Source organism: Conger conger, chromosome 6 (genome assembly GCF_963514075.1).
Source record: "Conger conger chromosome 6, fConCon1.1, whole genome shotgun sequence".
Taxonomy (NCBI): Eukaryota; Metazoa; Chordata; class Actinopteri; order Anguilliformes; family Congridae; genus Conger; species Conger conger.
This window is the reverse complement of record NC_083765.1, coordinates 59122049-59365668: the sequence shown is the minus strand read 5'-3', so window position 1 is coordinate 59365668 and position 243620 is coordinate 59122049. Positions and strand designations below refer to the sequence as shown.

The following is a 243620-nucleotide window of genomic DNA, read 5'->3' as shown; positions in this document are numbered from 1 at the left end:
CGGTTAAAGAGGATTGTTGAAGAATGCTTGGAACATACACTCACACATACACAGCAAGGAGAATCCGGGTGCAATTGTCGCAACTGTAATCTAGTGAAATATCATCCTAAATCCCAGCAATTCATTTTGGTCCCTGTGGGGCATATGAAGCTCTAGTCTTTATTTGAAAAAAAAAAAAAAACCCATTTCTTCTACTATACTGAAACCTTCACTACAAGGGACGTTCAATAAAAATAGACAATATTTCTAAAAACATTTATCTGAATCACTGCAACATGTTTTTCTCATCCAAGACAATTATCGATTGTCCATTAAAGTTCAACCATATTATATAATTATGTTTCACGAAAACATCGTGGATCAAAAAGTATTTTTAAATAAAGAATAATGTAGAAAATGAGACTAGTACATGTACAATTAAGCGGACTGACTCACGGAGCGCACTCGAAGCGTTGTGCTCATTTCAGAACCACCGCTTCTGGACAGCTCTACAAAACAGACGCTGTGCTTGAGTTCTGAGAGGGATTCGTTTTTCTCTTTTTTTTAGAATTCCGCGTAAATACAAGTATCGTTCATATTAGTTTAACTGAATTCTAATGTATTTGATAAGTAACCGAGCATGAAAGCGATCAAAATTCATTTGATTAATTTATGCGTTTTATTGTTTTTGTTGTAGCCTATTGTTTAAGAAATTCCGCATGCCCTGGTAATGGAAATAATGCACAGCCGTGCTGAATCCAAGATAAGTACAGTTTGATTAATTGCGTTGGACTTCACAGTGATGACAGAGGCGGTAACTATAGCCACCAATAAGGAAAGCACGGTGTCCGTGAAATGCGTGTGAAATCAACAATCCCTTCAGCGTTGTCTCTGTTTGAAATCTCACGGTCCTAGACTTGTTCCAGTTCATAATGGTAGGAGGGGAATGAGTAGCCCAGTATGGAGGCAGGCCTTTTATCACGATATGAAATAGTTATCCCATCATCAAAGGGGTTGAGAGGATTAAAACACGGGAAGACAAACAAGAGCGTGGCTTGTCTAATCCCAGCATTTATCGGGGAGAATTGAATTTTTCCAGTTTAGTACTGAAATCTGTCTCAACTCTACAGACTAATCCAAGCCTCCTTTGGCAATGACCTACCGGCTGTCTCATAGCAACCAAAAATGAGAAAGCTGAAGACCAAAACCATGGAGCATGAGTTCGAGTCATTTTCACCGGGGTGTTGAACAGCAACAAGCCACTTCACTGTAAACTCCGGACAACATAGAGTGTAATCAAATAATCAAGCTGAAAAACAGGACGTTCTCTTGACTGTTCAATGCTTAAGAAAGGTCGAAGCTCTGAACAGAGGTTCAACGGCTAAACAAATACAACGGCTATACAGACACAAAAGGCCTTTTACGCTCGTTTGGAAGAAAATGTATTCACAATGTGGGGTTCCGCATTTCTTCCTTTTGTTTTAAAGGTACAGGAGTAAAAATCAACTCTTTCAACATCAAAGCACTGGCCTGCGGCAGTCATGGTTACCTTCTGAAGTGTTATATACGCAGAGTTCGAGATGTAGGCTAACATGCACTAAAACCTTACTGGGCGGCATCATATATTAGCCTAGTTCAAGACTATATAACGTCAACTGGCATTATATTGTGTATTTGCTGTCCTTTAAAACCTTGTCATTGCTCTAAAACAATTGCAGACAGTCACAGATGTCATGCTTAACGAGGGCATGATTCTTCTATGAAAGTTAATTCAGCTTTTCACAGAAGGAAATGCTAAGCAATATATTAAAAATTAAAACTGAAAAATTATTCTCTACTCGCAAACAGCATGGTACTCTCATTTAGATACCAATGCCAGTGAACCTTTATTGTTTTGCATTTAGAAACACAGCAGAAATATTTCATATAAATCAATTTATATAGCAGAAGGTGTAATTAATGGACAATACACACAGTAATTAAATACATTTATCTGTGTTTTTGCAACAATTGCATACACAGGACTTGATCTGAAAGCACCATTGTTAAACCACTATGCAACACTGCATTTAGTAACCACAAACTTAAGCATTATCTATATGTGTTTTTTCTTTTTTTTTTTCAAAATAAAGACACTCGTACATGTGTGTTTTAAATGTTACTGGATTGAAATTCTCAATGAAAAGTTTTCAACCCTGCTATAAAATCCAGCTATGACCAGCTCGAAATGAGCTAATATCAGCAGCTTCAATACCTAGCTTGAGTTTTTTTTAGTAGGGAATACATTTATTTTACACTACTTACGGTACCGTACATAAGAAGGGGAAATATTAATGGAGTGGATGTAGTAGCATATGACAAGCTTTAATGGCCAATTTACCAATATAGGCCCAGCCTTTAAGGACATAGCATACCTGCCTTATTACTTTCCTTTCTCATGGTCAGATAAAAGCTACCTAACTCTCCTCTGAAGACAATGATAATGTGCTCAAATTAAATTACAAAGTCCTTGTCTGTTTGGTTTAGTCGCAAGGCTCAATACAGCCTTGTACTGAGCGGACAGAAAGACAGCAATGCTGCAGCCACTCGATGGCCAGGAAGGGCTTGGGTCATGCAGCCCTGTCCTTACCCTGTTACAGAGTAGATGAGAGAAAATGCATTCATATATTTTGCAGTTGATCATATTACTTTTTATTGGATCCACACATACATTTAAGATGGAGCTGTATATCATATCACACATAAAGACAACAAGTGACAACAACATGTAATGATAGTAGTCATAGCCTTTTTCGTTTTGGTAAATGGTAAATGGTTGGCTTTTATATAGCGCCTTTATCCAAAGCACTGTACAATTGATGCTTCTCATTCAGCCATTCATACACACACTCACACCAATGGCGTTTGGCTGCCATGCAAGGCACCGACCAGCTCATCAGGAGCATTTAGGGGTTAGGTGTCTTGCTCAGGGACACTTCAACACAGCCCGGGCAGGGGATCGAACCGGCAACCATCCAACTGCCAGACAACTGCTCTTACTGCCTGAGCCATGTCGCCCTGTGTGTGTGTGCCAAACCAAAACACTTTGTGCGTCATCTTCACTGGTTTTTATTTTCAAGCTTACACGCATGAGCAGTGGTTTCTGACTATGTAAACATAATTAACTTGGATATGCTTTGCATGTAATCTATGGAAATTGTTGCATAGGGGGACTGTATACATAAATTAATACATTAAATGTGCAGAGCGGATATAAAATGCTAATTCTCTTGCCATGGCAAAACAATATCTTTTCAATAATTAATGGTCAGAGACACGTAACACGGACCATGGAGTTTTTTTTTATCCCACATAGTAACCTTATATGACATTTGCATAACCTTCAAAATATGCAGACTCAAGTGTCAAAGCAACTTTAACATAACCTCTCAACACATTCTCAGGGCTGCAAGCACAATCTGGCAGATGCAAGTCTACCAAACGAACGGAGCATGGTGTTTGTCCCACAGGCACTCAAAGCTGTTTTTCTCATAAAAGCTTAAAACAGTGGTCTGGCTGTCTCATGCCCATACACATAGTTCACAGCAAACTCAAAGATATTTGCTGTTCTTGTGTCTGTTCATACACACAATAAAGTGACAGTGGACCCTGGTGTAAAATCCAGCTATGGTCAAACCTTGGAGAGCTCGTCTAACTGGTCAAACATCTACCAGCTGATTTGAAACCTACCTTGAGTTGGGGTTTTTGTTTGCAGAGGTAAATTTTTGTTATTCAAGGATCAAATTTCCCAAATGTATCCTGCAAGTATACATGTGGTCTTTCCCAAACAAAAAAGGCACAATTTATTTATCTATTGCTGGCTAGGGGAACAATTTTATGTACCTATAGGCACTGCGCCAGCTGCAAGCATTTGTACCTTTTTAGGCACTTTTTGTTCCTTTACTTCTGAGAGTGTATTCCAGGAGAGATGTGGTGCCCACACACACTGACTGTAGTGGAAAGCAGTTGTATTGAGTCCAAGGTGGATGTCTGGAAGCAGCCATCTAAGCTTGTGAGACTGAGAGACTGCCACGCTGGTCACCAGAATGACCATGTGGGATATGCTACCCTTCACTTTCAGAAATAAAGTGCCTTAGAGGGTGCAAATGCTTGTTGCAGGGGTGGTAACCCATAGGTGCATAAAATTGCGCCCCTAGTCAGCAATATAACTAATTTGTACTCATTTGTACCCAAAAAGAACATTACGGTACATTTGATCGTTGAAGAAGAAAAATGTACCTCCTCTGTAACTTTCTGAAATTGTTCTTATCTGATATGAGATACATGAGTCATTCCCAACAGGAAAAATGTACACTCAGTGAGCACTTTATTAGGTATTTATTAAATTTTTTTAGATTTATTATTAAGTCTTCTGCTGCTGTAGCCTATCCACATAGGGGTTTGACATGCTATGTGTTCAGAGATGCTCTTCTGCATACCACTGTTGTAATGCGTGGTTATTCATGTTCCTGTCACCTTCCTGTCTGGCCCTTCTCCTCTGACCTCTCTCATTAATAATGCATTTCTGCCCACAGAGCTGATGCTCACTTTATATTTTTAGTTTCTTGCACAATTCCTTGCAAACTCAAGAGACTGTCGTGTGTGAAAATCCCAGGTCAAAGACATCATTCCACAGTCAAAGTCACATTTCTTCCCTATTCTGACATTTGGTCAAGAGGTTCCACGAAACAGCTGAACCTCTTGACCATATCTGCATGCTCTTATGCATGTAGTTGCTGCCACATGATTGGCTGATTAAATATTTGCATTAACAAGCTGGTGTACAGGTCTACTTAATAAAGTGCTCACTGAGTGTAAATCACAAACACACGGATTCCTCCACTGGAAGACCAATCGCCCACTGCCGGAATGTTCTTTTATTTAGACAGAGCTATAAATGTGTTTTTTGCCTGAGGGACACTTTCCAGATGACTTAACCCCACCCTAGTAATCAGTTCTGTCTTCTGCATGATTGACCTCATCCCCAGGGTCATGGCGAGGGCTTGTGGCTAACCCATGTATTGCTAATAGTTCTCTTCAAAATAATGAACAACAATACTGAATAATTTATAAGCACAATATAAACACGGTGATCCTAATACATAGAAAAGTACACACTCTAGAAACTGAACACATATATTATCTGTATATATATAGTTACACCAGAAAGAATGTTCTGTGACAAGCAGTACAGCAGAGGTTGGTATGAGCACCCTTGCCAGCCTTAGCACATGAGGGAGTTTCTACAGACACAAGGATTTGTTTGAAAATGGTGCCATTGTTAATGAAACATAAAAACAACACAAAATAAAAGCAAAAATAATTTCCCAGCATAGCCAATCATGATTAGTCTTAACTTTAATGCCAAAATTTTAATTGACAGTTTCGGCCCAACTCTTGTCTCAAGCATAATTTTATTTGTCCAGCTACTGAGCAAGCCAGCTTTGCTTGTTGCCATTTAGTGACCTTTTATTTTGTGTAAGCCCAGCAAATAGGCTGAAAGGAGAACCCTAACTTGAATTACAGCAAAGGAAGCTAAGGAATTACAGTACAGCTAAGGAAGCTAATATGGATATCATAGTAGACTGAATTAGAGTACAGAGAATGAATCTAATACAGATATCATAGTAGACTGAATTACAGTACAGCCAAGGAAGCTAATATGGATGTCATAGAAGACCGAATTACAGTACAGCTAAGGAAGCTAATATAGATATCATATTAGACTGAATTACAGTACAGCTAAGGAAGCTAATATAGATATCATATTAGACTGAATTACAGTACAGCTAAGGAAACTAATAAAGTAGACTGTAAATCCTGATGTGTTAGTGCCTTCTTTGTACTTCACCTGTATGGCATTTTGACATAAAGCATCAGTGCTCCATCAAAGATGACCCAGATAAAGCTGAATCAATCAAAAGAGCAATCACTAGGTATGAGGAATAGACTCAGTGTTGGCCTGAAAATGCTAGGGACAGCATGCAACACAGGATAGAAGAAACGCTCCTGTTTTTAGTGTAGCTCCAAATGAGAGTGTGATTGCAAATGATCTACATTTGGCAGGTGCAGCTAGGACATTAAGTGTCTAATTAAGGATAATTAACCACTCATTACTTCTCAGAGGCTGCAATTATCGTAGGAAAGAAACCCCCGCATAGGTTACAGTGTGGGTCCCCAAAATTGAGTATAAAAGCCCTCAATGTAGGCTTCCCTGTCACAGTGGTCTCAAACTCATAGCCACAGAGAGCTATGTGTATGCAGGTTTCTATTCCAACTAATTAACGCTGCCTTAATTGATTGCAATTACTTATTTAGCACAGACTAAAAGAAACAGTTGCTATGTAGACATCGAAAATAACACATTTAACTTTATATATACTTTATTAGGAACACTATACTAATACTGGGTAGGGCCTCACTTTGCTCTCAAAACAATCTCAATTCTTCATGGCATGGATTCCACAAGATGTTAAAAAGATTCCTCTGAGATTCTGTTCCATGTTGACATGAGTACATCATGCAATTTCTGCAGATTTGTCAGCTGCACATTCATGCTGCGAATCTCCCATTCTCCCATGGATTCAGATCCGGTGACTGGGAAGTCCACTGAAGAACACTGAATTCATTGTCATGTTCATGAATCCAGTTTGAGACGACTTTTGCTTTGTGACATGGTGCATTATCATGCTGGAAGTAACCATTAGAAGATGGGTATATTGTGGCCATGAAGGGATGCACATGGTCAGCAACAATACTCAAATAGTGGCATTCAAGCAATGATTGACTGGTATTAATGGGCCCAAAGTATGCCAAGAAAACGTTCCTCACACCATTACACCACCGCCACCAGCCTGGACTGCTGACACAAGGCAGGTCGGGTGCATGGATTCGTGCTGTTGGCGCCAGATTCTGACCCTACCATCTGTATGCCTCAGCAGAAATTGGGATTCATCAGACCATGCTATGTTTATCCAGTCTTCAACTGTCCAGTTTAATTTGGGACAAGACACCAAACCATAATATTTGTGTTCTTTGCCATGGTAATAATCGCTGCCTGAGCAATTTGGCTGTCTGAAGAAGATTGTGTTTGTAATGCCTTCAGATTTTGGATCCTCACAGAAGATATTATCACAGATGAAGCTTATTCTCAGTTCCTCTCATAGCCAGCTGGCAACAAACAACTCTACCAGTCTGTGTAGCTCTGTGACCACAGGGCCTGTGCAGCTCTAAGTGTCCATGTACAGACCATAGGGCCTGTGCAGCTCTAAGTGTCCATGTACAGACCACAGGGCCTGTGCAGCTCTAAGTGTCCATGTACAGACCACAGGGCCTGTGCAGCTCTAAGTGTCCATGTACAGACCACAGGGCCTGTGCAGCTCTAAGTGTCCATGTACAGACCACAGGGCCTGTGCAGCTCTAAGTGTCCATGTACAGACCACAGTGCAGCTCTGAATGGAAGTGAGCGGACGATATGTGAAGAATTCAAGAGTAGAGACCTTGAAATGCGATGACAGTCAGCTCACACCATGTAATTCCCCCTTTCACACCTTTACCTCTTTATATTTTTTGCTTCCTTGTTGCATCCTCTCCAACATAGAACTTGATTTGTATCCTCAAAATAACAGATTTTTGGTGGGTATTTTTCTTTTGAGAGATGGTGGAGAGCAGCTATGAGCATGGGAGTGATTGCTCTTTATCAGCAGGCTTCCTTCTTTTGTAACCCTGGCATTCACAAAGTGCAGAGTTTAGTCGCTGTCCCACAGTGAATTATAGATGTCCTATAATAAGAAAAAGGAACAAAACCCCACAAAAAAACTTGTTGATACAGCCTAACTGCAATTTGGAGAAAATAGACATGAAAGGTCTACCCATGACTATGGATAGGCCTTGTTACACAAAGTAATACCATCACAATATGTGAGTGTTCCTGGGTGGGAGCTTTATATGGTTCTGTCACAGTGTTCATCACCTGGGGTCGAGATGTTTGCATTATACAATGAAAAAAATGTTTGAAAAAAATCACAGCTCTTCATTCATATCGACTTGTTTTGTGAGGAAACATTGTCATAAGTGGCTAAGAACAATATATTCAAAATTATTGTTTGTTTTCACACATTACATGTCTTGTATTGCACTCCTTCAGGTTAAAATTAAATTGAAAATTGTTATACAAAAATGTTTCTTCAAAGAAAAAGATTGTGTATGTCCATGTAATAACATATCTTTCAAAGGCTGTAGTAACTCTCTTTCATACTAGCCTTTGAAGATAAAAGCTTGTTCCCAGAAAGGTATTCTTTGCTTCTGTTTTCAATATCTAATTACAGTTATTGGAATATTGTGTGTCGAGATAATAGCATACAATGTTAATGTTCACAGAGTGAAATGATTGATGATTCTTAGCCCTGGGTAGGACTGGTAAGTTTAAACTGTCATTTAACATAAAAACAAATCTAACTGATCAAGGCAATTTTTTCTTTCCCGTCATCTTCTATAGTTGTCTTATGGTTTGCATCCTGTGTTCTAGCCCTCTAAATATTTATTTTTTTCACTGACAGATACAAACAAAACAAGTCTCTTTCAAGATCCCTCTTTTATAACTATATCCACAGCAAAATAAATACTACATGTGCAGTCTCAACCATCATGTGCTCCTTGATGGCTGAAGCTTTTAACTTTAATGAAAGACCATTGAACTTCGAGACAAGAACCACAGTATTGCTCCCACCCACCATATTTTCCAAACACATTTTGATTATATTATACAAATCAAAGGAACAGCCGTGGGTACTTTTAGGATGCCTTTGATGAGAACCAGGCTGATGCTGGAATTGGTGGTCCGAGGGCATTTTGGTGGACAGCTTCACAGTTTATTTCCTTCCCACTGTTCACCAGTAGCCATACTACACAATCTTGTAGACTTCTCCTACAAAATGGCTGCAGGTTTTGAGAGGATGTGATACGACAAAATGACCGCAACTGCATCAGTGATCATAGATTTCGATAAGCTAGTCAATTCAATCAGGACAGTTGCTTCAGAAGTAATTGATTGAGAACCATGTTCTATCCACTGTCACAAGGATCACAAGGCCTTGCTTTCCCATTGCTAGCTGAAGGTGTCGGAGTTGGATTCAAACTCTGGTGGGAGACTTCCAGGGAGAAGCAAGTTGCGGGTAAAAGTTGTAGTGTTGGGCCAGTAGAGGACAGTCTTCTCTCTGGACCCTGCTGAAACACTCTTCTACTCTCTGCTCTCCTTCATTCAACCTGTGCAAGACATGACCTAATCCATGCCCATGTTATCTTGCTTATTGTTGCAAATAATGTGTGTTCTATACATTTATAGTTTTATCTGCTCGGCTGTCAAACCATCTACATTTATACCTCTGCATGAAATGCAAAACTGTCTTCTCCTTTTCAGGAGAGAACAATTTTCTTTGATCGGTTTTTAAAAAGCCTTCCAGCCAATTCCCATCCTTCCCATATACAGATACTATACTATACAGAGTCTACAATATACTTCCCCCAGTCCAATGATCTATCAGTGATGGCCTTTTTGAAATCCCTAAATGAGTTTAATTTTAGCCATTTCACCTGTCATACAGTATGGCACCCATTTGGTTCATATCGCCCTGCAAAATAGCACGGAAATAGATCCAATTGCGAAAGTGCAGATTGATTCAATCCTGCATTCAGCGCAGAAGTGCCATGTTCATTATCTTTTTCAATGTGTGCTTGCCTTTTCTTTTCTTGTGATGGAGGGCCATAATTACAGCGATCCAAGGAAATGCTGAATATTGGATATCTGCCCATTTTCACAGAGTTCTCAGTCAGCTCCCTTGGTAAAGGCCCACACAAGCAGTGTAAGCTGGGATCTACAGCCAAGAAGCAAGTTTGAGAATGGGCCATATCAGTGGCTAAACATGGCAGTGAGGTCTCAGTAGTGAGACACAATGGGCTAAATATCATCCATACAAACAACAAGCCCAACAATGCTTGCTATTTTCCTAACATATAGTGTTAGTTATTATAGTGTACACTTAGTATAGTTTTTAATGTCTTGCACTGGCTTCTTGGTAACCTGAGCAACCGCTTAACTCACTGATGCTTTAGCCTCTGTTACTGTTGCAGTTTGCATATGGCTATTGTGGCAATGTCAGGTATATTTGAGATGGTTAGGCATGGTATATTTACCAAAACTATTATTTTTTGTGAGTGAGGAGTGAATGATGAGTTTGTTTCCATGGTGATGAGTTGAGCAAATGTGGAAAACGAAAGACGAACAGTAACGGTCTTTTACTTTTTTTCTAAAATTATTTTACTTTTTTTTTTTTTCTTTAACCTTTAATTTTATAAGGAGAATAATGCTATGCTATTGTACCATATTTTCATCTTTTACTTGTTGTAAGCCATTAGCATTTTATTAGCAACCAATATTACGGAGTGGGCCTTGGACATTTTGAGAGTACTTTTACGTGCTACTTTTTTATAGAGGATGTGGAAATTACATCATAAGCAAGTTTGCAGTTTAACAATCCGTAACTTCTTTGTTTGAAAGCGCCTGCTCACTGTGTTAGCTCTGTAATATGTTTGCCTGGTCTAACTCCCTGCACAGCAGAGCAAGGGCTTTGATGAATTGTTCAAAGGTTGGGAGGACTGAATTTCAGATGAATCACCGTCACTGGCATGTTTAATTCAATTAAATGTCTGCTTTACCTGAACTTATCAAAGTGAGCTATGCGGTTTGTTTTGGGAGCTGTGAGTGACAAACCCTGAACATACAGGAAGGTTTAAAAGCTTGAAAAGATGCTGGTTGCACATAAAACTACGCTAAACAGCTTTGATGGATTGGAATCCCGTACTTACATTGCTGTAGTGATATTTTTAAATAGGTTGCTCTTATTTTTTGTTATTTTTGTATCTTTGTTGCTATACTAAGAATCAATTCAATGGCAATTGAGACATCTCTGCATGACACATCTCTTTTTTAATATGTCATTCTTTGTGAATAGTATTTATTTTCTTCTCACTCTTCTTTATGTCAACACAAGACATTTCCAGATTTCACACTTTGGCATTAGTGGTATTTTTATAGTGAGACTTAATTGTCTTTAAAGCTGGTCTTTTGCATCAGTTTTTGTTAAGGCACACTAGTTTATGCTATTTCTAGCTTCATACCTGTTTGGATGATCAAGTTCTAAAGTACACTGTTCATATATATATATAAAATATACTGAACATATACACTCAGTAAGCACTTTATAAAGTATTTATTGGACTTATTTTTTGACATGCTGCTGTAGCCTATCCACTTTTAATTTGTGGTTATTTGTGTTACTGTCACCTTCCTGTCAGCTTTGACCAATCTGGCCATTCTCCTCTGACCTCTCTCATTATCAAGGATTTAAGCATTGCACTGTGCCACACGATTGGCTGATTAGATAATCGCATGAATAAGTAGATGTTCCTAATAAAGTGCTCAGTGAGTGTATGTTCCACATTTCCGATGCTACAACATATTACAACATTTTTGCAAATTGTGTGATAGTATCTACAGTGGCGTAATGATTCACATTTACAGGTACATCAACTGATATATCCTCCTCATAGAAATCAATGGGGATGATATAGTATCAGTCAATGGGGAGCATTCATAAGTGGCTTAGTACAAGCAGACAGCACCACAGTTTCATTTTAACCACACTACTTTGACCTTAAGGGGAAAAGTAAAAGGGGATTAGGTGCACTGTACAAAGAACCTAGATCACAGCTGAGTGATAAAAAGTGTGTTGCATTTCTCTGCCCTGTGGTCAAGCAAAATCATTAAACCAGAGGGCCAGGGAAGAATTTATGCCTATGGCATGTTCAGATATGATCTCTGAGAAATAGCAACAGGCAGCAGAGAGAATAGGAAGCGGTGAAGCGTGACTAATTAGGTTTTCAGTGAAGGAGTCTCTCTGGCCAGAGAGCAGACCCAGAGCAGTCGCCCATGGCATGCCAAAGCTTTCCTGCCCAGATTTTCATCCCCTAATGCAGCAACAAGAAACTAGCGCCATTAAGACAAATGCTGGATTACTGTGTTGCTCATATTGTGGTGCTTGAAAAATAAACTTTTCAGGTAATGTCCTTAGCAGACAGCTCTCTGAACGTGACACAGGAGGACGTGGGCGAGCCAGAATGGATTGCATTCCAAACACTCCTTAGACCTTTGCATTGTATTAGCATTTTTATATGGCATTTTTATATACAGGTAGCACTTATGATTGGCACTAGTGATATTGATATGAATCAATCTTAATTTGTCTTAAAATGTGTTTTAGTCTAATAATGAGACTAGACAGATTTCCTCCTCTAAATTAGAAAATATTAGCTTGTTTTAAGTTACTGTTTGCTTGAGAAGTGAAATTTTCTTACCCCATTGGCAATATTATTATTATTTAGCATTATTTAGAGTAAATAAGATTTAAAATCTAAATGTAAGACTTGCAAACATACTCATTGAGATGGACTTCTTTTTGGGGTTTTTTGCAGTGTAACACAAATACACTGCAGATCACTCAAAAGATGTATAAATAATAATGCATTTCCAAATATGCAAGATGCTATTCCAGTTTAAAGATTGTGGATATTTATATCTACATTAGAAATATGTATACATGCCATTCATTTTACTTGTCTTGTGCCTGTGGTCCAATAGTCTGCACTGCATGGATGGTCACACTTTCACATTATATCATGCATGTTCTTCACAATGGTGATAATCATAGAGAAGTAATTACATTTGCAGATACATATTTAATTTCAGTGTCTCGTGACATGTGCGAGGAACGCAATTTGTGTCACGGATCACTGGGAAAGAATAGACAAGGCGTGCATTCCCTTCTTTCAGCACAAATCTGAACATGGATGCCATACTTCCAATGCAATCTATAGTAAACTTGATGACGCTAAGCTAGCACATAGCTTTTCGATGAGGCTCTCTAGAATCTATAATTGTACTGTATGTGAAATCTATTTCGGAATGCATCAAGTGGCTTTCATCTGCTAGCAAAGAAATTCAGAGGAGAAATGGTTCATGGGTGCATTTCCTGGGGTCTGCTGATTTGATTTCTCTCCACAACGGCATGGTCCATAGATAAAAAAAAAAAGGTTCAGCTTCACTGTAATATCTGAGCAGAATGTGTTTATGAAATCTCCCCTGGCCTCATTTTATGAGGAATAATTTATTTTATGGCATAAAATGTCATTTTATATAAGACATTTAAGACATAATGTACATGTAGTGAAGTTTGGAAAAAGTATTTATTTGGATAAATATACTCTCACTGAGCACTTTATTAAGTAGACCCCTACACCAGCTTTTTAATGCAAATATCTAATCACCCAATTATGTGGCAGCAACTAAATGGATAAAAGCATGCAGACATGGTCAAGTGGTTCAGCTATTTTTCAGACCAAATGTCAGAATTGGAAAGAGATTTTATCTAAGTGACTTTGACTGTGGAATGATTGTTGCTGCCAGACAGGGTGGTTTAAATATCTGAGAAACTGCTGATCTCCTGGGATTTTCACACACAACCGTCTCAAGAGTTTGCAGAGAATGGTACGAAAAACAAAAACAACATCCAGTGAGCAGAAGTTCTGTGGGCAGAAACACCTTGTTAATGAGAGAGGTCAGAGGAGAAGGGACAGACTAGTCAAAGCTGACCAGAAGGTGACAGTAATGCAAATAACTACACATTACAACAGTGGTATGCAGAAGAGCATCTCTGAACACACAATGTGTCAAACCTCTAAATTGGTAGGCTACGTATGGTCTCTTAAACTGTCTTATTTACATAAAGGGGTACAATTCAAAATTAAAATATGAAAATTAATATGAAAATGTTCAAAACTTCATTTCAAAACTTGTTTTTAACTGTAGACTTATTTCATGAATGCAGAATACAATAGCTAGGACAAAATATCCCTACAGGCTCATGACTGCAGTAAGCAGCTGCATTGTAAATAGTTGTGTTTGTGGATATTTATATTGCAAATATTATCAAGTGCTGGAGGAGTTATTGTGTACTGTGTATTAGAGGAGAGAGTAATGCACCCATACTGTATGTGTAATATTTTGAATAATAAGGGAACTTTATCTTCAACATACATACGAATATACAGTATTAGTGTGAAATGTAATTTTAGTTTTCATTTCCATGCAATATCTGTTCATGTTCTTTGAATAACTTATAAGGCCCAGGTGAGGGCTGTTGGGAAGGAAATGGAGTAGCTAGCTTTGGCCCTGTTAGCAAGATTTTTATGTTGTTAGAATTAAAGTTATTAGTCCTTTGAATTTATATTTGAGTCATTTCCTCTGACTAAAGCAAGTCACAGAACCTTAAGCAAACCCTCGGCCCACTAAACCCCCACGCCTTACATTAGCAAGAGCCATGGCGGGGAATCGAAACCCCAGGTCGCAAACGTTAATTCATATATTTGTTGAGAGTCAGCCACTCTAGGGACTGCGCCATGTTCTCTCCCAAACTTTGTCTCTTTCATAGACATGTGTCTATGTCATCATCTTCATCCCTCTAGCACCTGACACAGACTGGAAGAGCTTCCGTTGAGTCCCACGCCCATTTGCAAATTAGGAGCAGGAAACCTCAAATCTAGGCAGTCATATGGTGCACTTCACCGGGGGCCAAAAGCGTTAAACATTAAACGCTTTTTGTCTCGCCGTCTTTAAGCCGTGCCCTTTCTCCACTTCCAGGAATGGGCATTCAAATCCCATGGAGTGGGCGAACACCAGTACAAAGCACATGTGTTCAAAAGAGTGAAAAAAAACAAGACCTTTATCTCTACTTTCAAAACAAAGACAAACAACGCCGTGCGTCGAGATGAGCTGAGAGACCTGTTCTTCATTTATAATTCAGAAAGTTTTCGCAGACATTTGCAAAGCTCAGGGGGCGTACGTGGGCTGTGAAGGATATCAAGTTGATGTTATCAGAGTGAGGACAGTGAAGTACTGTACAGCACACAAATGATTACTCACTAAGCACTTTATTAGGAACACCTGTACATCTACTTATTCATGTGATTATCTAATCAGCCAATCATGTGGCTGCATAAAATCATGCAGCTTCAGTTAATGTTCGCATCAACCAACAGAATGGTATCTCAGAAACTGCTGAGCTCCTGTAACGTGTATGCACAACAGTCTCTAGAGTTTGCAGAAAAAGGTGCGAAAAACATCCAGTCAGCAGCAGTTCTGCAGGCAGAAACGCATTGTTAATCAGAAAGGTCAGAGGAGAATGGCCAGACTGGTCAAAGCTGACAGGAAGGTGACAGTAAACCAAATAACCACACATTACAACAGTGGTATGCAGGAGAGCATGTCTGAACACACAACGCGTCAAACCTCTAAGTGGAAAGGCTACAGCAGCAGAAGACTTAATACATCTAAAAATAAGTCTAATAAAGGCCTAATAAAGCGCTTACTGAGTGCATGCATTTAATAAGAAAGAAGGGGAAATGAGTTACAATAGTGCCCACTTAGATGGTTTGCAGTGTGGTTATGGAGCTCAGTCAGTTACTATCCTCAAATTAATTGTCAGGTTCTGTGTTTCTGCAGCTTTATTATTTTTCATATTCACGTCTGTTTTCCGTTTACATTCATTTTCATTGCACTCGTCTTTCCTTGCACTCGAAGTGTTCACACCTGTTCTCTGCTATCACTACATTCCTTAAGTCTGTGCAATTGTCTACTCCGGAGCTGTTTGTATTACATGTGAGTCTATGTGAATCCAGTCCCGCATCTTCATTCCTTCCTCATTATTGTATTATTGCCCTTTCATGTGTCCCACCTGATGTCTATTTGTTAGACCGCCCTCACTCCCATGCCCCGCCTACGTTGTCTCATTCCCCTGTGCATTTAAACATGTCCTTTTCAGTTTCTCTTTGCTAGTTTGTCTTTCTGTGTTTCTGTTCCCCACACTGGTTCTAGCGTCCCTGTATCTGTTATGTTCTGCTCTGCTGTGCTCCGCTTCACTCTGCTGCCCTCTGCTTTGCTCTGTTCTGTTTTTGGAATTCATGGTTTTTGATCTCTGCCTGGATTTTTCCGACTGCTTTGGATTCTTTGGATTTGTACCTCTGCTTTTCTGTCTCCTCGGTTTTTGAACTCATGATTACTCTGCCTGCCCCACATGTACCTGTCTGCCTGGATCTTGACCATTGCCTGTTTGTGGATTACGTTTAGGATCTGCCCCGTGTAAATAAAGCGCCTGCTATTACATTATCCCTGAGTCTGCGTTTGGTTCCTCTGTCCCGAAACCTGACACTAATTGTGCACTACAAACTTATCTGGTCAGTTGGAGTGACTGAAATCTACCTTTAGCACAGTATGTTTTATAAGTTTATAAGTGAATGTCCTGCAGAGTGGCTCAATGAGGCTCATCTGACTGCCCAGCAAAAGAACAGGCTAGCAAAACATGCTTCAGATCACATGTGCTAGTTAACGCTCCCCAGAAATTATGTTTTAGTATTCTTGCAGACATATCACTGCAGTGGGTTTTACAAATGGGGAGAGAAAAAACTGGTGTAAAAAAACTTATGAATGAACAAACATAAATCCTAACTAGATGATAAATGATGCCATTTTAGGTTTCAGGAGATCAAAACTGCATGAGATAATAGGTTTATCAACAAAACACATTTTTAATGAATGTGATGAATCCAGTTGACTGAGACGTTGTAAATGTTGTAGAAGTAACTCAACATATTTTGGGGAAAAAAATGAATTGCTGTGTATACTTATAATAATATAAGTATGATTTCACTGTTTATTTGTATTGTTACAATATGTTCTCTTTGTTGATTGACTGATCCTTGTTCTAAGCCTGAAGGGCTTAGTTATGATGCTGTAACCAGCTGTCATTCGCACAGTCGTAGCCAATGGGGAACAGCGCAGATGAAGTCATCACCAAAGAATGTGTCTGGGCTGTCAAAGATCCTGTTCTAAATCAAAGAGCCTTCACACTTCACTCCCACCCTCTTCTCTCCCTAGAAAGACACATTTTCAACTGATTAATAAAATATCAAAGAGCTAAGCCATTCAATTATCTTCTGTGAGCTTTCATTCGAGAAGTGATGGGACAAGAAAACAGCACAAGAGATTGTGCAGTGTTAGAGTGCGTAATCTTCACATGAGTGGATTTCTGTTCTGCAATTATGTTTTGGCCTCTTTGTATTTTTACCTCTCCTATCACAGCAGTACAGAAATAGACAGTGCACACAATGGCATTGGGATTGCATAAGGATCTTAGCCAAAAGAGTAGAAAATGCTCCAAAAAAACCCCATAAATAATCACTAAATACTTCACCACCTTCCTCTTTGCTCTGAGTAAATATTAAATACACATCAAATACTACCCCTGATTTGGCTTTCATCACAGCTACTAGACTGAACATAGAGTACGCACACACAATACACATACACCAACATCAAGACCAACATTAGCACTTGAAAAAACATTAGTAACACTTTATTTTACATTCCATTTAATTACCTAGTAAGTACACAGCTACTTACTACATGTAACTTTTAGGAGACTACTTTGATTTCAGTGGTAAGTACTATTAAAAAAGTAAGTATATGTAAAAACTTTTTACTGGCTGTTTCACAGTACTTACCTCTGAAATCTAAATATTTACCTAAAAAGTGCCTGGTATGTATTCTCGGTAATTAATGGACTGTAAAATAAAGTGTTACCAAAAATTCTTGCACAACTCAATCCATTTGCCTCCTTCTTTACCGAGGCTACTTGTCGTCTTCTGACACTTTATTCAGTAGTCTCTGTGTGCTCAGCAGGCCTGGAAGGGTGTTACAGAGGCAGCGGGCTGAGGGACCTGGATGGTATAGCCACAATGAAAATCAGTGCAGCTTTGGGTCCTTGAGCAAGCTCCTAAACCCCACATTGCTCCAGGGGGGGATTTAGTTTAATCAAGGGAATGGATAAAAGTCTCAGGTAGATAACTCTAATGTAAAGTGGGACTCTCCCGGTGACCTCACTGTCAAGCCTAGTTGAAAACAAAGATTTGCGATGCGACGAAACCGTTTTGAAATGTTGCGGAGTGGAGGAGCAGCAGTGTGAGCTGCCTGCCTCAGAACGTTTGATGCCGGGACTTGCCGCTGCGGGAGATTTAACTTGCCCAATCGCAGGTGCCCAGTTTTAAAAGGTTGCGAAGAGCCACCAGCGTGCAGCTTGTCGCGCGGTGAATCTTTGGTCTGAACTGGCCTTTAGGCTCTTGAAGGCATCTGTTGATTGAAGACGAGAGCAGCTGCTTAAATCATATCCACTTTAATGACCAGGCGGACGGAATGAAGCACATTATCTTGATATGACCAGAGGGACACTTTTTTCCTGCAAAAGTCCACCGCTACACAATTATGTCAATGCAGGACAGCTTCAATGTATTGTCTCCCAAGGGGGGGGGGGCTAAATGTAGCATATTAAATTATGCGCCTGCCAGGGACAGAGCTGAAATATGGAGGGGGAGGAGGGAAGATGCAGGAATCCATCATTGGTGTCATTTAGTGTCATTTGTCACCACAAGAAAAACTGACTTTAGAAAAGAGTTAAATATCTGTTATAATTTGTTATACGTGGTGCCCAATGGCCTTCCCATTTATATGTACTGGTGTTTTTCATATGCATATTATGGATGTATTAATATGACCATGCTACAGTACAACCACATTCATTTGAACAATATTTTCTTGGAGATAATAGAGAATATTCATACAAATTGCACTGTTATATTGAATACATCTATATAACTGCTTACAATTCATTGAAAAGTCCTCAATGAATATCATGCCCATTTTTCAGTTCATGAGTTAGGTTTCAGTTAATTGCTTGAACTGACTGAATCGAATCTTTAAAGTACTATTAGCTTCAGCTGACTCTGTTGCCTCTGAAAAGCTGTGAGGTTTTAATGAAAATGCACAGATGATAAGTCTTTCTTGTCAGTTAGCCCAGGGCTATACTGCAGGTACAGGCCAGTGGTCAGCATATACTCTCAGTAATACAATATTAGCCAGATAGCCCTCTGACCATTGTTAGACAACACTAAAAGAAAAGAAAGACTAAAATTCAGCAAGAACACAAAATGGGCATTGTATTAAGATTTGCATAACGAATCAAATAAACTGGCAATGAACTTATTCTTTATGGAGTGTCCAATAATGTTAATGCACATTAAAAGAAATGTATTTCATTCGGCATCAAATGAACTGGTTTATCACTTGTAACTTGTGATATATTTACTATATTGTTCATGTTGAAGAATTATGTTCAATGTTCAAGCTTTTTGTGGTGTCAAACTGGGCTGGAAGTTTGAGAAGAGAAAGAAAAATCAAATCAAAATAACTCCCACAGCCCCTGGATGTGTGCTGTGTTCACAATGGACTGTAAAGCACAGTGGCAAGAAATCTGTAAACTCAAACATGTGTATTGTAGGCATAGTTCAGAAGCCAAGACCCAGAACACTCAGCTTTGTTTAGGAAAGGTTAAATAAGGCATATTTCTTGTAAACTATTTACTTCACTGTTGCCTCTCCACTATCCTTACTTCACTTGTGTAGAATATTGTACAATATATGTCTGAAAGAGTAGTGGCAATCTACAGTGTATGAAAAAGCTCAACACAAAAATTCAATAACTCGTGATTTTCATGATTTATTGAATTTTGGCTTTCTGTTAGCATAAAATGCAAGCAAAGTGCCAGATACCAAAGCACTTACAGAACAGTGTAGCCTGAATGCTGAACAACATGATATCAATAGGTCACATCAAATTCAGAACCAAGTTGACTGTTACCAGTCACTCAATGTGCAGTTCATCCCACCCTACGGTCCGATATCAAACCTAGCCCACCTGCACAACTTTTCCATTTAGTTTCCTCTAGTCAGCTTGCAATTCCTTCCTGATGTGGTCATGCATTTTGAACAGACCACTTCTTCATGCGGTCCCCCACAGGTGGAATGAAGCACCTGATACAAGCAAGGGCAGAAGCCCTCTTTGCATTCTGCTGCCAGCTCAGAACTCATCATTCAGACTCCAAGCCCTTTATCGGCTCTCCCTGACACCATTATGGTATTGGCATTAGCGGAGTTCCTACTGTACGTGAACTTAGTGCTCTCATTCCATAACTTTCCTTTGCCTGACAGCAGAGACTTTAACATTTTTGTGCTGCATGTTCTGTAAATTATCATAATATGGATTTAGTTATAGCTTTACAAATTGCTTGCATGTAAAAATTTTACTGGTAATGTGCTACCGCATGCCATTATTTCAGCCTACCACATGCCATTATTTGATGGTACTCCCTGCTGTAAAATCTAGCTATGCCAGCTTGAGCAGCATGAAAATTTAACTGGACACAAGCTGGTCTAGCTGGGTATGAGCTGGTCAACCAGCTAGTGCTGGTAGCTTGTCTGAGCTTTAGCTGGTAAAGTCATGTCATGCTGGAGCTGGTCTCAACTGGTTAACCAGCTACCAGCTACCAGCTGTCTTAAAACAGCAGCTGTTTTTTTCAGCAGGGCTCTTATCATATGCACTTATGTTTAGGATACAGAACATCTGCAATACTGTATTGTAGGGGGCAACATGGCTCAGGCAGTAAGAGCAGTCGTCTGGCAGTCGGAGGGTTGCTGGCTCGATCCCGCGCCTGGGCTGTGTCGAAGTGTCCCTGAGCAAGATACCTAACCCCCAAATGCTCCTGACGAGCTGGTCGGTGTGTGCCTTGCATGGCAGCCAATCGCCGTCGGTGTGTGAGTCTGTGTATGAATGGGTGAATGCGAAGCATCAATTGTACAGCGCTTTGGATCAAGGCGCTATATAAATGCCAACCATTTACCATTTTATTTATGTATGCATATGACAGCCAAATAAGCCTCAATACTAAGGCTTCAGTGACAACTGTTAATTGGCAAGCTTGGCAAGCAGAAATAACTGTGTGGAAAATGGCAAAAATGCAGATGAGGTAAAAGCTAAACAAAACCATAAAACATGTTCACTCTCAGCTAGCTCTCAGCTTATTGTACACCAAAAAAAGTTGTTGTGCATATTTATTGGGAAAAAACTACATCCCCGATCCCTCGCTGTGTGGGCAGAGTTCGAAAGAGCCGTTGAGCAGATGTTGGGCTACCCGCCAGCCTTCCTCTGGCGAGTTACCGAGCGTGCTCTGTGATGGAGGAGGTCAGAGCGCTGGAGGGCCCCAGAGCCTGAGCAACCTTGTGTTTACGCTTTGCAGGAGAAGGCTCCCACCTCCTATCATATCCCCAGACAAACCGCAGAGCTCCGAGGGCCCGTTCGGCCCACTTCCTGCGCCTACTGCCTGACTCTCACCTGCCCCCGGGAAGGCCAGTCACGTGGGGCTCCGTTACATACACAGCACACAGCATGGGAAGGAGGGCTGAAGCACCAGCTCTTATTGTTAGCCACAATGTGTTAGCCGTGATATCTTAGCCGCAATGTGTTAGCCGCGAGGTGTTAGCCACAATGTGTTAGCCGTGATGTCTTAGCCGCAATGTGTTAGCCGCGAGGTGTTAGCTACAATGTGTTAGCCGCGATCTCTTAGCCACAAAGTGTTAGCCACGATGTCTGGGCTGGGATTTAGGCAAAAAAAAAACTTTCAAAGTGTACAGACATTCAAAGACAAAATCTCATTAGTTCGTTTTCAATTGGTGTCCACCCAGTCTAGGCATCAGACGAACATTCACTGTTTCAGGGACACTGCTAAGGGTAATTAGCCACAGAATGTGGGTTGTGTTAAAAACAGAATCTGCCCATACCCTAGCTAATGAAGAACAGCAGTAGGCTTGTTTGGTTTACACAGCCCTTTCACATTGATCACAGTGAGAGGACACATGTTCAGTAGCCACTGTATCATTTGAAGCATGTTTTGTCTGATTAGTGCTTCTGATGGACAGGATGAAAACTGGCACAGCGATTCTGAAAAAGGCGATTGAACAACTCAGCAAGAACAACACTTCTGTAAAAAGCCTGACAAATTAACACATACTGTAACTCAATTATATGTAAAAATCTACTATAGCAATCGATTTTCACAAGTAAATTCACGGCCTTCACAGGTGCCATTTGCTTGCTGCATAAATTCAACTTTGGATTTTGCAATACAGACAAGAAAGTATTGATCCATTTCTGAACAGACGCAAGAAAATGTCAATATTGATTTACCATTCAAGCTAATCTAATCAGCTTCTCAGCTTGGCCCAGAATGAATGCATACTGAGCCGTGTGCATCTGAAGAACCTATGGATTCTGGCATCAACCTTCATCAATAAACTCACAAAAAATGATTACTAAAATTAATGAGAAATGCTATTCAAAAACAATGCTTTATTTGTGAGTTAGGGAGAAAATTTGTTTTGGTATTTATGTAGATTTGCATCTTGTCGTTTTGAATCACCTGTTTTAGGGCTTTGCAATCCATCGGCACTATGGATGGGACTCACGGTACGATACAATATTGGTTTCACAATACGGTATGGTCACAATATAAAAAATTACATTCAGATTCAGACAATGTATAATTGAATACGATTACTTGTTTAGTCGTGAGACAAATGTACCTCCCATGATGGGATGATGAAGTAAACCTTCAGTCTTGTTCAGCCATACTTTGCGTAAACATTGTCCTCCTAGTAAATTTTTTTGCCTCTGGATGAAGTAATCTTGTTCAATTCTACATTGTCTTCACCTGAACATTTAAACACTTGATATGTGGTCCAAGCCTGCTTTCACTCACGGATATGTCCATTCCTTGCATTGCCTGTAACAGCAATAGTGTGACACGGCTTTTCCAGCTTCCATTCTTAAACAGCCCATTTCTGCACTTCCCCTGTGTATGCTGAGGTATAAGAGACGAATAGTGGACATGTTAGCAACACAAAGCTTTCCGTTTTCCAGTCATCATTTATGGGGTGGGCTGTAGGACTTGGGGAGGCTTGTGAGGTCCAGGTGTCATTCAATAGGCTTGTGAGGTCCAGGTGTCATTCAATAGAGAGATGTAGTTGGCAGCATTCAACCTCTGAGTCACGTTTTGATTTGTATCTCTGTAAAGGCCTGGAACTACTATGACTGAAATACATGCTCCAATGTGTTAATTAGCTTCTGAAATCCTTTGTTCTCGACAACTGAAAACAACTTTAGGTTGTGAGTCATATAATCGCCTATGCATTTGCTGATTTCCTTTATTCGTGTACTTGATTGGAGTGTTGCAAATGGTTGAGGTAATGTTGTTTGTCCTTTGGCTAATTAGAAAATATGTGGTTATGTGAATTAAGTGAATGGTGACTTTGTTGTTTTGTGATACATTTTCAAGCTCAACAATTTCTAATCAGCATGATATCCGTCAGACTGTGTACATGAGGGTTACTAGGGATCATCTCTGTTCACTCAAGTGTGCAACTCATGTTCCTCTTCTGGCATGCCACCCAATTTCATACTGCCAACGAGCGCAAAGCAGACCGATTTACCAATTACTTTTCTTTCCAACACCACCATTGGCCTTTTTTTCCCAGGTGAGAATAGTGGAAGGAGCAACAGAAGTATAGCAACTGCGCTTGATGTGCGCTTACCTTTCGCTGCTTGTTAAACCAAGACGTCTCATAAACGGTCTCCAGACAGTTGCCAGAGCCAATCAATGTTTTATTTTTATTTTATGAAATAACAACGTAAATCTTAGGGTAGTGTATGGTAAATGACCACTCTAGTTTTCAGAAAACGTGGCGGAACAGCTCGAGGCCTTGTGATATGTGACTGTCAAATGCTTCAGACTTCTATCTGCCATTGTTTCAACTCTCTGTTCTGGCTTCAAGCAGAGAGATGATATTGTTGACACTTTCTGAGAATACCAGTGGAAGCAGTGATATTCTTTTGTTCTTCCGAGCCACTCTCTAGATGTAGTGTACTGCATCTTTCATGTCCATGAACAGCAACAGCCAACACAAAGCTCTAAATTAAGTTGGAATACAATAGTCGGGTTCTGTTATTCACAAGAGGGAGCACACAATAGATGTCAACAAAATGCTAATTGCTGAAGAACAGCCATTAATGGCAGGAAAGCATGGTGCAAATCACATATGAAAATAAATATATAAATGATATAAACAGGGAAAAAATGTACCTAATTTGTGAGGTGAAATTTGCCAGACCTTGTTTAATTATGTCTATGAAAAAAGCAAGGGATTAGAATAGCTTCCCAGCCTGAAATGTTTACCCGTTGTTTAAATTGCAGTAGGAGAGTCAGAGTGCCGTTCCCCAGAGATTTGTTCTGTTGTTCGAAATGTTAATGCAGATAATATCTCTTGGACCTCTGGGATTTTCTGGTTGTTTATCATGTGAATGTGAAACTGACTGACTTTACTTTCAAATGGCTCTCAGCCTCTCACTAAGCTTTGCATGAGCTTTTTTGCAGCGCTAAATAGTGTTGACTGTCAGTGATAGGGCACACCACTTGAGCATGTAATCGGTTCAAATGGATCTGAATGTACACTCACTGAGCACTTTATTAGGAAAACTATACAAATACTGGGTAGGGCCTCATTTTGCTGTCAAAAAAGCCTCAATTCTTTGTGACATGGATTCCACAAGACGTTGAAAACATTCCTTTGAGATTCTGTTCCATATTGACATGTTTGCATCACATAATTTCTGCAGATTTGTCAGCTACACATTCAAATCTCCCGTTCTACCACATCCCAAAGGAGTTCTATTAGATTCAGATCCGGTGCTTGGGACGTCCACTGAAGAACATTAAACTCATTGTCATGTTCATGAAACAAGTTTGCTTTGTGACATAGTGCATTATCATGCTGTAATTAACCATTAGAAGATGGGTACCATTGTTGTAATGAAGGGATGCACATGGTCAGAAAAAATATACAAATAGGCTGCGGCACTGAAGTGATGATTGATTGGTATTAACAAGTGTGCCAAGAAAACATTCCTCACACTATAACACCACCGCCACCAGCCTGGACTGTTGACCCAAGGCAGATTGGCACCAAATTCTGACCCTACCATGTGCATACCTCAGCAGAAATCTATCAGACTAAGATACGCTTTTCCAGTCTTTAACTGTCCAGTCTGTGCCCACTGTTCTTGGCTGACAGAAGTGGGACCCGCAGTGGTCTTCTGTTGTTGTAGCCCATCCGCCTCAAGGTTCGAAGTGTTGTGCTTTCTGAGATGCTTTTCTGCTCACCACAATTGTACAGAGTGGTTATTTGAGTTAACATAGCCTTTGCCAGCTCAAACCAGTCTGGACATTCTCTGTTGACCTCTCTCATCACCAAGGCATTTCTGTCCATAAAACTGTATGCTACCTGATTGTTTTTTGTTTTTTGCACCATTCTGAGTAAACACTGGAGGCTGTTGTGCGTTGTGTGTTGTGAAAATCCCAGGAGATCAGCACTCAAACCAGCCCTGGCACCAACCGTCATGCCACGGTCAAAATCACTGAGATCACATTTTCCCCCATTCTGATGGTTGATGTGAACATTAACTGAAGCTCCTGACCCATATCTGCATGATTTTATGCATTGCACTGCTGCTACATGATTAGCTGATTAGATAATCGCATGAATAAGTAGGTGTACCGGTGTTCATAATAAAGTGCTCACTAAGCCTATAACTGATTAAAAAAAGACCAAGGAAAGAAACTACAGTGAGAATCCAGATCAGCGTGAATCAAAGGTTTATTAAAAATAGATAACGTACTACAGTACATATAGCCTGGTTCAAAGAGAGATCACAGCAATTTAAAAAACAGAAAAGTATCATTATAAAAGTTCTGTAACAAACCATAATACATTTTTTTGATGAAAATACAGTGCAGTCCATAAGTGTTTGGACAGTGGTACAATTTCTGTTCTTTCAAAGAGAATGAGCTTAAAGTGCAGACTGTCAGCTGTATGTATTTATTAGTAAAATGATACAGTAAAACCAGGCCTGGATAATACTGTATGTTTTTCTCTCAGTGCATTGTCTCTGGATAGATCTGCTTACCTGCTTTTTGGCAGAGACAGAATCCAGACCTCCAGTTCAGACATAAAAATATTAACTTCACTTTACTTGAGGAGGACCAGCCTCAAGAGGACTATGGGCTGTGCACAGAGCCCAAAGGAGCAGTAAATTTCACATATAGATCACGCAGCCTACACCTGCTATATATCTCCAGTCCATTAAAACTCCACATGGCTCATTTAGAGAGCCAGGTTGGGATTGTAAGGGCTGCTGTTGCCTTATGGGGCTGTTCCTCAGCCTCTGATAGGAGTTCTGTGATTTATATTCCAGGCAATGCCCTCCTTTCCTGTTTAAAAGTCCTCACGCCAGCATGAGCTTTACAGGGCTTCACTCGCGAGGTCGTTAAATTAATAATAGAGTCTGCCATTATCATAGGTACCCAAGTGTAATGCGCAAGTTTCTATTCTGAAGAGCACAATGCGCACAAGAGATAAAATGGCTCTCTCGTGATATAATATTAATTACGTGGATGATTGTTCGGCTTTGTCTGCGGAGCGTACTGTACACGCGCTCAGCGGATATCTGCGCGTTTCAGATGAATCTGAAGGACGCGAGCATCCTATAACGGGCAGGAATCCAAGAGAAATGCCAGCTTGATGTGTTGTTTGACATTGGAGTTGGCAGCACGTTTAATACGTAAACACAGATGGCGGGTGCGACGGCCCGTAGCAGCTGAGCTGAGGAATGCCTGGGTGGCAGACACAGCTCCTTGGTCTGTTCCGCTATTTGTAATCACAACGCAGGCATTAACGCACGTACTGTTCAACTGAATGTTTTGGTATGGTGGGGGAAATGTTCTTTTTCAGGGATAATTGAGTCAACATTTTGGCTACTTTATGCACTGTTGCTTTACATGCTGTAGAGAGGTGGGAGGATGGACCAGAGGATCTAATAGATGTAGTTACGAACAAAAATAGCCCGTTTCACAGGCTAGATTGCTGGTATTTGTCTGATAATGGGACATTGTAACGTGGGCAGTAGAAAGCCTGCCACTGCTCCCTGCAAAACTGAACTGAACTGATTCTGTATGGGGCCCTATAGCTCAGTTATGTGTGTACCTGAATAAAAGGGTTCCTGTGACCCACATACAAACACAGCAAGGTAATTATAAGGCTCTGCCACAGCGTAAACAATAACCTCTACCCACCCCCAGAAATAGGAACAGTGTTTCAAATGAAAACATGATGAAATAAAAAATGAAATAAAGAAATGAAATAAACAGAATTCAAAGAAAGCAACTATTATCAAATGTCACTGAATCCCCTTCACTTCCTCCAGACGAGGATACCTTCATTGGGTACTTCAAATAATGAACACTGAGGAATTTTATTGCCCCTGTAATTTCTGATATTCAGCACAGAGGCTGTAAAATCAGGATATTTCACAGCAGGGTGAAAATGGCTGAGTGGTGTCCGCTATCTCCCCTTCGTGGCTGCGAGCGCATTCGCGGTAATTGCCGCCATGATTGGTCCTCGGGTGGAGAAGAGAGCTGGGAATCAATAAGCCAGGACAAATTATTCTAATTTTGTTTGCTGTACCTCATTAGCTGCCACGCATCTAATTAAAAAGAAACCCTCGACCCAGATGTCCTCTGTGCATGCAGTCAGTCAGCTGTGGGGTACTTGTTCTCTCTGGCAGCGAAGCTGTGACATCTCTCTCTCTCTCTCGCTCTCTCTCTCACACTCATTCTCTCTCTCTCTCTCTCTCTCATTCAGTATAGCAAAATCTTATATTTAAGTAAAATACAAACACTTTTCACCAACAGTCAATGTAGGTATTTTTCTGTACAAATTTCCTGGTTTCGTCTCCTCTGATAGAATAGAACAATCATAGGACACACACATTACATGCATACACTTATATTTTGCTGCTTTCAATGAATCAAGAAACAAAACATATTTTCTTGAACCACTGCTTCCATGCTTTCATCAGAGCAGCCAAAGTTATAAAATAGAAGATGTTATGCCAAAGGATGGCTGAATGGTGATCAGTGTGACCAATATGGCCATTTCCAACTCGTCATTACACTCCACCTATTTTCTATGAAACTGTATCTTGAATTGTAGATGTATAACAACTTCCCCACAGATTACATCAATACATAGGTTTAAGAGGCAGGGCTATATTATTTATTTTGTACTGTGCATAGAATCAATATGAGCAATACTTGTGCATGGTGGTTTTTCTGTAATATGGTCTGCTGTATGGAAAGGGAGATATTGATCACCAATTATGTGTCCGGTAAACTGAGTACCTATTCCTTTGATTTAATCAAGTAATCAGGTGAAACATTACAGGGATCGGGATAATGGACAAATTTATTCCTTGGAGTATTCCCTGGAGAAGCAACCAGGGATATTTTTGCTCTTTAAAAAACACAATATCTACTCAGTTCCCATAATCACTCAGAGCTGATTGGATAATGTTGCTAAGGTGCAACTGATGAAGCAAAGCTAAGAAAATACCAGATAGTTAAAAAAGATAAAAAATAGATCATTCAGGTTCTGTATTCTTCATTAGTTCTGTATTCTTAAATTATCTCTGGCATCCAAATGGTCAAAATAGATATTATTCATTTCAGCACTCTCATAAATGAAAATATACCAAGCATGAAAACAGGAATGGTGCCTGAACCAAACAAAGCTCTCAAAGCAAAGCCATTGGTTAATTTGTGCCATACAATTTATACTTCAGAATACGATGCTCATTTCTGGAAAAACAAAAGGAAACGAGCAGCATATTTTGAACAGGACCTTCACACGCATAATAATTCAACATTTTTAGTTGCACTTCAATTTGCATTCGCAATTTGTAGCTGTTCTATTTATAGTTTGATTCGATTCGGTGACTGCGTTCAAAAGCACACTTCTTGCGCAGTCTGTGTTATCTGTTCCATCAAGAATGAAATAAATTATCAAAATGGTGAAGACAGGAATGCTATTTATCAGTGGTACACTTTGTGAGGGAGCAGATTCACTTACCATACCACAAGGAAACACTGGTAACCCTGGATTCTACTACAGTATATGTTCATTGAGGTCTCATTGCTTAATGAGTAAAAGCAAAACCATAGTCTCTATTGCAGGTTTAATCTTGCAGTCCAACATTTGTCATTGATTCCATAGCTTCCTTGACTGTCAATGGCACAACTTTATTCTTGATGCTGAGAAAAGCCAATAACAGACAAAGGCAGTCAAAACCCTAGAATCGAGACTCAATAATGAAAGCTTTCTTATACCTGCAGTTAGAAAGTGATTGAATACAACTGACTAATCAGAAGCAGCTGACAAGCAACTTTCCAATTATTTTTGTTTCCCTAAAATGGAGGGACTATATAAAAAGGGATGCAATTCCTACACAGATCACGCAACATGGATGTAAATACCCTTAAATTAAAGGTGACTGTCAGCACTTTAACTTCACATTCATTGTTTCATTTCAAATCCAATGTGCTGGAGTACAGACCCAAACAAACAGATAGTACCACTGCCCAAATACTTATGGACCTCACTGCATACAACATATACAACATGCATATGTTGTATGCATCAAACCCTTGATCCACCTCTGAGGTAGATAGCTCAGATGGGTGAAGCAAGAAGATATACCCAACACATTGCCACCAGGGCCTCTGGCCCAATGAAAATATCTCACATTCAGCATTATGGCATCCCTGCTTCCAGGGATTATATATTCGTAGCTATGCAGATAGAAAGCCAGGCATGCACTGTGTGTTATAAGCTAATTAGCAAATGGCTTGGGCTTTACTGACACAATTCAGAATCCACACTGCTACACATTTGTGCTAGCCTTGGCCAAAAGCCTGGCTAGTGTGAGACTAATATAGAAATTTAATTGGACTGTCCAAAATTGAGAGAGAAAGAAAAAACAGGGTTACATAGAAAGTGTCATTGATTCATTTAAATTATGCTTTTACAAATGCTATGCTCTAACATACACTAACAAATATATATTTACCTGATTTACTTATTTAAACCTGGAGCTTGAAGCTCTGGCACAGTATCGTTTCAAAGGTAGGTAGACAGATTGGGTCACCACGAGGTCTGACCGGGACGAATTTAGGACATTGCCTTGTTCAATCAAGTTGAAGTATCAATCATGCCATGTCCATTTTAGAGGGCTTCCAAAGCTGAGAGTAACTGAGAAAATGGAGCAGAAAGGAGAAGACCTCAGAACAGGATCCGATCCCTGTCTGAGCAAGTTTCAGAAATTAGATATTAAATCCAGACAAGGCTTCAGAGAGAGTGTATTCGAGAGATGCCTCCCACAGTCAACCAGCAATAGAAAGTCATTTACTCCACCAAAGGTACAGTTCTTCTATCCATGCTTTCTGTTCACACTGTGTTCAAATGCATTACAATACCAAACCTGTATAGTGGAATGATGCATGGTATAGATGTTGTTGCATTCAAGTCAATGCTGACCAGGCCATCATATTCCACATACAGTCGTATGCAAAAATGTGGGCACCCCTGGTCAAAAAGCCTTTTACAATGAATATCTTGGTGAACAGAAGCAAACCTGACCTCTAAATGGTCAAGTTAAAGTTAAACATGACACGTTTATACAAATTTTAAAGCAAGATTACTTTTTATTTTGAAAAAAAAACAGCACTTTAAAAATAATAAAAAATGCCCTGTGCAAAAGTTTAGTAAGTTAGTACGTTGTAAGTCCTTCTCAGGCAACTATAACAGCTTCTAAATGCTTCCTATAGCCAACTAAGAGTCTCACTTTTGGAATTTTCCCCCATTCTTCCTAGCAGAACACCTCTAGCTCAGAAATATTCTTCAGCCTCCATGCATGTACGGCATGTTTGAGATCTCTCCACAGATTGAGATCTCTCCACACTGTCTTTTCCTGTTGGTACGTCATGGTTGACATTGAGGTATGTTTTGGATCATTGTTTTGCTGGAATACTCAATCTCTCTTTAATGTCTGGAGTGACCTTCAAACATTAACCTTGAGAATTTCTTGATATTTGGTGGAATCCATTCTATCTTCCACTCACACAATATTTCCTGTGCCCCCACATAACCCCAAAGCATAATGAATTCACCTCCATGCTTAACAGTTGACAGGGTGTTCTTCTCTACAAAGGCTTCACCCCCTTTTTCTCCAAAATACCTTCTTTGGTGGTGGCCAAAAAGGCTTCTCAAGGTTTTCTTTTGCATCCTTCAAACAATTTTGTGTTGAGGTCATAAGAAAGGCTTCTTTCTGCCATGTAGGTCTTTGTTGTTTAAAATACATTGTATTGTTTTCCTGTGAACAGCTAGACTTGTGCCTGTTACTCTTTTTTTTTAGCTCTTTTGCAATTCTTCTGAGCCTTTGACCTTGCCTTGACTTCAACTGTTCCATTTATCCTCCATTTTCACCATTTTAAAAAGTAACAAAGAATAATCTAAAAGGGTTTTCTCTTTTATTAGTAAAAAATGAAAATAAAAAGCAATCTTGCTTTAAAATTTGCAGAAAGGTCTCGTTTAATTCTGTAACATCTACAGTTCAGGTTTGCTTTCCCTCATTTGCTGTACAGATTCAATGTAACAGACATTTAAACCGGGGTGCCCAAATGTTTGCAGACCACTGTATATATGCTTACTTTGTTTCACATGAAGTGGTCTAGAGCTCAGACAATCCAACCTTGCAATCATCCAATTGTATGTTGCTTCCAGATCCGATTCAAATACTTTTTTGTGCTTTATTGCTGTTGCCTGGTGCATTTGAGCCTGAAAAGAGGAGCATATGGGCAGGGTTTACACTTTTGGGACCATTACCTTTGTTCCAATACACCAGACAAGGTTATTCAAATGCAGAAAAATTATTTGAATCCCAAACAAATATCGTTTGAACCCAGGTCTGGTTTCTTTGTCTTAAATACAATTGGAATGATCGCAGTGACAGCTGGAAATGCCTCACAATTAGCAGCAGTTTTTTTTCAGCATTCGTTTCAGTACGCTGAGGATTCAGACCTTGCCGTTTTTCTGAGCATTGGTTTATGAATGACTAGAGGTGGTACCGCAGGATACGACATGAAAGAATCAGTAAGGTGGGGGAAGGGGGTGAGGGGACTCCTTCGCTATCCATCTCCCTTAATGTGTTCATATTTCATTCCTTTACACTTGGGGCTGCTGCTATTTTCAGTGTTCATGCACTTGTTTAATTGCGTACTATAAAATATTTCCTGCAACAGTTGGAAGTCTGAGCGATAACAGGCTGGGGCAAATGCTACAGCATTATCTTAACTGAAACTGTATGTAAAAAAAAAAAGGTTTACGGAATATTATTTTTCTGTTATCTGCTCTGTAATATTTAAAGGTAAATGTAATGAATGAAAACAGGTCTGAAATAGCTTTTTCTTTTTTTTTCTCTTAACCTTCCAGAAGAATCTCAGTGCTGCTGAGAAAGGCATACATTCCACGTCCCTTGCCTTTCATTTTCCCCTCCCCATAAATACATGAAATATGTAAAAGAAAAATTCCAGATTTTCCCAAATGGGAGATACTGCATTCTTATGTATCTAGCTCACAGGCTGGTATCTGTGCGTTTCTAGCCCATTGCTTCGATAAAGCTTTGATTTGCCTTTTTTCACTTTGTCTTGACAGTGCGTGCAGGATTCACTTGATGAGGGCCAAGACTACATTCCCACTAATGAGTTACCCTGACAAGATCTAGAAGCTTCTTTGCCCCTGTGTACACAAACTAGCCATCCTTTATTTAGCCACCGAAAAATGAGCATTGCTCCACAAATTACTGACACGAAAAGTAGGTCAAAGCTATCAGACACACGGGTGTTTTTGACGGTTCCACAAAGACAAGGTGAAACTCGACTTTGATGGTTGCCCTTCTCAATCAGTAGGCCCTCATTGGCAAGAATGTCCACCCAATTACGACAAAGGAACCTTCTGGGCCAGTTACGGGAGGTTGTGGTTTAATGTGGCATTTCCGAGCCTTGTGAAGACTGCCAGAGGTCACTGTTGAGAGGTCCTTCATTTGGAATGGGGCAGGAGATGACATTTCCTCTGCCCTTTACCTGGTGAGATGGCTGACCATCATTTCAAATCAGGGTGAGGACACGCTCTTTGAAAGGTGTACAGTACATTACCACTGAAATGGTTACCTGGGGTTACTATCTGAATTTATTTACAATCAATCAATCAACCTTTATTTACACTCATTGAGGGACAAGCACTCTGTTTTGCAAGTGCCGAGTTAAAACATAATACAGTCAATGAATATGTAAAGAAAAAACACCTCTCCGTGACAAGTAGAGTATTGGGTACAAATGTACTCTACGTTTCCTAGACATTGTTTTCATATAGATCAATCCTATGTGACTTAAACTCGTAGTCGGTAGACGTGCAGGGAGGTCCGGTAGCAGGAGAGCTGTCAGCGGGGCAGAAGTGCAGGCGGGCGGCAGGCAGGGTCGTAGTCGAGGGCGATGCGGAAGTTGTAACCGTAAACAAAGCAGCAAGGCAAAGGTACAATAGCAGTAGGCGAGGACGTAGTCAAAAACAGGCGATGATCAACGAAACAGAAATCAATAAAGATGGTTGAAAAACAGGCTTGGATCTTAACGTGAAATCAATGGTAAATAATGCACAAGAGGTGCTTTGACGGACAAGAGGCAGACAATTTCGCAAAGAACAGAAGTGCGACTGGGCTATGAATGCGTGTGTAGACAGGTGTAGACAATTAGTTAGAGAGCAGCAAGGGAATGGAAAACAGGTGCGATGGATGACAAGTTTAACAAGGTAATTAGTAATCATTAGTAATAAACCTATCCTGCCCTAGCATTAGTAAATTAGTAAATGACATGCACGAGAAATGTAAGGTAACATGAACACATGATTAGTATGTTAGTATTACCCAATCCTGATCTAGCATTAGTAGATTTTAGTAAATAGACAATAGAAACAATTAGGGTGTGAGTGACAGAAAGGGAGAGAGAGAAAGCCGGTTTGTGGAAAGACATGTAAAAGTGTATGTTTAAACAACGACCAGTTTACGTAACAATAAACATAAATCAAAACATAACACAAAACAAACTAAGACGATAACCACTCAACATAACAAGGTAAAATAATCGTAACGAAAACATAATTAGACATGACAAGACAATTAATCGTAACAAAAAATAAACTAAACAACATGATGAACCTAGACTAACATAATACATGATAAGACAATACGTGACTAAGACAAAATGATTAAACATAAAACAAGGCAAGACAGACCTGAAACGTGACAAATAGTCCTGATATAGAACACAATATTGTTCATGCAATTATGAAAAGTGTTATATAGTTTAGTAAGAAAAATGCAGCATTGTACACCTCGTAAGACCCATAATATCATTTAGTTTCTGTGGGTTCGTCTCCAAATGTCCTTTTTGGGAAAACTAGACATAGATTAGAAAAAACTATGCAGAATGCTCTTTTTTGGTGATATTGCCCTCAAATTTGAAAGGCGATTTGTCCAGTGTTATGGCTTGGCTCTATTTCTAAGCACACAAGCCACAGGTACAATAATTTGTATCCAGTCAAAAACAGAAAATCTTTTCAGTGAAAAAAATAAACCCCAAAAGGTTACCTTTCAGAAAAGACCAGGATTATGCCTGCAGTCAAAAGGGTTCAAGAATAGTAACTGTTTTATTTTGGGTATGTAATTTTCAAGCTAGGGCGGCACGGATGGTGCAGTGGGTAGCACTGCCGCCTCACAGCAAGGAGGTCCTTGGTTCAAATCCCTGTCGGCCGGGGCCTCTCTGTGCGGAGTTTGCATGTTCTCCCTGTGTCTGCGTGGGTTTCCTCTGGGTACTCCGGTTTCCTCCCACAGTCCAAAGACATGCAGGTTAGGCTGATTGGAGAGTCTAAATTTGCCCGTAGGTATGAGTGTGTGAGTGAATGGCGTGTGTGCCCTGCAATGGACAGGCGACCTGTCCAGGGTGTATTCCAGCCTTTCGCCCAATGTATGCTGGGATAGGCGCCAGCCCCCCTGCGACCATGTTCTGGATAAGTGAGTTAGGATAATGAATGAATGAATGAATGAATGAATGAATGAATTTTCAAGCTTGTGTCAAGAAAAGGGGCAATACTTAAAGGTTAAAGCTTGATGGGAGGGAAATTATTTGGCTTGCTATCTAATGTTACGGTCCAGTAGGAAGTACACAGACTGTGAATATATTACACATTGGCATGATGGAACAGAGGGGTACTATAAAGGATGAGCTATAGCGCTGACCTTCATCAATGGTGTTTGCAGTATTTTGCACATAATTTATGTTGTGTTGGCAAAAAGAGGACCATTACATGAATGGCTACTGCAGCTTAATGAGAATAAATACAATGGTCCCATTGGGAATTTTGTTTATTGGTATAAATAATCTCCCAGAACATTACAGTAAGAAATATAAACATGGCTGTCTAAATATCTCTGAGGAAAATAAGTTTGCAAATATCAATTGCATTAAATAATGCATATGTTGCTTGTTACTTGATCTAGTAACAGTTTGTGGACAACACCCAGAAGTTGTTAATGCAACAATGAAAAAGTACCTGTTCAATATGTAGCCCCAGGCCAGTCAAACCCATCAATGTTGAAGAAATAATTTGCCGGTTGGCCTGGCCTGGGCAGCGGTGATAAAGATGAGTGTTGAAGAGCAATCAGTCGAGGGATAGCTTTTGCAGAGTGACACTGATTGGGAGACTGAGGTTTGGAGGAAAGAGAAAACATGACATTTTGTACAGATAACCTGGCAGACAGCTTGGGTATTATACTATATACTATATATAGATATCTGTGACTGGTCAGTATCCAGATTTTCACACTATCATGTCGTCTTTGAAAGAAATACTAATGCAAATGGAATACCATTTTTATAAAGCTAATTAGTAAATAAATTAATGGTCAGTGGGTGTAAAGTACCTTCCTTACCTTATTAGTGGTATGTATTTCAGATCCTTTCATTAGATTATTTTGATTCAGTTCACTATAAAGGTTAGTTTGTTAATTTGTTCATTGCTTCATTTAGCCTTTTGTTTGCAAATGATTTATGGGGCCCATGTAGCCTGCATTCATTCAGCACTGATGCTTTCCATGATTTCATGTGGCAGCAAGGTCTGTGCAACATTTTAGCTGATGTCCACCAAAATAAGCTTGACACCCCACTTTTCATTTTGTTAAGTCATTTTTGGCATGTTGACACAGTACAAGCTTATGTTTTACAGAAATCAATATTTCAAGAATATTTGCACACCTGGCAAATCCACCTACAGTTGCTTGGAGATGATAATTATGTAAATAAATGTAAATAAATGAAACTCCCACATACTGTGTTTCTTGCAAGTTTCTTTATTACCAGATTGAAGACAGTTCCAGTAAGCAGACCTTTCTCGGGCAAAGGGTTCTGATCTGAGCCTTTCACACCGTATAAAATATATATATATATATTTCTTACCATTACATAAGTCTATGATTTGGCCTATGTCTCTGACTTATGTTCTTATTTCTCAGCCTTATAATAGCTTTAAAGGTATTCAAAAGCCTAGAATCAAGACTAGACACAGAAAGCTCTCTTATACCTTCACTAAGGAAAGGATTGAACACACCTGCCTAATCTCAAGCGCACGTGAAGCCATTTGCCCCAAATATTATGGCACCCTGAAATGGAGGGACTGCTGTATGTACAGTATAAAAAAGGCTGTAATTCCTACACAGATATGGATGTAAATTAAAGCTGACAGTTTACACTTTAACCTCAAATTCAAATCTCATGTGTTGGAGTACAGAAACAAAACAACAGAAATTGTCTCACTGTCCAAATACTTACGGACTGAACCGTAAAATCTCATAGCTGCCATGAATAACAATTACAATAACTTTGTTGTGTAAAATAAACTTGATTTAAAACGAATTTTGTGTAGCATTCTCCTCTACAATAATCACATTATACCATTCCTCCCTGTTCATAAGGGAGTACATGTGATTGCTTTTCATTTGCCTCTAACGACAATGCATAAAAATGCAGATTGTGCTTATAAAGCCAGTTTAAGTTTATATTCTATGTGACAGGATTGAGGGATGGAATTCATTTGCCACAATATGCACGTATAAAACATCAACTGGTTCTCTCCGACTGGCCCTTTGGGAATTCCAGCTTCTGTTAACCATCAAGGTGAAAACTGGAGTAGCAACCATATGTATATTTTTCAGTTGATTGTTACTTGAAAGTTACATGCATCACAGCAATGATTCCCCTTTATAGTGTAGTACAGTTAAATTGATATTATTGTCAATATATTACTGCTATGCATTCAACAATTATTTTCAGAAAAAGGACAAAATGTCAGTTTGATATACCATCTACAATTAATGGGGTATTTTTTTGTGTTTAATGCAAAACCATATTGATCCTTTAGATGCATGAACAATATTGTGTTCTATATCAGGACTATTTTTACTGCAGGAGGTGTCTTTTGCACCTGGGCTAGGAAATCCAGAGTCTACCTCTACCGTAGGCCATCAACAATCTGGGCAGCTCTATGCGTGCATCTTGCATGTGTGCAGTTATGTCCTTGATACATAATTGCTCTTGTAAATCCCACATCATCCTACAAATGGATTTATCTGATCTTCACAGTATGTATCATCCTATATTTAACATTCTTTCCTGTAACTGAAGTGAGTATGTTGTTTAAAGAGAATTTCCTACTTACCAGCCTCAGGGCTCAACATTTTCTCAGCCTTAGCCTGTTCTCATCTAACACCATTGGTCTGACTTTTACATCATCCCACCAATACAGTGAGGAGGTTCTTTTATTTCAGCCTCTGCATCAGAAAATGACACTTCTGAGATGTGCCTGTCATTACCCTTAAACAGAACGGACAGGAGAAAAAAAACATTAATTTGGAGGAAATCAGTTGAGTGAAATATCATCAAAGCATATATTTCAGTCTAGGTCGAGGACAATCATACAAGAGATGAAGAAACTGCCATTTTAATAATTTGGCAGACTCTCGCTCTCTCCGTCTGGTGGGAGAGGCCTAGACTTAATTAGGCTTGCTTCGGTTTTAAAGGGTGATCTAATTAAGGCAAATTAGGGTTTCCATGTACACTCGAGCAGAGAGGGAAATGAAATCTGATCAGAGCTGCCGTGCCAACATTTCTACCATGACCTGACAGAGGCTGCAAAAAAGAAGAACGTATTCTTTTTCCATTTGGAGAGCAGGGATGAGTGATTCGGGTCCCAGAGGGCAGGTCGCTCCTGGGATTTGGCTTATCTGCCACTGTAACTGGCTTACACCTGATACAGTACATTGGGTCAGGTGACTTCCTCTCCAGGAGATGAGTTCACTTAAACAATTAAAAAGATGAGACAAAATGAACGCGTAGCAGGCCATTCAGCTCCGTGGGACTCGAGATAGACATCTCCGATCTGCAGGCCGGTCGTCTGAGCACTGCTTATTGTCAAACCTTGATGCAAAGATATATTCAAAATTATCATAGCACAGTACTGAATAATAACATTTGTTTTCATGGTTTTCTTTTTTGTGAAAAAATGCAAACAAAAAATGTTACCTATTGTTAAATCAATATGTAATATAGTTTTTTAAATTTAGTCATTTTTAAACACCAAATATGCATTTTTCTATGATATTTCACATGTTTACTTACATAAGAGCAGCCATCAAGATACAGCACATTGCACAAAAAAAACTTGCCATGCGCTCCTTCATACTGTTAAAACCCCTCAGGCTGATTTCAGGCACACTAGCCCTGCTGTGAAAACATAGCCCATTTACTGCAAAATCCAGAACAGAATAACAATACTAATGCTTTTTACAACAACTAGCATTCATAATTAATGTGTTTGCATGGGCTCTACAGCTTAAAGCAAACCGCACTGCAATTTTCCAATAAACTTTATTCGGTCTACTCTTTTCAGGTGGGCCAGATAAATAATTAAAGAAAATAAATTGTAGATACAAATAAAGAAAAAATTAAATAGAATAATTCAATAGAAGCCTTGTTATAATTAGCATGGTGATTCCACCCACTCATCTACAAAGGGGGTTTGGGGGTACTGGTGATTCATTTGTTTAAGCCTCATGGACTCAGATCCAATCAGAACCATGCGTGCAAGTGTTGACCGTAGCCGAAGTATGGGGGATGGAAAGTGCCAGAACCATTTCCTCGGCCAGGGATCATCAAATCACGGACCCCGAGATCAGAGAACTGTTTGTTTTCCATTCTCCCTTTACCTGGGAGCCAGGTGTGAAGACAGCCTGGCCAATCAGTAGCACTAATTGTTCAGCTAATTACTTGGGAGAAAAGAGAACCAGGGCCAAATTTGGATTCAAGGTCCATATTTCATGATTGCTGGCTGAGGTGATCACTGAACATAAGATGTGACCTGAGCCATCTGATACCCTGGATGACCTCTTCTATTATTCCTTTAAGACAAATTTGATGTGTTGAAAAAATGACGTAACATCACCGCCCAGACCATTCTAAGCCAATGGAAGAGGAGACATCACCGCCCAGACCATTCTAAGCCAATGGAAGAGGAGACATCACCGCCCAGACCATTCTAAGCCAATGGAAGAGGTGACATCAATACGAATGGTGTGTCTCACGGTATGTCACGCAGTTGTGCCACCCAGAGAATGGGAGGGTTCAGCCAGGCACAGTTTTCCACGCATGATATCTAGCGACCACGGCTGGTCGAACAGGCACTCTTGGATTGCAGTCAAAGCTACAGATGCGAGCCCCTATGCCAGCTTAGATGCAGTCTGCTGTGTGAAAAGAGACAGTTGTAGACACCCCGCGCTGCGGAGGAGATGTCTATACTCTCCTGAATCAGCAGTGGGGTTCATATACATAACTGGCTGTGGTTGCAGAGGATTGGCCATGCACTGGGTGCTACATTTATATAAGTAAAAAAGATCTTCAGTACTGGGTCTCCTAATGTGGATTCACTCATTAGTGGATTCAGCAGGAGTGGATTCAGGTCTGGAGGAAAGCCTGTAGCGTAGTGGTTAAGGTACTTGACTGGACCTGAAAGGTTGGTGGTTTAAGCCCCGGTGTAGCCACGATAAGATCCGCAAAGCTGTTGGGCCCTTGAGCAAGGCCCTTAATCCCACATTGCTCCCCAGGCACCACATAGCCTGTCCAGGACTCCTAAGTACTGTAACTAGAATGGAACAAATTACCCTACAGGGTTCAATAAAGTATATCTTCTTCTTCTTCTTTGTGGATTCAGCATTCTTGTTACATTACTAATGGACTTAATCTAATGCTGTGTCTGAGGAGTGATCTGTAATTAAAACCAGTGGTGCATATTCAGAAAAAAGAACCAGATAACACATTATGTTAGAGGTTGAAAGAACTAGGCTTATCAAGGCAGGCAATGGAGCGAGGAGAGACAATAGTTAAAACAGGCTCAGCTTGACATTGCTTTAATGTGCTGTGTGGAGCGCGGGCCTGCTTGAACCAGTGTTCAAAGAGTTGCAGTCCCGTCTGTGGGATGGAAGACCTGGATGTTGTGTGTCTGTCTCCTCTAAATACTCTTCTTATTAAAACTGTAACAATCATTAATGTCTTCAGGGCAGCGTCAAAATGATTCCTTGCATAATAGTTTATTTTTTGCAGAACCTCAGACTGTGTTGTTTTTTTTTGTTTGTTTTTATCATTTCAAAGATTGCATGACCTCTCAAATGTATTGAGTGAATGATGGAGCGCAGGGCCCATTCTAGACGTAAACAATATAGGTGGTCACCTAAGGTGGAATATAGAACATTATTGTTATTGCAATATGGAACACTTGATAGTGGATTTATGCCAGTCAGTGCAATTTTTTCACTAATGAATCAAGTAAAGATGCCAACAAGTCTTTCAGAGATCCAATACCCTCATTCTTCCTGAAATTAAAGGTTTTTCATCAGAAAAAGGGTATATAAATGCTGTTTTTGAGTTAATAGAAGAATATTTCTTGATTTAAAACACAAACCCTGGAATGTGCCTATTCCAGCCCTGGGATGTGCTTACAATTCCAGTTCTTCTAAAACCTGTGAAAAGACTTCATATATGTGTTAACAGAACTAGTGTGGATGTTAAGTGTTTATAAAAGATCCATTTATGGGAAAATATTTAACTTAAGATTTGTGCAGTTTTCCATTTACAATGTGTGTAAAAGAGTGATCATTTTCTTTTGATGCTCGACATATGTCTCACAGTACAAAATTGTGTAATATTTGAAAAATTCTTGTTTGGACTGGTTTAATCGAGCTTTGCTCCATCTGGCAATACATAAATGTTAATATGATTATGAAGCTCTCCATGGCAAATAAAATACTGCCTTACGTTTATGATGTCAGCATATTTCCTCATATCTCCCTGCGTCTGTCTCAGGAAACCATGTGTTATAAGTAGTTACATAATAAATAATACAAAAATTAACTAATGGGGGGTGCAACCAACACCAGGTCCAGCAATGCATGGGTTACCAGTGTGCAATGCTTTTAAATTAATAATGTAAATTTGGTGTTGTGTTGATGTAAGCAGATTCTAAGCTTGGGAGGGTCAGGAGTAATGGTGATTTTTTAGTAAAATCAAAGACTAGATACTGAAAGCTTTCTTATAAGTGATTACATGCACCTCATCAGAAACAGCATAAAAGAGAATACAAATAACCTGTATTTTGGGAAGGGAAGCAAGCTGAAACCATGGGTGTTTGCTTAATCCATCTTTTGAAAGAAAGATGAAAAGAAAAGAGGCCAGAGCAAGTTAATGGCGAGGTTGAGTATTGCATAAGTAAGACTCCTGGTTATTGGGAAATATGTGCAGTCATAGGGTTTAGAAGGACAAGTGCCAATTCAGTGGGCAGTTTCAAAGGCTTGCATGCCCGCAGCCTAATGTACACTGGCACAAAGTGCATGCGGTACAGTATTGTTATTTCTTAGTTTATCATATCTTAGCTGGAAATGTGGTGAGGAACCCTCAAGTAACTTTAGATTTCTGTAGAATAGTTCAATTCAAGCTGAAAGAACAAAGCAGGTGGGTGCACACAGTCTCAATGCTCTCAGTAAACTCTTCACAAGAGAGATTTCAACTTATATGTCTTCAAACCAGTAGTGCTAGCAGGGCACCAATTTAGTGACTGTGGCAATTGGGAATATGGTTAATAGACCGCAGGGGGTTACAGGTTTTTCGAGTTAAAATGTTATCAGGACACCAGTTAAATTTGTTGCCATTTTTCCTGAATGCAAACATTTGAATAACATTTGAATACCATCCACGTAAATGAAAAACCATGATATAAAACCAGCATCTCTAACGTTTTACAGGAATCAAATGTTTGAGTCTCAATAAAAAAATGTCCCATCACTTGCTGTAGTTTAACTTGGGGGGAAGGGAACTGAGAATGTGTAATGTCTGGATCCTGAATATATCTTCTCTTGACTGCTGGAAATAATCTATGAAGAAAAGGTAGCATTCTGCAATGACAAATAACTCCCTGTCCAACAAATTAGTTAATGTGCATGAGAAACTAATGGCATTCTCATAGGTCAGATCCCCACAGATCAATGACAAAACCAGGTTTGTCAGCTGTTAAATTGCAAGGTTGTAGGTCAAAATAAATTACGGAATTGCATGTCCAACTCTTTAACTGTTGAAAATTGTACATTAAAAGATCCTTAAAATTGCCCCAAAATTTTTTTGAGAAAGTTATGGTAATCCTCCATTTAGAAGCAGGGTCTGTAATTACTATTTTCCCTACACAGTTGTGACCAATTTATAATGACAGTTAAATCTACATTTAACCAGTGAAAACTTTTAGACTGTGCTGTGAGCTCTCTCACATAGGATGTTACTACTGCAATGCTCAACAGTCTGTCGGACACATGGCTTTATCCCACAGGGACCAATCAGGAAAGAGATTGGAGAGCTTGGCTGCTTTTGCAGGCTGGCCAATTTCTGCTTGGATCTGAAGCCTCCTCTCATTCCTACTCCCTTGTGTTGTTGCTTGTTAATTGGAATACGAACTAGCTTCTCTCCCTCCACCCCTTATACTTAATTCAAAACTTCAGTGTCTGGAAGAGAGAGAGAGAGAAAGGGAAAACATGCCTCTTTCTTCACACCAGTTACTAATCCTCGACAATAAATGCTAACAAAACTGTTTTGCCAGCCTAATTTAACAGTACATTGTTTATTCAGAAATGAAATGCTTTTTCTATTTTGCTATTTAATATATGAGAAAGATTTCCACATTTCAAAACCGAAAGCATGATGCAAAATTTCTAAACCCTCAGCAAACAGACCTTTACTGTACTGTAGGTGTTTTTGGTTGACAAAATCAATAGCAGAGGATCAATGAACACATTCTCTTCTAACTCACACTAATTTGGAGCCGCCTTATCCAAAATCTGCTATGGTTTGGATTAATAGCCAAATTCTCTTCAACTTTTACTTTCAGGTGAGAAAATATGACATATAGCATAACTATTGCAGGTTGGGTGATGATATTCTGTACACTCAGCAACCACTCTATTAGATCGGCCTGTAAACCAGCTTGTTAATGTAAATATCTAATCAGCCAATCATGTGGCAGAAACTCATAATGCATAAAATCATGCAAACATTGTTAAGAGGTTCAGCTGTTGTTCAACAAGTGATCTAAGTGACTTTGACCATGGAATGATTGTTGGTGCCAGACGGGGTGCCTGAGTTGCCTCTCAGAAACTGCTGATCCTGGGATTTTCACAGCAGTCTCTAGAGTTTACAGACAATTGTATGAAAAACACACATTGATTTCATCAGAAATTAATGGGGCAGCCAAGTAGGGCTTTTTTTCTGATTAAGGGAAGGAAATGCATGAAAAAAAACCTGGATAAAATAAAATAAATACTCAACTCAAGAATACAGGTGGCAGATTATTATGGTACAAATGGAGAGTTAATTATATTTCCAAACAGGGTCCATCTCCATCTAGACAGGTCTAATCTAATAAGGGTTCCCTGAAATGCAAACCATGTTTGCTGATATTGTCCTGAGCTGGTGGGGCTGTCTGAGTGAGTACAGCATGGGGTAGGTGGCTTGGGCAGTGAGCAGTAACAAATCGTAACTGAGTTGTTTGTTATGGTGGCTGACGGGGTATGGAGTTGGTGGTTGGTGCTGGGTGTTCATGGGGCGGGTTTTGGTCAGGGGGGCTGGCATCTGGTGGTACCTCTCTGCTCATGACAATATTTGGGACTCTGATGAAGATCTGTGACTGAAATGTTTGCGATTGCCTTGAATAAACTGCAGTTTTGCTATAGTTTTTTCTTCTGAAGCGCGACATTCTGCAATTGCAAGGAGAAATATAATGGATATAAAATAGATGTATTTACACATAAACCGTGGGCAAGCGGCAAACATTGTAGCAACAGAGGTTATGGTTAGGGTTAGGGTTAAGATGTAACAGGAACAATATTAACTGAGTATAGACACACAACAAGATTTTGTACACTTGCGTTGGAGTGCATCAGTTTTGGAAGGGGAATTAGAACGTAGTGTTAACTTCAAGCGCTAGGGGCAGAAGTTCATATTTGGGAATACAGAGGCTGATTTCAGTGGTCAGAACATCTGGTCACCAGTCCCATTAGTGTGAAACCAGGCTGTTTGCCAGTGTGTGTCTTTCATATCTGTATAGTTTGCTAAATATGTGTTGCCCCATATAGAAATGAGGACAGTAAAACCCACCAGGCTACATAGGGTTACAAAATAAAATTAATTCGATAGCACACTGCTTCACCATACACACGAGAATTAAGTTTGGTGAGTACACGTACGCAATGTTTTTAAAATAATGAATGTTCAGATGTTTAGTAAATGAAAGAGGAATCTGGGGAGAACTTTCAATTAATTTAATCCAAGCAACTTGAAATAAAATTGTACCACAGTTTCTGTTTACATTGCTGAAACTAGGGGCTTACATTTCTTTATCAATTATTTTTTATCAGGCAGTAGTTACCACAGCTATTCTGCAATGTTGTTGTGTACAGGAGAAAGTGGAGAGGGGGAAATGTAATGAGCTGGAATAAATAAAAGGAAAGCCTGCTTTTTAGCTAAAAGATATTTTTAAAGGGATAAGCCATATTTTTAAATCAAACGTCTATGTTCAGCAATATGAACAAATTCTGTAATCGTATTGTCACCATCCTTCATTGTGCAAAAAAAACTTTAACACAAAATCTAACTTTTTAATTCACAAAAGATGCACATAATCACAGGTAACTGTAAAAGTATTGGCACAGTGGCACTATTATTGTTATTTTGGCTCTATAACATAATTGTGCAAATGGTTAGCTTTAATTTAAGGGTATTTATATGCATATTGGGTGATCTGTGTAGGAGTTACAGCACCTTTTTATACATACATGTACGCCTCATTTTAGGGGAGCAAACGTAATTGGACAATTGGCTGCTCAGCTGTTCCTTGGCCAGCTGTGTGTGTCTGCATCATTAGTTCATGCTCAGGAAAGCTAACAAAAGCTCTGTACTTTCAGGTCATTGTCACAGTGTAATTTCCTGGCAGCTGCTAATTTTTTGCCTCTCTAAAGTATTTGTTTTAATTTTTTTTTTTTTTCCTCATGTCCCTTCAGGGACTCCGTAGCCCAGTTCCAATCAAAGTTACAATGACACTCAGCAAACTCTAGTTTTGAGACTTGGTCACCAACTGTGTTCCTTGGAAAGTTATTACTTCCTGCCTGAATCTATCCTCCTTACTGTGTGTAGGCTCAGAGCACACTTCCTCACAGCTCCAGGTGTGCTAAACATGTTAATTATAGGTCTAATCGAAGAGATGGATATTTCCAGACATGTAGCTATTCTATGTACTGTAGACATTTTAAGAAAGTCAACAATCTTTTGTCTCATTTTATTTCTGTTCTCTAATTTTCCCCATGTTGAAGGATGATAACTAAGTGAGTTTGGCATGTGAGTCACCTCAATTTCTACTGGGGTATAAATCCAGTTATGGACGATCATTTAAGAGTCCATAAAGTCTCAGCTGAACTTGAAAAAGAAAAAGTAGCAATATACTCATATTACACAATACAATTCTGTGCAGAATCTTTTAAAATTCATAAATACTGTGTTTAAGCAACATATGGATTAATATGTCCATTGGCCTGATTGTCAGATTCAAAAATCATTGGAAGATCAAATCTAACTTGCATATTAATAAACTGGTGCAATAAAATGAGGAAAATGGGAATTGTATCAAGTTGGGGAGCAATCATCCTAAACCATCTTGTGATAAGATGCATCCATTGGGGTCTAAAGAACTAAAGTCTATGCATTGATGATAATGGCCTGTGAAACTGTATAAAATGTAAGAAAATGTACAACCATTCTTTTTCTCTCTCAGATTTCTTTGTGAATGATTCTGGTGGCACTTTCCCATACAGGCGATACACTTTCACTTACTGTTCAAAAAATTAAAAACGACAAAAAAATGTACCTTGTGAAAATGTACAAATCAATGTTAAGGACAAACTGAAGGCCTGAGTCTTCAAAGCCTGCAGAAGTATAAAAAGTATCTGAGTATAGTTACAGGCTGAGGAAGGAGCTAAGAGGCAGAGCATGTTCTGTTTACTTCATGCCCTTGATTATCAGTGTAGCTATGCCTTGGGCCTTGCAATTCAATTCTAAATGCTGCAAAGTGTCAAATTAAATGGATTTGTATTTACATCAACTGGGTGGAAATCCCATGAATTTTCTTCCTCATCATTTTCACTGCTCATCGGCGATATGAGTGTATAAGATGATGTAAGCAAAGGCTCTTCTTTGTAGTGAGGGGAGTTCAAACTACATAAAAATGGCAGACAAAACATGTAAGGGAAGAAAAATTGAAAGCCCGGCCGACTAATATCTGCATGACTGTGATTTGTAGTTTTATTGCATCTGACTCGTGTTATTTAGTAGATCATGAATTTCAAACTGCACATCTCTCTTTCCACAGAATTGATATATGATCCCTTAGTGATTAAAAATCCTGAAATAGTAAGTTAAAAATAACTATGTGTTATATAATTCAGGACATTGTATGAGGCAGTAGATATTATTGTAGCTTGATGTTAGGGAAAGTAATTTAGAAACCAATACAGTAAGGTCTCTGGGGTTTTCATTAAAAATGTATATTTATATGTTAAAAGCTTAGAAATAACATTCTAGACCAATTCATGAGCGGAGGCTTTTCTGATGAAAGAATACATAAAAAATTAAATAATATATTAAAAAATAAAAGAAATAAATGAATGTGAAAGCCTTTATGTGAAAATGTGAAAGCTTTGACTGATTTATTGATTTAGCTTACAACAGTGTAGCAGTGGTTACCTACAGATGTGCCACTGTACCAACGGATTAATTTGCCTCTTGTCAAATAAGTAGTCTTTAATGTGTAGTTTTAACATTATCATTCATAACACCATTGGCAGGTTGTTATTTATAACTACTGCAGAAGAACTGGGGGGGGGGGGGGGGGATACTCTGCATGAAACCGGTTAGAAAAATGTGGGTTATGGCAGCTCTGGATGAATGGTGAAGAAATTAAGTGTCAGCAAAATCTGAAATATCATCCCAAATATCACCTGCTCGGGCTATGACATCTCTAGTGAATCAGAGACAATTCCAGCTGGATGAAATTATCACTATTGCTAATGAGATAAGCTTATCTGACAGCTGACAGTACCTCTGAGCTTTGTGGGGCAAAATAATGACCATGCTGTCCAAAATGTACAGTTTTGCTGACTACTAAGTGGTCATGATATAAATATATCGGTACAGTGAACAAATCATTCAGCTGCCTTCTTGGTGGTTTGAGAGGAAACTGTTGTTGTGTTGGCAAATGTAATGCATTTTACCAAAGGCCATCTTTGCCATATCTAGTCAAGTTTACTAGTAACCAGTGCCCTGTTCCATTACTGGGTTAGCCAGATAACTGCACAAAGAAAAACCCTGAACAGCTCTTTTTACTTCAGTCCATGTTCCAGAGTTGGGCAGGGTCCAGTAATCCTGCTTTGTGGAGCAGGCCCTAAGTAATGTGAGCTACCTCTGCAAAGAACCACTTTAACTGATATAAAAAATAAAATAAAAATAATAAAAAAATAAAAAAAGAGTAGACCCTACACTTCAGAAAGTGCTCTTTGGCTTAATTCCATAGAGGAACCCTTTTCAGTTCTTTATGGAACCTTCTATCAAAGGTGTCAAGTGTGAAAGCTTTTTGCCTGACAAATAACCCTCGAACTGGATATGGTTGTTTTATCGAATGACAGGGTTCCTATTAGAGTGCAGTATGGTGCCCCAGGCCCTGGGTTGGCCACCTCCAGAGGTAGAAAGCCCAGGGGTGAGACAGTAAAATTCCTTCCATGCATTTCTTCCACACATTAACTCAGCCATCCATTTATCCACCCATCCATTATCTACCCCACTAATTCTTGGTCAGGGTTGTGGGGTTGGAGCATATCCCAGCATCCCAGAATACACCATGGCCAGGTTGCCAATCCATTACTCACATTACATGAGTTATTCAGCTGATGCTTTTATCCAAAGTGACTTACAGTTGATTAGACTAGGCAGAGGCCAATCACCCTGGAGCAACGTGGGGTCAAGGGCCTTGCTCAAGGGCTCAACAGCTGCATGGACCTTATCGTGCCTATACCAGGGTTTGAACCACCAACCTTCCACTGCTGCGCCTCTCACATTCATACACTACAGACCGTCTCATCAGCCAAACCTACATGTCTTTGGACTGTGGGAGGAAGCACTGTCTTTCGAACACAGGGACGTGCAGTTATTTATCGTCTTCTCTATAATAATTGGTCCAATTCACATCGATCAAAGTATTTTAGTGTCTGAGATAGTCAATAAACAACCATAATCATAAACCACTCTCCTTCATTGAACAGTCTTTAACTTCTGGTGGAAGCGGCCGCTTCCCTGTGTTCTGTTCGGTGAGTTTATCTTATACTACATTGCCACATTAAAGTTTAAAATAAAGGCCCTGTTTGCATATATAGAAACCTGCTAGTATTAGATCTAAAAGTTCAAATGAACAATTGCAAGTTTTCATGCTTTTATTTTATCTCCAGTTACATCTCTCCAGCCAGATTTACATTGGAAAGGTAAACTGCAGCTGGTGTGCGCACATCTCTGCAAACACACTACATTGCACTGCATACCATGTACTGCAGGAGATCTAGCACTGGTGAAAGAAGAAAACTCACGTTATTAGTGTCCGTCATGTCACTGGGAAGAACTCCTGAAGGACAGCAGCAGAGGTAGAAAATGAAGGTCCTCCCTGATGTTTTGGTTCAATAGCCCGGATGTACTAATTAGCACATTTCTTCAGCCAGGAGAGAAATCAGCTGGCAGGACTTTGACCCCTTTATGACCCCTGGACCTTCATCTCGGGATAGCAGCCAACTTATACCCAGTGTTCACTGAGTGGGCTAATGGTCTTGTGCCATATTGGACACCTACGGTAGGTGGGGTTATAGGGGCTAATGAACAAATCGCAGTACCTAGCCTGAGTTGAGGCAAACTTGGCACCAATGAGTGAATGTCAGATGGACCTAGATGCCATTTACCATCCCTAGTTAGAGCCACAAAATAGTGTAATTTAGGAGGGAGACATTTCCTGACTCCTGTAATCTACGACATGGGCGGCATGGTAGCACAGTGGGTGGCACTGTTGTCACATAGCAAGGTCTTTGGTTTGAGTCCCGGCTGTGGCCATTCTGTGTTTGCATGTTCTCCCCATGTCCACAAAGGTTACCTCTTATAGTCCAAAGACGAGCAGGTTAGGTTAATTGGAGAGTCTAAATTGCCCCTTGGGGTTCTCCTGCCATTGACCTTGACTAAAGCACTGGCCTCAGAACTGCAGTTGGTCCCCGGGCACTGCACTATGGCTGCCCACTGCTCCTAAGTTAATAGGATGGGTCAAATGCAGAGGACACATTACATTGTCTTAGAAGGCAATGATGACGTAACCTGATCGAATAGGATACGAGGGAAGTGGCCACTGCATTTACTCAGTGGTTCATTCAACTGTCCCTCTACGCGTCTTAACCCAGTAACATGTCCTGAACCCAGGAACGTGTCTTCACCCACTAACGTGTGGCTTCCAAAACGCTTGTCTGCCTCCCCCTCCCCTCTAACAGACCAGGGAACAGAATGCAGAAAATAATGGCATCTCAGACAGTGTCTTCATCTCCAGTTACCACAGCCGGATAGTTGGGTGGTACAGCCGAAAAGAGCAACATAAACAGACTGATAAAGACCCATTTCCTTCTGGGAGTTATAAAGGCATGTTGGTCTCTTATGTAGCTGTATTGGACTTCACCACTCAAATGGCCTGCAGTTATGTCAGTTACTGTAGAATAGCTCTATTGAATCCACCCCAGGGGATGTAATAGAAGCTCAAATAGCGTGCTGTAGCATGGCTTGGCATAGCCTAGATGTACTGTAGGGCAGCAGATCCCATTCTGTGGGTCGGGACCTAGTGGTAGGCTGTGGGAAGAATTGAGCTGGGTTGCAATATACATGAGTTATACCTTACTATGCGTAGTAGTTTCCAACTTTCACACAATTAAGCACTGCACTGGTTGAACATACAGCCTTGTTGCAGCATGCAAAGTTCTTCATATAGGTTCATTTTAAACTTCACTGAAATAATTATACATTAGACAACAATTCAGTAAGATTTAGAGATATTTATTAATTGTGTCTCAGAGGGTTTGGAAATCCCTGAGGTGGGATAAAACTGGTTCCTGGAGAACAGAACACAGTTCTTTATATGCCTCCCTTGTTCAGAATCTATCAGGTTCGAGACTTGTGTAGCTGGCGCCAGTCACATTAAAATGTATCTGCAGCACTGCTTTGCAGGAAACCTTGATGACGTTAATGGATGAGCATCTCAAGTCTGGTTCTGAGAAACGTGTCCTCTTCTGTGGAACCAGCTAAAAAGCACTCTGAACCAAACCATTTCACATCCTCCCATGAGTGCAATTAGCCATTCCATTTCAAATCAAAATGTACGCTAACCAGTAAATATTACTGATTATTACGAAAGGACTGGAAAAGTACCCTTGAAAAACGCCAGAGAACCAGTGGAACTTGTGTGAGGAGTTTCTGTCGTGCAGTTGTTGGACCCACAGCGGCAGAATAAGCAGACCGACACACTTTTTCAAGTTTCCTTTTTTATTATTTATTTTCATTATCGTATAGGATCTTTGGTGTTCCCACAGCACTTAGTTGCACTTTGACTATTATTCTCCATTTTGCTTCTAAAATATAGATACAAAAAACCCTTAAATCACATTGTTTCCTACAAAAAAGACACTTCCTTGTTAACTACACATACAGTCAGCAGAGAACATGCAGACAAGGGAGAGAAAGATACCAGGTACTGGAAACCTGTTCTGCACAACAACAAAAAAAGCCTCCTCGGAGGGTTACAAAATGCATGGAAATGATCAGCCGAACGACGGGGCAATGAATCTCGTCTTTCTACTGCATTTTCAAGAAACAAAAGATTACATTTTCTGAGACAGCCTATGAAAGCAAAGTTGTGCAGTTAACCTGTTGAATATTCATAAGCATATACCATGTTTCATTGTCATGATAGAGTGGTTAGCTGAGCCTAGTGCTGAAATCCTTATATTCAAGTTAAGTGTTGTGCAAATCCAATTACATATTGAGTTATTAAAATAAAAGGAAAATTAAAATTTGCATATCTCATTCCGTAGGGCAGAGCTGATAGAAAAAACGGATGAGAGAACGTGTATGTGTAATATACAAAGGTACGAAATCTGACGCAAACCAGCAAATATAAAACAATTAACCAAGACTATGTAGGTAGTGTACGGCATATGCTGCAACAGATTAAAGTGAAAATGAACCACTGACGTGTGTGCTACATATGAGACAAGCTGCAAGTGTGGCAGTAGATCCACCTTCTTTGATTCGACACAATGGTTTAGCTTAAATTAAATCCCAAGGAGAAACATCGCTCCCAATGAGCTCCCTTTCTTCCTCATCACAAGATGACATTCCGCCATAAAACCAAAAGTATCAATGCTGAAAAATAACAAATCCGATTCAAACTGCACATAATGAACCAAGAACACATTGAAGGCATTTCTGTACATGGCGATTGGTGACCAAAAAAACCAAAACAAAACAAACAAAAAAAAGCAAACCTTAAAAACTGTCTAAAAGAGTAAAATGACACAAAATGAATGAAAAACCCATAACAGCATCTACCAAAATTTCAGATTGAACACCAGGAAGTGTTCCATTTTATTAGGATTGTGGAGAACTGGAGGGGGAAAAATTCTAGGTGTGTATACTTTGATTTGAATCTGTCAAATTGAGCAATGCTGTACAGGACCTGACAGGGGTCCCATCCAGCAAGTTTGCCTGGGTGACAATGGGTTGTAAACATTTTCTTGATGTACAGTCAGAGAGGTATACTTTTTCAGGGACCGTACATAAAAATGGTATTAAAAAGAAAAAGAAAGAAAAACATTTAAGGCTTGGAAGGCTAATGTGTTCAGAAAGATACACAATACTGAAAACAAAAACCTCATTTTTGTCGCGAGTTGACCTACGAACTATGAAAAGAAGGCATCTCGTCGACCAGATTTCACAAGAGAAAGACCGGTGATGATGCAGGAACTATGAGATGCCTTATGTTATGTTTTTAGACGGGCACACATACAGTAGCAAATTGACGGTGGAGTGTTCAAACAAGATTGGAAGGTGACAACTTGCATTTTATGGATGCGGTAAAAAGCACCTGCGCCACCGACTACTACGACCATCAAAGTTTGAGGCCAAAAACGTGGACAGGACAGGAGCAATGGTATGGTACAGTATACCAACGCACCAGGCCTGAATCCTTATATCATTAGCAGTTTCTGTGTTAACGTTAACCGGTGGAGGGAAACCACTGACGATGGCCTGCAAAATCATGCCACTCCCAAAGGGGGGAAAACCAAACAAACCAAAAAATGTAAATAACCCACGCGCGCACACACACAAATGTATACTTTACACACCAAAAGACAAAGGCTTGAAATTAGCAGTGATATCCCCGCCTCCAACCAGACTTCAGTAAAGACAAAATTGCCAAAGCAACGGTCACCGCTGCAGTGTTCAAGTAATTCGATAACCATGTACGCATTGGCTGTATATTACATATATTACAAAAGGACTGAACCATGACTCCACTTCCCTAAGCTTAACCTTTGACCTCAGTTAGCTTATTTACATCAAACGTGTGTGTGCGTGCATGTGTGCGTACTGTATGTGTAAAAAGGATCTACAGTAATCCACATTTGCAATCTGTCCCCATAATCCTTGAAGTCAGTGGGTTCAACAAGCCCTTTCCCAGTCGTTGGTTACTCAAACACACTGATTAGACAACTCCGCCAAGCCCCCACAATGAAAAAATAATTAAAAGAAGACAAAAAAAGAAAAAGAAAAAAAAAAGACAAATAATCACTGCTAATTGTCAAACCACTTATATACAAGATTGAGTCCTGACGTGGCTGTGTGAAGCATACATTCAACTTTAAATAAAGGCCTAGTTAGCAATCACAAAGACATACCAGAAGTTTCCGTCAACAGGAGGCCGAATTACCTAGCCCCTTTAGCAGGCCAGTCGTGTCCACGATATTCCATCCTCAAGGCACAAAACAAGATGTCAGAGGCATATCTTTTTTTGTTTTGTTTTATTCTTTGTATACTTTCTGCCACTGCCGCCCCTGTTAATAAACGTTGTCATGGCAACAGTGTTTCCTCAGTGACACGCACCCTTTTCACATTTAACGGTGTAAAATTCAGGCACCATTAAGGATAATGGCCCGGGGTGTCCAACCTTGATTGACGGATAGCTCCACCGGGATCTCACGTGGGATTGACTCGGCACTTCAGAAACACAACTGATCCGCACAGTAACTCGGATGCATTACTCTCTTTCTGTACTGTACATTATCATCTGATTACACGAACTGCTGCATAATACACCATCATTGTTCAAACTTCCTCCTGCACACTAAAAAAAGAAAAGAAAAAGAAAACGAAAAAGAAAATAAAAGTAATGGCAATCTCAAGTTTCTGAACATATTCTGTTTTCAAGTTTGCTTGGGTTTCATTGACTTGTGTCAGATGATGGGAATACTGAACATTGCGTAGCACCCCCATGTAGGCATAATGTAAGTGAAGAGAAACTGAATAGTCCTAGACCACCCTAGTTTCATCTGCAGAATGAGCGTCCCATTAGGATCATTGGTCACCAGTCCACATCCTGGTGCATGTACATACAGTGCTGAACCCAGACCAGCATGACACATTCCTGAAAGTGAAGTCTATCAACGTCTCTTCCAAAAAGACAACATCACAACAAAGTACAATTTGAATTAAAATGCAACAACATTACTGTCTGGTAACATAAAACTGCCACGGTTTCTGAGACAGATTTCTTGTGTGTGGTGTCTGTGTGTGTGTGTGTGTGTGTGTGTACGTGTACAAGATCTGCATTATGTACAGAGATGTACCCACATATCTCAGGGGAAGACTAGAGATGGACAAAAAAGGGGGGAATTTAACAGGAACAACAACAAAAACACAGACGACCTACCATTAAAAACAATAGCCAGAGTGCTTTAGAGAAGTCCAGTTAGTCAAGTAAAGCCAGGGGGAACATTCCAAAAAAAAAAAAAGAAAAGTATAATGCTTCTTTCATGCCACCCACTCGCCACATCGTTTCGTTTTTTTCTGTCATTGTAACTTTTCCTACTCTTCCGAGAGCGTAACTGCGGTTTCCAGTCGTGCAGTTAGTAACCTGTTGAGCTCGGCCTAGAGGAGTCCTCCACCGCCCACACACCCACCCGCTCGCAACAGCTCCTTCATTCTGTTTTCCAAACAAAGATACTCAGAACAGATGGTACAGTGACATGGTTTGTCCGTTACTTTCTCATATCTCACAATAAATAGCATAAAAAAAAACAAAACAAAAAAATAAACCTTGCAAAAACAAATCATATTCATGTGTACTGTTATATAAAAATTGGCTTCTTGTTGGATAGCTAAAGCATACCATTTTTTTCCCATTTTGTTATATGCCACTGTTTTGAGTGCATTTCCGGGTTATCAGACGTTATTGTGTCTGCACGCGTCACGTTTTTGTTCTGAAAATGACAACAGAAGGTGTAACTTCAAGTCTATGGGCCTGGCTGGCGAGATAAGGCAGAGGGGTCTGACCACACCATCGGGGGAAGGGGGGTGGGGGTATTGTTGTTGTTGGTTGTAGGGGGGGGTCAGGGGATTGGGACCCCTTGGATAGCGGAGCAGCCGAGAGCTGAATCTCCTCAGATACAGGACTGAAATGTAAGCCAAAGCTCAGGACGCAGCCGGACCGGGCAGGCCGGGCAGTCGGCGTGGAAACCAGGCTTTGATCTACAGCTCGGTAGGTCGGCCGGGGCAGTGACGGACTGCATACAAAAAAACGGGGTGGGTTGAGAATTCAAGTTTTTCTTCTTTCGACCTACGGTTCAGCAGGGACTGGCTTTTGTTCTGTAATCAGCATATTCAGTGGACGGCTGTTATTCACATTGCAGCCTCCCCCCCCCCCCCCCCCCCACCCCGCTCCCACCTGGTCAAACTCCCCCAACAGCAGCATCGAAGCAGAGCCATTCACTGATGCTACATTTACCTGCTGTCAGTCCCCCCTACGCGCGCACACACATACACGCGCGCCAGGGCGTCCGCGCGCTGCTTTTTGCTGGAGCTGGGTCTTGGCTGAGGGACCTCGACAGAGGACCTCTTGCTTTGTGAAAGCACCCTACCTCACCATTGCTCTTAAGGCCTTTTAAGAGTTTCCCTAACCCTCAAAACCTGCAGTCGAGTCTTTGGGGTGGGGGCGGGGGGGGGGGGCGGGGGGCGGCGGGGTTCGTCAACCGTCAAGTTTCACTGAATTCTAGTGGTAACGACCTCGGGTCGTGGAGATCAAGTTTTTGTGTTGAGGACCAGCAGCTGGCGCGGATCGGATTGTTAGCACGTCGGGACGTTTACAGTACATCGAAGAGGGGGGAAGGGGATGGTCCTGACGCTAACCCTCACCACTGGTCCACTGGTCCAAAACTGCTAGTGCAACAAGACAGGAAGGATGGTGCTTATCAGAGTTCGCCTCGGCCCTTAAGGACTGCGGCACACTTGTCTTTTTTTTTCCTTTTTTTTTTCCTTTTTTCATTTTCTTTTTTTAAAAACTATGATACCTTTGCAAGGTGTGTTTCCGACCTATACTGTACGCTCCATCAGCAAAAACACAACGTTTCGTATTTATAGTGCTCCCTTGTTAATTGCTAGATGCAGCATCGCAGAAAACATGCTTCAACAGGTACTTCTGTTCTCAGAATAATGGAAAATGTTTGATTTTTGATTTTCAACAGCGTTTTTTTTTTTTTTTTTTTGCACTTCAAGGAATGTGGCCACGGTAGCTTTTAATCTGCCGCAATAAACATTGCAGGAACCAGACGTGCAATTTACTCTGGGGATGAAAATGGAAGAAGCTGCAACTCTACAGAAGAGAGAGAGAAGGGACCGAGGGGGTCTCTCATTCTCGTGGTGAGAACCTTGGCTTAGCTCTCGTCGCATCCAGCAGGAAAGCAGCAAACCATTAGTCAACGGTATCAATGCGTTACATAACAAGAGTGCGCCAACAGCATTTTTTTTTTAACTTTTTTACATTTTTTACAGCTAAGAAACATCTGACCTCACAGCTGCTGGGCTGGTAATGTTACGCCTTTTTTATTTGTATTTTTTTAAGAAACTGCATTTTAATCACATGGCACTGACTGCTGTCGACCTCTGTAAAAAGGTCGACATTTCTTAAGAGACCCTAAGGTGTTGTCGTCATGTAGTTACATGGCACTTCGGATGCGCTAAAACTTGGTTTTTTCCGAGCCTACGCGGATTATAAGGATTGCAAAAACCCTGCTCGGGTACCCTAGTAGTAAAATAATTCAAGTACAACTTCTTTGACATGGAATGATCATAGTACTAAGGTTCTTTTTTTTCCCTCGACCGGGGTCCGAGCAAAAACTCTTTTAAGTGCAATGTAAATAAATGAACACCACCCCAGGACCTGAATAAATACCATAGCTTTAGAAAACATCAGTAACAGAAGAAAATAAGGGGTGGAGGGGGGTTGGGCGTTGTGTTTTTTTTCATGGGTTAGTGTGGTGGGGACAGGCAGGGGTAAGGGAGGGGGAGCCCCAAAAGATATCAGCACCTACACTCGAGCAAGTAAGGCTGACGGTGGAGCGGACTCCACCGGGTAAGCAGTCACAGAAACTGCCCCCTGTGTTCGTAACACTGTCTCTGAAGCAGGTCTCTAGCGCCCACTGGCTGCCCAAGCCTGCACACCGCCCCTGGGCACCTCCGCTGCGGGACCCCAGTGCACCAGACTACCTGCTGTAAGGGTCGCCCAACTGGTCCGCCCCGCCGACTCCGCCATTGTTGTTGTTGTTGTTGGCGTTGACGGACGGGGAGGAGTCGGGGGAGAAGGAAGAGGAGGAGGAAGAGGACGAGGAGGAGGAGGAGGAAGGAGAGGAAGAGCCCACCAGGCGCCCGCTCTCGAAGACGTCGTCGATGTCCATGGGCGCGGCCGGGTCCGCCGGGGGAGGGAACGGTAAGGGCCCCGGCGTCCCGGCGAGCTCTGGGGCCCCCTCGGTCAGCCGCAGGGTGGGGGCGGGGACGCGGGCCCGGGTGACGGTGACGGGGAAGCGGTACGAGGTGGAGGGGCACGGCGGGGAGCCGGGGGGGGCGGCGTTGGCGCGGGAATCGGCCCCGGTCTGCGAGCCGCGGTGGATGCGGTGGCTCACCACGATGTTGTTGCCGAAGCCGCCCATGGAGGCCATGGTGGTGCTCTGCTCCCGCTGGACCACCGCCGTCATCCCACCCTCCGCTATCAGCCGCCGGATCCGCGACAGAGCGTCCTCACTCGAACCCAGCTCCGAGGCCTCCCCTGGGGGAGAGAGAGCAGTCAGCCAGGGAGAGAGACCCTTCAGCCAGGGAGAGAGACCCTTCAGCAAGGGAGAGAGACCCTTCAGCAAGGGAGAGAGAGCAGTCAGCCAGGGAGAGAGAGCAGTCAGCCAGGGAGAGAGAGCAGTCAGCCAGGGAGAGACCATTCAGCCAGGGAGAGAGATCATTCAGCCAGGGAGAGAGATCATTCAGCCAGGGAGAGAGATCACTCAGCCAGGGAGAGAGCAATCAGCCAGGGAGAGAGAGCAGTCAGCCAGGGAGAGAGAGCAGTCAGCCAGGGAGAGAGAGCAGTCAGCCAGGGAGAGAGACCCTTCAGCCAGGGAGAGAGAGCAGTCAGCCAGGGAGAGACCATTCAGCCAGGGAGAGAGATCATTCAGCCAGGGAGAGAGATCATTCAGCCAGGGAGAGAGATCATTCAGCCAGGGAGAGAGATCAGTCAGCGAGGGAGAGAGATCAGTCAGCCAGGGAGAGACCATTCAGCCAGGGAGAGAGATCATTCAGCCAGGGAGAGAGATCATTCAGCCAGGGAGAGAGATCAGTCAGCGAGGGAGAGAGATCAGTCAGCGAGGGAGAGAGATCAGTCAGCGAGGGAGAGAGCAGTCAGCCAGGGAGAGAGAGCAGTCAGCCAGGGAGAGAGAGCAGTCAGCCAGGGAGAGAGAGCAGTCAGCCAGGGAGAGAGACCGTTCAGCCAGGTAGGGCACCTACAGGGAGACTTAAGCTCCCTGTTCGAAACCACATGCTAGCATAATACCCGTACTAAACTTTCAGGCTGATTTTCTCTGAAAGTAATAGTGGTATGAGTTGTATGCCAAGTATGAGATGTTGAGCACAGCATTAGAGTTCTGGCACAGAGGCACCAAAGAGTGGCACAGAAAAACAATAACCGCTTGCCTGTGCTCAAGTGAAAAACGAGCCTGAAACAACAATGATTAAAAGGCTCTCAAGCACGCAATCACATCAAACAATCAATTGCTCTTTTCTCCACACATTCTGCCGTCTGTTGATGTCAGAGAGAATTACATTACATCTGCAGAGAATTTCCTATTTAGACCAGGTACATGCGCAGGCGCAGACAGACAGAAAGACAGACAGACAGAAAACACACACACACACACACACACACACTCCTTCCACTTTCTATCTTAATATCAAAACACAGCAAGTCAACACAATTTGAGAAGATCCCAGCGTGTACAGCCCCCTTCCGTGTGGACTGTGAAAGCCAGACACCGATATCATCTTTAACGCTTGACAGCTGTCCGGTGGAACGTCTCGAACCATTATTTCAGCAGATTAATCGAAGAGAACACAAAGGGCAATTAAAACGGCCTAATTAGACACCGCAGACAAATCTGACAGCCTTCCAAGGAAGAACACCATGTCTCGCAATTAAGAGACTACTCCTACTCTGCCAAATACAAAATATAGTAGTGCCTTTACTCTTATTGTAACCATAACCAACAAAGTTGGAGCTTTTTTCAGTGTGCAAAAAACTATTCTACATTCCTTGAAGACCACAAGCAGCCAAGCAGCTAATTTACGAGAATATTATGGTTGTTTATGATGTACTAATCCTAGCTGCTTGGGTGAGCGGGGTCTATACACACATCGGCAGGGGAAGGTAGGGGTGGGAGAGTTCACAGGCTGTAATCCTTCAAGCGGTACGGTCTGGCCTTTACTACAAGGCCTGGTTATTAATGTGATTAATAATAAAAATGAAAAATAGAAAGAATAAAGCACAGGATGCAAGGGGGGGGGAGGGAGCTATACCTGTTGGCCCCATAGTTATTACATTATTAAGAAAAAGCTGCTTGTTGGAGAATTGATCCTGAAGCCAAGACAGGTTACTCTTGCGGAACACTGCTACAGGCAGGTTTGATGTGCCATGGACAAGCCATGGACTCGGGAGAAGGTCTAAGGATATAGCAGTCAAGAGAGAATGAGCTGGACAGATTACCCAAGCAGCGGCAGGTCATATCAGGTAGATATATGTGAAGTGCTCCCATAAAAAGTTAACGGACCATTACAGTACCTTCATAATTTAATTGACAGGTCATGGGAAGCGATTTTGCTCTTCAGAACCTTGAGGCCTGCCCTGTAATTGGAGGTTCTGGCCATCTTAGAAGCCTACACAGGTGCTTACAGCATTCCGGTAACAGTCCTATGAATGTCTTGACAGTCGGTCTATATATCATGCTGTAGAAAATGGGCAAAAATAAAATAAAAGCTACTAAAGACTGGAACTGTCAAACGCTACCAAACACTTCAGCTGCAAAACGAACTATAATAATCAATTTCACCCCCGAAAACACAAACACTGTGTGTGGAAACTGATGAAAGAACAAAAGCACTTTGGGGCAGTTCAACTCCTCAGTAAAAAGCTAAATTAAAAAATGATTTGTGTGTATCACGTTAATGAGACGCACGACCACAGCCGCCTTTCGGAACAAGAAAGTGCACTTAATGAAGTCCCTCGTACGAGACCGTCTCTAGCCCGGGTCAGGGAGTGCGCACGTTTCTGCAGGAAGTAAGCGACGGGCCCACGATGCGGTTCAGATTCAGGTCCTCTCTGAGGGCTCATGGGGAGGAAGCTCCGGGGCATTACCGGTGGTGCTGGTCCCGGCCTCCGTGGAGGTTTCGGCCGCCCGGCCGTCCTGGGGCTGGGGCCGGGGGGGTGACTCCGGTCTCCGGTCCGCACCGCTGCTGTAGCCGCTGCTGGTGGAGGGGTGCTCCAGGTCCCCGGGGGCTGAAGGGGAGAGAGGAAAGGAGTCCGATGAGTCAGCAGAAAGACCATTCGGGCAGCGGACGGGTGGAAAGCTAAAAAAAAAAATGGATGATTGAGGAGACGTGTAATTTAAGTGGCCGAGTTCCTTGCAGCCTGAGGTTAAAAAGTATGGCGCATACTCATAAAAACAGATGGAAACAACACTAATAATTACTAGTTTCAGCCAGTATTACTAGTTTCAGCCAGTCGTCTTACAATTTCCACTTTTTCAAATAAAACGTAGACTGCTATGAATTAGGCATGTTATCACCATCTCTTGGGAAGAAGTGCTCTGGGTTCTCTAAATTTGTACACATTTAACGATTAACCATATACAATATGATGCTAAGTGCTTATGAAAAACATCTCAAATTGCTTCTTAGCATGACAAACGATCTGGAAAATAGCCAGTTACTCTGCAATACTGACAGCCTAAACAATGCCAATTACACATAAAGGTGGAATGGATTACGTCTTGTGTACAGAGCTTAAGATGTGTTGAAGAGGTCCAAATGTACACCGAAAGGAGCACCGACAACAGAAGATTTAATGACAAATGCAAAAGATCAGAGGAATATCCCCCTCTCAAAAAAAAAATAAAAAGTGTTACTTTTCCCAAGGGCTTGTGTGTATTAGTAGGCCTTTCAATGTGAACTAAATTCTGTTATTTACCGTTTCATCTACTCCAACAGTCCCAAAGTTCCCTGAAGGAAAACAAACTTTTAACGAGATTGCTAATTAATGGCGGAGTCATAAAAGCTCAATCCTGGATGGATATAATCCCAGACGTGTGAGTGAGTATGTGTGTGAGAGTGTGTCTACTTGATTCAGTGTGGACAATTACAGGCAGCGATCAGAAATGAAAATGTGACATCGTTGCACTTAGAGAACTTGATGAAAAGAAAATGGAAAAATAGTTATTCAGTTTCGCACGTAAATGTGCCTATTCAGAGAGCTGAAATGCAAGTGTCTTCCCTTTTCTGGGATACCGTGTGTGTGTGCGTGTGTGTGAGTGTGTGTAAGTGTGGGTATGTGTGTGTGTTTTTGGGTGTGCGCATGTGTGTGTGTGTGTATGTATGTATGTGTGTGTCTCTGTGTATGTGCGTGCGTGTGTGTGTGTGTGTGTGTGTGCGTGCGTGCGTGCGTGCGTGTTTACATGCATGTCTTCCATAGCTGGCACTGCTGAGACAGAAATGAGACCATGGCTGGCAGTCCTCACAGTGAGCACAGCTTTCGCACGGTGCAGGTTACAGATTCATTCGGCAGAGCCTCGTGAGAGAGAGGGGAAGCCATGAAACGGCCAAAACAAAGCCGGGCAGAGAAACCTGGGCTCGAGGAGCGCCCTATCCAACTCCAATAATCCCTCAACACACATCCTCTTATCCATGGATGTGTGCTCAGCTATGAGCACACACAGACACACGGGGTGGGGCGACATTGGCTCAGGCGGTAAGAGCAGTCGTCTGGCAGTCGGAGGGTCGCTGGTTCGATCCCGCCCCGGGTGTGTTGACGTGTACCCGAGCAAGATGCCTAACCTCCAACTGCTCCTGACGAGCTGGTTGGTGCCGTGCATGGCAGCCAATCGCCGTTGGTGTGTGTGACTGCGTGTATGAAGGGGTGAATGAGAAGCATCAATTGTACAGTGCTTTGGAAAAAGGCACTATATAAATGCCAGCCATTTACCATATAAATTCCATCCATTTCCATCCATCCATATGCAATTTTATGAAAACTTCGAAGTGGATTTGAATGCTCGTGATTTTCTGAAATAACGGTCTGGTGGGTATAAAAACTGGACAGACAATACTGTTCTCTGAGCTGACCTTGCATCCTTTCCAACACCCACACAGAAAGCTGATTTGTTCTACCAGACAACTCTGAAAGAACTTGCATTTCAACCGTTAAAAGCTGACCAGCAGTGACAAGAGGAAGATGATAGATAACTGGATGAGGTGTCAGTCATCGGTCTCAGAGGGATTTGAGCAATCCCTCGCTCCTGATGTTTCCCATCGACCCCACTCATCCCAAGCTGTCTGACCAAACCCCTCATACAAGAGGTTAATAAGAAAATGTATCAGTTTTCTCTAAGAACAGCAAACACACAATCACATCCTTCAAAAGCCCAACTGATGATTTTTAAATGAAAACAAATATGAGGTCACTGCATGAGGCAAATTCAACCCTGTATTTTGACGTGTTTTAAATTAAAAAACTTTGGATGGTGTCAACAATACAGTATCTACCTTCTGCTGAGATAAAACAAACAAGCTCTGTTAAATTACAGAGTACAAAAACTACAACTGTAATAGCCAAGCTTCCAATTCGAAGAAGCAACTCTAAAGCAGCCAACGAGTGGTTTGCATCTTGCAGCGTAGATTTGTCCCGAACATAATGGAGCTTCCCATTTATAAATTTATATATGATGTATGCACATAACTATAAAATGTGTTTAACAGTAGCCTACGGGGCCTCTCACATTTCGATTATCTGAATGCAATGATCCATTATGAGGACCAAAATGGCATTTTCATGGCTAGCAATGGACTGACCACTTATTACTGAAACAGGATCATATTGACTACATTATAATTGTAAGCCAAGCCAGCCTTTGTCATGCTACACTAGTTTCAGTTTTATTTATCAGTTAGTATCAGTACTAAAATATAGGAACCTAGAAAACATTGTTCCACCATCAATGCTCATAATCCAGGCTGATATTTAATAATTTATAAAATTATTATTAATAATTTATTTCTGATGAAACCCACAGGCGAATGGAAAGGTCCAAACCCGCCCGTTTTCAGCATGAGACACTGGACAATTATTTTTTCCCCAAATGCTCTAACTGAACTTGAAAACACTCCTCATTTATGACCAAAATAACACTTCCCCTCTGAACGGACCAGCAAAGGTTATAAACATCTAATTTTAGTCCGAGACAAATCTGAAAAAGATATGAGCCAATAAGTAAATGTAATGAATAAATGAAAAAAACTGATGTAGCATCTAGCTTTTGCAATTTTTGAATATTCATAAATTCATTAAAAGGCAACCAAGAGGGGTGTCTCGGTGGCGCAGCCTGTAGAGCACTGACCGCATGCTCATTGCGAGCCGCGACGTCGATGGTTCGAATCCGACCGTCTGACATTTGTCGCATGTCCTCCCCTCTCTCTCGCTCCCATTCTTCCTGTCTCTCTATACTATACTGTCCAATAAAGCTGAAAAAAAGCCTAAAAAATATCTAAAAAATAAAAATAAAAAAAAGGCAACCAAGAGTCAAATCAACAATTGGTGGGCGTAGTGGAAAGTTCGGGAACAATATGCTTGTTTACCCACTCTAATGAGATGCCGCCATCTGACCCTGAACAATTCCACCAGCTGTGCTGATGTTTGAGCAGGTTTTGTGGAGGAGACCACAACGTTATACTAAAACAATAAACCTCTTCCATCAGCCAGTTTCTGTGTAAAAACCATTGAACCGTGCTTTCTGCAGAGGTCAATCAAGCAATGGGAGGCTGTTAATTCACCTTTATATCTGAAAAAGCCAAAGTGTCCTGCCAAATGCGGACCCTTATTTGCTTACTGGGGCAAAAGGTTGTCCTTTGTCTGTGGTCTCATAAAGACCGAATTCATTAACCTAATAATTCAACAGTGGCAAGAAATGCCAATGCAGTGAGGTACAAACATTCACCGATATTGCAAATTAGGCCATCAGATTCAGGGGACCCCAGAGGGACGCATTGTGGCACAGTGATTATTCAGCTTGACGATGCCTTTCTTTCACTGAGTGTCACCTTGTGTTCTGCAGTGCTAGCTCCATGCCTTTTTTGCCCTCAACAAGACCCTTGGGTTCAGACGGCCATTTTCTTTTTGTTTTCTTTGCTCAATGGTATGAAGTGAACTCCGTTCTGCCCTCTAAACTGAGTTGCTCCAATGGACCCATTTCAGTGAAGATTCCCATTCCCCAATTACCCCCAGGGCCGAGTTGAAAAATAAAATTTGTTACTGTATCTTTTTTATTTTTAGTGAGCAATACAAAGAGGGGACAAAGGAACAGGTGAGCCTTGAACACTAGTCTGCATGAGAGACAATCACACAAACCACAACACCAGATCAGCACTAACCACAACACCAAATCAGCACTAACCACAACACCACATCAGCACCAACCACAACACCAGATCAGCACTAACCACAACACCAAATCAGCACTAACCACAACACCAAATCAGCACTAACCACAACACCAGATCAGCACTAACCACAACACCAAATCAGCACTAACCACAACACCAGATCAGCACTAACCAAAACACCAAATCAGCACTAACCAAAACACCAAATCAGCACTAACCACAACACCAAATCAGCACTAACCACAACACCAGATCAGCAGTAACCACATCACCAGATCAGCACTAACCACAACACCAAATCAGCACTAACCACAACACCAAATCAGCACTAACCACAACACCAGATCAGCACTAACCACAACACCAAATCAGCACTAACCACAACACCAGATCAGCACTAACCAAAACACCAAATCAGCACTAACCAAAACACCAAATCAGCACTAACCACAACACCAAATCAGCACTAACCACAACACCAGATCAGCAGTAACCACATCACCAGATCAGCACTAACCACAACACCAGATCAGCTGGAAGGCAGAGATGCCTTATCAGTATGCAAGATAAAGATAAACATATTTTTAAAAAGGGCTCTCCCATTTTGTTTTATTTTTGTTTTGTTTTTTGGAGAACAAAGCTAGATTTAAATCTAGGCAATTGAGAAAGCTTAGTCTTTTGCTTCAACAATGGGTTTCATTTAATAAGAATGCAGGCCCTTGCTGCAATTCGCGGTTTCAACATTTTCAGTAACAAACTACTGTTTATGAACCAAATCATCTCCAGCAGTTGACCAATTTTGGATGACCAAGGTGTACACACTATGGCCAAAATAAACAATACGCTGAGAGAGCTGAAACTAAAACTATAAAATATGCAGTTGTGAACATGAGTTTATGAAGCCCAGGACAAGCATCTCCCGTGTTAATGTTCTACAGGTGCATTGCACTGAATTATAAAGAATGTGTTGGTGATTAAGGATCTGTGGTGATTATGCATTGCATTTTCATTATGAACCCCGGGACAACATGGTGACACTAAAGCTCCGCAGTGATTTGACAACTGCTGTATGACAGTGAAAAATTAAAAAGTAAAAAAAGTCTTTGATGAAGACACTTCAGACATTAATTTTAGTGAAAATGCGGCAGAATATTTCAAAGGCTGTACTGTCAGTTTGAGTCAATCCCTGGGTGAAAAGTCTATTCTGAAATGACAGTCTAGTTCTTAGAATTGTAGCTTTAGAACATTTCAGTCAGAATGCAAAATAATACCAGCACAATTAAAGAAGATAATCTTGGTTTGGCTTCAAGCCAACTCTCAAGAAACATCTTCACCGACCTGGCTGTATGTCATTGGGTTCAAAACATCGGAAAACAAAGACAAGCTCAAACTCCTGAGGAACTTTAAACACGGTCCTTTGTAAACTGATGTCCAAACACTGCTGAAATACAGGAATAAATGGCCCTGGGTCAAAAGTACTTTCACACCAGGCGTGGGTTCTAGAATGAGGGCAGTTGGACCTTCTCTTCAGAGAGACTCCTGCAAGAGCTCTATCGACTGCGGCCTCATCACCATAAGCCAGGTCGGAGAGCTCACATTTTCACACGGCTGGGATTGTGACTCTGACGGAACAGGCCCCCGGGGGGGAACGGAGACTGCAGGGGCTTTTCTGCCCATTAGATCTAATCCCCTTTCATCCTTCAGAGGATGTCCCCCGAACTCTCCTTATTGGTCTCCAGCCGAGCCTCGGACACTTCCAGCCCCTTCAGAAGTCCCAACAAGACCTATAGTCCACACCTTCACAAAAATGAGGTCACTTCTAGCCCCTTCAGAAGTCCCAACAAGACCTATAGTCCACACCTTCACAAAAATGAGGCGACTTCTAGCCCCTTCAGAAGTCCCAACAAGACCTATAGTCCACACCTTCACAAAAATGAGGTCACTTCTAGCCTCTTCAGAAGTCCCTACAAGAGATATAGTCCACACCTTCACAAGTAATGAGGTCACTTTACAGCTATGGCCCCAGATAATTATTTACACTGTACACTGTATTGCTGAATTACTGACCGATGGTGACCACAAGATGCATCTGATCTTAAGAGTGCGTGAAAATAACAAATCCCCCGGAAGAAACAGAGGGAGAGGATTTCCCCCCCCCCACCAGTCCATTTTCAACAATAGCAGTTGAGCATAGTGTGATAATGTTAATCCAGTGACTGTGAAAGGGGTATATTAGTATATTACGTCTTGGATGGATATAAAATTTTGATGGACTACAGTATTCATCTCAAGTCATAATTGATGTGGGCTGTTGGGTGGCTTGTTCTGTTATATATAATACTAATAATAACAATAATATAAATAATTTGTAATATAGCTGACACTTTAATCCGAAGTGACCAGTTGATCAGACTAAGCAGGGGCCAATCCCCCCCAGAGCGATGTGGTGATAAGGGGCTTGATCAAGGGCCCAACAGCTGCAGTGACCATATTGTGGCTATACTGGGGCTTGAATCACCAACCAGGAGGATTTTTCAGCAACTGGCCTACAAACGCAAGCGGGCATTTTAAAACCAGGAGAATGAATTATGGATAGAAACTGGTTTTGAAAAGTCATAATGAACCGGAAGCACACTGAACTGAGCCCCACGGTACTTGTGGAAAATCACACCCAGGTGTGCCATCTGCCATTCGAAGCCCTGCATTCACAGGGCCGAATTAAACCAATGCAAAAACGGCAGTCCTCTGAAGAAGAAAACGGGAAGGTCTGCAAAGAGCCGTTAAAAAAAATAAAAAATAAAATAAAAATAATAATAATAATAATAATAATTTAATCCCAACAGGACCACAGAGACACCGAATGGTACAATAACGTTTAATGAAAGGAATACTTCAAGCAGCAGGTCCGTGTACGGTATGGTACGGTACGGTGCGGTGAGACTATCGGGGTAATGACTACATGGATCACAGGAGAGACGGCCAATTTAAACGTTTCATTTGTTTCGATAAGAAGAAACGAGCCGAGGGGCTGGAAAAACCAACCCTGCTAGTGCTTTTCCTCAAGTTCAGCTGGAACCCATGGCAATTTAGACATGAAGGCGAGGAGCAGATCTGAAGAGCGCTTCCCTAGGTGCCATTTGGTAGCCTGTGAAAAGCCTCTAAAACCTACATGTTAATAGTACAGCCTCTCTTTGAGGAGCTGTATGTAAGCATCCATTTTACAGCAGTGAATTCATTTCAGGACCTGTAGAGGGCCATCGCAGCAGGACATCACTATCAGTTAACTAGACGGATACCATTGTCACTCCCACAACATACATCAAACAAAATGCATTATCAATAGATTCATAATGCAGAAATAGTCAATGATCTTTTGCTGGCCTTACTGGCCGGTATCGATGTTGATGCCCCCCTCTTTCACAGCACAAATGCAAACTGACACCAGGCTTCCACATTCATGGAGGATGTAGATGAACACAGGCGTCAATTTATTTATTTGCGTAACAAACACATTTCAACTTGTTGACTTTATTCATCAGCGAGCGCAAGTCTACAGATCTGCCCTGTCTCTGTATGTTTTGCCGGTAAGAAATGATTAATTAAATTAAAGAGAAGTAATAAAACTGGGTCAAATGACTATGACTAGGGCACTTTTGAGGCATTAACCGTTAGCAGTAATGCTGTGTCATATCTGCCCATCATAGCAGCCATAGAGTTCAAAGAACTTTGTTGGAAGCCATTATTGGCCAGTACTAAAAATACCCCAATAATATTCATCATTAGGATACTTGGTGCACAAAAACTATCAAATAAATACAGTCCGTTAATTAACTGAACATTTTGCCATTTTAAACTGCTGACTGACAGTTCAGGTTCAAACTGTATTGATATTTCCAAACAGACTGTTTAACATTTATGCTTTTAAAGTAAAGAAATGACTGTACTACTGCATTGCGCAGAACTCTAAAGATGTTGCATAATTGTAATGTGAATATCCCATTAAAAATGTCATGTCATCCACGTGTTAAAAAAGCATGACTGTAACATGAATATCCCATTCCGGTGTCTTCCATGAGAATAACACAATCACACTGTGTAAACATCCTGTGAAGAGTCAATTATCTGCCACAAAAACAGTGTGAAATTGGTTCGATTGGAATCCCTGAAAATACATAACATGCATTTCTTTTTGGGGGGGGTCACAGTAAGAGTCACTGCATTCCTTTTTTAGTTTTGACTCACTCTGCTTTTTTCATGGTAGACTGCAACAATTCCAAGAAATCCTATCGACTATACCAGTGAAGCAGGAGCAAATGAGGGGGAAATAACACAGTTAATTTCCCCTTGTTTAAATGTTTGTGGAGGTCGGGGGAGAGGCCGGTACCGTGGGAGGCGGTCTGAGAGGTGCCGGCCTCCTGCAGGTCTCTGTCCGTCTGCGTCTCTGCGTTCTGCAGCTGCAGGACGGGCGTCTGCGTCCCCTGCGATGTCACCGAGGGGGCGGGGTGACGGGGCTGCAGACCAATCGCGTTCATCAGTCCCATGTCCCGGTCGGACCGCCAGTTCGCCCTGCTCGTCCTTCCAAACGGGAGACGGAACGCAGAGAGAACCAGAAGAGCGCCTTTAGTCAGAGAGTTCAGTCCCTTTATTCTTTCAGTTTCATTATCAAAAAGTTATGAAAGTGGCACACAGCTGGGAAGCCTGTCATTTAAAGGATAATCACTCTAGATCTTCAGATCTTAGCGGGAAACGTGCTGGTATGCTGACTTTATGAAACATTTTAATCCATGCCATTATTTCAACATAAAATAGTATAATTTTCGCTTTAACTGGGTGAAAAGTGTGTTCTGCGGCATATAAAGTTTGAAAAATAAAATCAAAAAACACTCTGTAGTACAAAAACTTTCACTATCGCTACTTATCAAGAGCAGTAGTTTTTCCTATCGGAAACCAATAGGCAAAAATAATTCAGCTGCTCTTAAGGGCTCTTTATTGAGGACTAAAATGATAGTTTAACCTAAAGTAGATGACGTCGTTCAATCTATAAAGGTATGAGTCGGCTGTGGGTAATGACACAATAGCAGTAAACAAGATTAAAATGATAAAGGGGCTTTGCTTTTAGGTTCAAGAAAAGAGCAATTCACTTACCAGCTAGAAGGTAAATTATAATAAAACTGAATGCTGAGGGATTCCTTTGCATTTAATTTCACAGAATCTTTGGTGTGTCAAGCACAGGTATATGGATATTAATTTATGATTCAGTTCTCAGTGCTCAACACTGACAGATGGGTTCCAGTAATGCCAATAATGTACAGGAGTCTCTCTCTCTCTCTCTCTCTCTCTCTCTCTCTCTCTCTCTCTCTCTCTCTCTCTCTCTCTCTCTCTCTCCTCTCTCTCTCTCTCTCTCTCTCTCTCTCCTCTCTCTCTCTCTCTCTCTCTCTCTCTCTCTCTCTCTCTCTCTCTCTCATCCTCTCTCTCTCTCTCTCTCTCTCTCCATTAAAAACAAGGCCTTTCCAAGATGGGTCAAATGTCTCAATTACAATGAGGCCATTCACAGAGCAGTGTGGTCAATTAAGCTCACATCAAGGGGTAGAAATATTGAACGCCGTCAATGTGACGAATGGTAGTGTTTGCAGTACGATGTATTTCAAGGTGGGGACAGCATGCTGTAAGAAGGGTATAGTAAAGGCACTGAGCTGTAAAAGTGAGGTAGTGCACAGTGAGGGGGGTACAGTATGCAGTATGCTATAAGAAGGGCACAGTAAAGGCACTGAGCTGTAAAAGTGAGGTAGTGCACAGTGAGGGGGGGTACAGTATGCAGTATGCTATAAGAAGGGCACAGTAAAGGCACTGAGCTGTAAAAGTGAGGTAGTGCACAGTGAGGGGGGTACAGTATGCAGTAAGAAGGGCACAGCAAAGGCACTGAGCTGTAAAAGCGAGGTAGTGCACAGTGAGGGGGGTACAGTATGCAGTAAGAAGGGCACAGTAAAGGCACTGAGCTGTAAAAGTGAGGTAGTGCACAGTGAGGGGGGGTACAGTATGCAGTATGCAGTAAGAAGGGCACAGTAAAGGCACTGAGCTGTAAAAGTGAGGTAGTGCACAGTGAGGGGGGTACAGTATGCAGTATGCAGTAAGAAGGGCACAGTAAAGGCACTGAGCTGTAAAAGCGAGGTAGTGCACAGTGAGGGGGGTACAGTATGCAGTAAGAAGGGCACAGTAAAGGCACTGAGCTGTAAAAGTGAGGTAGTGCACAGTGAGGGGGGTACAGTATGCAGTAAGAAGGGCACAGTAAAGGCACTGAGCTGTAAAAGTGAGGTAGTGCACAGTGAGGGGGGTACAGTATGCAGTATGCAGTAAGAAGGGCACAGTAAAGGCACTGAGCTGTAAAAGTGAGGTAGTGCACAGTGAGGGGGGTACAGTATGCAGTATGCAGTAAGAAGGGCACAGTAAAGGCACTGAGCTGTAAAGGTGAGGTAGTGCACAGTGAGGGGGGTACAGTATGCAGTATGCAGTAAGAAGGGCACAGTAAAGGCACTGAGCTGTAAAAGTGAGGTGCTGTGTCGGACGGCGTCTCACCCCTGTCTCTCAGTCCCCCCGGGCACTGCTGGTGCTGTTGCTGTTATTGACCGTAAACATGGGCTCTGCGCTGTGGTCGGGCAGGACCGTCTCCGTCCGACCGGGAATCCCTGTTGTGAACACAGAGACCGTCGCGGCACCTCTTATTTCTCAATTAATGACAGGCAAAAACCTAAACATCGTATATTTCATCATGCTATTACTGCATGTGTGCGAGAGAGAGAGAGAGAGAGAGAGAGAGAGAGAGAGAGAGAGGAGAGAGAGAGAGAGAGAGAGAGAGAGAGAGAGGAGAGAGAGAGAGAGAGAGAGAGAGAGAGAGAGAGAGAGAGGGAGAGAGAGAGAGAGAGAGAGAGAGAGAGAGAGAGAGAGAGAGAGAGAGAGAGAGAGACTGACTCTGTGGGGCATGTTATAATGAGCACAGTCACACAACAACCATTGAAAAGAAACACCCAACCAGCCTCCGTTTAAAAATAAATGACACGCATGTTTTATTCTGTGCCGTACACACAAGCGGACGGAGGTGGGACGGCAGCAGTGGGAAGCGGTTAATTAACACCCCGCTAACTGCCGCCCCACCGCCTCAGAAAGGCAGCAACATGTCGGCACTCGAGCGGGGACGCGTGTCGCTCCCGAAAATGACATGTGCCCGTTCCCTTTGAGTGGCAGAGTGCAGTCTCTCCTCCCCTCCCACTCGCACTCCACCACATACAACCCATCAATTTGCAGCTGGATAATGTAGCAGGAAGATTGATTATTCTGAGAAATCATACAAAGCCAGACCTCTCATCTCTCCCCTCGCTCCGCATAGAAAGGAGGAATATGGAAAGCGAGCTTTTCTGCCGGTATGGCAGCGAGGTGGGGGGTGGGCAACGCACAAACCATTCAGATCTGCCTCTCGCTCAAATTAGAATACGTCCCAACTGCTATTAATCCATCACCATCACGGAAAACATTCCGGCAAGTCAGCAACTAACAAGGGCCGTCAGCTGTATGAGCCGGGTTTCTCTCCGTTTAGAGGCCATCTGTCAAAATAATAAAAAAGGAAATGCAGAATGCTAAAAGAGAATGAGAAATGGGTTTTGCTCGCTCTATTTAGTGTGACTGAAGGGATTTCTTTACTGTCGACGGAGATGGCTGCCACATACTCCAGGTAAAGACTATTTTATCCACAAAAGAGGATACTACTCTGTTTTCAAACGGAAAAATGCAGAGAGCATTATTTGTTTTTTTTACCGTTGTAGCTCAACATAGGGGGCTACCACCACAGTGGTGTCATTCTCACAATACAGCAGGACAGATTTCTTTCCTTTCAAATTTGATATGTGCCATCAAGCCATTTGCACCTGCTCCTATTCGCTACAGCCATGCTGAACTCATTCTTCTTCTCCATTTCTTGCTCTGACGATGCTTCGGAAGGAAGAGGCAGACTCAAACACTCCCTTGTGAATCTCTCTTCACAGTCAGGTAAGATTAACTTCAACCGACTGAATAATACGACAGAATAAAAGTAACAACCTACCCTATATGCAGCCATTTGGCAATCAAATAATGTACATTACAGGATCCAAACAATAATAAATATTGTATAATAATAACTATAATAAATAAAAATAAGCACTCACAATGAAGACCACAATGTTCAAATTTAGTTGCTGCAAATAATGCTGTTTGCAAGCAGCATTTGATTGATCACTGTCTGTCTGGGTAGAGCACTGTCCTGGACATGAAAACCATCGTCATATACGTTTCACGCTCCATTATAACTTTGTACAGCATCCCAAGACTCTTACATTCCACATCAACCATACTGATATAAATGTGCAGAGAATATCAGCAAGCAGACTGTCAGCCATCACCCGCTGATCAATCCATGTTCAACTGATACCGTATGCATTTATGCACTTCCAGCATACGACGGTCATTTTCATGTTGCCATTTTCAAATTGTAATTTTACATACATGTAATCATTAAATCAAAAAGGAGCGGTCTACACCCAATACTGCATATGGCCTGGCTATTTTCAGTCCCCTTACAGGCGAGTCGACAGACAGGGTGTCAGATCAATTTGCTGCACACGGGTATGAAAGAACAGCCTGTGCTCTCCGGACCGTCTGACAGGCCGACGGGGCAGCGTCCACCACTCCCCCTGTGTGAAGGGTTCTGAGCCGCACGGCTCGACGCCCGCGTCCCCCATTACGGCACGCGGCCGGAGCATCGCCCGCTAACGGGCCCCGCGGCTCCTTGGCCAGTTCCGTAACGGCCCCGCTGTCGTGCGGCGCTCCGACGGCTGATTCACGCAGCGGTCGGCCACGTGCGTCCCCCAGCTGTGCTGGCCCCCCCGGTCACCGAGGGGGGGCCACTGGGCTGGTTAGGAAGCGGAGGGGGGCTTTGGCCCTGCGGGGCCACGGTAAAGTGAGACGGGTGACGCAGAATGCGTTCACTGGAGACACAGAACGCCCCCGGCTGAGTTACACAGCTGCTCTCACTCCTTCCCCCTCAGCGACCCTACAGTCACTTTATCAGAATCAGAAATATGTGTGTGTGTGTGTGTGTGTGTGTGTGTGTTTGCATATATGTACAGTGGGGTCCAAGACTATTAGTGAAAATTGCATTCTTTTCTAATTTAATACAAACTTATTCATTACAAATTATATTATCAGCACAACAATTTGAAAGAAAAGTTTCTGTGAAATTTCTTGGTATTTGGTCCCCCTGCTTTAATGACAATGTGCGCTCGAGTGGTCTTGGACCCACAAATTTGTGCAAAACCTGACAATCCAGGTTATCCCAGAATTATTTGACAATGTTTCAAAGAGCATCTTGTGACGTTACTGAATTCTTGGCTTTTGTCAGTCTTCAAGAGTCCCTCTAAATGTTCAATGGGGTTGAGGTCAGGTGATTGTAGCTTGTGCAGCACTCGAGTAGTTCAAAACTTTGAAGTAACTTTCTATTTATTTCCAGGATTACATGAAAAATAAAAACAATATTTTCAATGTGGTCTCAGACTTTTGGACCCCACTATATTCATCTGACACTTATCAGTAGCTTGAGTGTCTCAGAGTAAACACCTTGATAGAGTCTGTAGCAAGGGATATAACACACTGTTGCAAAAAATTTTCTACGGAAATGCTAAATGAGTTGTCTCTGCATAGCCACTTGTCAACCCTATGATACGGATGACCATGAACTGTATTTCAACACACCACACGGGCAAGTCGTTCAGAGACAGACCGTTCAGAACAGACAGGACCGAACGTTCTCAGACCGTCTCTCCCTTGCACATTGTAATAAACTTCAATTATCTTGTGTGTTCATCATTGTCTTGCATTAGTTATTAGAAGGGCTAAATATCCTAACACCAGGGAGCGGAGAGGGGGAGGTGGGGCCAGCGTGAAACCCCTCGATAGAAACACCAAACTCGCCAGGCACGATCGGGCGAGCGGCAAGGAAAGGGCCGGGGCGGTGTTTCAAAGAGCGAGAGAGCGAGAGAGCGAGAGAGCGAGAGAGAGCGAGAGAGCGAGAGAGCGAGAGAGAGAGAGAGAGAGAGAGAGAGAGAGAGAGAGAGAGAGAGAGAGAGAGAGCGAGAGAGCGAGAGAGCGAGAGAGCGAGAGAGAGAGAACGAGAGAGAGCGCGAGAGCGAGAGAGAGAGAGAGAGCGAGAGCGAGAGCGAGAGCGAGAGCGAGAGAGAGAGAACGAGAGAGAGAGAGAGAGCGAGAGAGCGAGAGAGAGAGCGAGAGAGCGAGAGAGCGAGAGAGAGAGAGAGACGTAAGCCTAGAATGCATACTTAGAGCTCTGAACACTCCCAGGGCACTCCAGGGCTCCAGTGCCACGAGAGTGATCTGACTCAGTGCTGGCACATCAAACGGCCTTTGAAATAAGAAAATCTAAAGTTTGATTCACCACCAAAGTTTGATTCGCCACGTCGGGATGCAGCTGCAATTCTAAAATCGACGGCGCCCACACCGAATTTCAAAAGAACAGAATCTCCCAATGTAGAACCATGGTTAGCATTAAAAAGAGTAGGCATGAGTTCATCACATCACTACTAAATGCGAGATTGGTGCCAAAATTCATGTATGTTTGGAGGGATGAATTCTGAAGGATTACACTTCCGATATAAAACAAAACTGAAATGACACATCTCAAAGAAAAAGCCTTCCAATACGACGGGGTGGCAAACATCTGAAAGAGTTTCTAATGGACCCAGTGTTATAGAGCCAGGTAGCAACTCAGAACAGTACCAGAATGCCTCTGTACGAGAAGGCCGATATTGATGGATTGTTCTTGCCTGATAAGTAATCACACCCGGAGAGATGGAACTCCATCTCATAACTGACCTTTGATATTCAGAACATGCCGGTAGCCTCAACGGATCTGCGTTCAACCGTGAAATGAAATAACGGTGTAAGAAAACCCACAGGTCAGGGATTATTTTTGAGCATTCGCCAACACTTCAACAGAGTGTTTCCTCATCGGTAAAGCTCAGCCGAGCTGACTTCACATCCGCCGTAGTGCAGAGCCCACCATGCGTTCAAGGCGGCAAACATGAGCTCCTGTAACGCTAGCTAACGCTAGCCAACATCTTCATGTTTTCAAGCTAGCTGGCATTGTTAGACCCAGGTCACATCCACTTGCATTAAAAAAGGCGTTGGTGGCTAACTAAATGTCAGAAATGTCAAATCGTTGAACACCTGGCACAGAAATTCTGCAAACTTTCACCGACAGGAATTTGTTACTCGAGTTAGGGAGCATTATAGTGACCGTGGCAGTGCTCACTATCTGTTTGCATTGGTTGGCACTTCAAAATTCAAAACTGAACCTCAATATCTCACCCGTTTCAAAACCAATCTCAATGCAATTTCGCTGATCTACTACAATGGCAATGGGCTCGTTAACTACGATTCTGGTATTGCTCCGTTGCGCCAGTCCTGGGTTATGGATACCCTTAAAAAATTTGCACAAAACATGAAGACTTTTTTGTACAAAAATAACTGAATTTAAATCCAACTGATTTTAGGTTGAGAACAAAGACATAGATTGAAAAGCAAGAATTTATCCTCAATGAACAGCAAAATACCACTTTTTGCCAGGAGATGGGATCAGCGTATAAGAAATGGGGAGATTTTCTTTACTTGAAGTTAGTTTACTTTACGAGTGGGCTAAAAAGATCTCAGCCAAGGGTTTTATTTCTTAATGCATATTTACAATGACCAAGCAACTATAAATTAAACCTCCCAGTGTAAAAACTAAGGAAATTAATCATAAAAAAAACTTTTAAGTGACGTTTTAAGTGAAATGTTTGCTTTTGTGGAAAGCCTCAAAGACAGGGCATTAAATGGATCAGCCCTAACACTAACATCAGCGTGCTGTCCATCAATGCATCAGCACAGACCTTTGACAACATGCTACAAGCAAGTAGCTTATATTCAGTTTGTACAGCGAAAGACTCATGTATACCCTTCATGTTAAGGCTGATCAATTTAATTTCCTGTTTTTTGAGGTTTTCAGCAAATGCAAACATTTCACTTAAAACACGCCATGGTTTGCGATCAATAGCGCATTCAAATGGTCAAACACAACACGACCCATTTTACTCAAAGGTCTGGTCTTGCATTCCTGAGTGAGGCCAGGTGCTCAGGTACACAATGCATATTCATCAACTTCTGGGTTGGAAAGGGATTCAAATCAGCAGGGAAACTCAGACCTGGTCATGACAGGCCATCAATCAGACCCAGAAACAGTACTCTGGACTAGCTGGCAGGACAGGTTACCGCTCAGCCTCCTCGTTCGCCCAGTTGGAAGTCCTTCAGTGAACACAGGACGGAACACAGATGGCAGAGCCTCCCCTTATCTCCAAACAATTAAAGCCAAGGCCTTTCATATTATGGAAAACAGTAGACTCACAAAGCCTGTAATTGGCAGTGTTGACAAGGTCTGTCAGTCATCGTCTGAACTTGACCTAATTAAACCTCACCGTGACTCACAGATGCTGGTATTGGTTCAAATGGCTCCAACTTTACGTGACAGGTTTGGGTGACAGTACATCCTTTAGCGTTCTGAATACAGCACTTCACAATGTTATCCATATTAATTTGCTTCTGCATTAAGAAGAGCAGTTGCAATGCCCTCCATTTTGTCTTCCCGTGCTGTTATGGCACTTCAGTTCAATCTAAAATGGACCATTATTGTCATAAACAGGCGTGGGTCTAATAAAAGAAATTAAACTAAACAGAGAGCAGCGGATGAGAACAAATGCAAACGCACGCGTGTGGGTGGGGGATAGCAGTTTAGGGTTCGGTAGCAATGGCTTACAGGAAAGCTTACCCAATGAAACTGCCAACTTCCCTAATAAAACTGGCACAACAGGGAAAAAAGAGACCATGCAATAAGTGGGCAAGAATGAAATGGAGTGTTACGCATCGATTAAGAGCAAACTGGCTCCCATTAGCTCATGAAAGCAGAAAAATCCATAGCTGCTCAGAAATTATAAGGATGAGGCAATACACCGCAAAGGGGAAATGAGTTTTTTACTAAACTCCAAACAATTCAGCTTCCAATTAGTGCAGCATGTCAGTAGAAACTATTTTTTTTTGCCAAAGTGTGAAAATGCCTCTAGCAGATTTCTCCTTAAGCAGTGACCTTGATATTAATACAAAACTATCAACATTAATAAAAAAACATTCATATACTTGAACTCACTGTGTTAATGGAGGCGGAAAAAACATAATTCAAAATAAAATGCGCAAATGCTAAAGAATAATACAGGGAAATAACGGAACTTTTGCATTTGCAATGGACATTTCAAGGGGGCGTCTTAAGAACAGACTTCACCCACACAGTCGTGTATTCTCCCGTCCTTGGTCTTGCAGTGCACAGAATTAGTTATATTCCTTCTGGAAACGCGCGGTGCCAAAACGCACCGCCATTCCTGCAGCTCAAACAAGGCCTCCGTGGCAGCTCATCCTTTGATTTAATTTGCATTCCTCCAGTCAAACACCAGCTCCGTCTCCCTCTCTGCTTGTACAAACATACTGTTTACAGAGCAAACCTGCAGCCCAGCACGCCTTACATAACAATCATGTCTTACTTCTGCCCTGGCGAAAAAAACATATTACAATTACAATTAAATAAACGCTTTTTAATGTGAATACGGTGGGTAGAACTGCGCTGATTTGGCCGGTTGGAATATCCATGTGTTTCAAAACTGCTGAAACAAACCTTCACCTTCGTAGCTGGCCTTGGTTAAAGTGTCACTGTTCACACGGAAGAGGGGATGAGGGGGTGGGGGGGCATGCGACGTTGCTGTGAAACAATGAGACTGGCCCACTTGTTGCAATCCTCCAAAAATAAAAGAGAACAAGACGTTCTGATGACTAACCCATGTATGATTCAAGACAAAAAAATAATATGTTCAGAAAATGACCACAGAGGTCACTCTGTCTGGTGTAGACAGAACCCCTTTGTGACTTATGACTAAAAAGTAGCTATACAAAACCCATGCTGTAGCATCAATCATTGGCTGAGAGATTTCACAGGATTATAATGGCATAATCATGGGTTAAAACTTTGATGGTGGAGCATTAGAACAAGTGTGTGATTCTCATTGTTTCATGATTTCTAGGTTACTCCTTTTTGACTCGTTTTGACCAACGTATCCTGTCCTGATTACACAATTGCGGGTCGACGTGCTCCCTGTTGACAGACAGCTGGCTCGGTACAGAAGGTGAGGTGGACTTACACGGGCCGGCAGATGACCAGATCCCCCTTGTTGGTCCCGTAGGCCAGGCCTAAGCCAGGTTCTGGGAGCCACCGGGCTGAGTTGATGCTGACGTGCCGGCGCTGGTCCGGGGCCATCGGGTAGACCACGTTGAACACCCTCTGGGCAGGAGAAAGAGAGAGAAACCCGTCCAAAAATGTCAACAGTCGAACAAACAGGTCACATCCAGCGCACCTGGGTCAAATACGTAATTGTTTTCGATTCGAGTGCTTTACTGCGCTCGACTGACTTTGCCTGGAGCAGTTGAGCCAACCTAGACACCTGAAGGTGGGGTTGGCACTTTTTGAGAGCGTTTCATAGGTTCCATCAGACAAGCTCAGTAAAGCGTAGAAAAGTATTTGAATGGAAACCCATTAGGCATTTGACCCAGGTCTGATGAGGGAAAACGCACAGACCAAATGTCCATGAAACAAATGGCTTAGCTCTGGCCAAGGCCGAGTAAAATGTCTCAGCAACAGAATTTTGTAGAATACAGCACAGACTAGAGTAGAATCATAAGTAAAATAGAAGTATAAAATGAAAAAGTTCCTTCAGCTCTGGGAACAACACATGTATGAAGGAAATGGGCACTGATTAGAAACAGGACCGCGGTATTAAAACGCCAAACATCAGACATCCATAAAACCGTTCACACGACATCACCTGGACACCATCAGCCCTGTCCTCATGGGCAAATCGCTGATGGGTCCATTACTAAGGCTAGCCAGGCAGGAGGGTCAGTTCCCAACCATTACTCATGAATCAGGACCATTATGATTCTGCCGCTGGGCTGCGGTGCTCAGCCATTGGCCCATTAGGTCTCATTACCAGTCAAACTTATTTGTATTCTGGAGCACGCTCTTTGAAAAGCGGAAGGTTTTTTTTTTTTTTTTGGTCATGTAGTTACAGCTCATCATGATGGAAGAGAGAACCTTAAAAGCCAGGTTTAGTTCACCGTCCAGCGAGAGATAAAATCAACAGGGGCAGCCTGTAGCTTAGTGGCTAAAGTACATGACTGAGACCCAGAAAGGTTGGTAGTTCAAGCCCCGGTACAGCTACAAGCCTCTGAGCAAGGCCCTTCATCCCACATTGCTTCGGGGGGGAGGGGGGGGGAGGGGATAAACAAAGTTGTTTTTGATAAAAGTGTTAGCTAAATAACAAATTATTAAATATTAAACATTATTATCTGACACTGATTCCGAAAAAAAAAAAAATTCCACAGAAGGAGCCATTTTGTGGCTTTAGGGTTTGTATGCAGCAGAACTGTACACAGTATTTGTATGCAGCCAGGGCGTTTTCCATTGATAAACCACAGATGAAAGCCGAGATGGCTTGCAGGAGGTAGGTATGAGGGGGTACGTGGAGAGACAATGTCCAGACTTGTGAGGCTTGCCTGACTCAAGCCCCTGATGAGCAGAAACGAGGGAGAAACAGAAATGGAATGAACATTGGGTGGAGTAGAATCACCTTCAATGTTTCCACCCATTTCAAAGCCGTCCTGCTCTTTTCTGGACAAGATGAAGCCAGAATCATTTTTGAAATCCTGATGGAACACTTCCTCCACTTTAAAACTAGAATGGCTGTAAATCTGTGAACTACTTATGTGTCTCTCCCAATTATTCACACTTTAATTGCCATCTACGCATTTTATTTTATTTAGCTGATGCTTCAATCCAAAGTGACGTACAGTTAATTAGACTTAGCAGGGAACAATCCCCTCCGGAGCACCGGTGGGGTTAAGGGCCTTGCTGAAGGGCCGAGTAGCTGTGCGGATCTTAACTTGGCTACACTGGGGCTTGAACCACCAACCTTCCGGGTCTCAATCATGCACCTTAGCCACCAGGCGACAGGCTTCATATTGCCCCTGTCACAGATACGCTATCCTTGTTTTGGAGGAATACATGCCCTTGAGCTCCACCAATCCTTGCACAGATCACTGCCGCTGAATCACACATTCTTTGCGAAAACAAGGAGCATTAAATCTTCTGGTCTTATTCCACCAATTCTATCGATTGGCCTGAAATGGCATTAACCCTCGTTTCCACCAATAGGAGTTTGGGGACAGACGGGTTGAGCGGCTTGGCGTCTTTAGCCTGCGGTCACCTGAGGGGAAAATTGCTGCTCGCTCTCACATTCTCCAAATCTGTCCTTGTCACAGTTCACCTCCCGGCTGAGCTAAAGCAAAATGGCTGGGGGGGAAATAATGCAATTAATAATAATAAAATGATCAGAGGAGGCCAGCATCTGTGGGCCAATTACGTGGCAGAAGGTAGGGGAAGCTGAAAGAAGGCACACAACTTTAACGAATTCCCGGAGATAAGTGGAAACCCGATTTAACAGGTCACTGCCCCCACCACAGAAGCCCAGGGAGGACCAGGGCTGTCTGGACACCGTAAGCCTTTCATTTTTTCCTGACTGCAGCCTTCACTAAATATTTGGTATTCGTCTCCTCGGAATTCACAATACTTTTTTTCCCCCTCCACTTCTTCAGGAAACCCTTCTGCCCGATTCCTGAAGGGTAAAACTATTTCACATCTGTTAGCTACCCTCGGGCTAACATTATCTCTGGATAACAATACAATTAGTTCATAATTATAATCAAATAGCTTCAAGTGTACAATTCTTTGTTTTTTTGGGGTCATGCAGTATTTGCAAATGAAAGGGGTGGAGAACTACCCTGTGTCGCATTTACAATGACTTCTGGCACATTTTTGTCATTTGGCAGAGGCTTTTAATCCAAAGCCATAGGAGAGTAAGTGCATAGGTTCTTCCACAAGTGAAAAGCATCAAATCCAGCAACACACAGTATGTCTCACCACAAGGTATGGCATGGATGACACGGAGCTATTATAGTCAGTACAGAAGAGAAAGCCTCCTCCAGTGGCTGGACAGCGTTTCTAGGGCACACTCAGGCTGATGGATTACCCCCAGGCTCCCCTCCATCTAAGTCCACACTTACACTGCACTGACGTCCTGGGATGGGGGGGTGGGAAGACGAATGGGGCCAGCAATCTTCCACAAAGGATTTGTACGTCTCATCTTTGAATGCGACTCGGAGGTGACAGGAAGTGGGGCGGTGATGCAGACCTACGGAGCCCGAAGCTGTGAAAGCCTTTCTGGACAGAACGAGGGGGGGGGGGGGGGGGGGGTCGACTGGGTGAGGACGGCTGCAGGTAGCAGGTCTATATCTGTGATGTCACAACCACAAAAGAGGGGGCCTTGTCTCATTCGCAAAGGTGAACAACCAAAGAAGAAAATGGCCCCGGACAGAGTGGCCGAATCCATCCAAAACAAAGTATTAGATTGATTAAAAAAGAATTACATAGTAAAATATTCATGAGAGCTTCTTGAGTTTCGCGATTAACTTGACTTCTTGGCTGCCCCCCTAAATTCCCCCTGCCTAAACTAAGTCAAAGGAGGTATTCCTTAACGTGGAGGAGGCCTGTCAAATCAATCAAATAGATTATGTTTTTGAGCCATTTCCCAAAAGTGCACATTGTCATAGCTGTCAAGCCTGCTGACATGAAAAAGATCAACACGGATCTGAGGGAGCAGAAACTGATGGAAAAATATCTAACTTTACACGGTATTTATACTGCATTGCTCAAAAATAAACAGTCTGTTTCCTAAGCCATTTAAGAATAAATAAAGTAACTCGCAACATATTTAGAAAGGCTCGTTTTATTCAATTTCAAGTTTAGAATTTTTATATTATTCTTATCACAACCAGCACCTCACTGATGGAGGAGAACCGTTCTGCACCAAAGCATTCCTTTTGATCTTTTTCAGTATGAAAATAGATCAGAAAAGACATGATTCATCAATCCGAATAGCGGTTCTTCAACTGAATACTGAATTAACAGGAATATCTTTGGCCTAAATCAGGAATGCACAGGGCTGATCCGTTCCTGGATTTTGTACCAGCTTCTGCTCCCAGTTAAATTAGCTCAACAATTTTGTATAAGCGCCAGTCACAGCCACAGGCTGCAGGTTTTTACAGTGCTGAAGAACAGGACAGAGCCAGCATAGCTTATAGAGCAACTATAACTATAAAACTATAACTAAGGCAATTAATGTCCAAGTAAAATATTGGATATTGGATACGGCCCAAGGCAGATAGTCAGTGGACTAAGGGCGCACACACACAAAAAGCCAAAAGCAAAGTAATTGGTTCAAATTAGTACACACACATGCTTTTTCCCCCCATATTACATTTTGCATTTTTTTTTTTTTTACAAATTAAATTCTACATTTACATGCGTGGTGTGTGGTATATAGCACTGACTCGTACTGTGTATTGAATTTAAAAGGGGAAACCTGAATCCACGCTGATCACAGAAAAGCACAGAATAACTGTCAAAATACTTAATGTATGCCGCTGAGGTATTGGTAAAATTAAAAAATTAAAAATAAATAACACAGGCAATTTCAAGTGTCCAACTTCTATAATATGGGGTTAATGCAGCACGATGCAGTCAATATTAGATTTCTTTGAAATGCAAACACTTTGATTTAAAACTGATTTAAGAATTAAGGAGGTCCTACAGGGATGCCATACCCGTCTTCTAGTTGCTCTCATGGAACGGGTCATTAGAGAATAATATGTTAGCTAATTTTGCATAAACTTGTCAGATAAAAAAACTAAAAAGCGGCACCAGCCAAAACCCCCGGGGGGCCCACTCAACACACGCCTTTATCAAGGTGGACAGCACTTCCATAAGCCACAGACCGCACGTGTACACGCTGTCGAACACTGCACGTACACTTAGATGAGGAGAATACAGGGATGTGCAAATAAGATCGCTGAAGTGGAAATGTACTTAGGAGCTGAAAAGAAGTTAAGTTAATTTCATAGTTTTACGAAAGCACTTTCCCAGACAATAAGAAAAAATAAAGTACACAAATGGGTGCAAGTATAATCTTTTGAATCAACAGAAAATGCATAAAGTTCCTTAATTAGTTGCTTAGAGATTGTAAAGAGTACAAACTCATAAAGTTCCTCTCAAAAAACAGTCAAGAGAAACTATTGTACTTGAATGCACAAAAGGCACTAATCATATTCATTATCTTAACACAGTATGATGATAACATTTCTCATTCAGACACATTTATTGCCATAATTAAAGTATTATTTTAAATACTATGTCCAAACGCATGAACAGGCTCATTAAAACTCACTAAATGTGATTCGTTCCCATTCAATATTCAACAGGTTATAACAAACAAAGTTGTATTTCAGATGTTGTATCATCCAGGTTTACGTTGATGATGGTGGTTCTAATGAACTAAGATGAGTTAACGAGAAGAACAGCCTTGACCTGGTCGTACTGCACATGGATACCAGTGCAGGGGGCAATGGCAGTGAAAAGATGCATTTGGGCACATATAGAATATGAAACGTACATCAGAATAAAAATACCTGTTACTGAGTCACCACTGAGTGGGGGTACGTGAGTCAAAGCCGATGAAGTTCAGATCAACGAGTGCGTTCTTGCGAAACCCCGGAAAACACCAGAAGCTGCACTGAAGCCTTGTGGGAGATCACGATGCTAAACCCCTGATGTAGAACACGTAAGAGGCACAAGGCAGCCTTCCAGGCATCTACAATTAAAATAACTCTGTGAACTAGCAGACATAAAAGGAGGGATGAAAAGAGCAGAAATCGTGTTTGTTCGCCGAATATGCGGCAGCAACATCCGCCCCATTTGCAGATATGGACTCCTGGAACGGTAAAGAGGACAACTGGAGGATAGCTCTCGCAGTTCGTCCTGTGTCCAGCTTCAGAGAGACGTGTATAAAGCAGTCCTATTATTTTCCACCAAAGAATTAAAGGGGGAAGTTCGCCCAAAAATGAATTAAAAAAAAACAAAAAACTAAGAGATTAGAGTGCTGTGTATTTCTTTTTTCATATGAAAAGTATGTTTTCACCTATCCAGAGTGCTATCTGTGCATCCATGCCTTTACCAGAACAGGAATTGTCTTTGCCAGAGATGTGACATACTTCATATTTTTAGATTCAGTTCACCGTAATACAATGGATCTCTATGGACCACTTGATGGAAAACTTGTCACATCTCAGCGAAACCATTTGGATGGATAGCTAGTACTCTGGGTAAGAGGAAACATACTCAAATAACATTTCTGGGTGATCTGCCGCTTTAAAACCATGGACTACATTGCAATACTGTCCTGGTTGGTGGTATGACCACACAGACACTCCACTTCCACAGACACTGTGCTTCCCCCACACACGTAAGCGCGCGCACACACACACACACACACACACACACACACACACACACACACACACACACACACACACACACACACACACACACACAGCAAAGAAATACACACATGATCAAACACATACGCACGCACACACACACACAGCAAACAAATACACACATGATCACACACACACACACACACACACACACACGCGATCAAGCACGTACACACACAAGCCTGTTCTGCCTGACAGGTCCGATGGTGATGTTTTTGCATCAAGAGAAGAATGGTAACAATAAGATCATGAAGGCAACTTTTTCCACAGGGACTAAATATAATCACAAAATGTTTGACAGGTGGATGGGTCCATGACATAAAAATCATTTCATATTGGCAATAGCAATTCCTCCTCATCTTCCAGTGCTAATGCCTGGAAGGACTCCCGTCAATCAGTGCTTAAAGACGAGGGGTCATCACAGCGATGGAGCTGTAAAATGAAGGGATGTATAATTTTGTAAGCAGGGGGAGCTCAGGGGACTGATCTGGACACAGAGCAGCACTGATCCAGCTGGGGCTCTCCCTGCCTTAGAGCAGCTCAGCTACAAGCACGCGCACACGCACGCACGCACGCACGCACGCACGCACGCACGCACGCACGCACGCACGCACGCACGCACGCACGCACGCACGCACGCACGCACGCACACACGCACACACGCACACACACACACACGCACACACGCACATACACACACACGCAGAAACACGTGCGCACACACACACACACACACGCACACACACACACACACACACGCATCACACAAACACACGCAGAAACACGTGCAGACAGACACACAAACACGTACACACACACACGTACACACACACACGCGCACGCGCACGCGCACACGCACACGCACACACAGACACAGACACAGACAGACACACACACAGACGCACGCACGCACGCACGCACGCACACACGCACACACACACGTACAAACACACACACACGCATCACACAAACACACGCAGAAACACGTGCAGACAGACACACAAACACGTACACACACACACGTACACACACACACACACACACACACACACACACGCACGCACACACACGCACACACACGCACACACAATCTGTATTTAGGCAAATATTTAAATTAGCTTTCACGCATAGCATGACGAACAACAAGCTGATCACTTCATTCCACCCGCAACCGGAACCCACCATCCACCAAAAAGTGTGATAAAAGGGAGGAAAAAAAACAAGACAATCAGCCTCCCTCCAGTGTGAAGTTGGGAGTCCGGGCTTTCTGATCCAATCCCCGTCGAAGAGACCCGTCTCCAAAAATATGAGCCGGAACTCAAGGGCCCTTTTTGTTTATGCCTCAGACTCTTTTCAAGTAAACTGCCTTCTCAGAGAAACTAGGTCACACTGCTCCTTAAAACCCTCGCCAGAGAGGACAAGCTCTGAACAAACAAGCGCTCGCAGCGCGGCTCCTGACAGACAGGTGTGTGGTTCAGACCTGGGCAGTGCATACCCGCGCCTGAATGTGACACACGGCCTTCCGTCCAAGTGCTGCTAAAACCCTATCTGTGAGGGACAGAACTGGCGAAAGGTGGGAAACAGGACGCTGGTAAGGCTGAGCTAACAATACAAATTCTACTGTGAGACCACCTCACACAACAGTAGTGGTAGTAGTGCCAAGGAAAACAATTATACCAATAACAACACAAAGTTAGAGACTGAATGCTCAACACAGAGTAGCCTATGCAGTGCTGCCTTTTCATGAAGGATTTTCACTTATTATCAGTAATATGGTACAGAACACTTTGTCTCAGCCTTTAAATTCTAACTTCTCATGAAAAATAATTATATCTATATGAAAGGACACAAACTTCTATTGCGCAGCCTATAACCAGCTAAGTTCGTATAAATAACACAGTTCTGGATTTTTGTCTTTTTGTGTGTTATGTGTTCAACATAGAATGAATGGGAATAGAATGAATCTCAAATACAATTTTACCTCCAAACACTGTGGCCTTCTCCTGTCCCACCCAACTCATTCTGCAAGGAATGTGTGCGATTGTGTGTGAGAACTGCAGTATCAATGGTAAGATTCTTTCCTTGGTCGGAGCACCATCTTTTTAACGTCCGCATTGTGCTGGATGAGAAAAGGATTTCTTTTGTACACCGCCAAACATCGTGCCAACCTTTTTTTTTTCTTCTTTTTTTTTGCTAAATCTTCGGTTTGTACTTTCATTAGTTTTATTTCGGAGAACATCTCTGCTATATGCGGGTACTGTATCCTGACACTGTATTGTGCTGTTCTACCCTGTAGAGACTATAACCTCCATTTGCTGACCTGTAAATTGAAATTTTTTTTCTCTCATAGCTGCCCAGCTGCTTCTGCCAGACGGCTCTGTATGGGTTTTTTGGCGCCTTGTTATCCGGTGGTGTAAGTAAGCCATATTCTTTCGGAGCTTTTTATAGAGGTGTCCAACCAAAATATTCCATACAAGAGAGTACTCTTGCTCTCCGGGGAACAAGGATTTGATGCCAGTTATGTCAAATAAGCTCACCCCAATACATATTATATATTACATATTGTGAAATTAATGGAGTCAGATATACCTTGTTTTCCTCCCTGAAACAAAAAATCCTTACAGTTATGCACATTTAAGAGTTCAGAACAACTTCCATTCGCAAAGTATTTCAATCTGTTGCGGTTCTACCGTTATGTCCACTAACAATCCTCACAAAAACTAAAACGCAACAGGATTAACTTTTTTGGATTTCAGCAACACAATGTTGATCGATTTCCAAACACTGGAAATCTGAACTTTCTCCTCCATGTCTTATTGCAAGAAAAGGTTGCAGAAAAAAAACAAAAAAAAACAAAATGTACGGGCAAATTTTCAAATGATTAAAAACCCCCATGCGCTGTAGGAACGCAGGGCCTGGGCCCCTCTCTACACTGTCGCAGGGAGACGGACGAGCCCCACGGTAGCCGTTTGGAGAACAGATGAGGTCTCTGCCGACGGATACAGTGCGACCGGGAATGAGAAAGGAGGCAATCCCCCGAAAGACGTGCCTGAGTCACGGGCGGCTGGGCAGAGGAAAGGGGGGATGATGGAGGAAAGAGATCTCATTACGATGGGGGAGATTGACGACTCCCTCAGCCGCCATCTATACTGCGCATCGCACAGGGCAGAATTTACCGCCCTGAGTTCCCCTTAACGGGGGACTTCATTAAATATGGCGCGACCGGAGAGAAAAGGATCGGGAGGTCTCCTCATCAATCGGCCACGCTTTCATTTCCAGGCATGTTATCGCTACGTCGGCTCGACCCGATAAATAAGCTCCGGAACGGGGGATGCTGGGTGGCTCACTGGGGCTAAGGCACCGCGTTGTAGGGGGAAGGAATCAGACCCAATCGAATTCAGTCTATCTGTGGCCAGGAGCTTCAACCAGCGATGAGCCACAGCTAATAGTATCGTCCGGGGTAGGGATGGGCAACCTTGGCCCTGGGGAGCAGCAGGGTGTGCTGGCTTTTGTTGTGACTCAGCACTAAACTGATCAATGAAAGCAGTTGATTACACAGCTCACATCACCTTGTTTTTTGGGTCTGAATCGGTTGCTTATTGTAAGGTGAAAACAAAAGCCAGCACACCCTGCGGCTCTGCAGGACCAGAGTTGTAGACCCCAGACCAGGGAGGGTTATGGGAGGGTTCAGCTGGGTAGGAGTCCTTATTTAATCACTCTTCAGTGATCCCCATTGTGTATCAGGCACCCGCGGACAGCATGTCAAATCCACGTATGAAAGGTCCTCCTCTGACTCAGCACTGTGCGAGCTCAGCTGTAAGACTGCAGTGTGAAATGCAGCAGCTGGGGACACTGACTGTTTCTGAGGAGAACCGTGGAGGTCCACACCCCCTGAACTGGCAGTGATGTGTACGCATGAACAGGACTGCATTTGCAGATAATTAGACATTTCAAATCAGGGTGGGAATTGGACATGTTCGGTGTCACACAGGGTGCCAAATATATATATTTAAAAAAAATTTTTTTTAAATGAGCTTGAAAAACCAGATAAGTGACCCAGATTGTTAGGCCTAAACAACGACAAAGAAGCACTACAGGAGATTCTAGTGCAGGCTACTGAGTTATGTGCATATCCACATCAACAAACAGGAAAAAATATTCCATATGTTCCATTCTGTTCTGAAGATGTTCTCAACAGAGGCCAGTAGAGGAGTCAGTAACCAGCACTATGGCTTAATAAACCAAGACTGGTGCTGGAGCGATTACTACGCCGGGGAGCTTCCCTCTGTGCAGCGTCGTGCCGGGCGCTACAGTGACTCACCCGCATGGACGTCTCTCCGCCGTGGGGCTGCTGCAGGCGGAACACTTGCGCCACCATGTGGTCGGTGGTGGGGTGCAGCAGGATCCGGCGGGAGGCCAGGCCCACCATCACGTACCGGCCCATGGGCGACAGGCTGACTGAAATGGCGTTGGGACCTGTTCAACAGAGAGGGGGGGGCGCAGGCAAAACAGCGATTCAGTCACCTGACCTACAGCGCCATCAACGCAGGAGCTGTGTATTAGGGCTAGTAAAATAAGATAATTTGTCATTATCCGTTCTGGCGCAAAATGGCAGCTGTGCATTGCCCAGATGGGCGCTACCCATTCGAGGGGGTTGAGGCGAGCTTCCCCCGCATCACTGTAAAGCGCTTTGGGTGGCTAGAAATAATGCAATGATCTGTATATCCACCCATTGACCTCAACTCCAGGTGTGCTACACCCAAACGTTGTCATTGTGATGGGAAAGTGAGGTTGACTGAACCACAAAGCTTCTTTAGGTCCATCAAAAGGTTCTGCTCTCAAGAGCAGGTGGCCACGACTGGATTAAATCAGTACCTCACGGATAGGTACCTCACACATTTTCTTCTTCATGTTCCCCATCAGGAGTTAGTTAATGGTGCTTGATGACGATCATTTGACAGCACTAAAGTAAACTCACTGTGTACCGAACAGAACACAGGGAAGCGGCCGCTTCCACCATTACTGTCCTTTCAATGGCAGTTTTTCCCCTGAAGAATGTGGTTTGGGATTATGGTTGCTTATTGTACCAATAATTAAAGAGAAAATGAGTAATAACTGCACAACTTCCCAGTGTTTGGAAGACCGTGTTAGCACAAGATGTTCCTATTCATATTATTGCGAACAGCTCCTTAACTACAGTTTTGTACTTTCTTATACGGCAAGCCTGCCTGGTTCGTAGTCGCGCATTAGAAACAGCATCCCCGCCACAGTGGAGCACCATGACCTTGTCACTGTGTGCTGAGATGGATCGTATACGTGTCTCCTACCAAGTGTTTAATGAAAACTGAAGAAATTAAGACTACACACACAATAAAAAAGCTGATATGGAAGAAATTTCTTATTTATTCATCACGAAAGTCGCACTGTTCGGAACACGGTGTGCTAACTTGGCGTTCTGAACACGGTGAGTCTACGTGACCACACTGATTTCTATATGAAAGCCACACACAGTACACAAATAGGGCAGGTCGATGGAATGCAGCTGCATTCAAAGCAACCTACGCTGTCATACAACCGCCATTTGATTTAATTAAAGTCCTACAGTTTACTCGACACTTAACATTTAATTATCAGAGTCAGAGGAAACATTTCATTGGAATGCAGCGCGCTTATCGCGCTGACAGTAACACCCTACAGCAGTGACATATCGGCCTACTTGTCAGCGCACAGTGAGCCTTTTATCAGGGAGAAGAAAAGCTCTTCCGCTGTCGCTCCTCAATCAAGTTTGACAGAATGCCCAATTAAATATTCGCCGTTATCGCGGCTGCACATGCTAAATCAGACCAGAGAGCGTTTCATTTTCAAACCTCCCACCTTCCGACATCCTCCTAGGGAATGAAAAGAGATTCATTTGACTCAACACTTTCCAATTAATAACCACCCAAGTTGTCTTCCATAGTCTCCTAAGTAGAATTTTATAAATTACTGGTATTTCCTTTTTTAAGACTCACACTACCTAATTTACTTGTGAAACACACACAGTAATTGAGAGTATTCCTTTACTAAGTGTACATGCATTTAACGATTATAACCACATTGGTTGACAACACTAATAGCTTTCTGCCTTCCAGGAAACTCATTATTTTAATTTCTTCAATACTGCAGTGTTCACATAATTCCACAGTCTGTTGTATATGAGGAGTGAAATGTGGAAAAAAGCATGTACATATTCTACTTGCACTTGGTAACCTACTTGGTAACTACAGCAGGGTTTCAGATAAGGGAAGAGAGCAGAACACAACAGGCCTGAAGCTTTAAAAAATAAAAATAAACTAAAATAAAAAATTCACTCATACTGTACGTTCAGATTTTCTATTCACATTGCACATGTGAAAGAAGGAGAGGTGTTTACACTAATCGAGAGAGAACAGGACCGACCTGACCTCACCGTGGAAAGTGCTCCTCCGTGTTTATACTTCAACATCTTAATTCAAGCGTATTTCAAGGTAATGGGGCTCTTAAGCATTAAGATTGTTAAGGATGTCAAAGTGAAAGAGGGGGGTGCTGCTGGGCGGTTCAGGCCCTAATTCCCGCCGTCTTTAATCTACGGCTTGTTAAAGTTTGGACAAAACCGAGCGGCCCACCGCAGGTCAGCGCGTCGTCGTAAAAGTCCACCGACGGCGATAAATGTGAAATTAAGAGTCGGGGAGAGTCAGCCACTGGCTCTTCATTAATGCGAGCAAGGCCCCGATTGTTAGAAGGCCCGAGGGACTAGCGAACATCACACTGTAGCGTACTGTGTTATGGCTCCGGGTCTGCTGTGAATCTTTGAACAGACAAAGCAGGCCCGAAGCCAAAACACAGTGCTATGACTCCAGGGCTCAGTAACTGCATTAATGCAGCGTGCGTATTTTGCAGGCATAATTTGCAGCCTTTAATGATGAAAGGGAACAATGTCTTGCTTTGTGTAATGTCTGTCAGCGTTTGCGTTAGATTTGGGTTCCTTTTGTTCTGCTATGTTTTTTTCATGTCCACAGACATTTGACTTAATGTACGTGTTATCCAGACTAAACGGGTAACCAAAAGCCCCTGTCAATCAACACCACTTTTCACTTTTCAGCCTTCAACCCGCCCCCCCACCCCACCATTATCGCATTGAACAATACATCATTCGTTATTTAACTGACCATTTCATCTAAAGCGACTTACAGTTGGTTAAACTAAGCAGGGGACAATCTCCCCTGGAGCAATGCGAGGTTAAGGTGCTCAAAGGCCCAATGGCTGCGCAGATCTCATCGTGGCTACACTGAGGTTTAAACCACCAACCCTTCCGGGGCCCAGTCATGCATCATAAGACACCAGGCTACACAGGGGTGACACTGCCACACAGGGGTGTTGAGCGGGAGGACCCACCGAATCTCTTGGTGTAGAGCATCTCCCCCAGGTTGTGCGGGGCCAGCGAGTACACGGCCAGGATGCCCTCGTCGGGGAAGCCGCGCTGGCTGCTGGGGATGAAGACGGCCAGCAGCTGTCCGTCGGCGGAGATGTCACAGCTGGCGTCGTTGTAGATCTTGCAGTTCTGCACCAGCACGTTGACCGAGGCTGCGTGGGGAGGCAGGCAGGGCAGGGGGGGTTCATGAAAACGCAGGAGGGACGGAGGATTTGTCAGGTACTATATTTCAGCACAACCTCCTGTGTCCAATGTAGTAGCAGTATGTAAACATTCTGTTAATGTGTACATTTAAGGCATTCTGTCGAGCTGGTTGGTGCCTTGCATGGCAGCCAATCGCCATTGGTGTGTGAGTGTGAGTGTGTGTGTGTGAAGGGGTGAATGAGAAGCATCAATTGTACAGTGCATTGGATAAAGGCGCTATATAAATGCAGACATTTACCGCATAGCATTTATTTAATAATAAATATTTTAATTTCAGTTTTTGGAATTGTGTAACTTTCATCTACCCCGTCCCCCCACTCCCCCCAAACCATGTAAATGCATGCAGAGTTCATGAAAACAGCATTATGCAATTCTTCATAATTACATTATTCTGGTTTGGGGAAAAGTATCAATTTTGTACACAAAGCTCTTGAAATCTTTCCATTATGATTTTGAGAGTGATGCCATAATTAGGTTAATTATAATTATGCAAATGGAGTTACTGAATATGTCACTGCAAACACTTTCACCGAACAACACGGCACTAATGAAATTGATTACAGAAAATAACAGCCATCCCCACGAACCCAGAGGCGACGGACTAAAAGCCCTGTCCCTCACTATAGAACTTTGGGAGTTTACAAAGGTCACCACTGCCCACATACTTTCTGCTGAGCCATTTGCTATAACAAATCCATAAACCAATACAAACAAATATATAAATATATACAATATTTACCACATGTCTATATAAACTGCATTCATAATGGGTTTAGCCGTAAAAATACTGTATTTCAACACACACTGAGTGGGTGTTCCTTATAGCATAATTAATGAAAAATAAAAAAACAAAACATTATGTGATACGACTGTGCCAGTAAACACTCTTGACTTGACATTCAGAAGGCAAACAATGGTATTCATGAAAACTAAAACCCAAACCTCTTTGGAACGAAACACCCACCACTTGCTGCCAAATATGACAATTTGCATTTCTAATCTTAAGATAATTTGATAAAATTCTAAAAGCAAGTGGGCTACTAAAGAATGCCTTCGTTCTTGAATTGCAGATGACAAGCCAGTGCACCACAGCAAGATCAGCATGACATTTGGAGCTAGCCTTAATTAAAAAGAACTTTACATTAGAATGACTTCCACTCCCAGAACTAATTAATTATTGAGCAAGTTGAATTATTTCAGGGACTAATCTTCCAGCTCGAGAAGCAGGAATGGATTAGCGGCACAAAAACAGGATCCTTTTCCTGTGACAGTTTCCTCGACTTTCATTTCTGTTCTGTGAACTCAGGACTGGGAAGCACAACTTGTGCTAAAAACAAAATAAGTGTTTTTGTTGCTATCCGTTATCCTGCAGCACAAATGTACTCTGAAGGCAAGGGGAAGGCCCCAAAATCCCTGGAAAAGCAACAGGAGAGCTCCTCAGAGCCAGGTCTGGGAGGAAGACGACCACCCTGACTTCAGCTTTGGGTTTTCCACACTGTCCTCATGGGATTCACTTCGGTCACACGGCTCGGCTTAAACACAGCTCTGTGGAAAGTGTACAGTAAGCTTGGGGCTGTCTTTAGACTAGATCTACAGCCGATTCTGCAAGGAGAGAGGAGGATCTCGGACCTCAGACTGCGGCTCTCTGCTCAACGTTATTTCAATGAACAAAATGAAGATGGGCCTTCCAGGCACTGGGGGGAGAAAAAATACAACAGCAAGGATAAACTAAAAAGCCTTTATTTTAGGTGCGTCTGATGAAGACCTGGTCGAAACATGTTGGCTTTTCTTATGCCCTGGCGTTTTAAATGCTGTAGCTTTTGAATTCATGTTTTTCCTTCCTGTTGTATTTCTGGAGTGCCTGAAACGCAATCTCACCATTGTTTTTTTCCCCCAGTACCAACAGCACTCATTTGACTTTTATTTTTTAAAATTTTAATTTGTATTTATTTTTTTATTTTTTTACAAGAGCACCCAGTTTATCCGTATTTCAACCAAATTCAGTTCCAAAAGCACATAGAAACAAATTGCATCTGGTTAGTTCCTAACTTTGTGAAAAATGCAAAGTTGTCATAAAATCAAGTGTGGTTTTTTTAGCACCTAATAAAAATTTAATGCCGTACGTCGCGTTCTTTCTGCAACACTTGCAACTTGTTTTACAAAACGGCACACTGCAGAATTGCAGCGGTTATAAAATATACAATGGCAACAATAAGCTAATCAACAGAAAAAAACAGATCACTGCTGAATGTCACTGGGCTTGACACGTTATTAATAAGCAGTTTTACGCCTGGTTTTATCACAGAAACCATACATCGGTTCGGGCCCAGAAGCAATTACTTTTGTTTGGATATTGTTAGATGTAGCTGGTGCAGTTTCAGGCCTGTTGTAGGGTATATGGTTGCAGTAGCTGCATTCACAGATTCTGGTTGTTTTTCAGACCTTTGACAGGCTCTGCTTCATCCTCGGACTCCAGCCCTGCCAGGAAATTTCCTTTAGCGCTGCAGATTTCCAAATAAATAATTTATTTATTTTGAACTTGCTGTCAAATCCCCCTCCGGCCCCGAAAGCATTAGATGTTTGTGATATTAAGTGGTTCCAACAGCCAATTAATTTGGCAGCTGAAGGAGAAGGCCTTTCAAACCCCAGATACGGCGGAAGGGGTGGAGCGTAGACGAAAATAGCAGGAACGGGCTCGTCGCAAGGGAGCGAACCCCCCGTGACGGACCGTAGAGAGGCTACGAGAGAACCGACGCAACTCCTGCCAGCTCTCAGCCGAGCAGACCGGCGCAACGCACGCACCACCAAGCCGGTCCATACGTTCTCACGGGGGAAAACCGTAGAGCTCCAGCACGTGTAATCGACGTGTACGCGGGACTTGAGGGTCACATCATTAATGCGGAACATAAAAAGGAAAGAGCTCCTTTCATGTGCGAGGAAACATCGCCGCAGATTTAATACGCAGCGCTTGCAGGCCCCGGCGTCTCATACTAATAACTCTCCGTGAGGGGGGAACGGCGGAAGTTTTGACAAGAGCAGGTAAAACTCAAAGCCGTGACGCCAATTAAAATAATAAAAAGTGCTAGGGACCCATAAAAGTGCCTCAAAAGCACCACTAAACACAGAGGCCGGAGTGCTAATAAAAAACAAAGCAAAGCAAACATGGGTTATAATCGCGGACAGCCAGCTTCTGGGAGTGTGTGGAGCCTGGAGAGATGGCGGTAAATCAAACTGGCATGTTAACGGTACGATCAGTCCGGTGATCATGCCAATGAGCACAGCCCGAAACAGATGCGGCGAGGGACGAACACCAAGCTCGTTGTAATCAAGTGAGCGAAGGACACAAAATGGCTGCCGTGAGCAGCATGCCACCGAGTTTGGGGTTCCCCAGTGTCCTGGCTGAATTCCCAACCTGGCTCTTCCAACCTGCCACCTAAACATCAATTGGCAAAAATTGGATGTGTTCTCTTCCCTCTCCACCTCAGCTGACGTGCGGTGAGCGTTCCGGCACAAAATGGCTGCAGTCGCCTCACCCAGGTGGGTGCCGCACATTGGAGGTGGTAGAGGCGAGTTCCCCCTCATCACAGCGAATCGCTTTGAGTGTGAGAAAAGCACTATAAACATGCAACCATCTATCCACCCATCTATCACCACCCTACTGCTACTATATCAGCACTGCAGCACAAGCTCCTGTAACTTGCATTACCTGTTGAGCTCGCATTACCATGCTCCTCAGTCATCTGCACACTGAATGTCAGTCGAAGCTTAGCTTCGCATTAACTCAGTAAATGATATCAGTCAAGATTCTATGCCTCTGATCAGTGATAAGGACACTGCCCCCAAACATCTGTTGCCGTATCCCGTAAAGAGTTACCCAAATCAATAATATATAAAGCAATATGCCGAGATTGGTCCTCTGTAATTGCATCTCTCTCGGTCTGAGAACTCGAGAAGGGACTATTCAGATGAGCTACTATATGTGTCCAGTACTTCAATAATCTGATCCATCAAAAACCTTATTAATTCAGGTTCCTAGGGATTTGTCTTGGGTGTCAATCAACAACATGAAACAAAACTAATGGATTCAAATCTAATCCATACTATACGTGTGTAAAGTGCTAGGCTTACTGAGACATCCAGAAGCAATGTCAGTGGGAAAACTAAATATTTTTATATAATGCTTGTTAAAAAACTCAACCATGATATCTGAAGCCAACCATCAATTCTTGGAAACTATCTTCAAGCCTAGTATGGCAACAAGCATGTTGTTTTCAGAACAACATGTGACGCTTTTTTCTGTTTTCAACCAATAGGCCATGCGATGTTCTGAATCACTCAGAATTTAGGGTTTAAAAAAAACAACTCGGCTCAAATCATCCGAAGAGAACAATAGAAAAAATATTTTACAAAAGAACACAATGATTTTCCTGCCATACTTATAAAAGACACTTCAAGTTAAATATTTCACAATGTTCACATTTGAGCGATAAAACTCCAGCTGGACCACTATCTTGAAATTACAACGGCCAGCAAATTTAATTTTGCCGTCTTAACTTCACAGAAAGGAGGATGATGGTATCAAAGCTGTCAGCTGTGGTTTGATCTATTCATGCCGACAACCCATCTTGAGACAAAGCAAGTTTGCCGGTGCTGCTATCAGGGGTTTTTGTCAAAACAGAAGCATATCAAATTCACAGTGTGCGGAGGCATAGGACACACTTTACTATCGATATACAATCGAAAATTTCACCTAGGAGAGAAAAAAAAAAAAGTTTCAGAGATTGAGAGCGCTGAAGGCTTTCAGTGAGACTTTGAACAGCTCTTTTGGTCTTTATACAGAATAATCAGTCTTGTAGCAGAGGACTGAGAAGATTCATGCATGCTTTAAAAAAATCTCCTCTTCCTGTGATCATTAATTCAAAGTGAATGTATCTTTAACCGTTTATCTGCTGTGCATTCACAGTCCAGCAGAAACTGAAACGTTTGCTTGATTGGTAAAACCCAAAACGTTCCTCGCTGAATTGGCAAGTACTGGCAGCACATACATGGGGGCATGTACATGGAAATAATGCACTCCTGTAATGACAACCTCAAGAGGGCCCAAAGGAAACCTGAATCACAAAGACCTACAGTACTATGCTTTGTGCACTGTGCTCCTAAAGGTTTACCGTCATGCTCTACACAACACTTCAAAGAAAGACTTTTAATAAGGACTCTTCAGACCATTATAACTTAGGCAACCGGGGGACAGCAACAAAGCAAAAGGTGTTCCAGTGAAACAAAGCCGCCTTTATTTTCAATAAATTAACAGATATGACACACTGGTCCGGGAAATGGCTCTGGAGTGCTCTCGCTACAGAAATATTACAAATAACCATACAAATTCTCTGGGGGCTGGAGAGTAATTATTCAGAAGAAAATTACTTGTGTTCTCTGCCCAGCATCAAAAGGGCTTTGCAATTTCCATGGATGCCTAATACCGTTTAGGAGCTTGGGACGACCAAAGTTACTTGGCGTGAGAAAGTGAAATAGCTTTTGGAGGAGTTGACCAATTTGGTGCCATCACTATTTTCGAAATGTTTAATGAAAGAAGATGGATTGCCTTTCACTCACAATATTAAAGCCTAAATTAAGCTATTTTGTGTGGTATATAACAACACACATTCTGATACAACCCTGTGTTATTAGAATACATATGTTCTTAGTTTAATGTCAACATCGCAATTAATCACGAATTAATGCACATGTAGTGGAGCAAGCAGTTCTACAACTGCATGAATAGCAGCAATAAAAGAATCTAACATCTAAATAATGTTTGCTTTGTAGAGAACCAATAAACAACAAAAACTGTCAAGAGAAAATTTTTTTTTTTTTTTTTTTTTTTTTTTACAGTTGCATAATCATCATCATCATCATCATCATCCTCCTAAAAACTCTAGCAGCATATTTCGCTACAGGGCATACAGCACTGGTAATTTGAGAGCCAATTAAGACCCTGTTAGAATTACGAGCTTGAGACCATGGAGGGGGGAAAACAAAGTAGGTCATCTACTAATTCTTCCGCAATGATAATTCCTCCGAGATGCAAAAAGCATGATGTTGCCAAACACACAGCTGCAGGATACATCCTCTAAACTCTGGAGACAACAACAGTAAGCGCATAACCTCCAAGTGCTGCATCAAGGAATGAAGCAACATTTTTGGACTAAACGGTTCTCATCAAGGCACTGGGCTGACATTCAGAGGTAATGTTTGCCCATTTTTAAGAAAAACCAAGTAAAACAAGACAATAAAAATGGCTGAGCCACTTGCCCGATTAGGCAAGGGATGCTTCAGGCCGAATTCAGTTTGTTAAAATCTCTATTTGGCAGTGCTACGCTAGCACAGAAGGCTATAGTTCTGTGCTACGTAGCTTATAGTTAAGAGTTTCACAGTACATATATTACAGACCAACAGTAATATCTGTGAGATTAGCTACTAGCTTCAGGGACCTTACCCAGGGACTACAATGAGACTTATAGGACAATAGCTAATGCTTAATTACTGATTTTTTTTGTAGGCACAGGCAGCCTGAACTATGCCGTATATGAACTAGCATTACATTTAGTTTGAAGAAGTATTTGGAAAAATGTAACCATGGACATAAAGCAGGTTCTCTCTTCTATAGAGCAAAATCTGTGAGGAGCAAATCGTGGAAAAAAGGGGGGAAAATGGGCAATTCCATGATAACAGATGTTACAACTGCCAGACATTTGTATCATAAAGTTCTAGACAGCTACATAACAGAGACTGGTATAAGCTTCTATTACCATCAGGACCAATTAACCCTGTCGGTCCCTTATGCAGCTCTACTGGACTCTACTGGCCATGGAATTGCTCGAATGATTTAAACTACAGTTAGAATATTTCAGAGGCACAATACAGCTCTGTGATAATCAGGGAAAAGCATAGAGAGGGAGAAACAAGATGGCAAGACGGCACGCTCCCAGGCTCTGTGGGTGGCAGTATCACTTGCAGGGGGTGGTTGGCTTGCTAGCGTTGCCACCCACTAATCGGAGCTGTGAAGGTATGAGCTGGGACTTGACATAAAGCAGAAGGTAGACGAAACGCCACTCTTGTGATATTTTATTAATGATGCCAGGGTTTATAATATTTTAATCCTTTTCATTACAAAACATCTTCAATCATTTTGTGTTGGAGGTTGCAACAGCTTGCTTGCACAGAAACATCGTTCTTGTCAAACCCGACAAAGGGCTGAACTGTGGAAAGGAACAGTGATGAATTAAATGATAATTATCGAACTGAAAATTTGAAGTAGAACGATGATAATATCGCAAGAAAGTAGAGTCTCCCCCACGCAGTCATACATAAGCTCTTATCTTTAGGCCTTCAAACCTAGATTCATCCGACCGATGCACAGAAAGAAGTTCTGGAAAGAATCTCTCGAACAACAGCATGAAGGGACTCATCACGGCACAACCAAACAAAAAGTAAGTAGTAAGTAAAAAAAAAAAAGTAAGTAAAAGCAGGAAGGAACGGCCCGGAACATTCTCCATGTAGGTCCACTGTGCAAACGGATGAGGACAAAATAACCTGAAGAGTTACGTAACGTAATGTAAAACCCTTTCTTATGGAGCCATTTTTTAAAGAATTCAAGAATCGCCGAGGCCCTTGATTTAATGAAGGCGTAGGCATAATTCACATGAATTACCCAGTGGCGTGCTTTTCCATTTCGCAGCTCGGTCTGCCGGGGAGCCGCGTGGCGGTGGACCTGAGGCCCAAGGCACCGGAGACGACCGAGCGTCCGTAATCGCCCAAAAACACTTACCCATGGCGCCGCGGTTCCATTACGCTGCAAAACCTAATCTAATAAGGAGGCATTCATTTTCATCACAAGCCTAATGTAAGACACGGGGGGGGTTATGGTTTTATAAGTGCAGCCCCCTGACGGTTTCCCAAATAGCGTCTCTTTCGTAAGCGCAACTCTTTGTGGGAACGATATCCTGCCATCGCCATTTGATGCAATTCACATTTTCTGATGTGGACTAAAGTGACTGAGGGAGGAATACAAGAGAGACTTCTAGAAAAAAAAGAGAAAAAAAAAGAAAACGGAGGCCATTTTGTCTTAAAAATGAACGTGGTGCCAGAGAACTCTGCAATCGCGAAGCGGCGAAGAGCGGGTCGGGTGTGCATGGATCTGTGACTGGCAATAATTCGCGGATGCGAGCCCCGTTTCTAGGTCAGGTTTTGTGAAGAAAACCTGCCCGGATGGAATTCCGTTTCCACCGGGACAGGAAGGCAATCTCTAGCACTGCGCGATTACAGCGTTACATCACTCTGCGCAGTGACGCCAGAGCGGGTTTAACAAAGCAGTGTCTTACAGCCACGCGGGAGCTCCGGCTGATCGGACATGACGAGCACGGCCGCTGAATTTCCAACGGGTAAGATGAAAATGAGGAAATTCCACGGTTGACCTTTTTTTTTCGAGGCGGGACCGATTTCTGACAGGTTTGGCAGCCCGAGGCCTCGTCGAGGTGTTGTTCTCCACTTCCTGTGCGCTGGGATTTCACATGGAGAACTGGGTCACTCTCAACACACTGGGGCCCACTGGGGATTCGCACCACAGTTCAAACGGCACAAATGATTCAAGACAACCCAGTCAGAATATAGGGGTATGCCGATAAAATTCAAAATGCATTAAAAAAAACTAAAAATAAAAATAAAAAAAACATTTGAGAACATCTGGAAATTCCACCCCATGGGGTGTTGGGAGGCTTGTTCATCCCTCTCCCTCCCTCTTCCCTTTCACACACCACTAGTCAAACAGCCGAGGATAAATAGCAGATTGAGGCAATGATTGTAGAACTGGGAGACATTTGGAAGGCTTGGTCTGCTGGTTCGAAAAGGAAGAGTCTCAGAACATAGACTGGGGGTATGGGTGACGGCACACCTAAATCAGGCTTAATCACCCCTCACTCTCCACTCTACACATAAACTGTATACGGTGTTTCTGTGATTATTAAAACCTATACCTCAAAGCCTAGCAAAAGTGGGAGGCCACGCAGGCTTACCGTTGCTGATCTCGGGGAGATCGAACTTGGTGAAGTCCCACCACTGGAGGCGATAGGTGGTGTTGGCGATGTTGCTGGCCACGGCGGACTGCCCGTCTCCGATCACGGCGCCTGGAAGGTCAGAAAGAGGTGGTTAGGAGGTTAACGGTCGACTGGGAGGCTGCGGGGAAGGTACAGCAGGGCACCACTCTTCTACCACTCTCCTACACCTTCATCGTGGTCATCTGAACCAGCACAACGTACTATGAGCCGACTTCCATTTCATTTCTCTCCAGTGAGACACAAATTGCCAGAAACAAAGATACAGATGTGAGAGACAGAGGGGAAAACAATTCAATGTTGCTGCCCCCACGCCAACAACTGTATCTGTGAGAAAAGGTGAGCAATAAGAGTGACAGTGAAAATGTTCCATCTTCAAACATAAAAGGAAACCCCCTCTATTATTTTTTGCACTGACAGGGCTGTACCCCTGTGCTCTCTGCTTTGGCCAACACATAAACATAGACTTTTTGCAGACTTTGCAGACTTTGTTTTTATCACATGTATTTGCATGGACATTACATTCATTTCTTAAGAATGCCAGCAACCACAGATTATAAAGTGTAAAAACCTCAGTCTGTCTGTGTAACCAAATCTAGGCATGGGAGTCAGGAACCAACATTACAACTGCACTTCTGTTCAAAAGCAGCAGCTGCAAATTTCTACATTACATTTCAGTTATTATCCAACACGACTAACAGTTGATTAGACTAAGCAGAGAATAATCCCCCCTGGAGCAATCAGCTGTACTGATCTTATTTTGGCTATACCGGGGCTTGAACCACCGACCTTCCCGGTCCCAGTCAGGCACCTTAGCCGCTAGGCTACAGGCTGCCCCCATTCTAATGATCATAAATTTAGCAAAATGCACATGGCTCGAGTTCTGACTTCATAAGAAAAATAAGAAGAGTGACAGGGAAAACAAATGCAGAATAAAGACAAATGATCTCAAAACACAGAACAAGATTGACAAGTTGCCAATCTTTCATTTTATGCTCCAGAAGATAAAAGGCAGTATCTCCAGATGAAAAAAAAAAAAAACATGTTTAACATGCATTTGTTAGTTAGGCTTACATGACATCAATTTTTATCAAGAAATTGCAGCCACTGAGCAGGGCTTTAAGGATTATGTTGTTTTATTTTTATTTTTTTAAATCTCACTAACCACGAAAATAGGCTAAATCTCTTTCAAGGCTGCAGTCTTCCTTCTAACAAGAAAATCCATAGCTGAACAAGTGCAACGTTTTGCAAACTCATTCCTACTGTGAAGAATGAGGACAATTTGACTGCTGGGTGGCTCATTCAGCCTAAGGCAACGCGCAGGGGGTGCTAGGATGAGCCCCAGGGTCTCGGATCAATACCCGGCCCGTGCCAGCTCCCACTGTGGCTCTCGGCTCAACAGGGCCACGCACAACTGCTTTTCACAGGCAGGGTCCAAGTTTCATCTCTCTCTAGCGAGCCCTGCTGGTTGTTTGGGCACCTATTGACGAGGCAACATGCCAAAGCCTTGTATGAAAGTGTGAAAAGTAGGAGGCTCGCGGGACTGTGCTTCTAAGGAGGACCGGGGAAGTCTACACACTCTGAAACGGCAGTGGGGTTCGCGCATGAACGGTTGCAGCGGCTGGGGATAATTGGACATTCCAAACTAGGGTGGAAATTGGACATGTTCACCCCCACGTTGGGTGCCAAGGCAATTTTATTCTTATTTTCAATTAATGAAACAGAGAACAACTTCATGTGAAAAGTTCAAATCTGGCATGTCGGATGAATCACGCTGAGAAAACTAATATTGTAACTTGAACAGGCTCAGACAGGCTTGTTTCAAAATGAAACAGTGGACACAGACCTAACAAGGCCACTACAGTACACAGCAGCTAATACCCTCCATATCTTATTGGCGAGCCTGGTATCCAAGAGAGAAATGTGAAGTTTGTCTTTGGGTGAAACTTGGTGATGCTTCATGGGAAGCAGGACTTGTGGCAGACGATTGCCAGGCTGAGTGCCGGTCATGGGGTTTCAGGGCTGCAGCAATGGAGGTTAGGCCACAGAGCGCTTTCTCTGGGTCATGTTTGTGTGCACTGATCGTGTCCCGCACAGCCATTTTGTTTTCAGTCTGCACGTTCAGTCGACAACCAATTTAGCAGCTTGGGATCTCGCCAAATGGATATCTGCATTTCCTATTGTACATTCCCCATTGCAAGGCAGTGTGAGGGAGGCAGAAAGAGTGTTGGGTTTATGCATGCTCTGAGCACTGAATACTGCTACTGATACTTAAAGAATTGACAGAATTGAAGAAGAATTGAGTACCATTCAATTGTATGTGTATTTTGCTTTTCTACAGGAGTGTCACAAAAACACTATACAGAGGAGCAGACAAGCAAGCACCAGACCTGAACCCTAAAAACAGCAAGCATGTGAAGTAAAAACTGCCTACACGCAAGTTGGGAGAAAAACCCTTAGAGTTCCTCTGTTATTAATGATATTCACCAGAGCAAAACAATTCAGTTTGGTGCTCAATCAAATACTCCAATGCAGTTCCTCTGTATAGCTTTTATAGCTGCTCAGTATGCATCATGTTAGAACCTGTCAGATCAAAAACAGTATTCAAAAAAGGCTCAGCCCCGAGTCGTCTTCGTCATCTGGGCCCTCGAGCAAAGGGCACCAGATCAACCGTGCGCTTCTCGAGACTACTCGAGAGCTAAGAGAGTGAGCATCAAAATGAACTGTGAGGCGCGCGGGCTGTGGCGTGACAGCGCAGGGAGAGGGGCGGCGAGGCGCACGCGCGAGGCTGAGGGACGGGCGTGAGGTGAGGAGGCCCCGTCACGCCCGGCCTTCCTGACAGACGGAGCGAGGTCTCGCCACGCACCGCCAGGCACCGTGACAGAGCGGCGGGCGGGAGACGCTCGCTCCTGCTCTCCCGCCGACGGCCTGGCGCTCTGCACCTCCTCTCCCCCCCCCCCGCGCACCTCGCCCCTGCACCCCCATCAAAGCAGTCAGCGACACCACCCCGCGATGAGCACGACGGGCCCTGGCCGGAGTTCAACCGGACAACCGGTCAGGATACAGGCTGCAAAATGTGACCGCATTCCCGACCTATACGTTCAGGGTATGTCCGACAACCTCACGCTTCTTAAGCATGACTTATACTTTGTCTCCCAAATCTCTTGGTAAGTATCGTATGAAAAAAAAAACTAAAAAAAAATCTAAAAAAAAATGTTTTAAATAAATGTCTTTTCTCTCAGTGCCAGTGCGCAGTGTTGATCAGACAGCCAATGGATAATTCTTTTTTTTTTTTTTCTCAATAATTTCACCAGGCACCGCCATGTTTTCACAAATATAAACGGCAGTTTGGAGTCTTGTTACCATAGAGACAGAACCCTGCCTGCGGGCCTTCACTGAAGTATAAATGTGAAACATCGGAGGACACGGACATTTCGGTCTCATGGCACTTGTCAGAAAGGGGAGTGCGACAAGGTATAAATCAGGCTTTAGGGAATGTCACGGAATGAAATGCAGAAAAGAATCGAACCATTATATAATATAAGACGGATGTGATTGGACACAGAACCGCCATGCAGAAGTAGAGGAGAAGAAACTCCCCTTTTCTTTAATTAGTTAATACTTCATTCGCCCAGGGAAGGTCCGTTGAGATCTTGCTTCTCTTTTTCAAGAACGCCCTGGGAGAAATGCAAGTGGGGAGAGAGAACGCGGGAACGAGGACGAGGGGCTTGCTCAAGGGCCCAACGGCAGACTTCTTCCTTTTTTTTTTCTTTTTTTTTTTACGTCATTTCACCAGATTCACTCTCCCTGTGGGCACACTGAGGGCTCAAACCAGCAACTTAACAGTTGCCAATCAAGCACCCTACCACAAGACTACCCAGCTTGGCTGTGCTAGCCCACATGTACGTTTTTATCTCTGTTTACGGCAATTGCAGCGCTGAGGCCATGAATCAGGGACGGGCATTTCCGGTCCTGGAGGGCCGCTGTGTATGCAGACTTTAGTTTCCACCAATTGGCTTCATGAGAGAATTGGCTGTATACACCAACACTGATTCACACATGCGTTACATCACAGTACAACTTCATACAGGGACACAAGAACAGGCTAAAGCCGTCATTTATGCGACACCACCAATCAAGGTAGCTAAAATGTCAGATGGCATAAACGTTTGGGGCGAATTAGGTAATTAAGGCCCGAAGTTGGAATGAAAACCAGAAACGGACACAGCCCTCGTTAGCTTGGCTATAAATAGACAGTTTCTCCTGCTTTAATGTCCATTTAGACAGTGTTCAGCCATATTAGTGCTGGCTACTCTTACCACTGTCCAGCACTCAGACTCCAGTCTGTATTCCTCAGATATGATAATTCACGAGGCAAGTGTGAGAAATGAGAACATTCTCCATGGGTCCCACAGTGAAGAGGAAGAGCCTTTTCCCTTCAATGGGTGCAAAAACCGAAAGGGAAAAGCAACCCACTGAAACTTCCAGCACTTTCCATCAGCGGCATTCACCGAACGCTCTGCCGTCAGGGTGGTTTGACAGACTCCCTAAGCAAACACTAAACGCAATTAGGTAAGAGGAAGTACTTCCGCCCCCTCGGCAGGACCATGGTGGCAGGCTCCCCCGAGACGGACTTGAGTGGTCCTGCACATTAAATGTCGGCCGTTCTTGACGTCTCTTCATCAACGGCCATTAGTGGCCCTCTCCGCCAAAGCAGTGCCATTTTTAACCGCCAATCTCAGCACTCGGCGGAGGCCTCTGATTGGAAGAATGCCGGTCAGCTCCTGCTAAATATAGCGTGGCCCATTTCACAATGAACGATAGAAAAGGACAGCGCTTTCCCTGCGCTCGAATAAAGAAAATGGAACAACCCCCCCAAAAAAAACAAATAAAAAAAAAAAAACAAGAGAAAAATTACATAAAACAATGTCAACAGAGCACCAGAACTACTGTGAAGTCCAGAAAAGCATTCACAGAAAAACGATGAGGCCTTCCGTTAGTATTGTGACAATGATAGACTACCACCGATTTCATTAATATATTAAAAAAACCTTGCTGCCACATCTGTTCCATCAGATGCGCCTTGTTTAAATGGATGAGTGTTCCACACTGATACAAACCGAACCTGCATCAATCTACAGGTAAATCATCACTATTCTTAATTAAGGCACGCTTGGGTAAAGCATTTCAAAAAGACAGCTAGCCCTTCACATCTGACACTCACCAGAAATCATACCCAAGGCCTCAGTGAGTGGGGGTGGTAAGCTATTCCCCTGGCATGTCAAGGGAGCCACGACATATCCAGGAATGTGTGTGAGAATTGGAGATCTCAGTCCCCAAACCATTTCTCAGTACGGGGAACATAGCATTTGTCCACACTTTTAATGTGAAAACCAAACTGAAGTGCATCAATTGGCAATTATTGTGCTGTAAAGAATATTACTTGCATGGTACTATGTGCTCGTGGCTAAGCCATAGCTTGTGTGCTGCACACTTTTGGACCTCTTTATTCCATATACATTTCAATGGCCAACAGAAACATAAGGCAATAACGGATATCTTGGTCTAACCCCTTATTTAATATTCTACAAGTAGATTTCAAGTATAGTACAAAAATATATCCACTGAAGGAGCTCCTAATGTTAAAATAATGGAGACATGAATCCCATCCATGCTACATCAAAAAACTTCTCAAGAACATCAATAAACAGAAAATGTAGTCTTTTTTCCTTTTCATCAGCTTCTATTACTTAAATAAATATGCCTTAAACTATCCCCTGAGTATCCACCCTGCAGAAACTTAGTTTGTTAGTGTTGAATAATACCATTAAAACAGCCTCCATTCATAAAGCCAGACGTTTTGATTGGACCGGTTACAGCTTAACAGGGAGAGGCGGACGATTTTATAGATGAGCAGGGTCCGTTCACTCCTGTTTCAATAACAGCAAAGTAGTCCTTCCTTCTGAGTCTCTGAGAAATTACCTTTCTCACAGGAGAGATCCAAGTAGAAAAGCAGCGGTACTTTAATTTTGGCAAAAAAAAAAAAAAGGTTTTGTAAACTTGATTGGAATGTCATCTAACCCAGGAGATTTACCCAGTTGGAGCGAGCAGATTGCAAGATGAAATTCTTCCCGCACGATCAACCCCTCACGATAATCTAAAGAAGCGGTATTTCTGTTCATATTTTACGGTAGTTACCAGGGAAGAAAGTATTACAGTTGATTGCAGAACAAGGAACAGGCTGTGCCTTTAATGAGAAGACACCTTTAAAGTAATTCTGTTCTAGGGCTACTTGCTGAGAAGATTCCCTTTGATTCAAAGAAACTTGTATATTTTCCCACCTTCTTCCGTCCAACTTCGCCGCATATTTTTGCTTTGATACTTTAAAGATGAGTAAAAAAAATAACTAAAAAAAAACAATGAACCTGGTTGACTTTTTGTTTCTAGTTTTGCTTGTTATTTTGTGGATTCATGATTTAGCAACTTGCAGATTTTTAACAAATATCAAAAAGTTTATGCAAATCTTGTCTCTTCTTTTATGCAAATCTCAGCTCCTTTCTTAGCTGTCCAAGCGAGAAATGCTCCTAATGTGAGCATTTATATTACATTACAATACAAATAATACCCAATCAGTGCCCATTGTCTAAATCTGTCAACTAGTGGTTTGTATGAAAGAATTTGCCGTCTTGATATACTACTGCAGTATATTACAATTGGACCATTGACACTGGAAATTATTTGAATATGTTAATAAACAATATTTGTGTTTACAAACAATGTGGTCTGATTATTCCATTAAGTTGTACTCCACTACTAAAAGGAAATGCAAATTAATGCAAATAAGTATTAATGAAATCACCCTTTTATTGATGCAATATTACACAGCCACAAAATGCTTGCACAGATTAGGCCCAGCTCTGAGAGAAAGTATATACTTAAGGATAGACCGACATCAAATTAAATTGGCAAATAATATTTGCTTATAAAAAACATTTTCATATTTCGCATTGTATCCTTAAACTGATGTAATATGCAATTTACCTTGAGTAAGGCTACTTTTATAGATAGTACGGGGTTTTATGAATATACTTGTGTAGTCCTTAATCTTATAATTCACATAAACAAATAAACGCTAGACACAATGCCTATTACTGTTATGGCTCCTCTCTCTCCCCTTAATGGCGACATGATGAAATCGGTAATATGATTCCGGTTCTTTTGCTTTTTACCTTAGATACGGCACTGCATTCAAATCTGAAATGAACACACATTGCTATAGAACATATAGGTGGATTCTGGTTCAAATAACAAATCATCTGTATTTGTCAAAGACTCCCGTATTCAGGTAATCCAACTTAACACTTAAGTGGCCATTACAGACCAGTTTGGTGATACTCAGTTGAGCACCCCAAGGCAATACAAAAGCACCCTCCTTTGGTTCTCAACTTTAGTTTTTTCCTTGTGATCAACTATTGAGCTCATTGAAAGTCAGCAGCCTACTAACAGAAATGGCTTGAGCAGCAGACAAACCAACCTAGCGACATCACAACCTAGCGACATCACAACCTAGTGACATCACAACCTAGCTAGGTCCAAGATGGCCGCTCTAGTGCTGGTGGTTGCAAAAAAGAAAACCGTCAGACAATTGGGTCAATTTCAGATTTGAATGCATATCTTATAGAAGGTGTTGGTTCTGCAGATTTAGGGCAAATAAGTGGTCAAGCTGGACTTTAGTCAAATTATTGTTATTTCATTTTGGTGTTATTCCCCGGAGAAGACCGAGGACCATATTCCTAATTGATGGGTTTAGGCCCAATTCTTGGGAAATCTCCAACGGAGTACACGGTTCAAGAGACGTGACACTGGTGTGGCACCTGGTATCAGCATTTCTGAAAGTCGTGCAGGGACTCTGAGATAGTTCACCTATGGAAGGTACGGCACAGCGACAGTTCACTATGCAAGGCAGAGGACAACCCCTGTACGACCGAGGGACAGAAGCTGAATCCATTCTGAGGCACCCAAGCAACTCGAACAGGTTCACAGGAGGAGAGGACTGACATACTATGGTCACCCGAGTCACTGCTGTTTAACCACCGGTTACTGATACACAAGGATAAACAAGGACAGAAATGGCGCTCACAACACACTTAAGTTCGACCCCTTGCAGTGTCAATTCACATCATCTGCGAAACCAGGTCTCAAAACCAGGTCTGCTCCAGGAAGCAAGCCTGTCTTCGCAATCAAAGCCCAGCAGTGGAGAAAATCATCTTTCATGACTCAAATGTTCCCAGGGCATGCGGGAAATGGGGTGGAATAACACAACCTGGAGGAAATATCCTTTCAAGAGCGTCAGCCCATGCTATACAGACATCCTGTAGCGGAGCACAATCGACTACCTATAAAATGTAATCCAGACGGACGGCACTATATTGTCAAGAAAATGTGCTCGATTATCAGCAATATGAGCCATGGAGACAGGCTGCTGTCAGCTCTATCACTGGGGCCAGATGGAACAGAGGATAGTGAGCCTTGCAGTGGAAATCAGATTGGAAAGCTACACAGGTACAGGGGGGCTTACTGCACATTCACTCTGGCTGGAACAATCTAACAAAAATACTCTCATGCTAGCAATACTGCTCTCAGCAGTGCAAAGCTGGTTCAGATAAAGGGAAATACGTGTCTTCAAAGATTAACTCAAAATCGAGGCAAAAAATGTGGAAGGACCAACTGCTGCATCCCAGGTATGGTAGTCTATTTAAAACGGTCTAGTCAGAATCAAGCTAAGATGTGAAGAAGAAAGATGTTGAAAAAGGCACTGCATAAAAGGGGTAAATCGACCCCCAAATAGGTGTGTGAGACGGCGTGTCCATTTTGTGGCTGTGATTCCAGTCACAATTACTACGCAGAAGTTGTCGGAGGAGTCCCACTGAATCTGTTAGTTTCCTCCTGTGAGCATGACACTGGAGGAAAAAGATCTGTGACAAATTCACCACAGCAAAAGCCACCTGAAAGAGATTTGTGCTGAACTATATGTGAAACAGAAAATTGGACTATTACTTGCGTTACTTTATTTAACTGTAACGTTACATTTTTGGAAAATGTATGTTTGGAAATCTCAAATTTGCTCTTTGCACTAATGCAGACAACAAAAAATGAATAAAGGTATCCAAGACCAAATTTATATTTAAGACTTTTGCACAGTACTGTACATTACTCTGCCCCACCACTATGACTGTGTCAACAGGGCCACCCAAAACACACTCCCCAAAAGGGAGACTATTGGTCTCTTCACTTGGGCCACAGCCAATTAAACCCAAAGCTGACAGGTGAATCAGGGTGCGCTCTTTTTCACAATGAGAGCGCAATAACTACTGTCACCAATTTGGATTTCAATTAAACAGCACAGAAGGCAAAACTGAGAGGAAACCCGACTTCAACATTTCCTACGAAAACAGAGCTGCAATCCTTCAATCCATCAAAACAAAGTGAAACAAGCCTACTGGTCCAGACTGACAGAGGATAGCAGGTTTTCTGTTCTGCAGTTGTGTACATATCTAACAGAAAGTAGCTTTTCATTTTCGTAAAATGACCGCTTTACTTCGGCTAAACTCCAGAATGTATCGGGCTTCCGTTTTCTGAAGGACCTCGCTGTACTTTCGGTTTCCGGGTAATTAAAACAAATCCCTCTTGCCAGCTATGGAACAGAACACTTAGCACACAGACATGCTGCACACATCCTGATTAATGCAGACGGGCATGAGAAAAAGCGAAACATCATTAATTACATCACAACCAATTACTGTCACTTTCTGGGACTGCCAGCAAAGTCTGATGGTATGGCTGCCTCACTGTAAGTCTTCTAGGCAAAGCGTTTAAATGGGAAACATAATGACAGAGAAACAGCAGGAGACAAGCTCTAATCTAAAAGGGGAAAAAATCTTATTTCTGCAACTGATTAAACAGAGCTAAATATATAAGTTCTTTAAGGCAACAACTGTCCTAAATTTAAAAGTTTATATAGATCAATAACTTTAAGCTACCTCCACCCCATGAGGGGGAATTAATTAAGTAAACACAATTTCAAACATTTATAGGATATTAATAGAGGAAAAGGATACTTATTAGTAAATAAAGATAAAGATATTTGGACACTATGCATCTAAATAAAATTTAAAAAACATCCAAAAACAGTGCAAACGTGTACTCTAAACGACGGTTTTAAAGCAAGGTTAAAGCATTCTAAGAAGCTAAGAGCTTCCTGAGGATACTTAACCAAAGAAAGTTTAGGAAAAAAATACAATAAATAGACCATTAGCCTGGTGTATTCACCTGAACTTCTGACCCAAATGAAGAGGAAAATGCACCAAAAAAAACAAGACGTACCATGAGATGACAATGAGTCACAAAAAAAGGTCACATCATTAAAGACAGTTCAGTTCATATACAATTTTACATGCTCTTAAAAGTCAGGAAACATGACTATTAGGCCTTAATGAACAGGAGAGGCGACTGGACAACAGGGTGCTATAGCTTCCACCCACAGGGATTGTGCCAGAGTTAATAGCCCTCTCAAACGCTCTTGTACAGAAGACAAGGACCCGATGAGGCGCACGACCACCCTTCCCTCTTAGAAAGGTTACGCTCATTCGGTCATAGGAACGCTCTCCCGAATACAAAACTCCCAGCAGGCCCTGAGGCTTGAAGTTAGGCACAGCACCACGATAGTGCGCAATGCATTTCTGCCGCTAATACAATGGTGAACACCGCCTCTACGAACGCAGGCACAACTTTAAAGTACGAAGGCAAGACGGCAACAAGCCAAGGGCAAAGAAAGATTAAGTAAAGCGCACTTCTCCTGAGTGGGGTTATTTAAAAGCAATGTCTTCTGGAGGGTATTAACAGTTCAGGCCTCTCAGATTTTTCAACGATGCACTTGCTACTACGTATAAGGCTTTACCCTTCAAAGAGCAAGGTGCTCTTTGACCCAAATTACTTCTTTTTTTTTTCTCTTCTTCTTCCTGACCTGCACAAGGAACATGAAGCACTTTAAAACCAAACTGAAAATATTTTTCCCAAGGAACTCAACAGCACAAAGGGGGGTGCTGGTTATACGGATTGTCTTTGTACCTGTGAGCATAGGGGTCCGTCCAAATTATATCAAAGCCAGTTACACGGCTCATCGCAAAAAAAAGATAGCTTGTCGTATGCAGGAGCCTCAAACATACACTACAGTTAAAATGCAAAGATTTTCAAAGATGGACACCGACATGTATGTGCATGCGTAGCCCAGCTACTGTGATCTTCCGTGCCGTCTGATGACTTCCATCACGCCACCTCTATTAACCATCCTGTTGCTTTTACACAAAGTTTGTACTTTAGTATATACAGTCGTTTGATGTTTTGCCATACTGAGCTGCCTATAAAATGTGCGGCCTGTGAAGCTTAAAATGGCCAATAGAGCCACTGCGTGTCACATTAAGACCGACATATCAAGATCCTGTTACACCCCCTTGTTCAGCTCCACACCACAAGAAAAACTTCTAATGCTAGGATTCAAGCTTACACCTCGTAGCTGACTGTAGAAGGCTCCTTCTTAACTGCAGCCCTCGTGCTAATGAGCAAGCTGATGTCAAGTTCTCCTGTAAGTCTCACTTTTCGGGCAAGTGATTCAAATCTAAATTAATTCCCCTAAAGGGTTTCCTAGCAAGCTTCAAAGAAGGAAAATGTGCCCTGCTGGGTAAGAACATGGAGGGGTATCACTCAGAAAAGACTCATACAGTACGGTTTATTTAAACCATTCATTTTTGATGGCGTTCGCGCACTGGTAAGAGACATTAGCATGGGCTTAGTTGAGGGACAATATGTCCCTGGCTTATGTTCCAAGCACTCTTCAGCTTCTCTCTGGATAGTTACAGCTGCTGACTCCAACACACACACTGTGTGAACAGGGTGTCAACAAAAAAATTATTTTAATTAATTCAATGAAATTAATTAGGAAGGGGGATTTCCAGGAGGTGGTAATTAAATCAAGCGTAAATGGAAAATTTAAGTAGACACAGACAAATGATGCTTATGACAGCTGTCGCACAGTCTCAAATTACATCGGAGAAAAAGGGGTTCCTCCAAGAGCTCCAAGTAAGTTCTCTGTGATTGGTTGATATTCTGAGGAGCAGGCCAAAGGCACATTCTGTATTATTTACTTGACCTAAAAAATGGCATAATACAGCAAGCATCATATTAAAATGTGCCTCTCCAAATTAACAGACTGACAGTCTAGTCATCAAAAAAGCATCTTTCCTTGCTTGATTTAAAGAGATTAAATAGAGCCTTCACAAGTTTTTGACTTTTGGGCCTTCAATTCAGATGGCTTGACAACTTTGTTCTCCATTCACTCTGAATTTTTTGTATTTTTTTATTTATTTACCCATAAACCCATAGTGAGGAAACCAGGAGGAAAAAAAAAAAACACCACAAACTAGGCCAACAGGGTGGCACAATTCTGCGTAGCTGCAAATTAGATACACTGAGTGAAGATCGATACAGAAAAGACAATTTCAGCAAATGAACATTAAATCATACCCATTGTGCAAAGACAAAGACAAAATAAGCAACAAAGCAAATTGGGGGGGGGGGGAATAACCCAGAAAAAGTTAATCTGTTCCTGAGGCAGGAAATGGCATGAAAGAGTGGCAGTCCACTCGACGTTCGAGCCCCAGAACCCACTCCCTCTCTCAGGCTGCGTCATCTCATCCAGAGGCGTCCCACGACCCAGAATGCAACGCGGCCCATTTGCAGTCTCTTCTGTCCTTAAAATGGAGCTCTTCATAAGTCACCGGTTCTGGGCAGAACATTACGAGTGCGTTTCAGTGGAGAGTGCGGCCCCGCATAGTAATAACAGGCTCTTAGCACAGCAGACGCATGCTTGCTTAAGGAGAGTTTTCGGAACGTGTGATTCAAGTGTTACAAAAAAAGGTAACCCGGGAAAATCATAGCTGTAACACGTTTTCTCTTAATTGCAGGACGGATTAACTCTCAGCAGGGGCAGAGACTTAAAACATACAGACTGGGGAACAGTAAAGAAAATTCCAATTAAAAATAAATGTATAAACGCTAACACAGATTTATGACTAAGTGAAAGAAAAACTGATTATCGCTGATCCTTCTAGCTCTGCTCTCAGGAACCAATAAAACCAACAAAGATGACCTTTAATATATCCAATCAAAGAAATATACAGTTTGAGCAATGGTTCCCCTTTAACAAGTCTGCAGTCATCGCAATAGATTGCAACCATGTCAGAGCGCACTGGGGACCGCATTAATGAGCGCACGCAACCCAGGAGCTCAAACCTTAAGTAAACCTTGGTACCCTGTCTCAAAGGCTCGAGACATTGATGGTACAAGCTCGGCCGTGGATGTCAGCCAGGCTAATTAGTTTCCAGAATATTAATCTGCTGTTAAAACAATTCACTTAAAGGGCACTTTCATCCCTTAAGAATTATTCATCTGTGCGATCATTCACACAAGGAAGAAGTTGCTAAATGTTTGATCACTACCAATACCAAACACTAATCCAGTTAATGGGCCTTCAGAAGCTGATTTAACCCCAAAGACTTAGAGCCTGATTCATTCAGCATTTGTCCTCAACTTTGGACGTATGATTAAATGCAACTGAAGACTGTTGATTAATTCACCACAGACACAGTGGCGAGTTTAGCAACCAAGATGAATCCAAACTGGGTTTGTTAGGAATGCAAAGAACATTTGCATTCGATCATAATTAAGTTAAGGAACATTGACAGAATCCAGGCCTGTTTCTAATTCCGGACCAACAAGATGCAATGAGTCTCCATTGTACGCTAAACATATGCTACCTGTGCTACATGCTACCCCCAAGTAATAATAATAATTATGATTTAGCTGACACTTTTATCCAAAGCGACTTGCAGTTGATTAGACTAAGCAGGGGCTAATATCCTCTGGAGCAATGTGGGGTTAAAGGCCTTGCTCAAGGGCCCAAGAACTGTGCAGATTTTATCATAGCTACACCGGGGCCCCAGTCATGAACCTAAGCCCTAAGTATTTCTGCCTGTCCCACATGAGGCCAATGATCCAGTACTAAATGACAGAAGTCCCGGTGAACCCAGCCCAAGGAACCCCAGCCTAGCAGAGGATGAGTGAATGAGCGATTGGCAGAGACTCTACTTGGCTGAAGATGCGTCAGCGAGCAGCCAACACAAATCTCGCTTTAGGATGAGCAATTCATTAAACTTCTGAGGCTCTGAGCTTTTGGCGGAGAACCAGTCGAGAAAGAACGGATATTGCCCTGGAGCTGTTCGCAACGCGACGGAAGAGAGAGTCGGAAGGGAGCGGAGTTATGGAGAGTACATGGGGCGAAAACGGGAAGAGTTGGAGGGCTGAAGTGTTGGAGTTGGAGGGCTGAAGTGTTGGAGTTGGAGGGCTGAAGTGTTGGAGTTGGAGGGCTGAAGTGTTGGAGTTGGAGGGCTGAAATGTTGGAGTTGGAGGGCTGAAGTGTTGGAGTTGGAGGGCTGAAATGTTGGAGTTGGAGGGCTGAAATGCTGGAGTTGGAGGGCTGAAGTGTTGGAGTTGGAGGGCTGAAATGTTGGAGGGCTGAAATGTTGGAGTTGGAGGGCTGAAATGCTGGAGTTGGAGGGCTGAAGTGTTGGAGTTGGAGGGCTGAAATGCAACGTGCCTCACAGAAACACAACCTCCGGCTGACTGCAGGGAATGGCATGCAAAACGAATGGAAGCCTGTAGTCTCCATTTTAACAAGTGGCCGATTTCTCACAAAGCATTCCTGCTTTTCGCATCAGTTTCTGAAGACTGATTACAGTGCCACTGAATCACTTCAAATGTACGTGAGTATTTTAATTTAGGAAAGTTTTTTTTTTTTTAATTATACCTCCTGCATTTCAAAAGTACAAGAGGGCACTACAAAAAACAGTTTAGGGTGAAACTGTCTGGGTGTCAGTGTCCCTGAGCAAAACACCAATATAACCCCCAATTGCTCCCGAAGAGCTTATGGGTGCCTTGCATGACAGCCTATTGGTGTGTGAGCGTGTGTGAATGGGTGAATGAGGCATTAATTGCAAAGGCCTTTGGATCAAAGCTCTATATAAATGCAGTCCAAGATGAAAGATATCATTCAGAGCAGGGCACTGGTAGCCGGTAGTATATTTAATGGAGAGCAGGAGAGGTGAACACGCATGACCGGGAGCGAAAGAGTGTCGTTCCAGCTCTTTAACCGACTTTGTCAGAGAAAAGCCTTCATCTCGGCCTCCCACCTGCGTACTCATTCCCCGCCCGTGAGCGGTGGGCTTTTCGTTTGACTCACGGAGGCCTGCTGGGAAGGTTTCGGCGGCACCGGGACCGTTAGCTCTCAGAGGGTCGTCGGGAGCCTCGGCCTCCGGCCACAGAAGAGGGAGGCTGAAGCTGATTGTAGCTGACTGACTGCTTTTATCCGGCTGCCGGTCTCCACACAAAGGAAGAGATAACCCGAAATGGCCGACCGGCGCCGGCGCTTCCCGCGCGCCAGCCGACACGAAATCCAACCTGAAGTGAGGCAATAATAGCTCCGCTCATGCATAAACATGAGCAGGTTATTAGAAGCCTTTTGTTTTTCCATATCCAACAGGAACTTAAAACGACTTAAATTTGGCCTATTCAGTGCATTTCATATTGCGAGTACGAATAAGGAGGCTTCTCCGATAAGCAGTAATTGCGAAAATTACAAAAAGTACTCCGCTATCTGTCCTCTGCCAAATTGTTTAGGAACAAAAGAAACCGAACGGCAAACAAAATGGTGCGGAAGTGGACTTCAATGTGGAGCGCAGTCACAAGCCCGTCCCTCTAAGCACCTCTCTCTCTCCCCCCCCCTGACAGAAGTGTCACTCCACCACCCCTCCTCCACGCTGTCACCCGTCGCCAGAGGCCGCGTCGCCGTGGAGACCCGGTGCCCGCTACGCGAGCCAGACCTCGACTGTCCGCTAGCGGTACCGCGCCACCGCTACCTCGACAGAGCTGCTCGCGACCGCCTCGTCTCTTACAATAGGAGCGGGAGAGGGAGAAAAATAGCAACAAATAAGAGTTAGGATAGCAGCATGTCAGTTTGAAAGGCATTCCTGCTTTCCAGGCTTAAACAGAGCCAAGGATATTCACCAGAGTGTAATCTCATTTCCTTCTACAGGTATTTACAAATTAACCAGTCTGGATCATTTCATAGGACACACTAACAACAGTTGCAGCAAAATTAATAAAATAAATAAATACCTAATAATATGAACACAATTTACACAGCTCAGTTCTACACAGGGGCTGCCATTTTCTTTTTTCTGACACAGAATGAGTGAGGGAGAGAGTGACAGGGCTCTTTTGGGGCCTTGTGATATTCTCCATTCTGCAGTGTCATTCGCTTTGCTCTCTTTTCCCCTCTCTCCGTACGCCTCGTCTGTTGGCGGTTCCGCCTGGCCGTGTCTGGCCGGTGAAATTCTTCACGCGCTGGCGGGCGGATCCCCGGGAGTCCGTCAGATCGGCGGAGATGAAAGAGACGTGTGCCGGGGAAGGAGCAACGGGCCTTTGTGTGCCACGGAGCCGTCGCCCTGAACTCACCGGGGGGTCTCAAAGCCAAGTCTGAGAAGCACTCCGCCATCGCATCAAACTCCACCGTTCTTATTCACGTTTTATTCGCTTCGGGTCATCTAGCACACGGTTCGGTATGAATGCGAGAATACCGTGGAAGAGTAACGTTATGCGTCAGGAATCTGGTCGCTGCCATTGCATTAAATGCCAATTACATATTAAAGGACATTCTATAACGTGGATACTTATAATCCTGATGCTTTTACACCACTGTAATGAGACCGCATCACTGATAACTACAACAGCAAAGTTAAGTGACATTTTTGTAAATGTTTGCAATGCCACAAAAAAGAAATTGTGCAGTGTAAAACATTACAAATTAAAGAAAGAAATAATGATGGATTAATAAAAAATACAAAAAAAACATAGGAACAAACCTGGAAACAAAGACAAAAACTAAATGGATCATAAAGAATATAAGATGAGGTACTGCAATTTCGCCTGGTAATAATCTCTCAATGAACTGTACGGCAGAGGAAGAGGGTGCCAGGTCATACAATGCACCCGGGTCAGGGAAGGAGGAACAGAACAGCTTCAATAAAACACAGGCCTTTTCAACCCTGTAGGGACCACATCTATTTGTAACATGTAATTCTTCTATACATACAGCACTGTGCAAAGGTCTCAGGCACCTGTATAACATTCTGTACAGATAAGATTCTTTCAAAAATAATTCAATGAAAGGTCCTAAATAAACATACTATACATTTTACATTACATTTTAGTAATTTGGCAGAATAGTTCAAAACTGAATCAAATCAATATTTTTGTGACCATTTTTTATTTTTGTGATGCGTTAAAACTGCATCATTTCTCTGAGAAAGCAAACTCTGTCCTGCAGTTCTATAAGACAATCAGCAGAGAGGTTGCTCCAAGCACGTTGGAGGACTTGCCACAGTTCTTCTGCAGACTTTGGTTGGGTCCTTGCTTCTGATCTCAGACAGCCTTGATTAAGTTTTTATGTAAAAAGTAGTCAATTGCTTACAGTAATATGTTACTTTTTTTAATTGAATACAAAAATGTTTCTATAAAATTAAATATTTTGGAAAATGACTATTTGGAAATCTCAAATGTGTTCTTTTATACACACAAAAAAATAAACATATACATAATAAAGTCTAGGGTGCCAAAGACTTCTGCACAGTAGTGTACATGTGCATAGTTTCCATGCATTCACACAGACAAAGGCCAAGGGACCTGGACCTGGACCTGGACGACCTGGACCTGGATACATTCCCCGGGACCGGGACCGGGACCGGGACCGGGACCAGGACCAGGACCAGGACCAGGACCAGGACATGGGGAATGTGACCAAGCGGACCTTCGGGGAGACCATTCTCACATGTTCACAATCTCCTTTCTTGTGCATAACACAGAAAACACTGCAAACACAGACTTCACCTCCATAAACTACCCTAGAAACAAGCTGCGGTTGATATTGGGTCAAATACATTTGACGTAACCCTTTCCTCTTGCATCTGTTGGAAGGGTGACTCCAGGCAAAAACACAAAAAAATCTTTATGGTGGAGTGCCATTACACGCCTTCTGATTAACAGCGGCGAGGTATCACGCGGTCTAACCAATTCCACAGCACACAGAGAGAGAATCTATGCGCATTTCCATAAGAGTGCGGAGGGTACGGCTGGCATGGTAATGTCAGCGTGTGAGTCAGAATCACTCGCAGGAAGAGCTAGCCGCGCTGCCGCTGAATTAGCGGCGGCTATCGATCGGCCCGATGCTCATCAGAGCCGGGGACTAATGAGAGCTTATGTAAGAGGCGGCGCGCTGAAGCCGGTGATATAACGCACTCCAGCGGGGAGGTGCGGAGTTCGGACGGTGTTTGTGCGATAGGTGCGTTGGCCACGCGTGGGAGAGGGGGCGAGAGTGGTTTCTCCATTGTTGCGATTTTCGCGAGCGCCTCCCGGCTCGGCTCCCAGCGAGTGAGCATCGCAGACAGGAAGCTGAGGTGGGGGGCTGCAGCTAGTCCCCACACACCCCCACACCACACACCACACACCACACACCACACACCACACCACACCACACCACACCACACCACACACCACACACACCACACACACCACACACACCACACACACACACCCCCACACCCACACCACACACCACACACCACACACCACACACCACACACCACACACCCACACCCCCACACCCACACCACACACCCACACACACACACACCACACACACCACACACACCACACACACCACACACCCACACCACACACCACACACCACACACCACACACCACACACCACACACCACACACACCACACACACCACACACACCACACACACCACACACACACACCCACACCCACACCACACACCAAACACCACACACCACACACCACACACCACACACCACACACCACACACCACACACACCCTCTGAAGAGTAGACCAGAAGAAGAGCAGGAGGAGGGTGAGAAATGGCTTCCTGTTGCTTCCAGTTATGAGCAGCGACAGACGGATATGCTTGGCTTATGCGTTGACGGAGTCGCTGGTTTCGTACTGGTGTTCTCCACCGTGCCCCCTCCTGCCGCCCAGGTGGCAGCTTTAAAGGAGACTGCCTCGTTCGGTGGCGTCCAACTCCCCCATCCGATGTGGCGGACTTTGGCTGAGCACCACAGCCTGCGCCCGTCGCCCACCGTGCGAACCCCGGGACCGACGTACCGAGACTCGCACACACCGCGGGTCAGGGGAAAAAGCTCCGGCCACTTCACCGGCTTCTCCTTTTCCCCCTCAGTCCAGGAACAGTGCGTTTTATTCAGACAGGGGAAGTAGTGCCCTCTGCTGGTCAAAATGAGTAGCATCAAGACATCGATCTACAGTGCGTACCGTAACACTGTCCTCCACTTTTTTCATTGTGAATTTATGCAATGGAACATGCCATGAGGCTTTCCTGCCGTTTCAACAGCAGGCCGCACCGTCACGATCGCAGACTCAAACAAAATCCACACTCCCACCACACACATAACACACAAGTGAAGAGCTTACAACCTCAGGCCCAAGCTGAACCACGTCTTGCATAACAACCAAACCGTACTGCCTTCACCCGTAGGTCTGACAAATAAAAGTGATAACTATATTCAACTCTTCTTTCCTCAATGTTCTTAGAAAACTCTGCATAAAGCATGGAAATCCCCTGAGCTGTTTCACGTCAGGGAATTAATGTCCACAGTGAAAAAGAGACTGGCCAGGTATTTCAAAGGTGTCACTTCCTGGCTTTCGAGTGCTGAAAATGGATCCCAAAGTTTTTTCTGAACATTTCGGATTACTGCACTCATTTCAGACGTCAAAGGTCTGTTTTTTCTATTATACCTATAAGTACAGTCACTAGTAACAGCTCAAAAAAACGTTGCCAATTCAAATAAACTGCCAGGTGTTTGCCTTTGCATGATTTTCATGCATATTTTTCCCACAAACGACAATTTGAAACAATTCAGCACCACTTGGACAAATCCAGGAGACAGAGGTTATTTTTTTAAAGCTCATGCATACACAGTAGCACCTCTCCCCAACCCACGCACGCACGCACGCACGCACGCACGCACCAACACGCATGCATTCACGCACACACCGTTAACAACCACACAACAACCACAATGACACACAAACCAATGTATAAGCATTCCAAAATTTTTTTTACTTTAAATAAAAAATACAAATAAAAAAAGATCCCGGTCCATTGTGCCTTTCGACGTAAAACCTGAAAAATGAAGCGCTGGCATAGATATGCCCCGGTTGCCCGGGGCTACATGAACTCCCAGCGGAGAGCCGAGCCGCATCAGGCGGGCGCGCGGGGGGGAATGTGTGCCCGCGTGATTGCGCTTCTTTGTGGAGCGCCACAGAAAGCCCGTGCTAACAGCCCTCCATTGTTTAGAGTGGGCTGTGATTAGCGCCGGGCGTACGCTGCCACACTGAGTTACACAGCGGGCCAGCGGGCCAGCAGGCCCAGGGATTGTTCTGTCGATGGAAGCGGTGCTCTGTCACGGCACGTTCACCCCGGCAGCGCCAAGACCGTCTGCGCCGAATACAAACACCCGGACGGTCGACGACGCTCCTTTCACCTGGAACCGGGACTCGGAAATCCCTCGCCGACAAAAGTCAGAGCGTTACCTAACCCTATCCGTGGACCGTGCGCAAGCGCAAAGTAATCGAACAAAACTCTGTATTTAATGAACAATATCTTGCAGAAGCGGAGGGATACTGATAAAAATAATGATAACTAACTACGAGGCCCTTAGGCCCTTAGCCTTTTTTTCATGACTTCACACGAAGCCTGGGATAATGCAATGGGCGCAGTGTAAACACACAAACACACAAAATGGCTGTTGATTTGAGTAGTGGGTCAGGGCGGAGGCTTCTGCGACCTCATTAGTGGAAAGACAAAGCATGTCTTTAACAGATCGCGTGCCCACTCCACGCTCTTAGGCCTGATGCGTACCTTGTTGCACGACCCTCATTTGACAAAAACGACGCAATGTCAAGCATGTTTTCTCGGTCCGGGACTTCTAGAATGTTATGTCACAGAAAACGTCACACTTTGTCACGCAGCGTTGATTAGATGGCCAGGCCGGAACACTTAAATTCATTCTCATGGATAGGTTGCCGCAATATTTTCACAAATGCAAACATCAGAAATCTGAAGTCGCATTAGCATGGAGACAACAAAACCCTCCCAAAAGCCCTGCGCTGAGGTATAAATGCAAAATGTTGAGCCACACTTTCATCTCACGGCACTTGTCGAAAGGGACGTGTCACTAAGTATAAGTCAGGCTTTAGCCTGTCTGCACATGGGAGGCACACAAATTACTTCAGCCATTTCCATATAGGCAAAGCGTGATAAAATGATGCAAAACGATGATTTCTAGCTGAAAGAGGTTTGAGGAGCAACCAGAAGAACCAGAGGAAAGAGAAGCTCCTTCAAGCTGTCCCCAATCAGCACTCACAATCAGACAACAGTGTGCTAACGAGCAACGCTCGCCGTTTCTCATCTCCTGTGGAGAGTTTTCAAAAGCAGGTATTCCTGAAAACACGTGCTTGTGAATAATATTCTAAACGTGGGCAGAGAGGCCAAAGGTGTTTAAGGTACTGAAGCGTTAAAAGTGATTTACTGCCAGACGACAGCTCTTTTCAGAAAATATGCATAAATATTGGAAAATACTCCGAATACATGGCCAGAAAAAAAAATACAAAATTAAAAATATGGTTGTACCTCAGAGACCTTTGCTTCGAACGCCTACGTATAGAGCGTGTTACAGCAACGTGGATGATCGGTTTGACAATGTGCCACAACTTAAAGCACAGTAAAGGCAGACTGATGGGCTATCAAGTGCAGGAAACCCCACCATTACTGTTTGACTTGCACGATAATCTGAAAAGGGTGAACGGTGCTGAAATGTTGCGTACGTACCTGCCAGGACTCGGTTGACAGACGAGTGAGTGGCCAGACCAGGTTGGCCTCTCTCGTGGAAAATCCCAGCATAGGGCAGGTATTCTGGTAACAGGAATCGCCTTTCAAAGAGAGAGGAGGAAAACGACACTGTCACACAGGTGTAGTAACAGAGCCGCACCCTCGGACAAGCGTGTCCAAACCAGCCGTCTATACAGACATGCTAGTGTGATATGTGATAAACATTTGAGTGCAAATTTCATGTGGTGAATGCTCAAATCAGCACTGCCGCGGACATTTCCCACAAAACTTCTTGTGGCAAGAAGAGAAAGCGTTTAGTTCACTCTTTTGGGAAAAACAACTTCCATCTATTTAGTTTCTGAAATAGTCTGAAAGTCCTTGTTTAGTCACACTTAGACACTTTGAGTTGACAAACTCTTGTCAGAGCCATTTTAAAAACAAAAATGATAGTGCTGCAACCATGGCAGCACTACAACATATTGCAGAATGATTTTGGAGAGCACTGTTACACTTAACACTGTATATGGTTAATGCCCTTAGTGTGAGAGGTAAGATGACTGATAGAGTCAGGAGTCATGAAGCAGCGGTTGGCTGTGACCCCTGTCACTCACTCACCGGGGAACGAATCGGCCGAGCGAGGGGGCGGACATGCGGGCGTTGCGTGGAGTCCGGTGTCTCGCCCGGTCCCCGTTGTCCCTGAGGATAACACACACACAATCAGAGAAGAAAAAGACCATCTTTACCACTCGAGAAAAGCAGTGAGATGTGACCGCTGGTCAGCTGAATAACTGCTCTCTAGTCAACACCATCTTGTCCTTGTGTGCCATATTTTTAGCCAGTGTCTGTATGTGAAAAGTACAAAAGCAAATAACAGGATCTTATACTAAACTACTGTGACGGTTCCTGGAGATCTACCATCCTGTAGGTTTTCAGTTCAACCCTCTTTCAACAGCGAGATATTGAGCTGTTGATTAATAGTCTGGTGTGCCAAATTAGGGTAGTAATGAAAACGTACAGGATGCTAGGTCTCCAGGAACAAGGTTGATGACCACTGGTTTACACAAGACTAGAATAGAGACATACTATTGAGAAAACAAACAAACAAACAAACAAACAAACTATTCAACAAATTTGTATAGAATCACATAAAGCTACCCACAATAGGTTCAAGTGCAGCGTATCGGTCACAAGGTGGAGTCAGACACACAACTAATAATATCTAGCTCTTGTGCGTGTAGATAGAATTGTGTAAAATTCTCATGTAAAAATCGTCACTGTGTCTAACAGCTACGAATTTCAACCAGGGTCAGAAAACACCCCTGCTTATGCAGGGAATGGGAGAGAAACTGGATAGACTTGCATTCTTATTCTGTTCTGATTTTCCCCTTAATTAACTCTCTAATTTGAAATGCCCAATCATGTACAGCACTTCTGACTCAACCTCCGTGGCCCAGTGAAGACCAGCACTAGCTCTCCTTCAAATCTGGTGGTGTCACCAGTGGCAACCCATGAGCTAAACCAGACGAGGACGCTTCATTTGAGGCTTCAGCTAGCAGGCCGCAGCTGTCCAATCCACCAGTGGAGGTCACTAGAGAGCAAGAAGGCTGGGATTATAGGCGACTGAACCCTCCCTCACCAAATTACGTTCAGTAACCCTGGGTGGGCTACTGGCCACAGTTGGTGCTGGCACAGGATGGATTCGATCTCGGACCCGGCTGGGAAAGAGATGCTTTCTTTACTTTGGACTTTTCTTGCAAAAGAAAGCTCTTACAAGTATATTAATGCTATGAGTATGCAGTCTGGATGATCCAATAGCAGACTCAAGTGGGTAACCATTCTAATAATTGTATACCATGACGCATAGTTCAACATAGTTTTAACATATGTAGTGTAAAATTTGCTCAGTTACAGTGTGCAAAATTCTACCATTTTGCAATAGAAAATTTTCAACTATTTGTTTTGGTCAAAATCTTCATTTAAAATGTAGCTTTTACAATGCAATTACATATTTCCTCACTTCTTGAGTTATTAGCTGAAAATGGATGAGAACCAGTATAGGGACACAATAGGACAAACATTGGTGGTCACACAGAGTCTGAAAGTTAAAATAAAACAAACATACTTGTGCACTATACATTTGCATTCAGATGGGTTCCTACCATAGCCTTTACAGCTGGTGAACTTCCATTAATGAGAAAATATAAATGTTTGATATGCTTTTGAATGTAATCCCATTTAAACCTAAACCACAGTCACTGGCCACGCATGTCTCTCTGCTGTATTCTCCCACTATATCACAGCCTACAAGATGTCCCCCATTGTAAACGCTCTCATCTTATGACTTCAAAGGGATGGCAGACAATCAAGGCTATTAAGCACTGCACTCCACCAGAACCTTACAGGAGCAGCAGCAGTGACAGACATTTTAAAACTACATCTTCGGGTCAGAAATCTGGTGCTTAGGAATGCAAACTGAGCAATCTGGCTGCGTGACTCCTGTGGTGCTGACATCATATCCCATGGGCAGAACCAATGGGATCAACCAACCAAGTGAAGGCAACCTGCAGGTTCATCCTTGGTGTGACATACCAAGCATTTCAGTAACTCTAGTGCGGAATATCTGAATGGTGTGGCCAGAGCACAAACACCCTTATTACTGGCAAATAACTCATTTCAAGCCACATTTATACGTTTCTGTTTATGTTCAGGAACTAGCCTGGTCTGAAAACGACAGGTGACTAAGTGACACACATGCCTAATGCATTGCTTTGACAGCCCACATCAAATGATTGCAGAATTAAACAGAATTAAAACCTGAACCAGAGCAGACCTGCAAGGCACACTGAACCACATAAATCATTCAAGAGATGCCCTAAAGTCAAACACATAACCCTGGTCTTTAATTGCAGCATACAACAACAACAACTAAGAAAATAAAACTATCGCTTCTATTCTCTTAAGCTCACAGTTCAAAGCAAGATGACAAGTAATGAGAAATTAAGGACTTTGACAGTTTTCCTGACTGACAACCCCAGGATAAATGCTGACTTTTCACTCACCTGAATACAATGTATACTTTGTAAATTTGACAAGCCAAAAAATATTCAGAACTTCACGAAGGACAGTGTTAATAGAAGCATCACACAGAAGTTTTCTGATTAACCTCAGGAATATATCAGGAGTTACTATCACCAGTATTTGTCTATGTTGGAAAAAAAGTGCCCTTCACTGTTTTCTACAGAGGGAAGTGAGACAGGGTAAGGTTCAGGAGTGAAGTGAGACAGGGTAAGGTTCAGGAGGGAAGTGTAACAGGGTAAGGTTCAGGAGTTGGACAGGAAATGATACTCACTCGTACTCCTCAAAGTCGACTTCGTTGTTCTCCATGGAGGGGGCTGTGTTGCTGGCGGTGCTGTCGGACGAGGACGAGGCGAGGGGCCGCAGCCGGTTCTGCTGATAGCGCAGGGAGCGCTGCCGAATGCTGTCCCGCCGGGAGAGGTACTGGATCATCCGCTGGGCGTAGTACGCAGCCGGGGACAACCTGAGGGAACACCAGCCACAAGCCGTTGCAGCGCTTAATGCATAATAATTCATACGACTTTTAACTTTTATTTAGCAGACGCTTTTATCCAAAGCGACTTACAGTTCATTAGACGAAGTAGGAGACAATCCCTCCTGGAGCAATGTGAGGTTAAGGGCTTTGCTCAAAGGCCCAACAGCTGTGTGCATCTCACCATGGCTACACCGGGGCTGAACCAACAACATTCCGGGTCCCAGTGATATGCAGTCCCTCAGCCTCTAGCTACACCTAGTGCTCTAGCGTAGCCTATATGTCTGGCCTGACATAGAGAGAGCGAGTATTCCCATTACAGCCAACAAGAAGCAACCACCTGACAAAGACAAGTATGGTCAAAATAACCTTTTGATTAGACAATAAAAATCTAAATATCAAGAGGTCAAGCATCGATGTGTGGGTTCATTTGTAGCCATTGTTTACTTTGTTTATCACCTTGCACCGGTAATAACGCTGGATTAACTTTGACAAATGTCATGATGTTGGATCCTTTGTGCAAAATTCTCACAAATAGCCAAAACATCATATCCATCATAGACATAACATCTGACTTATTGTAAACAAAACAAAAACATTAGGAAAGGGTAAAATCAAGGTCGTTATTAGCGTAGTGAAGACAGAGCACGGCCTGAGCACTAAACAACAGAATTCACAAGGCGTAGAAGCCATGTTAACAACCTTTAACAATTCCTACATAACATTCACCACATGCAGTACCATGTAATTCCAATGGAGGGAAGAAGGATGAAACTTACGTAGGATTAGATACCATGCATTTTGAAATATAGCGGGTGGTCTCATTATTTTTAATATGAAAAATTCTACAGGTCCTACAGGTCTACAGGTTAAGATAGACGTGATAATGAACACCAGTACAAGATATTTTAATTTAAAAAATAATGCACCCCCACCCCTCCCAATGAGCTTACAAAATTTCCATTTTCATTTAAAATTTTTACTTTTGAATGCAATTCACGCGTGATTATCTGCTTATACAAATACACATTACATATAATTAAATATTAAATGTTTATAGACAAGTTTACACAGTTTAAAGCATTTTTAATCATGAAAAAACTGGCTTCAGCAGGCGGTTTTAATGTTGTGGCTCATCAGTGTATATACTAGTAATTATAATTTGGACTTGTAAATAACAGTTAATTATTGATGCACATCATGGTTACATTCAGCGGTGAATATAATTCATGAACAGAATAACTTACCAGAGGACAAAAATAAAAAAATTAGAAATTTTTCAAAAGCAACATTGAAAGCACTGTTGAGAGAAAGGGCCATTTTAAGCTTTAAGCATTGGAAGCAGGAGTTGCAAGTTTATTTTTTGTAACTAGTAACAGGGATGAAGGCACCTCACTAAAGACGGCGACAACCCTGACCATGTGTCACTGGCTAGAATTAAAGTGTTAACATTGAGGCCCTCAAGGTTTTCCAGCCTCTGTGCTCTACCCAGATCCATCTTTTCATTGACAAGTTACCACTGTATTTTGCTCAAAAGAAGCCTTCATTGTGGCTGGCTTGAAGAGTTCTTCTTCTTTTACATAAATATATAAATATATACATGAATGCTGCATGATATTTACTGAAGCAAGCCTAGTTTAAATACCTTTCTCACTGGTAAAAACAACAACATTCTTTTCAGGAATTGAGCCAGGAACTACTGAACAAAGTAAATAGGCAATAACAAAAGACAGACTCAAAGTCCCTTTTGTGTGTTCCTCCCTCACAGCGTTTCATCCTTAAACACAGCTCATTAAGGCCACAGACAGCTGCACAGCACACACAGTAACACAGCTTATCATCCATAAACACAGCTCATTAAGGGCACAGAGCTGCACAGCACACACAGTAACACAGCTTTTAATCCTTAAACACAGCAATTAAGGGCACAGAGCTGCACAGCACACACAGTAACACAGCTTTTCATCCTTAAACACAGCTCATTAAGGCTACAGACAGCTGCACAGCACACACAGTAACACAGCTTTTCATCCTTAAACACAGCTCATTAAGAGCACAGAGCTACACAGCACACACAGTAACACAGCTTATCATCCATAAACACAGCTCATTAAGGCCACAGAGCTGCACAGCACACACAGTAACACAGCTTCTCTTCCTTAAACACAGCTCATTAAGGGCACAGATGCCTGCACAGCACACACAGTAACACAGCTTTTCATCCTTAAACACAGCTCATTAAGGGCACAGAGCTGCACAGCACACACAGTAACACAGCTTCTCTCGCTTAAACACAGCTCATTAAGGGCACAGAGCTGCACAGCACACACAGTAACACAGCTTCTCTCCCTTAAACACAGCTCATTAAGGGCACAGAGCTGCACAGCACACACAGTAACACAGCTTTTAATCCTTAAACACAGCTCATTAAGGGCACAGAGCTGCACACACACACAGTAACACAGCTTTTCATCCTTAAACACAGCTCATTAAGGGCACAGAGCTGCACACACACACAGTAACACAGCTTTTCATCCTTAAACACAGCTCATTAAGGGCACAGAGCTGCACAGCACACACAGTAACACAGCTTCTCTCCCTTAAACACAGCTCATTAAGGGCACAGAGCTGCACAGCACACACAGTAACACAGCTTCTCTCCCTTAAACACAGCTCATTAAGGGCACAGAGCTGCACACACACACAGTAACACAGCTTTTCATCCTTAAACACAGCTCATTAAGGGCACAGAGCTGCACACACACACAGTAACACAGCTTTTCATCCTTAAACACAGCTCATTAAGGGCACAGAGCTGCACACACACACAGTAACACAGCTTTTCATCCTTAAACACAGCTCATTAAGGGCACAGAGCTGCACACACACACAGTAACACAGCTTTTCATCCTTAAACACAGCTCATTAAGGGCACAGAGCTGCACACACACACAGTAACACAGCTTTTCATCCTTAAACACAGCTCATTAAGGGCACAGAGCTGCACACACACACAGTAACACAGCTTTTCATCCTTAAACACAGCTCATTAAGGGCACAGAGCTGCACACACACACACAGTAACACAGCTTTTCATCCTTAAACACAGCTCATTAAGGGCACAGAGCTGCACACACACACAGTCAGAACAGCGCCTGAGCTGTGAGGTGGCGTAGCTCCACTTTATCCTCGTTTCACCACACTGAACCCTCATAAACACGTTTAAAAATAACCAACATGCACACAGAGCAAGGGCCAGTCTACGCAGACAGAACGCTTGGCCCTGCTTTATATCCAAAAACGCTTCGTCGTCAGAACAGGGCCTTTTATGACACTGCGGTGGCAGAGTTACGAAGAGCGGACATAATTCACCATTCACGTTTCAGTGGGTTATTAAATAGAAAAGAAAAGGGTACTACAAAGGGGGGCAGATAATATTTTGTGAAAAAATTGGGGCGTTTTTTGCAACAACTGAAATTTTTTCTCAAAATTATCAGGCCAAACACACCATTTTTATTCCCTCAAAAAGATAGTCAGTACACTGAAAGCCACATAAAAGCCTGCCTTATCGTGCTTGCCTACAGCACTTCCTTTACTTCCTATTCAGAAACACTTGATCGGGCACACAAAAAACACACTAGTGTGATGTTCACATTAGTCAGAAAGTTACAGAGCTCAATAAGGGGGGGAAACTCATTACTTCACAGGAACGTTAAGACTTCATGCTAAGCTTTCTCACAAAGCATACCACCAAGATTGAGTGCTTGAATCGTTTCTTTGCCGCTTCCTGGCCCGTGTTTACAATCAAACCAGGGTAATTTAAGGACAACAACACAGGGTACATTAATCATAATCAGCGCTACGTTTCCTGATTTTAAACCAGGAAGTCAGGAAATAGAGATTCATAGAACCTACAGTAAATGTCTCTCAGGCTAATAGTATTTGGCTTTAGAAATCAGGAAAAACATTCTTGAAAGTCACCTAACTCTATCCATACGTGGTCCGAACACCACTTTCACATGTCAGGGACGGATTTGGCAAAGACAATGGCCCACAGCAGGGACGTCCAATCACGGAGGGCCGAGAGTACGCAGGTTATTATTCCAACCTATCAGTACAGCAGCTGCTTTCTCTAATTAACACAACCAGAGTGGAGGGAAATAATGGGTGAAATCAGCTGAGGTAGTGATTAGTTGGAATGAAAACCTGCATACTTTACACATTGGCCTTCCACGGCACATGATTGGGCACCCCTGACTACAGGGACTGCAATTAATTAAGTGAATATCATTTGTCACCGGAAACATTTACTTGGTTTGCGATGCTGGACTTGGGCTGTCGGGATGAAACAACAGCCAAAAAGCCATCAAGAAAACATACGCTGAGCATACAGTGGAATCCGGTATAAACTGAGGTGCCCTTAAGAGTTGACCAAAACAGCACAGTCTTGAGGGTTTGTGAAAGCTTTGCCATTTTGCTTCAGTCTCCCAAGTTCAATGTCGCCTGATCCCTGACCACTCAATTCTGAAATGCGCTTTGCGGGTTGGATAATTATTGAGAAACTGAATAATTTTTAATCAAAAAGCTATTTGCATGACATTCTATCTTCATATATAAATGCCGGAAGGTCAAAAAATTGGATTATAGCACAAATGCCAGAATGGAATTCAATGCCTGTGGAGGAAAATAAACCCTTGGCACATTTAAAATAGGCCAGAACTGAATTCATAATTAATCTGTTAGCCTTTATCTCTTCAGATGGAAGCTTACACCGGCAACTCGACGTGGTAAGATTTTGTTTATTTATCACTAACAATCCTGTACAGAAGTACATTAAATGGGATCAGATGGTTGAATTTCAGGAGAGCGTCACCATTATTGAACCTGAATGTTTTTTCTCATATATAACCTGGGCCTAAGAAAACTGTCAACATGAATAATCCCTGTAGTGGGAGGGATTATGATCTCCTTCAAAAGGCTTTCATAACACATAATAGGAGGATTAGAAGGTTATGTTTCAAGCACACTACCTTTCGAGGGCCTGTGGGAAAGCCTACTTTGACATGCTCTCAATCTCCTATATAGAAATAATTTCAAGGTACACTCGAGGAAATTAATTAAAAAAAAAGTTTTCTGCAACTATTCTGTGATCGACAACCGATACACAGAAAATGATGTCAATTTAGGAGAGACATTCAAGTCACAAAGTATTATTTTATGCGTCCTTGTGATATGGGAATGATAAGGGCCGGCATATTTACACTAGATTTAGCACCTATATTAATTTTCTCCCTTTTTATTTTTGAGCCACAAAACTGGCCACCACAGTACAACACAGCAATAACAAGCTGATGTGATCAGACTTTTCCAATACTGTCACAGCCGCACAATTCAAATTAAAGCGGACAGCAATTAAAAAGTGTCGAGTCACCTCCAGTCCGCGCTTCAGCAGGTGCGAAACGCACAAGTGAAACGCGTAAAAAAAAAACGGACTCAGAAAGAACGGTAAAACGGTCCCAATTTCGGCAGTGACAAGCGGAGACAGCTGGGAGAGGCCGGGGAGTTGGGGACGGCGCCACCGACAGTCTCGTCCCGGGGAGTGACGGGAGGTGTCATTTACCAGCAGACGGAGAGAGGGAGACGTGCCCGTCGAGCGAGCTCCGCTTTAAATCTCGCTGCTGAATTACTTCCTGGGCCAACTGGAACCGGCGCCAATACACAGCGGGAGCCGCGTCTTCAGGTCACGGCCCCCCCCCGTCCCCGAGACGAAGAAGCCCAGACGCCTGGGCATGGAGACAGCCCCTTTTCTTCTCTTTTGCTCCAGGTTTTCCGGGCGATAAGAAACAGGCCTGCAGGATGTCGCTGATGGACCCGGGTGATTACCGGTCAGCGGCCGCGGGGGACCCGCTTATCCGCCGTCGCGGTGCAGAGCGCGTGTCGGCGCGGAGAAAAGGCTCGCTGACAGCACACGACACGGGCTTATCGGAGCTTCCGTGGAGAAAATGCAGGCCGGAGTAAACAACGCTTCCCAACACGACCTTGACAGGGTAAAAAAAAAAAAGCTACACCGTATGACTGGTGGCACTGGGCTTTCTTTCAATAGCTCTGATCAGGGAAGCTGGGTTTGTCTTTTTCAGCCATTTTGGGCTGTCAGTGATTCTGCACAGATTTGCGGAGCTGATGAGTCACCTGGTATTCTGAGCTTGTATTTTCCGTTTTATTTGTATTAAAATTGCAACAAATTTCCAAAATCTTTTGCTAAAGAAGAGAGAAAGATTCATTTTTCAACACGAGTAGCTTTAAAAATGTTTTAATTAATCATTAACACTTTACCCTTGACAGCCCTACTGGAAACTAATGTTTATTACGGGATGGCATTGGTTGTTTTCCAGATTTAGTCTGACCCTCATATGTTATTTCTAATTGTTTCACAAGTTTAAGGATTCACAACTATATATATAAATGGGATAATCCATTACGAGACCTTCAGTCACTTGATTTTAATGAGCGCCACCCCATAATTGGATTGACATCGATACTGAATCACATACTGATTCACATTAAAACTGAATCACAGGAAAAAAGTGTGGCAATACTGTATTGATGTTTTCCACCTCTAACCACAGCATGGCCTTCACTGAATAAGCCACCCAGTAACCCAATGCTACCAACTGTGAAAGTGACATACAGTTCCATACGCAATGAAGCCATTGCTCCTCACTTTTTGTAGCAACAAACCTTTGTTTAAACAGAAAAATAATAAAGTAGCAATAACGCGAATCTCGTTTAAACTTTCATTTCGCTGAGGTTTACATCAAAGCAGTATAAAGCTCATCGTTCAGGCAAACGGTAAAGGTTTTTCTGAAAGTACACTTGTTATTGTGTTGCACTGCACCTAATTTATCACCTGGATTGAAGTATGTGTTTGTTGAATCCTCGTGCGAAGTACTACACCTGCCTTGCTAAAGCCAATATCCAGCAATACAAAGATGGAGTAAGTGACGGATATTCCCAGACTCAGACTCAAATCCTGGAGTGACCCTGCATCTGCTGGTTTTTCATACATTTCTGCACTGCCTAATTCAATTCATTGATTGGCTACACCTTCTTCCTAAAGCTTTAATTGGCTGCTGGTTGTAAGGATATGGCAAACCCCAGCAGAGACCGCAGCCCTCCAGGACTGAAGTTTGAGACCCCTGGGGCGACATTGGCTCAGTTGACTAGCAGTCGGAGGGTTGCCAGTTCAATCCCGCCCAGGGTGTGTCGAGGTATCCCTGAGCAAGACACCCAACCTCCAATAGTTCCTGAAGAGTTGGTGGGTGCCTTGCATGGCAGCCAATCGCCGTGCGTGTGTGTGTGTGTGTGTGTGTGTGTGTGTGTGTGTATGGGAATGGATGCAGACAATCCCGTACCTGGCAGGATCGGGATAAATGGGATGGTCTCGGGATCCGGACATGTCGTATCGGGACAGAGAGATGAGAGAGGACTCCAACAGCCTCCTGGAAAAGCAGAAAAGAAGGAAGACGGTCAGCCAAACTAAACAATTGAAGGGAAAAAAAAGAGCTCCTTCCATGAATCTTATATCCAGGAATTTAACTCAGCTGGAAATGATTCTCACCATTTGCAATGCATTTTAGAACATTATGGCATTAAATTAAACAGTGATAAAAAGGAAATCTGCAAACTAATTTCCGTTTTGAGAAGGCATTATTTTATTGAGCATCACCTCCGTGGATGTAGGCTACTTCATATGCAGTCCATACAGGGAATTAACCTTAAAGATCTGATTTTAACTGACTGTTGTCAGGGGATAACTTTCCAACAGACTTTTATGAAAGCGCAACACTGCTGGTCCGAGGCTTGGTCACCCTTCCTGGATGAGAAATCCTAACTGTCAAACAGCGCTAAGAAGCAGAAACACAGAAACAGCCAAACAGCGCTAAGAAGCAGAAACACAGAAACTTCTCCACCCTTGCTCTCCGGTGGTGGAATGACCTCCCCATCCCCATTAGAACCGCTCACTCACTGCCCATTTTCCACCGCAGTCTGAAGACTCATCTCTTCACACTGTCCCTGAACTCCTCTGCAGGAGTCCCCTAACCTACTGTCACCATTTCACCAATCTATCCTTACCCCCTTGTATTGTATACCTTAATCTAGGAGTTTTCACTTTGTATGTGTCTCGGTACTGTAGTATTAGTCATCCTGGCATGGTAGTTTGACTTGCCCTGTCCTACCTTGTGTACTGGACATATGTTCATAGCCTAACAACCAATCCAATACGTTTGGTGTGTTTGGTTGTTTGTTGTATGACTTTGATATCCACCGTTTTGTACGTCGCTTTGGATAAAAGCTTTTGCTTAATAAAATGTAATTTGATGTAATGTAATGACACTGGCCATTATGTACAGCGCATTTTCTGTTTGGCAACAGATGAGTACTTCTAAAAAATAAAAGGAAAAAAGAAAAAAACCTGAAAGCCAAGTGCCATGTGTGCCAAGCTCCAAGCCAAGCTCACAGCTCTTGGGCTCAGACTCTTCTGAACAGCTAATCATGGCAGCCATTTGTAGACCAAAAAGCTCCCACTTCTTTGACCGAGTAGCCCCACATTCAAACAGACCACCTTTTCCACTGTGCACCAATGCATATATATAAAAAAAGAATAATTCAGACCAATTTAGCTCCCACAACAGCAAGATGCCGGAGATTACCGGCCATTTACAGTACACAGCTATTTAGCTAATGCTTTTATCCACAGGGACATACAGTTGATTAGACTGAGCAGGGGACAATCCCCCCTGAAGCCATATGGGGTTAACGGCCTTGCCCAAGGGCCCACAGCTGCACAGATCTTACTGTGGCTACACCGGGGCTTTAACCACCAACCCTCCAGGTCCCAGTCGAGCACCTTCGGCACTAGGCCACAGGCAGCGAGGCGGAGACATCACCACAGTTTTAAAAGAGTGCGTCAGAGAGCAGAGCATTGGGGTGCCAGGCGGGCGGAGTCCCCTCCAGCACAGCATGCGCTTTGTCCAGCAGCTGGAGCGTCCGCCCCGCCCCGGCCCCAACTCATGCGCTGACTTCTAACCGCCAGCCCAGGAGGCATTAGCGGGGCTTACAGATGTGGGTCTGCGGGATTACTGCCACGCCGCCCCGACCTCCACATTCCCGGGACAGGCATTTCTCCCACCCGTACGCCCATTTTGGGATTTATCGGGCCTTGGCAGGGACTCCGGCCGTACTCCCAGAGGATCAGCGAGAAACTGCCTGCCCACATTCATGCGGGCTGTAGTTAGAATCTCCCTTCTGTTACGAATTTTGCTTGTTTAAAAAGGGTAATTACACTGTAGATCACATTTGCTTAAGCTGTAAAAATGTTTGTAAGCCTACATTAGTGGAACATTTTAATCAAAATTATGAAAAGTCAATTTGGCAAAAAGAAAAAACTGTTCCGCTGCCCTATAACGTTTGAAAAACGTTTTTTCTGCAGTCCAATCTGGCCCCACAACACCGATCGTGATGTCAGGGCAACCTTTCCAGGTACCTCTAAATCACATAGATGTCAATCAAGATATAAGTTGGAAAATTGTTCGTGCCCACAATTTTTTCTGTTTAATTTTAGTGGCTTGTTTTCAAAGTCAGCAAGACAATACTACACAGAACACTGCCTGAACCTGATAGGTTAAAGAATACTTTATGTAAATGAGACACACGTACTTTACCCACCGCAGAAGGCAATCACCCTTTAATGTAATCCAAAAGAGCGACATTCCAGCTCAAAATTCAGCCAAAACAACTTGCAGTAAGGTTTTTTTGAGTTTATTAAGGTGGAAGGTGGAATTCATCATCATTTTTTAAGGTTGTAGGAACTAATGATTTTCAAGAATGTGTACTCATGTTTAGCACATTGAACTTAAAATCAACTTGGTTGGCATTTATATAGCGCCTTTATCCAAAGCGCTGTACAATTGATGTTGGTGATTGGCTGCGATGTAAGGCACCAACCAGCTCGTCAGGATCATTTGGGGGTTAGGTGTCTTGCTCAGAGACACTTCGACACAGCCCGGGCGGGGGATCGAACCGACAACCCTCCGACTGCCAGACGACTGCTCTCACTGCCTGAGCCTGAGCCATGTCTTCTATTCAATTTAGCCCAGCTTAACCAGTTATGTTTCACCATATGTAAAAACTTAAATGGCTTTAGGAAACTGGTTTCCACGCAATTGTCTAATAAAGTCAACTGAACGAGGATTACAGTGCAGATGGAAATAGATCAAATTTTTCTAAACGGTAGGAGCCAAAAGCAAGGAAAATTGGGATGCTTCTAGGGTTAGCATAGTCGTTGTGCTAATAAAAAAAAGACGTATCATCTTGCAGACACTGCTTTTTCAGCTGAACGCGTAAATCTGGCCGGTGGTTGTGCTTCGATTCACAAACACGATGCAGATGTTATCCTGGATGTTCCTGCCACAGCGGAAACGGTAGGCCTCTCAAGCAAGGAGCGCCAAACTGGAGCTTCTTCTGCAGCCACCACCCGAGGGACCCCCATAAACTCACAGCTAGAAAGCATCTCCCTGTCTGTTTACCCACAAAACACAGGGATTCTGAGCGTCACTCCATGAAAGTGAAGCCCCGGGCACGTTCCAACTGACGTAACTGGAACAGGCTGATAGACTGTGGTGGAACACAGAACCAAGCTCCAGTGCCATAGAGTTATTTATTTGCTGTAAAGACACCCTTAATCAAGGGCAGACTTAACAAGGCTTGCCTTTTTCCAACCTGTTCACAATCCATTAATATCTTTGTATATTTACAGAAGCAAGCTGGGAATGATACAAGAGCAGTACTCCACCTGGGATTTGAACCTGCAATATCTTAGCAACAAGACCCTTTTCCTCAACCACTGCTCTGCTGCCTCCTACCACTGGTCACACGGAGTACCACTGTAATAAGCTGTTTACAGGCATCTCACAAATAACTTTTTCATTTACATAAAGGTTACTGTTTTCCTCGGTAAGCTTTCCTCAAAAAACTAAGATTAGCTGGAATGATACTTAACTACATTTGTCAGGCCAGATGGAGATCACCATGAAATGTTCTACAGATGAAATGTAGAAAAAAAGAAATAAAATGTTTTTGTTTACAAAGTTGCACACACTTTGCTCATTCAATAGCCAGGTCTCTCAATTGTTGAATTCACGGACTAAAACAATACTTTCTTCTTGGCATAATTATAGTTGCAAAAATCATAATTTCTCTGAGGTTAGCCATCTTGGCAGTGACATTAATCCAGTACTCTCCTTGCCCTGCATAGCACAGTATGTTTAACCACCATTTTTATTAGAAAATCTCATTAAATTTCACTGAGGACATTATTAGTTCAGCCATTATCTACTGGAAAGCAACAAAAAAAAAAAACCTCACAATGCATATTGTCTCAAGCGTGTGCAATAACCTGTTAAATTGGCTCATTCGTTAATTCGGCATCAATGTCGAGGTGCAGACCTAGCAGAAGGAAGAAGAGTACAAAACGCATGCCTTCACCACTTACAAAAATGGGTGCCAGGCAAGCACCTATTCCTCGTAGGCTAATCAATATATTGAGAAACTATCCTGCTTGTGTTACTGATTCTCTAAAAATTATTTTCGATTTTAACACTGGGAAAAATGCAAACCTTTTACAACCACTCCAGGGTTGATGCAGAGCTAATGAGGCATTTTCTGGAAATAAATGTTTCCAGTGAAAAACCAGACACTTTTATTTTTTTTAAACCTTAACAACTAGCCTAAATAAAAATCAGCACTGCCGTACAGTACGAGCCAAAATTCCTGAACGAAACGGAAAAAACCTTTCTGCAGGGAGATATAACTTGTTTCAATGTGTGGCTACAGCAACAAGCTTAGCGTCCCGTTTTTCACATTTCATATGCATTGCTCAAGAATGTAACATTTAGTGGCGTGATTAGTCAACAATTAATTCACTGGAGCCTTTTAAACCCATGTAAATTATCACAGGGACATACACTCAGTGAGCACTTTATTAGGTATTTATTACACTTATTGGTCTTCTGCTGCTGTAGCCTATCCACTTAGAGGTTTGACACATTGTGTGTTCAGAGATGCTCTTCTGCATACCATTGTTGTAACGTGTGGTTGTTTGCATTACTGTCACCTTCCTGTCAGCTCTGACCAGCCTGGGCCTTCTCCTCTGACGTCTCTCATTAACAACACCCTTTTTCCCAGCAGTACTGCTGCTCACTGGATGTTTTTTGTTTTTCGCACCATTCTCTGCAAACTATAGAGACACTTGTGTCTGAAAATCCCAGGAGATCAGCAATTTCTGAGCTACTCAAACCACCCTGTCTGGCACCAATAATCATTCCACGGTCAAAGTCACTAAGATGACATTTCTTCCCTATTCTGACATTTGGTCTGAAAAACAGCTGAACCTTTCGAACATGTGTGCATGCTTTCATGCATTTAGTTGCCGCCATATGATTGACTGATTAAATATTTGCATCAACAACCTGGTGTACAGGTCTACCCAATAAAGTGGTAACTGAGTCTAGAATGAACTCAGTTTGCTTACTTCAGAAACTCAATGTACACAGGGCATATTAGCTATTCTTCAGAAAATGAAAGTTTAATTTAATTTCTCTCTTCTATAGTACTATATATGAGACTAAATATTTTTATGTAGGATTTAAAAATTGAGGAAAATAACTGAAGGGAGCTGAACACGCATCTACAAGGCAAAAGTGGATTCTCATACTTGTGTGAATTACAGAGAACTACAAACCGAAAGGAATCGGTCCCATTTAATTTGTGAAATAACACATTTGAAAAGTGAAATTCATATCGGTTTGGACTAGAAAGTCTTCCCCTGGCTCGCCTGAAGCCGCATTTGGAAAGAGCGAGTGTGGTGGCTATGGCCAGAGAGACAGCTGGTCTGTACCGGATCAGCCTGCTGCATTTTTCAGTCCTCCAGGGAGATGCTATTTTTGTGCCGGATCCCTTCAGGACTTCAGATTTAAATGTACGACTGAACCAACAATTGTTCTACTGCACAAAAAAAAAAAGCAATATTGGCTCAAAAGGTCAAGGAATAATTTCACAGCTTGGCGAGCAGAAGTGTAATGCTGTGATGCAAAATGACAAACAAAATGCAAAAACCTACAAATGTAATATTGGTCACCTAATCAGAAGCTTGTTTAATATGCTACATTAAAATAGTGCAATAATATTCAGTCTAATAATAATAATAATATTCACAGCAGCAATATGAAAGCTAGTTAAATTAAGCCAGTGCCCTGTCAAACTAATATTATTCTGTACATGATGCAGAGTTAAGAGTAGACACTTCGGTGCCCATTGCCTGAACGGTATTCGATCGTTCAACAAAGTTCAAACATCTGTCAAATTCAGGATGCCAGCTCTTGTGACTGTAGTGATACACAAATATTAACAGGTTGGCACATGACTGAATGAGTAAAAATGTTCTTAACCCATGGAGTTCATATGATGCTGTTGTATGATCATTACTTAATGACAGCCCCACGGTGATGGCAGTTTGAATCACAATCAGCAATGTTATACAGGAAAGGATAAGTGTACAAGGCTATGACATCTGTAGGCAGAGCTAAAGGAGATTCTCATTTTGGATAGCAATTAATTTCATCACGGACGTTCAGATTTCACTGGGTTTTGACGGCATTCGGGCCAAGAGTCCATCAGTGTCATGATTTCATAATTAGTGTCCTCTGTTGTGTAGAGAATCCGTGACTAGCTGGCTCTGTGTCTGAGGGAATTTTATGTAAATTACCAACCTTGTGATCTGTAAAGTCCCTAATTGAATTGTAATTAGCCAAGATTACCATACTGCTTCAGGAGATTGCAGCCCATAGCCCATTTGACAAGTTGATGAGTTGCCTCTGAACACAAACATCCATGAGGGATATGAAGATGCAGGAATTTTACACCATGATATAATACGAGTAGAATACCCCGAAACCATTCCAATAACAATACCATTAACTGATCTTTCCACAGCGACTTTCAAAACAGGGGAATGCTCACTAGTCATGGACATCACAAGGGACTCAAACACAGTCACTGAAAAATGCAATTAGCAATACATTTATTAGCTTATTACAAATGAGCGTTCTATATTACGACCTTTGTAAAAGGTTGTTTGAATATTCTCTTACTGTTTTTTCAAACGGTATACTAAATATCATCATGACAATACAAGAAACTTACAAATGCTTTTCAGTGTAATTTGTGCACTGAGGCTGGGTGTCTCATAGAAATGTTAAAAATTTACAGCACTTGGCAGAATGTCTGGCACAAGCGCCTCTTGCATTAGCCATCTAGCCGAGGCACATTAATCAGCCGAGTTAAATGTAATTACTAATGACAAAAATAGCTTTGCTTTAAATGGCCTACATTGTTTGGTTTGACGAAAACAATGGCTGGTTCCGACGGTCCGTTAACCTGGATATTACCAAGGGTCAGGTGTAACAGAGAAGTCTAGCTATTTTACAAGTGAATGTAAACATTAGGCTAATGTTTATCTTGGAAGTATGAGACACTTCAAAACCCAAGGCATTTTCAAATGATTAGGCCTACATATCAGACAGGCCATGTAATTAATCATGTTATAAACAAAAGTATCAATGACATTTAGAAGAGCCTAAAAACACTACACTGATCAGTCTTCCATCTTGATTAACACTGTGGCATTACGAGGTTGTGCCCACAGTGTAGGGGTCTGCTATTCAGGATTAGAGACACACAAAGCTTTTACGAAACCAAAACACCTCTTCAGCAATTTGTCTCCTTGGTAGTTACCGACGGCCAAAAAATGACAGAAACATTAATTCTCCGGACTTTCTGATTTGAGTAGCAGTTAAAGACAGGCTGCAAACTGTCCACTCAATACACTTATTTTTGGATCATGAGAATGGTCCAAAGATTTCACATAGATGCCGTTCCAAACAATGTCCTTGAAGAACCCTAATTCCACCCTTACAAACCACAAAGGATGGTTCTGTGTGATGCTAAAGAGAAGCAGTTCCTTTTGATGGCTTGAGATGCTAGGGCTACGTTATATTTCCCCATTTCTAAAATTACCCTTTTCAAGAGAGCAGAATAAATCAATTTACAGTACTTATCACAAGGAGGATAGCTCATAATTTTGTGCTTATATCAAACAAGAAGCTGTGCGTGTGTGTGTGCGTGTGTGTGTGAATGATTTCTGTACGTTAGCCAGGAGCACACTGCCACCAAGAGGGAAAAGCAGCCTTATAGATCACACCAGCCTTTCTTTAACCGTAGCAGAGCTGGTTTCCCCTTCATCCGTTTGGTTTCCTGTGCAGCATTAGCCGTCTGCTCGCGTTTACGCCGCCCGTTTCAAGAACTCACAAACCTCACAGTAAGAAGGGAGCTTCCATTAAAGAGGAGAGCCCTGCCAAAGTGTGATAACCCACTTTTCCCCTCAGTTAACCCCGTTTTCACATCAGAGGACACGTGGCAATTATCTGGAGATACGTCTTTCCATTACTGACCTTGCGCTGGACGAAAGCAGGGGAAATGTGATAAGTAATTCTTCAGAGAATTCAATTATTTTTCATACATTGCACCTTCATTTTCCGATAAAAACATCTACGACCACTACTTTTCTGTTCCTAAAAGTATTTCTTTATAAACAGCCAGTTGTCTCCCACAATCCTTTTCACTGAAATGTCTTTCAGTAAATGTATTAACTTATTTTCCTAAAATATGAAAGTTTTCAATAAGATATCATGCTCAAAGCTTCAATACATTATTTTAAAAGTATATTGGAGAAAATAAGATAAGGCCCCCCCTCCAATGCAAGGAGATGCAAAACCTGTGTTCAAATAATTACATTAAGCTGCAACCACAGCACAGCAACAACCACAGCAAGAAAGCCTTAAATTCAATTATTCTACATTATACCTCCTTGTTGAAAAGGATGGTCTACTTGTGTCTACTTATGTGAAATTTTTGTTTCACTTTCAGCTTCCGTTTTCCATTCCCAGACAGTTCCTGTGAACAATTAAGGATATCTCAGATAGGCTAATAGCTGCTAGTTTCACATGACATGCCAGCTTCACAATGGCTAAAAAAACACTTTGGCTGAGTTCATACTCCAGACTCCATGTGGTTTTCTGCTGTTCACACTGCTGTTCTAAAAACATCGGGGGAAAAAATTAAATTAGGCCACTATTAGCTGGTGTCTGAATGTAGCCTTTGAGTAACTCTAAAGCAACTTGTACAACAAAGTTACGCGTACAGAGGGTTGATGTGTGCATGTTACATGTTGGGTCAAAATCACTTTCTGACCTCAACCTTTCTAGATTTTAATGACATTTTGTTAACCTACTATATGAGTGTGTTAGAATGTGGATTACTGGACCAGAATGACCAACCATTCAAGAGACACGGGCCCTCAAAGTTGACCCTTATTGAGCACGTAACCAAATCTAAAGACACGTATCTGCTGCAAAAACAAAACGGTGTGGTTGTCTTATCGGAAAGCTTACAAACAAGGTTATCCACAATTCCAATACTTTTGCTCCAAAATACATTAATATGCAAATTAGGTAATATTTTGTCATTTTTCTTCTTTTTTTTTCCCATACGTTTTATGGTAGGCACATCTTTACATCTCCTGACGTTTTCATGTTGTGCCTACAACCAGTCGAGCAACAGCAGACCTGGGAGTAAATGGCGGGCAGTTCACATATGAGAAAAGCATCAAATGAAAGCAGAAATAAATCAACAGGAATTGAAATTGTACCTGAAAATTGCAGGGAAAAAGAATAACAAAAACACCTTTCACCAACTACCTTTAAACAACTCAGATCTGTTTAAAATGTGGCTGCCTGACCCCACAAGGGATGTCAGCAGACAGTTCATCTTCCCTTTTCTCAACCACTGTCAGTTACAAATCCTCTAATAAATAATATTCAGCTACTTGTGTGAACCTTTCTCTGGTTTCATAGTCGGATATGCTCGCTTCAATTTCAGTGTGCAAGTAACTTGACGAACAGGCAGTGCAGTCACTACGCCTTGGCCAGGCCAACTGTAGCCAAGCCATGCCTCTGGTCCTTAACCAGAAGAACACAAAGAGCTTGCCCTGGAACTGAGAGAATCTTTGACGGAATCTTTGCATCTACAATTATGAATAAAAGCGAGAAAATGAGCGCATCCATAGGTAGAGCCTCGGGAAACAGTGTTATAGCACACGCTGCTTAGACTTGGCCTACTTGAAGCAAGTTCTCCCGCTTTAACCACAAACCCATCGTTACCCCTTTACTATCTATAGGGCTAGTAGCTAGTAGCAAGAGAACGCCATCAGAACTGTAACAAGACATTTGACATGCAAAATTAGTTCTGCTTGATTGAATTAGTACATTTTCATGGCTTTATGGATTGTGTAAGCCGATATCTTTATAAACAATTGTGTCTTATAAGCCCATGTGGGCTGGGCATTCCTATGGATGGATGACAAACAAAAATAAAAATCAATCAATCATACATTTAGCAACTACAATTTAAAAAGAGACAACTGCCGCCATGAATGAATAACCAGTTATCTGTTTTTTCTGACCCAGCCCTATTGTAAAGCAGGCAGCTCTTCAAAAAATAAAGTATCTAAAATGTTTGCCAAAACTATTAATGCAAAGTATTCCTAAAGTTACACGAGTTGTCAAAGGCTGTACAGCTTCAGGAGAGCTGTAAACTTAAGACAATGTCCACTCCTTAAACCAAGGGATCCAAAACAATATCTGCACAACAGCCAGACGGTCAGCCGCACCATTTCTTTGGATCACTTCTTCCCAACCACGGGAGGTTCACTGCAGATTATGAACATTCATAAAAGAACATGCTGAATGAACGGACAACTTCATTGACATTCATAAGATTAATCAAATTGCAATGTTTCCACTCCAAATAGTAATGTTTAAACTCCTATTTTCAACATTAAGAATACAGGGCCGAGAATCTGGTCGGACTATCCACCGTAGACATGCATCTCTGACATATCATCCGTGACAACAATCCTAGTTCCTTATGTTCCCAGACACATAAAAAATAGATTTAAATACATCCGCCAATTGCTGTGGCCCAGGAAGCTCTCTGTGCACCTGAATTACCCCGGGCTTTGGGAGGATCAGATGTCCTCAGTGGACCCAATCAAATCTTTGTTTTTTTTTTTTTTGAGTTGCGACTCGACATTCCAGTAGCATACCGCACAAATGCTACCAGTCGCTGCAACTTGGCATTGGACTATCATATTGGGTGTAGCCAAACACCTCCAGCTAATTCCCAGCTGAATCAGAAAGGTGAAACAGGGCTATCAAATGGAAAAAGACAGGTTACGGCATTCGGATCGTCCGACAAATTACAAATCGCAAACACAAAGCCTGGCTAAATGCCTCCCACTGTAAACCCCAACAAATAAATATCTGACAGTCTTCGACAGGTCTTTGACTGCTGAGAGATGACGGAAATGGAAATTATGATTGCGTTGTAAAACTTCTTTGCAAAACACAAGTATTCTCCCATCACTGAGGGGGTAAACAAAGGCAGCCAAATGGCGCGATTTTCAACCGCCACAACCCATTTACACCTGGAACCCAACCAGGACTCCATTAAAACCCAAGGCACAGAAACGTCCCTTTCTCACAAGTAGCCTTACTATTTACTCTGCCAAGCTGCTTTAACTGCTCAGCAACCTGCCGGCTGAAGACCGAGTGACGTTTATGGTCCTTTTATAATTGATAATTATAATTTGTTATATAGCTGACGCATTTATCCAATGCGACTTACAGTTGATTAAACTAAGCAGGGGACAAGTCCCTGTTGAGCAATGCTGGGGTTAAGCAGCAAGGATCTTATTGTGGCTAGAGTGGGGCTTGAACCACCAACCCTCCAGGTCCCAGACATGCACAAGTGCTGTCCCCATTGCCTCTTTTAAATGTTAGTGTGAGCAAAGCCGTGACATTAAGGGACCCAGCACTCAAAACCACATTTGTTTCACCAGGACTCCATCAAGCTACATTCATCTTACTACTGCAATCAAAGAAGTAAACTGAGTAAACACACAAAATAAATGACAGCCAAGCTTAGTAACAAGCTGTGCAGTATATCTTGTCAGTCACATATTCCATGTTATATATTTATATAAAAGTTTGAAAAGTTAAGTATACATTAACATTAAAATATGGCTGGATCACTCTGTTAATTGGCAAGATTGTTAGCAAACTGTAGTTTCTCTGGCTAGAGAGCCTCAGTTGACAAAACAACAACTACTGGTGCCATTATGTGATTAACACAGTAAAATACCACATAGTAATTTTCCTTGTGGGAAAGCAGCTATAGAACAAGTCAGTTTCAGATGATTAACTGGTTCAAACCTTAACTGCAAATGGCTATCATGTGACCAGAAAGAGTTTCTGTCCCTGGCTGGTCAGCTCAGTTGAAATGTCAGTTAAGTGCAGGATAAGGGCTACCAGAGGAGTTAACGTGCCAAGAAAAAAGCACAGTCTTTACACAAGGACAGTTGCGATACCAAAAGATAACATTTGCGCTCAGCAGCATTGAGGAAACCAGACAAAACAGAATTAGACCACAAATGTTTCTCAGTAGATGAGCTGGAGGTATCAGTGCAAAACCTACAGTGCTAAAGAAGAACCGAAATGGCGCATAACCGCCAGAGCCCTTACCTCCTCAGGGAATCCTCGTCCGAGTTCTCCTCAGGCACTTCCTGGTTTAAGGCCTCTTGTGATACATTCCTGGTTCGGCTGGCGGCGGTCTGCCTGTAAACTCGCTCCCACTGGCCCGTCTCCTGGTTGTACACCAGCCCCACTGTCTGCTCCCCCTGCTGGCCGGAGGACCCCGGGCGGGGGAAAGGCCCGGGGTCGGTGACAGGCCCTCCCGCGCTGGGCACGGCGGCCACGGGCACCGCCCGTCTCTCCGGGGGGTGGGGCTCTCGCGAGCCCCCCTGGCCCAGGGCCTCGAAGGCGGAGCCGGGAGGCTGCCAGGGGGAGGCGTCCTCGCTGGACGTGGAGGAGGCCTGCGCGGTGCGCTCCCAGCGCTGCGTGTCGTGGTTGAAGGTGAGCAGGTTGTGGCACGCGCGGCAGCGGTTAAGATGGCCTCGGGAGAGGCTGGAGCTGTTCTCGCTGCTGTGCGGCGGCGGTTGGTAGTGGGACGGGCCCGGCCGGTCGGGGTCCATGTTGTTGTTGAGCAGCTCCTGCGTGGTGCTGGGCTGCTCCTGGCCCGCCTCGCCGCCCATGGACTGCTCCATGTCCTGCAGCCGGTCGTACTCCATGAAGTACCGGCTCAGGTTGCACTGGAGCACCTTGCGGATGGAGGCCGGGCTGTTCCGCCCTCCCTCCCCCAGCGGGTGGTGTCCGCTGCTGGTCCCGGCGCCGCCCCCCAGGTTACTGCCCCCGCCGCTGCCGCTCCCGCCGGCGCTGGGGCCGGCCCCAGACGGGTGGAACCCCCGGCCCTCGGTGGCGGAGGTGTAGACGGGCGTCTGCGACGAGCCCTCCTGCTGCCTGAGCACCGACAGCAGGCTGACGGACGAGGCGCTAGTCCTGGGCGGCGGCATCCCGCCGCTTCCCCCTCCCTCCGAGCGGACGTTCAGCATGCTGCCCGTCCAGTCGGCGCCCGCCAGGCGGCCGGAGGGGTCCCGGCTGGGCGGCTGGTGGCTCAGGGGCTGGCCGGCCACCAGGCCCAGGAGGCCTCGGCGCGTGGGGGCGGAGGAGAGGCTGCGCAGCGAGTTCCCGGCGGCGCTGCTGTACACGCTGCTGAAGGCCGAGGGCCGGTCGGGCCCGCGGGGCTCCGAGGGCTGCCTGGGCTCGGTGCGGGCCGAGGAGAAGGTGGAGGCGTGGAGGGGGGGCAGGAGGTCGGCGGAGGCCGGGGGCGGGGAGGGGGCGGGCGGCGGCTCCTCCCCGGGCGAGGGGGTGCGGGCCACCGAGCAGCGGCTGCAGAAGCACACCATGCCCAGGTGCTGCACGCAGCCCTGGTAGGCCGGCCGGTCGCGGAGCGAGGTGTAGCGCCCGGAGGGCAGGCTGGGGGGAGCCGGGCTCTCCTCCGCGGGCGAGGGCTGCTCGCCGGCCTGAGACCCAGAGTTGCGGGACGACAGGATGTGCAGGAAGTTGTGCAGGATGGGCGTGCGGCGCACGGGCTGGGACTGCAGGAAGGAGCGCTGGCGGAAGTGGGGCATCTCCACACTGTCCATGGGAACCTCGGAGTCGTCGTCACTCTGCCAGGAGGCGAACAGAGGGGGCGCGCCGGTTAACTCACACCAAACCACGACAGGAACAACATCTACCCTTTCGGTCCCAAGAATGCCATATGGCACTCAACCGTAACTACCGCAAAACTACCAAAACGGTAAAAAAAATGACCATATACCTTTTCAACCAAACAATTGTTTTGGGTCCCTACTAAATTCTCTCAACTAAAGCCCCTGGGGTCTAGGTGAAGCCACTTCATATTGGGTTTGGGGATGAAAGGTTTAACTACCCTTCAGTGGACCACCTTGACAAACACATTAACATAGTACAGGTCAACCCGCAGCAGAAGTGGGCATATTAATACATATTGTGCAGTACAGTGCCGTCCTCAAGGAACTGGATCTCATCACACCAATGGCATCACACCCCACTGAGAAGATGTTTGACCTGCGATTCATTCTGTTGCCAAGGTTTAAGTAATTATGTGAACAATTCAGGCAGGTGACAAATAAAAATAAGTCAAGTTTAGTATTATTTGGATTATTATTCTCATCTCACCTGTTGGTTTGAAGGGTTGACAATGGCTGTCAAAAGGTTGTGACCCAAGGGATCAAATCTGACCAGCCTGCACAAAAAAATAAAAAATAAAAAAATAAAAGCATGCTGTTAAATGCCGTTGCCCATCTTCCAACACATGCAGAAGAACCTCCTCTCATTTATTTCTTGGACTACTTTTTGAAGAATGCTATAGATATAGCTATGTAAACCTAGGTTTTTGTTTGTTACAATACAAATGTGAAATGTAGTTTAGTATTCCATCTGAAGAATACTAGCCGAATACTAGAATATAGCCTAGTGGCTAAGGTGCTTGACTGGGACTTAGAGGGTTGGTGGTTCAATCCTCAGTGTAGCAACACTAAGCATCTGTGCAGCTGTGGGCCCTTGAGCGAGGCCGTTAACCTCACATTGTTCCAGGGGGGACTGCCCCCTTCTTAGTCTAATCAACTCGAAGTTGCTTTGGATAAAAGCGTCAGCCAAATAACTAATGTAATATAATGTAAATGTGCTTTTTGTGCCTTCATGGCGACACACTACCTCGGTGTTCCTAAGACTAGTGATGACGTTCCCTTCAGTAAGTCGCACAGGACAAGGGCGTTTGCTGAGTGTTCGTAACATAATGTAACCTTGTCTAAAGAAGCCATTTTAGAGAAGCCATTTTAGAGATGGGAGAGGGACCAGACCTGACTCTCTCCGTCTCACTGGCAGTCTTAACCACAGCGAAGGGCTCACGCCGGCTCCAGTCCCAGAAGTGCACCTCGTTGTTGGTGGCGATGAGGAGGAGCTGGGCGGTTGGGTGGAAGGCCAGGGAAGCGATAGCCACATTGCTCTCAGTGAACCAGCTCTCGCTGCCGCCCTGGAGAGAGAGGAATGCCGGGCGCAGAGGCAGGGGAACTGAGGTCAGAGCGCTCGCAGAAACAAAGACCGAGCCAACAAGCGCTACGCAACAGCCAAACAATCCCAGCCCTTTTTTTAACGCCAAAAATAATCCTCCACAATGTTTTGTATGCTTTGTACAGCAAAAAAAAGAATCTACACAGACGTTTTTTTGACAACAACTTTCTACTAATTTATCACGCTACGGTACAGTGAAAAGTTTGGCAAGTTGCAAAGATAGTAAAACGTGGCCTGACAGGTCCAAGCCACTACGCTTAAATCATAATTTCTCTGGTATTTGCATTAGCTTGGATCCACAGCTGTCTATGAACAGATGTCTTTGGTGGAAACAACAGTAAGGGAAAACAGATTTAGGCCACAGTTGTGCGACACATTGAGCATTGAGCACAACAAAAAATAATGAAAATAAAGAAATAAATAAAGAACAAAAAAGCTCTTAAAGGCCCACGCGCATTAGTTTTCTCTTCCTGGTTTCAGGAATATAATCATCCGATAATTATGCAAAAACATACGTCATGTCACGTGGTAAATCGTTTGACAAAACGCTAGGAAAAATAGCTCCATGATGATACGAAAAGCTCAAAAAAAACTAAAACTATGCGTGTGGGCCTTTAAAAAAGGCTTTTCTAACCCCGGCAACGCTGAAACGTATTATTGCACGTAGGCGAGCAGCACTCACATGCAGATCCCAAATGCGGACCTCCCCGTCAAGGCACCCAGAGGCCACCAGTCCCAAAATGGTGGGGTGAAAGGTCACGCACCACGGGGTGCGGCGGTGGCCCACCAGGGAGTGGATGCACTTGCCCGTTTTCACCTCCGTGATGTAGATGTTGTGATTGACATGAGTAGAAGCCATTAGGGTCCTGTGTGGCACAAAGCATAAGAACACGATTACTGAGTCAACTGCCGGAGCTTCGAAGAGTTCTTTCAGAATGCAACATTATGGCCCTTACAAGGCCTGGTTTTTAAAGAACAACTTTCTTTCATCACCTTATCAAACAGCAGGTCCATAAAAAGGTCACGGCCCATTGGGCATGAAGTAACTCACAGTGAAGCGTGAGAAGCTATTCTACTGGACGGCCTTCTTACCTGTCTGGGCTGAACGCCAACAGGAATGTTGAGCGAGGGCTATCCGGCAACTCTACTTTCTGTGGAATTATACAGAAGCAAATACATTATACAAATATGAAATATGCACCGTACACCCATTTCATAGTATGTTCCAATCAGAGCCAATGTAGACTCAGCTGATCCTCTCCACCGCATCTGCATGCTTTTATGCATTGAGTTGCTCCCACATAATTGGCTGATTAAATGTTTGCATTAAGAAGCTGGTGTACAGGCAAAGTTGTTCCTCGACTGGTTTATGGTTAGTTCCTAGAAACCAAACGTTGTTTTACAATGGTACTGAAGTAATTCATCCTGTAGGAGGGTGTTGCTGCACTTGACTGGCAAGTCAAAACCATGATCGTGGTTTTTTGAAAAGAAAAAAAAGGCAACCTCGTATTTCTCAGGCTTAATCTCGGTTTCTGTAAAATCCCAACCGCATAGATGTCTAAATATTAAAAATGACCCTGTAAATACCTTCTTTTTTTTTTAACCATATGAATTTTGTAAACACACCCTCTGACAGGATTTATCTCCCGTTTCCCTAAGTCAGCTTCAACTTCATGTTTAAGGCGACGTTCCAGCACAGGGAACGATCAGAAGCCTGGGCCCGTGGCTGGGCTCAGCCTCACCTGGCTCTGCCACTTCATCCCGCGGGCCTTCTCCTCCACCAGCTGCTGCAGGAGGCGCTGGGAGCCCTGCCCCTGCGCCCCCCGCTCGCGACCAGCCAGGATCCGCACCGAGTTCTTCTGGTGGGTGGCCTTCATCTCCACGCTCCAGCCCGCCGCACCCTCTTCCTCGCGCCTGGGACCTCGATGCGTCCGCTACACGTGGGCCATGCGGGATCTGGAGCAGGTCGCGGGGGTCGGAGGGAGCAGGAAATACATCAGTTATTCGGGCGAAACCTTTATCCACAGCGACTTCCGGTTGATCAGACTAAACCCGCCTGGAGCACTGTGGGGTTAAGTGCTTTGCTCAAGGGCCCAACAACTGCACTGATCTTATTGTGGCTACACTTAGCCCACCCAACTTCCTGGTCCCAGCCAAGCACATTAGCCACTAGACTAGGCTATAAGCTGCCCCATGTATAAAGACAGGGAGTGTGAAAGAGAGAAAAAAACAAAAACAAAGCACACATTAACAGAAGAAACAGTAGTAAGCCTTCGTGTAGACATAACTGGCATGCGGAGGAAAAGGTTTTGCACTCAGTCAAAGCACAGTCATCTTTAATTAATATAGTGGGCTTCAAACGGGCAATTTCCTTTCAGTGTCACTCTCAAAGCGGCCATGTTGATTTCTGTTTACCGGGGTGGCTGAAGGTAAGCTGCAACACAGCCTGCTCTGGCTCGGGCTGGGAAACCAGCTCTGAATTACAGTGTTGGCAGGCCCAGCACTTTGCAACCTTGCTCTCCTTACACCCTGAAGCCAGAACGCAGACGCAGTTTGAGCGGCAGGGAAGTCTGGACTGGGCTGACGAGGTGAAAGGGAACAGGAAGGAGCCCATCGTCCAGTTCTGTCGCAAAGGAAGGCCAAACACACCATAAGCACCAGACAAGATAACCGAGTCTAGCCTTCTCAATACTTCCAGACCAGTGTTTTGGCTCTATTGGCTACAACTGGGGTGGAAATGCAGTATTTTAAGACAAAGGGGCAGGGACTTTTATGGCCCATGGCGATTGTCAAGGCTGGGTAGGAATAATTTTTTGGCAAGTGCATTAAAACCATGATGGACCACTCTGCCCTTAGTGACTCCAGGAAATGGTACGTTCAAAAATCACATCATTTTTGTGTAAAATCATTTCCATTTACTCAATCTCCTGGAATTTAATATTTCATCACTGGGCTCTCTGGGTTGACATTTTTCTAAGAGGTCACTAAATTAAACAGGTCTGTTCTTTCAAAGTACTTCGTAGTCTTTGTCAAAAGTATCATTCCGAACAACGTTTTAATTGTTAAATATCACATGGTGTCAAACTAAATAAAGGGGGCAGTTGACCCAAAAATAAAGTATTTTTCTAAATACCCAGAATACGAAGTACGTGGATGGATAGTTTCGCTGAGATTTGACTGAGTTTTCTAGATGCAGTTCACCTTGATACAAAAGATTTGCATTAACTCTGTTTTTTGGGCACTTACTGTGTTGAAAATTTTGATTCTAAAAATTCTTCAGCAACCTTTCTTTCCACATAGAATGTCACGGCTACAGACAAACATCCAAACTGTGTACATCCAAGCGGAGTCTTGTGCAGGCAGTCATTTTCCACAAACATCACTACCCCTCAGGTTTCAGGCTAGTCCATCTGCATAAGACTTTGCTTGGGTATACACAGTTGCCGTCCTTCAGGTAGATCAATAAGTGTTCTTAATGAAACATGCACAGATGAGGCCCTGTGGATGTTTGTGAGCAACCATGGCATATTAGGAAATGGACGATGCTCCTGAACTTCTCAAATCTACATTTTCAGCACACTGAATGCCTCTGTAGAGGTCCGCTGTATCAAGGAGAACTTCACCTAGAAAACTAATTTAGAAAATATGCCAAATCAGCTAAGGTACTAAGGCACAATATGCCTAGTGGCTAAGGTACATGACTGGGTCCTGGAAGGTTGGTGGTTCATGCCCTGGTGTAGCCACAATAAGAACAGACAGCCGTTGGGCCCTTGACCAAGGCCATTGACCCCCACATTGCCCCAGGGGGATTGCCCCCTGTTTAGTCTAATCAACTGCAAGTGACTTTGGATAAGAGCGTCAGCAATAAATAATAGTCATGTAATGTTAAATCTCAGAGAAAGTATTTGGATGGATACTTTGCCCCTTTAAGACTGAAAACAGGACATGCACTGAAACTGGATCTACAAATCTGCTAGATTTAACTATACATACCATTTTTTGTTGCTGTTGTTGTTAATCACAACAGATAAGCCACATGGACAATGCATAAAAATATAGCCAAAATACTGTTCTGATTTTTACAATGAAAGTAAAATATTTTGTTCAGGCTGACTGTAATTGTTGGGTGTTTTTATGAGAAAGAGCAAGTGCAAATAAAATACACAATGCCAATTAGATCCGACTGTGGTGGAATAGAAAATAAAAATTGTGGTCACGCGACTGCAAAACATACCATAAGTCCCTGCCACACAATTAGAAAGAGTTGCAGTGAGAAATGTTGCAACTGGTTTGATAACCAACTCACCAAGTTATTGTTTTTTAATTTTGGTCTCCACTGAGTAAAGTACCAGTTTACAAATATAATTTGTCTGCACACACTGAACACAATTTGCAATGCATCCAAACAGTTTTGTTTGCATATTCTACATAAACAGTTAGCACAGTAAGCCTAAATGTCCAATAATTCATTAAATCAATTCATGCTGGAAGTCACATTTACCTACCAGTGCCTTCTAACCAAGTTGCTCCACTGGGCAAATCATTTGTAATGTTAAGATGTTGCAGTGGCATTTGCCCTAATCATTTTTGCTGAGTAGAAACCCATAATTAGAAGAGAAAAGGAATGTGATAGTGTGTTCGAAACTGAGAAGTGTCTAGACACGGTATACTTTTTGTTTTTTAGATGTTATGGACCTTTTGTGGATGTGCAGTGCATCATATTGAAAAAGAAAATGTTTTGGTGAACGAGCACTTTCAGGCCCCTGAACAAGGATCAAAGACACACCCGGATTTCCATCACAGCTTTTCTTTTTACGAATGGTGCGTATTTTTCCTCATGCCTAGTTGCCATCACCACTTTTCACTTCTAAAGGTCCTTCAGAATTTGCAGAAAAACAACGGCTTGCAAAGTACGCTTTCTTGTTTGTAGGGATTTTCATTTTGCTTGCTTCTGGCAATCCATCTTGCTCGTGAAAATTTCTGCTTGCAAAACCCAGCTAAAGTTTGAAATGAGGATTATGAGAGGACAGTTATGACGGCTGGACATCTTCCCAGTAAAAAATTACAAGCACAGACCGCGTGATGGACATGGAAGTATTTCAACAGGAAAACCAGAAAAATAGCCAACATGCTGTGTATTAGTTAGGTAGCTCATATTCTACTGGTAAATGCTTTTCACGATTGCAAGTAGGAATTCAGAAGATTGCAACAAATGTTTATTGTCAAGAAAACGACCCATTTGACTTTTTCATAATACGTGGCATTACAAATGACATAGCGCAATATCATCACTGATTAGGAACAATAATGCATAATGAAGCTGTGGGTCCTGTGTGTAGACAAGAAAAGAGATGGTGACAGATCTTTTTCTGGTCTTGGGCAGTAGATGCCGGACAGTACTGTGCATACAATTTCAACATGACCGCAGAAATCTTTTTTCCACTTACATGTGCCAGGTGTTTCTAAAAACCAGGGAACATTTATTTTGAACTGGCACAGAGCAGCCTAAACAAAGGCCGCTGGTATAAGCCCAGGGCAGTCAGAGGTGGTGCAGTGGTACTGAGGTAACTTGGCCAAATCTGCCTTTCTTGGAAGAGTTGGATAATTTTCAGAAACAAATTCAAAAACTGGTCAATGACATTCAGATCACTGAATTTAAAAAAATATATATACACAGAGCAATATTTGTCTATGATGTCAAAGTATCAGAGGAGAACCATTTGAGTCAAACACTACAGATATAAATTCCACATATTTGTATCGGTCAGAAAAGGGACCTGTGCAACTGCTATCCGGTCTTATCAAGAAAAGGCCAGCAGTGTAGTCCCGACGAAGTTCCGCCAATTAATGTAAAGCTAGGTACAGCAGTTAAACAACTTTAGGGAAATCTTTACACCAAACAATCAGGCAAATGTGCTATTTTTAAATTGACCAAAAAGTTCGAAGCAAGTTTAATTCAATTAAATTCAGCAACCAGGGAAACAATAACGTGTAGTATTCTTAAATATGCTACATTAAAGGTCCCAAGCTAAAAACACAGACTAAGCAAGCATAGTATAAGAATACATGCAATGAGTTCGTTGTATTACAAGAGCCTGAACGTGAAGACCATCATACTTGACGTAACCAAAAGAAAATTCATGAATAAAGTAAAGAATTGAGAGCCGGAGAAACAACTAGGTAAATACACATATACGTTTGGAATCCAGCATAATGCAAACGTGTTCGGCATTAAACGGCAGCATGAAGTGCATTACATTGCATCACAATAACCAGCACGTGGAATCGCATTTCGACTACACAAAGTGACGTAGGAATGTCTGTTTGTCACAACAATCTGCTAATGACACTGACATAAAATAATCAACAGCTACCCAAAAATGAATTGCGCACTAGTTACCAATCGTGGAGAAAGTCAAATCCCAAGTATGTGTAAACTACCACTATATGAATTAACGTTACGCGCCTTTTGGTGAGTGGTTTTTAATACTCAAGATTAACTACAACCACTCAAATTGATATTACTGGTAGCTAGCTATCTAAATCAACCAAGTTTGGATTGAAACAGGAACAGCAACTAGTTTTGTAGCGTGAAGACTGACGTGCAAGCTTATGAAATTCAGGCCTTGGCTTGCTGCTTGAGCTAATGTTCGTCAGCTATCTGAAACGGCTAGCAAGCGAGCGCTTGCTTGTTCGATTCCTCGCGTTTTGGTTCTATTGCCAACCTGTTAGTGTTATCCGATATAATTTAGCTAGCTTGCATATGTGTGTAGTAACAATTATTTAGATCACGCAGTTGTTCCAGAAATAGTAGAGTGTATGAATATAGTTACCTGGCAAGCTATTTATCCATTTTTCCTCCACTCGACGATAGAACCCACTAGCTAACTTTAGTGTATCCACAGACGTCTAGTTAACTGGCCAACACATTTGGCTAGCTACCAGTATACAGTCAGCTAGCTACGTTTTACAATAGTATGGCCAATGTACTTCTTGGCTCGCTAAGAATAGCTAGTTAGCTAACGTTAAGGTGAATGGCAACTTAATCAAACCCAAAACATAGTCGTATAACGTTAACACTTGCCGTGAACTAGCTAGCATATTAAGCAAGCTAACTATTGAGCCTTATAAGAGAAAACCGTGGTACGGCAGACAGTACATAGCAATCACTACCTAGCCAAATTAGCGAACACGATAGCTACTGAATTATTGCAGACATAGCTAGCTAGCTAGCCAGTGCTAACTCAGTTATGAGCTAACACTGCCATGTAATAACGACGAACCACGACATATTCACAATACGGTAATCTTATGAAATATATCACAATGAAATAGAGAATGTCACCAAATTACTCGTAAAAAGTAAACGGAAATCGAGAGCTGGTTGGCTAACTAGCCAGGTAGCTAGCTAGTTAGTTACAACAAACCCACCCAAAGGCCGTGGCCTACCTTGTTTCTGTATTTTTGTTGGAAATTGTCGCAGACGTAGCTGGCTAACTAACGTTAGCGCCGTAGCCTTGCTATAAACGAAGTTCAAATGTGGTTTCTGATGCTATCGATCAAGAACGGCTTCCCTAATGGTTTTATTAATGTCGTCTTCGGTTCCGATTTTGAATTTTCTTTTCCAAACCATTAGGGTTACTGCTTTTGGACAGCACAGGATACATTCAAATAGACAGGCAGTACAAGAAGCTCCCAGATTGGAGTTAATCGAGAACCGAGAGCAAGGATCAGTTCAGCTTCTGCGTTTATTCAGTTTGTAGCTTATGTTAGCTAGGTGGATTTGTATAGCTGTTTCTTACTAAAACAACCAGTTGCTATTTAGCACAGTTGAGTATGCAAGTATTGGAATACTGTTTTTTTTTATATTCTAAAAAGAATACGTGGAAGTACAAATTAAGTGGAAGTACTGATGGCAGCCTAATTACCAAGAGTCACAGGTCAGTGTATTTTGTTGTTGTTGTTGTTTTTTAATCAGCTGTCTCTGAAGTATGTAAAGTGAACTCTTTGCACACTTAGGTTTCTTGCCTTCCTCGTGCCCATATTATCTGTCTCTGTTGTAGTACTTATGCTGCCATAGTGGGTTATATTTTGCTCACTTGGCTCTTTGTTTCCTTGTCTTCTTACCCACAGCTCTTCAGTGACTCAACTTTGTTTCTCACACTGCCCCTCTGTCTGTCCGTCTTATGTCCACTGCTCCAGCTTGGCACTCCACCCCATGGATTGCCTACTTTGGATGCTTCATAAAACCTTTCCAAAATTGACTGACATTGTACCTGGGAAACCACACCCTCAGCCAGCCAGAGGAGGATATGCCCCCAGGCTACAGCCTCAGTTACTGGGGAAACACTGACCCACAGTAATGTAATAGTTACAAAAAACAGTTTTCTTGCCTCCTAATATTGGAAAGTCATGACTGTCACCTAATAAATTAATGTTTTGTCTAAGGTTCACTCACAGCTAGTTCATCACCAGTCTCCACTCCATATTGTTGGGTTATTAATCACCGTAAATCTTCCATCTCCTGCAAGCAGAAAGAACTAGCATGCTACGTATGCTTTCCTATTTTCATACATGTTGTTTTTGTAGTAGTAGTAGTAGTAGTAGTAGTAGTAGTAGCAGCAATAGTAGTTTATTTTTACCGAGATACAGACAGAACAGTCTGTTGTGCAAAGCAATTCAGCTTAATGTTGTGATTTTACATCCTCCCCATCTACCTCCCCACTTGTAGTTTTGTAGTTTAGAGACCGTAGTTTTGAATTGCCAAGTAGGCTGCAATCTGCAAACGGCCTGAGACATTTAATTGAATTAATATTTAACATTTTATCCATGCTCCAGCTGACCTAAGCTACACTGTGGACTTTGGACTAGCTCTATTGCCATGGCGACATAGGCAGCACCTGTAAAGCTGTATTCATTCCACTGATCCCTACCAGGAGAGGGTATGGCCAGCCTACACTGGTACTGCTCCCTTCCGCCACAGCTTTATTTCAGCCATCTGAAGGGCAGCGTGGACAACTCCATGGCTCTGGTTCACATTTGATGGTTTCTCACAAGAAACACATCTTCCTCAAGGGTCTATGGGTCGTTCTTAATATACGTCACAAACCATGTGACCTTGACCCATGGAGGACAACCTTCCCATAGAACTCAATGTATTTTTCCAGCAAATTATCTCATGAATCTCAGGTCAACGACAAAGGATAAAAATACAGTGATAACAGATTCATTATAATTTCTGTGCAGTTTATAGTTGCTCAAATTGAGCTGATCGGGTGAGAGACAAGTGTTTTTTTTTGTTTGCCAAAGACCCGCCAGGGATAAGAAAATTGAAGGATGTCAACAGAAAGAAGATCAAGGTGGATTTGCAATTTAAGTAGCCAAAATTTTACACCAGAAAAAAATTGAATATACAGTGCCCTCAAAAAGTATTGGAACAGCAAGGCCAATTCCTTTGTTTTTGCAATACACTGGATACATTTGGGGTTGAGATAAAAAGATGAACACTCCCTGGAATAGGAAGTATTTAAGTTAATTAAAGAAAACAACACTTATTAATTGGTAGCATATCCCTTGCTTGGAATAACTGCATCAGGCCTGGTGATCGACTTGTCCAGTCTAAAACCTTCCACTTTTTCTCCCTAATGAAGTCCTTTGTTTTGTTGGCTGTGTGTTTTGGGTCTTGCTGCATGATGAAGTTCCTTCCAGGATGAGCAGATCCCTTCTTTCTCCACACTTTGGCCTTTCCATCACTGGTAGAGGTTAATCTTGGTCTTATCAGTCCATAAAATTTTGTTCCAGAATGTTTGTGGCTCGTCACTGTACTTTGCAAATTGTATTCTCATCTTCCGATTCTTACTACTGATGAGTGGTTTACATGTTCTGGTATAGACTTTATATTGCTGCTCTCTATGTTTGATTGAGATACCTTCACCCCTGCCCCCCCTGTTTTGGGGGTTTTCCTCACAGCTCTCACAATGTCTCTGTCATCAACTGCTGTTGTTTTCCTTGGTCAACCTGTTCGATGTCTGTTGCTTAGTATGCCGACGGTTTCTTTCTTTTTCAGGACATTTTAAGATGTTGTACAAGCTATCCCCAATGCTTGCGCAATGGCTCTGGTTGATTTCCCCTCTTTTCTTCGCGTCAAAATGGCTTGCTTTTCTCCCGAAGACAGCTCTCTGGTCTTCAAGTTGGTTTATATTTTCTAACACAAATGCAGTCTTCACTGGCAAAACCCAAGGCTAAAACCAAGAGTAGACATTCATAACAATTTATTGTTTAACAAATCAATCTTAACAGGACACTTCTGGGCAACAAGAAACAGCTCTCAGTCACATGTTAAAATACTTTTAGTCACCTAAAAATAGTGTGGTCTGATACAAAAGGTGATATGTTCTAAGTTGTTTAACGAACCTAGATAAAAAATACCAGGAAATAAAAGCTGAAATTTGGATCTGTCATCTCATGTAGCTTCTTCTTTTGAGTTCTTTTGAACTCAGTTACCTTCAGGAATTGACCTTGCTGTTCCAATATTTTTGGAGGAGACTGTATATGAGTTTGTTGGGATCACTTTATCAATAAGCTTAAATGCATTCTATCATATAACTCTGTGATATAACTAAAAAGGCCCCAAGGACCAGTTTTACCAATTGTCCAAATTAGCGAGTGAAGAGGTGCTTTACAACAAAATCAGCTAATGTTCTGGCCCCATGAATACTTATGATATGGCCAGTTAGTTAGTTACGAAGACGAGTGGACAATAAACAATGAAAACATTGTCTCTTCGCGGTTAGGGTCGTCCACCTAGCATTGTAGCTAGTTTTCTATCTAGGTATTGTTTGTTTGGCTTGTATATTTTATGCCAAACAAGTTTGATGTTTTACAACAAAAATTGTATTTGGCAATTCCTTCCTTTGAAACATTTACAAGGAATCTCTTATCTAAGTGAATATTTCTGAGAAAAACAGTGAAAACACATTTGACTCCACAATTTTATATAGGGTATTTATATTTTATATTGACCCTATTTGACCCTTGGTGAGCATCAAAATACATTCTCAAAATATGTTATTATTCAGTAAGTTTATAAATAAGGAGCCAGCCTGCTTTCGAATAATAAATAGCCTGTGAATTGTGGAATGTGTTTGACTTGTTGATGGGGATTGGGTATTTGACAAAAACTTCAATCAATGGACCTCAATTAATATATTAGTACACAAGATGTTATTATTGTGACTATTGTACTTATTTTTCATGATCATCTCGACCTGTTGCTGTATGAGGAGAGTGCAAGGAGAGGGAGGTTGAGGCAGAGAGGTAGGGGGAGAGTTACAGGCGGGGTAAAAAGTTTTGTATAGTTTAGTAAGCAACATGCAGTATTATACTCCTCATAAGACCCATAGTTTCCATGTGTCCTTTTCAGTGGCATAACTAAGACCTATCGGCCCTCCTCCCCTTCAATAACATTACTTACACGCACACTTGGAGCATGCATATACCAGCCATTCAGAACCACAGACAGTAGACAAAACACAGGCATAAAGGCTAGTCAGTCCTCCGAACAGATAGCAGTAGCGTTACTGACAGATAGGAGACAACATCACAATATTACATTACTCTTTCTGACTAATAATGGCTCAATGAGAGAGAATGCTACTCACTTATTTAAAAGGACATCCAGTGCAACCTGCACTCTGCAAAATCATCCACCAAGCTCTACAGGTCCAAATTCCTAGCTCTGTCATTATCAATTGCAAGTATTGATAACCCACTTTGTCTCTCTTGTCTCAGTCTGGTCCTTAAGCAGTTGATACGTTTTTAGTTTTGAGAACGAGCATTTGGCTGTGGCGGCAGTCCTATGATGAAATTAAGAAGGCAGTGCACACATCGCCAAAGGCAGTTGCTAGTTAAAAAAAACAGATTGACCTTTGGTAGCTTTCCTGTATCTTTTGCTGATGAGTAAGGTAATCGCGACACTGACCAATAATGACCATGATTCAAAGCAGGCAAATCGAAGCTACCATTTTTTTTATTTTGCCAATCATTTGCTCTACTGCCAAACTAATATAGGAAAAACACATTATTGGTTTGTAATCATTGGGGAGATATGGAGGCAAATCAAAGGTATTTTTTGCATTAACAAATATCGTCTCCCGGTTCATCAATACAGCTCAGCATTTTTCTTCTCACCGACGCTCAAACTCCAACACAGGCCCCTCCACACCCTGGACCCCGGTGCAATTGAACCGCCAGTCCCGCCCTTTGCTCCGCCCCGGTGCTTTTGGAGTCCCCAAATGTCCTTTTTGGAAAATTGCAGAGAAATAATGCAGAATGCTCATTTTTGGTGATATTATCATCACATTTGAAAGGCAGGTTGTCCAGTGTCCATTGCGTTTGTATCCATCTTTTCAGTGTGTGAGTGTGTGTATGAATGGGTGAATGAGAAGCATCAATTGTACAGCGCTTTGGATAAAGGCGCTATATAAATGCCAACCATTTACCATTTCAGTGAGAATAAAATCTTTCACTGTGTTTGGGCTTCTGTAAATTTGCTTTAGTAATATTAAGAGTAACTCTGACTCTTGTAGAACAAGCTCCAAAGGGTTACCTTTCAGAAGGGACCTGTAGTCAACAGGATTCAAGAATAGTAACCATTTTATTTTGGGTATGTTATTTCCAAGCTTGTGTCAAGAAAAGGGGCGAAACTTAAATGGTTCATTGATTTGATGATATTTAGACTATTATCATGTACAATTTCACTCCTAGGCAGATAGGGTTTATGGATTATGGAAAATGGTCAGCATAAAATATTATTTTAATACAGCAATTTTTCATCCCATACATATTATTTGCCTTCCCTTGTGCACAGCAGAATCCCCAGGTATTCTCATAGCTTTCCTCCACACCTTTTAACATTTTAGCTATTTACACTACTATTTGCTATGGTTTACCACATTTTGCCATGGTTTCCAACTATTTACCATGTTTTGCAATGTTTTACCCTGAATGACCATGATTTGCCCTTATTTGCAGTCTTACATCATGGTGTATTTTCTGCCCCTTGCTGTTGATCTTGTACACTCCAATCTGCACAGGATTCAATCCAGACACAGTTTTACAAGTACTTGCTTTTTACATTTGTATCACTACACTACCTTTTTTTTCAATAAATAATATTTCAAGAAAACATTATTTTAATAAGTTACTAAATATTTGTGACTAATATAGTGACCAATATTTGTCATCCAAAATGGGATATTTTCCAGTATGCTGTTCTCAACCACATTTATGACTTACTTACAGAAATTGACCAGGATTTACCTTTATTATCTGCAATTTACCCTGTTTTACCGCTAATGACACAGTAAAAATTAAAAAAGTAAAAATTTACATTACACTGAAATTACTGTATATTTATTGATACAACGCATACTTTTAAAAAGTGCAAGAAAAATGTTTTTGTGATGTTTCTTGATTCCAGGTTGTCTGTCAGGTCAGGATCTAGAAAATAAACTGTTTTTAAAACATTCTCATTCACAAGTCCTTTAAAAACCTTCTCCAAACACCACCACACTTGCTCCCAAGGGTACTTGGCAAAGACCAAGCCAGGTGTTAAAGTAGGGTTCATACTCTTTAGGCAAGGGTTGGATTTGTCAGATACTCTCCATTATTATGATTTTTGTTTTGTTTTTGAGTGAGGTTTAAGAAATGACTGAAGGCACTGCAAAGATCTGCAATTGTGTTCATCATCTATCTGCCCTAACACAGCACCTGTTAAGTTTGCATGTTGCACATCACAGATTTAGTCTGGAAATACCTCCCTCAATAGAAGACAGCAAGGCTGGAATTGAACCCAGCCATGGTTTGTTTGGCCACGAGGAAGGTTCTATTACACCACCTGCTGGGGATATCTTGCCTTCACATATTGCTTGTTCAACACTTCCTCATCTTTCATCACAGAATAATGTAAGTGTTTGATTATCTACAGTATATATACGGCTCTAATTAGATGAAATAGACATCTTATCACATTTCTGAAACATGAAAGTAGAAGATCTACGAAAAGATTTACATTTGGTCTATTATTACAGCATGCATGTACTGTAGCATATGGTGAGTACAAATTTTTTGAAACATTAGTATTTTCTGTATGAATTTGGAGGCAAAGGGTACAATTATAAGGTTTTAGGGACTGATCATCTGACTAAACTCCTGGGTTCAGGCATGTGGATGCAGTTTCTGGTAATCTTTCCAGATTGCCATCAATGCTACAGGGTGCCAAGGAAAGAGAGGATTCAGTTGGGGGGATTTCTATCATCTCATCACACTCCAGTAGCGGCCATGATTGATCAGACACCAGCAGTCTGTCTGCAGCCTCCCAGCTGAAGCAATGTCGCCCCTTGCCGTAAAGTACAGCTAGTTGACTACAGCGTGGAAAGAAGCACACATTTTGTAGCAGAGCATATATTCGTCTGCAAACTCAAATAGACATAGGACGGTGCAGTGGTCAGACATACAAATACATTTTACCATTTAATAATGTGAAAACCATTTAATACAAACCATTTAATACAAATGTTTCACCTTTCTTCTAGAGGTCTACAAGTCTAGAGGTGTAATTGCTAATTGTCGCTTTGCTTTCCTAATTTATATTTCATGTCTTCTTGTGACAAGTATCATTACTCTCCACATGAATGAACAAAGTTCACATTCATGCATGTGATAGTTCTTTGTCATTTTATTTTGGTTGTCTTTATTGCCTAGCATATGTTTTGCAGCATACAAAGCATTTAGCTCTGAAAGCATTCAATGAAAAAATGGCCCCACTATACCTATGTATTTGTACTGCTCCAAGTAGAAGGTGTATTGGCAGATCTGTGAAATCCCCAAGTGCTGTGACAATGGACTCCTTTATTGTAGCCAGGGTGACTGTAATGAGTAGTATTTCAGTAACTGACATTGCGACCAGAGGATTGTAGATTTCTTGGAAAGTGCTATTTATAAGTTCGAGACTTTGCAGTTGCTTTTATCCAAAGCGACTTGCAAAAGCTCAATTTAATATAACACCACTATAGCTAGAGATAGGTATAAGTTACAATCAACTCAAAGTCATCATTCAACTGTATCTTCTCTTCATATACATCTTTCCTGAAAGCATATAAGCTGTTAGTTTAAACTGTTTAAAATCAAACAAAATGCTCCTCGTGAAATTACGCTGCTGCATCTGGAATTTAAGCAGAATATTGATCTTGCAAGCCTATGTGTGTGGATCATACACTGTATGGTGAGGATACCTTCCTCCCTAAATAACAACAGAAATACTGATACAGTCCTTGAGAAGGTACAGTGGTGTGAAAAAGTGTTTGCCCCCTTCATGATTTCTTATTTTTTTGCATGTTTGTCACACTTAAATGTTTCAGATCATCAAACAAATTTAAATATTAGTCAAAGACAACACAAGTAAACACAAAATGCAGTTTTTAAATGAAGGTTTTTATTATTAAAAATCCAAACCTACATGGCCCCGTGTGAAAAAGTGAAACCTAATAACTGGTTGGGCCACCCTTAGCAGCAGCAACTGCAATCAAGCATTTGCAATAACTTGCAATGAGTCTCTTACAGCGCTGTGGAGGAATTCTGGCCCACTCATCTTTGCAGAATTGTTGTAATTCAGCCACATTGGAGGGTTTTCGAGCATTTTTAAGGTCATGCCACAGCATCTCAATAGGATTCAGGTCAGGACTTTGACTAGGGCACTCCAAAGTCTTCATTTTGTTTTTCTTCAGCCATTCAGAGGTGGACTTGCTGGTGTGTTTTGGATCACTGTCCTGCTGCAGAACCCAAGTTTGTTTCAGCTTGAGGTCCCGAACAGATGACCGGACATTCTCCTTCAGGATTTTTTGGTAGACAGCAGAATTCATGGTTCCATTTATCACAGCAAGTCTTCCAGGTCCTGAAGCAGCAAAACAGCCCCAGACCATCACACTACCACCACCATATATTACTGTTGGTATGATGTTCTTTTTCTGAAATGTGGTGTTACTTTTACGCCAAATGTAATGGGACACACCTTCCAAAAAGTTCAACTTTTGTCTCGTCAGACCACAGAGTATTTTCCCAAAAGTCTTGGGGAACATCAAGATGTTTTCTGGCAAAATTGAGACAAGCCTTAATGTTTTTTGCTCAGCAGTGGTTTTCGTCTTGGAACTCTGCCATGCAGGCCATTTTTGCCCAGTCTCTTTATTATGGTGGAGTCATGAACACTGACCTTAACTGAGGCAAGTGAGGCCTGCAGTTCTTTGAATGTTGTTGTGGGGTCTTTTGTGACCTCTTGGATGAGTCGTCGCTGCGCTCTTGGGATAATTTTGGTCGGCCGGCCACTACTGGGAAGGTTCACCACTGTTCCATGTTTTCGCCATTTGTGGATAATGGCTCTCACTGTGGTTCGCTGGAGTCCCAAAGCTTTAGAATGGCATTATAACCTTTTCCAGACTGATAGATCTCAATTAATGATCTTTCTCATTTGTTCCTGAATTTCTTTAGATCTCAGCATGATGTCTAGCTTTTGAGGATCATTTGGTCTACTTCACTTTGTCAGGCAGGTCCTATTTAAGTGATTTCTTGATTGAGAACAGGTGTGGCAGTAATCAGGCCTGGGTGTGGCTAGAGAAATTGAACTCAGGTTTGATAAACCACAGTTAAGTTATGTTTTAACAGGGGGGGCAATCACTTTTTCACACAGGGCCATGTAGGTTTGGATTTTTTTTCTCCCTTAATAATAAAAACCTTCATTTAAAAACTGCATTTTGTGTTTACTTGTGTTGTCTTTGACTAATATTTAAATTTGTTTGATGATCTGAAACATTTAAGTGTGACGAACATGCAAAAAAATAAGAAATCAGGAAGGGGGCAAACACTTTTTCACACCACTGTATGTGTTAGAGCTGTACTAAACTTGCATTGTAAATAGTCTTCAGACGCAGCACCTTTGTCATTGCTAAATTTCTTTTTTGCTTTATTTCTCTATTTCTTTATTTCTTTGTTTATGAGAATGTCTGTGTGTTTCCTGGTACCATGTTGATGTTCTAATGCAGGGGCCGGTGTGTGTGCAGGTTGTTGTTTTAGCACAGGACTAAGACAGCTGATTCTACTCATCTAGGTCTTGATTAAAGACCACGATTAGTTCATTAGTATAATCAGGTGTGTTACTGCTGGGTTAAAACAAAAACCTGCACCCACGCCGGCCCTTTTAGGATAAGATTGGAGACCCCTGTTCTAATGGAACATTCATTTCCTCCTGTCCCTGAAAGACCTTGAGGGTAGCTATATCATGAAGTAGGATTACGGATTCTCGTGGGTTAGCTGGATACATTTCATTGAGTAAAACCCCAAACCCTTCTAAAACTGGAACATGGACTGAACATCTGTTCTGGATTTACTTTGTGAACTTATCCAGCTGACTCAGTAATCCTGCTTTGTACCACCCTGTATTACAATGAGGTTGCTCTGGTTCGCAACATGTGAACATATGTTCTTCGGGGAAAAAGGGATCTGATGTTTGGGCACCCCTTCTACACACACACACACACACACACACACACACACACACGACTACAGTTGCCTGCAAGTAATGACATTTTAGTTTCTAGTTTGGTTCAATATACACACACTGAGCACTTTATTAGTACAACTACTTATTCATGCGATTATCTAATCAGCCAATCCTGTAGCAGTAGTGCAATGCATAAAATCACGCAGGTACGGGTCAGGAACTTTAGCTAACTATCAGAATGGGGAGAAAATGTGATCTAAGTGACTAAGTGATTGTAGAATGATTGTTGGTGCCAGACGGGGTGGTTTGAGTATCTCAGAAACTGCTGATCTCCTGGGATTTTCACATACAACAGTCTCTATTTTTTGCAGAAAATGGTGCGAAAAACTAAAAACATCCAGTGAGCAGCAGTTCTGTGGGCAGAAATGCCTTGTTAATGAGAGAGGTCAGAGGAGAATGGCAAGACTGGTCAAAGCTGACAGGAAAGTGACACTAATGCACAGAACCATACATTATAACAATGGTATGCAGAAGAGCAACTCTGGCAACACACAAAGGGTCAAACCTCTAAGTGGATAGGCTACAACAGCAGAAGTAATAAGTCCAAAAAATATGTCTAATAAATAGACATAGGCTTACTGAGTGTATATGTACAGTCCCCTCCCAAAAGTAAATCAATTCCTTTGTTTTTGCTAAATACAGAAGATAATTGAGTTTGAGATCAGAATATATACATGAGATGACTGATCCGAATTTCAACTTTTATTTCTTGGTATTTTTATCTAGATTTGTTAAACAACAAAACAACCTTTTGTATCAGACCACACTATTTTTAGGTGAGCAAAAGTATTGGAACATATGACTGACAGGTGTTTCTTGTTGCCCATATGTGTCCTGTTTGATTGGTTGAACAATAAATAGTTCAGAATATCTACTCTTGATTTTAGCCTTGGGTTTTGCCTGTGAAGATTGCATTTGTCTTAGAAACGATAAACCAACATGAAGACCAGAGAGTGGTCTTTGGGAGAAAAGCGGGAAAATCAGAGTCATTGCACAAGCATTGGGAATAGCTTGTACAACAACATGAAATGTCCTGAAAAAGAAAGAAACTGCTGGCGTACTGAGCAACAGACATTTGTTCACCAAGAAAAACAACTGCAGTTGATGACAGAAACATTGTGAGAGCTGCAAAGAAAAAACCCAGAACATCAGTCATTGACATCACAAACTATCTCCACAGGGCAGGGAGGAAGGTATCTCAATCAACGGTTCAAAGAAGATTTAGAGAGCAGCAATATAGAGGCTATACCACAAGATACAAACCACTCATTAGTAATAAAAATCTGAAGACTAGATTACAATTTGCAAAGAAGTACAAAGATGAGCGACAAAAGTTCTGAAACAAAGTTTTATGGACTGATGAGACCAAGATGAACCTCTATCAAAATTATGGAAAGGCCAAAGTGTGGAGAAAGAATCCAAAACAAACAAGCTCATCTGTGGAGCATGGTGGAGGAAGTGTCATGACTTGGGCTTGCATGGCTGCTTCTGAAGTGGACTCACTAATCTTTATTGATGATATAACTCATGATGGTAGCAGCAGGAATTCAGAAATCTACAAAAACATTCTGTCTGCCAACTTACGGAGAAATGCGTCCAAACTAATTGGGAGGAACTTCATCAGCAAGACAATGACCCAAAACAAACTGCTGACACAACACGTCATTACGGAGAAAAAGTGGAAGGTTTTAGACTGACCGGGTCGATCACCAGACCTTCACACAATTCAGCATGCATTTCACCTCCTGAAGAGAAGATTGAAGGGAACTGTTCACAGTTTGGTGATGTCAATGGGTCGCAGGCTTGATGAAATTATTGCAAGCAAGGGATATGCTGCCAAATATTAAGTGTTTACCTTAATTTACTTAAATACTCTCTGTTCCAATACTTTTCCAAAAAAATGGGTGCTGTGATACCAAAGCTGCTATGTTTTAAGTAGTTTAGTCTGAAATTCTGAACTCGTCTTGTGTTCATCTTTTTATCTCAACCCCAAATGTATTCAGTGTATTGCAAAAACAAAGGAATTGGTCTTGCGGTTCCAATACTTTTGGAGGGGTCTGTATATACATATTGCTGCTGTTAAACCCATCCAATACTTTTTTAAATAACTGAGTGAACAAGAACTGTGTGCCTGCCTGAGGTTGCACAGAAGAAATCAACTGGATCAACAATACCTTTGTTAATGAGAAATATAAGTAAACTTTTTTGTATTATAAATACGTCGGTGAACTTCTGAAAGTTCAAGGGAGGTGAATACTTAAGTGTGTATATAGATTATGTGACGCAATAGAGTACGCTCATGACAAAGAAGTAAGCAATTAAGCTGGGGCCTGTATCGGTACATTTACTCTAGTTACGGGGATAAATGCACTCAGTAAAACCCAACCCTCTCAAATCTGGAACTTTAAACCTTTGTTTAAGAAAACAAAAGTGGATTAAAATCAGTCTAGACCATTAAGACCGAGAGGCTTTTTGTCTCCACATTGTACTATCCCAAAATATTATAAGGCGAGAACATCTACGCAACTTTAAAAACACAAGATAAAAAGACTCTTTACATCGACTGAATTTCGCATTCAGTCGTGCTACTTTCAAGCCCCGCCTTGTCTCCACAGTGGGGTCCAATGAACGAGTTTGCTTAAAGATGACCAATTAAAATCAGATGCCACTGCGTGGTTCTTACACCCCATTCGCGGGGCATAGATCAAAGCTCCGCGGACCTTCCTCCTTCCAGATCTGAGGCCGTTTTGTTTCTTCCGGCTTGGTGTGAAGATGGCCTTCAGGGTCCGGTCTCCTTGTCAGCCGTCTAAAATAGTTTCGCTTTATCTGATATCGCTGACACTGGTCTCTGTTTTAAACACAACTTTTGGAGAGAGGCAGCTAAAATTTGTCACATTGGTAAGTCATCTTGTATGGTACCATCTATCCACCTTCTTGCTGCAGTGAAATGCATAACGTTAGCTACTGTCAGTTTCTTACACAGATACGCGTAACGTTAGCCTACTGTCCTGCAGAACGACCATGTATAACATTTGTGTGGTTAGCTAATTGGCAATCTACTGAGCTGGTTTCGACGTGTCATTTTTTCGCAATCTACGTCAAGGGGAATGGTTAATCGTGAAGCTATCCATTTGTGCATTTTGACAGCCAAATTCGCCTAACTCGCCGTGCGCAATATAGTTTATATACTGATTGCTCCATACTAGCATGATACCAAGCTGCGTTTATTGAATTATGTAGCAATCTAGCTCCAGTGCTGGGCAGTTGCTAGGATGCTATTTCTCTCCATTTTCAGTAGGTAGATTGAGACTTATAGCTAGCCAGCTATTGGAGCTGTCATTGGAGAAGTGTACGTAGTTAGCAACGTTTGCCACCGGGACGCGCTCCTACACGAGTGCAATCGGTTATATTTTTTCTGTCCAGGCATGTACCATCACTTCACAATAAATAGCAATTGTCTACAAATACTAGAGAACAGTGTGTTTGTAGCGGCATTTTTCATACTCCCGAGATGGAACATTGTGTGGCAAATGTTCATCGTGTTGACATGCTTTAAACGATGTCTAAACTTACTAGTTTCCTCAGTAAATAGCTTATTTATGGCTTGAGGTAAACACCTTCAGTCTGGTCCTCAGTGAAAGTCATTATTTTCACGAACATCAGAATTTCTTCAATACATATGACGGGAAAAAAACTCAGTAGGGAAAACATTGTGTAATTGAAAAGCATTGTCCCAGTATTTCGTTTTCTGGGCAAACAAAAAAAGTCTCACACGCATACTTAGGTTTGCGATTTTCCCTATTTAAAATGGCTCCAATCATGCATTGTGGTGCTCACCCAAATACTATGAGGTCCTGTTTATTGTCTTTGAACTAAATCAGATGAATGGGATCTTAAGTAAATATTTATAGCGGAATTATTGAACATGTGAAGCAGCAAGACACTTTTTTTATTCCAGTACAAATTAACTTTACTTTTGTACTTTTTTGACATTTCACATTTCACCACTTTCATGGCATTTGACTCATAATATTATTTTAGAATAAAATATTTCATGGATTAGGCTTCATGTTGACTGGTGTAACCATTGGCATCCCTGTGTAATTGGAGTTTCTGGTTCTATCAACCTTTTGTTTACACTGAATGGCCTTCTGTGTTGAAACAACCTGAGCTTTCAGGCTACAATGGTACTTTTTACAATGACATGGGTGAGAGACGTTTGCCTGAAGCATGCACTGACTCGGAGGTGTGAAGTGTTGTAACATTTAAGAGACACTCACTTTTGTGCTTATTCAGAAGATCTCCCCATGTCCCGTCAGATGAGTAGTAGGTCAAAATAGGTTATACAGTTCTTTCAAACTGTATATCCTGTTACCATGGTACTTGAAAATTCCACCATTTGAAAAAGGAATGAATGCAAAATTGAAAAAAGACTCAAGGGGTTAATAATCTAAATGTGAATTCACAGGGAAACTATATATTATTGTAGCAGTTATATGCTTAAGGACATCTACAGTGAACTATTTGTTTGGCTTACAACAAGTGCTTTTCAAAGAAACTTACTTCCCTCTTTCCTTTTGTGAAATGTTGTGGTAATATTGACCGATTTGAGGCGAAATGCTTTGGAATTTGTCTCCCCAGCTGGCAGTGTTAACCTGGGTTGTAAAGTCACTATTCCAATAGCTTATCGCCGTGGGGTCAATCCAAAGACAAACTAAGCTTGTCACCAGATTGCTTAAAGAAACGAGGGGATCCTTTTGGGGGAAAAACAGATCAGTGAAGACACACAGCTGGGGCGGCCTGTAGCGTAGTGGTTAAGGTAAAGGACTGGGACACACAAGGTTGGTGGTTCTGATCCCGGTGTAGCCACAATAAGATCCGCACGGCCGTTGGGCCCTTGAGCAAGGCCCTTAACCCTGCATTGCTCCAGGGGAGGATTGTCTCCTGCTTAGTCTAATCAACTGTACGTCGCTCTGGATAAGAGCATCTGTCAAATGCCAATAATGTAATGTAATAATGGGACACAAGAGCATGCGGCACCACACTTGGCCCTAGTGACATCACTTTCATTGATGAATCCCTTCCGTACTGGTTTGGAACATGGCCTTACAATCCAATTATAATGTATGTCAGTGGACTGGAGTGTCCTGTTTCTGGCTGCTTTGGGCAAGACTATAGCAGCCTATAGCCTAGTGGCTAAGGCACATGACTGGGACCCGGAAGGTTGGTGGTTCAAGTCCCGGTGTAGCCACAATAAGATCTGGGCAGCAGTTTGGCCCTTAACCCCACATTGCTCCAGGGGGGATTGCTCCCCGCTTGGTCTGATCAACTTTAAGTTGCTTTGGATAAATAACAAATTATTATAATTATAATAATAATAATAATAATTATTATTATTATTATATTATTTTTTGTGATCAATTTGTTTTTTTATTCAACAAAAATGGTCAAACAGTACATTCAACAGTCTTTTTTTTTTTAAACCCTAACCCTAACCCTTTTTTTTCTCCCCCTTAAACCCCACCCCCATTATTGTTATTATTGGACAGGACACTCAGTCCTGTCTTGTTATCTGAGCTGAGCAACTTCCTGGGACTGTCCCGGTTCCTCAACCAGTTTTGCATACTATTCTGCTAGTTGTTACTGTCACTTAGCTGACATGCCCTTTGATTTATTGTGTAGCCTATTTGACTGGCCTATAATTTTTTTTTACAATGGCTTTCTTTGTTTTGCCAAGTATGTCAAGTGAAGTTGATGCTTCTGCATTTGTGGAACAAATAGAAGCCAGTTCTGCATGCCGTTCTGCTAGTGGCCTAATTCTTGTAATGCCTCTGTGCCTGCCATTTGTTGTACGTGTTTATTGCATGTTTAATTGGTCACCAATGACAATTGGTTCAGTGATACTTAAAGGCCTATTTCCACAATGTTCTTTGCTGGGTATGTACAGAAAAGTTGTATATTTCTTCAAATTTTTGGATTGGATTTATTCATTATTGGATGTTCTTTTCACAAGAAATGGACTTTGATTTAACTTGAATATCTACATCTGTAGGTCTATCGTCATGGAGACCGATCACCGATCAAGGCCTACCCCACTGATCCCTACCAGGAGAGTGCCTGGCCTCAAGGGTTTGGACAGCTCACTCAGGTACCACCCCCCATGTTTCACAAACTGCAAGCACCTGTTTGTGTTGCTACCAAGTGCCACCTGTTTGAACTCTAGCAGGTCCTACAGGTTTGCCTGTAACCAGTTTGGATCAATGCAAAGCAAGCTGTGGGAGAGATTATTGCGGTTAATTCTGTTTTTTCTGATTTAATTGTGTAATAAAATAGGTAGTAAATGTATTGAGTAAAAACTATCAAAGGTGTCAATATTATTTTTTTACAGAATGTATTAAATTAGCTGTAAAATTATGCTTTTTCACCTTCCATAATTTCCAGTTTCATGAGGGTATAACAATGTGACCATTAATCACATGTAAAATCCCTTTGCCAACCATTACCATAACTGTCTTCGCAAAAGACAAATGGTCGTTGACCTACAAAAAAAAGATAATGGGTACAAACACATAAGCATAACTCTAAGCACTGTTTGGTAAGGACAGTAATTAAAACAGGGTTTCATACAGTACATCTGGAACAGTTGTAAACTTGCCAATAGGAACATATTGGTGACTGTTGTTCCCATCGGAGACTGCACCAAGTACTAATCAGAGCGGTGTTTTGGGAAAAGTACAATATATCTAATTAATTCTGTCACTTATTTTCTACAATTGTTTCTTGGGCATTTTTATCAAGGATGCCAAGAATTCTGGATCTGACTGTTTTTTATAATACAGTTGTAAGCCTCCAGGTGGCTGAGGCTGTAAAGTTTGAGGGTTGGGGAAAATGGGGAAAAGTAAATGAATAAATAAAATTGTAAGATTGGAATTTTTAACCACTGTGTTGACAGGCCATTTTCAGTGCCAATCCTGTGGAGCTGCTTGTTATTTCTTAAGGGAATATATTATTTCTAAAATAAATGTTTAACAATGCATTTAAACAATACGTATTTAATCATGTGAATAAAATATGTGAAACAATAGAAGCTGCATTGTTCTTGAAGCCAGAAGAGACTGAGATGTGTGTTCATCCATGTTAGTGACGTGATTTACTTCTTCCCCAAACATCATTGCTTGGAAATTGAAGCACAATAGCTCACATTCTCTTTGCGTCTCATATGAATATATAATAATTTATCTTAAATGTGGGGAGATTAGGCTATATTGGTTAGTCCCAATATTGCTTCTTTTGAAAGTTGTTTTTAATCTACAATAATGTTCTGTTTTTCTCTTCAGGTTGGGATGAGGCAGCACTTTGAGCTGGGGCAGACACTCAAACGACGTTACAAAGGCTTTCTCAACGAGACCTATGATCGACACCAGGTATTTTTCTTGTGGCTTTCTGCAAAGATTGTGGTTGTTGTGCGAGAAACGTTACAGGAACAAAGTGTCTTGAGGTTGAAAGTAAAAATGGAACAACCTGTAATAAGGAACAGCACAAAACAAAGACATTGGCGAATACTTCGTCCTGCAGGTTCCCAGGTTGTCGACCCTGAAAAGTGGGCCCTGGGCGTTTAGCCTCATTCAAAAGGCTGTAATGACACGAATCACGATACCATACATCTAAAGAAGGTACCATTATTCTCAAAATCCTTGTCTTAGCCTCCAAACAACATGCATCCTGAGATGTAAATTAATTATCATTTTGAAGTCCACCTGGGTATGAAATCCCTTATCCCGGGCAAATAATATCCTAACAAGCGTCTACCATGTGGTAGGCCAGCTGTACAGTGCAGACTTATGCTTTTCTCTGGTTGTGGCCTCTATAATGTATTTGATTTCTTCAGTTTATTGTCTCAGATTGACCCTTGAGACATCATATCCATTAAAGACAACAATGACCCTGTGGTTTGGTGTGGTCACACTGGGCCCTTACAATCTTAAGAGCTTTGTGTTCTGGTGTGTCTTAGGGCTGAAGATTTGTTTTTGTAGATAAGAGCCACAGCATTTTAATTCTCATGAATTCTTGGGGAAAAGAGAGAGGGGGGAAACAAGCCAACTGCTAAATGATATAGACCATATACAATATAACCTGTAGTAAAATATACTGTCATTCTCTTCCATATGCCATAAATGTGCTCCTTACTATTCGTTTGTCATATTTTTGTTGGATTTCAGAAATGTATGAAATTATGTAGAGAGGGGAATTTTCTCCCATAAGAATGAATGTATATTTTCACTTGCGTCATTCGTTGGTTGCTGTTGGGACAAAACAACAGAAGTGCGGGACTGATTCAAGGTGAAGCGAAATATGTTGTGTTTTTTGGAGGACAGCATATGTTTTGTTTGTCTGTGCTCCATAGAATCAACAACAGATATTCTGAGGACCATTGCAATGTCAGCATGATTGGTACTGTAGATAAAGGGGGGAAATATATAAATATAAAATCAGAAGCAAACACAAATATGAAAAGAATACATTTTCAATATAAAATTAATACATTTATATAAATATATTTTTAGAGTACATCTTAATAAATGTGTACGAATGTTACAATATTTAGCATAGAATCCCCCCCCAAATTTCATAATAATGTTTTTTTGACTTTATTATTATATAATAATGAAAGATCCTGAAGAACTGGAAAGGGACAATCTGCTTAATTTTGAATGGATCAACATATATTCAATATATTCAACTTTTCATGGAAAGTTGAATTGGAAAGTTATGTGGAAATAACGCTCGGAAGATTATCTGTCACTCGGTGTAAACGAATAGATGTCCAAATACAGAATGAATTCAATAAGGAGATAAACAACCGAGTCAGTGGTAATGTGTCACTGCTTGTTATTTTTTTCTGTGTAGATTGTGGTGCGCAGTACAGATTGTGACCGGACCCTGATGAGCGCGGAGGCTAACCTAGCGGGCATGTACCCTCCCAATGGGTCCCAGGTGTTTAACCCTGATCTAAAATGGCAGCCCATTCCTGTTCACACAGTACCCCTGGACGAGGACCGGGTAAATACAGCACTGTTTGTCTTCTGGACTCACCACCAGAAAATTGCTGGTTTGGACCCTAGAGGAGATGTTACCAGAGTCATCTAATTTGTTCCAGGATAACCAATGTATTTTGTATGTAATGTAAAATGAGCTCTCTCTAAAAATTTAAATCTGCTCAACAAGGAAGTGAGGTATTATTTACAAAATGCAACCTGTGTTTCTGTCACGTTTCAGCTACTTACATTCCCACTACCCAACTGTCCCCGCTTCGATGTCCTTCTCAACGAGACCACCAAAACGGAGACCTTTCTCAACATGACCAACCGCTACAAAGTAGGTGCCTTCCCACTTCCTGAGCTCTCAGGCAAACCGTTAGAGGTTCTTTTTTAGAAAATGGCAGTCGGGTTGTTTATTAATCTCTCAACTTTTTTCCTCAGGACTTTATTGAGATGCTGAGAAACAAAACTGGTCTGAAGGATGCCTCTGTCGAGTCGGTGTGGAGCGTCCATGACACCTTGTACTGTGAGGTAGGAGGCAGTGTCCTGAACCGAACCACGCCACACAAACATTCAGGCTGTTGCCCTTTTCTGCCTTCTGAGGCCCTGTATCTGCATGAAGCTGCACAGTAAAATGTCCAGTGTTAATTGTACATGAGTCCAATGAGTCCAATAGGGGCAAACATTTTGCCTTGTGGCATAAGTGCATGGCTGGGACCCTGAAAATGACTGGGTGATTCAAGCCCCGGTGTAGCTACAATAAGATCCGCACAGCCATTGGGCTATTGAGCAAGGACCTTAACCCTGCATTGCTCCAGGCAGGATTGTCCCCTGCTTGGTCTATTCAACTGCAAGTTGCTTTGGCTAAAAATGTCAGATACTGTAAATAAATAAAAAAAAAGAGTTTATTTAACACTGAAACTTTGGTGTGCCTTTGTGCTGGAGTACAGGATTGGCAAACTTCTTACTTGAAAGCTAATGTCCTAAAGATCGGTAAATTCAACTGAATTGGGTAGCCCAGGTCATGGATCTCTGTTAGCAGGCTCAAGTGTGAGACAAGTGTGGCTGTGTAAGGGCAGACCAGGCTCTTCCTTTGAAGGCTGGTTTCTGGTTCCTCAATTCAGCTTCAGTGGGTGGCCCAGATCCAGTGCTTTAGCCCTGTGCAGTTACATTACACTTCTCCATGTGAAGCCAGGCGATTGAACAAAACTTCATTTGATTGAACCAATGTGAGATCTGTGCCCAGAGAAATCAGCTGTGTTGCCTGTAGAGAATTAGTGAATGCTTGCACATTCAGGAAGAATGCACATCATTGTGGTAATATTATGGTTGGTTATGTACTGAAATGAGGAAATGGAGCCCTTCGGGTCTTCATATATCTTGAAGTAGTTCTGTCCGCAAACTGGTAGCTCAGCAACTACGTCACTGTCAAAGCAGAACTCAGAAGTTTCATATTAACATAGCCAGTCTTGTGACTGCTGAGAGTTGACAGTGCATGTGACTTTACAAGAAACTTGTTTTGCTCTCTGGCTCTGCTTACTTGGTTTACTTCCGTGAGTGTTGACACAAATAATCACTTCCCTCCTGGCTGAAGAGGAAGAGGTTTTGTTGCGATGAAACTGCCGGCTAACTGCTAATTTTAGACCTATTACCATGGATTGGGTGGCCCTTTTGTTTTTAGCACAAACCACCGAAAACTAATTAGTATTTTCCAGGAGTGGCTGGGAGTCATTCTAATGCGTTGTAATGCGTTGTAATGTGGAGTTGCCTTAGAGCTCAAGTGCTGTTTCTCAGTTTTCTTTTCGGGACGTTGTTTCTGCGTTCTGTTCTCCCCTGGGTCACGTGTCTGCTTTTCTCTCTCTCTCTCTTCAGAAGCTGCATAACAAGCGACCACCCCACTGGGTGACCAGCGATGTCATGGAGAAGCTGAGGAAGCTCAAAGACTTCAGCTTCCAGGTCATGTTTGGGGTGTACAAGCGTGAGGAGAAGTCTCGGCTACAGGGAGGTGAGCTCACCCACTCTGCGAAGCTGACTGTGAAGGGAGTCTTGCCCTCTGTGTTTGCATATCCCCATATTTGCATGTTATCAAGGCCATGAAGTCTGTATTCCAGCTGTTTTTATTTACTTATTTATTTTTTAGCTGAAGACCAATTGTATCACCATTGCTACTTGTTTAGTTCCAAGCTGAATAACAAAAGAACACGCATGATTAGCAAGATGTGTAACAATGTACAATCAACTTCTTAAAATGTTTTTGTATTCTAAACTTGAATCAAAATCATTTAAGTATTGTGTCGATGACGCAACAATCAAAAGAATCAAGTTTCAGCGAGGTTTGCAATCATGTACAATCATGTTTTGGTGTGGCGTGTTGGTACAGTCTAAAGGTGATTCTTGCTGGCATGGCATTTTAAAGTGATTTGCCATCGGGCCTAAAGGAAAAAGGTACGTGCATAGATGGGAGTCTGCCATAAGAGTGCCATTCTCATTCCCCCTAGTTGCTGCTTCTCCAGTCAAAAGTCCCTGTTGGAATTGTTGAAGCGAGCTACCAAGCTGCAGTCAAATTGTTACTGTGTTACATGTTCTGAATAGTGTGTAGTGTTTAGCTTAACATTTTGACATGTGAGATGTCGAAATGCTTACTTTACAGTGGTTAATCTTCCCCCCTTTGTTGGGATTTTATTCTGGGATTTTGACCTTTTGTCCCTTATCTGCTCATATCAATGCATAATGTATGTATATTATTATCACATTGCTGCAAACTCCCCTCCAATCCAAACAAAGAAAAATGACATCACTATGATGCCTAGGCTGAAGAGGGAATGCTTGTATATGCTTGTAACTGCAGGTGGGACCTTCACAAGATAAATCCAAGGCTCCATGAATCTAAGACATCATGACAAAGTATTGCATAATGGTCATGGTTTTGACTTCGGGGGCTGTGTGTATCTTTATTTGTGAATTTGGAGTGTTAACTCCAAAGTGTTATAGCCTAAGGCCATTTTTGTAAAATGGACTGTATAGCACAACATGCTATTATTTATTTAGTTATTTATTTCTTTGGGTAAAGTTAGGGGAACACCAGTGTGGATACTAAAGGTCTGTAAAACAAGAAGCTAAGCATAACTGTAAAAAAATAATGCTGTCGTAACATTTTGGTATACATTAGTGCCATGTCAAAGAGGAAGTTCAGTATTAAGTCCACGGTTACTAATTGAAAAGAGTATCAATAAAGTCATTGCAAATAGTAGCCGTAATTAAGCAAGCATAGGAGCCGTGGTTTGCTACCATTGGTTATCTACATTTATTTTCAGCAAAGTGGACAACCTGGCTTAATGTTTTTTTTTTTGTTGTTGTTTTTTTGTTTGTTTGTTTTGTGTCATGTTGTAGGCGTGCTTCTTGCTCAAATCCTGAAAAACATCACTGAGTCTGCAGTATCTGGCTCCAAGAAGCAGATGAAGATGATGATGTACTCCGCAGTAAGACAAGCATGTCTTCTTGTCAACCTAAAATGAGAAAATAAATATGCTCTGGACTGTGGGGGAAAAAAATATATACTTTCACTTCCAGAGTTAAATGTTAAAAAAAAAATGAAATGCGTCTGCTTAATTTGTGTAATTCTGTGCATACATACAGAAGTACATGCAAGTACACAAATGAGAATTGTTCAAACGTGCATGCACTGTAATTAGATTTCACAAAACACCACTGTAGAATCAGTAATGAAACGTTGTGTGTTTTGCAGCATGACACCACTGTAGAATCAGTAATGAAACGTTGTGTGTTTTGCAGCATGATATCACTGTAGAATCAGTAATGAAACGTTGTGTGTTTTGCAGCATGACATCACTGTAGAATCAGTAATGAAACGTTGTGTGTTTTGCAGCACGACACCACTGTAGTTGCCCTGCAGACAGCTCTGAATGTGTTCAGTGGCAGACAGCCCACCTACGCCTCCTGCCACATATTTGAGCTCTACAAGGAAGATGATGGGTAGGTGAAATTCACAAGCATTGATTTCAGTTACAGTAACAGTGTCAATTAAAACTGGCAAGTGCTGTTTGTGTTGCAATGACACCCTCTTACTGTCCTTCCCTAAGGCTCGTACTGAACTCGGCAAACAGGCCTTTATGTTCTCTGCCCCTACAGCCTGGAACCATTTGCAAACAGATTTGTAGCTAAATGAGCAATAAGGACATTGTAGTGAAGTGGGAAGGATTTGGAGGTGGAATCCATTGGAATTTGTAATGGCTTCCTCAGCTAGATTCTGTTTCCTCCTGTTTGTCTTTTAGGCATGTGATTGTGAGCGTCTACTGTATGTTTTACTGTATGTTTTTCATGTTGCTTTTATGTTTGCAACACTGTATTGCTGCTATCTTGGCCTAATCTCAATGGGACTCACCTGGTTAAATAAAGGTTAAATAAAAAAAGAAACGGGTAGTGTTTAGAGAAGTCAACATGTTTGGATCCTGGGTGTAATTGCTGCTGCTCCCTGAGGGCGGGGACTACCTCTTTAGTTACATTTCCAGCTGTCTGACTTGGTAATACGAAGGGCCAACAACATTAATGCATTTCTGCATTTTTAAGGTACAATGAATCACATTTCTGTGGTTATAATATCCAGTGAAAACCAGCTGCCACAGTCCTCTTTTTATCAGCAAGATGAAACTCATGTTCTGTATTGCACAAGCAAGCTCACCCGGTGAAGGAGGGATACTGAGTGCAGTTCTCTCATAGTGATGAGCAGTTTTTCACAATAACTACACAAAATGTCATCATGTTGAAATATTGTTTATTACTGTTTTAGCAGTCAGAGAGAAAGACAGTCCTAATAATGTACAGAAACTAAAAAATAATCCTGTCTACTAAGCAGACGTGTAAAGTAGTGTTTGCCGTGCCAAAGGGAAAGTTTTGAAACTCCTTTGGTGCACTTCTCAAGTAAGTCGAACTGATCCACAATCTGTGGAATTCTTCAAAAACCACAGCGTGCAAAGGCTTTCTTACTACACCAAACAGAATGACTTCTGTGGTCATTTTCTGAACATACTATTTTTAGTCTTTAGTTAAATATGGGTTGATTGGCTTGATCAGGGTTGTACAGTACATCTGACTCTTTCCTGTGGATGTGGTCGCAGTTGTGAAAGTACGTACAGTAAGACCCTGTGGTTGCAGTACAGATGTTTGAGGCTTGAGGAGAATCGTAGTGCAACACCAGAACAGTTCACTCTGTGGTGGATTAAATTATGGATAGCTCTATTGCCATACAAGAAGGTTCTGAGTTTGAATCCTGGCCGACCGGAGTTAGTACATTCTCCGCATATCTGCATGAATTCCCTCCGGGTACTCCTCCCATTTCCTCCTACAGTCAAAAGACATGCAAGCTCAAGAGTGCACTTGCAAAAGAGATGTCGATCTCAGTATCACTTTCCTACATAAAATTAAATAAAGGATGTTGTGAGCTAAAGTATGTTGTGCTTGGATCAGTGTCTGAACATTTTGCTCTTTGCCTCCGGTTTTGTGTCTTCAGATTTTTCTCGGTTGCAATGTTCTTTCGGAACGACAGCACCAAGGAACCCTACCCGCTAACACTGCCCAACTGCACTCAGTACTGCCCCCTGCAGGACTTTCTGAGACTCACCAATCCGGTCATCCCTGAGAACTGGGAGGCAGAGTGCCGGGTGCCATCGGGCCTAAAGGAAAAAGGTACGTGCATAGATGGGAGTCTGCCATAAGAGTGCCATTCTCATTCCCCCTAGTTGCTGCTTCTCCAGTCAAAAGTCCCTGTTGGAATTGTTGAAGCGAGCTACCAAGCTGCAGTCAAATTGTTACTGTGTTACATGTTCTGAATAGTGTGTAGTGTTTAGCTTAACATTTTGACATGTGAGATGTCGAAATGCTTACTTTACAGTGGATAATCTTCGCCCTTTGTTGGGATTTTATTCTGGGATTTTGACCTTTTGTCCCTTACCTGCTCATATCAATGCATAATGTATGTATATTATTATCGCATTGCTGCAAACTCCCCTCCAATCCAAACAAAGAAAAATGACATCACTATGATGCCTAGGCTGAAGAGGGAATGCTTGTATATGCTTGTAACTGCAGGTGTGACCTTCACAAGATAAATCCAAGGCTCCATGAATCTAAGACATCATGACAAAGTATTGCATAATGGTCATGGTTTTGACTTTGGGGGCTGTGTGTATCTCTATTTGTGAATTTGGAGTGTTAACCCCAAAGTGTTATAGCCTAAGGCCATTTTTGTAAAATGGACTGTATAGCACAACATGCTATTATTTATTTATTTATTTATTTATTTATTTGGGTAAAGTTAGGGGAACACCAGTGTGGATACTAAAGGTCTGTAAAACAAGAAGCTAAGCATAACTGTAAAAAAATAATGCTGTCATAACATTTTGGTATACATTAGTGCCATGTCAAAGAGGAAGTTCAGTATTAAGTCCACGGTTATTAATTGAAAAGAGTATCAATAAAGTCATTGCAAATAGTAGCAGTAATTAAGTGACCCTTAAATGCAGGGAGTTCAGCCATGCTGAGCAGACCCATCTTGGGTGCTGTATCCTGGAGAGGATATTTACCTGTATATCATATTAGTGATTGAAATGAATGATCTTAGGCTGCTGGATGGCTCATTTGATTAAAGGGTTATTTCACTGTGGTACAACACAAGCAATTTTGTGGAACTTACCCACATTTGTGTAGAGTGACAATTAACAACTTCAGCTGTCACTGTCGACCATTAATGGTTTCTTCTGCATTTTTGTTGTTTTATAGTCTTAAAAAAGAAAAAGAAGATCTGGAGAAAAGTTCAGCTAATTTAACGAAGTGAAGTATTCTTGAGCATGGTAACGCATGGCCGGGTGCATTAAAACGACCAAACTATGGCTTGCTGTATTTCTAATGGAAAAACTACCTAAAAATAGTTCTTCCATCTATAGCTCATCAGCTCAAAAATGTCTCATTAGTATTGGAGATACTCAATTCCACATTGGGCACCAAAGTGATAATGGGAGAAAATAAGTTCAATGCCGTAAAATTAAAGGTATAATAGGTAAGATTTTTGTGTTAAAACATTGTTACAAGTCCATTGTAAATCCCTTGTTATCATTGAAAAAGGCTCACTGACATGTTGACTCGCCTTCTGCCTGTGTTTATAGTCCTTAAATTTGGATTTCAAAATACACAGTTGATGGACCGACATGCAAATTGGTTATAATTGCCAAAGCCAATGGTGCGTGTGTGTGGGGGGGGGTGGCTTCAACGTCAGCATGTTCAAAGAAGGTGGAGGGATAAACAGTGTTGTGGTTTGAGGGTGTTTGTTGCTGAAATTCCTCCCTTGACCTTTAGAAGTCCAAAAATTACCAATTGTACCTTTTAAGTGTGGCTGTCTGTGTTTCTTCCACAGAGGTGATCATTGGGCTCATAGCATTCGCTCTCCTGCTGTTCTTCCTCATTGGCCTCCTGCTCTTCATGCTCTGTAGACAGCAGGACGCTAAGAACAGCTACCGGCACGTCATCAACGAAGCCGATGACAACTCCTGACAATCATTTGCACTCCTCGAGAAGTGGAACCTTCTGGAAGGAGATGAGGACCCTTGAACATCTCAATCTGCCAGCATGGGTTTTCAGGATTGGGCGTCGGGAGGACAGACTGCTCTCTTGCTCAATTTCTTTTAAAAACAAAGAACGGGACCTTGGCTTTTAGCGTCATGAATACAGAATGTCACACTTGTAGACGAGTCTTCCGCTGTCTGCATGGACTGGATGATCAGGTTAGCGGTAATACTGTACGCATGGTACAGTATCAAGTTGAGGGCACAGGGTGTAATTGCATAATCATGTAAGAATGTCTTTTTACTGCTTTTAGCATGGCAGCAAGTGCACACAGCCATTTTGTTATTCAAAAATTGTGTACAGTTTGCTTTACTTAATGCGAGTCTAGAATTATACATTTTAGTTTCATTTTTAGTTCCCAGTTTTAAAGTTTAGCTAAATGCACTGGAATTTGGAAGAAAGATGACCTAGATTTGAATCTCATTATGAATCGCCCAATGCCCTGGATATGTGGTCAAATAAGTCTCCCTAATGTGTGACTATTTCTGCTGGAGTCCTGAAGAACTGCTTGGATTAAAGATTAAAATTTTAAATCGTCTCTTATGGATGAAGAGGTCTGCTATCCTATTAATTACATTTTGTGTCCTCTTTGCTGGATTAATTTTCACCGCACCGGCTACTTTTTAAATTGTGTCACTTGCGATTGTAGCATATTTCAAAGGGAATTAGTGTTTTTAGCTTCTGTCATACCTGGATGGATGGGTTGACACACAATTTAAAGGTATGTTAACTCGACTGTTTGATTTAAGCGTAGAATGTTCTAACACACTTCTCCGCTCTGGGACTGGGTACAGCTGTACAGTGTCTCGCTGTGCGCGACGAAGTTTGCATTCCGACATGGAAAACTATGAAAAATTGTCACATGCCACCCATTTTCATTTGGGGTGCAGTTCTTCTTTCCTATGTAAATACTCAAACAAGCTGTTCTGCCATTTCGTGTCCACAGGGAGACCTATGAAAATTGATTTGAGCTTATTTTAATTCTTTTTTCTTTTCTTTTTTTGCTAATGACTTGTAATGAACTATTTTAACGCAACCTTCAGAATGTTGATGAAATTGCCCTCAAAAACATACAATACAAATTGTGGGCCTTTGTGAATACAATGCCTTACTATTGTTACGTAAATTACACTCTGGATTGCATTAAGCTGCTTATTCGCTGTGTTTGGAAGGGAGATGCGTACTTGGGTTAATTTATTTTTATACTTGTGTACTACAATCTCATGATTTGATTTATGTATAAACAGACTGGTGACATTGCTTGAAATGTACTTGCATTAACAGCCTGTATTCATGGGACTGATTCAGTAGGGTGATATCAAATGATAAATTAATTTGCCCAGGGATTCACGCATCCATAAATTGCTTTGATATGGGACAGGAACTCATTGGCTGTTTGTGGAAGTATAGTTGTGGCTTTTAGATTTTTGCCATTTTGTCCACTATTATGGACATTGACCAGGATAAAATCTGTCATTGTCCTTGATGTACAATTCAATTCAGGTGTCTTCACCTACGATCACAAATTAACTTTTCAAACTTTGCTTGTGAAGAAAAAAAACAAATTAGGATAAATGTTTTTTGAATTCAGGCCATTTGATCAATGTGTCATTCCTTTAGAATTCTTATCGTATGAGGTTAAGATGTATTTATCATACAACGGATCATCAAAGTGCACATCTGTCAAGACAAATGTTTAAGCGCAGGCGAAAACCGGTTGTGAGTTAGAATGTTTCTAAAATTTTATTGGTGTTGGTCATGTTCATTGGACAATTCACTTTTTAAATGTCTACCGGACAGAGTGATCTAATTTTATAATAAACTCCTTGTCTGTAACACTGTGATGGACTCTTCTTTGGTATTCTCATATTAATTTATCTTTAATATTTACATAATCCCTTTGGAATATATGTAATTTAAATTCACTAAATCAACCAAAAGAGGAAGCTCTGTTGTCCTTGGCCCCTTTCTTTTGAATGAACAAAATTCTTCTGAGATTTGGGGAATATTTTGGAACAGTCTTAAGGGTACAATAAACGGTAAAGACTAGTGAATTGCTACGGCATGAGCTAATGGAGATCCTTTAAATAAACAAACAAATAGGTAATGTTAAAACATTGCTACAATACCATTGTAAATCCTTTCCTGTCGCTGAAAAAGGCTCACTGACATGTTGACTCACCCTCTGCCTGTTTATACATTACATTACATTACAGGCATTTAAATTCAGGTTTCAAAATATACAGTTGACGGACCGTCACTCTGTACCAAAACATTGTACAGCTGTACAATAATTTAAGCTCATTGAAAATTGGTTCTAATTGCTAAAGGCAATTGGCATGGGGGCTTATTCTGATTGTTCGCCTGAAGCTGTCCAAATTGCACTCCTGACAAGCGATCATTGATATGCTGTATACTAATGCTTATCCAGATGAAGACTACATACAGTTAGGTCAAGAATTATTGGCACCCTTGATGAAAATGAGCAAAAAAGACTGTAGAAAACAAATAATACTATTACTCAGATATATTGTAATTTTGCAACATGTGGAAAATATTTTACTTTATTAATGATTCAATGGAATTGACCAAAATGACAAAAAATGACACATTTGGAGGGATCTTAGACCATTCCTTCATGCAGAACCTTGAACCTTCATATCCTTAGGTTTGCGCTTATGGACTGCCCTCTTCAATTCAGACCACATGTTTTCGATAGGGTTTAAGTGCGGAGATTGAGATGGCCAAACATTGATTTTGTTTTCAAGGAACCAAAAATCAATTTCTGTATTGATTTTGAAGTATGTTTGGGGTCATAGTCTTGCTGGAAGGTCCACCTACAGCTTCCTGGCAGAGGCAACCAGGTTTTGGGCTAAAATGACCTGGTACTTGGTGGAATTCATTTTGCCATTGATCTTAACAAGAGCCCCTGGACCACTGGCAGAAACAGCCCCAAACCATCAATGATCCACCGCCATATTTGACGGTAGGTATGAGGTGCTTTTCCTTGTATGCATCCTTTTTTTGACGTCAAACATGCCGACGGTGTACAAGGCCAAAAAGTTCAATCTTGGTCTCATCAGACCATAGCGCCCTGTTCCAGTCATAGTTCCAATGACGTTTCACAGACGCTTGAATTTGTTGGTTGCTCTCAGTAAGGGCTTTCTTTGTGAAACCCTACCAAAGAGCCTGTTGGTATGTAGGTGGCGTCTTATGGTTGATTTTGAGACTTTGTGACCCCAAGGCGCAACTAAAGTCTGCAGTTCTTGAACTATGGTCTTTCTTTACCTCCCTCACCATCTTCCTCACAGTGCGTGGGGGCATCATGCACTTGCGTCCTCTTCCTGGCAAATTTGCAACTGTTCCAGATGTTTGAAACTTTTTGATTATTGCCCTAACAGTGGTTAGTGGTATGTTTAACCGTTTATGTATTTTTTACCCATTACCTGACTTGTGTAGGACAACAACCATCTGTCTCTTTTCATTTGACAGTTCTTTGACTTTCCCCATGGTGATGCATGACAAAGGGATTTTACATGTGTTTTACCGTTTTTATACCCTAGGGAAACAGGCCACAATATATCAAAGAGATTTAATAGATCAAAGGCCACAATATAGTTCTTTAAGACTGAGATTAACTTAAATAAGTAGAATTTTACTGCAGATTTAACTTTGTTTGGTTTTATTTAAAATAATCTTTAAGGGTGCCAATAATTTTGACACCTACGTTTTTCATAAAAAATTGTATTAATCAATAAAAAGAAAATAAAAATTTGACTAATTGTATTAGGATCCCCATATGTTTGGACATAAAATATAGCTCATTATCTGTGTTGTTTATTTTATACAGCCTGTTTTGCTCATTATCATCAAGGGTGCCAATAATTCTGGACCTGACTATCTAGCTATGAAACAATACCAGTTCGCTATGAGTAGCAACAAGCAAATTAGACGAATTTACAAATATCCACCATACGAACATAGCAGCGAGCGTTGCGAACATAGTTGCACAAGCGTTGTGCCTCAGGTGGATATTTGTAAATTCGGCAAGCTAAGTAATAACTGATCTGCTTGTTGCTACCCATAACGAACTGGTATCGTTTTATAACTAGATATGTATTATTCGCTTGGATAATAAGCAATAGTATGCAGTTTCAGTGATCGCTTGTCAGTTGTCCTCTCTTCTGTAGCTACTTCAGCGAGCGCGTGAATCAAAGTGTCATTGTCGTCGTTGGAATCAGAATGTAACGTTGTTGTAGCGGGAATATCTAAATCTTACCCGGATACAGCAATGCTATTTTTGATTGGCTGTTCGGTAGCTATATTCTTATTATTTGATTAGCTGGTGAGTGGTAGGCGCCTTCTGAACTCTACGGGGAACCCACTTCATTCCTAGCTGTTCCACTGTTATAAAAAATAGCGGCGCAACTTGGTGGGAGTTATCCTGGTAATTTCTCTGCGTGAGAAATAGTGGCGTGTGAGCGTGTGAACGAGTTGAAATGCGTGTGTCGTGAGACTCGAGAGCTTTGTTGTCGTGAGTTCACTTTGGGCAGCTACACGTTCCTTTCATATCTTTACGTGGTAGACCATCTCATCGTTTGTGGTAGACTACGATCATATTTTAGTTATACAACCAGCTAGTTGCATTGCTAAATAAGTTGCTTGCACATAATATAGTTGGTTAGCGAAAGTTCAGAAAGACAAAACATATAAATAGTGTTGTGTAGCAGACTAAATTCAACATTTCATAAAGTCACCGGCGTTTTCTTACTAGAACACAACGAAACAACGGCAGGCTCTATCGCGTTTTTCACTGTCAGCTTTCCAAAACAGTGCGTGAGAACACTGAACAGTATAATAACGCTTTATATACGTGTTATATTCATAGACTGTGGGAAGGATAAACAGTGTTGTAGTTTGATGGTGTTTGTTGCTGCAATTCCTCTCTTCCTAAGGAGTCCGAAATTAGCGTACCTATTGTACCTTTAAGAATCAGACTCAAGCTACATCGTGAAACAAAAATGAGAAACACAATTTTGCTTAGCAACTGCTTTTAATGTACAAAAATACTGAACCACTAAAGGAGCAAATCAGTCCCAAATTTCACCATGCATATTTTCTTGTTTATATACCATTTGGTATTCATTGAATGTATGTAGTGTTTTGTATATAAAACATAATTGGCCATCTGATGTCTCTTGCACATCCTGAAATTTTAGGCAACTGGCATATTAATGATTGACGACACAAATACAATTCCACTGAAGAAAGTGCATAAAGTAATGCTGTTGTAACTCTTAAGGCACGTTTTTGTCGAAGCCAGTTCAATTGAAGCAACTGACTTATTTCTTCTTGTCCTTTTGAGGTTTGAGGTTTTCTTTGGTTTTGGTTTTTGTCTTGATCCCAAGAAGGCTTTCAGTTTTTTTCTTAAGCTTGGTCTTTTCAGTAGTTCCCCTCCTAACCCCACGAGGGCAGTGATGAGTTTGATGCTGGGGTCTGACACCGCTGGTCCCACTGCCAATTTCCTCCCCCATTTCTCTCATCAGCCTATCCTGCTCTTTGTCCACAATCTTCTCGTCTTCTCGGCTCCAAATAAGAATGCTGAACCCTGTCAATGGACATGCATATGTAATTAATAATAATAGTGTTATTTATCTGATGCTTTTATCCAAAGCGACTTACAGTTGAGACTAAGCAGGGGGCAATCCCCCTGGAGCGATGGGGGCTCAAAGGGCCCAACAGCAGTGCAGATCTTATAGTGGCTACACCGGGGCTTGAACCACCAACCTTCTGGGTCCCAGTCATGTCCCCTAAATGCCACTAAATGCCATCTGCACAACAGTTCTCGCAGGAAAACCGTGATTTACATACTATAGTTCATTTTATCAGGATACAATTACTGGGAACTATGTGCATAGTAAGTGTCATAAGCATTAATCCCTTTACAACCTTATAAGCAATAATTAATTTGTCAACATGGCATAACCTTGCATAATGAGAACTGAATACTGTCCCTACAAATGTTAAAGACCTCTTGATCTTAACTATGAGTCCTCATTTATTAAATAGAAATTAAAACAAAAAATGAACACAGATTTACCCATCCCAGATCCTAACACGTCTCCCATGGGGCTGAACTTGTTGAGCTAAAAGACAAACAAGAGTATTTTTTACATACAGAACAGCATGGACACGAAATCCTCCACAATGACTTGAAGAAAATATAAGTATAGTTTTTGTGAATTTTTCAGTGAAGCAAAAATATTACTGGTTCTCTTTGACACCCTGTCAATTCAAAACAAAGTCTGTTTTCAGATGAGAGATTAATTTCTTTCTCATAGTAACTGTCGTTCTGTAGGAGCCTGGTGTTCTGCAAGAGGATGTTTATGCAATGGCCTCTATGGCCAACTTAATCCCTCCCTACCATGACAAGATGAAGATAATTGTGTTTGAGCACCTGGTCATAATTGGCCTATGCTTGTTGTGTATGAGCACTGGAGATCAGCCTGCGCTTGTGACAATCAGCTTTATTGCCAGAGCCACACAACCAGTCCTCCAACAATACAGTATTTTATCACTGTCTTCAATTTCTCTTCACACAGCTTCAACTTTTTCTGTAATTTCATATCCTTCTTTATGGCCCATTGCTGATATTTTTGAGGTATTCTTGCCCGCATGAAAATCATAGTGAGGCAAACTAACCATTTCCAGCATTCAGCACAAAAAAGGTGTTTAAGGGAAAACCTTCAGCCGCATTTTTAATTATGTGGAGATGTTGTTCAGTTCTAAGGGCTTTTATGCATTTCCAAATTATCTCTAATGTTTCTGTGGAAGCATTCTATAAACCTTCATACCAACCAAAAAAACGAAATAACATTGAAATGGCCCTGTTTATGTGTATCAACCCCTTTCCTTAAAAGTGCTTTCCATTCCTTTTGTAGTCAGTGGGAATTTCACTGGAATGATCATGCATTTTTGTACTTGCTAATATGTGATGCACTATAATATGACATGTTTAACTCTGCAATTATGTTTAATGTCTGCAATTATGACCATCCAGCCCTCTTCATATGTTCAGACCGGTTGTTAAAACCGGTTTTCAGACAAGCAGCTACTAAGTCTCGAGAATGCGAAGGCATAACATTCTCACAATGTTGCTGCCATGTCATGTCAATGTTATAACATTCACAAAGCATTCCAGTAACACTGTGAGAACATTTGATTAACGCTTACTTACAGATATAATGCCTGGGGCATTGGGGTCATGAAGCTGATACTTCAGAGCTCCGGTTTTGCCATCGAAGATGTCGATGGTCCTCGACTCGCCCGGACAGACCCGCTGGTCAGGGTACCGGCCAGCCACGATGAGGTCGTACATGGGGTGCCAGGTGGCCTGTAGTCAGTAAAGCACCTTATTTAGGGTCAAAGGGGCGGAACACAGACACTGTATGCACTCTGGCCAACTAGGAAAACAACACTGACATCTCCTGGACACATCTCAAGGATAATTAACGCACACAGGATGCATTTTACCACAATGTATTGGCTTTTGAATATAGATTGATGGGCAAAAATGGCAATTTTATATTTATTTAAAATGAAATCTACAACACAATAAAGTGTGCAAAAAGTGAAGGGGTCTGAATACTTTCTGAAACCACTGTATGTCTAAGGTATGATGTGATATAGTATGCTAATGTCATATACTGTAGGTGTTTGGGATCTAATAATGGTTCAGGTTCTATCTATAGGGCTAGGGCTGAGAATTATGGCAGGGGTGCATGACTCCGGTCCTCGAGGGCTGCTCTGCGTACTGGTTTTTGTTTCAACCAATTGCCTTGTTTTTAATTTGCTGAAAGCTCTATACATTAGCCAGGTTCAAGCCTGTACTTGAGCACAGTAAAATCATTAGGATACACCTGCGGTCTGCAGCTGTAGCCAGTACTCACACATCTATCAGATTTAGATATGATTGAGCTAATTAAATAATTAAGACCAGAAGTTGGCACAAAATCCTGAAACGGATTAAGCCTTGTTGTGCACCCCTGGTATATGGGCAGGAGGCCAGTGTACGCACCTTTATGGGGGTGAGGTGCTGAAACTGGCGGTGTGGGTGTGAGATGACCTTCTGTGGCTTTGACCAATCAGAAGAGCAGTACACCCGGATTTCATCGTACTGATCAGTGGTGAGGAGCTTGGAACCGTCCACAGGGCTGAAATAGGCTGTTTAAAGCCAGTCAGAGTAGTATGGCATATTAATGAACGAAAGACCCAAATATGCTTCTCATTGACAGAACAGTGAGCAACTGTATCAACTTAGTACGCATAGAGATAGCTCTCACCTCAATCAATATTAAAACTGGGACAGAATTAGTAATAAAATATACACTGCCTTGCCAAATTATTCATATCCTTGGGCATTTTTCACATTATGCAGGATAAAAATTACAACAGAAAATAAATATGACTTCAAAAACCCATATGTAAGCTGTTGGTAAATTGTGGGTCAGAAAGTGTAATATCTGGTGCAAACCTGACAAAATAACACGTCCCAAAATAACACCATCCCTAAAGTAGGCAAATTCTGGCATAATTCCACTAGAGACCTGAAGCTGGGGCAAAAACCCATCTTTTGGCTGGACAGCCCACAGCACAGGGCCAAAGCTACACTGGAGTGGCTCAGGAATAAACAGGTAACAGGTTTAATGATACTCAAGCAAGAACTGGAGCAATTTCCCACAAAGAGTGAAAATCTGCTGTCAAACCACTGTGCCCAGATAGAACTAAGCAGACTTAAAACTGTTATTGCAGTGATGGGTGCTTCTAACAAATATTCATGTAAGCGGTCTGAATATTTAGGCAAGCATTGTACTTTTTTTTGTTGAAATACAACTAATTCACAGTAATTTTCTTTCTTTTTGTGTGCATTTTGAATAAAATTATGAAATGGATAAAAATGTGAATGTTTAATTTGCAATACTAAATCTTTTCAAATTCTGTTATTATTCTGGTCATATGGACATTTTTGCAGGGCACTGTAATTGCAGTAAGTAAATAAGATATACTTGATTGCATCTAAATGCTGATGAGTCAAAAACATTTAATCAAGGTCTCAGGGAAGATCCAAGATACAATCCATATTTGTGCTTAACTTTGATTCACAATTTTTCAATCACAAACAGCTAAGGGTGTTCAACAATGACCAAAATAACAACATTAACCGGTCCAAGAGTTCACTTAGTCTTCAAATGGTGAATGTTTTTGTCATAGTTTGTGGTTTATGCAGTACTGTTCCTTACAGAACCATAGTCTGAAAACTCAACTTTACGCTAATGCTGCCATGTACAGTTTTGAAATCTAGTTACTGGACATGCATCCGTTCAATGGAGTATTTTGTGTTGGTGTCTTACCAGAGTTGACAGCCTTTTCATGTCGCATCTCATGTAAGAAGCTGGTCTTGTCTTTGATACTCCTCAGGTCCCACAGTTTGACCGTGTGGTCAACGGATGCTGTGGCCAGGAGCCAATCACAGCACGGGTTGAATTCCGCATGCGTTACCTTGGCCTTGTGCAGCCTGTGGTTCCAGATCTGCACAGAGCAATATAAGCACCACAGAGAGAACACTTAAAATACTGAGCACGCCATCACAAAAATTATATATAAAACTATATACACTCACTGAGCACTTTATTAGGTATTTATTAGACTAGTTTTTTTCTACTGCTGTAGCCTATCCACTTAGGGTTATGATGCATTGTGTGTTCAGAGATGCTCTTCTACATACCACTGTTGTAATGTGTGGTTATTTGCGTTACTGTCACCTTCCCGTTTACTTTGATCAGTCTGGCCATTCTCTTCTGACGTCTCTCATTTCTGTCTGCAGAACTGCTGCTCATTGGATTTTTTTTGTGTTTTTTGCACCATTCTTTGCAAACTCTAGAGACTAGTGTGCGTGAAAATCCCAGGAGATCAGCAGTTTCTGAGATAGTCAAAACACCCTGTCTGCCACCAACAATCAGTCCACAAGTCACTTAGATCACATTTCTTCCCCATTCTGATGGTTGATGTGAACAATAGCTGAAGCTCCTGACCTGTATCTACATGATTTTATGCATTGCACTGCTGCCACGCAATTGGCTGAGTAGATAATCGCATGAATAAGTAGGTTTGATAAAGTAAAAATGTTCTTAATAAAGAACTTGGTGAGTGTATGTACTCAATTCATAACCAGATACCAAGTGCGCTGAAAAACCTAGAGGGAAGTACGATTCCAAGTAATAGATCACATAGATAAAAACCTGAACCATTATTGTCAGTTTTGGCAACTAGAACACTAAGAAGAGTAAATTGATTATACAACTATACTAAAGTTATATGAAATTATAAGAAATAATGAAAGGAACAGCATGCAATTGAGCATGCCCACCCATTTTTAAAAACCACCTATGAGATTCTCATTTATGAAACTTTATGGCACTCACAGCCTCTCCATCAATGCTCAAGAGCTTCACCCATCCCACGTTGTCACCGGTCACCACCACCTGACGGCTCGGAGAAACGTCCACGCTGCAGAACCAAAAACTACAGAGAAGAGGGACCAAAAATGACCAAATTTACAGGTTGTGACTTTGGAGTTATAAGGTTCTGCGTTCGGAGTAGTTTTGAGATGTTGATCCTAACACAGTAACTAAAATTGCAGGGCAGTTCTTCGCCGATCAAAATGTCAGACACCCTAAAAGTACTCTGAATGTACAATATCAAAATCCTATCAAATTGCTCTATAAGCAATATATTTATCAACAAATTTTTTGTCAAAATGTCAGTTAGAGCCTTCTAAGGTCTGGAGGTGCAAGTTTTTGAATCTATTGTTGGTCGCCTCATTTACCTAATGTGCAGTCAGGCATGTCTCATTCAATCAGCTTTAGTTATATACGTCTATATATACATATACAGTATATGTCTGGTGACAACCGTACACTTGAAAGGAGAAAATGTACATGGACCACCCATAAGGTCCTTAGCTGGAATGGCATGTTTATGTCCCATTAAAAAATGCTCAGATACCGGAAATGACTGTTACACAGTAATAACACAGCTGCAGATGGTTGGCATTTTATATAGCGCCTTTATCCAAAGTGCTGTACAATTGATGCTTCCCATTCACCCATTCATACACACACTCACACACCGGCGGCGATTGGCTGCCATGCAAGGCGCCGACCAGCTCGTCAGGAGAATTTGGGGGTTAGGTGTCTTGCTCAGGGACACTTCGACACAGCCCGGGCGGGGGATCGAACCGGCAACCCTCCGACTGCCAGATGACTGCTCTTACTGCCTGAGCCATGTCGCCCCCAGATAAGTATGTTTACTTGTCACAGTGAAGAAAAGACTAAGAATCAGAGCAGATTATCTGTCATAGCACCTATTTTAGCCAGCGCTGTGTCGGCCAGCCTGATAGAAAAATGATAGTATCATATGAAAGAAACGTGCTCATGAGGGAAAGTGCTTTCAACTGGATGAGTTTGGCAGACAGGATGTAAGACTGTAGGTACTGTATGCTTGCTGTAAGTGCAGCCTTACTCCCAGTATTCAGTGCTGGCATATACTTTGAGGGTTTTCCCAGCGAAATCCTGGAGCATGGTGGCACCCCCGATGGATGAAGTGAACAGTTGGTTGTGATTAAACGGGTTAAACTTCATGTCTGTGATGGAGCCCCCAGCTCCGATCTACACAGAGAACAGAGGGAAACAGGCTTCAGAAGATCTCACACATTCTCGATTTATTTTCACTTTGAAGGTTAAAACAGATGGATTGACATGAATGGTTTAAACTTTACCTATCAATATTAAAGTAGATAGTTTAAAGATAGAAGTTGGTTCTCATTGTACCAAATCAATCTTTCCATTTCATTTTAAATGAATTCTTTTGAAGCCAGCTGAGAACCAGGGGCATCAGGAAGTGATTGAATATACCTGACTAATCAGAAACAGCCGAGAAGCCAATTGTACAACTGCATTTGGTCCCCTAAAATGAGGGGAATATGTATAAAAAGGGATGTAATTCTAACACGTATCACCTGAAATGGATGTAAATACCCTTACATTAAAGCCGATAGTTCGCACTTAAGCCTCATATTAATTATTTAATGTGCTGGAGTACAGTCAAAAGAGAAGTGTCCAAATTCTTACGGACTGCACTGTATTTTACAATCAATATTACATTTGCAGACCTTCATCTGCAGTTCACAAAACAAAGGTGCAAGGGACGGACTCTGTCATATTACCTTTATATATCCAGAGACACAGTTTTTATGTTTTAAGAAGAGGCTGAACAACAGCCCAATGAAAACTCCACCAGGTGCTCACCCCTTGTATAAAGGTGGTGTTGTTTAGGGTCTCATAGTCGGTGAGGACGATGTCCCCACCCTTCGACGCGACGGCCAGTGTGCTGGGGTGCGTTGGGTGCCATTCTAGGCACGTAATTCTGCGGTCGAAGGGGCTGGTTGTGCGGTAGAGCCGGTAGGAGTCCAGGGACCGCAGAAATGGCTCTTGACAACACTTTTGGCAGAGAAGAGCCAGAGTGGCACTAGTGTTACTCATTAAATGCAATGTAGAAATTATACCAGAGCTTCGCAGACGTATCAGAAACACAAGACCAGACCACTGTTCTAGTTGATTACATCTTACATTAACAAGTTCTGTGATTCTCATCATTCAGGATGTTGCTGCCCATATGAATAAAGTTTTACAATCAAATAAGATATTTACTTTATCTAGTGACTCTGTATCTCTGTGCAGAATACAATCAGTGTGAATTGAAATTGAGATGACAAATGTTTAAAGCATATCAAAATGTTAAATTCCACTGGTAATGTTGAAAATTCCACTGGTACTATTTCCCTAGAAATACGATTTCAAAGCAAATCAGTAGTAGTTGGGCCTGATTACCAAAAAAATAATCAAAAGAACATTTTGAAAACACCCTTGTCAGCTCATTCTAAAGTGTTCTGAGGTGCTATTTGTGTCTGTTAGGCATATTATACTTGATATAAAATCCAAAAACGAATTTATGCAAGCATAAACATACAGCATTTACTTTTTCACCTTATGTGACATCCACATCACATGAGAAACACGTTGGTATCTAACCACACTACAAATCACAAACTTACTATGAAAATCCTCATAAAAACACATGGCATGTGACAGCAACAACAGTAATAACAGGGTTATGGCAAGAAACTACTATTGATGCATTTTTCAGTAACAGTATTCTTTTTCCAGAAGTTTGTTCTGAAACATCAATTTGTATAAATGTCCTGTAGGTTACACTGTTACAAAGACACACACACAAAGTAGGACTAACAACAGAATAATACTATATTATATCCTAATATATTGAACATAATATTGAGGAATATGGGTTTAATTTGTTTAAATACAAACAAGTCACATACCAACACATTTATTTATAGCAAGAAAGAAGTAGCCTGCAATATGTAGGCTATATAATTCTGTTTTGAATAACTTACCTGCCGCATTTGGCAGTGCATATTCTGCCCCAAGGCGTTCTTGTAAATGTGATGCACGATGCTGGTGCTCCTGTCTTTCTTGTGATTACCATGGCACTTTCCATTGGTCTGTGGGTCGCCTCCTGCTTCCGGACATACGGTTTTATATCGCATTACAACAGATACTGAGCAAATACATGTGAATAGCTAAGTGCTGTGACCATGCTCACAATCATTACGATGCATAAGCCAGGAGCCACATACAGTGGCTTCAGAAATTATTCAGACTTCTGTCAGACTTTTTGCACACTTTTCTGTGTTGTAGATTTCATTTTAAATGGATACATTCAATATTCACTCAATAACCCATGATGACAAAGCAAAAACATGTTTTTAGAAATTTTTGCAAATTTATTAACATTAAAAACTAAGTTCAGTATTCAGACTGTTAATTAATTCAGTCCTTTATATAAGTCCCTTTGGCAGCAATTACAGCTTCGAATATTCTTGGGCAAGTCTCTATAACCTTTGCACCTGGATTTGGGCAGTGTATCCCATTCTCCCCAGCAGATTCCCTCAAACTCGTCTGTGAACTGCCATCTTCTGGCCGTTTCAGGATTTTGTGCCAACTTTTGGTCTTAATTATTTAATTGAGTCAATCATACCATATCTGACATCTGTGAGTACTGGCTACAGCTGCAGACTGCAAGTGTACCCTAATGATTTTACCGTGCTCAAGAACAGGCTTGAACCAGAGCAATGTACAGAGCGTCAGCAAATTGAAAACGAGGCAATTGGTTGGAATAAAAACCAGTATGCAGACCGGTCCTCGAGGACTGGAGTTGTGTACCCCTGTTCTATGGGCTTTAAGTTGCCCCAGTCTGGAGCATGTTTTCTTCAAGGACCTCTTTGTATTTGGCTGCATTCTCCCCTCCCTCAATTCTGACGAGTCGCCCTGTTCCTGCCCATGAGAAGTACCCCCATAGCATGATTCTGCCTCCACCATGCTTCACCATAGGGATGGTATTAGCCTGGTGATGAGCAGGGCCTGGTGTTCACTAGACATAGTACTTGGGAGTTCTGCTGAAAGAGTTCAATTTTTGTCTCATCAGACCAAAGAATGTTTTTCTCATGCTCTCAAAGTGTCTTTTAAATGTAATTTGGCAAACTTCAAGCAGGCTGTCATATGCCTTTTACTCAAGAGTGGCTTCTGTCCAGCCACTCTACCATAAAGCCCTGACTGACGTGACTGCCGCTGAGTTGATCATCTCGAGCGAATTCCTTGGACTTCATGGTTTGTTTTTTGTCCTGACATGCTGAATTGTGGGATATTATATTCACAGGTCTGTGCCTTTCTAAACGGTCCAATCAATGAAATATAGTTCAATAAAGTTCAATCATCTCAAGGATAATTGAAGCAAACAGGATGCACAATTTGGAGTGTCACAGCAAAGGTTCTGGATACTTGTGTTAAAAATATTTTGAATACATTTCGAATTTTAATACATTTCCTAAAACCATTTTCACTATTTCATTATGGATAATTGTATGTCGATTGATGGGATGTCCCTGGGGGAACAGCCATACAGTTATCTCACCTGTCTTAACTACAGTTTGGCCGTCCATCTTCTTCCTTAACCTTTTGCAAATACTTTCCTCTGAAGCTTCATTGTGTCGTTTCCTTCCTCCGCAAGACGCCGTTCCGTGGGTTTGTTGGGGTTCAGATGTGTCCTTAATAACCTTCTTTTTTGCCATTGTCTTCTTGTGACATCCACTTCACACGAGAAACACGTGGTTACCTAATCACGCAATACAACGGTCATTGAACTGTACAATCCCACCTTGATAACATCTACTTTTCATGAAAGCTTCACGTGTAGCCTACAGTTTTTCTTTTTATAAGGGATTAATTATCTAATATGATTTAAACACCCCGTTACAATGGAATTATTTTCAGCAGGTGACTGACGTTTATTTTTTCGTGTTTGATGCATGCTGTGCCTAGCATTTACCCCGAAACTTTTTGTCATTCTTTATTTCATATGGACTCCCTATATGCATCTTAACATGTTGGGCAGAGGTAATGACAGTACAAGCAAATCTTCGAAGCAGCCCTACATCTTTCTCACTGGCATACGACATGCTGCAGACCATACATTGTCATAGATAGAATGTACGGATAGAATGCAACTGTTCAGGAAAAAAACAGTTTGCAATTTGTCCTTCCGGCATTAGATACAGCTCATCAATAGCTTTAATTTGATATATACAACTCATATTCGCCCAATATGCCGCTTACGCTCCTCTGGTTCTAAGCCCTCGGAGTGTAGGCTACGGGTACGGCACTCTGCACGGTAAGAATTAATTTTAGGTCAGCGCGAGCATGAAGTGCCTGAGCCCTAAAGTGTTTTTAATCTTACATTTCATCCAAAGGGGTGACTATATTCTTATTTATTTCAAAAAAGGTACTACTACTACTATTACTCGACCCAACTTCCGCCGTGTAAACACATTTGTAGGCTGCATTTGCGGGTAAGGCACTCTACGGTAAAACAAACAATCTTAAGGACCGAGCGTGTCGAATGTGCTGCGACCAAAACGAAGGTAGCAATTCGCTTGCATGCACATCTGCCGGAATGTAAACAGGTCGGGACTTTTCACGGTTAGAAAAAAAAAAATTACAACCTTTCACGATACAGAACGAAACCTCGACACATCTGAATAACAGGAAGTAGGCTACAGATTAAAAGAGAACAACAGTGCGCCTTTAACAGATCTGCAGTCCTAGATTGATCAGCCTACCTGTATTGAATCAATTATTCAATTAGTATTTCCTTATTATTATGGAAAACCGATGTCCCAAGTATTCCATCTCACAAACACATGGCGCAAACAATTTGGCCTGTTTATAATGACGTCACACTCTAGATGTTTCGTAACAGCCTTGTTACAGGCATAGAACTGCAGATGGCGATATTACACACATATTCCACACTCCGAGCCGCATGTGTATGCTTGTTTTCGTTCCAATCACCTTTGGAATCCCAGAGCCTTAATATGCGATTAATGTTTCAAGAGATTATTTACCATCTTAAGCCACACTGTAATAGTTATGCATGCCATGAAGAGTACAATTCTGTGTTTATTCTGCGAAACTGCAAGCAATTACATAAAAAGGTTAATTTGATAACTGATGAAATTTAAGAGTGTGGTGAATCAGTAGGCTCCTAACCGGTGAAATTGTGGACCCCTGGCAAAAATGTAAACCCCCCCAATGACCAGACACCAGACGGTCACCAAAAGGTACCCACGGGGAGGAGAAGCAGGGAGGGTGGGCGGAACAAGGAAAAACACAGATCACAGAGGAACAGGAAGGATCAGGGCAGCAGTGAGGCTTGAGTGGACGGGCACAGGGTCTCAGGCAAGCTTGGAGGTCCTAGACAGCCAGAGCCTGAGAATGGGCCGGAGCCTGGAGTGTAGGCAGAGCATGGGCCAGACATGGCGCAGGGGCCGGAGACGGGTCTCGGAGGAGCAGAGGCAGCCTGGGGACCAGACAGGGGTAGTCGGGCAGAAGCTGGCATGGTTCCAGAAACTTGGTCGGGAACGAAGTAGGAGACTGGACTCGGGATGGAACCGGAAGCTGGACCTGGCATGGTTCTGGGAAGTGGGACAGGAACGAAGCAGAGACTGGGCTCGGGATGGATCAGGAAGCTGGACCTGGCATGGTTCTGGGAAGTGGGACAGGAACGAAGCAGAGACTGGGCTCGGGATGGAACAGGAAGTGTGACATGGCATGGTCCATGTGGGAGGCAGAGTCCGCTGGCTCTATTACTGGCTAGTTCGTTCTGTCAGATTTCGGGGACAAAGGAACCAAGGGCAGACTCGGGGAGAAGGTGGGGAAAAAAAGGCGGGAAGGAAGTTCATATAAGGAGTGGGGAGGGGGGGGACACGAAATGAGACACAGGTGGAACAAATTAATGAGGGAATGTAACTAGAAACAGACTATGGTGGTCACAGAGGGAAACAAGAGGCGAAAATGCTTGGGACTTGGACACAAATCAGGAAACAGAAAACACAGAACCTGACAAATTCAACGTCATCGTGTTCACAGAGAATCGGTGGGATAAACAATGTTGTGGTTTGAGCGTGTTTGTTGCTGCAAATCCTCTCTTGACTGTTAGAAGTCCAAAATTACCTATTGTACCTTCAATCAATAAAACCTACATATGTGTTATTCAAGACTAGACTACATTTAACAGCTTAACATTTGGAAATACTTTTGTATATTTAAATTAAGATATGCATATATTTTTGGTGGCAGACAGGGTGGTTTGAGTATCTCAGAAACTGCTGATCTCCTGGGATTTTCATGCACACTAGTCTCTAGAGTTTTCAAAGAATGATGCAAAAAAAGAGAAAAAAACATCCAGCGAGCAGCAGTTCTGTAGACAGGAATGCCTTGCTAATGAGAGACGTCAGAGGAGAATGGCCAGACTGGTCAAAGCTGACAAGAAGGTGACAGTAATGCAAATAACCACACATTACAACAGTGGTATGCAGAAGAGCATTTACACACAACGCATAATAAGTGTAAGTGGATAGGCTACAACAGTAGAAGTAAAAAAATTATTATAAATACCTAATAAAGTGCCTGGTGAGTGTATGTAAATTAAATTGCCATTACATAAGTCTTCACTAAATCAACCAAGAGGAACTTCTGTTCACCCCTTTCTTTTGAATAAACAAGATTTGGGGAATGTTTTGGAACAGTCTTAAGAATCAAACTCAAACTACATCATGAAACAAAAAATGTGAAACACAATTTTGCTAAAAAACTGCTTTTAATGTATAAAAATACTGAACCACAAAAGGAGCAAATCAGTTCAAATTTTTCGCCATGCATATTTTCTTGTTTATATACCATTTGGTATTCATTGAATGTGTGTACTGTGTTGTATATAAAACATAATTGGCCATCTGATGTCCTTAAATTTTAGGCATGTTAATGACCAACAACACAAATATAAGTCTGTTGAAGAAAATTTATAAAGTAATGCCATTGCAACTCTTAGTAAGGCACGTTTTTGTCGAAGCCAGTTCAATTGAAGCAGCTGACTTATTTCTTCATCTTGCCCTTGGTTTTTGTCTTGATCCCTTAGTAGGCTTTCAGTTTTTTTCTTGAGTTTGGTCTTTTAGTTCAGTTCCCCTCTTAACCCCATGGGGGCAGTGATGAGTTTGAGGCTGAGGTCTGACACCGCTGGTCCCACTGCCAATTTCCTCCCCCATTTCTCTCATCAGCCCATCCTGCTCTTTGTCCACAATGTCTTCTCGGTTCCAAATAAGAAAGCTGGACCCTGTCAATGGACATGCGTACGTAATTAATAATAATAATAATTTTGTTATTCAGCTTTTATCCAAAGCGACTTACAGTTGATGAGACTAAGCAGGGGGCAATCCCCCTGGAGCAATGTGGGGCTCAAGGGCCCAGCAGCAGTGCAGATCTTATCGTGGCTACACCTGGGCTTGAGCCACCAACCTTCTGGGTCCCAGTCATGTACTTTAACCCCAAAGCTACAGGCTTGTCCCCTCAATGCCACTAAATGCCATCTGCACACAACGTTTTGGTCACGAAACCATGATTTACATACTATAGTTTACTTTGTCAGGATTCAATTCCTGTGAACTATGTGCTTCATAAATGTGATAAGCATTAATCCCGTCGCAACATTATAAGCAATAATTAATTAGTCAACACTGCACAACCTTACACAGCCCAATGTTAAAGACCTCTTGATCTTAACTATGAGTCCTCATTTATTAAACACTAGCATATAGAAATTAAAACAAAAAATGAACATAGATTTACCCATCCCAGATCCTAACACGTCTCCCATGGGGCTGAACTTGTAGAGCTAAAAAATATTTTTTACATACAGCACAGCATGGACAAGAAAACTTCCACAATGACTTGTAGAAAATATACGTGTAGTTTTTATTTTTTAGTCCATCAAAATATTACCAGTTCTCTTTGACACCTTGTCAAACCAAAACAAAGTCTGTTCTTAGATAAAAGTCGTTCTGTAAAGTCATTCTGTAGGAGCCTGGTTTCTGCAAGAGGATGTTTATGCAAGGGCCTCTATGGCCAACTTAATCCCTCCCTACATGACAAGATGAAGATAATTGTGTTTGAGCACCTGGTCATAATTGGCCTATGCTTGTTGTGTATGAGCACTGGAGATCAGCCTGCGCTTGTGACAATCAGCTTTACTGCCACACAACCAGTCCTCCAACAATACAGTATTTTATCACTGTCTTCAGTTTCTCTTTACACAGCTTCAATTCTTACTGTAATTTCATATCCTTCTTTGTGGCCCATTGCAGATATTTGTGTGGCATTCTCGCCTGCATGAAAATCATAGTGAGGCAAACTAACCATTTCCAGTATTCAGCACAAAAAAGGTGTTTAAGGAAAAACCTTTAAACTCATTATGTGGAGATGTTGTGAAATTATATGTTCAGTTCTAAGGGCTTTTATGAATTTTCAAATTATCTCTAATGTTTTCTGTGGAAGCATTCTATATACCTTCATACCTACCAAAAAAACGAAATAACATTGGAATGGCCCTGTTTATGTGTATCAACCCCTTTCCTTAATAGTGCTTTTCATTCCGTTTGTAGTCAGTGCACTATAATATGACATGTTTAACTTTAATTATGTTTAAAGGAATATTTTACATTTTACATCCACAGAAAACTAACTTCAGATCTGTCCCGTTTCAAGGCCATCCACCCTTCTTCATGTGTTCATATGAAAACCGTTTTGCCAATAAGCAGCTACTCACAATGCAATGTCGTGGCAATGTTATGACATTCAGAAAGCATTCCAGTTACACTGTGAGAACATTTGATTAACGCTTACTTACAGATATAATGCCTGGGGCATTGGGGTCATGAAGTTGATACTTCAGAGCTCCAGTTTTGCCATCGAAGATGTTGACAGTCCTCGACTCGCCCTGGGAGCCACCAGCCACGATGAGGTCGTACATGGTGCCAGGTGGCCTGTAGTCAGTAAAGCACCTTATTTAGGGTCAAAGGGGTGGAACACAGACACTGTATGCACTCTGGCCAACTAGGAAAACATCTCCTGGACACACTTACACAAGATACATTTTTATTTTTATTTTACCTTGATGCTATGCTATTTCTTCCGTTTTATCACAATGTCTCTCTGAAATGACCTCTGGCTAAAGACTGCCTTCTCAATACAATGCCACACTGCCTATCAGCAGTTTTGTCCAACACCTACAGAGTGTAATATGAGCATACAGAAGTTGAGTGGGAAGCAGTTCCTTGGACTTCATGGCTTGGTTTTTGTCTTGACAGACATGCAGTGTGAATTGTGGGACCTTATATCAGGGGTGCATAGCAAGGGCCGATCTATTTCAGGATTTTGTAGCAACTTCTGCTCTTAATTACTGAATTAAATCAATCATGTCTAAATCTGATATGTGTATAAGCACCAGCTACAGTCACAGACTGCAGGTGTATCCTAAAGATTTTACCGATACAGTACAAGAGTGAATCAGTGTAGTTTATAGAGCGGTCAGAAAACATAAGTTGTGCACGCCTGCCTTATATACACACGGGTGTCCCTTTCTAAACTATGTCCAATCAGTTTAATTGCCACAGGTGAACTCCAATCAAGTTCTAGACACATCTCAAGGATAATTAACGCAAACAGGATGTACCTTACCACAATTTGTTGTGCAGGTCTGAATACTTATGCAAATGAGAGATTTAGCTAGGGCTAGGGCTGAGATTGTGAGGGGGCCATGGTACGCACCTTTATGGGGGTGAGGTGCTGAAACTGGCGGTGTGGGTGTGAGATGACCTTCTGCGGCTTTGACCAATCAGAAGAGCAGTACACCCTGATTTAATCGTACTGATCAGTGGTGAGGAGCTTGGAACCGTCCACAGGGCTGAAATAGGCTGTTTAAAGCCAGTCAGAGCAGTATGGCATATTAATGAACGAAAGACCCAAATATGCTTCTATAGTTACGCAGCACAGGTGTTGGTAAATTGTGGGTCAGAAAGTGTAATATCTGGTGCAAACACATAACACATTTCCCAAAATAACACCATCCCTAAAGTGAAGCATGGTGGTGGCAGTACCATGCCTTGCGGATGCTTCTCTGTGGCAGGGGCTGAGAAACTGAAGGACTGAAGATTTCAAGGAAAGATAGACTGGGAAAGTATTGGCAAATTCTGGCATAAAACCCGTTTCATTCCACTAGAGACCTGAAGCTGGGGCAAAAACCCATCTTTTGGCTGGACAGCCCACAGCACAGGGCCAAAGCTACACTGGAGTGGCTCAGGAATTAAGAGGTAAATGTCATTGAAAGCCCCAGTGAAAGTTCTGACCTCAAACCCATCAAAGCCTCTCCAACCACTCTGCCCAGAATGTAGTAAGCAGACTTAAAGCTGTTATTGCAGCGATAGGTGCTTTTAACAAATATTAATGTGATAAAGATTAATAAAAAAAGAATGTGCAGTCTGAATATTTATGCAAGCTACTAAATCACAGTAACATTCTTTCTGTTTAAGTGCACGTTTTAATAAACTTTCAAATGCAAAAAAAAATATATATATTTTAAACTTGAAAAAATTGGGAGTGAATATTTTTGCAGGGCACTGTCAGTGCAGTCAGTAAATAAAATGTACTTGATTGCATCTAAATGCTGCTGAGTGAAAAACATTTAATCAAGGTCTCAAGGAAGATCCAAGATACAATCCATATTTGTGCTTAACTTTAATTCACAATTAGGACCGGTTTGTGTTTTTCATCACAAACAGCTCAGGATGCTTATGCAATGGCATCTATGACCAACTTAATCCCTCCCTACCATACAACAATGACCAAAATAACAACATTAACCAGTCCAAGAGTTCACTTAGTCTTCATGAATGTGAATGTTTTTATCATAGTTTGTGGTTTATGCAGTACTGTTCCTTACAGAACCATAGTCTGAAAACTCTAGTAAATGTTTTTCCTTTCAACTTTACGCTAATGCTGCCATGTACAGTTTTGAAATCTAGTTACTGGACATGCATCCATTTAATGGAGTATTTTGTGTTGGTGACTTACCAGAGTTGACAGCCTTTTCATGTGGCATCTCATGTAAGAAGCTGGTCTTGTCTTTGATACTCCTCAGGACCCACAGTTTGACCGTGTGGTCAACGGATGCTGTGGCCAGGAGCCAATCACAGCACGGGTTGAATTCCACATGCGTTACCATGGACTTGTGCAGCCTGTGGCTCCAGATCTGCACAGAGCAATATAAAAGAACACTGAGCATGTCATTGCACAGATTATATATAAAAGTATGTATGTACTTAATTCATATGAGTCAATAATCTTATAATTTACAGCTGTGTAGATGAGAAGATGAAAAGGTGTGCTGGCTACTGTACATATTCTGGCAAAGTGCTGACACTACTGTAATACTTTTTCTATCCAATTTTTAGTGTGTGCAACTGCATTTTCTACTCACTAAAGCCAACACGGAAGATGATCATTTTATTTTGCTGACTACTTTTTGTTATTTGATCTACCTGTATTCTATTTTGTTGAATTCTGTCTGGGTTTCTCACCAGTTGAATATGTATTGTATATATAATATTGTAAATAAAATATGTATAACACTTATTTGCTTATCCAGGGTGATGTACCATAAAGTGCAAATTATGACCAGATTCCAAGTGTATTTTATCACACTTTATCTAATTATCTAATCAGGCAACATTGAAATGCATACAATCATGTAGATACGTGTCTTTTATTTAAGTGACTTGTTGTTGGCAGACAGGGTGGTTTGAGTATCTCAGAAACTGCTGATCTCCTGGGATTTTCATGCACACTAGTCTCTAGAGTTTGCAAAGAATGGTGCAAAAAACTACAAAAATCCAGTGATCAGCAGTTCTGCAGACAGAAACGCCTGAGAGATATCAGAGGAGAATGGCCAGACTGGTCAAAGCTGACAGGAAGGCAAATAACCACACATTACAACAATGGTATGCAGAAGAATATCTCTGAATACACAATGCATCATAACTCTAAGAGGATAGGCTACAGCAGTAGAAGCCGAAAAAATAAGTCTAATAAATTCATAATAAAGTGCTCACTGAGTGTACGTCTGACACTTGAATTAAATGTACATGGACCAGCCTGAAGGTCCTTAGCTCGAATGGCATGTTTATGTCCCTCATCAGGTATTTATTAGACTCTTTTTTTTTTATTTTTTACTATTGCTGTAACCTATCCACTTAGACTTATGATGTGTTGTGTGTTCAGAGATGCTCTTCTGCTAATTCTTTATTTGCATTACAGTCACCTTCCTGTCTGCTTTGACCAGTCTGGCCATTTTCCTCTGACCTCTGAACAAAACATTTAGTGTCAGTTCAGTACACTATCAGTAAACCAAACCTTGAATTCCTATTGTGATCGAGAAGGTGAATCACATGAATGTGCATTTGGTTGTTGCATCTGCTTTGGCAAATGATATTCGCTACTAATTCTATGGAGCCATTTAAGAGTTCAGAAATGTGTATTTTTTTCAATCAAATCGTTAAAATAAATCTTGACATTTAAAAAAAGTATGTCCCCTTCACTGTGCCAATAATTACATTTTAACCTGTGGTGAGCACGTATATGCATGTGATGCACTAACAAGCTTTGCAGAGGAGCGTGGCTGCATGGCCTGTTCAAATATCCGTGCTCCTGCATCTAGTTATTATTACAAATACATGGAGCAAGGGCTGTGCTCCATGTGGTGTTCCCACTTAGCAGCACTGCAGATGGAATGTAAGAGAAGCTTAGACAGGTACTGTATGGGTGTTAACAGAGTGCTGCCTTAATCCAGTTGGCATTGCTGGCATAAAATTGGAGTGCTCTCCCAGTGAAATCCCGGAGCAAGGTGTACCACATGGAGGAAGTGATCAGTTGGTTGTGATTAAATGGATTAAACTTCATGTCTGTGATGGAGATATCACTGATCTAAACAGAGAACAGAGGGAAACAGGTTTCAGAAGATCTCACACATTCTCTATTTTTACTTTCAAGGGGAAAACAGATGGATTGACATCGATGGTTTAGAATTTACCTATCAATTTTAAAGTAGATTTACGTTGGTGCTCATTGTACCAAATCAATCTTTCCATTTCATTTTAAATGAATTATTTTGAAGCCAGATGAGAACCAGGCATCACTGTCGCAGATTAGACATTGAAAGCTTTCTTATACCTGCAATAAGGAAGCGATTGAATACATCTGACTAATTAGAAACAGCCGAGAAGCCAATTGTACAACTGCATTTGATCCCCTAAAATGGGGGGAATATGTATAAAAAGGATGTAATTCTAACATGTATCACCGGAAATGGATGTAAATACCCTTACATTAAAGCCAATAGTCTGCACTTAAGCCTCATATTCATTATTTCACACGCTGAAGTACAGTCAAAAGCGCAGAAATTGTACCACTGTCCAAATACTTATGGACTGCACTGTAGTTTTCTATCAATATTACATTTGCAGACCTCCATCAGCAGTTCACAAAACTGATAGAGGTGCAAGGGAAGGACTCCTTGTCATATTGTTACCTTTATATATCCAGAGACACAGTTTTTATGTTTTAAGAAGAGGCTGAACAACAGCCCAATGAAAACTCCACCAGGTGCTCACCCCTTGTAATGGTGGTGTTGTTTAGGGTCTCATAGTCGGTCAGGACGATGTTCCCACCCTTCGACGCGACGGCCAGTGTGCTGGGGTGTGTTGGGTGCCATTCTAGGCACGTAACTCTGCGGTCGAAGGGGCTGGTTGTGCGGTAGAGCCGGGGTCCAGGGACCGCAGGAATGGCTCTTGACAACACTTTTGGCAGAGAAGAGCCAGAGTGGCACTAGTGTTACTAATGAAATGCAATGTAGAAATTATGCCAGAGCTTCCCAGATGTACAGTATTGCGCAGAAGTCTCAGGCACCTATATAAAATTCTGTACAGATAAGATTCATTCAAAAATAATGAAAGGTCCTAAATAAATGTACTACACATTTTATATTCCATTTTAGTAATTTGGCAGAATAGTTCAAAACTGAATCAAATCAATATTTTTTGTGACCACCATTTGGCGTTACACTGCATCACTTCTCTTTGATATCCAACGCAAGTTTTCGTGTAAAAAGTAGTCAATTGCTTATAGTAATATGTTACTTTTTAAAATTAAATACACTCAGTGTGAAATGAAATTGTGAAGACTAATGTTTAAAGCATATCCAAATGCAAAATTCCACTGGTCATGTTGAAAAAGATCCTTAGGAATACATTTCAAGCAAATCAGTAGTAGTTGGACCTGATTATCATAAAGAAATAATAAAAAGAAAAATATCTTTGGCTCATTCCAAAAATATCTTGTGTCTGTAATGGTTATATTGGGCATATTATATTTGACATAAAATACATAAACTAATTTATGCAAGTATAAACATACAGCATTTACTTTTTTGTCATTGCCTTATGTGACATCCACATCACAAGAGAAACACGTTGGTATCTAACCACACCACAAATTGTACAATGAAACTCACAAACTTACTATGAAAATCCTCATAAAAACACATGGCATGTGACAGTAACAGCGGTTGAACATAACAGGGTTATGGCAAGAAACTACTATTGATGCATTTTTCAGTAACAGTATACTTTTTCCAGAATTTGTCCTGCAATATGAATTTATATTGTCCTGTAGGCTACACTGTTACATAGACACATACACAAAGTAGGACTAACAACAGAATAATAATATTGAACATAATATTGTAGAATATGGGGTTTAATTTGTTTAAATACAAACAAGTCACATAACAACACAATTATTCATAGCAAGAAAGAAGTAGCCTGCAATATGTAGGCTATATAATCCGGTTTTGATGAACTTACCTGCCGCATATGACAGTGCATATTCTGCCCCAAGGTGTTCTTGTAAATGTGATGCACGATGCTGGTGCTTCTGTCTTTCTTGTGATTACCATGGCATTTTCCATTGGTCTGTGGGTCGCCTCCTGCTTCCGGACATATGGTTTTATATTTCTATTATATTTATATTCAGATCCCTTCACTTTCTGCACACTTTACTGTTTTGTAGATTAAATGAATAAAATTGACATTTTGCCATTCAATCTACACTCAATAATCCATAATGAAAAAGTAAAAAACGTTTTTTAGAAAATGTATAAAAAATCTAAATGTATTAAAAATCTCTCATTTACATACGTATTCAGACCCTTTGCTGTCACACTCCAAATTGTAGTCAGGCGCATCCTGCTTGCTTTGATTATCCTGGAGAGATCCATCAATCAGAGCCACTGTACGTCAGAAAGCGCAAGGTGTCCCTGGGGGAACAGCCGTACAGTTATCCCACCTGTCTTAACTACAGTTTGGCCGTCCATCTTCTTCCTTAACCTTTCGGAAATACTTTCCTCTGAAGCTCCATTGTGTCGTTTCCTTCCTCCGCAAGGAGCCGTTCCGTGGGTTTGTTGGGGTTCAGATGTGTCCTTAATAACCTTCTTTTCTGCCATTGTCTTCTTGTGTGACATCCACTTCACACGAGAAACACGTGGTTACCTAACCACGCAATACAACTGTCATTGAACTGTACAATCCCACCTTAATAACATCTACTTTACATGTAGCCTACAGTTTTTCTTTTTGTAAGGGATTAATTACCAAATATGATTTAAAATGCTCCCGCTACGATTGAATAATTTTCAGCAGGTGATTGACGTTTATTTATCATCTTAAGCCACATTGTGCCAAATAGCTATGCATCAGCCAATTGTCTGGCAGCAGTGCAATGCATACAATCATGTAGATACGGGTCAAGAGCTTCAGTTAATGTTCACATCAACCACCAGAATGGGTAAAAAACGTGATTGAAGTGACTTTGACTGTGGAATTATTGTAAGTGACTTCTTGTTGGCAGACAGGGTGGTTTGAATATCTCAGAAACTGCTGATTTTCGCACACACTAGTCTCTAGAGTTTGCAAAGAATGGTGCAAAAAAACAAAAAACATCCAGTGAGCAGCAGTTCTGCAGACAGAAATGAGAGACGTCAGAGGAGAATGGCCAGACTGGTCAAAGCTGACAGGAAGGTGGCAGTAACGCAAATAACCACATATTACAACAGTGGTATGTAGATGAGCATCACTGAACTCACAAAGCATCACAACTCGAAGTGGACAGCTGTACAGCAATTAAAGCTCATTGGTTGATGAGGTTCCAAGTGCCACATCCAATGGCATTCAGGGGGCTTATTCTGATTGTTCGTGGCGCTGCACAAATTGCACTCCAGACAAGCAATCACTGAAAGTCTGTGTACTATTACTTATTATCCAAGCAAAGACTAGATCTAGTTATAAAACAATACCAGTTTGTTATCCGTAGCAACAAGCAAATTATCTATAGTCTAGTTAGCTTGAAGAATGTACAAATGCCCACTTACAATAAAATACAGGCAATACGAACATAGTAGCGATTGCAAGCTAACTAGTAATCACTAGTAGTATAGTTTCAGTGATCGCTTGTCTGGAGTGCAATTTGGGCAGCTACACGTTCCTTTTGTCTTTACCTGTTCAATCGTCCGTAAACCTTTATTTCTCTCAAACTGTAAGTTGCAGTTGCGTTTATCATATCTATCATATCTTAGTTCTATATCCAGCTAGTTACACAGCCAAATAGCATGCTTGCTCACAATATAGTTGGTTAGCTAAAGTGAAAACTATAGTGCTGTGTAGCACACCAAAGTCAACATCTCAAGTCAACTATTCGGCTAACATTTTCTTACAAGAACACTACGAAAAGACGGCAGGCTCTGTTAGAGGTTGTCTGTTGTTTCAATTCCTCTATTGGCCGAAAATTACCTATTGTTTTTATTTTATTTTATTCAAATGCTTTATTAGGATGACATAAAGATGTTGGCAAATACTACACTTTTTTCCCACAGCCTAGTGTTGGTCGAAATTACCTATTGTACCTTTAAATTCTTTGCTGTTGTGACATCACGCTAATTTGCCGTTCTGCCATTTTGGCTCCATATGGCTCTGGCAATGTATAATCATATGTTCCATGTGTCGCGTGGCTTGCAGTTGCATCATGCCTTACACTATAGAGTCACTGGCTAACAGACGAGCGAACTTTCACTGTTAATTTTCAATGGCGCCTTGTTTTAGAAAATATCAATTTTAAATAACAACCCTACCACATGAAAATGGCTTTTTGCAAATGACACTAGTCCGTTTAAAAGTAGGATGTGTACTGTGAGAAACTGTACAACGCTGTAACAAATTTGTAGAAGAGAGAAATAAAGTCTTACCAAAATGATAAAATGTTCACTCATCTTTTTAATACAAACTACCTAACGGATTTAATGAGATTTTCAGTATTCATTCGAATAGCGTGTTTGCCTTACCAAAAGATGTTTCATGTATATTGGTCCCAGAACGGCGAAATGACGTGGCTGGCGATTTTCGTGTTTTGAATGCAAGTGTGGTTCGGACATTATCTATATAACAGAGGCACGATTAATATGGAACTAGACGATTGCTTGATTGATTGACTGATCATACAAAGGCGAATTTGACAGTAAACAAATGATTGAGTCTTGCCGTTATAATGCAGCCGTCCTCACTAACTCAGTACTTGAAGGGTTAACTGTTGTAATTGGATCAATGGATATTGTGCTGGGTCACAGCATCTAATTACAACGACAAAGCTCTCCGGTCTAAAAATGTTGTCTGTGTACGTGTTCATAGGCTAGATGAAAAAGTACAACAAGGCGTGTTTGTTTACATTTTATCTGTTCGGCAGAATTTACGCGTTACACTGCCTGCCTTCATCTTCACCAATTTAAGAAGCCGGAACACTCCGTTTCCTAGCAATGGCAGGGAGGTGTCTGTTCGGTCCAGCGATAACAGCATACTAACTTTGATTCGATCACCTTTTTTGGAGTGTATAGGACACCTCAACAGAAAGCCAGACGGACGATTGATAAACATTTCTTTATTCATAACCGCTTTTTAACTAGGGGATGCAGTAGAAATTGTCTTGTTGGAATAACTGATTGTTTGTAGACTACGCGCGGAATTTCTACCCTATCCCTTAAGCTGCAACAGGTAAGCACGTTTTCTTCCATATGCCACGGCGTTTAACGGATGTAATCAATGGTTAGCCTACGTTTTTGGTACAGTGTTTTGTAACTGTCCGTACACAGTTAACGATGTTATATATCTATATTGCATCGGTCTGTATGGGAAGTTTCTCGCTTCCATAGTAATTAACCTACGTCCACAACAAATTGTGGCCAACGGAAAATATGCACACGACTCCATGGCGGTTCTTTGTGTTCCAGCGTTAGGCTATAAAAGCAGACTGCATTATAGGCGAAAGGGGTAGGCTGTTAAAACTGGCCAAAATTGTCACCTCGTAGAAAAATGTTTTTTTTCTTTGGATAGATTACTGCAAGTAGGCTACAAGTGGGAACGTCAGAGTAGGCTATTGACTTAGCTTTTGTGTTGTTCCGTAATATGCTATAACTTGTGCTTAAAATAGAGTTTTGCTTCGTTACTTAGAGTGCATACATTGCAAAAGCTATGTATTTGAATTATGGGAAAGATGGTGCTGAACTGAAGGACCAGTTAACTTCTTTTTCACGCGGGCTATCTGGCGCTGCTCCATCTCGGCTCCTTTTGCCAGTGATTATGAGGACACTTAAAAGATTTTGTGAATTGCTGTTTTAAGCAGATCAAGTGTTTAACTGTGTGCCAACTTAAGCCTTTCTGTGCTATTTTGTCGTTATATAGGCTATGATTTTTAACAAGTAGCCTAATTGTGGAATCACGATGCAGTAGCTGCGCGTGCGTGCGTGCGTGTATTCAAAATAACCGCAAGCTGTGACCGAGTCTCCAAATCTTCACGGGAGGCGAAACGCACAGAACATATACAACATCCAGTTTAATTTGTGAACTTGGTGGAAAGGCATTTATACATTACATTTTCTACGCTACTTAACACTATGACGTATACTAACCATATGTATGCCCTTTCTCCTTGTTAGTCAAAAGCATAGCGGTTTATTGTATAGGCTACAGCTATGCCATATGCCAGTTAGCATATCGGCTACAGGCTATGTCCATTCCGAAGTTTCGTCTGTCGGCTCCTTATCCCGTCATGCATTATTTGTGTTTGTGTTAATGTAAATGTAACGTTTGTTTGAGTTTGAGTTCTGACGATGGTATTGAACTTGATGCATTTTAGTTACTGTGTGGCTACTTTATGAAAAGGACCCGCAGTTGTGATGCCACAGAATTAACTGTTCTTCTGTAATGTGACAACATCGGTAGTGTTGTTATTTTTTTAGCATTATTTGTGTAGAATATGGAAACGGTTGCTACAACTTGTACTTTGTTTGTTTTCCTATTGCTGCTCCAGATGCATAAAGAACTACGGCTAAAGAGCAGGTCAAAGCGGCTTCTGGAAATCGGCTCCTCGTTCTGGAAGCTGCCCTGTAACAACTTGTGTGTGTGTGTGTGTGTGTGTGCGTGCGTGTGTGCTCACTAATAGATTTTGAACTGTAGCTGTCATTTTATATAATTGAAACTACCTGTTTTTAGAGATTAATGTTTCATTGTTCATTAATCATGGGGTACAACAATGGTGTTTCCATTGGTCACCAGTGAGAGAGAACTGTATTACAAAGAGGGATGATGGTGCCTTTGCTTGCCAAAATGACTGATTCACATTGTACAATTGATGTTTTCACCATGCCCACAAAGACCTCTTCGATGGCTCCATTATCATACGGCTCTTTAAGTTTGTTGGTGTTTTTTCATCTCATCACGTTATCTCCCAAAGACAGAAAGCAACATAAGAATGCCCTGTCTCAGCATTTTATATTGCTGTCAAGAGGAATGTGAAGTGGTCAGATGTGACTTCCTGGGGTTGTCTATTTCTGTGTTCTGCAGTTTATTCCAACCAAATATGGCAAAGGTTTGTTCGAGCAAAATTAACAATTTATGGAATTAAAAAAACAAGAAATATGACTTAGTATGTTGTATTCTCTCATTCTAGGCCACAACCCTGGTGTGGACTTTGTCATTTTGAGGTCACCGCATACAGTAGTACAGTATCAAGCTTCAATGAGTCTCCTTGCTCTGTAACTGAGACCTTTCTGTGCTGTCCCCTCTTCAGCATTGAAATTTGGCAGAGTAATTGAAACTGTCAGATGTGAAAAGCGTTTGGGTGTTCAATGGGGGATTTTGCTGCAAGCCATTCATTCATCCAGCAATTAGCATGAAGCCACTTCATTTTCTTATGGGAATATGCAGACCAAACCCTCTTTATTATGCTAATTCACCCTGTCTAATGCCTACCAATGCTGTCAAAGTAGTATTAAAATCTTTCCCGTGTTAATTTTTTAGTACAAGCTTGTAGTCCAGGTCTAATTCCCCTGCAAAACTGTTTTGTCTCATAATCCAGATTTGTTCTGTGCAATTTGATATACTTTGAACCACCCATTCTGGTTTTATGAGGGAGCACTCTTGGGGAAACTGACCTTCAGCACACAATATTCCTCTTTTTCTTTTTCTTTTTTTCATCTGAGGATTAAAAACCGGTTCACCATTGAGATGAAACTGTATACGCTACTGCCAGCAAATTCTAGATTCTGGGGCATCCTCTAACTTGCAAAACGCACTTGAAAATCAGGCCTTTTTCCGGGGGTGAGGAAACGTTATGTGCCTCTTTTTCTGTTTTGTGCGGTGATTGAAAGAAACCGGGTGTGGAACAAAAGGTCCTTTGTTCCAGGCAAAGCTGGGGATTGGAGAGACCCCGAGCTTTCATGAGCTGAGAATATTGAGCTCCGTGGACAGACTGAACAGTGAGCTCTTTGACTGAGCTAGCTGCATCACAGAAGCTCCATGCCAGAATTTGGGGAGGGGTATAGAGAAGGTCTTGGAAGCTGAAGTGCACTTTGGGGATTTGGGTGTTCCTGCAGGTGGCAGTCTCATTTTCTCCTTGTGTTGGACTGTGAAATGGTCTGTTTATATTTTTCCTGAGGACGTGAAAGCCCTTTCCCATTATCATGGCATCACTGGTGTCTTGCAGTGTTATCAGGATGAAATGTGAGTCTTGGTTGTTTGATGTTGAGAAGCAGTGATGAAATCTGGTGTTTTATTTCTTAATATATTCTACCTGGTTCAATATTTGATCAAATCAGGCTGTTTTGAAAGTCACAGTTAATTTTCAGAATTGCCTGTGATCATTCTTTGAATCATTCATATTTTTCTTTTGACCTGAGCCCGGTATTCTAATGTAGGAACTGTAGATTTGGATGTTGTATCTGCTATGGTGTGACTGAATGTTTGCGGTTCGAACTGGCCTTTCTCTATCATAAAACTTGGGTTAAATATTTAGATAAAGGATGGTGTTCTCATGAAGTACTGTAGATTCCTTGCAGGTAGGGCTGCTGCAGTTCATTGACAGCTTTGCAGCATTGATTGATTACGTTGCATCAATGTCAATATTTATGACCATATCTTTTTTTCAATATATTATTCCTGCTTGTTTAGCCAACAGTCTATTATTTTTGTATTCATAAAGATCTTTTTGAATAACAACAGAAATAAGTTGAAAAAGCTGCGTGATATACAGCTGATAACGTTGCCATTAGTTATCACGTTCACACATTTGCCTGGCATTACTCTGGTGTTGGCAGCCCAAACAGGCCTTTTGTAGTTTCCAGTTTAATCCACATTTTGGTCAGCTTAGGGTAGGCTATTGTGGATGTGCTGATGTTGATGGTCTGTTGAGCCTGTTCATATAAATAGGATGGCAGTATCAGAACCACAGAATGGTAGTATACTCGGTGCCCACTTTATTAGGTACATGTGCTCATGAACACTTGGCCTGCTCCTCCAAACGGCAATGTGGCTGCAGCTTGATGTATAAAGACTGCAGACATAGTCAAGAGGTTTAGTTGTTGCTTGACCAAACATTGGAATGGGTAAGACCTGTGATCTTAGCGACTTTGGCTGTGGTATGATTGGCGGTTCCAGCATCTCCAGAAACGGCTGCCCTCCTCGGATCCTCATGCGTGACCGTCTTGAGAGTTTACAGAGATTAATGGAAAACATCCAGTGAATGGCAGCTCTGTGGGCAAATACACCTACTTAATGGGAGAAGTCAGGGTAGAATGAGAACCCATTACTAGCAGAAAGGCCACGAATGCTCAAATAACAGCTGTTTACTATGCTGGTGTGCAGGAGGGCTGAAATGCACAAAGCATCACACTGAAGCGGACGGGCTTCAGCGGCAGAAGAGCATGCTGGGTTCCACTCCAATCGCACAACGAGACCTCAGAATTGAGGTTCTAACTGACATTTCTTATACAAATGAGTTTGTCATAAATATTTGTTTTTAGCACACTAGATGTATGCATGAGGTTTTACACAATCATACTTTTTAAAAGTATGAAAAATAATGAGGCCATTCACTTTAGTATCTAGTATCTCAGGACGCAGATGGAACCTTATAATTGAAAGGTCATGACAAACATTGCGGTGACTTCAGTTTGCTCCAGTGGCCTGCACAGTCACCAGATCTCAATCCAACGGAGTGCCTTTGGGATGAGGTGGAATGGGAGGTGTGCAACGTGTGAATGTGTGGCTGAAAAATCTGCCGGAACTGTGTGATGCTTTCGAGTCAGCGTGTACCAAAATCCCTGTGGAATGTTTCCAGGACTTTGCTGAATCCATGCTGTAATGGATTCAGGCTGTTCTGGAGGCGAAAGGGGGTCCAGTACTAGATTTTTGGAGTCAATGTATACCTGCCGTAATGATAGGTTTGGTTCGTTTAAAGTGACATGGGAATGCAGCTGTGCATTGCCACACTTCATTAATATTATGTAATTGTTCAATTCTTAGATTTAAACTATATATATATTTAAACTATATATATATATATATATATATATATATATATATATATATATATATATATATATATATATACATTTACAGGCATCAATTATATTCAATAGGTAAATTATGATAGTAATACTATCTGTTCCAAAAGTAAATATTAGTAGCAGCCCTTCTTGCTGGGGTTTCATAATTTGAGCTGGGCTGAGAACTTGAAGTCCAGTGATGTGACTGTGATTGGTTAATGCTTCACTGTCCCAGTATAGCAGTTTACATGGGCTACTCTGATGTTGCTGATCCCAGGATAGTTGACACTTGGCCCTATGTTTGGTTTTTTGTAGTTTCTGTATTTAATTTAATGGAAGTTACATCTGTATGCTTGCTTTGTAACTCACGGTGAAGGCACTCTTACTTTTTAAATGTTATTCATCTTGTGGAATAAATTTTGAGTTGGGTCTCCTGTACAGCCTGGGAGCTAAATGGCCATTTCCCAGAATGATGCACCAGTGATATGTGAACAAAACCATGCTGTTGAGCTTGGAGTAAACCTTGGACCAAAGAAATTGGCTGGTATTTCACAGGATAAACAAAATGACTACTGCATTGATTCTAGGCTTTTGATTGCCTTTGGAGTCTGTTATTGGCGTTTGTCAACATGTGGACCAGAGTTGTGCCAATGCAAGTCAAGGAAGCCATTGTGAGGCTGAGAAATAATAATAAATACAAAAAGGCCAAACCTTAGGCTTACCAAAGTCAACTGTTTGGAACATTATTAAGAGTGCACTGATGAACTCGGTCATCGCAGAGGGGCTTATGAGGAAAGGAAGAGCTCTGCTGTTGATGACTGAAGAATTCTCACCATAATAAAGAAAAAACAAAACGAATGCCTGTCCGACAGACCAGAAACGCACTTCAATATGCAGTAGTGGATGTGACTATTGTCAACAGAAGACTTCACAAAGTGAAGTGAATCTATGAAACATGGTCGTGATGGTGATATGGTTTGGGCCTGTATGGCTGCCACTGGTGCTGCCTCAGTTGCTTTCATTGATGTAACTGCTCATGAATTTAAGAAGAATTCTTAAATGTACAGAAGCATCTCGCTGTTCACGTACAAGTATATGGCTACATGCTCATTAGACTGCACGATCATACAGCGAGACAATGGAGTTTTTTAATTGCCAAAAACTACATTTCCAAAACATTTATCCCAACGAACTTAATGCAGCTAGCTCCTAAAACAAGCAGGAGCTGAAGATGGCTACAATACAGGCCTGGCAGAGCATTAACAGAAACAGTACTCGTGTGTGGGTCACAGACCGCAGTCATTGCATGCAAAGGATATATGATAAGGTAGGCTACTAAACATGACTACTTTCATTTTCATGACATTAATTAATGTCCCACCAAAAATGATGCTGTCCCGAAATGGGGGGGGTTATGTATAAAAAGTGTTGTAAATTGTAAATGGTGAAACCAGAATATAATACACTTACATGAAAGCTGAGTGTGTACTTTAACCACATCCCTGCTGAAAAACAGCTCAAGCTAGGTTTTGAAATGGCTGGTTGCTAGTCAACCGGCTCGACCAGCTTAATTTAGACCGGCTCACTTTTCAAGCCGGTCAAGCTGGCATAGCTGGATTTTACACCAGGGATGTTAATTGTTTGATCTAAAATTGCGTACAGAGCCAAACTCCGATTAAAAACATGCCTTTGTCCAAATCATTATGGAGCTGAACTGCAGCTGGCAAAGCGAGGGGTGATCAGGGGAATGTGTCTGTCTGCTCAAGTTACTGGAGTCTGTGCCTTTCAGTTCTTTCAAGTTCCTCTGGTCTGTCGTGGTCAGCGTCAGTCTTGCTTACTTATGTAGGCCAACAGCTTGTTAACTGGACAGCGCCACAAAATAATCCACCACTTGCTAGAGTTGCAGGCTAAAACTATTCATCTGCCTGGGACCAAGTCACATGTCACAATGGAGGACTGTTGCTGGGCCTGGTGGTAGACCTGTCATACTGTATTTTCAGAATGAGGTCAGAACTGGTAAACCACCCTATGGACTCTCCTTTTTTGAAACGGGGAATGCTGGTGGGTTTGAATCGGAGTTGCCGATTATATTACACTTTCACATTGCCGCCATCCCACCCACATCTGCCCTGGCAGCACTGTAGCTGAAGTGTGTGCAGTTGTGGTTGAGCCGCTGACTGTTTTCCACACCACCAGTCACACAGAGTTATACAGGAGCACTAGCTGGAATCCTGGCCCACTCGAGCCCGTCTTACTCCAGCCGGAATGACGGCAATTGTTATACTGCAACTTTTGATGGCTGCTGAAGGCCCATTACAAAAGGCTGAATTGCTAGGGAGGGGCCAGAAATGTCTCCATTTACATGTATGTTTTCCTGACTCTGACTACTGAAGTGTTGCTGGGTAAACAGCATGGAGCTGTATGTCTGAACCTGCCATAGGGCTGAAATGTTTGATTTTACTCTAGGTGATATCACTCGACTTGTGTGTTTGACAATGAGGGGAGTGGGAACTTGCTTTAGAGATAATCTCTAAATGTGTACATTCCTCCGTGAAAGTGTTACTGGGGTTTTAGATAATACATGCTTGTATTACGCCACCAGTCCCCCACCCTTGCAGTTCACTGACTGGTTTCCATCATTTAAGAGTCAATGTGAAATGGGCTGAATGGGGAATTGTGGGATAGCTATGTGAAATGACAACTGAGCTTAAAAGAAGTATCATGTGCTGCCCCCTCTATCTGGAGGAACAGCATTGACTGCCTTGAACTGAAACGATAACATTCACCTTTTGCATTCTTTTGCTGATTACGTCTCTCAGGCATTTATTTTAGGCGTTCGATTGCCCCAGAGGGGCATTTTCTCGTAGTGTGCTGCATAGTTTTTCCACTGCCTCCTGATGGATTTTCCAAGTCTGCTACTTGTGGCATTTCACTGTCCGATTTGGAATCTGTCACCTCTGGACCACTCTGTGTATATTAACGTGCTACCTCCTTTGCCCGTCATTCGGTTGACCACGAGTGGAACTGCTTTGTTGTTGAGCCTCCCTGTCCTTCAACTCAGTTTTAAAATCCTCTCTGGCCTCTTTCAGGGCTGCAGAACAGCGGATTTCCCCTACAGGAACTCCTGCATCTTTCATACTTTTCACTGCAAGAGGGGTGAGTTTGCCTGTTAAGTTGTTTGATGCTAAAACGGGGGTCTGTACTGCTTTTGCTTTGTTGTTGTCTTACTGTACATGTGTTGCAAACCAGTTCTCAAGTTTCAGCAATGACTTGTTGTCCAGAATTGTATTGAATGTCTAATCCACCGCATGGTTAAGTAACTGTTATTTATCCCTAACCATGCCCTGTGTCGTCTCTTATCCTGGAAAAATCCTGTCTAATCACTGATGTGTTAAATGCATCAAATGGCAGCATGTTCTCCTCAACTTAAATGTAACACCAGAATAAGATAATTGACTCTAGGAAACATTTCCTCACAAGTGAATGTGTTTACCATTTTAATAAAGTATCATAGATACTTCTGTTGGTCTGAAGGGATGGTACTGAAAAACCAAGTTACCCTTGGTGAGAAAGTTGTGGGGGAAAAGCTTGTCTGGACCAGACAGAGGTCGTAGTCTCATAGTCATTAGATTCAGTATTAAGTAGACTCTTGGGCAGGACAGTAACCATCTTTGGATTGCTTGCCACAGATCAAAACTGTAACAGCAGCTGCAGTCTTAATATACCCAGACAATGACTGGAATATTTTGGCTTTCTTTCTGGAATTTTTTCTCCCTCCCATCAGACTGCTGTATATAAATGCATGTCCTTAAGACATTCAGTGCTCGAAAATAGCTCTTGAGTTTGAGAAACATTAAAAAAAAAAAAAAAATCTAAAAAAAAATCTATTTGTTTCCATCACTATGGTTGGAAAAATATTAGATAATGTTTATTTCCACAGTACATTTCTTGCTGACATGGGGAAATAATTTCCAGAAGACAGTATAAAAGCTGGCACTGCACCGGCAGTGATAATCTCTGTGGAGTTCCACTGGTCTCCTTTTCATTAATAAGATTAATGACGGCGAGTTTCCAGCTAAGCCTCTGCAAGCTCTTGGCTCCTCCTACCTGAGCCGCAACACGGAGAGATGGGCGTGAGTCCTCCATCTGTTCTCCGGCTCGCTCTTCATTTTTGCCTCCTGATAGCCCGCCCAGGTTTACGTCTGTCAGAAAGAAGGCTCGTGCTGGTTGGCTGCTGTGGGTTGCTCTCTGATTCGCCCCCGCTGGTGAGAGGCTCCGGGCAGGGCTTGTGCATTTGCGTGTAGACCCAATTCCACATGCTGCAAGCTGTGTCCACAAAGCCACATCTGACAGCGGCTAATGCTCCGGTAATGCCTTTCGAATGCGACTTCTGTTCGGTATCCTGTTCCCAGCCATGTTGTGTACAGTCGAGCGCCCGGTGAGCACAAGTTTCCATCTCTGATTGGGAACGTCCGTGCCAATGGCCCATGACCAGCCCAGGATTTTGGATTGAGGTCTCCAAAACAGACCTCCCCCCCCCTCCTCCCAGAGGGCCTTGTGTTTCATTTCAGTTTGTCTGTCCTGGGAAATGTCTTTCAACAACTCGATCAACAGTCATGCACTTTAAGCCTCTAGCTAAAATAAAGTCAGTGACTGCTCTACCCGTTTCCCCTTAGCAACAGGAGTCCTTTCCATGAGTTGTGTTTTGCTTTTGGACTTTGAGGGCTTTCCTCACGTTTTGTGGTCTCCCTACACCTTGGCTTTTGAGTGTCCAAAAGCTTATACTGGTTTCTCTTTCATGGAGTATGTGTTTCTCATGCGTTTGCTCTGCCAATTTGAACATCTTTCCATTTTCGTATTTTAGGGCTGGGCTGTCGCATTAGTTAAGAGGGTTCTGGGAGAAGCTGAATGGGTTTGCGGAGGTATAATCACTCTTATTCTGATCTCTCTGCCTCAGTGTGCAACTCCCAAACCTGAGGCACAACCTCTGGTTAATAGTAATAATTTATTTTATTCAAAGCAACATATAGTTGATTAGACTAAAGCAGGGGACAACCCCCTCCTGGGGCAATGTGGGGTTAAGGTTGCTCAAGGGCCCAACAGCTCCGTGGATCTTACTGTGGCTACACCGGGGCTTGGATCGCTAACCTTCCAGGAACCTTAACCACTAGGCTACAGGCTGCCCCCCATTTAATGGCCCTACATTTCAGCTGGCCCGCTTACCCTCTGCCCGTCTATCCTGAGACACAACTCAAGTGTGGAAGTCTTGTGTGTGGTTACAAAATAGAGGTATGCCTTCTGTTAGCAAGTGCTATATTTTGTAAAGGTTTTATTACAAGATAATATGATGTAAGATCAATACAACAATACAACAGCGTGGCACAATACAACCTCAGTCATCATCAAAAACGGTAGAAAAGGGTCGCCTTGTCACTCTCAGATATTGTCAATACTGCGTTCCCATATTCCACTGGAGTATGGGATCTTTTTCCAGTCTGAACACTGTGGCGTGGCCTCGCTGGATTAGCTGTTTTTTCAGAGATTATTTTCATGGAGTCATCTGTCATGAGGATCCATGGTGCCAATCCCAGAACCATGGAGTCAATCCAAGAACAATCCATGGATCTGTGCGATCCACTTCTGAAGGCCATATGTAGAGTGGCACTATCTTCTGTTTTACCTGATGCTTATCACCTACTAATGCCACATATGCATTATCTATACTTGTAGACGGCTAAACGGGGATTGAAGGGTCGCCATAAGGCTACCTTAAACGAATGTACTGATTTTAATTTTGAGACCTGACCTTTCCTGCCTTTGACTTTGAAATAAATCTTTATTTGAAAGTCTATTATTTGGTAACATTAAAAAAAAGCTTATTGCAGTATATTTCACAAACATTTTGTCAATTATTTACTTAGTTTTTTTTTTCAGCTGTGCGTTACCATCAGCATTTGCGTCTCCCACAAACGGTTTAATGACATGGCCGCTGCACGTGTAAGCTGCTTTGGGGCAGTATTATGCCTTTAATGTGAAGGAGATTCTAATTCCTTTCAAATGCTACTTCTGTAGCATTCCATCAAGAATCCATCAAAAATGGACCCTGGTAAAGCAATTGAAGAAGCAGCGATAATCTTTAATCTTTAAAGGTTGAACGGTTGTTCACCCCTCCAGCTGCTGGGTGTGAGAGTGGGCATGTGCCACTCTTCCACTCAGTCTGACGGAGGCTTTCCTTCACCCCCAGGACAGGCTGTTCTTGCCTGACTACATGTCTCTGTAATTTCCCACAAACCACTTCGATCTCGTTGGCTTTTGCTGTATGAACAACCATTTAATTACTGACCTGTCCTACTGGCTCCACCCTGATTTATTTTGGATCTTTGGGTGTAGAGATGACTTCTTGAAGATGGTGTCATGTACATTACCAAGATGGATACTCCTACCTTTACATTGCTGTTTTTTTTCCTATCACAAGGGAGATTTCTTTTATTATGCATAATTGCCCAAAATACCTGCAAGGAAAATCAATTGTAAACCTCTGTTCCTATATGGTAAGATTTATCCTAGTCATTGTGATGCTTAGTTGTCTGTAGTGATTAAGCAGGTAACTTTTTAGAAAGGGATTTGATATTACACGCAATATAAACCAGAGGCTTATGTTTGTATTCACATTCAGAAATAATTTCCTGAAGACAACCTCCAACCTGTTTTTGTTTAAAAAAAATAAAATGTACGTTATTTATTTGGGTGTGCATGTGTATTCTTTCTTTTTGTTGTCATGCATATTGATCCATTTCTTTAGTTTGATGTAACTATGAGAGAGACATGCAAGTCATTACATATGGAATGGATATATCATTCATTACTGTAATGTACCAGTTTAATCTGAAAACTGATTCCAAACAGTAAACCTGTGATTACAGTTCTCCTGGCCAGCGCATTTGTCCTATTGTCCTTCATGCCACTTACTGTCTCCCACTGTTAACCATTTATTTGGTTTGGCTTGTTGCTCGCTCGCTAACAATAGTTGTACTAGCCATGTAGTCCTCAACGGAAGAGAAACTGACATCTAAAATGGGAAACTCGCCGTTTCAATGAGTTCACCTATTTAAGCTTATGCAGACAGTCCTAGATGGATAAATACTTGTTATATGGTAGAGACCTAATTTATCCCATTTCTCCCCAGCTGTCCCCTGTTTTCTCCAAAATAATGCTGACTCATCCTTCTGAACACTTAAATAAAATATGCAATGCGCACCCCATGTATCCATGTTAATTTTATACATCTTTGGAACAGTAGATGCCTTGGAGTCTGTGTTAATAGATTGGCGGCAGTTTTAAGTAAGTGTGCCAGCTCTGATTTGGCATGGGGGGACGCAGAGAGATAGCTGTTGCTGAATGCATAAAATGGCCGGCTGTACCATGCTATGTCCGATTTTGCTCTGAAGCGGAAAGCAACGTTGAGCACCCAGGCTTCCGTATTTTTCTGTTGAAGAGCTCGAGATTTCACTATTGTGAATGCAATTTAAGGACCTCATCCAAGGAAGCTTTGCTGTACAGTTTTAAAATGGCAGCTGCTCAAATCTTTAGGATGTGCTCTTTGAAAGGAGCCATCGTGTATCGAGTACATTGGAGTTCTCTCTCCAACTGTATTTTTAGGGGCTTAAGCAATTTTGGGATTGGAGCGTGACATTTCAGCTCTCTCTCCCTCTTGCGCTCTCTCTCTCTCTCCCTCTCGATGTCATTGGACGATGATATACAGCCCCAGTGGAGACGCATTTAGCCACAAACTCCTGCCACATGCTTTGTTTTCAGTTCTGGATTTGCAGGGGGGGGATTCAAGTTACTTTGCCTGGGCACCTCTCTCACCCTAACCTAATTTCAGGCTGGTTCAAAGGTATTCACTTTTCAATTAGCAGGCTCTGTTCAAGTGAGCCTCTCATGGCTCTTGCCCTTTCAGCATGGATGTGGGAAATGCCTCTTTCGTTGGTGTACTTTCCACTGCTACAAACACCCCCGCCCCTTCTCAAACTCAAACCTCCATTCAGTTAGGACATTTAGGAGGAATGTTTGTGTTTGTGTTCTTGGCAAACCTTCTGTTGGGCATTCAACCTTCTCCCCATTGCCGACCTGCAGTGAAGGTATCATTCACTAGGGGAGGGGTCAGTGTGGGGATTTCTAACCCGTCGTCAGCTGCTATGCGCAAATATAAACAAACTGCTTATGCCATTTCATCATGAGCCGAATCTAATTCTGGCTCTGGCTCTGACAGAGGTGTGCAGCTGAACCTTGGGGTTTCAAATCATCGCTCTTAACCAGTCGTGTTCCTAAGGTTTCGTCCCCATCCAAAAGCAAAGCAACAAGGAAGGGGCGGTTTTCAAACCCATTTTTTAAACCCAGCAGTCCTGAAGATGAACAAGGAAACATTTGTCCTTTCTTCCAAAGCTGTTGTTGTCGGCGAGAGGAAGGAGGGTGACCTTGGCTCCTCTGTGTACAATTGGGAGCGAGGGCAAGGAGCGGAACAGAATGCGGAGGGGAAGGGGAAATCTGTTCAAGGTTCACCGGCTTTCTTCTTGGCCACAGACTTGCTATGTTGAAAAATAGTCCATTCGGGTTCTTAAGGCTTCCAAAAAAACCTTTTAACATTCCTACATCCAAACACAGAAGTAATTATTTTGCTTCATTTATAAACAATTAATTGTATGAGACTACTATCATGGGGCACGCAGCTATGTGAAAAGTTAATAGTATGATGAGTTCATTTGGTTTCTTCGCTACAGTATATTAAAATATGCATTTGGATTCCTGAGTCATGTATTTACTGAAATTAATTGGTATGCATGTCCTCTTGGCTAAGAATAAGACTAGTTGAAATCGGTACTATTTTGAGCATACAAATACAGGGTAGGGGGATTTTTGAAGGGGAGTCATTGACAGGTGACGGATGAACGAAGGCAAGAGAATTTGATTGACTCACAATTAATGCAGCGTTTTTCATCTGAGGCTAGTGTGGGTGGACTAGATGGCTGAACATCATTATCTTTAGCGCCCCAGTCATGCTGCCCAACCCATACAGCCCCACCCAGGCAGTTAAAACTGTCTCTCCCAGTTCAGAATCCTCTCACAGACTAAGACAGGCACAGAGGTGAGACCTGCTGTACTCTCTCGCTTGCTGATACAGGATTACTGGATTACTGGACCGTTACTGCACAGACAGGGCAGAAGCCCGGCTCTACTGAGGAAAGCCTGTGTCGACTTTTATGCTTGAAGACCGATTGATTAAAAAGCTTGCTATGTGCTAATGTTTAAATGTTTTGACTGCTGTGTTGGCTTGGTCTTCAGTGGTTTGTGCTGTGTAGACTACTTGGCATTCTGAAGGGTTTGCGTAATGTGAGCCAGCTATTTCTTGTTCTTGACTTTGTGCTTTCAGCTGCTGTATAATGTACAAAATATAGCATTTTATGGATATGCCAAAAAATCATTAGGAAGAACTTGTTATTTTTTAAATGTTTCAGTGTTGTGGACATTGTTGAACGCTTCTGGACTTATGGGTAGTTTCTAAGTAGGTTGCCAAGCTGAGTGGTTGTGGATACCTACCTTGTAGAGTGAGCGAATGTTCTGAAGGGGTTACTGTACTCTCACACGGAAAACCTCTTCACATGCCCCGTGGTCCTTCAGTTTGACAGAAAACCGCCACCATTCCGTGCTGCAAGGGCAACGCCACCATGTCTTCCAACGGGGACCTGAGAGAAGCAGGCAGCTGCGAGAGCTTCTGGGAGGTGAGTGTTTCTTTCTGCGTGTCTTTCTGCGCGTCTGCACGGCACATGACCGCGGTGTCGCAACCTAATGCGGGACCCAGACCGCAGAACGGCCCTTTTGGCAGCCGGCCAGGGTTTTCACGTGGGGCCCACCTCTCTGCAGATGGATGTAGCCTGCCAGGCACACGCCTGATGAATTCTTTTGCTGATCCCAGATTTCCACAGTTTGTCTGGAATGTGTACCCCCCACTCCACTATCTACCTGCCCCATCATGTAGTGGTTGGCTTGAAGGCATAGCATGATGATTCCTGCTTGTTTTATGCCGACATACACTGATGAAGTCCAATCATTCTTACTACTGCTTTCAGACCTAGTAACAGGAGACGTAATGGTTCATTTTGGCTCAAATGGTTTCCCATTTCATTACATTACATTAAATTACATTATTGACATTTGGCAGACTTACTGTTGATTAGACTAAGCAGGAGACCATCCTCCCCTGGAGCAATGCAGGGTTAAGAGCCTTGCTCAAGGGCCCAATGGCTGTGCGGATCTTATTGTGGCTACACCGGGATTAGAACCACCGACCTTGTGTGTCCCAGTCATTTACCTTAACCACTACGCTACAGGCCGCCCCTCATTAAAAACATGCTACTGAAATAACTTGCTTTACCATTCTTTAGAATATTCCACTTCCCCCAACAATTCAGTTTTATTGAAATGAAACGATGAAAAATATGTAGGTGGTTCCTAAGGATTGATACCAGTATGTTGCATTAAAATCATACTCTCAAAATCAGGAAAATGAAAATGCTGCAAAAGAGTAGGGTATGAGATGGAAGGAAAGGTAAAGAGAGTGAGAGGGGGCAAACGTGTGGCTACTTCACCTCACAATTCAACATAAGTGCCAGTTCACGGTGATGCATTATGATTTACACTTCCAGACAATCACATTCATGCGAAAGCTGCATTTTAAGTTCCAGTTTATTTACATTATATATTAACTGATTTGGATTTCCGTTATTTTTGTTCTCTGAATACAACGAAACTACAATGCCCAGTTTAAATATCTATGAGTCTTGTGTTACTACCCCTATGTTATTACCCCTCCCTGGTTACGTAATACGTTTTGTAATGCCTTTTGTGTATTCATCGCACGTACAACCTTGAAATGAATTAACATGGGCGTTCTCTTCCTAGCCAGGGAACTACAAGAGGACTGTGAAGCGCATCGACGATGGCTACAAGCTCTGCAACGAGCTGGTCGGCTGTTTCCAGGAGCGGGCCAAGATCGAGAAGAGCTATTCCCAGCAGCTCACCGAGTGGGCCAAAAAATGGAGGGGCACGGTGGAGAAAGGTGAGACCGTGAGTCAGGGTAGGTCCGGTGTGTCCTGCTCCGTCTCGTCGCCTAAAAATAGCGCCGGGAATAACCGAAACGGCACTCTCTCCTTTCACATGTCCCCGCCGCCTCCACTGAGTCATGACTCTCAGATAGGGCTCTATCTCTGAGCCGGGCGCCACCGCAGGATTCAAATTGTTTCGGGATGTGCTAATAGTTTACCGGCTCTTGCGACACGTTTGGGAACTCGACGTTTCTCCCGTTTAACCTTACGTCGTTCAGTGTAGTGGAGGGGAGGACTCTGACAAATTTCTTCCCGTGAGGTATGTCTTGTGATAGGCTGCCGACTGCGTGAAGCCGCAGATGAAATGAGCAGCCAGCTTCACTCTGGAAGCATTTTGTTGTGTGTATGTCACTATCCTCTCGGGCTACCGGTATTGTGACACAAACAAGGGCCCATGTCTGTTTGGATATGTCATGTTGCGGTTTCCACCCTACAGAATATCTACTTTACTGCAATTGTAGTAAATAATGTTGCTATAACAAATAGTGTCCCTCAGGTATAAAAACAATAATACAGACTTTTTCCAGAAAGACAGAAGGCCAGCAATACAAAAAATATATAGAATTCATTTCAAGAATTTAACATTTTTAGGACTCACTTTTCTTTACTTCCTAAAGTGTAGTCAAATGATTGAACAGTATGCTGAATGAGACTCTGAACTTTTCTTGTGTATTAACCAAAATAAGGTGTTTGAAAGAAACTGTTATGGGGAGATTGACGCACACATTGATGGTTGAGCTGAGGTTATCTCCTTCACTGTAAAGCGCTTTGAGACTCTTAGAGATCCCATATTGTACACCTTTCCAGTGTCATTTTAGGTCATGATATCCATAAGAAGATGTTTGTGTTTGTGTTGGGAGGCTGTGCTGAAGGTGGTCATATGCAAATCAGTGTATAGTTCTGACATCATAAAGTCCAAACGGCTCATTTAAATGCAGTTTCCTCACCTACAACTCAACTTTATAATCCACATTGCAAGGGAAATGCTGTTTTCCACAATGTGGGACCTTTAAAGTTGCTAAATGCTTGGCTAATATTATAATTATTGTTATATGTCGTAATGCGTGAGAGGATCTGAGAGTTGGAGGCAGGGGTGCCACCAGAGATCATGATCCCCCTGAACATCTGATGTTCTGGGATTGTTTGAGGGCCCCTTTCACTCATCCTAGCCCTTTACGGCCCCCCTGCTCCCAGGTCCGCAGTACGGCACGCTGGAGAAGGCCTGGCACGCCTTCATGAACGCAGCCGACAGGCTGAGCGAGATCCACCTGGAGCTGAAGGAGCACCTGGCCGTGGAGGACAGCGAGAAGGTGAAGAGCTGGCAGAAGGAGGCCTTCCACAAGCAGATGATGGGCGGTCTGAAGGAGACCAAGGAGGCGGAGGACGGCTTCCGCAAGGCGCAGAAGCCCTGGACCAGGAAGCTGAAGGACGTGAGTCTTCGAACGCGCGCACGTGTCAGGTTGCTGGAATTCACGCCGCGCGAAAACACTTGAACTGTGCCCTCTGCTTTATTTACTTATGTCGCCATTTTTAATATGTAACTAAATAGGATTGAGCCAAAACAGCTTGTAGCCTCGTGGCTGGGACCTGGAATGTTGGTGGTTCAACTGGTGTAGCTATGATAAGATCCGCACAGCTTTTGGGCCCTTGAGCAAGGCCCTTTCCCGCATTGCTCCAGGTGGGATTGTCTCCTGCTTGGTCTAATCAACTGTAAGTTATTACAGCAAAATAACAAATGAGAAATTATATAATTATAAAAATGTAACACAAAAGTGCACTTAAGTTAACTTCATTTAAACAGGCTTCTTCTGTTAATGTCCTACATTAAGATTTGCTCTCCATTTCCCCCCTTTCTTGCCTATGATAACTGTTTAGTTCATGTTTTGTTTCCATTTCGGTATTTCACAAATTACACTTAGACTTACAACTTAGTCACACATTAAACGCATATTAGTAATTATTTAATCATTGTAATTCAACATTAAGGTTGTATCTCATAGCTTAGGCATTCTTCCCGTATCCTAGAGCGTGTGCTCTTAGTACAGAGCATTGCAGCCTGCAGCGAATGTTTACACATTCCAAAGGTTCATGACTTTATGAAAAAGGGTCCTCAGCCATGGGGGGTGGGGAGATAATTTCAGGGGCCCAGAAGCTGAAAAGGTTAGGGAACTCCAGCTGTAAGAGACTGCAACTTCTACATCGATATCTTGACCGTCTGTCCTCCATCCCCTAGGTGGAGTCGACCAAGAAGAGCTACCATCAGGCACGCAAGGACGAAAAGACCGCCGTTACCCGGGAGACCCTGGCTAAGGCTGACGCCTCCAAGTCCCAGGAGGAGGTGCGGAAGCTGCAGGACCGAGTGGAGAAGTGCAACCAGGAGGCAGAGAAGGTGGGCAGGACACTACCAGCTCAGTGACAATTTCAACATGACTGTCCTCCATTACACATGGGGTTGGGTACTGAAACCTGGTCCCATACCTACTGTACCAGACCCAATCATAATCCAGATGTTGTTCTCACTGTCGACTCAGTGAGAGCAGGTACTTCTAACAAACTTTTGTCAAAATGGTTATAAATTATATAAGCATAAAGTTAAAATGTTTAAATGAAATCAATGAAATTGAATAATGTACTTTGTAAAGGAGAAGGTGTTGGTTCAGGCACTGAAGTATCGTTTTAACATTGGTACTGGCAACTAAATCTAACTGATATCCGTCTCTAATTACCAATGTCCTGTGACACTGATCCTCCTTCCTTGATCTGCAAAACTGGGCAGTATTCAAGATGACATTTTATTGCATCTTTTTGCTTTTATCGGCATCCTGCAAGATGTACATGACACTGCATAAGCATGTAATACCTTATTTTATTTTTATATCGAGTTTAGATTAAATCTTGAAGCCCTTCAGAAAATACATTGGGCATCTACGCGCCGTTCCCTCACACTGTTCTGGAGTGTTCCGTGTGAACACGTGGCACGGTCACCTGACGCACTGCTTCGGCTTGTTGACCGAGTGAGAGCATACCTGCCTGGGAGATTTTAATTTTGAAGTTTGAATAGCGGAGATAAGGCTGGCTGCTCTGTGCGTTTGCTGTCATAAGAGCAGGCTGGGTGGAGCGGTGCATACCTGAGTACTCCAGGCCTCGGCTGGGGCAGGCCAAGGCTTGCCAGGTGTCTGTGCTGCAGTGCGTTGGGAGGTGTTGCGTGTCTGTAAGTGGGAAGGGACTTCCTGTGAAAATGATTGTCTTCAAAATGCGAAAATTATTTGTGTGATTTTATTTGTTATTTTGGGTCTTGTAAAGTACTACCCACTTCATTATATGTATGGCAAATGCACTACAAAATTTATTTTTTACTTTTACTGACCCACTATGACATTGCTGTCACAAAACTTTAAAGTGAATCTATTGCTGCTATACAGTGATTATTTTCCCCCAAACAGCCACTAGAGCTTGAACCCCTTTGATAATGATTAACACAAGCTATGGGAAAGGACACGCTGGCTAAATATATGCAGTAGTGTTGCTACACTGCAAAATAAATCTGAACAAGTGAAAATATCTTCTGTCCAGGCTATAAATCATCAGAAATTCACTTACATTGTTCTAATAACAACAGCCATAAAAAAACAGCTTTGAAATTTGTGCTTGGAGTATTCTCTATGGTGTATTTCATCACGCTGCAGAGCAGAAAGGTGAATTTTAAGGTGTTACGGTTCCCTGGTCAGTTGAAGACCTAACTGGCATGACTGTCTTGCAGGCGAAGGAGCGCTATGAGAAGGCCCTGGAGGAGCTGAACCGCTGTAACCCACGCTACATGGAGGACATGGAGCAGGTTTTCGAGATCACACAGGAGGCGGAGAAGAAGCGCCTCTGCTTCTTCAAGGAGGTCATGATGGACATCCACAAGCACCTGGACCTCTCTAGCAGTGACAGGTGAGGACCCCACCGCCTGCCTGGCCACAGGGGGGGGCGTCTGCTGGCTTTGTGGGCAGTGGGGTGACTGGGCAGCTCATCCTGCTACAGTGCTGGGTGGTTATATAGTGCCCACCTTGTTCACACTGCTCTCCTCTAATGTGCTATGCATTCTAGATGACATTTTCAATTCCTTATTGATTTCACCATTTCGCACAACAAATCATTCCCAAATTTTTGTTGGAATTCTAACATTTCTATAATGCCTATGTAATAAGTATAGGATCCGTACAGAATAGAAATAAAAACATTTTTGTTTCTACCCTTGAGGGCTGAAGTTGTGTTGGCTGTGGACAAGAAGTTGTTGAATGAAAAAGCATTGATGGAGGAAAAAAATGCCTTAAAGTGCAAGTCGACCTGGTTATTAAGTTATTAATTTCCTGCACAAGTCTCTTAAGCTGGAGAAATCCCGGCTTTTTGTTAGAGATACGATTGGCCTACATTTTAAAAAAATGTTTTGTACTAAGAAGAAATGGAGCATGGTTTTGCTGTGCTTCACCAACATACTGTACCCTGTTTATAGACTCAAGGTTCCAGCTCAGTTTGCATTTAACCAAGTTTCTGTGTGCTTAAGGAGTCAATGATGAACTTTTTCCATTTACTATTAACTATGCCACATCAGTAACCTCTAGAGTCAACATTGAAATCGGTAGAAGGCTTTCTCGACCCTCCTTTTTGTTTTTTCATGTGTTTTGAAAAGGTTTGGCTATTTGAACTAGTTGGCAGGTTTCTTTTCTCCCATATTACCAACCCCTATGTAAATGTGAGCTATTCTGTTAAGCTGAAATTCTATAATTGAAATATGGGGAATAATGCACTATTCAACAGTACTATAATGATTATGTACTTGTAATAAAAATTCAATTTTGGTAATTGGAAATGAATATAAATAAGATTCACAGAATGTGAATAAGTGCTATACAGGTTTGTCTGTTTCACATTGAAGGAGGTATTAACAGATATATAAATCCCTGCAGTTTCCGAGTGCTGTTTAGAGACCTGAACCAGACCATCGCAGCTGCGAATGACACCGAAGACCTGCGATGGTGGAGGAACACGCATGGCCCAGGCATGAATATGAATTGGCCACAGTTTGAGGTAAAGATAAAATGGCTGGTGTGAGAATTAACTACTGCTCAAATACTGTGTTTGAAGATTCCAGGAAAAGGAGTGAAATCACATGTTACTCGTAGCACCGCTGGTGGCTAAACGGTCTTCCTGTGAATAAGTATTCTGCCTGTAGGCCTAAAACATCAGTGATAAATCAGGACTTTCCCATGAGATGGTTTAGTTCAGAGCCTGTAGCTGTCGTGTTGGTGGATTCCAGGCCGTGGACCGTGAATGGTCCATTGTGTGAACAGAGGACCATGTGGGTTCAGGAATGCTGTGGTTCTCTTCGGTCCTAAAGCCAAGCAGCAGGCCTCAAACCCCCCACGATCAGCGCTGCCATCAATATCGCGAGGCTGGTCGCCTTGGAGCCGTGTTGAGTTTGCAATCACGCAACCTAGTTTTATCAAGGAAACAAAAAACCTGTTTGCGTAATCTGAAATGGCATGACATGCTACACTCGGTGAGTGCATATTTCCTGCTGCTGACGCAGGGTGTTGGCAGGTCTGTGCCATTCACCGGTGTTATTTTTGTGCAGAACGTTAGCATCAGCTTTCAGGAGACGCAGCAGCAGGTAAATGACACTGCGAGGTCAGACCATTTTTTTTCTCTCGTCTCTTTCCGCCTTTTGCTCCCGTCGGTATTCCCATTGTGTTGAGGGAACAGAGGATCCTTTGTCTTGGCCCAGAAGCAGCCCAGCATTGCACTGTAACTACGGTCTTGCCCTCTGTTATTAGTCTTGCTTTGTAATTGTAGTTTCTCTCACAGACGTGCATGTGTGATTGTAAGGACAATTATCAAGAGACCAAATTAAACTTTTTAAAACTGATAACTGGAAATATATGGTTCCATTAAATATCCTCTGGGTCTTCCTCAAGCCTGGCCCACACTGGAGTTACATGGGAGTACTTATTTATCATTTATTTGTCAGTGTAGTCTTTCAGAGGAGGATAATGGGCCAGTTTCATGGACAAAGATTAGATCTAGTCCTGGACTAAATTTAGTTTTACATGAAGGGTCTCCATTCAAAATAGAATTTTCTCCTGGACTAGGCTCAACATTTTGTCCGCAAAACTGGCCCATTCAGTCCACATCAGCGTTTGAAGCTTTGAGCTGCTACTGCAGTAACCTCACAAAACAATTGCACAAGACGGTAGAGGTCATGCGTTAGACTGAGCGTTGTGTCTGTGGTCTGTAGGAATGGTCCCCGGAATCGGCCTGCTCCATTTCTCGCAAGGCCAGGAACAGTCGCTCTGACGACGTTGTGACTCTGACCAACATCGTCTCGGCTGGAGAGGACCTTCCACAGACCCCCCAGGAGACCATCAGGTGACCTTATAGACCACACCCTCTGCCTGCTGTAGTTATGCGCATTGTTTTAAATTTAACTCGTCTTATGTAGTCTATCTGTTTTGATTATTATGTGCCGGTTTCACAAACACAGATTAATCTTAGTCCTAGACTAGGTTGTGTTAAAACATTTATTTAGTCTAGGGCAATGGTCCTCACTCCTGGTTCTGGAGAGCCGCAGGGTGTGCTGGTTTTTGTTTTTACCTCATCAGCAAACTGTTCAAACCCAAGAAACCTGGTGAGGTGAGTTAACTGTAATTACCTGTTTTAATTGATCAATTAAGTGTTGAGTAACAACAGAAACCAGCACACCCTGCGGCTTTCCAGGACCAGGAGTGAGGACCACTGTTCTAGGGTTAATCTGTGTCTGTGAAACTGGCCCTACATGTATTGTTTGAACTTCGTCCATGATAACCTTCTTATGATGCTCATCTCCTCAGTAAGAGCACGTCAGATGTCTTTATTTTGTTGAAAATAAAACAAAAAAGGAGAGAAATCGGACTACCAGAATCATCGAGACTAGAGGAATCATTCTGCTTTTAGCAATTCTTGCAATTTCCACAGTCTTTATGAGGCGTAACTCAAACTTGTGAGTGCAGAACACAGGAGTGTGTTCCCCAAGCAGCTGCAGCGTCATTTTAATGGATTTTGTCCAACTCCCCACTGACAGAAGATGTGTGCCATGAGCCCTGCCTGCCTGCCTAGAAGGCCTTTGCTGCATAATTATTTTGTGGATCCACCTCCTTGGGAGAGAGCTGGCAAACAAATGTCTCAGCGGCTGAGATTTTCCATTAGACCCATTATTCACACCCCGAATGCGAACATGCGAGCACACTGAGTATACGGGCGAAAGGGCGTCAAATAAAGCGTCACGTTTCTGCCAGCATCCCAGAATGCCCTTCTCTATTAGAGCACAGATGGTTTCTTCGGTAACTGTAATGAGCAGGGAGGGTTTCGTTAGTCCATATACTGCTAGCGTGGGCTAATTCATGTTCTGCATGGCAATGATTTATTTGTTTAATTGTTTTTAGTGATTATTCAGTGTGCACCATGCTTGAAGGAGGATGGAAGGATGTGAGGCCAACTTTTTGTATTACACAGTATTCTATCCCTATGGGGAAAATAGTTCTTTAAGAGAAGAATATTTTTTATGATTATCTTTGAATTGGGCTACATGAGACCTAAAGGGTAATTCTGTGTCTTTTGAGGAAAGAAAAGTGCTGTATGCATTTTAATGTACATATAATTTAGAACGATGTTCAGCCAAACAAATTACAGTTTTGTCTGGCGCAAATTACAGTTTAGCCTACAAGGCTACTTTGTGTACTCACGGCAGGCGGGCGCAGTAAGCAAAAAAAACCCCAAAATATCTTGAAGCTGTTTACAGCATGGCATCACCGACTCCTCTCTCTTCCTACTGGCTGTGTCAACAGCTGCAATTTGTTTTCTTTTCCTGGGTAACCGTGGAGCCCTCAGGAGCTTACTTCCTGATTTTATGAGCAGCAGGCCTTAATTAATGCAGAAACACAGCTGGGCCTGGGCTGGGTCCCTTGCCCTGCCCTGTGAGGCCGAGGCGCCTTCCTGGAGGGCTTCTCTTATCTCTCCCTCCATCGCACAGGACATCCAGCTGAACTAACTCCTCTTAAACCCCACAGGTCACATAGGGACAGTGCGCTCTATGAGGACAATTGTGACCTGTCCACTGACAAGTCAGTAAACACCCACACTGTGTACTGTTCGCCTCCCCTGGGACTGAAATCTTTCCCCAGGAGGCACTTCAAGGGCTGCTGGGGCTTTTTGTCTTTCAAATCGGTTGAACAAATGAACATCTGTGTTTAGAATAAAATCTTGTGTGATTATTAGTGTGTGTGTGTGTGTGTCTAATGGGGGATAAGAAATTGCACAAATTAAGGCTGTGGAGATAAACTGGCATAAGCTTCTGCCCTCCCAGAAACGGAGGTGGAAAGTCCAGGGGTCAGAAAGTCAGTCCTGCGGCTGCCATGTGTTTCTTTGACCTGTGCAGTCAGCCAGCTAATTTCCCTAATCGGTTCTACCTCCTGACTGAAGAATTGTGCTAAACGGCAAATACCGGGGAGGACTTTTACTCTCTGAACCTGGAGTTTCCACCTCTGCCCAGAAGCAGAGAGGCAATTCAGTTTACCTGAAAAGCTGTCTTGGGCTTATCGTCAACTTAAGGATGTACAATTCCTTTCTTTGTTAAATTTGGATTCAATAATGCCATATATTTTTCAGGAATATGTACCATTATAAAGTTTTTTTTGTAATTAATGCTAAAATGCTTTTCAAATTAATTGAATTGTCCTCTTGATTGCCAATGCAAAGCACTTTGAATGGTGTCACCTCCATAAAGTTCTTTCTCTCTCTCATATTGTTGGTCAACAGTTTGTCCATTCCTCCATTAATCAGCCTGTACTGGTTTGTGGACTGATTATTGTGTATCCCCCCAACTTGTGGGTTCCCAATTTTCTGTCTCTCTGAGCCAGTTTCACAGATACAGATTAAACCTAGTCCTAGACTAAATTCAATTTTCAATGGAGATTCTCTGTTAAAAAAAACAAAAAAACTGTCTGTGTCTCTGAAACTATGCCTTTATGCCTTTCTCTTCATTGATCAATTTATGTTGCCATCATTTATGCTAAAATATTGCATAGTTACAGTATCAATAATATTATAAGCATGCAGACTACCTCACTGAGGCTCAGTGTGTGTACTTACAGGTGCCTCTAATTTTGGAACGTCAAAGCTGTGTGCGACTTCATCCGATAGCATCTGCTTACAATAAAATTACCAGGTTCACGAGATTCATGGACAACGGCCAGATGACTTGACAAGCCAAGTTACAACTGTCACACAGTGTCCAGATGTTTGGCCTTGGCTCATCAGCCCCGGGCCATCTGTAGAGCAGGCCCTCGAGAGTGCTTCCACTCACGTCAAGGGCAACATTATTCAAATTATTATTGCGCATTCGCCTTGTTGCAAAGACTACAGATTAGAGGCCTTTCCACTTTCAGAGAGCTACATAATGAGCACATCAAGCCTGTCTGGAAGGTTTCTTTCCGATTTTGTTATGTGAAAAAATCTGATGCAAAATTGCTAAATTACTTGCGGTGGAAACTATTAAGACGTGACCTGCCTGAGTATGAGTTTGTCATTGATGTTTCTGGTCTCTCTCTCCCTGGTAATAGAGATGGCAAGGACTACTCCTCGGACTGGTCGGATGAAGAAAGCCCCAAAAAAATAATTGATGCAAACGGGGTGGATGAGCACGAGAAGGTAGCAGGAGTGCGAGTAAAAGCATTGTATGATTACACGGGGCAAGAAGCTGATGAGCTGAGCTTTAAAGCAGGTATTAATCCTTACTAACGCGTATTAATGGCAATCAGACACAAGTCGGCATGGTAACCGCTGTGAGACCCGACGAATCGAACTGGCCTCGACAGTGCCTTCCCAGGTGTTCCGTAAGCAGAAATGCAGCTCGCAATGAGGAACCCTGAACTTCAAAGAACACATTGAGTTGCTGTCTGAAAAGTGTAATGTAACATGGGCATCTACTGGAACTTTAGCAACTTTTGGCATTTTAGTTTCATTTAGACTGAAGCCCAGGACTAGCGTTTAGTGGGAACATACCAAAGCACGCATCTAACTAACAACCCTTACATGGTTGATCGAATCTTTGGTATGTTTCATCCTCTGCCTGGGTTACATTTTTATAGAGAGCAACTCAAAGTGCCCTTAGACCAAGGTTTCCTTGTGACTTATTGTGCAGTCGGCATGTGGCATGGTTTTGAAAAGATTGCTTGGAAATGATTGGATTCTTGGCCATCTTTAATTTTTCTAAAGACATTCTCCATGGCCTAAAGCATTCTTGTGCTACATTAATGTCTTCCATTTAATTCAGTTCCATCTAAAGATCAATTTCTGAAAGTTGCATAAGTGAAAGTGGTTTGTAACATTTCATGGATGCTTTTAGCATAAAAATCTGAGTATTACATCATTCATAATTTGAAAAACATATGAATTGATGTGAACACTTAAGAGGTGGTGTGAATCCAAGGGATATATAAAATACTTGTTTTAATTTGCTCAAAACCTAATTTTCACATGATTTGAAAAGGCTGCAATAAATAACAGTAATTCATTCCTTTGTGATTTGCATGCCATTTTTGGTATGGTTGCTTTTTTTTAAACAACTGGCTGAACAATTCTTTTCACCAACAACTTTTGTGGCCTTTTTGACCCGTCTGCAATCGTATAATTCTTGCCCCAGCCCACTTTTGTGTGCCCCCTACACAGTATGCCAACTTTTTAAATGGAATTGTAAATGGAGAAAGTGCTAGGGTATTTTGAATCTTTCTGGATTAAGATTTATTATTGATGATTTTAACATAAGTATGTTTTTGAGGTAAGTACAAGTTGTATTAGACAGTGGAATTGAATGTTGGGGATACATTTATTTACATATTGGCATACTATTACATACAGTACACATTTCATACACTGCCATGTTGTACATGTAAAGTTTTTAAATTATATCACATTTTTTATAGGAATAACATTTGTCTTATTACATTTATTGCTAATTGCATGATTTAAGAGTATTTGGTAACACTGTACTTGAATATGACATAACAGCTGTAACAAGATTGCATAACAGATGATGTCAGGTTATGTCAAATAACATAAAACAGTCATACTTTTATGACTGTAACACCGGTCACAACATTTACCAATAAAAGTATGTTTTATATTATATTATTTGGCATCAACAGACATGTGTATGGCAGTGTTGTCAGCCTTATGGCGAGGGATTCAAGTAAAGTGTTACCGAATATTCTGTAGAAAAAAAGAGAAAAAAATACATTTCTCTGAACGAAAATGTTTTGACTGGAAATGGTAAACACCCAGCACTGAAGCTCTTGGATGAGTGCGTCTCGGTGGAAACTTGAACCTGCTGCCCTCTTTCCCCACCAGGAGAAGAGCTAATGAAGTTCGGCGAAGAGGATGAGCAGGGCTGGTGTAAAGGGCAGCTGGATAATGGACAGGTTGGACTCTACCCCGCTAATTATGTCCAGGTCATTGGGTCCTGATGAGCCGCCCCCACCTCCCACTGCCGAACAACCGGGGCTGTAGCCAGCAACGCTGAAGCTCTGCCAAGTGACGGTGCCATCAGTCCTGCCAACCTCGACACTGTGTTACCCATGTTGAAGAACGGAAGGTCCCAAATCTCTGAACAAATGTAATAAACATGAAATGCACAACAAGAACAGGAAGGTGTGGATGAGTGACATGGCTTGAAGGGGTGGATTTCACCCCTGGGCTGATTCTGTCTTTGTGAGACACATTACCTGTACAGTGCCTTTCGGAGGATGCAAGTCATGTTGGCACACTGCTCTCAGTCAACACTTTCAGGTGGTGGATGAGTCTGTAGACTACCAAGATCAACTCCTGTGACCTACAGCACCTTTCTTTTCCTCGAAACCTGACCTTTACTACACTGTCATCACTCAAACCTTAGTACCAGTGAAATTGCAGGGATCTGGTCACACATTCACTCAAATGAATATTTATTTACAAATCAGATTGCTCAATTGAAAATACACAACTTCTATTTAATTATTTCTTTCATCTCTCATTTACTTGTGCACAGAAGTATGCGTGTTTCTGTATATATTTTTACAAAAGGGTGCTCAGTGTGTTTTTTTTTTTTGGGGGGGGGGGGGTTTGGCTAACATGTTTAGTAATGAGTATACTTACTTCAATGAGAAACTTGCCAATGCATGTAGATGCTGGTGAGAGAGGTTTTTTGAAATTATGGTAGATTTAAAAGAGCTGAAGTAGGTTAATGCTGCACCGATTTCCTCAACAAAGTAAAAAAGCTATTTGTTGATGTTGGGGGAAATGTGAGAATGTTGTAATCACACTGGGCAGAAACTCTGGTTCCCAATGTTACCAATTTGTGTGGGGAAGGAGTGGAGCTGTTAAGGAATATTTTATTCAGTTAGGCTGTCTTAACATTTTACTCTCTTTAATTTTTTTTTTTTTTTTTTTAAAGAAACCACAGTTCACTCAGTTACATATTCACTAAAATTACTAATATCTGGAGGTCGGGATTGATTTGTTAGAATCTGTTAAGCTGAATTTGTGAAATCAGAGGGGTTAAGAAATGCATTAAATGGGAAATGTGTAGGGTTATTGTCTTGCCACAAAATCATACCTCTACTTCATTTCACTGTAAATGTCAGGATACAGAAAACTACTGTAACCTCCAAGCTAATCATTGTAAAAACAAAAATAAAACTAT

At 42.1% G+C, this 243620-nt stretch overlaps 4 protein-coding genes and 1 pseudogene across 10 annotated transcripts; 2 read left to right on the top strand and 3 right to left on the bottom strand.

Annotated features, from left to right (window-relative positions):
• Positions 1-55854: 55854 nt before the first annotated feature.
• On the bottom strand, positions 55855-158565 carry ambra1a (autophagy/beclin-1 regulator 1a). The gene is given in 21 exon segments (XM_061245405.1): positions 55855-58194; positions 60817-60957; positions 69496-69686; positions 71685-71710; positions 71712-71762; positions 71764-71794; positions 79424-79563; positions 90049-90203; positions 93141-93329; positions 102453-102563; positions 124590-124690; positions 125205-125285; positions 127939-128127; positions 135549-135635; positions 147891-149434; positions 149967-150033; positions 150650-150822; positions 151543-151726; positions 151953-152011; positions 152603-152816; positions 158310-158565. Coding segments are annotated over 20 exon segments (4215 nt in total). The 5' UTR covers positions 152738-152816; positions 158310-158565; the 3' UTR covers positions 55855-57634.
• A 12638-nt stretch (positions 158566-171203) lies between these two features.
• acp2 (acid phosphatase 2, lysosomal) lies at positions 171204-186980 on the top strand. The gene is made up of 11 exons (XM_061247067.1): positions 171204-171369; positions 174524-174619; positions 175809-175895; positions 177379-177531; positions 177748-177846; positions 177951-178040; positions 179382-179514; positions 180900-180988; positions 181396-181502; positions 183037-183212; positions 184936-186980. Exons 1-11 carry the CDS (start codon positions 171244-171246, stop codon positions 185070-185072), a joined length of 1293 nt encoding a protein of 430 aa, XP_061103051.1. The 5' UTR covers positions 171204-171243; the 3' UTR covers positions 185073-186980.
• Positions 186981-190178: 3198 nt separating this feature from the next.
• Positions 190179-201591, bottom strand: LOC133131372 (DNA damage-binding protein 2-like). 3 transcript variants are annotated; one of them, XM_061246692.1, is made up of 11 exons: positions 201457-201591; positions 200253-200453; positions 198676-198800; positions 197510-197701; positions 196725-196870; positions 195626-195725; positions 194555-194732; positions 193222-193367; positions 192382-192537; positions 191245-191290; positions 190179-190752 (listed from the first exon to the last, which is right to left on the bottom strand). In XM_061246692.1, the coding sequence occupies exons 2-11, from the start codon at positions 200407-200409 to the stop codon at positions 190487-190489; spliced, it is 1512 nt and encodes a 503-aa protein (XP_061102676.1). In that variant the 5' UTR covers positions 200410-200453; positions 201457-201591; the 3' UTR covers positions 190179-190486. The 3 variants fall into 3 exon arrangements, with proteins under 3 accessions (XP_061102676.1, XP_061102679.1, XP_061102677.1); XM_061246695.1 differs by having other exon boundaries at positions 198676-198797; XM_061246693.1 differs by having other exon boundaries at positions 200253-200428; positions 201457-201575.
• Positions 201592-203604: 2013 nt separating this feature from the next.
• LOC133131617 (DNA damage-binding protein 2-like) lies at positions 203605-212153 on the bottom strand (annotated as a pseudogene).
• Positions 212154-214584: 2431 nt separating this feature from the next.
• pacsin3 (protein kinase C and casein kinase substrate in neurons 3) lies at positions 214585-243033 on the top strand. 5 transcript variants are annotated; one of them, XM_061244688.1, is made up of 11 exons: positions 214585-214875; positions 222794-222860; positions 229383-229483; positions 230664-230820; positions 232061-232296; positions 233100-233255; positions 234627-234802; positions 235819-235939; positions 237147-237277; positions 240505-240665; positions 242291-243033. In XM_061244688.1, the coding sequence occupies exons 3-11, from the start codon at positions 229430-229432 to the stop codon at positions 242404-242406; spliced, it is 1308 nt and encodes a 435-aa protein (XP_061100672.1). In that variant the 5' UTR covers positions 214585-214875; positions 222794-222860; positions 229383-229429; the 3' UTR covers positions 242407-243033. The 5 variants fall into 5 exon arrangements, with proteins under 5 accessions (XP_061100672.1, XP_061100676.1, XP_061100674.1 ...); XM_061244692.1 differs by having other exon boundaries at positions 214606-214875; positions 240505-240592; XM_061244690.1 differs by lacking the exons at positions 214585-214875; positions 222794-222860 and adding an exon at positions 228071-228260.
• The last annotated feature ends 587 nt before the right edge of the window (positions 243034-243620 follow it).

Coding starts and splice junctions, on each gene's coding strand:
- LOC133131372 (XM_061246692.1), bottom strand. CDS start 200,409: ATGGCAAAAAAGAAGGTTATTAAGGACACATCTGAACCCCAACAAACC. Junction 191,291..192,381: donor ATGCCCCAGGCATTATATCT/GTAAGTAAGCGT, acceptor TTTGTCTTTTAG/CTCAACAAGTTCAGCCCCAT. Junction 190,753..191,244: donor CGTGTTAGGATCTGGGATGG/GTAAATCTGTGT, acceptor GTCCATTGACAG/GGTTCAGCATTCTTATTTGG.
- pacsin3 (XM_061244688.1), top strand. CDS start 229,430: ATGTCTTCCAACGGGGACCTGAGAGAAGCAGGCAGCTGCGAGAGCTTC. Junction 232,297..233,099: donor GGACCAGGAAGCTGAAGGAC/GTGAGTCTTCGA, acceptor TCCATCCCCTAG/GTGGAGTCGACCAAGAAGAG. Junction 240,666..242,290: donor TGAGCTGAGCTTTAAAGCAG/GTATTAATCCTT, acceptor TTTCCCCACCAG/GAGAAGAGCTAATGAAGTTC.
- acp2 (XM_061247067.1), top strand. CDS start 171,244: ATGGCCTTCAGGGTCCGGTCTCCTTGTCAGCCGTCTAAAATAGTTTCG. Junction 171,370..174,523: donor AGCTAAAATTTGTCACATTG/GTAAGTCATCTT, acceptor CTACATCTGTAG/GTCTATCGTCATGGAGACCG. Junction 183,213..184,935: donor ATCGGGCCTAAAGGAAAAAG/GTACGTGCATAG, acceptor TTTCTTCCACAG/AGGTGATCATTGGGCTCATA.